The sequence below is a fragment of the Mustelus asterias genome, chromosome 12 (assembly GCF_964213995.1).
Source record: "Mustelus asterias chromosome 12, sMusAst1.hap1.1, whole genome shotgun sequence".
Classification (NCBI taxonomy): Eukaryota; Metazoa; Chordata; class Chondrichthyes; order Carcharhiniformes; family Triakidae; genus Mustelus; species Mustelus asterias.
Window position 1 is genome coordinate 64312250 of NC_135812.1, and position 288358 is coordinate 64600607.

The 288358-nt window shown below is 46.3% G+C and overlaps 1 protein-coding gene across 1 annotated transcript in view; it reads right to left on the reverse strand.

Annotated features, from left to right (window-relative positions):
• Positions 1–11060, reverse strand: part of gsg1l2b (gsg1-like 2b) — a 169016-nt gene extending 157956 nt beyond the window's left edge. The window contains exons 1-2 of the mRNA XM_078225975.1: positions 10583–11060; positions 9222–9269 (exon numbers count right to left, since the gene is read on the reverse strand). Of these exons, the coding sequence (XP_078082101.1) occupies positions 9222–9269; positions 10583–10883 (349 nt within the window). The 5' untranslated portion in view covers positions 10884–11060. The remainder of the gene's footprint in view (positions 1–9221; positions 9270–10582) is intronic.
• Positions 11061–288358: the final 277298 nt, after the last annotated feature.

Below are 288358 nucleotides of genomic sequence, written 5' to 3' on the forward strand. Positions count from 1 at the left end.
CTTGAGAATAAAGCAGCCGCTTCCTGCAGACACCTCTTTTGGGTTCAAGCAAGTGAATGACCTCCTCCTCAAGGACGATAACCATCAAAAGATATTGCCTTCTGCCTGCTTTAATAATCATCAGCAAGGTTTTAATTATATGAATATTATAAGGTCAAGTGAAGGGATTGTTAGAGTTACATACAGAATACAACATCAGATCATGGATAAGATCTTCATAGAATCCACAGAAACCCTACAATGCAGAAGGAGGCCATTCGGCCCATTGCGTTTGCACTGACCACAATCCCACACAGGCCCGATCCCGTAGTCCCACATATTTACCCTGCTAGTCCCATTGATACTAGGGTCAATTTAGCATGTCCAATCATCCTAATCCACGCATCTTTGGCGTGTGGGAGGAAATCGGAGTACCCGGAGGAAACCCACGCAGACACGGGGAGAACGTGCAAACTCCACACAGTCACCCGAGGCCGGAATTGAACCTGGCTCCCTGTCGCTGTGAGGCAGCAGTGCTAACCACTGTGCCACCGTGCTGCTCCTTTTACAGCCTCATTTATCCCAAAACCATAAATCCCACCTGAGGTCAACGGAGCGTTTCATGTTCCGCCCCTCGCCCGCTCCGATTCCCATGGTGGACGGGGCGTTAAAATTCTGGCGATCATATTTTTACTAATTTATTTACAAATCAATTAAAGAACCATAAATTGCAAAGCGCTTCAAGTAGATAAGTACATCGCAACTTCAAAGGTTATAGAGAGATGGGAAATGTAATTTGAATTCTAATATAGAATCCAGCAAAAACTATTGCTACAAACCAAAAAAAAGTATTTTAAGACATCAAGGAGGGGTGTGATTCTCCCAGCCCACAGAATTGCAGAGTAGCAAAGGAGGCCGGGAGATATCAACAGGGGGCCTGTTGCAGAATTCGCGACCAGCATCCCGCCGATTGCAACTCTCCCAGGCCCTTTTTTTGATATAATCAACCTCATGCCAGAAATCAGCATGAAGCTAATTACAATATGGAAATTCACATTTCAATAGGATTAGTGATCACAGGACGGCATTCTCTGGGCTCGCTAGTGTCTCCCATCCCACCGGGAGAGGATCCCATCATCGTGGGTTGAAGTGGTCCCCATCAACGGGGTCCAGGTGTGAGCACTCTGCTGGTGGGATAGAGGCCATTGAGGCCCCTCCCCAGGAGGTTGGGGGCAGCGGGGTGCCCCTTAAGCAGTGCCAGCATGGCAGTGCCAGCCTGGCACCCTGACACTGCCCATTGGGCACCCTGGCACTGCCCACCAGGCACCATGTAGTGTCAAGCAGGCCGAGCCAGATGGGCGTGGGGCCTTGTGGGTGGGCAGGGCTGATTAGTGATGGGGGGGGGCGACGTGCTGCGCACTCTGCAATGGGATTGGTGGGAGAGGGAGTGAGGAGGATGATCGGGGTTGCACAAGAGGGGGGGGAAAATCAAGGCTGCACATGGGGAGGATCGGGGTGCACATGGGGTGGGTTTGGTGCTGGCTATGGGGGCTGGGTAGGCCGGTGATCTGGGGCAGGTCTGGGATCGAATCGAGTAAGTCGGCGATCGGGAGGCCGGCAATCAGGAAGCTGGCAATCTCCCCACTGAAGATTGGTGCACGCTCAGTGGCCCACTCAGCATGCTGATGCCGGATTCTCGGGTGGTATCAGCCTCTCCCCCCGCCTCCCCATGACCCTTCCCCCACCTTTACCAGCGTGAACCCCCCGAGTCAATCTATAAAGCACAGAGTGCTGGAGGTTCATTCCACTAAGCGTGCCCAATGGGCGGGAAAATCTCTTGTTTTCCCATCCGTTGAGCACTTAGCTTTTGTTTGGAAGAATCGACCCCCAAATATTTCGAGCAAAGTGTTATCTTAAATCCTGGAATGTTTTCATTATCTGTTGCTGGGGCTCACTTTATATAAGTGTTCAGCTCCTCAGCAGTCTGAGAAGCATTGACCTAAAGGTTCAGCATCCCTGACTTAGCTGACAAAAGGCTTCCAGCTTACGGTCTATTGATTTAAATTACGCCAAATCCATAAGACCATAAGCGTGCAGGTGTTAACTCTTTGTGCAAACACCTCCCCCTTTTTTATAAGGCTATTAATGAGAATTATTTAATTGTTGAGGATTCCCTTATGATGTGAACATTGTGAGCATGTATCTGGTCAATGGCTGGTTGTAATATCTTTCAGTAGCAATGTCGATAATGTCTTTACTTGTTTCACATTTTCATGATTTGCATTGTATTAAAAGGGATTGAAATCTTAAACTTTACTACACGGTCAGGATATGTCCAGGATGGAGTTATTAAACAATCAAAGCCTTTCTCTTTGTTTTTCTGAAGATCAGCAAAAGTTGAGTCTTGGAAGAGTGACATGCGATATTCCAATTAAGTTGATTAATAAGAGATAATAATTTGAAGAAGTGTTCTACACCACCTAAAGCCAATGTGTGATAATTTATTTATTAGTGTCACACTAAGCTTACATTAACACTGCAATGAAGTTACTGTGAAAATCCCCTCGTCGCCACGCTCTGGCGCCTGTTCTGGTACACTGAGGGAGAATTTAGCATGGCCAATGCACCTAACCAGCACGTCTTTCAGACTGTGGGAGGAAACCAGAGCACTCGGAGGAAACCCAGACAGACACAGGTAGAACGTACAAACTCCACACAGACAGTGATCCAAGCCGGGAATCGAACCCAGATCCCTGGCGCTGTGAGGCGGCAGCGTTACCCACTTTACCACATGATGAATTATTCTTGCAAGATAAAAATACACCAATGTGACCTTTTGCACTCCAAGTTGACTCCAGTATACTTTATCATCTTAACATTTATTTTCTTTTAAAAAAATAAGTCATTTAGAATGTAAAATTGATCAGGCTTAAAATATTCTATTTTTTTCTGGAACATTCCTGTGCTGTGAAATATGTCCTTTGTGATCTTTTGTAACAGCTTGTACCAGTATGTTTATATCGAAGTGAAGCAATGGTCTACTGGTATTATTGCCAGACTATTAATCCAGAAACTCAGCTAATGTTCTAGGGACCTGGGTTTGAATCCCGCCACGGCAGATGGTGGAATTTGAATTCAATTAAAGAAAATCTGGAATAAAGAATCTATTGATGACCATGAAACCATTGTCGATTGTCGGAAAAACTGTAAACTAATGTTCTTTAGGGAAATAAATCTGCTGTCCTTACCTGGTCTGGCCAACATGTGACTCCAGAGCCACAGCAATGTGGTTGACTCTCAAATGCCCTCAGGGAACTAGGGACGGGCAATAAATGCTGGCACAGCCAGCGATGCCCATGTCCCATGAATGAATAAAGTGTTTGGCAACTTCTATCTGATGTGTCAGACTCAAAGATGACCCTGTTTGTGTGCAAGTGCTTCCAGGTAAGATCTGTCTGCCTTGTTCGACAAATTTATTCAATTCTAAGGTATGATGCCCTAGTTATATATGAATTCAACTTATTATCTATATTTCAACTAACTAATCTGTATTTTCATGACAGTTCACATTCTCTGAGGAAACTTGAAAAGTTAACTATTCATAGAATCCCTAGGGTGCAGAAAGAGGCCATTTGGCCCATCAAACCTGCACCGACAACAATCCCACCCAGTCTCTATCCCTGTAACCCCATGTATTTACCCCACTAATCTCCCTGACACCAAGGGGCAAGTTTGTCTGGCCAATCAACCTAACCCACCCATCTTTGGACAGTGGGAGGAAACTGGAGCACCCGGAGGAAACCCATGCAGACAGAAGGAGAAGGTGCAAACTCCACACAGTCACCCAAGGCTGGAACTGAACCTGGCTCCCTGGGGCTGTGAGGCAGCAGTGCTAACCACTGTGCCACTGTGTCACCCATTTTGTTGAATAAAATGTTAAGAGAGGGGCAAAGCAGAGTTGCTTTTTACAGAAACAAAAACAGAAAATGCTGGAAAATCTCAGCAGGTCTGACAGCATCTGTGGAGAGAGAATAGAGCTAACATTTCAAGCAAAATATTAGCTCTATGCTCTCTCCACAGATGCTGTCAGACCAGCTGAGATTTTCCAGCATTTTCTGTTCTTGTTCCAGATTCCAACATCTGCAGTATTCTATTTTTATCTTGCTTTTTACAGAGGTTGTTTTCCGTATCAAGAAAGCTGGAGCAGGAGCTGTGGGACATCCTCAATAAGCAAAATGCTAAACAAACATGCACATGTCCATCTATGTAAGGAAATGCAGGGCTGGTCAACAATCATGATGAGTTACAGAAATTACTCCATCAATACAGGAGGCACATAATTCACAAACAGTGCTGCCAACCCCTGGACTTGCGGATCTCACAGAGTCCAGCAGAAACCCCAACGTCTCAAAGCGGATTTGGTTGAAGCTGAGAGGAGCCAGGCTGAAGAAAATTGATTGAAGGAGGTAGCACTGAATCCAATGCAAAAGAGCAGAAGCACTCCGGGGGGCCAGTTAGAGTAGGTGGGAAGAGGTAATGGTAGGGTGGGATCTGGACCATACACACGCGGGGAACAGGTGGGTGGAAGCAATCAGGTAAGGACCAATGCATGCAGCATCAGAAAGGAGAATTGTATTAATCAGGGAGCAGGTAGGGAGGTTAGGTAGAATCAGATACACGTCATCAAAAGTGTTTGAAATAACACAGGTATACTACAGGAACTGGTGGCAATCATTAATTCCAATCCTGTAGGAATCGTCCAGATAGGCTGACACTGCCAGTTTAAATCAACATGAGCAAATCTACATTGAATTTGCACGGCATTATTTGCAACAGATTTGTAACAATCAGCTAACAATGTGCATAGCTGCTTCATTAAAGACTGATTTGACATCTGTTAAACAAATTAAGACCTCTGTTAAAATGATAGCTGGGAGAAATTCTTAGAAAGCCATTAGTCTCTGATGTTGGACAGTATGATTCTCCTGAAGCCTCACACCATACAGACAGAGTCTATTTCTGACCATAGCCCCATTCAGATGCATGGAAGCTTGTGAGAGTTCACTTGCCCCAGAGAGCTTTTCTTGCAAAGTTACATTGTCTCCTGAAGACAGCAACAAAGCACCGTGACTCACCATCATTGTTGACCTGCTCTCCATTTCCTTAGTGAGTTAGAGGCGAATACTAATCCACTTGTTGTTCTGCTTTGAGACAGAAGTGACTGCTTAGTTTTGAAAACTCCTCATTCCCCAAAGTCAGTTTTTCCAGAAGCAAACTGTCCACTTTAAGCTAAAACATTCATCAACATCTTCTTCTCAGTTTCTCTTTTCAAGCAATACATTCAGATCATTTAGCTTGTTTGCTGGAATGAACAATGTTTGTCCTTAGGGATGCAATGGAGCACACAACACTTCTTTCAGCCTGAAATGTCATTTGCTGTATATAGAAATGAATTGAACTCATACAATACCTATTCACCTTCTTAAAGTCCGTAAGATCCTGAAGGGTCTTGACAAAGTGGACGTGGAAAGGGCATTTCCTCTTGAGGGTGGGGTCCATAATGAGGGGACACTGTTTTAACTTTAGGAATTCCCTCTTAGGACAGAGATTGGGCTATCTTTTCCTGTCAGAGGGTCGTGCAACTTTGGAACTCTCTGCTTCAGAAGACAGTGGAGGTGAGGGTCATTGAATATTTTTAAGGCGGAGGTTCTTGTTGGGCAAGGGAATCAAAAGTTATCAGCAGTAGATGGGAATGTGGAATTCAAAACACTGACCGACATTCTCCCATCTCGCCCGCTTCGAGAATCATAGCGAGCGAGACAGAAAATTTGGTGGACCATTCAAAGGTCCGTTGAGCTCAGGTGGGAATTTCTTGGGGGGCGTGTAGGTAGAGAATCCGGCCAACGTCAGATCAGTCATAATCTTACTGAATGATGGAGGGAACAAAATGGCCTACTTCTGCTCCTGGTTTGCATGCTTATATGTTCTTACACCAGTCCATTTACTCCCCAGCCAATGATGTACATAAACATATTGGCACTTTTATAATGTTGGGAATAGCAATAACCAATTTTCACACAACGAGCTTCCACAAATACAATGAGATGAACGACCAAATAATCTAGGAATAATGATTGAATGATAGATGTTGGCCAGGACATTGGGAGAAACTCCCCGCTTTCCTTTACATACTGCTGTAGCATCTCTTACAGCCCCTGGAGAAGGCTGATGGGGTCTCAGTTTACAGTTACTAAAGAAAGGCAACTCTCTCAGTGCGGTGCTCAGTACTGTACTGGAGCGTCAGCCTAGATTATGCATTCAAGTCTCCGTAGTGACTCTCTGACTTGAGACAGGAGTATACCAGGACTGACACATTAAGAATTACGCTGCCTGAATATTAGCATACAAATGCTTAATATCTTCCTATTGTTACAATCCCAGTTGATGTTATAACTGTATGGGAAGATTCCAGACTGGAACCCTAGCTCAAAAGACCGCAACTTTTTAAAATCAAAAATGGAGGAACAGAGGCACAGCACTGCTAATTAGTTTTAACAACAAGAAAAAAACATTAAGTAAACATGAAAAATAGATTATAATACACTACTTATTTATTCCTTCTCTAGTTCAACCAATACACATAGGTTTTTAAGATTAACACAGATGACAAAGCCCATTTGAAGCTACAATGGTCTCATTATCACACAAAGTTAATGTTTGCAGATTTCTCCTCAGAATCCCCCAGTTGATTGTCGCATTAGACTTTCCACTCTCCACTCCCAGAATACGCTTTAAAATCTTCTCTCATGGTGATGCACATTTCAAAACCCAGTTCACATTTTCTAAAAGATCCATTCGAGCTCAGCTTCCACTCCACTTTTAGCAGCAAACCTGTACCAGGAGTTTGGATTAACCCTGTTAGGTTTTCACTGTTACACCAATCCTGATAACCAGTCAATACTTTATACTTTATTTATCGACAATAGTAAGACATTTCAAACCTTAGGATTACTGGTAGAAAACCTTTCTCTATCATCCTCACCAATCAAGTTCTTTGCAGCTTTGTCTGGTGTCCCTGAATGGAATCCCATTTTATTTCCCAGTTTCTCCTTTGTTCCCTTTAACTCCAGACCTTCTGGAAATGTTTCTTCATTTCTCTTGCTTCCTACCTTAGATCTTTGGCACTGACTGTTTGAACTACTAGTCGAGTGTAAGGTTTTGCTTACAGCAAATCTAAAAGAGCTGGTTCCTTTTTTAGCTTCCCCTAGCAAAGCTGAGAGTTGTTTAATGCTTCATCGTCTATCTCCAATGCCTCTAGCTTTCAGCTAAAACTAACAAAGAAAGCTGCTCTTCCCATTACAGAGCCCCTCTCGTTGCTAAGCGACTATCCTTTCTCACACCGTAGCTCTCTAAACACAATTGTATCTCAGCTGGAACTGAAACTAACCCCCACACAGACAAACACTTCTGTCCAGCATGAAACCTAACTATGCCTCCCTTCCAGGCGCAGAAACATTAAATTAAACCGACCTATATCTTGTTTTCAATGCTTGCCCATTCAAATATAAGTCTCTTAAAACTACCTTTAGTTTCCTAACACTATGACATTGCTTAGTTCACTATTTTAATTACATGGATACAGCTACAGGTTAATGTCTCAAAGTACAGGAGCCAGGAACTTTGCACAAATACATTAAATATTAAATGCACAACACCATCCAACATAAATTAAAGGTTTAAATCTAATGGGTCATCTTATGGATTTGTGTTTTTGGTCCAAAGTTTTGGCCATTGGAAAGCACATCAGGAATTTGGAAAATCACTGAGGGCCAGGTACTCCAATTCCTGATTTGCATCCCTGGATGAATGAATCTCTCCTGAAATGTACTCACAGCTGGGGGGTTACTCAGCACTGGAGGATCTGTTTAATAAAAATATCATTTTTGGAATGTTGGAATCACTGGCAAAGCAGATATTAATTGCCCTTCCCTTTGCCACCAATGCACATTGGCAGCCATGTGTACAATCTACAAGATGGACTGCAGCAACTCATCAAAGTTCCTTAGGCAGCACCTTCCAAACCCACAACCACTACCATCTAGAAGGACAAGGGCAGCTGAAACATGGGAACACCATCACCTGGAGGCTCCCCTTCAAGTCACCCACTATCCAGACTTGGAAATATATCGCCATTCCTTCACTGTCATGCGGTCCAAACCCTGGAAATTCCTCTTTAACAGCAGTGTGGGTGTACCTACATCACATGGCCTGCTGCGGTTCAAGAAGACAGCTCACCACCACCTTCTCAAGGGCAATGAGAGAGGGGCAATGAATGTTGGCCTAGCCAGCAAAACCCACATTCCTTGAATGAATAAAAAAGTTGCCCTTGAGAATGTGTGGTTAGATAGGAAAGTTCCAGGAATTTGACCCAGCAATGATGAAGGAATGGAGATATATGTCCAAGTTGGGGTGGCACTTGCCATAATTGGCAACTTGAAGGTGATGGTGCTCTTAGAATCATAGAAACTCTACAGTGCAGAAGGAGGCCATTTGGCCCATCAAGTCTGCACCAACAACATTCTGACCTAGGCCTTATCCCCGTATTTACCCCGCTAACCTCTCTAACTGCATCCCGGGACACTAAGGAGCAATTTAGCATGGTCAATGCACCTAACCCCACATCTTTGGAGTGTGGGAAGAAACTGGAGCACCCGGAGGAAACCCACACAGACACGGGGAGAATGTGCAAACTCCACACACACAGACATCCAAGGCTGAAATTGAACCTGGGTTCCTGGCACTGTGAGGCAGTCATGCTTCACAGACACTCTGCCATCCTGTGGCCCCATGATCATGTTGAATGGCAGAGCAGGCTCGAAGGGCTGAATGGCCTACTCCTGCTCCTATTTTCTATCATTCTAATGACAAGCTTCACTTGGCACCCCAGCATGGAGAGAAATTGCAAACTCCACACAGTCACCCAAGCCGAGAATCAAACCCGGGTCTCTGGCGCTGTGAGGCAGCAGTGCTAACCACTGTGCCACCTCACTTATTCATTCACCTGTTGCCCTTGTCCTTCTTCTAGACAGTAGAGGCTGCAGCTTTGGGCGACAGTAACTGAAACTGGGGATCTCTGTGGTTGGAGCTGGGCGGCACAATAATGAGACATTTTGAAAAGTAACGGCTCACAGTAATTAGAAAGATAACGTGCCGGGACTGGAATATATTCACTCCAAACTGACCTCGTTCTGCAGGCGGCGTCAGGTGAATAAAACTTCGGCATTTTTCCCCTGCGAAGCAAGATAAAAGCAAAAGTCAACACACGAAAAATAAACAAGCACATCGTTTGAAAATGTAGAACAGGTGCCTGTAGTTAACAACAGTTTGTCCTTCCCGGAGAGAGACAGAAAGAGGAGCGACTGTGCAGCAATTAACTCTCCAGAAATATTACCCCATTCAGCCAAAAAAACATGTGGATGGGAGGGGAGGGGAGGGGAGGGGGTCATTGTAGTTTTGGAGATGAACTAGAAATTATGGACAAGAACTGAAGTTAAACACAGGCTGCACAGGCAAATGTTACCCAGGCAGGGAGTGACAATCACTGTAACCGTGCAAACAGCCTCTCTGTGGCTACTGGGGAAGTTTTGTTTTTCAAAAACTAAATATTATTGTGTCCTCCCTTTCCGCATTGTTTTGTTTATTCCTCCCTCCAGTGACTGTTAGATTATGTTGTTATCATAGTGGACCTAATTTCTGAATGCTGCTTGTAGGAAGGGCGAGCACTCAATTCACTTTTATAAATGCTATGTAGTCCTGTTGGAGAGGGAGAGGCGTGTTCCGCCTTCGCTCGGTCCATTGCCCCCCGCACCCTCACATACTACTATCTCCAGCACCACCCTCCCAGTTGGGGGGTCGTCTCTGTTGCTTGAAGCTTTCTGCACCTCCCAGAGTCTGTCTGAACCCCCCGTAGCCCCCTTCCCCAACACAAATCCGCCTCGTTTAACGGAGGGGGATGATCTGGATTCCTCATTGCCCCTCCTGACCCTCAGACATAAATGTGAGCAGGTCGCTGTCCCTGTGTCCTCCATATACAATGTACAGGGAGAGGGGGGGACTCTAAAATGTAGAGAGCAAGCGAGCGAAACAGAGAGGACACTTAGATGGGGGGATGGATGGGGGCACTTTGACTGGGGGTATGGGGGAGACAGGGCTCTGGGGCTTAATTTGACCCCCGAAGCTGGATGAAGCAGCTGTCTCTCTGGGTCCAGATGTAGACCAGCCTCTGCTCCCGGAATCGAGAGCCACGCTTTCTAACCTGCCTGTCTGTCCGTCAAATGGCCACTGAACTCTTACCCTGGGCTATGATCAGGAAAATGATCATCTGGCAACTTTACACCCAGGTAGAGTTGGCCCAACCTGCAGGTATATTCATTTGGATATATATATGTATATATATATGAGCGGGATACATCCTTAAATGGATACATTGAAGCAGATAAATAATAACATTGAGAGAGAGAGAGATTTTATACACACATTGACACCCAGATAGACAAATGGATCTGTTCACTTAAAACAAAAACTAGCTGAAGCTCTTGCTTACCTTCCCCGCTAATGTTTTCCTCGCAAGAAAACCAGATGCCGGCGTGAAAATAGCAAATGACATATTTATCATCGCCAGTCTCCCAGCTGTAGCGAACCACGCTGCTGTCGTTACTGTCCGGGCTGTTATACTCGATACAGTTGTTCTGCTTGCCCTTGGCATTGCTTTTACAGAAAGGCTTCACCACTTTCCTGGTGCCCTCACACCAGTAGCTGGTGCTGAAGGCGGTGACACAGAAGACCAGGGCTATGAAGTTGAGGGTCAGAGCGAGGGACGTCCTGTGCCTTCTGTCGATGCCCATGTTTTAAACCAGAAAGAGTAAGATTGGGGGTGAGAGAGAGAGAGAGAGAGCTGGGGCAATTAATCCGTGCTGCCCTCCTTTAACTGTCCTGTGTCCCTGTGCCGATAGCTCAGCTTTGCAGCCACCGTGCTGAGGGTTTGACACACTCAGTCGCTCCCTGGTCCATGTTGTGTCTGTAGAGCAGTGGGGGGGGGGGGGGGGCGGGGGGGTAGAGGGGGGATGCAGTTGTCTCAGAGATAGGAGGCAGCACCTTCCACTCTGGGAATCCCAGCAACGTTATCTCTGCCTCTCCTCATCTTCCCCGGGGCGGGGAGGGAGGGGGGATAAAGCCAATCACACGCAGTTCACTCATTGCAATGAAACGAAGCAGGCAGCCTCTTCCCAGCCACTGAGATCTACCTGTGCAACGGGCCCCCCCCCCCTCCTCTCCTCTCACTCCCTCCCTCCTGGCCGGTCAGCCAGCCCCTGTTCACAGGGAGAATTCACACCTGTGCCGCTGCCCTGCCACTTGCAACTCGAATTTCCAACTGCGGAGGTGGCACAGATCAGGAACAAGTGGGCACCGTGCTGGCAAATAGGCTAAAACATCAGGGCACACACAAGGGTCCCATGTGGAAGGAGTGGGCAGCACTCCACGGGTCTGAGTGGATAAGATTGGAGAATTCTATTCCTAACACACATGAAGATTTGTTTGCAGGGCTTTGGGGAGTTCTGTATTCGGCCAGGTTACAGGAGAAACTGGCGACTTTCACTTTCGACACTGGGTAGTGCTATTCACCAAGGAGGAAGATTATCACAGTGTATGTGTGTGTGTGTTGGCCACGCTGTGGATTTACTGTGTTTCGTGTTCCAGGCAAAACGGTAGAAGTTTTCTGAACGATGTATTTGCACATAATTTGCCCAAGCAAGTGTAACAGGTCTCTGCAATGTTTATAACCTAGGAGCCTCCTGGCACCCTCATACATCTCATTTAGTTGGCACCTCTTTCTCCCTTATCTACTTAACTAGCTCCCCACGAAAAACACAGGTGGCACGGTGGCACAGTGGTTAGCACTGCTGCCTCACAGCGCCAGGGACACAGGTTCAATTCTGGCCTCGGGTCACAGTTTGTGCGGAGTTTGCATGTTCTCCCCGTGTCTGCGTGGGTTTCCTCTGGGTGCTCCGGTTTCCTCCCACACTCGTTAGGTTGATTGGCCATGCTAAATTGCTCCTTAGTGTCAGGGGGATTAGGAAGGTAACTATGTGGGGTTATGGGAATAGGACCAGGGTGGGATTGCTGTCAGGGCAGGTTCGATGGGCCAAATGGCCACCTTCTGCACTGTGGATTCTATGATTTTTTTTGCCCCTGTGGTAGCGAGTTTCTGCATTCTGTCTGCCCTCTGACTAACGACCTTTCTCCTGAATTCCTGATTGGATTTCTGAGTGAGTTCAGGGTGAAGTTTGGCCCTGGGAGTTGGGTCAGGCTGGAGTGCCAAGCAAGGCTCGTCATAGAATCATAGAAAATAGGAGCAGGAGTAGGCCATTCAGCCCTTCAAGCCTGTGCTGCCATTCAATATGATCATGGGGCCGCACGGTGGCACAGTGGTTAGTCAAAGGGCCCGATTTTACCAACTGGATCCTAAGGGTGGGATCTGGAATCCGATATGAATCCAAGCCTCGAATCCTCTTTCCAGCATGCCCATACGCGTTTTGCCGACTCCGATCCGATTCGCGCTGTGGGCGGGGCTTAGCGCTGCCGGAACGATCGGAGCTCTGAACTGCGCATGCGCAGTTCGAAAAAAATCTGAAGCAGCGCGCCCGGGCGCGAAAGGAAAAAGCAGAGAGAGCGGCTCTCTGACACAGACCATCTGGGGGGTCAGCGTTCCGCTGAGGTGAATAATGACAGTCGTGGTGTTTGAAATGTGCGGCCACTCCAGAGGGGAGGGATTCGTTCCTCCTGTGGGGCGGAGGGATCGGCCGCAGAGTGGCAGCGGAACCCCCTGCCCCCTCCCTCCCCACCGATCAGCCGCAGAGTGGCAGCGCCCCCCCCCCCCCCCCCCCAGAGGATGATACGTCACACCCCCTCTCCTCCCCCCCCAGGGGATGATCGGTCACACCCCCTCTCCTCCCACCCACCTCCCCTCCCCCCCCTCCCAGGGGATGATCGGTCACACTCCCTCTCCTCCCACCCCCCCCCCCCCCCCCCCCCAGGGGATGATCGATCACACCCCCTTCCCTCTCACCCCCCAGAAGATGATACGTCACACCTCCTCTCCTCCCCCCCCCCCCCCCCCCCCCACAGGGGATGATCGGTCACACCCCCTCTCCTCCCACCCACCTCCCCTCCCCCCCTCCCAGGGGATGATCGGTCACACCCCCTCTCATCCCACCCCCCCCCCCCAGGGGATGATCGATCACACCCCCTTCCCTCCCACCCCCTCACCCCCCAGAAGATGATACGTCACACCCCCTCTCCTCCTCAGAGAGCCGTTGCAGTCTCTGACCCCGCTCTTCGGAGGCTGCAGCGGCGACTTCGGATTTTTATTCGGCAGGTCGATTAGAGCACGGATCCGCATCGGACCAGAAGACGGTAAAGTGGGATTTGGCGGTAGAGTTGGGCGCGCGGTTCATTACGTCGACATGCATTTAAATCGTCGGGCCGATTAAAATTGGGCCCATAGAGTCATACAGCGTGGAAAAGGCCCAACGGCTGTCTCACAGTGCCAGGGACCCGGGTCCAATTCCGGCCTTGGGTGACTGTCTGTGTGGAGTTTGCACATTCTCCCCGTGTCTGCGTGGGTTTCCTCTGGGTGCTCCGGTTTCCTCCCACAGTCCAAAGATGTGTAGGTTAGGTGGATTTGCCATGCTAAATTGGACTTTAGTGTCCAAAGATGTGTAAATTAGGTGGATTAGCCATTGTAAATGTATGGGGTTATGGGGATAGGGTGAAGGAGTGGGTCTGAGTAAGGTGCTCTTTCGCAGAGTCTGTGCAGACTGAATGGGCCAAATGACCTCCTTCTGCAATGCAAGGATTTTATGGTTCTATGGCTGATCCTTTATCTCAATGCTATAATGACCACTTTCTCCCCATACCCCTGGATGCCATTAAAATCTGAAAGATATGACCTATCTCTTTCATGTGGCATGGCTGGACACTCTCTGGGGTACTGGCGACTCTGAGAGCACACTTCCTATTAATTCTGCTGGGTAGTTAGGTCATCTCTGCTGGTGCCAAGCAGCTGAGGCAAGCTGAACCGGAGTTCCCTGGATGGCAGAGAAAAGGGCGTGTGTTGCAGATGTCAGCATTGATCATACAAGTGAGAAACAGATTGAAAGTTGGAAGCTCGGAGCCAAAGTGAAAAATTAAATGAAAGTTAAAGTGAGTGGATGAGAAGAGACTGGCAGCTAACATCAAAGAGAACCCAAACGTCTCCGATAAGCATGATACACAACAAAAGGGTAATAAGAGGAGGGGTGGAGCTGACTAAGGAACAAGAAAAGGATCTACACGTGGAGGCAGAGGACATGGCTGAGGCACTAACTGACTACATTGCATCTGTCTTTTCCAAGGAAGAAGCTTCTGCCAGGGCCCTTGTGAAAGAGTAGGTGGTTGAGACACTGAATTTACAAAGAGGAGATATTAGAAAGACTGGCTGCACCAAACATCAATAAGTCACCAGGGCTGGATTGGATGTCATAGAATCATAGAATCCCTACAGTGCAGAAGGAGGCCATTTGGCCCATCAAGTCTGCATTGACAACAATCCCACCCAGGACCCACCCCCTTAATCCCATATTATTACCCTGCTAGTCCCCCTGACACTAAGGGGCAATTTAGCACGGCCAATTAACCTAATTCCCACATTTTTCAGACTGTGGGAGGAAACCGGAGCATCCGAAGGGAACCCACGCAGATGCGGAAAGAACATGCAAACTCTACACTGTTACCCGAGGCTGGAATTGAACCTGAGCCCCTGACACAATGAGGCAGCAGTGCTAACCACTGTGCCACCATGCCGCCCAACATGGACACTCGGGGAATAAGGGACAACATTCCGGAGGCCATAATCTTCCAACCTTTATCAGATACAGGCATGGTGCCAGAGTACTGGGGAATTGCAAATGTTACACCTTTGTTCAAAAAGTGTGCAAGGATAAATATAGCAAATGCAAGTTAGTCTCTTTAACCTTGGTGAAGGGAAAGCTTTCAGAAATGATAATTCAGGACAAAATTTCTAGTCACTAGACAAAATATAGATTAACGAAGGAAAGCAGGCCTGGATTTATTCAGGGCAAAGAGTATTGAACTGAATTGATTGAGTTTTTTATGAGTGAACAAAAAGGGTAGATAAGGGTAGCGTGGTTTATATGGAGTACATGGATTTCCAAATGATGTTTGATAAAATATTACATAATATGCTTGCCAGCAATGTGGAAGCCCGGGGAATAACGGGGACAGCGGCAGCATGGCTGTGAAGTTGACCGAGTGACAGAAAACGGCATGGTGGCGAATAGTTGTTTGTCAGGCTCGGGAAAGGTTTTGAATGGTGTTGCCCAGATGTCAACACAAGGACACTGACCTAGACTTGATGCACAGAACAGAATTGCAAATTTGCAGATGACACAAAATTGGGCATTATTTATGAATTGTGAAGAGGAAAGTGATAGACTCGCAAGAGAACATAGATTGATGGAATAGGCTGACAGGTATAATTGGAGGCAGAGAAGTCACGTGATACGTTTTGGTAGGAATAACAAGGAGAAACAATGTAGCACACAGTACAATTCGAAAGGAGGAGCAGGAACAGAGAGACCTGGAGGTATAGATACACAACTCATTGAAGGTAGCAGGGCAGGCTTAAGTATGTACAGTAGGTGTTGATAACTAAAGTTAAAGTTTATTTATTTGTCACAAGTAGGCTTACATTAACGTTGCAATGTAGTTATTGTGAAAATCCCCTAGTCGCCACACTCCGGCGCCTGTTCGGGTACAATGAGGGAGAATTTAGCATGGCCAATGCACCTAACCAGCATGTCTTTTGGACTGTGGGAGGAAACAGGAGCACCCAGAGGAAACCCACGCAGACACAGGGAGAATTTGCAAACTCCACACAGGCAGTGACCCAAGCCGGGAATCGAACCCGGATTCCTGGCACTGTGAGACAGCAGTGCTAACCACTATACGACCGTGTTGCCCTAAGTCAGCTTTTGAAGCTGAGAAAAAGGCGGCACGGTGGCACAGTGGTTAGCACTGCTGCCTCACAGCGCCAGGGACCTGGGTTTGATTCCCAGCTTGGGTCACTGTCTGTGTGGAGTTTGTACGTTCTCCCTGTGCCTGCGTGGGTTTCCTCCGGGTGCTCTGGTTTCATCCCACAGTCCAAAGATATGCAGATAAGATTGATTGGCCATGCTAAATTGTCCCTTAGTGTCAGGGAGATTAGCAGGATAAATGCATGGGGTGACAGGGATAAGGCCTGGGTGGGATTGTTGTCAGTGCAGACTCAGTGGATCAAATGGCCTCTTTCTCTGCTGTAGAGATTCTATGATTCTATGAAAAGTCCCTTCAAATGCAGAGGTCAATTTATGTGCTGAAAAAAGAGAAATAGCAATGTGGGTGTGGGTAGTTACCATTTTGAAATGTCTCTGTTTCTGTTGCAAAGGATGAGCATGTCTTTGAATCCCATTCGGCCCATCAAGTCTGCACTGACCACAATCCCACCCAGGTCCTATTTCCGTAACCCCACGTATTTACCCTGCTAATCCCCATGACACTAAGGTCAATTATCATCGCCAATCCACCTAACCTGCACATCTTTGGACTGTGGGAGGAAACCAGAGCACCCGGAGGAGACCCACGTGGACACGGGGAGAATGTGCAAACTCCACACAGACAGTGACCCAAGGCCGGAATTGAACCCGGGTCCCTGGCGCTGTGAGGCAGCAGTGCTAACCACTGTGCCACCCCAAGTATGCTCCCACACACCTTCACAACACAGCCTGTATCATCTCCATGATCCCTTAGGCTCAGTTATACGGTACTAGTACGTAAGACATGCGTTTGTGGCATGAAAAATTGAGGCTGGCTACTAATTCAAGTATAGCATGTCAAAGCGGAAAAGAGGATGGATATATACGCCAAGTATCTGCCAAAATATAGGAGGTCTTGTGACGCAATGGGTAATGTCCCTGCCTCTGAACCAGAAGCTTGGGGTTCAAGTCCCACCCCAGGACTCGATGGCCAAGGAAGGTGCATTCATAATGCAGTCAAACAGGTTGAATGTCAACCTATAAATCCTTCCAAACATGCCAATAGCTGGCGGTAAGAGTGGGAGAGATTCCTGGTCAAAGTTTTTAAAGTTTATTTATTAATGTCACAAGTAGCCTTATATTAACACTGCAATGAAGTTACTGTCAGTCACGCTCGATGTGGAGTGGCGCCCCTCAAACTTCATTTGGAAATTATGGCGACAGACTAGTGGGGCAGGATTTTACAGCGTCGCTCATCCTGAAAGGGTAAAATCCCGCCTGAGGTCAACGGACCTTTCCATTGTCCGCCCCTTGCCCGCTCCGATTCCCGTGGCGGGCAGGGCGGTAAAATTCCGGCCATGATCTGTTCCAGGAATTACTCGCTATGTAAACGGATGAAAGTCTGCCTTGGCACACCACTTGGTGTGGGAAGAGAATTGGAATATGCAAAAAACATGATTTATGGGGCTGGAAAAACGGTGTTGTCTTATCTGCCAGGTTGACTTATACACTGTGCTTTAAAGTAATTTAGATTAGTACTGAGGTAACATTGTATTATTGGAGATTATGGAGGTAAATTCAGAATTTGGGTGACAGTGTAACACAGGTTCTATTGGATCAGCCTCTTCCAAATTTTAATTCCAATGAAGCTGTGATGATTTCAGCCAGACTAATGAGATTGGCTTGCTAGAGTATGAACTGCCTGATGAGTCCTAATTGGTGGTAATCTAAATTACTTTAAAGGACGGCCTAAACCGGGATCTTGGGTTTATGTCACACTATCAGTGACCCCCACAGCTTGCCTCCTGGACTTGCAGAATCTCACTGGCTGTCCTGTCTGGAGACGATACACATCTCTTTAACCAGTGCTTAATGCTCCCTCCACTCACATTGTCTGTATCTTTAAGACCTGGTTGGCTGTAGAGATTCGCATTCTAATCAGTATTCTGTAACTTGATTTTGTGTCTCTGTGCCCTGTTTGAGAGCAGATATCCACTCCATCTGACGAAGGAGCAGCGCTCCGAAAGCTAATGGCATTTGCTACCAAATAAACCTGTTGGACTTTAACCTGGTGTTGTTAAAACACTTACTGTGTTTACCCCAGTCCAACGCCGGCATCTCCACATCGTTATTACAGAAGCCATGGGTGTTAAAAAGGTTCTGTATCTCCTCAAGTGAATGTAAGCTCTGTGGCACTAATTAAAGAAGATGGGATAGCCCTCCAAGTCTCTTGGTCAACATTTATCCCTCATCCAATTGATAAGCTGCATCGTTTTGTTACTTGCCGCTTCATAGATGTTGCTTCATGAGCTTGTGGTCCAATCATAGCTACAGATAAAATTCAGCAAATTAACTGTAGAGATCGTTGGAATGTTCAGATGAGAAGTTACCATATGAATGTCATTCTTTGGGGAGCGTATTGATCTGGATTTCAATCCCAGTTCCCTGATGTGCCTCCAAACTCCCGGCAACCGAGACTTTGACAGTCCCTCAATGATTGGAGTCGTCTGAATTTCTGCTTACAACCTCCCATTCCTTCATCTTGTTCATGCTCTTGAAAAGAAAAATCATGGATTAGGGGAAGTGACTGGGAGGTGCGGTTCCCTCCATCTTCCAGAGGCTCTGAATCAACCCTATCATGACTCCAGTCAGCGGAGCGATTTCATATCTTGAGAACGGAACTTAAAGAAAGAAGAAATAAATTGTGAATCGATTCATCCTCCGACTGTCCCAAAGCTCTTCAAAGACAATGAATTGCCTTTGATGTGTGAGGAGGAAGGACAGGAGCGAAGAAGTTATTTCACTTGAGCTTAATAGGTAGTTACAAGAAGGATCTCAGTAAGTTCAGTTGACATAAGCAATAACTGAACTACCTGCATTCATATAGCATCTTTAATAGAAAGTTCATCCCAAGGCACTTCACAGATGGGGGTGCAAAGCTTGGTACTGAGCTAAGAATGGGGAGACGGGGGCGGGGGAGGGCGCAGGTGAGGATAACTGAAAGCTTGGTCAATGAGATTTGGTTTGGGAAGATTTTAAAAGGAGGAGACAGAGAGAGAGTTGGGGAGGTTTAGAGACTAATCTCCATAGAGTAGCATCTAGATTGAATGCTGTGCATCTAAATGTGGGGCAAAGGAAGATGGGGGTGAATAATTGAGAGATGGTCAGAGGAATGGAGAAATATGGGACTGGAGGAGATTACAGAGAACGGAAAAGGTTGTGGAGCGAATTATTGATGAGGGTTTTGCATTTAATTCATTGGAAGATGGGGACCCAGTGCAGATCAGTGATGGTCAAACTTGAACTAGTGCAGAGAGGGATTCGGGTTGTTGGAGTGTTGAACCAGTCAGAGCTTAGGAAGGATGTTGGAAAAGAGGCTGGTAAGGAGAGCATTTGGGTAGTTGCTCAAAACGTCAGGACAGATCAGGTCTGGGGGAGGGAGGTGTCAGCCTGGGGGTGTTGGGAGTCAAGTTGGGCCTAGGGGGCAAGGTGAGGGTTGGCTTTGCATGGGGTGGGGCAGGAATTGGATCAGGCCTGGGGAGGGGTGAGAGTGGCAGAGGAGTAATGGGGAGTCCCATGGGAGATTGAGGAGGTAATGTGGGGGTGATAGTAGAGGGTTATGGGGAAGTCCTGTGGATGAGCAGATGGGATGGGGGGAGGCGGTAATTGGGGGATGAGGGTTCTCATGGGACACAAAGTGCACAAAAAGGCCTTTCGGCCCTTTGAGCCTGCACCAACAACAATCTCACCCAGGCCCTATCCCCGTAACCCAAAGTATTTACCCTGCTAATTCCCCTGATAATAAGGGGTAATTTACCATGGCCAAACCACCTAACCTGCACATCTTTGGAGTGTGGGACGAAACTGGAGCACCCGGAGGAAACCCACACAGACACGGGGAGAATGTGCAGACTCCACATAGGTAGTCAGAATTGAACCTGAGTCCCTGGCGCTGTGAGGCAGCAGTGCTAACCACCATTCCATGGTGGGGTGTGTCAGGGTATGTCATGGTGCTTTATTTATCCAGAAGCTCGAAGTGGCTTTAACCCTTCCAACTGTTTTGGGGTAACTATTGATGTGAGACAGTCAGAACCATCTGAAGTTTGCAATTTATGTCACATTTTCAGATGTTTCCCAGTGCAGCGCAATTGTCTATTGGAAGTTTGAACTTCCCGGGCACTTGCCATGCAATCCTTATCCAGGAAGCTCCCAGGAACATAGGGTGGGTGGGGTGGAGTACTCCAGTGTATCTGGAGTACCCAACACAACTCTGGGTACTCCAGATACACTGCCCAGGAGCTCGGAAGTGGCAGCCCATGCTTTTCCTACCCACTGCGAACCTGACAGCTGTGCCCCCACGCCAGTGCAAAGAAATCTCCTCTGACTTTTAGAATCCCGGCATCTTAACCAGCTCCCAGAGGAGCCTCCTGGGTTATTAATTGGAGGCGGGGGAGTTTCCCATTCCTTCGACCGCGCACCCAATTTGAAAATTGAAGACTGTAAGGGAGCATTAAAGCTGACCTCCGGGATTGTGAGTTTTAAATCATGACTGTATCGGGCCTTTACCCTGCTGGTGAATGAAAATGTGGCCTGTGTGAGCCCAGGGGGGAGCAGGATGGTCAAAAAGCAGCAGTTCATCTGATATGGCATCTTGCAACTTTTGAGTCCCTAAGTTACTTCACATGAGGATTCAATAAAATACGTCTCCCAATCTATCCTTACACAGACTTTTATATCCTGTGAAATGTGGGTCGTACATGAGTCATATAACAACAGGGCTCCATTATTCTTCGTTTTAATGCCATACCTGATGCTTTATAGGCATCCTTATGAAATTTTAAAACCACAAAGTATGATTGCATGACACTGTAAAGCTTAGTTTCAAAGTACTTGAATAAATTTAACTTACACTGAATCTGCACATTGTGGAATATTCTTAATTTACCACCAAGTGCTACTCATGTAATTCATAGAATAGAATCATCCCTACAGAGCACAAAGAGGCCATTTGGCCCATCGAGCCTGCACCAACAACAGTCTCACCCAGGCCCTATCCCCGTAACCCAACGTATTTACCCTGCTAATTCCCCTGACACTGAGGGGCAATTTACCATGGTCAAACCACCTAACCCGCACATCTTTGGAGTGTGGGAAGAAATCGGAGCACCCAGAGGAAACCCACGCAGACATGGGAAGAACATGTAAATGCCACACAATCATGTGAGGCCAGAATTGAATCCTTGGCATTGTGAGGCAGCAGTGCTAACCACTGTGCCACCGTGCTGCCACTCTATTCACTTCATCGATACCCACGTTCAAATTGAACTTGGACCCAGAACATAAGTATAGAACATTCAGGAAGTTAACAGAGCTGGCCCCAGTGTTGCCTTGCAGCATGATCTCTGCCTTTCCTTTTAAATTATTAAATCACAATTCGTTATCTGCTCCAAGGAGAAAAAGAGTCTAAAATATCTCAAACACAGATGGATAAAAGATTATAGAGGATATGTTTTTCAACTGACAACCTTCCCATGTCAATGCAAAATACTCGCCAACAAAAATCCTCTCTACATTTTTCAGTGCCAGTGTTGAAAAATGCATAGGAGACCTTTAAAAAGCAATTTATATTTGCACTGCACTTTAAAAAAAAAATCTTTCATGGGACGTGGGTGTCGCTGACAAGGCCAGCATTTGTTGCTGATCCCTAATTGTCCTTGTACTGAATGGCTTGCTTGGCCATTTCAGAGGGCATTTTTAAGACTCAAAACTGCATTGCTGTGGGTCTGCAGTCACATGTTGGCCAGACTGGATAAGGACGGCAGATTTCCTTCCCTAAAGGACATTAGTGAACCAGATGGCCTTTTCTGTCAATTGATAGTTTCACAGTCACCATTGTGGAGACGAGATTTATATTCCAGATTTGTTATTTTCTGCTTCGGTTTCCTCCAGGTGCTCCAGTTTCCTCCCACAGTCCAAAGATGTGCAGGTTAGGTGATTTGGCCATGCTAAATTGCCCCTTAGTGTCAGAGAATAAGCAGGGTAAATACGTTGGGTTACGGGGATAGGCCTGGGTGAGATTGTTGTCAGTGCAGGCTCAATGGGCTGAAGGGCCTCCTTGTATACTGTAGGGATTCTATGATTCTATTTTATGAATGACTTGAGTGGCATTGATTGGTAACAAATTTAAAATTCCCTCATCTGATATGGTGAGATGTGAACTTGTTCCCAGAGCATTAGCCTGGGCCTCTGGATTACTAAGCCAGCAACATTACCACTACGCCACTTTGACTTGAATAGTAAAACATGCTGCGGTTGTTTACAGGAGTGTACTTACCTGGTTTCTTTCTTGTTGAACTACCTAATCATAGCCACAGTGTTACTTGCAGTTGCTTCTCTTCCTGCTCCTGCACCATTACCTCTCGAATCCCCCAAGGATCTATCCCCCTCCTATTTCTCATCAACATGCTACCCCTCAATGACATCGTCCAAAGTACAACATTAGTTTTCACATGTCCACTGTTGTTAAGTTACCATGTTGCTTTTCCAAGATGACCTTCTGACCATATACAGTGAACTGTGAACAGTTTTGGTCCCCTTCTCTAAGGAAAGATATACTGCCCATGGAGGCAGTCCAGAGAAAGTTCACTAGGTTCATCCCGAGTATGGAGGGATTTTCTCATGAGGAGTGGTTGAGAAGGCTGTGTCTGTACATAGATAAATCCCCTGGTCCGGATGGGATTTATCCAAGGATTCTCTGGGAGGCAAGAGAAGTGATTGCAGAGCCTCTGGCTCTGATCTTCAGGTCGTCGTTGGCCTCTGGTATAGTACCAGAAGATTGGAGGTTAGCGAATGTTGTCCCATTGTTTAAGAAGGGGAACAGAGACTTCCCCGGGAATTATAGACCGGTGAGTCTCACTTCTGTTGTCGGCAAGATGTTGGAAAAAATTATAAGGGATAGGATTTATAGTTATTTGGAGAGTAATGAATTGATAGGTGATAGTCAGCATGGTTTTGTGGCAGGTAGGTCGTGCCTTACTAACCTTATTGAGTTTTTTGAGAAAGTGACCAAGGAGGTGGATGGGGGCAAGGCAGTGGACGTGGTATATATGGATTTTAGTAAGGCGTTTGATAAGATTCACCATGGTAGGCTTCTGCAGAAAATGCAGATGTATGGGATTGGGGGTGATCTAGGAAATTGGATCAGGAATTGGCTAGCGGATAGGAAACAGAGGGTGGTGGTTGATAGTAAATATTCATCATGGAGTGCGGTTACAAGTGGTGTACCTCAGGGATCTGTTTTGGGGCCACTGCTGTTTGTAATATTTATTAATGATCTGGATGAGGGTATAGTTGGGTGGATTAGCAAATTTGCTGATGACACCAAAGTCGGTGGTGTGGTAGACAGTGAGGAAGGGTGTCGTAGTTTGCAGGAAGACTTAGACAGGTTGCAAAGTTGGGCCGAGAGGTGGCGGATGGAGTTTAATGCGGAGAAGTGTGAGGTAATTCACTTTGGTAGGAATAACAGATGTGTTGAGTATAGGGCTAACGGGAGGACTTTGAATAGTGTGGAGGAGCAGAGGGATCTAGGTGTATGTGTGCATAGATCCCTGAAAGTTGGGAATCAAGTAGATAAGGTTGTTAAGAAGGCATATGGTGTCTTGGCGTTTATTGGTAGGGGGATTGAATTTAGGAGTCGTAGCGTTATGTTGCAACTGTACACAACTCTGGTGCGGCCGCACTTGGAGTACTGTGTGCAGTTCTGGTCCCCACATTACAGGAAGGATGTGGAGGCTTTGGAGAGGGTGCAGAGGAGGTTTACCAGGATGTTGCCTGGTATGGAGGGGAGATCCTATGAGGAGAGGCTGAGGGATTTGGGATTGTTTTCGCTGGAAAGGCGGCGGCTAAGAGGGGATCTTATTGAAACATATAAGATGATTAGAGGTTTAGATAGGGTGGATAGTGATAGCCTTTTTCCTCTGATGGAGAAATCCAGCACGAGGGGGCATGGCTTTAAATTGAGGGGGGGTAGTTATAGAACCGATGTCAGGGGTAGGTTCTTTACCCAGAGGGTGGTGAGGGATTGGAATGCCCTGCCAGCATCAGTAGTAAATGCGCCTAGTTTGGGGGCGTTTAAGAGATCCGTAGATAGGTTCATGGACGAAAAGAAATTGGTTTAGGTTGGAGGGTCACAGTTTTTTTTTTAACTGGTCGGTGCAACATCGTGGGCCGAAGGGCCTGTTCTGCGTTGTAATGTTCTATGTTCTATGTTCTATGTGTACTCATTGGAGTTTAGAAGAATTAGAGGTGATCTTATTGAAACATATAGGATTGTCAGGGGGCTTGACAAGGTAGATGCTGAGAGGTTGTTTTCCCTTATGGGAGAGTCTAGGACTAGAGGACATAACCTCAGAGTAAGGGGTCACCCATTTAAGGCAGAGATGAGGAGAAATAGCTTCTCTCACAGAGTAGTGAAACTGTGGAATTCTTTACCACAGAGGGCTGCAGAGTGTGGGTCGTTAAGTATGTTGAAGGGTGAGATAGACAGATTTTTAACGAATAAGGGAATCAAGGGTTATGGGGGTAAGGTGGGAAAGATCCCTCTGCATCTCAGAGCTTGGCAATCTCTCACTATTTAAATAATAAACTTTTTATTTATTCTTCCTGCCAAAATGGACAATTCCACATTTCCCCACATTATGCTGCACTTGTCAGAGTTTTCCCTACATCCTTTTGTAGCCTCCTAAATCGTATTTACAATTTACATTCCTACCTATCCCTGTGTCATCAGCTAATTTAGCAACCATACCTTCAGTCCCTTCATCCAAGTTATTTAGATAAATTGTAAAAAGTTGAGACCCCAGCACTGATCCCTGTGGCTCCAGAAAACGACCCATTTTTGCCAACTCTCTGTCTCCTGTTAGCTCGCCAATCCTCAGTCCATGCCAATATCTCACTCCCTACACCATGAGCTTTTATTTTATACAATATCCTTGTATGTGTCACCTTCTGGAAATCTAAGTACAGTACATCCACTGGTTCCCCTTCATCCACAGCACATGTGACTTCTTTATATTGAAAGAAACAGAAAAGAAAGACTTGCATTTTTCTAATAACTTTCACAACCTCAGGATATTCCAAAGAGTCTTACAACCACTGGAATAATTTTTAAAGTGTACTTACTGTTCTAATATAACAAACATGGCAGCCAACCTGTACACAGCAAGCTCACAAAACAGCAATGTGGCAATAAGTTTAGGTGTTGTCTGAAGGATAAATATTGACCAAAACATCTCCAGGAAAATATAGAATAGAATCCCTACAGTGCAGAAGGAGACCATTTGGCCCATCGAGCCTGCATTGACAACAATCCCACCCTATCCCCGTAATCCCACGTATTTAATCTGTTAATCCCCCTGACACCAAGGAGTAATTTGTCACGGCAAATCCACCTAACCCGCACATCTTTGGAGTGTGGGTGGAAACCGGAGCACCCAGAGCAAACCCAAGCAGGCACGGGGAGAACGTGCAGACTCCGCACAGACAGTGACCCCGAGTATGGGATTGAACTCGGGTCCCTGGTGCTGTGACGCAGCAGTGCTAACCACTGTGCCACCATGCTGCCTTTATCTCAGTGCTTTGTCAAAATAGAGCCATGGGGTCTTTTATATCCACCTGAGAGCCTTGTTTTAAACTCTCATCTGAGTGACAGTCGGTGGGATTTTCTGGCTTCCCATTGGCCAATGGTGGGATCTTCTGGCAGCTGTGATGCTCGGAAACTCACGCACCAATGGGGACCTGCCTCCAATGACAGAAACCCACGGTGGCAGGGGCTGGAAAATCCCGGCTGGTATCTCAGTGTCAACCTCAGTTATAGGCTCCAGTCTCTGAGGTGAGGCTTGAACTCACGACCTTCTGACTCAAGAGGAGAAGGTGCTACCTACAGAAACACAACATTTTCAAATGACATTCTTTCACCTGATAGTTTAACTGAGGCATTGCAATAGCTGAAATGAGATAGTCAGTGCCTCTATTAAAAGGCTGGGTGGGGGATTTAGCATCAGCCTGATACCATTGCCAAAGCTAACCTCTGGCCTCTGGCTTTTGAGAGATCTGGAAGAAAGCAAGATGTGTAATCATAGAATCCCTACAGTGCATCGAGTCCACACTGACTCTCCGATGGAGCACTCCACCCAGACCCTATTCCATGTAACCTCAAGTACTGCCCCACTACTCCCCATAACCTACGCATCTTGGAACACCACAGGGCATTTTAGCATGGCCAATCCACCTAACCTGCAAATCTTTGGAGTGTGGGAGGAAACTGGATGGCCCGGAGGAAACCCACGCAGACACGGGGAGAACGTGCAGACTCCGCACAGACAGTGATCCCCAAGGCTGGGATTGAATTCGTGTCCCTGGCGCTGTGAGGCAGCAGAGCTAACCACTGTGCCACCGTGCTCCCCAGTTTGTTTAACCGGCCAATGACATCATCGGTCCATGCCACACCCTCCTATAATTGCCCCTTCAACATTACGCTTACTAATGGAATATAATTGAAATTTTGCGAGTAAACATTTAGCAATATTTCATGAGGCATTCAAAACAAATGGCGTGTAAATGATTGACTCTAGGGACATTTTGAACTATATTCAAGTATAAGAATTAAAAACAATGCATTAGTGCGCTCAATAAATCATATCTACTTGAACAGCTGAAAGTAGTCATAAATATCTAAATTAATCTGGACTCTCTCTCTCCAGCTAAAATAGAGGTTTTATGATGAACAGCCAGAGGGCACCTATTACCATTTTAACTCGTCTACTTTCATCTGTGTTTTGAAATTGCATGATGAATCTGTGTTAATGTAGTTAGCCAGCAACACCCGCTCTGTAATGCAGATCCACTCAGACAAGTGGAGCTGCCTTGTGCTCACACCAGCTTTAACAGCATTGGCACAATGTCAGTGTTTACTGACTGAATCCCTCCAGAGTGAAACAGATGAGAGGGCTGCAAAGAAAATGCACAACTAATGCCCCCCAAACCGCTCCCCCCAACACCCCAAGGCAGTTCGCCAACCCTCCCAAGGCAATTGAAATTACCTTTTGCATCCATAGAATACATTGGAGAAGAATTAATTTTAATCTCTATCTTTTGTTCTATCATCTCCCCACGCATAGAAATGAGTTAGGGTTTTGATAATCATAGAATCCCTACAGTGCAGAAGGAGGCCATTCAGCCCAACGAGCCTGCACAGACAACAGTCTCACCCAGGTCGTAACCCCGTGTATTTACCCTTCTAATCCCCCTAAACATTATGGGGCAATTGAGCATGGCTAATCCAACCTAACCCACATATCTTTAGACTGTGGGAGGTAACCGGAGCACCTGGAGGAAATCCACGCAGACATGGGGAGAACGTGCAGACTCCACACAGACAGTGACCCAAGCCGGGAATTGAACCCAGGTCCCTGGTGTTGTGAGGCAGCAGTGCTAACCACTGTGCCACTGTGCTTTCCCAAAGATCCATGCATGTCAACTCTTTCGTGTCAGCTTGTCAATCTCCTTTCCATATTACCCCCGACACTGTGAGTTCCTATTTTTCACATTAAGCTTTGCTGTTGCACCTTATCACATCCATTCTGGAAATCTAGAATGATAAGAGGGGTAATTAATTGAATGCAGTGGATGTGGAGAGATGGGAATATGGAGACGTTTGCATCAAGGTTCTGCCCCTCCGCATAATCACTGATAGGTTCTGACAAGGGGAGGGGTGGTAATGTTGGCACTTTTTCCATGTTCCATTTGGAGGTGATTCTAATGAAGTTATCCCAGAAAAACCAGTGGCGTGCTTCTTGTACCATTGTGGGAGGGGGGAGGGGTGGGGTGGTGGGGGCGGATGGGGAGGAGGGGGCGGGGTAGGACGGTGCGCATGTTGTGCAAGGCTGGTGTAATTCCCATACGATGGCCGAAAGTTGGCTCACGCTGCAATCTGCCCTCAGTCTTCAAACAACGTTCAATCGAATGTATCTAAGGAAGGATGTACGGGCCTTGGAAAGGGTCCAGAGGAGGTTCACAAGAATGGTCACTGGAATGAAGAGCTTGTCGTATGAGGAATGGTTGAGGACTCTGGGTCTTTACTCGTTGGAGTTTAGAAGGATGAAGGGGGATCTTATTGAAACTTATGGGATACTGTGAGGCCTGGATAGAGTGGATGCGGAGAGGATGTTTCCACTAGTAGGAAAAACTAGAACCAGAGGGCACAACCTCAGGCTAAAAGGACGATCCTTTAAAACCGAGATGAGGAGGAATTTCTTCAGCCAGAGAGTGATGAAGCTGTGGAACTCTTTGCTGCAGAAGGCAGTGGAGGCCAAGTCATTGAGTGTCTTTAAGACAGAGATAGATAGATTCTTGATTAATCGGCGGGGGGTGGGGTCAGTGGTTATGGAGGAAAGGCAGGAGAATGGGGATGAGAAAAATATCAGCCATGATTGAATGCAGAGCAGACTCGATGGGCCGAGTGGCCTAATTTTGTTCCTACGTTTTACGGTCTTATGACTGTGAGGCCAAGCACAACATGTTCTCTGCTGCACATCTGACCAAATTAGTCAGCACCTCCTTGGCGGAAGAGGTAAGGCTGCTCTCTGAATTCCTTCACTCTATAGACTGGGCACCCTTGGTGCCCCTTTAATGATGCAGGTGGGTTTAAGAGGTTGAGGCATATATATTTATAATTAGGACCCCTCACTCCCCACCAACCCTCACCCACCACCCCCCTCACCCCCTCCTCCACCCTCACTGCACCTGTAAATCCTTCTGAGGGCAGTATATTTTACTCACCCTGATGGAAGTGAAGAAAACAAATGATTGTCAAGAAGACCCACAGCAGAACCAAATTAAGAGTAAAGTAGAAAGCTTCAGGTGACAAAGATTGATGACTAAATACACCAGGCGCTTGTTCTGCTGGCAATACAGAAGCAATCAGTCAGCACCTAGAGATTCTGTTGCCAAGATACGTCAAATTCTGTTCGACTGTGTTTACGACCATTACCCAAGTGTTGGCAACTTAGCAACAAACTTTATCCCTTCTAATAGATCTTTATCTTTTTCTGGCAACACAAAGTGTTCATCAGTTATACAGGTCAGGTATCCTTTATCCATGCATCTGGAAACCAAACACATCATAAATCCAAATGTTTCTTTTGTGCAGGAAGTCTGTGACCCGAGCAAACATGAACCTTGCCGACCAGACCCGACCTTTAGTGCAGAATGGATGTTTCATAGAATCATAGGATCTCTCCACAGTGCAGAAGTATACCATTTGGCCCATCGAGTCTCTGACAGAGGATCCCCCCTATCTGCTATCCCTGTAACCCCACGTATCTATCCTAAGGTAGACACTTAGGGTCAATTTAGCATGGCCAATCCACCTAACCTGCACATCTTTGGACTGTGGGAGGAAACCGGAGCACCCGGAGGAAACCCACGCAGACACGGGGAGAACGTGCAAACTCCACACAGACAATAACCCAAGGCTGAAATCGAACCCAGGTCCCTGGCGCTATGCGGCAGCAGTGCTAACCACTGGGCCATCTTGTGCCCAGCTGTTGAGAGAGTTGATCCAAATCCTATCACAGCAACTAAGTTCAACCAGGAAAATGCTCCCCTCTTCCCCTCCCCCCCTCCGCACATACTTTGGGCAAATAACAATATCTGACCCGAATGGAATCAGCAACTCTTTGGAAGTAAAGGGATGAGTGCCATGTATACTCTGCCATCGGCTGCTTTCTCCCGCTTCACAAACTGTTTAACATAACAGTGAGGGCCACAGAACCTTTTTCTCCAACTCCTCATTACTAGGATTCCACAAGTCACCAGTTATTCATCCTGACTGTATCCAAAACATGTTGGCACGTCACATCCAAAAACCAAAATTATCCGAATACCGAAACGCAATCAGCCCCAGAGGTTTATGATAATGGATTATGGGTCTGTAATCATAGCATCAGAATGGTACAGCACAGAAAAAGGTCACTTAGAATCTCTACTGTGCAGCAGGAGGCCATTCGGCCCATCGAGCCTTCACCGACAACAATCCCACCCAGGCCCTCTCTCCATAATCACACTGTTAGTCCCCCTGACACTAAAGTTAATTTAGCACGGCCAGTCAACCTAACCCACACATCTTTAGAGTGTGGGAGGAAACCCACACAGAGAACCTGCAAATTCCACACAGACAGTCACCCGAGGCTGGAATCGAACCTGGGTCCCTGGCGCTATGAGGCCGCAGTGCTAACCACTGTGCCACCGTGCTGCTTGATCCATCGTGTCCGTGTCTGCATTTTGCTCGAACTTTTTTTATTGCAAAAATGTACTTTATTCATAAAATATCTGCGAGAACATTACAAACATTTCAAAATGGTCATCACACCAAGTGCAATAATATTCATGTTCTCGACATATATCAAACAGTCCCACTCCCCTGCTCTTTCCAAAGATGTGCGGGTTAGGTGCATTGGCCATGCTAAATTATCCCTTAGTGTCCCGGGATGCATAGGTGAGAAGGATTAGCAGGGTAAATATGTGAGGTTATGGGGATAGGGCCGAGGTGGGATTGTTGCTGGTGCAGGCTCAATGGGACAGATGGTCTCCTTCTGCACCGTAGGGTTTCCATGGTTTCTACAGTTTCCCCTATCACTCAGCAGCATTTTCTTTTACCCCTTTCAAGTATTTATCCAATCCTTATTTTAGTCATACTACTCAATCTGCTTCCAGTCCTCTTACAGGTAATGCATTCACAATCACAACTCACCATGTAAAACCAAACCATGCCACAAGGCAGACAGGGGTGCTACAGTCGGTCAAACTCAATATCCACCCCCGGAAAGTCACCACCGAGGTCATTGACTGGAAGGCTGTACACATTCAACTGAAGTTGGAGGAGGGGCTAATTTGAACAATGGAGTTAATTACTGAGGAATAAGACTCTCAGCAGGTGTGAAAGAATTAATCATGTTGCTCTGTAAAATGTTTGATGTGCTGGCTATGCAGCAACATATGCCTGATTATGCAGCCTGGAAATTCACTAGCACACTTTCATTCAGGCACTAAACAGGCAACTAAACATCCAATATGGCGTATGTTTCTATGGCATCTGTTTTTATTAAAGTGATCACGGGATATGGGGGGGTGGGGGGAAGGGTGATCAGGGTAGTTGATGCGCATCAATTGGACACGAGGCTCGAAGCTTCAGTAAAAGAAGGCTTTTATTAACTAACAATGAAGCTATCAGAACTTTAACACACTATCCCAGACTGAAGGGGTCCCGTCCGAGCAGGGAGTCTTATACCTCTCCCAGGAGGCGGAGCCCGACTGGGATGTGCCACAACAGTAACAAACACGGGTGTAACAATCCCACCCTAACCCAACAGCAACATTAGTACAATCCCACAGTAACCTATATACATTCCTGTAGTACTGGCCAGCCCTGGCTCAGTACTATCCAGTGGGAACCAATGATGGTTCACCACATTCACCCCTCCTTTGAGAACAAAGGCCGGCGGGGTACGAAAACAGGCTAAAATGTCAGCAGATTATAAGTTCAGATGGTCTGGAGGACCGCACCATCGTTGTGACCTCCTCAATACCGGCGGTGACACCGGAGTAGGCACTTGCGGTGGCGTTCTCCCCAAAACGGCGTCCAGCTGTTCTCCCACGGACTCACAGGCCGGTTGACCCTGATGAGACGGTAGTGCAGGGGATCCTGACACATCCTGCGGTGGCGACCATCTTCGGGGCTCAGGCAAGCTGTGCATTGGAGTAAAACTGTTAAGCACTGGTCCCGATGCTGCCCGCGCTTCGTCCGGGGAAGAAATAAGGGATAATGGATTCATCACTGGGGGTATGGGAGCGACAGGAGTTGCTACGTCCCCTGCGGGCGCCAGGTCTCGGATCGAGACTGTGTCCTCTCGCCCGTCAGAATATGCCACATAGGCATACTGAGGGTTGGTATGGAGGAGGTGGACCTGTTCGACCAAGGGGTCGGACTTGCGGGCCCTTACATGTCGCCGCAGGAGGACGGGTCCTGGGTACGTCAACCAGGCTGGTAAAGATATCCCTGAGGAAGACCTCCGAGGGAATGAGAACATCCTCTCATGGGGAGTAGCATTGGTTGCCGTACACAGGAGGGAGCGAATGGAGTGAAGCGCATCAGGGAGGACCTCCTGCCAACGGGAGACTGGAAGACCTTTGGATTTCAACGCCAATAGGACAGCCTTCCAGACTGTAGCATCCTCTCGTTCCACCTGTCCATTACCCCGAGGGTTGTAACTCGTGGTCCTACTAGAGGCAATCCCGTATGAGAGCAGGAATTGCCTCAAGTCATCGCTCATGAACGACGAGCCCCTGTCGCTATGGATATAGCTGGGGTACCCGAACAGGGTAAAAAGATCACGGAATGCCTTGATCACCGTGGCAGCCGATGTGTCCGAGCAGGGGACAACAAACGGGAACCGGGAGTACTCATCTATTATGTTCAGAAAGTACACGTTCCGATCCGTTGAGGGAAGGGGACCCTTAAAATCAACACTCAGCCTCTCGAAGGGGCGAGTGGCCTTGACCAAATGTGCCCGGTCAGGTCGGTAAAAGTGCGGTTTGCATTCCGCGCAAATCCGACAGCTCCTTGTTACCGACCTGACGTCCTCCACCGAGTAAGGCAGGTTGCGGGCTTTGACGAAGTGGTAGAGCCGAGTGACCCCAGGATGGCACAGATCATTATGGAGGGCGTTCAAGCGATCCTCCTGAATACTAGCGCATGTTCCGCGCGAGAGGGCATCCGAGGGCTCATTGAGTTTCCCTGGATGATACATGATATCGTAGTTATAGGTGGAGAGTTCAATTCTCCACCGCAAGATCTTGTCATTCTTGATCTTGCCCCTTTGTGAGTTGTTGAACATGAACGCCACGGACTGCTGGTCCGTGATCAGGGTGAACCGCTTTCCTGCCAGGTAATGGCGCCAGTGTCTGACGGCCTCCACAATGGCCTGGGCCTCCTTTTCCACCGCTGAATGCCGAATTTCAGGGCCTTGGAGGGTGCGGGAAAAAAACGCGACGGGCCTGCCCACCTGGTTAAGTGTGGCGGCCAGGGCGAAATCAGATGCATCGCTCTCCACCTGAAAAGGGATGGATTCGTCTACCGCGTGCATCGTGGCTTTCGCAATGTCGTGTTTCAATTCCTTGAAGGCCAATTGGGCCTCTGGCGTGAGTGGAAAAGTCGTGGACTTAATAAGCAGACGGGCTTTGTCCACGTAGATGGGCACCCACTGTGCATAATAAGAGAAGAAGCCTAGGCATCTTCTCAGTGCTTTTGCGCTAGCGGGCAAGGGAAGTTCAGCAAGGGGGCGCATACAGTCGGGATCAGGGCCGATGACCCCGTTTTCCACCACGTATCCCAGGATGGCTAACCGGCGCGTACGGAATACACACTTCTCCCAGTTGTAGGTCAAGTTCAGGCGAGATGCAGTGCGTAAGAAGTTATGGAGATTTGTGTCATGGTCCTGCTGATCATGGCCGCAGATGGTGACATTATCCAGGTACGGGAAGGTAGCCCGCAGCCTGTTCTGGTCCACCATTCGGTCCATAGCACGCTGGAAGACCGAGACCCCATTGGTGACACCAAATGGAACCCTAAGAAAATGATACAAACGACCATCCGCCTCAAAGGCCGTGTATTGTCGGTCCTCTGGGCGAATGGGGAGTTGGTGGTAGGCGGACTTGAGGTCTATGGTGGAGAACACCCGGTACTGCGCAATCTGATTGACCATATCAGATATGCGCGGGAGAGGATACGCATCCAGCTGCGTATATCGGTTAATGGTCTGACTGTAATCAATGACCATCCGGGGTTTGTTCCCGCTCTTGACCACCACAACCTGTGCTCTTCACGGACTAACACTGGGCTGTATGATCCCTTCTTTAAGGAGTCGCTGAACCTCAGATCTGATGAAGATCCGATCCTCAGTGCTGTAACGCCTACTTTCAGTAGCGATGGGCTTGCAGCCTGGTACCAGATTCTGAAATAAAGAGGGTGTGGTGATCTTTAACGTAGAAAGATTGCAGGCGGGGTGCTTTGGGCAATTTGGAGACTGCAGCTGTTCTCCCACTGCCAGCGAAGGGAGTGGCCCACCGTACTGTAGGATCACACTCTTCATGTGGACCATGAAGTTTAGTCCGAGGAGAATTGGTGCGCAAAGATACGGCAACACAAGGAGCCTGAAACGCTCGTAAATTGTGCCTTGTACTTTCAAGGTTACCACACAACATCCTAGCACAGCGACAGACCGGGACCTTGATGCCATAGAGATTGTCTGTTTGGCAGGTTGAATCTGGAGTCCACACCGCTTCACAGTGTCAGGGTGGATAAAGCTCTCAGTGCTCCCGCTGTCAAACAGACAATAAAGCACATGATTGTTTACCTGGATATCCATCATCGAACGATCAAGCCTGTGAGGCTTAGCCTGGTCCAGGATGATCGACGCCACCGTTGGTCCATGAACGTCACTGCAGGCAGCTGAGGTCGACGCTGAGGACCCCTGCTGGTCGCTCGTGGTCATCGTCGACCAAAATGGCCGCCCCCATGAATCGCACATGGGTGAGGGCGCCAAACTTAGCGACCCCTGGTGGTCATCCTCCTCCGACTCCGTCGACCGCAATGGCGTCGTCCTGGACTCGCACGTGGACGAACCCCGCGAGGACTTCGACGACGATGGTGATGATCCCAGTTCCGAAGGGTCGCAGGCCGCACTGCCGTTCCTGGGCTTCGATCTGCACACCTTTACATAATGCCCATTTTTACCGCATGCAGTACAGATTACCGCTTTAGCGGGATACTTTTGTCGGGTATGTTTTGGTCCTCCGCAGAAATAGCACCGCGGGCCGCATGGGGCTGCAGCCGTTGTCTGGCCCACATGGGAGCACGCCATAACACCGCACTTCAAGCCCGAGGGGCGAGGAGGGATTTGCGACTGCTCCTGCCACGTTGTCTCCATGTGGTCCTCTGGATACAGGACTAAGTTCTTCGAAGCCGACTCGAGCATTTCAGCTAATTCCATGGCCTGGGTAAGGTTGAGATTCCCCTTTTCTAGCAGCTTGAGACGGATGTATGAAGACCCGACCCCGGCCACAAACGCATCCTGGGCGAGGTCGTACATGCTCTGCTCAGCCGACACAGCTTTGCAGTCACAGCCCCTGGCTAGCTGTAAGAGCTCATTGGCGTAGTCCTCCATGGTTTCGCCCGACTGCCGACGTCGTGTAGTGAGGAGGTAACGAGCGTGGATCTCGTTAGGAGGTTTTGTATAGCGCTTCTTTAGAAGCTCGAGGGCCCTAGGGTAAGTGGTGGCCGCACGGATCGCGAGGTAGACTGTGTCGCTTACCCTCGCATGGAGGACCCGGAGTCTGTCATCATCTGTGGTGACCGCTGCGGAGGCTGCTAGGTAATCTTCAAAACACTTCAGCCAGTGGTCGAAGGTGTTAGCAGCACCCACCGCACGTGGATCTAGCGTCAGACGTTCTGGCTTGAGGATTTGCTCCATACTCTCCTTTCTTTTTTTTCTTCCGTCGAGAGTTTAATTTTAGTTAATAAAATTGATGCGCATCAATTGGACACGAGGCTCGAAGCTTCAGTAAAAGAAAGCTTTTATTAACTAACAATGGAGCTATCAGAACTTTAACACACTATCCCAGACTGAAGGGGTCCCGTCCGAGCAGGGAGTCTTATACCTCTCCCAGGAGGCGAAGCCCGACTGGGATGTGCCACAACAGTAACAAACACAGGTGTAACAATCCCACCCTAACCCAACAGCAACATTAGTACAATCCCACAGTAACCTATATACATTCCTGTAGTACTGGCCAGCCCTGGCTCAGTACTATCCAGTGGGAACCAACGATGGTTCACCACAGTAGTGAATTCAATGATCAGTCATGATCATAGTGAATGACTGAGCAGGCCCAATGGGCTGAATGGCTCACTTCTGCTTCTAGTTTCGATGTTTCTATGTAACGGGGGCACATGATCATGGAGAGCTGGGCTTGCTCCTCCTGCCATGTTGGATCAAGCTGCTCTGCATGAATCCATGTTGGAATTACTTAAAACAATTCATCAAATATTTAAATTGGCATTTTCTGACATTGGTTGGCCCCAGTATCTAAGTCATCATGAGGTCAACTTGCCCAGCAACTCAGCTCTGTTAAAAGGGCTATCCACTGCATCCCATGCTGCTTTGCCTTTTGAACCTGCTGGCTATCGTTTGATCATTTCTCAGCCGGCTTTCAGACATTGTAAAGCTGCTCGGAAGGTGATTTTTGCTGGTGCCTCAGTATTTTTGTTCAATGATCTGGGACGTTAACTCTGTTTCTCTCCACAGATGCTGCCAGACCTGCTGAGGTTAACAAGTATTGTCTGTTTTCACTGCAGTGTTTTGTCTGCTTTCTAATCAGAGGAAGAGATGGAACAAGGAGAGCAGCTTGAACAGAAGAGAGAGAGAGATGAGGCCATGGCCACATGGGTCTTTAGGGAGCTTGAAGATGAACCTCTCAGAGAAGCAATGTAGCAGATGTCTCTGTTTCACCAAGGAGGCTGTCACCAAGCTACGTCAGCTGCTGAAAGCAGAGACTGAGCCTTGACCCAGGCGTTGGGAGCACTGTGGCTGTCAGGGTCAGTGTGACCCTTAACCTTTACATTCCAGGTACCTTTCAGACTGTGACAGCTAACATTAGCAACATCTCAGTTTGCAGTCCACACTGTAGCAGGGAGGTCACTGAGTCTCTCTACACTGGAAGGAATTCATACATCTCCCCTTCCATGGACATGTGAAACTGCAGGACAGGCTTTGATTGCACAGCAGGCTTCCTCTGGCTCCTAAGGTGCCGTAGCTTTCAATCTCAGTGCTCTGTATGCTCCCCTTCAACAGACAAGACAAAGGAATTTCAATCCCACATGATGCCCTTCTGACCACAGGCAGTGCATCCTGCAGGTCTCTAGCCTGGTGGGTAACAGCAGTCCTGATTCACTTATCCCTCAGCAGGGATCTGTGATGCTTTACTTTCAGCCACGCAATGGATTGCAAGTTAGCCACTGAGCCTATCACCTCCAAATATAGGGTGACACGGTGGCACAGTGGTTAGCACTGCTGCCTCACAGCACCAGAGACTGGGTTCGATTCCTGTCTTGGGTCACTGTCTGTGCGGAATCTGCATGTTCTCCCCGTGTCTGTGTGGGTTTCCTCCGGGTGCTCCAGTTCCCTTCCACAGTCCGAAAGACGTGCTGGTTGGGTGCATTGGCCATGCTCAATTCTCCCTCAGTGTACCTGAACAGGCGCCAGAGTGTGGCGACTAGGGGATTTTCACAGTAACTTCATTGCAGTGTTAATGTAAGCCAACTTATGATACTAGTAAATAAACTTAAAATTTTAAACTTTAAAACCTGCGTCAGTAACTTTTCGAGCTGCGGGATTGGCCTATGATGCAAACCATGCAGCCAGCATGAAGTTCAATGAGCAGACTATCCCCATCCTGAAGCCACACTGTGATGGCCTGGACCACTTCTGCAGTGGAGGGCCGGGGGTTAGTAGTACACCCCTGGCGGGAGGCGGTGGGGCAGGAATTCAGATTCATTGGCTGTACAATCCACATCTTCACCATCATGAGGCACTGATCCTTGCCACTAGCCCAGCAAGAAGTGCAGCAGGAAGAGTAGACAGTGTATCTAAGGTTCCTTGAGACTGATATGATGCAGCTGAGATGACAACAGTAGCTCTCGGAGGCAACCTAACGGGCTATAGAATGCAAGATCACATTGAGGTCTGAGACTGATGAACTCATCAATATGAAGGAGGAAAGGTTAAATTTGAAGACAGCCATAGCCAAAGGCTTGGTGCTGGCAAGAGAAGCTCTTTGTGACAAATGTGATTGATTATGTCTGGGAAAAGCAACTTGGTCCCATTGCCTTGGACCCCTCCATGGGCTTTTGACCTTTTCAGCAGCGAGCTTTCAGAGTGACGTGGGTCCACATATTCCGAAGATGGAGCCCTGAGGAGGAGATGCAGAGTCCTCCAGCTCTGCAACCACCTCACCAAGCCTCCTTTGACAGCACCTTCCAAACCCATGACCTCTAACACATAGAAGGATATGGGCAACACCATCACCTGCATATTCTCCACCAATCTGACTTGACACTATATTGCCATTTCTTCACTGTTGCTGGGTAAAATTCCTGGAATTCTCATCCTAAGAACAATATGGATGCACTTACAATGCATGGACTGCAAGGTTCAAGAAGGTGGCTCACCACCACCTTCTCAACAAATGCTGGCCTTACCAACGATGCTCACAATCCATGAATTACTGAATCCCTACAATGCAGAAGGAGGCCATTTGGCCCATCAGACTCTCTGCCAGAGTATCTTACCAGGCCCTCTCCCCTGCCCTATACCCACACCTCCTCGCGTTTACCACCTAACATGCACATCTTTGGACATTAAACAGCAATTTAGCATGACCAATCCACCTAACCTACACAGCTTTGGAATGTGTGAGGAAACCGGAGCACCGGAGGAAACCCACACAGACACGAGAAGAATGTGCAAACCCCACGCAGTCACCCAAGGCTGGAATCAGCCTCTGGTCCCTGGCGCTGTGAGGCAGCGATGCTGCCCACTGTGTCACCATGCCGCTGAATATATATTTTTAAAGCCATCAGTGGTAGGGGCAGCAATTGCAAGATGAAGAGCAGCTATGTAGTGATCTATCAGAACAGCCAGCTCTCTGTGTGGATCAGAAACCGTTGCACACGTGCAATATGCAGTTGATATGCGATGACCAGCAGAGGTAGCTGCAGGTGTACACAAAGTTTCAGGACACCTTTATCCTCTGACAGTGTCACGTTCCTCTCAGCCCTCCCTCCTCTCAGACACACTCAGTGGGTGGCTCCTGGATACCTGCTAAAGACCTGGCTGCTGATACCAGTGAGTCACTCCACCACAGCGGCATACTGAAGGTATAATCAGAGCCTTCCACCTGCCAGCACCACATTAGAGCAATTGGATTGTTCAAAATACACTCCTGGTGCTTTGTCCTTCAATACGGCGCAGCAAAGGTCTCCCAGATCATCGTGGTGCATTGCGCCCTGAACAATTTGGTATTGGTTCCAGAGAAAGCTGGGGAAGTGCCTGACTTCCTTGAAGGAGGAGGAGGAGGGCCCAGCAGAGTATGGCCTACCAACTGATGCCCGCTGCCATGCAGAAAGAAGCCCATGACACCATCATCCAGACATGCCTCAGCTGGGTACTGTGCTTCCAGTGTTTCAGTCTCGCCATCCTGACCCCTATGGAGGGCGGTGCCACTGCCTTCTGACAAACCAACCTACTCACATATTACATTCTCGGCCTTGTATTGTCATCTGTGAGTCTCAACATTTCACCCTTCATTCACATCCCACGCGCAATGCGAAATGGAAGAGAAACGCCATTACATTTATCAGTGGACTGTTTTGTTTGTACTCACTGGAGTTCAGAAGAATGAGAGGTGACCTTATTGAGATATTTAGGATTCTCAGGGAGTTTGACAGGGTAGATGCTGAGAGGATGTTTCCCATGGTGGGAGAGTCTAGGACAGAGAGCATAATCTCAGAGTAAGGGGTCACCCATTTAAGACAGAGATGAAGATAAATTTCTTCTCTCTGAAGGTATCATTCTGAAGATATCATTCTGAAGGTATTAGTCCATCATTCAAACCAGCCTCCCATCCATTGACTCTGTCTACACTTCCCGCTGCCTCGGAAAACAGTCAGCATAATTAAGGACCCCACACACCCCAGACATATTCTTTTCCACCTTCTTCCATCGGGAAAAAGATACAAAAGTCTGACGACATGTACCAACTGACACAAGAACAGCTTCTCCCCTGCTGCCATCAGACTTTTGAATGGACCTACCTCACATTAAGTTGATTTTTTTCTCTACACTCACTATGACTGTAACACTATATTCTGCGCACTCTCCTTTCCTTCTCTATGTACGGTATGCTTTGTCTGTATAGTGCTCAAGAAACAATACTTTTCACTTTGTACCAATACATGTGACAATAATAAATCAAATCAAATCAAAAGATAATGAATCTGTGGAATTTTTTCCCGCAGAGGGCTGTAGAGGCTGGGTCGCTAAGTATGTTCAAAGCTGAGCTAGACAGATGTTTAGTCAGAAGGGAATCAAAGGTTGTGGGGATAAGGTGGGAAAGTGGAGATGAGGATCATCACATCTGATCTCATTAGATAGGGGAGCAGACTCGATGGGCCGAATGGCCTACTTCTGCTCCTAATGGGACAACAACCACATGCCTTTTGTGACACCAACTTTGGAACAGACACTCGAGTGATTGCTTGTGAGGGATGAAGGACTGTTTCAGCATTCTTGTTCTCTTCCCCATGGTACCTATGGTGGATGTCCTTTGGATTGAGGGCCCCGCCAAACACTCCCCAGCTCCAGGGGCAGCTTCAGCCATTGGAGGAGAATGCTGCCTCTGTGGTTCCGTCAAGCAGTGTAGCCTCACCCACCACCATCTCTACACAAATTAATCTGCTCTCTCAGAGGGACAGAGTGCAAGAGCTGTGACCTGGGGCACCTTGAAGAAGGTCATTACCTCTGTCTATCTCGTCCCTCTCAGATTCCACCCACAAGGGGTGGCACGGTGGTTAGCACTGCTGCCTCACAACACCAGGGACCCAGGTTCCATTCCGGCCTCGTTCAGTGTCTGTACGAAGTTTGCACGCTCTCCCCGTGTCTGCGTGGGTTTCCTCTGAGTGCTCCGGTTTCCTCCCACATGCCAAAGATGTGCAGGTTAGGTGGATTGGTCATGCTAAATTGACCCTTAGTGTCAGGGGGTCTAGCAGGGTAAGTAAATACATGGGGTTATGGGGCAATTAGGGTTGTCCGCCCACATCCCATGAACAAATTAAAAAACAAGCCAGCATGTTGATGCCTCTGCAGTGGGAGAGTTGAGGAGGATATTGGGGACACATTCTTTTACGTGGCTGCACCTTGTGGTCTCAGTCTGCAGACTTCGAATGAGGTGATGAGTGCCAGCTGGGAGTTGCGTAACACTCACTAGAACTCGGAGGCATGGCCTCAAAATAAGGGAGAGCAGCTTTAGGACTGAGTTGAGGAGGAACTTCTTCATCCAAAGGGTTGTGAATCTGTGGAATTCCCTGCCCAGTGAAGCAGTTGAGGCTACCTCATGTTTTTAAGGCACTGATTGATAGATTTTTGAACAGTAAAGGAATTAAGGGTTATGGTGAGTGGGTAGGTAAGTGGAGCTGAGTCCACGAAAAGATCAGCCATGATCTTATTGAATGGCGGAGCAGGCTCGAGGGGCCAGATGGCCTACTCCTGCTCCTAGTTCTTATGTTTTTATTGCCAGAGTTCATGAGGTCATTGAACTATTTCCTGCACTGATCTATATCCTCTGCACCTATTCTGGATCATCTGCGACCTTCCAGCTCGGCCTGCTTGCTGAGGCTGGCTGTCAGCCTCTGGAAGAGAGCACTGCAGAATTTCCCCATCCCGTCGCCACAGGAATCCTAGTGGGCAGGACACGGACCATGAAAAGTTCTGTTGACCTTGGGCAGGACTTTTCGGTCTTGGGGGCGAGCGCAGTCGGAAAATCCCGTCCCATGTGTCCTTGTCGCTCAAACATCACCTCCGGAGATGTGAGCGTGAGGCGGACCGCAACCCTGCCCCCACTCCCATCCATTCCCTCCTCTTCTTTGTGCCTCCCATTGACTGAACCGCACCACACATTGCTGCCAACCTCAACCCTGGCAGTGCCCTTTCAAATACCCATCCTTCATTTATGCGCTTCATGCCATCTGCGCTCTCTAATTGGGTGGCAATCCCGGAGGTGGGATCGTAATTGCTTGGCTCCCATAAGGAGAGGCCAGAAAATCTGCTGATACGTTCCGCATATTCCCAACTCAGCAACAGGCCCGGCGTTTTGCCAGAGACGAAGGCGGCAAGGTCGTGGTCCCAGTGTCTGGACCAGCATTGCTCCAGGACCGGAAACACATCAGCTGTCCATTCGCCTGTGCACAAAATGCCTGAACTGTTTTTTTTTAACACAGCGGCAACTGAGGCAATTCATTCTTTGTGAGGTCTTTTAGAATCTTGTCAGAGTTGGATTCAGGTATTACATCAATGCGAACTCTTCTCCCTGGGCATTCTTTATATGTGCCACCTGATTCACCTGGGACACCATTACATTAAATTCCGTGCAGCCGGAAAATCGAGTACAGTCTCTTAGTGCAAACACAACCTTTCAGAAGACAGCATCTTTCTAATGATGTTGACTCAGGCTCATGCTGTGGTTATTCTTCTGATGGCTATTATGTTCACGGAGTATAAATTAGCCGCTGTGATCTCATTTAAAGACGGCCTGATTGCAATTTGAATTTAGTCCCGTGGCAGATGTTACCTTTACACCCAAGAATTTTGAGGAGACGTATAAAATGTTAAACAAACAGCAACTTTATTAATATGCCGTCTAGTGATAAGGGAAACTCTAAAAATAATAGTAATTGCAAAGTTCAGTCCAATGACGAATTGGCCTCTTGTGAATATTATCTCTCGCTTCTCATAAACCTGCATTGTACAATGGACCTCTCACTGTTGTGCAGTAAATGTGCAGTCATGGCATCCAGATATGAACTTTTCCAACCTAATTAGTTCTCACTGAATCTCTTGTACGCTCTTAAACTACTTGTAGCAATGTGAAAGGCCAATCATTCTGGCTTCAACAATGATTGATTTATTATTAATATAAATGAGGTGGCACGGCGACCTCACAGCGCCAGGGACCTGGGTTCAATTCTGACCTTGGGTTTGCATGTTCTCTTCGTGTCTGAGTGGGTTCCCTCCGGGTGTTCCGGTTTCCCCCCACAGTCCAAAGATGTTTGGATTAGGTGGATTGGCCACACTAAATTGCCCCTTTGTGTCCAAAGATGTGTAGGTTAGGGGAATTAGCAGGATAAATATGTGCCATTATGGGGATAGGGCAGAGGTTGGGCCAGGGTAAGATGCTCTGTCAGAGAGTTGGTGCAGGCTCAATGGGCCAAATGGCCTCCATCTGCACTGTAGGGATTCTATGATTTGATGATATCTATACAAGATAAGGGTCTAACACAACTGCAATATTTGTTAACTCTCTGCTCCTCCCTGGTTCCAACTGAGCTTTCTCTCTGCCCCAGGATGTGCGTCCTTGCTCCCGATTGGCTTGACTTCCCATGCAACATCTCATTAGGGTCCAGTCCAATCATATGGACCTCAAGGGATTTCCCCCTTGTACAATGGACCTCTCACTGTTGTGCAGTAAATGTGCAGTCATGGCATCCAGATATGAACCTTTCCAACCCAATTAGTTCTCACTGAATCTCTTGTATGCTCTTAAACTACTTGTAGCAATGTGAAAGACCAATCATTCTGGCTTCAACAATGATTGATTTATTATTAATATAAATGAGTTCCCCAACTCTCTGACAGAGCATCTTACCCTGGCTCAACCCCTGCCTTATCCCCATAATGGCACACATTTATCCTGCTAATTCCCTAACCTACACATCTTTGGACACGAAATGGCAATTTAGCATGGCCAATCCACCTAATCCACACATCTTTGGACTGTGGGGGGAAACCGGAACACCCAGACTCTCCCTGGGTCCACCGATGAATTAAAACAAAAGGAACCTCATTGTACATCGGCATCCAGACACAATAACAGATCAGGGACACCCAGGATAAAAAGTTCATTCACAAAGTCCAATTGGTCCAGAGACTTCCGGACTCTGGAAGAATGCCTCAGCTCAGTACTGGGTCCGTCAGTACAGAATCCGGGCAGGCAGGTGCCAAAGGCAAACTCATCAATCCGGGGTTGAAATCCTCCTCCGCAGCTTGTACCTCCTTGGCCACGGAAACCACGGGCTGCCTCGGCTCCACATTAACCCCTGGATCAGTAAATAACAAGCTCAAATCCACCTCAGGACACACCTGTTGGTCCTCTGTATCAGACACAACTCTCTTCCCCAAATGATCCACATGTTTTTTTAACATGGCAACCTTGCACTTCTACAATGTATGAGACCGATCCCAAACTTTCCACAATTTTGCCTGTGTCAGTCCTCCACCAAAATTCCTGCACATAGCTAACTCACCAACCTGGAAAACTATGCCCTTTTTTTCTTGAGTTGTGGTTTTCTTTCTGGGAGGTTTGCCTCGCCTCCACCCTCCCTGTCAAATCTGGAAATACCAAGTCCAAATGGGTTTAAGTTTTTTTAAATTATTGTCACAAGTACGCTTACATTAACACTGGAATGAAGTTACAGTGAAAATCCCCTTGTCACCACACTCTGGCGCCTGTTTGGGTACACTGAGGGAGAATTTAGCATGGCCAATGCATCTAACCAGAACGTCTTTTGGACTGTGGGAGGAAACTGGAGCACCCAGTGGAAACCCATGCAGACACGGGGAGAACATGCAAATTCCACACAGCCAGTAACTCAAGCTGGGAATTGAACCCAGGACCTTGGCGCTATGAGGCAGCAGTGCTAACCACTGTGCCACCGTGCTACCCATTGTCATCAGTAAATTCTTAATTTTTTTATTGAATTCAAATTCCACCATCTGCCTGGGTGGGATTCGCACCCAGGTCCCCAGAACATCAGCTGAGTTTCTGGATTAATAGTCTAGCGATAATATCACTGGGCTATCCCCTCCCCAGTTTGACTTGGGTTGTACCGCTGACTCGACGTTATTCTCTGTCCTGCACGAGTGTGCATCGGCATAGCTCTGCTCACTGATATCCAAAGAATAATTACACTATAATGTAAGAATCAGTGGAGTCAGTGCTTGTCAAACTCTCTATTTAAAATGTTTCTCAGGTGGCCTGTTGGTGCTGGCTCCTTTTCCTTCACTTTGTGTCCATTGCAAATGTTGCTGCAGCTGGTGTGAAATGGAAGTGGGTGTCCCAGAGGTACGTAGAATAATAGAATACTACAGCAGAGAGGGAAGCCATTCATCATATCTGTACTGACCCTTTGAAAGAGATATTCAATTAGTCCCAACCCTTCGCTATTTCTTCCATAGACATGCAATTCCCCTCCCTTCAACTGTTTATATAATTCCCTTCCAAAACTTCCATCACTCTTCCAGGCTATACATTCCAGATTAATGGATCTCGCTGGGTTAAAGAAATCCTCATCTTAGGACTGGCTTATTCGCATTTTACTTGAAATCTATGTACTCCTGCCTCTTTCCATTTATTCTATCAAAACCTCTTTTAAAACTCTGCCCTCAGTCTTCTCTCTTCTCTGTTCTCAACCCCAGCTTCTCCAGTCTCTCCAATTAACTGAAGCTTCTCGCCCCTCATCCCATTAGGATAAGGTACAGTGAGAAGTTTCACAACACCAGGTTAAAGTCCAACAGGTTTATTTGGAACCATGAGCTTTCAGAGCACTGCTGCTTCATCAGTTCAACGCCGGCATCTCCACACCATTAGGATAAATCTCCTCTGCCCTCAAAAACCAAAGACTTGACACTTTTCTTAAAGCACGCCACCCAAGACTCAATACAGATGCCTCGATTTAATTTGGGTGACTTCATTACTGGACCCAGGCAGTATGTTTTATAACAAAGTGAAACATAATGTGCAAACCTCAATCATTGTCCTGTATATTCATGTTTCCTTCAGAGAGAAAAAAATGCTGGAAAATCTCAGCAGGTCTGGCAGCATCTGAAGGAGAGAACAGAGCTGACCTTTCGAGTCCAGGTGACCCTTTGTCAAAGCTTTGACTCTGGTCTCAAAACGTCAGCTCTTTTCTCTCCTTACAGATGCTGCCAGACCTGCTGAGATTTTCCAACATTTTCTCTCTTTTGGTTTCAGATTCCAGCATCCGCAGTAATTTGCTTTTATCCATGTTTCCTTCAGGCTTTGCTTTGCGTCCGTTTTTATAGCTCCTTCTCAGGATCGGGGCAGTGCTCCCTTTATTTTCATGAAGAAGGACATCTTCTTGAGTTGATAATGATTACTAATGATAATGGTAATCAATAATAATAATAGTCAATTCTAGAATCTTTACCCCAGCAATCTGAGGGCGGCATGTTGGCACAGTGGTTGGCACTGCTGCCTCATGGTGCCAGGGAGCCCGGTTCGATTCTGGCCTTGGGTCACTGTCTGTGTGAAGTTTGCACGTTCGCCCCGTGTTTGCGTGAGTTTCCTCCAAGTGCTCTGGTTTCCTCCCACAGTCCAAAGATGAGTGGGCTAGGTGGATTGGCCATGCAAAATTGTCCTTTAGTGTCAGGGGGATTAGCAGGGTAAATATGTGGGTTTACAGGCATAGGGCCTGCTGGGATTTTGGTCGGTGCAGACTCAATGGGCCAAATGGCCTCCTTCTGTAGGGATTAGAATCATAGAATCCCTACAGTGCAGAAAGAGGCCATTTGGCCCATGGAGTCTGCACCGACCACAATCTCACCCAGACTGTATTCCTGATTCTATGATTATGGAGGAGTTGTAATTTTCATGTTCAAATCAGGTGAATGTGTGACTTGGAGAGGAATTTGGAGGTGGTGATCACTTTTTAAAGCTGCTGATTTTGTCTTTCTGAATGATAGGGGTCTAACGGTTGACTGGCAGGTTTTGACAGTACAATCTGCAGCCATGCTCCGCCAGTGCTGAAGGAAGTGAATCCTGAGTTTAACAGTAAATTGCTGACTGCGCTGTTCTTCATGTTCATCCGGCAGTAAGGATTTTCAGTTGGAAGCAATAAAAGAAAGTAAAAGAAAATAAAACTTCAGAAAGTAAATCAAAGAAAAAGGTTTAATAAAGAAACCTCATTACTCCAACACTTTGGGCCACACCCTAGGCCATACAAGCTCCCCACAATTCCCATCTGCTTTTTATTTATACCGGGTCAGCATGTCAGCTGACCACCACATCATTTTGCCATTTGTTACATTGCCTACTGGGTCAGCTAGTCAGCTGATCTCACAGCATGTTACCATTAATTACATTTATAACAGATCCAATGTTATCATTGGTTACATTATAATACCTCATGGTGCCAACCCTTGTACTGAGACTGCAGCAATCCAAAGAGGTGGTGAGCATTTTGATGGACTCTTAATGTGAGTCTTGTAGCGGATGGTGAGCTTTAGTTACAGGAGTCAGGCGGTAAACCACTTGACATCGAGCACTCAGCCCCTATCCTGCTCCTGTAGCCACAGTGTTCATGTGGTTGGTCCAGTTTATCTCTGGTCAATGGTGCCAACAGAAGCATTGGTGATGGTGATGAAGGCGGCTGGCTTCACCTGGCTATGAATGTCGCTGAACACTGTGGAATGGACAGAGAAACAGGATGGAATTTTCCCGTCCCACCCGCTACGGGAATAGGAGCGGGCCGCACATGGACCATGCAAATGCCTGTTGACCTTGGGTGGGATTTTCCAGTTTTGGGGCGAGCGTGGCTGGAAAGTCCCGCTCACAGTCTTTTCATGGAGGGAAGGATAATATTGGAACTGTTGGTTGCGCTAAATCTGCCCTTAAGAACTTCACAATTGCTCGGTGGCACAGTGGTCAGCGCTGCTGCCTCACAACACCAGAAACAAGCGTTCGATTTCCGGCTTGGGTCACTGTCTGTGTGGAGTTTGCACGATCTCTCTGTTTCTGCATGGGGTTTCCTTCAGGTGCTCCGGTTTCCTCCCACACTCAATGATGTGTGGGTTAGGTGCATTGGCCATGGTAAAAATTGCCCCTTAATATTCAAAGATGTATAGGTTAGGTGGATTGCCATGCTAAATGTGGGTAGTTACGGGATAGGGCTGGGGGGAGGGCCTGGGTAGGATGCTCTTTCGAAGAATGGTGCAGCCTCGATGAGCTGGATGGCCTCTGTCTGCACTATAGACATTCTATGGTTCTATGGTTAAATGATTGGTTTTGAACAATGAACATAGAACATAGAACATAGAAAAACTACAGCACAAACAGGCCCTTCGGCCCACAAGTTGTGCCGAACACATCCCTACCTTCTAGACCTACCTATAACCCTCCATCCTATTAAGCTTCATGTACTCATCCAGGAGTCTCTTAAAAGACCCTATTGAGTTCGCCTTCACCACCACTGATGGCAGCCGATTCCACTCGCCCACCACCCTCTGTGTGAAAAACGTACCCCTAACATCTCCCCTGTACCTACCCCCCAGCACCTTAAACCTGTGTCGTCTCGTAACAGACATTTCCACCCTGGGAAAAAGCCTCTGAGAGTCCACCCGATCTATGCCTCTCAACATCTTATACACCTCTATTTGGTCTCCTCTCATCCTACGTCTCTCCAAGGAGAAACGACCGAGCTCCCTCAGCCTATCCTCATAAGGCATGCCACTCAATCCAGGCAACATCCTTGTAAATCTCCTCTGCACCCTTTCAATCTTTTCCACATCCTTCCTGTAATGAGGCGACCAGAGCTGAGCACAGTACTCCAAGTGGGGTCTGACGAGGGTCTTATATAGCTGCATCATTATCCCCGGACTCCTAAACTCAGTCCCTCGATTGATAAAGGCCAGCACACCATACGCCTTCTTAACCACCTCCTCCACCTGCGGGGCCAATTTTAGAGTCCTATGGACCCGGACCCCAAGGTCCTTCTGATCCTCTACAGTACTAAGGATCTTTCCCTTTATATTGTACTCCTTCATCCCATTTGACCTACCAAAATGGACCACGATGCATTTATCTGGGTTGAAGTCCATCTGCCACTTGTCCGCCCAGTCTTGCATCCTATCTATGTCCCTCTGTAACTTCTGACATCCCTCCAGACTATCCACAACCCCACCAACCTTCGTGTCGTCGGCAAACTTACCAACCCATCCCTCTGCTTCCTCATCCAGGTCATTTATGAAAATGACAAACAGCAAGGGTCCCAGAACAGATCCCTGGGGCACACCACTGGTGACCGACCTCCATTTAGAAAAAGACCCATCTATACACACTCTCTGCCTCCTTTGGGCAAACACAGTAAGAAGTAACACCAGGTTAAAGTCCAACAGGTTTATTTGGTAGCAAAAGCCACACCTTTGGGCAAGCCAGTTCTGGATCCACCGGGCCGCAGCCCCTTGGATCCCATGCCCTCTCACTTTTTCCAGAAGCCTTGCATGGGGGACCTTATTGAACGCCTTGCTAAAATCCATATAACCACATCTACCGCCTTCCCTTCGTCAATGTGTTTAGTCACATTTTCGAAGAACTTCACCAGGCTTGTAAGGCACGATCTGCCCTTGACAAAGCCATGCTGAGTATTCTTGAGATTATACTAAACCTCTCTAAATGCTCATATATCCTGTCCCTCAGGATCTTTTCCATCAGTTTACCAACCACTGAGGTTAGACTCACCAGTCGGTAATTACCTGGGCTATCTCTATTCCCCTTCTTGAAAATAGGAACCACATCCGCAATCCTCCAATCCTCCGGCACCTCTCCCGTCTCCGTCGACGACGCAAAGATCATCGCCAGAGGCTCTGCAATCTCTTCCCTCGCCTCCCACAGTAACCTGGGGTACATCCCATCCAGTTCTTTACTCAGAGAGTAGTAAGGGTGTGGAATGCCCTGCCTGCAGCAGTGGTGGACTCGTCAACATTGAGAGCGTTCAAGTGGTTATTGGATAAACATATGGATGATATCGGAATAGTATAGATTAGAGGGGCTTTAGATTGGTACTACTGGTCGGCGCAACATCGAGGGCCGAAGGGCCTGTACTGCGCTGTAATGTTCTATGTTCTATTAGGACCCGGCGACTTATCTATCTTGATGCCATTCAAAGATTCCAGCACAACCTCTTTCTTAAAGTCCACATCCTCAATCCTTTCAGTCCACCGCACGCCCACAGTACATCCACCCAGGTCTTTCTCCTCCGTGAAAACCGAGGCAAAATATTCATTGAGCACCTCTGCCATTTCTACTGGTTCCGTACAGACTTTCCCGCCTTCACCTTTTATAGGCCCTATTCCTTCACGTCTCATCCTTTTACTCTTCACATATTTATAGAACGCCTTAGGGTTCTCCTTAATCCTACCTGCCGGGGCCTCCTCGTGACCCCTTCTGGCTCTCCTAATTTCCTTCTTTAGTCCCTTCCTACAAGCCGTATACTCTTCTAAATCCCTATCTTCGCCAAGCTCTCTGAGCCTTTTGTACGCTTTCCCTTTCTTCTCGACTAGGTCCCGCACAGCTTTCGTGCACCACGGTTCCTTTAACCGGCCAACACCTTCCTGTCTGTTCGGAACGTTGTCCTGTAGAACTCTAGACAGACATTCCTCGAAAAACTGCCACCTCTCTTCAGTACATTTCCCCGAGAATACCTCCTTCCAATTTACTCCTCTAATTTGCTGTCTAATGTCTTCACATTTCCCCTTACTCCATATAAACACTTTCCTAGCTTGCCTGATCCTCTCTTTTTCCAATGCAAGCCTAAAGGAAATAGAGTTATGATCGCTATCCCCAAGATGCTCTCCCACTGAGAGATCTGACACCTGTCCAGGTTCATTGGTCAGTATCAGATCAAGTACAGCCTCTCCTCTTGTAGGCTCGTCCACATGCTGTGTCAGGAAACCCTCCTGAACACACCTAATGAACTCTTCCCCATCCAATCCCCTTAACCTAGGGATATTCCAATCTATGTTTGGGAAATTAAAGTCTCCCATCACAACAACTCTGCTATTACTGCATCTCTCCAGGATCTGTTTCCCTGAAGACCTTCTGTACATCATGACTCCAGCTACGCCACTAATATAATTTAGTTTTTGGGCTGTTTTGTGTCAAACTCAGTTAAGTACAATGTCAGGATATCTTCGCCAATCAAATGTCAACAGCATTGTAAATTAGCCTCTAATTGGGCTTTTACATTTGCAAATCAGCTGCCTTCCTCCATTGGGTGGGCAGCTTCTTCACATCTGGTCCTGCCTTGATGGTGGAACATGTGTTGGGGAGCCAATCCAACCCTGCTCAACACAATTTCACACTCGTCCTGCCCTGTCTCCTGCGTTTGTTGCCCTCTGAGGAAAGGTTGGAGAGGTTAGGTTTGTATTCACGAGAGATTAGAAGAGTAAGAGGTGACTTGATTGAAGCCCTTAAGACCCTGAGGGGTATTAAGAGGGTGGATGTGGAGAGCATGTTTCCTCTTGTTGGAGAATCTAGAACTAGGGGGCCCTGTTTAAAAAACAAGTGGTCGCTCATTTAAGACAGAGAAGAGGAGAAATATTTTCACTCAGTTTGGGTTCTGTCAGCTCATGCTGTTTCAAACATGGACAAAAGAGCTGAACTCCAGAGGTGAGGTGAGAGTAACTGCCCTTGACATCAAGGCCACATTTGACTGAGTGCGGTAGCATGGCCCCTTTAATGAGTGGTCCTTCATGGGCCACATGACCGGACCAGAACCAATAGAGTATAAGCATGTGAACCTGGGCCTATCGGAAGCAAGGGCGCACATCGCTGGGACTGGAGGCTGCAGTTGGAGTCAGGGCATTGTTAGGAATAGACCTGTTTAGTTGTGTTGTTAAACCCTTTGTTGTATTTAGTTCTTCTCAATCAATAAATCCTTTAGTTTGTTATTTGCCACATTGAGTCGCCTCAAGTTACAACACGTGGCATCTAGGTGAATCTCTGGAACTTTCTTTGGAAACAGAGTCTTTGCACATTTTAAAGGCAGAGCTAGATAGATTCTTGATTAACATGGAGGTGAAAAGTTATTGGCGTTAGGTACGAATGTGGGGTTGTAATTACAATCAGATCAGCATAATTGAATGGCGGAGTAGGCTCGAGGGGCCGAGTGGCCTACTCCTGCTCTTAATTCGTATGTTCATTTGTTGATCAGAGCAGAGGTTGAAGAATGATTTGATGATTTCAGTTTCCTTTGGTATGTTTAGTGGGCAGTGCTGAGGATGATATATTATAATCCTCAGAAATGCCTGTGATTATAGATTCTGAAATATTAAATTGAGATAAACTTGTTAGTGGTTCTAAATGTTTGCGAGGCTCTCAATCAACTTAGCTTATATAAATCCCTAGCAATGTAGGCTTACGAGAGTTGATAAATTTTGGAGGAATACATTTCCCAAATAATGATGATGTTTTTTCACGTTGTGCTGAAGTCCTTTCAGCTCCAGCTGGCTACCCTGACTATAAAAGGCCTTGACATTCTGCTATGTGAATATTAAGATCCTATTTCAACCTTACCCATCTTGGAAGGATGGGGCATATTGGGATGGATATCAATTTTACACACTGTCCAATTTTGCTTTCCTTTTACTTTACTGATCCTGTGTCGGCCATCTGTCTGACAGTGTGGAAAATTGCCCAGCTCCTGAACACTAAAAAATACAAATCCGACCTAACCAATTACTACCCTAACAGCCAAATCATCAGTAAAGTGATGGAAGGAGTCATCAACAGTGCAATCCAGTGGCACTTTCTTGGCAATAACACTCAGTTTGGGTTCTGTCAGCTCATGCTGTTTCAAACATGGACAAAAGAGCTGAACTCCAGAGGTGAGGTGAGAGTAACTGCCCTTGACATCAAGGCCACATTTGACTGAGTGCGGTAGCATGGCCCCTTTAATGAGTGGTCCTTTATGGGCCACATGACTGGGCCAGAACCAATAGAGTATAAGCATGTGAACCTGGGCCTATCGGGAGCAAGGGCGCACATCGCTGGGACTGGAGGCTGCAGTTGGAGTCAGGGCATTGTTAGGAATAGACCTGTTTAGTTGTGTTGTTAAACCCTTTGTTGTATTTAGTTCTTCTCAATCAATAAATCCTTTAGTTTGTTATTTGCCACATTGAGTCGCCTCAAGTTACAACACGTGGCATCTCGGTGCATGAGCAAAACTGGAGTCAATGAGAATCCGGAGGAAACAGTCTCCTGGTTGGAGTCATACCTAGCACAAAGGAAGTCGGTTGTATTTGTTGGAGGTCAGTCATCTCAACTCTCGGATACTGTAGAAGTTTCTCAGGGTAGTGTCCTAGGCCCAACCGTCTTCAACTGCTTCATCAATGACCTTCCTTCCATCATAAGGTCAGAAGTGGGAATGTTTGTTGATAATTGCACAATGTTCAGTAACATTCCTAAGATACTGAAGCAGTCCATGTCCAAATGCAACAAGACCTGGACAATATCCGGGCTTGGGCTGACAAATGGCAAGTAACATTCTCACCACACAAGTACTAGGCAATGACCATCGCCAATGAGAGAGAATTTAACCATCGTCCTTTGACATTCAATGACATTACATTGCTGAATCCTCCACTATCAATATCCTGGGGGTTACCGTAGACCGGAAACTGAACTGGACCAGCCATATAAAGACTATGGCTACAAGAGCAGGTCAAAGGCTAGGAGTGAGTAGTGAGTAGTGAGTAATCTTGCAGTGAGTAACTCACCTTCTGACTCCTAAAAGCCTGTCCACTAGTCAGGAGCATGATGGAATACTCCCCACTTGCCTGGATGGGTGCAGTACCAACAACATCAAGAAGATCGACACCATCCAGGAAAACAGCAGCCCTCTTGATTGGCACCACATCCACAAACACCCACGCTCTCCATCACTGACGCATAGTAACAGCAGTGTGTACCATCTACAAGATGCACCGCAGGAACTCACCAAGGCTCCTTAGAAAGTATCTCCAAACCCACAAACACTGCCATCCAGGACAATGGAAGCCGATAACTGGGAACATTACCACCTTAAAATCCCCCTCCAAACCACTCACAATCCTGACTTGGAAATATATCACCATTCCTTCACTGTTGCTGGGTCAAAATCCTGGAACCTCTCCCTAACAGCACTGTGGGTGTACCTAAACCACATAGACTGCAGTGGTTCAAGAAGGCAGCTCACCACCACCTTCTCAAGGGCAATTAGGGATGGGCAAAGAATGCTGGCCGAACAAGTGAAACTCACATTCCTTGAATGAATAAAATAAAATTTGAACGAGCAAAATACATCTCTTTAGGATTGATATAGACAAAAGAGTCATCAACATATGCAATGGATCATTGGATACAACAGTTCGATAAAAACTTTCTGAAACAATCTCAGTACAGCTGTCAAGTGATTGTAGCTTCTGGATTGATGACTTAGTGATCGCTTTTAAAAATAATCTTTTGATCTTGTAATCAACAGGATAGGCAAAACATTCCTGCTATTTAGACCATTTTAGTTGTATGATATTCCTTCTATAAGGCCACATGATTGTCCTGTTTAAGCATGAATTGTTCATGAACTATTCCCAATGTCTGTAATCTCTACTGATAATTAACTGTGGTACTGATACCCCATTTTATCAGCAATCTTAAATCTCCACTTCACTTATTCAGAAAGGGTTCCTGTATCTAGTCCTGAATCTGTTTCTTTCATCTCATTTACAATAGGCTTCAAATAAAGGAGGTTCCTTTCATCTACATTATCATCATGTGTTTATTTTAACCGTCATCTTTAACACATAGGTCTGCTAGCTTTGCAACACCCTCTCATTAATCTTGCTTCATCCCTGCAAATGCTGCAGTTATCACAGTGTGGAAGATCTTGGTTACTCCTTGACTTGCTCCAGCAGAGGGCCTGGTCCTCAAAATATATTTTCCCCTTGGTGCCAGTGATATTTTACTATCAGATATTGCTCTCGGAATAGCTGGAAACCCTTTAATTGGCTTCACTGGTTAATTCACCCATTGAGTAGCTCTCACTGCCATTATTGGTAGCAGGTTTCATAAGTCACCTCCTCATTTATTAATTGTACGGTATATTAGCACATCAACAACACAACATAACATATCCCCAGTTGCTGCTTTGCATTATTAAAGTCTTATATAGAACACATTGATGCTTTCTTTATCCAAAAATAATGACTAATAATGAAAGCAATAAGATAGGCAGAGAAACCAAGGGCCAGGTTCTAATAGGGCCTCAGTGAAAAATAGTCGGAAAGGGACCATTAATGTTAAAAAGATGAGACTAAAGGTATTTGTGCCTGAAATAACTCCTCAGAGGCTGGTGTGGGGATGAATTCATCGGCAAATAGATGTAAATGGGTATGATATACTCGGGATTACGGAGACATGGCTGCAGGATGACCAGGGTTGGGAACTGAACATCCAGGAGTATTCAGTATTCAGGAAGGGCAGACAAAAAGGAAAAGGTGGTGGAGGTTCATTGCTGGTTAACGAGGAAATTAACACCATACGTGAGGAAGGATATTAGCACCGACAATGTGGAATCCATACGGGTAGAGATGAGAAAGACCAAGGAGCAAAAGACACTAGTAGGCTTTTTATATAGACCCTAATATTGGTAATGTTGGGAATTACATTAAACAGGAAATTAGAGATGCATGCGATATAGGAACATCTGTATCTATAGGTGATTGTAATCTGCATGCAGATTGGGCAAATCAAATTAGTCACAATACCATAGAGCAGGAATTCCTGGGGTATATACGGGCTGGTTTTCTGGACCAATACATTAAGGAACCAACTAGAGAGCAGGCCATCCTAGACTGGGTATTGTGTAATGAGAAAGGGATCATTGGCAATCTAGCTGTGTGAGACCCCTTGGGGTTAAGTGACCATAACATAAAAGATGCAATGTGACATAACTGATTCTAAGACTAGGGTCCTGACTCTTCGGAAAGGAAACGACAATGAGTTGGCAATGATAGATTGGGAAACGTTACTTAAGGAGGTGACAGTGGATATGCAATGACAAACATTCAAGGAGCGCATGGATGAACTGCAACAATTGTTTATTCCTGCCAGGTGCAAAAGTAAATCTGGGATGTTGGCCAAACTATGATATACAAGGGAACTTAGAAATAGTATTAGATCCAAGAGGGATGCATACATATTGGCCAAGAAAAGCAGCAGACTTGAGGATTGGGAGCAGTTTAGAATTCAGCAAAGGAGGACAAAAGACTGGTTAAGAAGTGGAAAATAGAGAATGAGAGTAAGCTTGTGGGGAACATAAAAATTGACTGTAAAAGTTTCTATAGGTATGTGAGGAGGAAAAGATTGGTGAAGACAAATGTAGGTCCCTTTAAGTCAGAAACTGGGAATTTATAATGGGAAGCAAAGAACTGGCTGACCAACTGAACACATACTTTGGTTTTGTCTTCATAAAGGAGGACACAAATAACATATCAAAACTATTGGTGATCACAGGGTTTTGTTGGAGGGAGGATCTGAAGGAAATCAGTTTTTTTAGAGAAATGGTGTTGGGGAAACTAATGGGATTGAAGGCCGATAAATCCCCAGGGCCTGATGATCTACATCACAGAGTACTTAAGGAAGAGGCCCTAGAAATAATGGATGCATGGATGTGTTGGTGGTCATCTTCCAAGATTCTATAGACTCTGCGACAGTTAAAGGGGGCACAGTGGTTAGCACTGCTGCCTCAGAACACCAGGGCCCATCTCTTTAATTAATCATAAAATCCTACAGTGCAGAAGGGGGCCATTCAACCCATCGTGTCTACACTGACCACAATCCCACCCAGGCCCTATCCCCATTACCCCATGCATCTATCCTAGCTAGTCCCCCATGACACTCAAGGGCAATTTCACAAGTAGGCTTACATTAACACTGCAATGAAATTACTGTGAAAATCCCCGAGTCGCCACACTCTGTCACCTGTTTGGTGTACACTGAAGGAGAATGTGACATGGCCAATGCACCTAACCAGCACGTCTTTCAGACCATGGGAGGAAACCGGAGCACCCAGAGGAAACCCGCACAGACACGGGGAAAGTGTGCAGATTCCACACAGACAGTCACGCATGCCGGGAATCGAACATGGGTCCCTGGCACCGTGAGGCAGCAGTGCTAATCACTGTGCCACCGTGCTGCCCTAATTGTGCTTTGAGCAATTGTGGCTGTTGAAAGAAATTAGCTATTCCAATGATTTTACTGGGGCATTGATTGAATACCTTCATCGCCCTGAGAAATATGTTAAAAAGGGCAGATAGAGTCATAGAGTCATAAAGCTTTACAGCATGGAAACAAGGCCTTCGGCCCAACTTGTCCATGCCGCCCTTTTTTTTGTAAACCTCTAAGCTAGTCCCAATTGCCCGCATTTGGCCCATATCCCTTGATACCCATCTTACCCATGTAACTGTCTAAACGCTTTTTAAAAGACAACATTGTACCCGCCTTTACTACTACCTCTGGCAGCTTGTTCCAGACACTCACCACCCTCTGTGTGAAAAAATTGCCTCACTGGACCCTTTTGTATCCCTCCCCTCTCACCTTAAACCTATGCCCTCCAGTTTTAGACTCCCCTACCTTTGGGAAAAGTTATTGACTATCTAGCTGATCTGTGCCCCTCATTATTTTATAGACCTCTATAAGATCACCCCTCAGCCTTCTACGCTCCAGAGAAAAAAGTCCCAGTCTATCCAGCTTCTCCTTATAACTCAAACCATCAAGTCCCGGTAGCATCCTAGTAAATGTCTTCTGCACTCTTTCTAGTTTAATAATATCCTTTCCATAATAGGGTGACCAGAACTGCACACAGTATTCCAGGTGTGGCCTTACCAATGTCTTGTACAATTTCAACAAGACGTCCCAACTCCTGTATTCAATGTTCTGACCGATGAAACCAAGCATGCCGAATGCCTTCTTCACCACTCTGTTCACCTGTGACTCCACTTTCAAGGAGCTATGGACATGTACCCCTAGATCTCTTTGTTCTGTAACTCTCCCCAACGCCCTACCATTAACTGAGTAAGTCCTGCCCTGGTTCAATCTACCAAAATGCATCACCTTGCATTTATCTAAATTAAGCTCCACCCCTAAAAAACTCAGAGAAAGAGAATATATCATAATCTAAATTTCTCAATCTCAGTTAAAAAAAACATAAAGGGGTTTTTGTTTACTGAAGCACCTGTTTAAGGTACAGAATTGCAAAGAAAGGTTTGCACTTACACCTTCATTATGTACCCGATGGGGAAACCGTAAACTGAAATAACCAGATTTACTGAAGTTGGTCCCAAACGAAGAAAATACCAGCAGAATTTCATTTTTTGGAATTATAGAATCATAGAATCCCGACAGTGCAGTCTGCATTGAGTCTGCATCGACCACAATCCCACCCAGACCCTATTGGTGTAACCCCACACATTTACCCTGCTAATCCCCCTGACACTACAGTCAATTTACCATGGTCAATCAACCTAACTCACACATCTTTGGACTGTGGGAGGAAACTGGAGCCCCCAGAGGAAACCCATGCAGACACGGGGAGAACATGCAAATTCCACACAGAGAGTGACCCAAGGCTTGGGTACCTGGTGCTGTGAGGCAGCAGTGCTAACCACTGTGCCACCGTGCCATGTTTAACTTAACACAAATCTGATGAATTAAACATGGGCGGCACGGTGGCATGGTGGTTAGCACTACTGCTTCACAGCACCAGGGACCTGGGTTCGATTCCCGGCTTGGGTCACTGTCTGTGTGGAGTTTGCACAATCTCCCTGTGTCTATGTGGGTTTCCTCCGGGTGCTCCGGTTTCCTCCCACAGTCTAAAGATGTGCAGATTAGGTTGATTGGCCATGCTAAATTGCCCTTAGTTTCCTGGGTGTGTTGGTTAGAGGGATTAGTGGGTAAATGTATGGGTTTGGAGGGATAGGGCGTGGAGGGATTGTTGCCGGTGCGGACTCGATGGGCCGAATGGCCTCCTTCTGCATTGTGGGGTTTCTATGAATTAACAGGAAAATGACACTTAAAATTAAAATGTAAATTTCACTTTAAATAGTCAGTACAACAAGGATAAGCTTTACCCAATAGCAAGCACCAATATAATTCCCCACAGACATGTGGCACAGAATGGCTATACAGTTCCACAAAGTGCTCACTGTTATTTATGCAGGGGTGGGCCCAGAGCCCTTTCCAACAGCAGCTTCCACCTCTATGTTTCACGGGTGTGATTATCATCAGTAAGGCATGCTTCTGTGAACTCTTTGGTTGGGATTTTCCGGCTACGCTTGCCCCAAAACCGGAAAATCCCGCCCGAGGTCAATGGACCTTTGCATGGTCCGCGCCCCCCTGCCTGCTACAATTCCCGTGCTGGGAGGGATGGGAAAATTCCCCTCTTTGTGCCTTGAGTCACAACAGAGCGAATGATGTAGAATTCCAGTGTTCCTTTTCAACCAATCAACTTATAGCACCTGGCTTGAACACTTCCAGCAGGGAGGGGGAAAGGGTGCGGGGGAGGGGACAGGTGCGGGAGAGGACGGGTGCGGGGGAGAGGACGGGTGCAGGGGGAGGGGACGGGTGCAGGAGAGGGGACGGGTGCGGGGGAGGGGACGGGTGCGGGGGAGGGGACGGGTGCGGGGGAGGGGACGGGTGCAGGGGAGGGGACGGGTGCAGGGGAGGGGATGGGGGAAAGGGGCATGGAAAAGGGGGTTACAGGGGAGAGGATGGTGGGGAAGGGGACGGCAGCTCTCTTTAGCATCTCTGAGCTATTCTCATGATTTTTCAGGTGTTAGACCATGTTAGCCAGCTCACATAGTGAGCAGCTGCCTCCTTTTCTGCCAACCAGAAGAACCAAACTCTTCCGGGGAGACACTTGCTTCTCCATCTCACAAAAATGCTTTGTGTTCCTTTTTCTATCTTTGTCTGCTTTCTCTCTGTGTCTGCATCTATGTGTTAATCGCTTTAATTCTTCTGCTTGTCACCCTCCTTTGGGTCTGCAAGCCTTCTCATTGAATCATAGAATCCCTGCAGCGCAGAAGGAGGCCATTCAGCCCATTGAGTCTGCGCCAACCACAATCCCACCCAGACCTTATTCCCGTAACACCACACATTTACCCTGCTAATCCCCTGATGCTAGGGTCAATTTAGCATGGCCAATTGACCTAACCCGCATATCTTTGGAATGTGGGAGGAAACCGGAGCACCCAGAGAAAACCCACGCAGACACAGGGAGAATGTGCAAACTCCACACAGACAGTGATCCAAGGCCGGAATTGAACCTGGGTCCCTGGCGCTGTGAGGCAGCAGTGTGAACCACTGAGCCACCGTGCCTTCTATATCTTAACTTCCTCCCTGTTGGTCCTGCTTCCAGGTCAAGGGTCATACTTGTTATCCAGAAAAATTACAATGACCCCTCTACAATTGGTGCAAACTCTTAAAAGTCCTTTTCATTTTTGTAAAAAAAACAATTACAGATTGCAGACATTTGAAGAAATGGCATTATTTCCTCACTATACTCCTTCCAAGTCAAAGGTCGTAACACTGCCTGTCATGACTTTGAGATGTCCCAAAGAACCTAACAGTCGATGAAGTACTTTTGATGTATTGTCACTGTTGTTAAGCACAAAGTGCAGCAGAGAACGTGTACACAGCAAGGTCCCACAAACAGAAATGAGGCAATCACCTGTTAATCTGTTCCAGTGGTGCTGATTGAGGGATAAATATTTTGCCAAGACACCTGGCAGAACGCGTCTGTTGTTCTTCAAAGCAGTGCTGTGAGATCTTCTGAATCCACCCAAGAGAAAGGTGCCCATGCCCAAGGGGCACCTCAGCATTGCCCACTGGGCATGGGGCAGTGCCAAGGGGTGGGGCCTGTTAGGGGCAGGGCCTAGGGTGGAGTTCCATGGGGGTGTGGGGTCCCACTGTCCCTCTGCATAGGCATCGGTTGGGACTGGAGGGAGGCCAGTGATCGGGGCGGGCTGGGAGGGTCCGCCTTCCATGGAGGTGGGTTTGCCGGGTTGGGAGGTGTCTGCCTCCCTTGAGAGGGGGTTCTGCTGGGGTGGGAGGGATTGGGGGATTGGGGGATTGTCACTGCTGGTGGGGGAGGACTGGAGATCGGGGCGCTCCTGGATGGGGCGGGGAGGGGGAGCGGGGGGGTCAGGGCTGGCCTTTCTAGGTGTCCATATCACCAACAACCTGTCCTGGTCCCGCCATGCCGACACTATAGTTAAGAAAGCCCACTAACGCCTCTACTTTCTCAGGAGGCTAAGGAAATTTGGCATGTCAGCTACGACTCTCACCAACTTTGATAGATGCGCCATAGAATGCATTCTTTTTTGTTGTATCACAGCTTGGCATGGCTCCTGCTTTGTCCAGAAAGACTACGAAGAGTCCTGAACGAAGCTCAGTCCATCACTCGAACCAGCCTCCCATCCATTGACTCTACACTTCCCACTGCCTTGGAAAAGCAGCCAGCATAATCAAGGATAATCATAATCTTCCACCTTCTTCCGTCGCGAAAAAAATATAAAAATCTGAGTTCACATGTCAACGGACTCAAGAACAGCTTCTTCACTGCTGCCATCAGGCTTTTGAATGGATCTTTCTCATATTAAATTGATCTTTCATAGAATCATAGAAACCCTACAGTGCAGAAGGAGGCCATTCGGCCCATCGAGTCTGCACCGACCACAATCCCACCCAGGCCCTACCCCCACATATTTTACCCACTAATCCCTCTAACCGACGCATCCCAGGACTCTAAGGGGCAATTTTTTTAACCTGGCCAATCAACCTAACCCGCACATCTTTGGACTGTGGGAGGAAACTGGAGCACCCGGAGGAAACCCACGCAGACACGAGGAGAATGTGCAAACTCCACACAGACAGTGACCCGAGCCGGGAATCGAACCCGGGACCCTGGAGCTGTGAAGCAGCAGTGCTAACCACTGTGCTACCGTGCCGCCCTACACCCTACACCCTAGAAAAAAAAAATTTGCCCATCCAATAAAACGTTTACATTTTTTGTGTTTCTGCCCATAAATGTTATGAGGACTTGCAGCACACAAGCACTCCCCATCCAGTGACCTGCAACCTTGTTATTTTTTGACATTAGTGATCAGTAGAGAGTGTGCTATGGAGATAGCAGCTGGAATTTTCCCAAAAATTGACAAAGGATGCTCAGGGCCCGCGAACTCCGATCATAAACCGCGGTGGCCCGGTGAATCGGGAGTCGGTGGAAAAGGCTGGCATGGTGATTTCAGGCAGCCCTGTGATCAATTTCCGCATTCCTGCCTGTCAGCTGGGAAAATTCTGAAGTGGCCATGTCACTTTAATCTCCGTGCCCCCTCATCACCCGGCAGGATTTTGAATCATTGCAGCATTCCATTCTGCAGCAGAGATTCCCCTTTCTCCCTGTCAGAAGCTGTAGGTGTGAGCAAATTCCTTTGATGTCCTTCACTTGGGGCGGGGATGGGGGTGGTTTCCATTTTGCCCAGCTCTGCACTCAGCCCCAATATGTGCACACAGCTTTGATTTGAAGTTGCTGAGGCTTCCCATTGAAACCCTCACCATTGCACTTGAAGTCTTTGATCAGTAAAAAGTTCAATATGCAGTGCCTCGTAAATGAGTCAGCTTTCAGATAGATGGATTTCTATCATCCTCCAGCCACCTGTGTTTATTTTGAGTTCTCATCACTGTAGAATGCACCTCAAGTATCCTATTGAGCCTGACTTCAATGAAGACAGAGTCTAATCTTGATTGACAGGCTATGGTTTTACAAAGCCACACACCCACTCAGGCCCCCTCCCTTGGCACAGTGGCAGTGCCCACCTGGCCTAACTGGCACTGCCAGTGTGCCAGGTTGGCACTGCCCAGCCGTGTCCCCAACCAACCAAGGGCTTCAGTGGCCTCTGAGTCCCCTGGCGTAGCCATCATCCTGTTCTTTGCTATTAGAGATCAGTGGTGATTATCACCGGGTTCTCGCTGCACCCAAAGGTTGGAACATGCCAGGAACCGGGAGAATCCGGTGTAGAACGGGCTAAGCATGTTTAAAAATTACATTAAATATGCTAATTGGCCTCACACCCTTTTTAGGCTAGATCCGGTTTGTGCCAGCAGAAAAGGACCGGGACAGTTGCAAACTGTTTGGCGCTGGGCACAAAATCTGTATTTAGGCCCGTATGCGCCAGGTATGGTGAGGCCGGAAAATTGTGGGCAGCTGTGTGACGGAGTCGATTCCAAAATCCAGGAAAACCTGAAATTTGGCATGGTCTGGGTTCCGCGAGTGTTGGATTTGGGATGCTCTAGGTGTACTGCCACAGTGCGCTGGTACTACAATTCAACCAGATTTCGGCTGACCTCTACTTAACTGTCTTGGTTTCATATCCCTAAATACACTTCACTACCAAAAACTTAGCAATCTCAGTTTAGAAATTTCCGATTGAACTAGAAGAAATTATAGTATCCCTACAGTGCAGAAGAAGGCCATTCGGCCCATCGAGCCTGCACTGACAACAATCCCACCCAGGCCCTATCCCCGTAACCCCACGCATTTACCCTGCTAATCCCCCAACATTAAGGGGCAATTTAACATGGCCAATGCACCTAACCCACACATCTTTGGAGTGTGGGAGGAAACTGGAGCACCCAGAGGAAACCCACGAAGACACGAGGGAGAATGTGCAAACTCCACACGGACAGTGACCCGAGGCCGGAATTGAACCCGGGTCCCTGGCGCTGTGAGGGAGCAGTGCTAACCACTGTGCCATCATGCTGCCCAGCTAGTCTCCACCTTCTGCAACTTCTGTCCTCCAGCACCATTCCTGCACCCTATTCTGCCCAATAGCAACATCTCCTTCAGTCACCTATCCAAGACACATGGAACTCCTTCCCCTCAGCAACTCCACATTTTCCTCTTTTCTGTCTCATAGTCACCCTTGCGATGGCTTCTCCTCCACTACCCTCCCTCTTTCAGCACCATCTGATGTCCACCTCTCCAGTGGCTGCAGTGTGCTCTGCTATATCTTTTTCTCCAAACGAGTACGATGGAATTGCAAGATGGCGTTCCATTCGTGGCTGACTCAAGCAAGACCTTTTTGCGTTGACCTTTGAGACAAAAGTCCCATTATTTGTTTGAATCGTTCAGCTGCCTTGCTGAAAGTAGCAATTACTGCACACACTATCATTTGGAGTTAGAGGGAGAATGTCTCCCCGTGGAGCTCATTTACTAATTGAATGGTTACTGCCAATTCTGTTGGTAATTTGTTTGCAAAGGCAGCTTCCTTCTTTTCTTCCTCTCTCATGCTGCCATGAACAAAGGCCTCGTTTAACACGCCAGTGCCCTGCAGGCAAGGGCAGTAATGGCAACACACAGCAAGCAACCATTGAAATCCTACACCCAACTGAATCTGTTAGCTGTGAAGTTCTGAGAAATAGAATTCTGAGGAAACATTCAGAGGAACGCTGTTGTTCGTTTTAACAGAGGTAGCATAGACATCTTAAAGCAGCAATGAATTCAAACATGTCACTTTACTCCAAATTAGAGGAGGGTGGCACAGTGGTTAGTGCTGCTGCCTCACAACCCCAGGGACCCGGGTTCGATTCCTGGTTTGGTCCACTGTCTGTGTGAAGTTTGCATGTTCTTCCCATGTCTGCTTGGGTTTCCTCCGGGTGCTCCAGTTTCCTCCCACAGTCCAAAAGACGTGCTGGTTAGGTGCATTGGCCATGCTAAATTCTCCCTTAGTGTACCTGAACAGGTGCCAGAGTGTGGCAACTAGGGGATTTTCACAGTAACTTCATTGCAGTGTGAATGTAAGCCTACTTGTGACACTAATAAATAAACTTTAAATGTCTGCCTTTCTTTTATGACATTCAGAGGCCACAGGTGCCTGGTCCCCTTTGTGCAGCTATACTGTGCTTCTTTCCACCTCTGCTTTACTGCAGCAACCACTTACACCTCCTCTGCACCCATATTCTGTTCCTAAGCTAATCTCATCATCACCTCATTTTGCTTTGTACCACCTCCCGATAACCAATTCAAATTGCTCCCCCACTCCACCCCACACATTGGCCGGAACTCTACCACCTCGCCCGCCACGGAATCGGAGCAGGCGAGGTTCCAACAATGGAAATCTCCGTTGACCTCGGATGGGAATTTCCAGTCTCATCGAACAGGGTTGTAAGAATCTGCCCATTGATTCTTTTTCTGTCTCCTTTCCCCTACCCGCTATTTTCTGAAAAAAAAACTTTTAGGAGGTGAAATTGAATTTGATTGCGTTGAATTTTAGGGTCCTTTCATGACCCCTCGGCCAGAATTCTCCGGCCGTTCACACTCCCACCTTCACTGCAAGCGAGGATGGAAAATTTGGCGCTCAGCTCAGTGGAGAGTCATAAAATCCTACAGTACAGAAGGAGGCCAATGCTATTTTGATGCTAGTGCTGTCTCAAAGCTTCACGCTTCAGCCAATTCCATCTCTAAACCTCATACCGCTGAACAACAATTAAGCAACACAAAGGACCACCCCTCCCCCCACCCTGCATCATGTACCCACCAGCACTATTTAATAGAATCAACAACTACTTAAAGATTAGTCGCTGTTTATTTTTCTAGCCGTTGCTGCAATTTGGCACGCTTTCCATAATTGTGTCCAGTCTCAGAAGTCTACAGAGAGCGATGTGCAAGGTGCTGAAGTACTTTCTTTGGTGATTTAAAGGCTTCTGCACAGATCAGTTGCCTCCAGGCTTGGGTACTCAAAGCCTTCCTCTCGACTTTGAGCTTGACTTGGAGAATGGACAGAGGCAATGCAGACACCCCACTTCCACAACAAGGCCTGTTCCACGTGTGTTGGACTCCTTGCAAAGCCTCTGCACATTCCCAACAAACTCTCCCCGTGTACTCAGTGGCTTCTCGGATCAACCTTCCCCATGTCACAAGACAGGGATTCCCATGGATTGGGAAAAAAATGTTTTTTTTTCTCTTAATTCATTTTTACAGGATGTGGGTGTCGCTGGCTGGGCCCAGCATTTATTGCCCACCCCTAACTGCCCTCCATTTCAGAGGGCATTCGAGAATCAACCACATTGCTGTGGCTCTGAAGTCCCAGGTAAGGCAGACCAGGTAAGGATGGAAGATTTAACCTCATCAGTAATGCCAGTGGAGATAATCCACAGAACAAGTGGGAAACTATTCAATCTATGTCACCTTCAGCATTGAAACCAAAACCTCTCCAACCTCAGTCAGACAGCTTCAGTGCAGATGGTACCTGCGTGCACCCACTCAGAAACTGAGATCCAGGCCAGTGTTGACTCCTTCTCAGAGGCACGGGCATTTCACTAAACACCCAGTGAAGTAATGTTCCCTTTTAACCAGCTCCCAAAGCAAAACACCACCCTTCCATCCATTGAGGTAAACAGTGAGATCCCTGAAACTATGGACCATTTCTCTTATTGCAGGGGCCTCGCCTCAATGAAAGCATGTAATAACTTCAATCAGGCCATTGAGGTTGGCCTATTGGAGTATGAGCTCCCTGATGAAGGATCCAATTGATGGGCCAATCAGGAAGTCTTTGCCTTGTAATTAATGGGGAGTGTCAGTTCCTCTGACACTCCTGGAGGTTGATTGCTAACTGCTAGCACTCTGTGTACTGCTGTTAGAGTCTGTAAATTAAGGGATTTTGATGAAGGGACTTCTGCCTCTCCAAACGTATTACAAGGCAGACACAGACAATGAAACTTATCATCTCCTCCAGTGTTCCAGCTCCGCCGACGGAGGAATCGTGTATTTGAGGACCAGCATCTCAAACCCAAGACAAAGGTAATGAGTTAATAGGAAGCAATGATCCTCATGCTCCGATATGGTTTGGAAATTTGGGCAACCCACAGCACTAAAGAAGTACAACCAGCAATGCCTTCAACAAGGTCCTTCAACTCCGATGGCAAGAAAGATGGTCCTACAACCAAGGAACTCTCCCGAGCCAACCTGTCCAGCATCAAGAAAGCAATCACTCAAAACCAGCTCCACTGGGCGAGTCATGTCGTTTATATGCCTGGCACCGGACTCCTGAAGTAACTGCTCCACTCAAAACTTGGCCATGTCAGGAGAGTTCCAGGAGGACATGTACACCATTGGAACCAATGTTACTTTTCCAGCCTATCCCCAAGCATTTTCATACATCAAATAGTATGTGTTGTAGGGCAATATCGGGGATCGTGTTTTTTATATTTTAATTGATATGTCCGTTCATATTTTACTTAATCTCAGTATGATACATGCAGGGCTACATAGAGCAAGCCCAGAGAGCCAGACCTCACCAGAGGGAAAGAAAGGGTTAATGCAGACAACTAGAGGCCTACTCTGCCGACAGAAAACGATTAACGCAAACGATCAACTTCTGATGTGCAGGAGATTATCACGACAATGGGAGAACTGGCATTAAGACAGCCAGGCTCCATATAGTCCAGGGAGGATATAGTCTTCCATAAATCATGACTGTTTAGCAGAGGGGGCGAACGATTAACACATCAGTGCAAATTGGTTGGGCAAATATACAATGCTTTGACATTATAATCGGGTAAACAAAACTGCCCAAGAGACTGCGTAACAAGGTTGTACTGAACGATGTAGATTCCATAACGAGATTAAAAGAGCCATTCTGTATCCAACTCAAGGAATTAATATCTTAATGTAAACCTTTTTGACTCGAAACAGTGTATTAACCTGTATCAAATCTACCAGGGCAGAGAGGACTCGCAGGCACCCTGAGATCTCAGGCCCGAGTTCAGCTCTCCCTCATGCATGTGGAATAAAAACTTTTCTTGAAGTTTGATATGGCCTCCAAAGCTCAACTCGTTTTATTTCCCTCCTATAGTATGCAATCCTCATCCTTTAGCATATGCCTGCCACTGGGCAAGTAAAGTAGGAGTTCCCAGCTTACAGAGCCCTAGCTGCTAGACTGCTCCCTCATCGATGGCATTAACTTGTTGGACAGAGGCAGAGGTTCTGTCCCCAATAAAGTCAACCAGATGAAACCTGGAATTGACCAAGACCCAACAATGGAATCTTTTGATAGTTTCAACAGAACCCTTCTGGCAAGAAGGTGGTACGGTGGCACAGTGGTTAGGATTGCTGCCTGACAGCGCCAGGGACCCAGGTTCCATTCCTGGCTTGGGTCACTGTCTGTGAAGAGTCTGCACATTCTCCCCGTGTTTGCGTGGGTTTCCTCCGGGTGCTCCAATTTCCTCCCACAGTCTGAAAGACGTGCTGGTTAGGTGCATTGGCCATCTAAGTTCTCCCTCAGTGTACCCGAACAGGCACTGAAGTGTGGCGACTTGGGGATTTTTACAGTAGCTTCATTGCAGTGTTAATGTAAGCCTACTTGTGACACTAAATAAACTTAAACTTAAAAGATTTGTCAGAAATTGTAATCTCCCCATCACCCAGGATTTTGAAAGATAATTCCTCTTAAGCTACCTTAAGCAACTAAATCTGAGTGCTCTATGGAGTGCTGGCATACATTAGATGGGTGGAATGGCCTCCTTCTTCACCGTACTGACTCTAAGACTCTCTGATTCTCTACTGAAGCACTATCAGTAAGGACAACAGTACTGCAAGAGGTAGACCTAGCACCAACTCTTCAGGCCAACTAGGGATGGACAATAAAAGGCAGACTTCTACTCAAATCTTGGCCATGTCAGGAGAATCCCAGGAGAACATGTACACCATTGGAACCGATGTTGCTTTTCCAGCCTAGACCCATGCATTTCCGTGCATTGGGTACTATGCAATCCTCATCACGCCCAACATCTCCATCCTCCAGTGAAACATACGCCTCCCAATGGGCAAGTAAAGTAGGAACTCCCAGCTTATAGAGCCCCGTTCGCTAGACTGCTCCCCCATTGATGGCATTAACTTGGTTGGACAGAGGCAGAGGTTCCGTCCCTGGTAAAGCCAACCAGATGATCCTGGAATTGACCAAGACCCAGCACAAGTTAGGTTCCAGGTTCCACTTCCCTCACATCCCACAAGCAGATCAGGAGCAAAAGTGAGAGCTGTGCTTACATCATAGAAAGTGCGAACGTTGATAAATGGCTTTGATAAAACATTTGCAGTTCTGTCCTGATGAGTTCCCTGAGCAGCGTATGAGCCAAATAGATTATTGACCAAGATCAGATCTCACTTCATAATTTGCAGTGAATAGTTGTTCAGTCCTGCCGTTAATCAGCCAGAAATACTTTTATTATGAAGGAAATGCCAAACATGATCTTATTCTGTCAACTAATGCCACAAGATCAATGATTTTCCTTACCCTCAGCCTGTAATCCATTTCCAAAAATCCAATACTCGAGTTTAATAACATTTCTGCGGATTATTTCGAACTTTAAAAAAAAACTACTGTTACAGGAGACATGAATAGCAAAACATACAGAACATCTGAAGGGGATTGGTGTGTTTAAAAAGACAACATCTGCTTTGAGAATCACAACATAACATTTGTATAGTATTCTTAATGTAAGATATATCGCAAAGCAATCTACAGGTTAGTAAATGGAATTGAAAACGGAGATAGTAGAACCAGGTTTAAAAGGGATGCATCACATTCAGGGTCATAATTCCCAGCTTACATGCCTCAGATCTTAATTCTCCCTAAGTGAGGTTAAGGTTGCCAACCCTCGAGGTTTGGCCTGGAAACTCCAGAAATTGAAGTTCAATCTCCTCACAGCGTCAGCGATCCGGATTCCATTCCAGCCTCGGGTCACTGTCTGTGTGGGGTTTGCACATGGGTTTCCTCCGGGTGCTCCGGTTTCCTCCCACAGTCCAAAGATGTGTAGGTTAGGTGGATAAGCCATAGTAAATGCATAGGGTCACATGGATAGCGCAGGGGGAATGGTGGACCTTGGTAAGATGCTCTTTCAGAGAGTTGGTGCAGACTCAATGGGCCAAATGGCCTCCTTCTGCACTCTAAGGATTCTATGATTCTATGGACACTGCTCCGTGCAGCCCTGGAGCAAAAGCATCGCAACATGAACAAAGATGGTTTTCCCTGGTCATTTTCTTTGAATATTTCGCTTCACCAATGGAAAAATATTGAAAATGGGGGAAGAAAATGCTCATTGGTGGAAAACATTATCCAATTGGGCAATGAGCCTTTTTGCTTTCCAATTGGTGCAGGGAGGCAGTGCGTCACAAGGATTGATGCGCTGGCCAGCCAATGGCCAGAGTGTAAGAACAATGTGATGGAACCTCCAGGAATACAGTTTGCAACGTTACCCGAGATGAAAGAGTCACCTGACAGCCCGGTTTCACCTCCCCACGGTTAAATTAACAGCAGCTTAAAGAGAAATCTAGGAGCACAACAGCAGCTGTGTAGGGTGCACATAGTTAAAGATTAAACTGGAGGACACTGCTTTAAAAATTTACGATTACAAATGAATAACTGATCTATAATACAGTTAGCTTTGAGGAACATAGCATTATTAGAGAAGGAAGGCATTAATCAGTCCTGGATGAATTTTTAATGATGATAGTTCTATATTCAGTCTGAATAATACTGAATGTCAATTACTGTCAGTGGTAACGCCCAGTACAATAGGCTCACAGTGAAACCTCCATGTTCAATCGGTGATAGATTTACCACACAATAGTGACAGTTCAACTCTTCAAAGAGGAGAACTGAGGCCAGAACCCCAAAGCCAGGAGGAGGTTTGGGCACCAGCTGGAGGTTGGCAGTGTGCCAGCCAAGTGTGGGAGGTGAGTCAACATGGATGCCAGGACAGAGAGATGGATCAGTGTAAGGAAAGAAGGGGTGGCTTGCATGCCGAGGGAATCATAGAATCCCTACAGTGCAGATGGAGGTCATTTGGCCCACCGAGACTGTACCGACTCTCTGACAGGGCATCTTACCCAGGCCCTCTTCCCTGCCCTATCACTGTAACCCTGCACATTTGCCACCTAACCTACACATCTTAGGAGATTAAGGGGCAATTTAGCATGGCCAATCCACCTAACCTCGCATCTTAGGACTGTGGGAGAAAGCCAGAGCACCCGGAGGAAACCCACGCAGGCACTGGGTGAATGTGCAAACTCCACACAGAGAGTCACCCAAGGCCGGAATCGAACCCAGGTCCCTGGCCCTGTGAGGCAGCAGTGCTAACCACTGTGCCACCGGAGATTGAGAGCACCTGTGACCCTAAGATCTATGGAGCAAATTTACCCCTGTAAGCCCCCAATTCAATCATGGAGTTTGGGGGGTGGGGGGAGGATGTCAGCCAGGAAGAATAGAATCTGAGAAAAGCTTGCTTCTCAAATCACCGGCTCTGTTTCTCTCTGCTCACTCCTCCAGCTGCTCCCATCACGTGTTTCTGTTCTCGCTGCTTCTCAAGAGACAGGAATCCTGTGACTGGAGGCGCTGGAGGAGTTATTACGGCTAGTCCCATGGCTGCCACCATGCAGGAGGCGTTTGACTGAGCCGTCACCAGTCCCGGGAAGTAGTGGAGTTTTGCAGAAAAAGAGGAAAGAGCATCCACTGATAACAAGGCCAGAGCAGGCTGGGGGAAGAGAAATCACTCAGCTTTGAGAGTTGAGAGCCATGGTCATGTGACTTCAGTCACCCCCCATCGGAGACAGGGATGGGGGTGTGAAGGTAGTGGGGCCCCTTTAAGGCGGGGATGGGGCGATCCTTGAGGACCACATGATTGGACCCTATGGAGTGGCAGCTCAGGAAGCTGAGCCAATCGGGTGCAAGGGCATATATTCTGGGCCGGGGAGCATCTTCATTTGGAGCCATGGGAGGAATGGACTGTAGACATACGTGACAGTTCTGTCAGACCCTAATTTATATATATATCTATTTATCATTGGGAATGAACCCTTTATAACTTTAAGCCACAACAGGAGCAGCACGGTGGCACAGTGGTTAGCACTGTTGCCTCACAGCGCCAGGGACCTGGGTTCAATTCCCGGCTTGGGTCACTGTCTGTATGGGACCTGGGTTCGATTCCCGGCTTGGGTCACTGTCTGTGCGGAGTCTACATGTTCTCCCCGTGTCTGCATATCCGTTGTCTCAGGGTGCTCCGGTTTCCTTCCACAGTCCGAAAGACATGCTGGTTAGGCGCATTGACCATGCTAAATTTTCCCCCAGTGTACCCGAACAGGCGCCGGAGTGTGGCGACTAGGGGATTTTCACAGTAACTCCATTGCAGTGTTAATGTAAGCCTACTTGTGACACTAATAAATAAATAAACAAGAACAAGTTGCCTTTGAAGTTATTGCAGGGTGAATGGGAGGTTGGGGTGGGGAGGCTGCTTTTGATTTGAGTAGGAGGGATGTTGGAAAGTGGGGCATGTTTCTGTTGTGGGGAGAGGGCCTGATTATAATATATGTGGTTGTCAAGTCCAATAATTGATGTCGTTTTGATATTCTCCCTGAGAGAATGCTAGGAATTCATTCAATCCACTTCATCCTTACTGGTCAGATTTTCAATTGGAAACCTCTGTCCAAGTTCATAATTTATTAAATATAGATCATTCAAATCAACCTTGTCAATTCAGGTTCTTTCAATGACCACAAGATCTGACCCAATCTCTGAAAATGGTATGTATAAAATAGATCATTAGAATTCCATAACAACAATCGAGTTTGTTCTACAATGCAGAATACCAAAAAACATGCCCCATTATTAATCTGGATTCAAAGATCCACCATTAATGCTTCATCAACCCATCCGATCCTTTTCTCATTGAAGTCACACCAGTGCTGGCAATCCAGAATTGCAGAGATTCGGGATAGGCCATGGGCCCCTGCAGTAGCTGGGGAGGTGGGGGGAGGCCTGTTTTAGGCCATGGAGGCTGGCTGAGATCAGCAGAGGCTGAGTGACAGGTCTCTCTGCTCTGAGAGCAGAGACATGTGCATGTGCAGTGGCGCCCTCTGCTGCTCTGAGCCAGTGTTTGGACGATTTAAGCCCCGCCCCTTCCCCTTCAGGCGAGAAATGGTTTTTGAGGTTTTTATTTGCTCTAAGTACGTAAGATCATAAATTTGGATTCGCCCAAAAAATGGATCAGTAACTTTCCCCTTTTATTGCTCGTCCTGTACTTAGAATTTTCTTTGTAACATTGCCTCCCGAGTCTTTGAATATTTTGAAGGTCGAGGTGGATAGATTCCTGGTATGAAAGGGGGTATAGAGAGTTTTACTTCTGCCTCCCATCATTCCTTACAGATTAGCGAAGACCTGTTCCTGTTTCAGTTCTCCTAGCCAGCACCTTTTGTGTAGCAGTTCCCCTTTGTTATTTGAGTTACTGTGAAAGGTGCTAAAACTAATACTTTAGCTGGTTTCAATTTGATTTTCCGTCCTCGTGGCAACTTGAAGTCACATGACCATTTCCCCAAACTGAAGTGTTGGTCTGGAATTCACCACCTCCCCACTTTTCAGAAATCTCTGTTTCACTTTAAGTTAAAGGGGACATTTTAAAACATACTCATCTTGTAAAGTTCAGCTCTCATGACGACAGACAAAGCCATGTCTCATCCAGAAGGTGGCACCTCCAACAGTATCGCACTCGTTCAGTGTAGGAGGGAATGAACGAATTGAGTCTTCAGAGACCGTGTAGAACTTCAACGAAAATGGCTTTATTCAACATGCATGAGGGAGAGCAGAACTCAAAGCTGTAACTACAGCTTGCTTCTGAGCTACTCCACTGAGCATTGGTTCTTATATATTCTTATACCCTTCCGCATTACAAAGTGCTACGTTTTGATTAGGTCATCAAATTGTTACTTTGACTTTTGATCACATCATAGGGATCCATTGTCCTATGTACTTTAACTTTAATTGTTTTCTGGACATCTTCTGTCTACCTATTCACAATATCACTGTGTTTGCCAAACTGAATTCGATGGTCTATTAATTGTCCCATCTCCTGGATATGTGATTAGTTTTCCAGAGACACAATGGCACCTCAAGATTTTTTGGAGCCTTGATAAGTGATGTCAATTCTCTTATTGTTGCTGTGTGTTAGTGCCGTCTGGGATGTAGTTATTTGTAATTTGTCATGTGTTTGCCTGCAGTGAGTGTGGACACTATGGTGCTGTCTGTTTAACCCTTTCCATACATTCCTCTCCTGCTGCAGCCCACACTCCCTGTGTTGGCCCTACTACAGTCAGTAATACACCAAGGTGTTTGACTCATTTAGGGGCTGGATTCTCCGACCTCGCCCATGGCTGGGATTCTCCGATTCCGCCACAGTGAATGGAGATCTGTGTGAGTGCCAAATTCTCTGTTCTCACTGGCAGCAGACGGGAGGCGGGGTGGTGTGGGGCGGGAACTGCCAGAGAATTCCGGCCTAGTTTTCTGGAGTAGGATTTGAACCCAGTACCTTCTGGCGCAGAGGGGAATGTGAACCCACTGATGGCATTTTTCACTTTTCATGCCAACTCTCTCTCCTGCTTTTACCCAAACAGTTAAGCAGGCAATATTAGCACAAAATGTGCATGTTCTTTTTTTTTTAATTGCTTCTTAATGAACAGACATACAGATGTACAAACAGAACCACACATGCCAGCTTAATGATGTCTGTGTCAGCATGGTGTGGCTTTAAATTTGCTTAATGGAGATGATTTTTAGGAGTGTGTCCAGGCAAGAAGCTACCAACTCTCCCACTTGCTAAACCCCAATTGGTCTGGCCCTGGAACAAAACAAGGCCCAACCCTGCAAAACCCCAGGGGGTAAATGTACCAAATGAAACTAAAGGAAATTAATTTGTGTTTTGCATTTTTTTGATGCATCGTTCTTTCTGAACTACCAGAGGGATTTTTTGCGAGAGTGGATGGAAAAGAAATGAAATGAGTTGACATTAAGGCCAGAATTGGGTTGGCACTGTGGCACAGTGGTTCGCACTACTGCCTCACAGTGCCAGGGACCCGGGTTTGATTTCTGGCTTGGGTCACTGTCTGTGCGGAGTTTGCACATTCTCCCCGTATCTGCATGGGTTTCCTCCAGGTGTTCCAGTTTCGTCACACAATCTGAAAGGCGTGCTGGTTAGGTGCATTGGCCATGCTAAATTCTCCCTCAGCGTACCTGAACAGGTGCCGGAGTGTGGCGACTAGGGTATTTTCACAGTAACTTCACTGCAGTGTTAATGTAAGCCTACTTGTGACACTAATAAATAAACTGAATCTCACCACCATTCAGGGCGGCAGGATTTTCCTATCCCGCTGCACTGAATGAAGATTAGGCCGGGCACCAAATACTCCGACCTCACTGCAGTGGGAGCATGGCAAGAACGGCTGGTAAAATCACACCCAAGGAGTTCTGTCTTTTGATGACAGTCATCCAGCAAGATTTCCTCCTCACTGGCAGATAAATGAATGAAAAATAAATTCCAATAACACAGGAGATTAAAGAAAACAATTAGGGCTGAAATTCCCATCTGGTAATTTGCGCAATGGTATTAACAAAATTGCTGTGAGTTTTTACCCATGTTGTTGAGTGCGAATGCCCTCGCGGTTTTCTCTGAGCTTGAGATTCCAGCAATTCTGGAATTGCATGTGTCATGTGTATCACAGACCCATATGGTGAGAGGGAAGGAATTACTGGAACAGAGCTTTGTCACTGTAGGGGAGCACATCCGTGGACCCCTAGCTCCCCCCACCCTCCTCCAGAAACCCCCACCTCACCCAGTTACAAACAAACCCCAGGTATTCTCGAGGAAGCTAACTCCCCAAGTGGGTGGACATTAACGGATTCCTCATCTCTCAAACACCTTGGAAAGTGCCAATGCCCCCAATCCATGTTGGGGATTTCAAAAATAAAAGCAAAATACTGTGAATGCTGGAATCTGAAAAAACCCCAGAAAGTACTGGAAAATCTCAGCAGGTCTGACAGCATCAGTGGAGAGAGAATAGAGGCAACGTTTTGAGTCTGGATGACTCATAGCCCATTCAAGCTACCTTGTGCACCTCACTCACCGCCCCTCCCCCCCATGTCCCCTCATGTTCCTGTTGCCAGGTTTTGCTCTTCCACCCACACTCTTATGTCAACTATGCCAAGAATTAACACTTCCATGCCCATAGACCCACTGTGCACTTTCTAGAACAAATGAACACCATAATGTATTGTGACATGTATAAAAAAAGGTTTGAAAAAATATAATCCACTGATAATTTTCTCCAATGCTTGAAAAATATGCACCGTAAGATAGTAAAAGTGTCAATTTGAAGTTTCAAAGAAGTTTCAAAAACCACACACCACAAACCCTTGAAATATTGGGTTAACAAACAGTGAAATTGACTGCAGAGATCAGAGAGCCTGACCTGTCAATCAAACAATGTTTTCCCTGGGGATCAGCTGTTCCAATATGCTAATAGCTGTCTGGGCTCACAGCCAAGCATACATAATGAGGCTTGGCTGAGAGCCGATACAGCAATTAAAATATGCAAACACCTCATAACCGAAGGAGTGTTGTTTTGGGCTAGAAACGTTAACTTTGTTTCTCTCATCATCAATGTTACTAGTCCTGCAGAGCACTTCCAGCATTTTCTGTTTTAATTAATTTGAAAAAGTTGCTCCAGTGGGGATACATTCACTCTCCGCTTATTTTAAGCACAGGACAAGTTCCAGTTCAGATGAATTGTGGAAGTGGCTCCTTTGCGCTGCACATGAGAGTGATTTTCCAGAGGTTGCCTGGGTTACCACACCAACTTGGCAAGGCTACAATCTAGGCTCTGGGTTCTATCAGCAACTCAAAAACACCTCTCACAGTTTGAGCAATACTGCCAAACAAACTCTCAACATGCTTTGGTTCAACATTTCAAGAACTTATTTAAACAATTAAACAGATTTTCTAAAATAGTAGAATTGTGAATTTGAAGCAACTGTGTTGTGCCCTGCCATAGGAAAGCTCAGGATAACGTGAGGGGGTAATATCTCTGTAGGTTGTCAGGGGAAATGTAATTGAAACATTAATTCAGAAGCCCTAACTGGGGAGGTGGCAGTTCAGTGGTGTTGTCACTGTGCTGGTAATCCAGAGACCTAGGGCAATGCTCTGGGGACCTGGGGTTCAAATCTCACCCCGACAGCTAGTGAAATTTGATTAGGGCGGCACGGTGGCACAGCAGCAGTGCTAACAAAATCCTAACTCAAATTTCACTGGCTGTCGTGGTGGGATTTGAACCCCGGGTCCCCAGAGCATTGGGAACAATTCCTGGCTTGGGTGACTGTCATATGTTGAGTCTGCACATTCTCCCTGTGTCTGTGTGGGTTTCCTCCGGGTGCTCCGGTTTCCTCCCACAGTCCAAAGGTGTGCAGGTTAGGTGGATTGGCCATGCTAAATTGCCTCTTGGTGTCAGGGGTGATGGCGGGATAAATACATGGGGTTATGGGGATAGGACCTAGGTTGGATTGTGGTCAGTGCAGACTTGATGGGTCGAATAGCCTCCTTCTGCACTGTAGGATTCTATGATTCTATGAACTGATGTGGGTTATCGGTTGCAAACCCACCATTGCAGCTGATGGAACTTAATTGAAATTATGTTTTAAAAATCTGAAAAAAGATACAAATGTCTGAGGTCACGCACCAGCTGACTCAAGAACAACTTCTTCCCTACTGCCGTCAGACTTTCGAATGGTCCTGTTATATATTAAGTTGATCTTTCTCTTCACCTTAGCTATAACTGCAACACTATATTCTGCATCCTCTCCTTTCCTTCTCCCCATGTACTCTATGAACGGTATGCTTTGTCTGTAAAGTGCACAAGAAACAATACTTTTCACTGTATCCCAATACATGTGACAATAATAAATCAAATCAAATATGGCAAGTGAGAGGAATGGGAGCATCTGTTGGTCAGACATGTTTGATGTGGAATGGTTCTCCATCAAGCCATCGCGTCTGGTGACAGGTGGGAAACCTGTTTCAGGAAAAAACAGCAATGGAAACAGCCATAAATGCATGCTGTGTCTGCCTCATTGATGTTTCTGCCTCAGATGTTTCCCACATCAAGTAATGAGGGAAAGACCCTGGACGTAATTTTCACGTCCCACCCGCCACAGGAAACGTAGCAGGCGGGACAGGGACCATTGAATAGAATCCCTACAGTGCAGAAGGAGGCCATTTGGCCCATTGAGTCTTCACCGACCACAGTCCCTATCCCTATAACCCCACATATTTACCTGACTGATCCCTCTACCACCAAGGATCAATTTATCATGGCCGATCAACCAAACCTGCACACCTTGAAGGACTATTGAAGGAAACCGGAGCACCCGGAGGAAACCCACACAGACACGGGGAGAATATGCAAACTCCACACAGACAGTGACCCAAGGCTGGAATTGAACCTGGGTCCCTGGCGCTGTGAGGCAGCAGTGCTAACCACTGTGCCACCGTGCCGCCCAATGCAGAGGTCCGTTGACCTCGGGTGGGATTTTCCGGCTTTGGGGCAAGCACGGCCGTAAAATCCCGGCCTGTAAGTAACTCCCCCTGCCAGTGTTGAGCCTCACCTGGAGCACCTGATTTGGTGAAAAAGCAATCTTAAGGAGATGAAGCAGAGTAGCGGTCGGTGCATATGGCGGGGATTCTGTAAGGAAAGGTGTTCATTAGAATAAGTGACTTAAATCATTTAGGAACTTGTTGTGAGGTGAAAAGTGCGACTTTGCATGATTATTAAAACAAGAAGTAAAAACCTTGAAACCAGAATAGGTCAGTTTCTTTATAGGAAATTTCGATCACCATAGTAACTTCACAAATGATGTTTATTCAACAGACTTCCACTGCCTTTGCACTGAGATTATGATTGAAATTTATTATTGATTTACTGATTAAAGTGCTGTGCTCAGTGCACAGTCCTTCTTGAAACAAGCAAGAAAAATTATTGTCCGCTGCGTCCATGAAAAGAATTCTGCAGTGGTACGACAACATTTACCCAAAACCAATTACTTCACTTCAGTTTATCTCCATTTACATAAAAATAACTTGTTCAGTTGCTGCGTCACTTCCAAACTGACCTTCACTTTAAAACTCAAAAATATAGCAAACCAAATAAAACCTGACAAGCCCAGACCGAACGCTTCATTGATTGATGGCCTACAAGGGAAATGACGCCCTTCCTTTGCTCCCATATTGAATAGAGTAGGTTCCAAGATTCAAGGCTGTTTCTTTCTCAGAGAAGCAGGGGCTGAAGTGGCTTTTTTTTCATTCATTTGCGGGACATGGGCGTCGCTGGTTGGGCCAGCATTCGTTGCCCATCCCTAATTGCCCTTGTACTGAATGGCTCGCTCGGCCATTTTAGAGGGCAGTTGAGAATCAACCACATTGCTGTGCGTCTGGAGTCACATGTAGGCCAGACCAGGTAAGGACGGCAGATTTCCTTCCCTAAAGGACATTAGTGAACCAGATGGGTTTTTCCGACAATCGACAATGGTTCCATTGTCATCAGAAGATTCTGAATTCCAAATAGTTTTATTGAATTCAAATTCCACCATCTGCTGTGATGGGATTTGAGCCTGAGCCCCCTGAACATTAGCTAAGTTTCTGGATTAATAGTCTTGTAATAATACCATTAAGCCATCCCAAAGAACGTGTGAGTGGGTGGATACTGGGAGAAAGAGAGAATGAGAGAGAGAAAGAGAGTGAGGGAATGGGAGGGAGGGAATGAGAGGGGATGGAGAAAGAGAGAGGGAAGAGTGGAGTGGGAGAATGAGGGTGAAGGGGAGTGTGTGAGAGGGAGGGAGCGAGTGAGGGGGAGTTTGTGAGGGAAGGCAAGAGCGAGGGGGCTGGAGAGAGTCAGAGGAGGGAGAGTGTGAGGAGCAGGGAGAGAGTAAGGGAAAAAGGAGAGAGTAATCGAGGAAGGAGAAAGTGAGGGGGACAGATAGAGTGAAGGATGATGGGGAGGGGGGATGGAGAGAGTGAGATGTGGTGGTGGAGCATGTGAGGGAGAGAGAGAGGGTGAGGGGGAGAGAGGGGGTGAGGGGAAGAGAAAGGTTGTGGGGGAGAGAGAGGATGATGGGGAGAGAGAGGGTGAGGGAGAGAGAGAGGGTGAGGGGGAGAGAGAGGGTGAGGGGAGAGAGAGGGTGAGGGGGAGAGAGAGGGTGAGGGGGAGAGAGAGGGTGAGGGAGAGAGAGTGGGTGAGGGAGAGAGAGGGTGAGGGGGAGAGAGAGAGGGTGAGGGGGAGAGTGAGGGTGAGGGAGAGAGAGAGGGTGAGGGGGAGAGAAAGGATGAGGGGGAGAGAGAGGGTGAGGGAGAGAGAGGGGGAGAGAGAGAGGATGAGGGAGAGAGAGGGTGAGGGGGAGAGAGAGGGTGAGGGGCGAGAGAGGATGAGGGGGAGAGAGAGGGTGAGGGAGAGAGAGAGGATGAGGGAGAGAGAGAGGATGAGGGAGAGAGAGAGGATGAGGGAGAGAGAGAGGGTGAGGGGAGAGAGAGGGTGAGGGAGAGAGAGAGGATGAGGGAGAGAGAGGGTGAGGGGGAGAGAGAGGGTGAGGGGCGAGAGAGGATGAGGGGGAGAGAGAGGGTGAGGGAGAGAGAGAGGATGAGGGAGAGAGAGAGGATGAGGGAGAGAGAGAGGATGAGGGAGAGAGAGAGGGTGAGGGAGAGAGAGAGGATGAGGGAGAGAGAGGATGAGGGAGAGAGAGAGGATGAGGGAGAGAGAGAGGGCGAGGGGAAAGAGAGGGTGAGGGAGAGAGAGAGGATGAGGGAGAGAGAGGGTGAGGGGGAGAGAGGGTGAGGGAGAGAGAGAGGATGAGGGAGAGAGAGGGTGAGGGGGAGAGAGAGGGTGGGGGGCGAGAGAGGATGAGGGGGAGAGAGAGGGGGAGGGAGAGAGAGAGGATGAGGAAGAGAGAGAGGATGAGGGAGAGAGAGAGGATGGGAGAGAGAGAGGGTGAGGGAGAGAGAGAGGATGAGGGAGAGAGAGGATGTGGGAGAGAGAGAGGATGAGGGAGAGAGAGCGCGAGGGGAAAGAGAGGGTGAGGGAGAGAGAGAGGATGAGGGAGAGAGAGGGTGAGGGGGAGAGAGAGGGTGAGGGGCGAGAGAGGATGAGGGGGAGAGAGAGGGTGAGGGAGAGAGAGAGGGTGAGGGAGAGAGAGAGGGTGAGGGGAGAGAGAGGGTGAGGAAGAGAGAGGGTGAGGGAGAGAGAGGTTGAAGGAGAGAGAGAAGGTGAGGGAGAGAGAGAGGGCGAGGGAGAGAGAAGGGTGAGGGGGAGAGAGAGGGTGAGGGGGAGAGAGAGGGTGAGGAAGAGAGAGAGGATGAGGGAGAGAGGGGGTGAGGGGGAGAGAGAGGGTGAGGGGCGAGAGAGGATGAGGGGGAAGAGAGGGTGAGGGAGAGGCAGAGGGTGAGGGAGAGAGAGAGGGTGAGGGGAGAGAGAGGGTGAGGGTGAGAGAGAGGGTGAGGGAGAGAGAGAGGGTGAGGGAGAGAGAGGTTGAAGGAGAGAGAGAGGGTGAGGGAGAGAGAGAGGGTGAGGGTGAGAGAGGGTGAGGGAGAGAGAGAGAGGGTGAGGGAGAGAGAGAGAGGGTGAGGCAGAGAGAGGGTGAGGGAGAGAGAGGGTGAGGGGGAGAGAGAGGGCGATGGAGAGAGAGAGGGTGAGGGAGAGAGAGAGGGTGAGGGGGAGAGAGAGGATGAGTTGGAGAGGGAGAGAGAGGGTGAGGGGGAGAGAGAGGATGAGTTGGAGAGGGAGAGAGAGGGTGAGGGGGAGAGAGAGGGTGAGGGAGAGAGAGAGAGTGAGGGGGAGAGAGGGTGAGGGAGAGAGAGCATGTGAGACGCGGAGAGCATGTGAGGAGGGAGATTGTGTGAGGTCAAGGGGGAAAAGTGTGTGAGGAGGAGAGTGTGTGTAAGAGAGGGAGGGAGTGTGAATAGTCTGAGCGAAGGTTTGGCCCACTCCCAATCTCAGGGTTTTCATTCACCCTCACTCTTGCACATTAACATGCAGTCTCACACATTCTCACAGTGGGTCAACGTAAGTGAGTGAGTGAGTGAGTGAGCACCCTGAGATTGGCAGTGAGTTGGACACACAAACACTCACCCTATCACACTTTAACAAACATCTTTATTCATAACTCATTCTTAAAAATGATCAGTTCATTGCTTTGACTTCTTTTTGTTTTTTTTTCATCCGCTAACCTTTTCTTTTGCAATTCCTATTTATTGTTGTGCCAAATCTTATCTTTCTGAAATTGGCTCATCGGTCCCTTGTGGAGAAAGATTGGAAATGTGGCCCCACCACGTGAAAAGACTGGACAAGCCTATTCCATAGGTTTATAAAGAGGAAAAGATTAGCAAAGACAAATGTTGACTCACCACGGACAGAGACAGGAAAATTTATAATGGGGAACAGGGAAATGGCAGAGAAAGAAAAAAATGTTTTGTGTCTGTCTTCAGGCTGGAAGATGCAAAAGGTCTCTTAGACATATCAGAGAAGCAAGGAACCAGCAGGAATGGGGAACTGAAAGAAATTATTATTAGCAACAAAGTAGCACTGGAGAAATTAATAGGACCAAAAGTTGCTAAATCCCCTGGACTTGTTGATCTGTAGTGCTGCAAGAGATAGCTTAGTTTAGCTTATTTAGTTTAGTTTATTTATTATTGTCACAAGTAGGCTTGCATTAAAACTGCAATGAAGTCACTGTGAAAATCCCCAAGTCGCCACACTCCGGCACTTGTTCGGGTACACTGAGGGAGAACTTTGCGTGGCCAATGCACCTAACCAACACTTTCTTCGCATTGTGGAAGAAAACCGGAGCACCCGGAGGAAACCCATGCAGACAAGGGGAGAATGTGCAAACTCTGCACAGACAGTGACCCAAGGCTGAAATCGAATCTGTGTCCTTGGCGCTGTGAGGCAACAGTGCTGACCACTGTGCCACCGTGCTGCCCTGTGGCTGTAGAGACTGTGGATGCATTGGTGGTCATCTTCACAAATTCTTCAGATGCTGGAATTGTTCCTGTATATTGGAAGGTAGCAAATGTAACCCCACTATTCAAGAAAGGTGGGAGAGAGAAAATGGGGAACTACAGTCCTGTTACCCTGTCATCAGTGAGAGGGATAATACGCGAGTCTGTTATAAAGGATGTGATAACTGGACACTTAGAAAATAATGGTAAGATTGAGTTGAGTCAACGTGGATTTATGAAAGAGAAATCATGTTTGACAAATCTGTTGGGTGTTTTTTGAGAATATTACAAGCAGCATAGATAAGGGGGAGCCAGTGGATGTGGTATATTTGGAGTTTCAGAAGGCCCCACACAAGAGGTCAAGCAACAAAATTAGAGCATATGCTGGAAATTAGAGCATGTGTTGGGATTGGGCCTAAGATACTGGTTTGGATTGAGAATTTGTCAACAGACAGAAAACAGAGAGTAGGAATTAATGGGCCATTCTGAGGGTGGAGGGCTGTTACTTGTGGGGTACCACAAGGATCAGTGTTGGGCCACAATTGTTCACAATCTATATAAATGATTTGGATGTAGGAACCAAACATCATGGGCAGAATTCTCCCCAAAAACTTTGAAGTGTTGAATTTGCGTGCAGATTGGAGTAAATCACGTTGTTTTTTTTCAGCGGGAGTTTCAAAATGAATCTCTCAGACTCTGTGCACTGCAGAGAGTACTAGCATGATTTACTCCAGAATCAGTGGGTGGCGTTCCGCACTGCTGGCCTCCCGATTACTGGCCAGCCCCTTGACCCCCGCAATGCCAGCTCTCCACCCACCGACGGCCCGATCACTGTCCCTCCATGCAGCCCTGATTTCCCACCGCCCCCTCCCCCAAATCCACTCCCCCACCGGCAGTCCCGAACACCCCACCTGTCCTGACTCCCCCTAGTAGTACTGACCCCACCCCCTGCAGTCTCGCCCCTCCCCAGCAGGGTGATCCCCGCCCCCCCACCATAATAGCCAGCCCCGATCGCTGGCCTCCCTCTCTCCTCCACCGATTCCTATGCAGAGTGGCAGCGGGACCCCCCACCCCCACCGATTGCCCCACCAGGCTCTGCCTCACCAGGCCTTGCCCCCTAGACCCCATCCTTCAAGGCCCTGCCCTGTTGGCACTGCCCTTGATGGGCAGTACCAAGGTGCACTCTGGGCATTGGCACTTTAAGAAGTCTTACAACACCAGGTTGAAGTCCAACAGGTTTATTTGGCCGCACAAGCTTTGGCCCTTGCTGCCAAATAAACCTGTTGGACTTTAACCTGCTGTTGTGAGACTTCTTACTGTGCTTACCCCAGTCCAACACTGGCATCGCCACATCACTGCCATTTGGGCAATGCCAGGGGACTCAGGCTGGCATTGCTAAGGTGCCAATGCCCCGAGGGCACACCCCCCCATGCCCAACCCTCTGGGGGCCCCCATTGACCCCCTTCACTCCTGTGGGGTGAGTGGGGAGCTATATTAATCCCCGCTGGAGTGAACCACTTTAGCGGGGAGGAGATGCTAGCGGGCCTGGAAACTTCAGTCCTGGGTCCGCTAATGGGATTTAAATTATATGGTAATGAACATTATCATAGTTTATGCGCCTCCCTGCTGATTTTCGGCACAGAGCTTACGCTACTGGAAATCTGGCACTTGGGGACGCTAGCGGGCCGGAACGCCCAGCACGGATCCCACACATCGGACACCGTTGGAATCTTCTAGTCCTCTGCGCTAATATTTTAGTGCAGTGGGATCGGAGAATCGCCCCCAATATTTCCAAGTTTGCTGATGACATGAAACCAGTTTGGAATGTAACTTATGAGGAGGATGCAAGGAGGTTTCAAGGGGATTTGGACAAGCTAAGGGAAAGGGGAAAAAAGGGTTGAATATAATGTGGAAAAATGTGAAATTATCTACTTTGATAGAAAGCACAGAAATGCGAAGTATTTCTTAAATGGTCAGAGATTTGTAAGTGTTGGTGTAAAAAGGGACCTTGGGTCTTTGATCATAAGCCACTGAAAGCTAACACGCAGGTGCAATAAACAATTTGGAAGGCAAATCATTTGTTGGCCTTTTTTGCGAGAAGATTTGAGGACAAGAATAAAGATGTTTTGCTGCAATTGTTCAGAGTCTCGGGGAGCCACCACCTAGAGTATTGTGTACAATTTTGGCATCCTTACTTAAGGAAAAATATAATAAAGAACAAAGAACAAAGAACAGTACAGCACAGGAAACAGGCCCTTCGGCCCTCCAAGCCTGTGCCGCTCCCTGGTCCAAGTAGACCAATCGTTTGTATCCCTCCATTCCCAGGCTGCTCGTGTGACTATCCAGGTAAGTCTTAAACGATGTCAGCGTGTCTGCCTCCACCACCCTACTTGGCAGCGCATTCCAGGCCCCCACCACTCTCTGTGTTAAAAACGTCCCTCTGATATCTGAGTTATACCTCGCCCCTCTCACCTTGAGCCCGTGACCCCTCGTGATCATCATTTCTGATCTGGGAAAAAGCTTCCCACCGTTCACCCTATCTATCCCCTTCATAATCTTGTACACCTCTATTAGATCTCCCCTCATTCTCCGTCTTTCCAGGTAGAACAACCCCAGTTTACCCAATCTCTCATCATAGCTAAGACCAGGCAACATCCTGGTAAACCTCCTCTGCACTCTCTCTAACGCCTCCACCTCCTTCTGGTAGTGTGGTGACCAGAACTGGATGCAGTACTCCAAATGTGGCCTAACCAGCGTTCTATACAGCTGCATCATCAGACTCCAGCTTTTATACTCTATACCCCGTCCTATAAAGGCAAGCATACCATATGCCATTTTCACCACTTTCTCCACCTTTGTTGCCACCTTCAATTGTGGACTTGCACACCTAGGTCCCTCTGTGTTTCTATACTCTTGATGGCTCTGCCATTTATTGTATAACTCCTCCCTACATTATTTCTTCCAAAATGCATCACTTCGCATTTATCCGGATTAAATTCCATCTGCCACCTCTCCGCCCAATTTTCCAGCCTATCTATATCCTGCTGTATTGCCATAGAGGGAGTGCAACAAAGGTTCACCAGACTGATCCCTGGGATGGCAGGATTTCCCAATGAGCAGAGACTGAGGAAACTGGATCTGTATTCTCTAAAGTTTTGAAGAATGAGAGGTGGTCTCATTGCAAGAACAAAAATTCTTGCAGGGCTCAAAAGGGTAGCTGCAAGAAGCATGTTTTCCCTGGATAGTGGCCAAGAAGCAGGGAATACTGTCTCAGAGTAAGAGATGAGTAATTTAGGACTGAGGTGAGGAGGAATTTCTTCACTCAGAAGGTGATGAGTCTTTGGAATTCCCTGCCCAGAGGGCTGTGGAAGCTCAGTCATTGAGAATGTTCAAGACAGAAACATAGAAGCAGAGAAAATAGGTGCAGGAGTAGGCCATTTAGCCCCTCAAGCCTGCACCAGCATTCAATATGGTCATAGCTGATCATGCACTTTCAGTATCCAAACTCCCACTTTCTCTCCATATCCCATGATCTCTTTAGCCGTATGGGCCATGTCCAGCTCCCTCTTGAACATATCTAATGAACTGGCCCAATAGCTTTCTGAGGTAGAGAATTCCACAGGTTCACAACTCTCTGAGATCGATTGATTTCTAGATAGTAAAGACATGAAAGGATATGGGGATAGTATACAAAAATGGCATTGAAGAAGATCAGCCATGATCGAGTTGGATGGTGGAGCAGGCTTTAGGAGCCAAATGGCCTACCCCTGCTGCTATTTCCAATGCTACTATGTCTAGAGGCATAGGCTGATAAGGTGTTGGATTTAAATTCAATAGTAACCTTCAAAGGGGAATTGAGTAAATGCTCGGAGGAGAATAAAATTGCAAACATAAGGGTGAAACATGGACTAACTGGACTGTTATTTGAAAGAGTTGGTGAAGGATCAATAGGCAGAATGTCCAACCTCTGGTTCATACTATTCCATGACTCAGTGATTCTACTTGGGAGAGAGTTTGCACCCAAGTTCAATGGTGGTTGGGAGTCCTGCTCTGATGTACTGCTGCCTGCAGACTGTGATCACAGAATTTCAGAGTTACACAGGCTGAATATGACACTGTTTTTAAAATGATGAATGGAGTTGATTCTTTCTGGGTGGAATTTGAAATGGCTACCGATGAGAAAATCGTATAAAGGTAAGCATATAAATAAGTTTATTATTGGACAGTATTTCTTTATGCGGGCAATGTGGAATAGATTACTGAAGTACAGAATGAACTGTAGGTAACCGCTATCCTCCAAAGGGTGATAGACAAGGACCGGAATTCCCCCACCCTGCCCGCCACTGCAATTGTAGCGGGTGGGTTGTGGACAATGTGAAAGTCCATTGACAGTCGGACGGGAATTTCCGGCTTTTAAACCAGCGCGGCCAGAGAATTCTGCCCAAGGTCCTGTGTGAAGAGGACATTTCATGTTATCAAAAAGAAACACTGGAAATTAAGAAACTTCAATGGGTTGTGAATGAAAGTAAGAAGTTTAACAACACCAGGTTAAAGTCCAACAGGTTTATTTGGTAGCAAAAGCCACTAGCTTTCAGAGCCTTAAGCCCCTTCTTCAGGTGAGTGGGAATTCTGTTCACAAACAGGGCATATAAAGACACAAACTCAATTTACAGAATAATGGTTGGAATGCGAATACTTACAGCTAATCAAGTCTTTAAGATACAAACAATGTGAGTGGAGCGAGCATTAAGACAGGTTAAAGAGATGTGTATTGTCTCCAGACAGGACAGCCAATGAGACTCTGCAGGTCCAGGCAAGCTGTGGGGATTACAGATAGTGTGACATGAACCCAATATCCCGGTTGAGGCCGTCCTCATGTGTGCGGAACTTGGCTATCAGTTTCTGCTCAGCGACTCTGCACCGTCATGTGTCGTGAAGGCCACCTTGGAGAACGCTTACCCGAATATCAGAGGCCGAATGCCCGTGACCGCTGAAGTGCTCCCCAACAGGAAGAGAACAATCTTGCCTGGTGATTGTCGAGCGGTGTTCATTCATCCATTGTCGCAGCGTCTGCATGGTTTCCCCAATGTACCATGCCTCGGGACATCCTTTCCTGCAGCGTATCAGGCAGGTTTCCCAGCGCAGGGAGTGGATTCGATGGGAAATCCCATTGACAAGTGGCGGGACTGGAAGATCATGCCACCGGCCAATGATAGGCCGCTTCCCAACATCAAGAAACATGCCGCAGGGAGCGCTATAAATCCTGCAGATGGTCTGCTGCTCAGGGGCCTGTTCCCCTGAGCTGCAGGACTGGATTGAGAAGAAGGGAAACAGAAGATCTAGAAACTGTGGTGCGACCACAGCAACAAACATTATAAAGAGAATGTTTGGCTTTAGTTAGAAGTGTTAACGTGATGCAGCCGATGGTCGCACCACAGTTTCTAGATCTTCTGTTTCTCTCCTCCTCAATCCAGTCCTGCAGCTCAGTGGAACAGGCCCCTGAGCAGGTTGGCAATTGCAGGACCCTGGTTGACCATGCTTGTGCCCTGCGGCACATTGCGCACTGTAAAATTGGCAGCAAATGCAGACTTTTGCAATAATCAATGATAGGATTATGATCACCATTGCTAAGACTTATGGCTTTAATTCCAGATTTTATTAACCAAATTTAAACTCCACCCATTAACATGGTGTGATTCCATGTCCTCAGTGCATTAGTCTCGTTCCCTGGATTTCTAGACAAGCAATGTTACCACTGTGCCCCATTGCATTAGCAATGCACACTGTTCCGGTGTACATTGTTATGAAAGTCATACAGAAGCACTGGAGGAGATGCAGAAAATCTTTCCAAGAATCATGCAAAAACTCAAGAATAACTGAATAGTCTGGGCTTCCTTTCTTTCAAAAAGATAAAAGTGAATTTCAAATTCAATCAAACTTTTTGAGATTATGGAAAGGTTTCATAAGGTAGATGTAAAGAAGATGTTTTGACTTGTGTAGGAAGCCATACCCGAGATTATAACGCACCACAAGCCAATCACTAACATATCCAAAAGGAGATTCAAGAGAGATTTCCATGAGATCCGCGAATCACAACTGATAAAGTTTCATCACAAATTCAACGGGTGGGATTCTCCGGCCACACTCGCCCCAAAACTGGAGAATCCCGCCCGAGATCGATGAACCTTTGCGTGGTCTGCCTCCCCCCACCCCCCGTTCCCCCACCCACCCCGCCCGCTTTGATTCCCGGGCGGGACAGGAGAATTCCCCCCAAACGACATTTCTGCCAAAAACCTAAGCTTGAAAACTGTACAAAGTGATTTAAAAATAAAACATTTACCCTCTTGGCAGTCAAACTAGGTTAACAGCAGCAAAAACAGAAAATGCTGGAAAGTCTCAGCAGGTCTGGCAGCATCTGTGGAGGGAGAACAGAGCTAATGTTTCAAGTCTGAATGACTCTTTGTCAGAGACTTGGCAGAGACAAGTCAGTCAGTTCTGAAACATTGGGTGCGATCTTACCGCCTGTTCATGCCATGCTCCTGTTGCAGTGAAGATGGAGAAAATGGGAAAATCCCGCTGGTGTGAATGGTCGGAAAATCCTGCCCTTTGGCTCTGTTCTCTCTCTACAGAGGCTGTCAGACCTGCTGTGAATTTCCAGCATGTTATGTTTCTGTTTCCGATTCCAGCAACGACAGTAATTGGTGCTTATCTTAGGTTAACTGCAGATTGATTAGATCCATGTGTGACTAGGAGCAATCCACTTCCAGTGGGACTCCTCCTGTTAATGGTTTCGCTCCCAGCGGTGCTGTCTCAATGAGAGTGTTTAGCTTGATCTGATACTTTCTTCTCCCATTGCTTGACCTTTGACATCAAGTCTAAGGCTTGCTCTTTAGAGACCAGTGTCAGCCTCACATACGTTAACTGTGCAATATCCACACGTGACTAGATCCAGTGTGGAGATACAATGAGATTCGCATTTCTACAAGAAGCATATGGTGGAAATCTTAAGCTGCATGGCAACTACTCTCCTGTTCAATCCCTCTGAGCCACTCCATTGGCAGCCTCTGTCTGGTTTCTGGAGTACTTGGTTACATGTTCGGAAAATTGTTTGCTCATTTCTGCAGCAAATTTACACAAATCTTGAAACATTCTTACATTTCTTTATCCAGAGAGTGGTTAGAATTTGAAACTTAGTACTGCAGGGAGAGTTTCAGTGATTAGTATAGATACATTTCAGGGAGAGTTAGTGAAATATGAGAGGGTAAAAGTAATAGAAAGATATGTTGACTGGGTGACATGTATGAGGTTCGTGTGCAGCAGGAAGGCTAACATGGACCAGTTGGGCCAAATGGCCTGTTTTCATGCTTAAACTCAATGTAATTCTACTTATTTTCTCCCAGGAAGACTATGAAACATGATAGGGACTGGTGAATGATGTCTGAAGTTGGATTATGTCCAAATGATGTGAGCTTGATGAATTCTCCCTGTAATTTCTATATGCTTGTATTTTTATAGAAACCGGAAAAGGTTTGAAACAGATTTTGGATTCCCAAAGTTTGGTGTTTCATAGATTGCACATGTTACACTGCCTATCACAACAGAATAATTTATAGACTGTCACTTGGCAATGCAGAACTGGAAAAGACACATCCTGTTGAAGCTTTTTGTCTTAGACTCATCAGGACAGAAGCAAGAATGGCAAATTGGAAAAAGAGACACGCTGTTGAAGCTTTTCGTCTTACACTTGGCAGGACAGAGGTAAGAATGCCAAATTTCAAAGGAAGCAGCAAATTATACTGCATGAGGAAAGGGTGCTGATTTGTTGGCAATTCAATTCTGATTGGTTGAGGTGTTGCCATAGAGAACGCATGGCAAATATTCTTCCTCAGTGTGCTGATAACTTATGAAAATTTGCACAGGATCATGTTCAGTCTGAAAGACGTGCTGGTTAGGATGCATTGACCTGAACAGGCGCTGGAGTGTGGTGACTAGGGGAATTTCACAATGACTTCATTGCAGTGAATGTAAGCCTTACTTGTGACAAATAAATAAACTTTATACTTTTTAATTTCCAAAGGAGCTGTCACGCTGCCTCCTTTTTGGCCAGTTCTTTCTTCTCCCATTGCTTGACCTTTGACATCAAGTCTAAGGCTTGCTCTTTAGAGACCAGTGTCAGCCTCACATACGTTAACTGTGCAATATCCACACGTGACTAGATCCAGTGTGGAGATACAATGAGATTCGCATTTCTACAAGAAGCATATGGTGGAAATCGTCAAAATGCCCAGACAATGTAGAGATTCCCCCAGTGCAGTCCAGCCAGAGTGTGGCACCTCACTGCTGTACAACTTGCGGAAGTAAACACCCAAAGGAGAACTGACCATGATGGGCATTCTAATCAATGTCCACACATCAATAATTCCATTGGGGGCCAGTGGAAAACTTGATGGCGTCTTTTAAAAAAGAAGTCTCTTCTTGGCTTAGGGATGCTAAGGCCAACTGTAATAGCGAGCTCAACCGTCGTGCCAGCTCAGTTCAACTCATACCAGATGAAAGATCTTGGTACTTCCTTGGTTAGCGTCATGATCAAATTAGATCAGTCCACTTTTTTTAACAACCTAATGAGCTTAGAACTCAGACTTTTTGCTATTATGCCTTTGATGCAAAGCCTCAGTCAGAAGTGCAATGACTCACACGAAGCCCCGGGTACCAGAGTGACATTGACGCAATTTCCCATAATGCAGCCTCAATCAGTGAGGACTTGCGGCCATAACGCAAGAGAAGCAAATTAAGGAGTTAAGAATGAGCAGATAAGGTGCACCCATGTAGTTTGCAGCCCTCATTACAGACTGACACCGATTATTTTCATTTCCCTCCTGGCTATGGTCTAGATGAGGTTGTTAATCAATTTGAATTAGTGTCATATTACAGACGGATTCACCGACTGGTTGTGTGCTGACTGGGAACTGCGCTATGATCTGACAACTCAAACTATTTCACTTCTTTTACCTTCTAAGTGGAGCTTCCCTGGTTTCAGCTGAGAAATACATTTGAATTGTCACTTATTGTTATTCGCTGCCTTGTAGAACACGCCTTAGAAACATAGAAACATAGCAAGAGTAGGCCATTCGGCCCTTTGAGTCTGCTGCGCCATTTAATTTGATCATGGCTGATCATCGAATTCATTATCATAGAAATAGAAGTCATAGAAATCATAGAAACCCTACAGTGCAGAAGGAGGTCATTCGGCCCATCGAGTCTGCACCGACCACAATCCCACCCAGGCCCTACCCCCACAAATTTTACCCGCTAATCCCTCTAATCTATGCATCCCAGGACTCTAAGGGGCAATTTTTTTTAACCTGGCCAATCAACCTAACCCGCACATCTTTGGACTGTGGGAGGAAACCGGAGCACCCGGAGGAAACCCACACAGACACGAGGAGAATGTGCAAACTCCACACAGACAGTGACCCGAGTCGGGAATCGAACCCGGGACCCTGGAGCTGTGAAGCAGCAGAGCTAACCACTGTGCTACCGTGCCGCCCCTATTATCCTGGTCCCCCCTCCCCCCCCCTCCCCCCTCCCCTCCATATCCCTTGATCCTTTTAGCCCCAAGAACCATATGTAATTTCTTCTTGAAATCACACAACATTTTGGCCTCAACTACTTTCTGTGGTACTGAATTCCACACATTTGCCACTCTCTGGATGAAGAAATTTCTCCTCACCTCAGCTCTGAAAGGTTTACCCCTCATCCTCAAACTATGACCTCTAGTTCTGGATTCCACCACCATTGGGAACATTTTTTCTGAATCTATCCTGTCTAACCCTGTTATAATTTTATAAGTTTCTACGAGATCCCCCTTTCACTCTTCTAAACTCCAGTGAATATAATCCTAACTGACTTAATCTCTTCTCATATGACAGACCTGCCATGGAATCAGCCTGGTAAACCCTCGCTGTAATCCCTCTATAGCAAGGACATCCTTCTTCAGATAAGGACACCAAAACTGCACACAATACTCCAGCTGTGACCTCACCAACACTCTATACAGTTGCAGCAAAACACTTCTATCCCGATACTCAAATCCTCTCGCTATGAAGGTCAACATATCATTTTCCTTCTTTTCTGCCTGCTATACTGCACGCTTACTTTCAGCAACTGATGCACAAAGACTTCAAAGTCTCGCTGAGTATCCACCTCCCTCAATTTTCACCCATTCAGTTTCAATTTAATTTTATATTATTATCTGTAATCCTGGTATTTACATTTGCCTTGGCAGCAATGGAGTAATTTGTGTCTTGCTGTTGTATCAGTAGCTGCGAATGAGCAAATCTTCACTCTACTTGGGACAGCAGTTGTGCAGGCTCTCCCGTGGCTGCAGAGCCGGAATTCAGGCTGGAATTCTTCAACCTCGCCTGCAGTTGGGATTCTCCAATCCCGCTGCTGTGAATGGAGATTTGGCTGAGCGCCGAATTCTCCATTCTTGCGGGCAGCGAGGTGTGCGAGACTGGAGAATTCCGGCCTCAGTCTCTTCTGTTTTCAGGATGAAGGATATTCAACATGAGGCAGTTACGAGGCAACACAGACCTATAGTATCTGATGCTGAAATGCTGCCCCTATTCTTGCTGCGGGAGTTCACCTCTGTTATCCTGACAGCAGTTTACATGCCACCCCATGTGGACATGAAGACTGTGCTGGGTGAAATATATGTCACCACAAGTAGCCTTGCGATGAAACATCCCAAGGTCTTGTTCATCGTGGCTGGTGACTTCAACCAGGCCAAGCTCAAGAGTGAGCTATCACCAAGATATTACCTAAACGTCTCCTGTTCCACCAGAGGCCCAAACATCCTCGACCACTGCTCCACAAATATCAAACATGCCGACCACTCTATCGCCCGCCCACACTTTGGCAAATCAGACCACAAGGCTGTGCTCCTGCTCCCGGCTTACAAGCAAAAACTGAAACAGGGGAATCCGATAAAGAAAGTCGTGCAATGTTGGTCTGGGGTAAAGGATGATCTCCTATGGGACTGCTTCGAGTCAGTAGATTTGGCAATATTTAGGGACTCAGTGATCAACTTAAATGGCTACACCACTATAATAACTGACTTCATTCGTGAGTGCGTAGAAGACTGTGTGCCAAAGAAGCAATTCCAAATGCTTCCCAACTGGAAATCATGGACGAATAGGGACATCAGCTGCTGACTGAAGTCCAGGTCTGAGGCATTCAAATTGGGTAGCACTGACCTATAGAAGAAATTATGTGGAGATGCCAGCATTGGACTGGGGTAAACACAGTAAGAAGTCTCACAACACCAGGTTAAAGTCCCACTCACCTGATGAAGGGGGCAGTGCTCTGAAAGCTTGTGGCTTCTGGTACCAAATAAACCTGTTGGACTTTAACCTGGTGTTGTGAGACTTCTTACTATAGAAGAAATCCAGATATGATCTACGGAGTACCATCAAAGACGCCAAAAGACAGAACCAGACCAAACTAGAGTCCCAAGCTAGCCACATGAACACCCACCGATTATGGCAAGGTCTGCAAGACATAGGCTACAAGGTGAAGAAGTGTAGAATTGCCAGTAACAATGCACCCCAATGCTCAACGCATTCAATGCCTGTTTTGAGCAAGAGGTCAGTGAGAGGACGTCATCCGCCCTGGAAGCCTCAGTCAAACCGGTATGCAAGGTCACATTCACAGTTCTGCCATCTTGAAGGTTAACCCTCGGAAAGCGACTGACTGGCTGGGGTACCCGGACAAGCACTCAGATCCTGCGCGGACCAGCAGGCGGGTGGATTTGCAGAAATCTTTAACCTCTCCTTACTCCGATCTAAGGTCCCTATCTGCTTCAAGAAGACAACCATCATGCCTATACCAAAGAAAAGCCTGGCAGCGTGCCTTAATGACTACCACCCAGTGGCTCTGACATCCATCATTATGAAGTGCTTCGAAAGGTTAGTCATGGTACGAATCAATTCCAGCCTCCGAGACTGCCTGGATCCACTACAGCTCACTTATCGCCGCAACAAATCCATGCAGACACCATCTCCCTGGCCCTACACTCAATCCTGGAACACCTGGATAACAAAGACACCTATGTCAGACTCCTATTTATTGACTACAGCTGAGCCTTCAACACCACTTTTCCTGCAAAATTCATCTCCAAACTCTGTGGCCTGGGGCTCAACTCCTCCCTCTATGAATGGATCTGAGACTTCCTAACCTACAGAACTCAATCGGTAAGGATAGGCAACAACACCTCCTCCACGGTCATCCCCAACACCAGTGCCCCACAAGGCTGTGTGCTCAGTGCCTTTCTATACGCCTTAGGACTGCATGGCCAAATTCCCCTCCCACTCGATTTTCAAGTTTGCCGATGACACCACCATAGTGAGTCAGATCTCAAACAATGAGGCGACGGAGTACGAAAGAGATAGAGAATCTGGTGAACTGGTGCAACGACAATAATCTCTCCCTCAATGTCAGCAAAACGACGGAGATAGTCATCGACTTCAGGAAACGTCATGGAGGACATGCCCCTGTCTACATCAATGGGGATGAAATGGAAGTGATCAAGAACTTCAAGTTTCTAGGTGTTCAAATCACCAAAAATCTGTCCTGGTCCCTCCACACTGACACTATATTTAAGAAAGCCCACCAATGCCTCCACTTTCTCAGAAGGCTGAGGAAATTCAGCATGTCCGCTGCAACTCTCACCAACCTTTACAGATGCACCATAAAATAAATTTCTGGTTGTTTCACAGCTTGGTATGGCTCCTTGGTATGGCTCCTGCTCTGCCCAAGACCACAAGAAACAACAAAGGGTTGTGAATGAAGCCCAGTCCATCACTCAAACCAGCCTCCCATTCATTGACACCGTCTACACTTCCCACTGCCTCGGAAAAGCAGCCAGCATAATTAAGGACCCAATGCAGGCCGGACGTTCTCTCTTCCACCTTCCTCCATTGGGAAAAAGACACAAAAGTCTGAGGACACGTACCAACCAACTCAAGAACAGCTTCTTCCCTGCTGCTGTCAGACTTTTGAATGGACCTTCCTCGCATTACATTAAACTTTCTCTGCACCCTAGCTATGACTATAACAATACATTATGCACCCACCTATTTCCTTCTCTATGGAAACCATAGAGTGAGATGTGATTTTGTAACTCAGTGAGTTATGATTTGGAATGCGTTGTTTGAAAGACAGGTTTACTCGTAACTTTCAAAAGAAAATGTGATAAATGCCCCTTTCTAAATTATCACTTCCCGCTGCCTCAGAAAAGCAGCCAGCATAATCAAGGACCCCATGCACTCTGGACATTCTCTCTTCCACCTTCTTCCATCAGGAAAATGATATCACATACCAACTGATTCAAGAACAGATTCTTCCCTGCTGCCATCAGACATTTGAATGGACCTACCATATATTAAGCTGACCTTTCTTTTCAACCCATGTGTGACTGCAACATTATATTCTGGACCCTTTCCTTTCCTTTTCCCCTATGTAACCTATGAATGGTATGCTTTGTATATGGCACAAGAAACAAAACTTTTCACTGTATCCCAATACATGTGAGAATCATAAATCCAATCAAATCAAGTTATGTGTCACCTTTAACTTAGCAAAACATCCCAAGGTGATTCACAGGAAACAATGAGAAAATTAAACCAGGTAGGTGAAGGAAAGCTTCATCAAAGAGGAGAGGTTTTAATGAGGAGAAGGAATCAGAGGGGTTTAGGGAAAAATTGCAATTTACCAACCTTGTCAGCTGAAGACATGGACACCGTTGTTAGGGTGAAGAAACTGGGCTGGGATGGCGGGGGAGGGGAGGGGGAGGTGCATGCCAAAGTGTTAGGGAAACCGAGTTCTCAGAAGGATGAAAGACTTTAAGGAGTTTAAATAAACAAATGAATGTCCGTTCTGCAATCTTGTTCATTATTTTCCTCGAATGCTATGCTTTTCATGCTTGGAAGTGAAGTCCAGATTTCAAAGTCACAACCTGAGATTAAAGTTAAAGTTTAAGTTTATTTATTAGTGTCACAAGCAGGCTTACATTAACACTGCAATGAAGTTACTGTTAAAATCCCCTAGTTGCCACACTCCAGCACCTGTTCGGGTACACTGAGGGAGAATTTAGCATTGCCAATGCACCTAACCAGCACGTCTTTCGGACTGTGGGAGGAAACCGGAGCACTCAGAGGAAACGCACGTGGGAGAACATACAGACTCTTCGATTCCAGGCTTGTGTCACAGACAGTGACCCAAGCCTGGAGTCGAACCAGGGGTCCCTGGTGCTGTGAGGCAGCAGCGCTGGCCACTGTGCCACCGGGCCGTCTCATCGGTGGAACAGATGAACCTGGAAACACGACCCGGACACTGAGATCCATAATAGTTATTCCTCAGGCAATTCTACTCTTATAAATACTGGTGCAATTGTGATCCTATAGAAAGACACAGTGGTATTGGATACAGAGGGGGTGATCTCCCCCACTGTGGCATCTTCTGTGGTGGCAGAGTCAGTCTGTCATTGGCCAGTGGTTGAGCTGTCAATGGGTTTTTGCATTGTTCACATCCTCTGCTGCTAGGGAACCCACAGTGGAGTGGGGGGATGGGGGTGGGGGGAGGGAGGGAGGGGAGAATCACCATTGGCAGGATCAGAAGATCCCATAGCAGGAACGTGAGAGATTTGGCCAGTTTATGATAAAGTGGATCACAGTCCTAAAGCTGATAACAACTGATAAAATCAGAACATAGCTGGCTGGATTTTGAGGAGGATGGTACTTGAACCGTGTGTAAGTATTTGGTAAGGAATGGCACTAAGTATAATGTTTTGGTTATTGTCATGCCCAGTACAGGCATGTTATGTTATGAACTTTCAGTCAATACTTTTAAAAATTGGACATTAACAAGTCGTTAAGATGGCTGCTGCAAATCATGTGACTTTTGGCATTTTTACTATGGACAGTATCAGGTCTCCGATGAACACCTAATTAAATAGGGGCATAGATGAGGGTATCTCACAATCATTTGTGGAATTCTCACATCTCGTTGTTTAAGGATGAACCACACCTAAAGACAATGGGTGGGATATTCCGGTCCTTCCTGCCAGTGGGATCTTCCAGTCCTACTGAAGGCGGCTCCCCCGTGACAGTTTCCCCAACAGTGTGACAGGCGAGCCGTGTAAAATGCCATAGACATCGATGGGACCAGAAGAGCCAATAGAAGGCAGCCTCCACCATCAGAATACATGTTGTGGGCGGAGCAGAAAATCCCACCCAGTCGAGTTGTCAGACTACTTGTCCCAATGTTTTAATCTGGACAAAAGGAAAGATCAAAGTTCGATGGCCACTATCAACTTCCTCTTGTATCACAATAGCCTCCCCCATCAAAACTCGACTGGATGGTCCGCAGAAGTGTTAACTGATTGGTCATGTGATCAAGGCTTGGTTCAGAGAATGCACCCTCATTACCCCAGGAGCCAGCAGATCCCTCAGAACCATCTGTCATCAGCAGTCTGAGAACCAAACTCTGAAACTAGCTGCATGTCATTAAGCAGCCAAATTACTTATGTTGTTCCAGTTTGCAAAGTTCACCTGAGAAACAACTTGCCAGATTTTCAACTACAAGAAACCTTACAACTTGCTGTGAACTCTATATTTTACACTTCATCTTTAAAGCAACAAATCCATTCAAGAACCTACAGGCCTGCCACATGGGAGAAGGGAAATCATAAATCAGAGACTGAATGAACTGTAATCTGTAAAAAATCTTTTTTCTGTATCCAGTATTTGTCTATGAGTGCCTGTGTGTTTGAGTGAAGATGTGGAGATGCTGGCTTTGGACTGGGGTGAACACAGTAAGAGTTTTAACAACACCAGGTTAAAGTCCAACAGGTTTATTTGATAGTAAATACCATAAGCTTTCGGAGCGCTGCTCCTTCGTCACGAAGGACGAAGGAGCAGCGCTCCGAAAGCTTATGGTATTTGCTACCAAATAAACCTGTTGGACTTTAACCTGGTGTTGTTAAAACTCTTACTGTGTTTGAGTGAAACCAGGTGTATTACCTTGCCTTAATCTACGGTAAGTGTGTGAGAATAACAATCTCCTTTATTTTAAACTTACAAAAGCTTGCTGCTAAACAATTTAATTGGACTACAAGTTCAAAGGGTAAGAAAAGACACACCTCTCTCCATACAGGACACACTGATTATGGGCAATAAGGGAGTAAATAAATTCTGTGAAAATCCCCTCGTTGTTAACCTCTGGTGCCTGTTCGGGTTCACTGCGGGAGAATTTAGCATGGCCAATGCACTTAACCAGTACATCTTTCAGACTGTGGGAGGAAACCGGAGCACCGGAGGAAACCCATGCAGACACGAGGAAAATGTGCAGACTTCCCACAGACACTGACCCAAGCCAGCATTAAACCTGGGTCCCTGGTGCTGTGAGGCAGCAGTGCTAACCACTGGGCCACCATGCCACCCCACTGGGCCACCATGCCTCCCATCCAATCAATTTAAACTAAGGTTGGCCAGGGAAATGTGGCCAGGTTCTGTGATGTGTTATTCAAGCTGATGGAAGTCCCATCCAACACAATCTATGATAGAAAAATCCATTTATACTCATGTGTTACATGACATTGCCATATTCTCAGGATGCTCACAAGTACTTCACAACTAATGATTCAGTGCAGTTGCCAAATTAAGCAGTCAATTTGTACACAGCCAAAATGATAGAACTATAAAAAGTCAATCTGCTTTCGGACGATTGGTGCTTGAGGGAGACGGAGAGAATTTGTTAGTCTTCTATAGATAGTGCGGAAGGATTGCAATATTTGAACCACTTCAGGAGATAGACAAGATTGTGATTTAATCTCTCCTATAGAAAGCCCATGCCTCCAACAAGGCGTCCTTCAGAATTACACCGAGGGGTCAATCTAGATTGTGAAGCCTTCAGTTTGATTGGGTGGGAAAGGTGAGAGCTATCAGTCTTTAATGGTTTTGCTGCATTTAAGTTAGCAACATTAAGAAAGCAAGAATTCACAATGGGGCACGCATTGTTGAATTCTATAAGGATCAAACTCAGAAATCAGAGGGAGTTGAACTTATCCCAGCAAGACTAGTGAATGAACAAAGAACAAATGCTATTGGAATGCTGAGTAGTATATAGTATTGCTGTAAGGTGGAAAAGTTAAGTGGTGCTAAAAGTGTTTTGATAGACCATGGTCATGTAGCTCACACAAAAACAGAAAATGCTGGAAAATCTCAGCTGGTTTCATAGAATCAATATCATAGAATCCCTACAGTGCAGAAGGAGGCCATTTGGCCCATCGAGCCTGCACTGACCACAATCCCACCCAGGCCCTATCCCTGTAACTCCACATATTTACCCTGCTAATCCCCCCAAAACTAGGGTCAATTTAGCATGGCCAATCAACCTAACCTACACATCTTTGGACTATGGAAGGAAACCAGAGCACCCGGAGGAAACCCACGCAGACACGGGGAAAACGTGCAAACTCCACACAGACAGTGACCCGAGGCCGGAATTGAGCCTGGGTCCTTGATGCTGTGAGGCAGCAGTGCTAACCACTGTGCCATTGTGCCACCCCTCAGCAGGTCTGACAGCATCTGTGGAGAGAGAAATAGTGCCAATGTTTCGAGTCTGGATGACCCTTCGTCAGAGCAACTCTGATGAACGGTCATCCAGACTCGAAACGTTGGCTCTATTCTCTCTTCACAGATGCTGTCAGACCTGCTGAAATTTTCCAGCATTTTCTGTTTTTGTTTCAGATTCCAGCATCCACAGTAATTTACTTTTACCTATGGTCATATAGCTGTCCAGTGTCAGTGTGATTATTGGAATACAGCAAAAAGTTAGGTAAAATTCTATACAGCACATGCATGCTTGCTGTGTGTTGTAATATTGTATGCATGTCAATGCTGACAATAACATGTATCTTTAAGTAGCTGCCAGTGACAGCACAATGGCTCACTGTGTGGAAGGTTGGAGGGTAAAAGACACAGTCTCAATGTTAGATATTCACTATTCCCTGTGATCCCTACTACAGATGTTCACTACTGTCTGTGACTCTGATTCAGTAAGACTTCATGTATACCTTATGAGGGAGGCGTACAGTCAAGTAATCAGCTAATGTAATTGTTGGGATGCAGGGTAGATCAAGGCCTGTGCAGAGCTTGTATATAGTTGTTGCTAGTAATAAACTTCATGTAATTGTGTTCAATCAGAACCCTCAACATTCTCAATATCTAGCTTAGTATGGTGACAGATCCCTTGAGGTGTACATTGAGACCCTCTACATGTGTGGTGGCAGCAGACCCCAAGAGACGATAACATTGTGCAGGTCCAGTCTCCAATTCTGAACAGACGTCTGTTAGTCCCAGTACTAGCTGATGTAACACGACTGTTAGACATTCTGAGGACTCCAATAATTAAAGGATGACGAGTGATGTTGTAAGGTGAAAGTCTACTTTATATCATCTGGGTTATAGTGCAGAGAAAATGAATTAAATGCAGGTTGTGTGCTTTTTTTAAGCACAGCCTTGGTAACAGATGAGTTTACTCTGTGTACCTTTTTTCAAGTCTGAGTGCATTATTCAGTTGCAGTGTCCCTCAGTGTGAACCGGTGAATCGTTCAGAAACACACAGTAATCAGCTGAGCAGTCATCGAGCCAATAGAAATTGTCCACGGAGTTTGCAGACAGCAGAGTCCAGTGTCCAATGGCTGGAGTTGCCTGAGTGGGGAGGCAAGGGGGGAAAACTGAGGGGGAGCGGACCTCTGCAGCGGGGAGGGGGGGTCTTGATGAATGAGGTGAGTGGGGGGGGCGGGGGGGCGGGGGGGGGGGAACCAACAGTTTATCTCCTTAACCAATGAGATTAAAAGAGAGAGAAATAAAGCACAGGATAAATTGGGAAGGAAATAGCCTGAATTAGAGTCAAATCAAATACTACAGGCAATTAAGTAAAGAGAGGGATGGAAAGATTGGATTCAGGGAGAAAGGAAGATAGACAAGAGGAACAAGAAAGAAACCAAAAAAGGGTTTTTACTTTATCAGACCTCCAATTGCAATTTACTCACTGCAGGAATGATTCCCACAGTTTTAATTGTTCCCTCTCTGGGTCAGAGAGGGTGAGTTTATTGCAGGAACCTAAGAATGTAATCTTACAATCTCGTTCCACCCATCGATTGGTGTGCTGAGGTGGTAAGGTTGTGTGCAGAGCAAAAGATCAGGTTTCCCCCTGTTTTCGCACTGCGTGCTATGTAACCGGCAATTTTGCGAAGCTAATTAGCATATTAATGTCATAATTTGCACGTCAACATATTTGGCATGGCCGTTTATGGTCTCACCAACACTTACCACCTCGCTGGTTGGACCTCTTGCCAGCAAGAATCACTGCTGATCTCCACCAGCGGATACCAGCTGTCATTGCCATGCTGGTGGGATCAGAGGCCATTGAAGCCCCCAGATGGTCGGGGACATGGCCAGGCAATGTGCATCAGGCAGTGACAGTCTGGAAGTGCCCACCTGATACCCTGCAGTGTTCATCAGGCACCATAACTGTGCCGGGACAGTGCCAAGGAAGTGGGGCCTGAGTGGGGGTGGAGCCTGAGTGGGGTTGAGGAGGCAAGGGGGGAGAACTGCAGGGGGGGCAGAGCTCTGCAGTAGGGCAGGTGATCGACAGACAGGGGGGTTTGCTTGTGGCGGAGGGGGGGGGGTTATAATCAGATAGGGGGAGATGTGATTGGCAGACAGGGAATCGTGTTGCTGACTTGTTACTGTACATTAATTGAGTATTTAATTGTATTCAGGTGGTGAGTATTAACTGGGGATTCACTTGTGCCCCTTTCATGCTAAGACTGTGGTTCCAAGGTTTGGAGGTGCATGATGATCATGTTTATTTGTGTAACTAAAGCTTATGAAGTGTATAATAAATTGGGCCCAGTTCTATCCTCCACCACTTGGCTTTCTGGAGCTGACCAGACCTCCACAAGTAAAGCAAGGTGTCTAGTCTGAAGAAACATTTAGTGTGGAGCAAGGAAGATGATTGTTGATAGCGGGCAGTGACCATATGTCAATAAAGTACATAACGGATATGAGACGCGTTTGATTCCTTAACTTCAAGAACATATTAAAACAACTTAAATAATCTACATCCTAAATTTATATAGTGTCTTTGCTAACCTCACAATGTCACAAAGCACCTGACAATCAATTCAGTGCATTTGAAACGTAGTAACATAATACAGGAAATATGACCACATCCTGCACAGCAAGATCCCAGAAACAGCGATATAATAATCACCAGATAATTTGTTATAGCAATTATTTGTTGAGGGATAAGTATCCACCAGGACACAACAGAAAACACTCCTGTTTTTTTAAAGATACTGTCAAGGCATCCTTCACACTCAGCTAAGCTGCTTGACATCTCATCCAAAGTATGATGTTTCTGACAGTGTGGCACTCCATCGGTACTGCACTGAAGTGTCAACCTGAATTTTGTGCTCAAATCCCTGGAGTGGAACCTGAACCCAAAACCTTCTGACTCAGAGACAAGGGTAGTATTCGTATAGTATTCTTGCCCATAAGCTGCTGGAACTGTAACATTAGAAGTCATGATAAAAATTGTTGAGATGTTTTGGAATGGGCTAATAAGTGAATGCTAGAAAGACCCAGATGAGAAAGATTTATGATAATATAATAGAACTTGCATTTATGTAGCACATGTTCTATTTGTGGAACATCGCAGAATACACCACAACCAGTGAAGTGCAATGAGAGTTCACATAGTCAATTGTTAAGTTTTTTAAGTTTATTTATTAGTGTCACAGAAAGCTTGCATTAACACTGCAATGAAGTTACCGTGAAGATCCTCGAGTCGCCACACTCCAGCGCCTATTCGGGTACACTGAGGGGGAATTTAGCATGACCAATGCACCTAACCAAACATCTTTTGGATTGTGGGAGGAAACCGGAGCACCCGGAGGAAACCAACACAGACACAGGAAGAACGTGCAAACTCCACACAGCCAGTCACCCAAGCCGGGAATCGAACCCGGGTCCCTGGTGCTGTGAGGTAGCAGTGCTAACCACTGTGTTCGGTTGATATCTGATTGAAAAGATACTTTCCATTACATTGAACTATCGTTGAGACCACACACATTCTGTTGCAGCAAACCTCATTTGCAGCATGTCATCAATTAAGCATTGACTTAAGTAATGCATACGACTGTCGTTCTTCTTGCAGAGAAAGGAGCTTTTTGATATAAAAACACTTCCTCAGATCAGGCCGTTCCACAGGTTGCCTTTTGAAAAGCTTGGGTGCCTCAGAATATGACAGCGTGTCAGTTATTTTCCATATTGTGACAATGTCCCACTACTGCGACCAAAACTGACAAACTGAGAACTATCCGAGGGTAGGGGGCCTTGTCGAATCTGTCAACTTTGGTTACTGCACATCAGCCCATCCCTGTATACAGCTGCATATTGAATAGCTGCTGTCAACAGATCACAGGGGTATGCGGCCAACATATTCCATTTGAATTACGATTTATATAGATCTCACACCAATACAAGTTGAAAAGATTCTTATAGTATTCATCCAGAAGTAAGAATCCTCCAGCAGCCAGCAATAATAAACAAAAACATCACTTCTCAAAGTTTAAAGCTTTTAAAATGTATTTATTATTGTCACAAGTAGGCTTCCATTCACATAGCAATGAAGTTACTGTGAAACTCCCTTACTCGCCACACCCTGGTGCATGTTCGGGTACACTGAGGGAGAATTTAGCATGGCCGATGCACCTAACCAGCACGTCTTTCGGACTGTGGAAGGAAACCGGAGCATCTGGAGGAGATGCATGCAGACATGGGGAGAATGTGCGGATTCCACATAGACAGTTACCCAAGCCGGGTATCGAACATGGGTCCCTGGCACTGTGAGGCAGCAGTGCTAACCACTGTGCCATGGGTTCAATGAAGATTCTTTGTTGCATCACCACTTGGGCCATGCCCTGGGCCACAAGTGCCTCCCCCAATCCCCATCTGATCCCTATTTCTACCGGGTCAGCTGACCACCACAGCATGTTGCCATTGGTTACATTGTAACAAATAGTGCAGACTATCGGGAGTTTACAATGAGGCCAACAGCGCAATTCTTATAAACGAGTGGCAAATCGAAAGTGACGATCTATCCACACTGGAACCATTTCTACTAGAGATTAGCTCAATCAGATTATTTAGGATTGAGATTCATCTATCCCTTTAATAAATATCCGCGTGGACTGGCAGACAAACAAAAGTCCATTGTATGTGTTACATCGCCGTAATTTCCCTGTAAGCCAGGTTTTTAGGGCTGAGCCTCTAATTCCGATGTTAGCTGAAGTCTGCATTGGCTTTCTCAAGTGTTTTTATTCATGTGCAATTTCCCTTCTGGACTCTGAGGGTGTTATTTTGATCAATGGCTGAAAATAGGTGCTTTGAACAGGGGCTGTGTTAATTAGACATAGTAAGAAGTTTAACAACACCAGGTTAAAGTCCAACAGGTTTATTTGGTGGCTTTTGCTACCAAATAAACCTGTTGGACTTTAACCTGGTGTTGTTAAACTTCTTACTGTGTTTACCCCAGTCCAACGCCGGCATCTCCACATCTTAATTAGACATGCCTCAGAAGTCTGGGATCTGGGTAGGGTTTTTCGTCCTAATTTTCGATGGTGACCATATGAACTTGGCAAGTGTTAAGTAGTGAAGTGTTGATGAGATGCAGTGTCTGGGGAGCAGTGCATGGAATGCTGTTTGTACTCACTTCCACTGAAGGATTTGGAGGGCATTGGCTGTCACACAGCGACACTTTGCAGAATGACTCTCCGACTAAGCGAGCCCAACAGGTTAGTGGACACAGCCCTGGAAGTAAAAACAAAAAACGCTGGAGAAACTCAGCGGGTCTGACAGCATCTGTGGAGAGAGAATAGAGCCAGCGTTTCAAGTGATGAAGGGTCATCCAGACTTGAAAAGTCGGCTCTATTCTCTCTCCACAGGTGCTGTCAGACCTGTTGAGTTTCTCCAGCATTTTCTGTTTTTGTTTCAGATTCCAGCATCTGCAGTATTTTGCTTTTGCTTTTGCAAAAGGGTGTGGCTTTTGCTACCAAATAAACCTGTTGGACTTTAACCTGGTGTTGTTAAACTTCTTACTGTATTTTGCTTTATCCAGTGTGACCCTGGAAGTGCAGCTAAAGGAGCTCTGGAGCAAGAGGGGTGTTCTGCATGCACAGCAGCGGCAGAGACCATATTCCACACACACACCCCCCACCCCCACCCCCACCCCACCCCTGCTCTTCTCCTTTGCTACTCTGCAGATTACAATATCTCCTTCAATTCCTTGTCCAGACCACAGGGAACCTCCTGCAGGATGTCTATGACCAAATATTCGCTTTCTCTGACTCCTGTGAGATGGAATAGCACAGCACTCACTTATTTTAGGCGGAGCCCTCCAGAGACTTTCTGACATCAATATTTTCCAGAGTTGGTAAAGTCTTTACAAAGTATCCCAGAAAGTCATCCAATGAGTTTCAGAGGATAAATTCAACAGCAAAGTGAACATAAAAGAGTAAACATTCCTTTAGCACTTGCCGGGTCTACTCCCAAACAGCAGTTGCTGTGAGGAAAGGGCCTGAGGAGGAACGATAGGCACCAAAACGCTGTGCGCACCCTTTGACATTGAGTGTCAGCCGACATTGTAAGTAGCAGTCAGCTCTTTAACTTATCTCAGGGTAGCTTCAACTCCTTCATCAAGATTTTGTCTTGTGCTAAACCAGTGTTTGAACTCAGGGGCGGAACTTTATGACCTCGCTTGTCCCGAAACCGTAAAATCCTGCCCGAGGTCAACGGACCTTCCCATACTCCGCCCCCCCTCCCACTCCGATTCCCATGGCAGACGGGCCGATAAAATTCCGGCCTGGATTCTTAGTCACCTCAGGAGATTATTAGTCCTTGAACATAGTGTCAAAAATCATCTCTCATATTTTGAACATTCAGGTTACTGATTTACATTATTGATTGAGAAAAACTTTGGGCTCAATATAAACACAAGTTCTTTCTTTCTATACTCTAATAGATGGCATTAAACTCTCGGCCCAATCTTTAAGTAGGGAGGACAGGGGAGTGGGGGAAGGGGGCATGCACATCATGGTACTTTCTTGACTTTACTTTCTTCTTAAAGAGGAAATGAAGCAGAACTAGAGAGAGTGAAGGTATTCGGAATCATTTAGATTGCAATCCAAGCTTTAGATGGCATTTATATTTGGGGGAGAGGTAGATCTCACTGCCAAGGCTCCTTTCTTACATCTTCGGCCAAGAAGCCAACACTTTTTTTCTGGGTATTGGCAGGGAGATCTCAACTGAATGGTCTTTCAGCTTATGGGCCTGTTGCTCTGTAATGTGACCAGTCTCAGACAGCTGTCACAAGCCATGTGTTACAAAATGGTCGGCTTGGATGTTTCAGCTGTGGCTGCAGCACCGGCTACTTCTGCCCCCGAATGTGGAATTCCCATAGATGCTTCTTATAGTTCCAAAGACAATGAATACATAATGAAGATGCACTGAGGGAAACTGGTCTTGTTTTCTGAAGGATTACACCAACCAAAAGAAGTAGGGTTTTGTTGCTATGGCAGGGCTGAGTCCATACCAAGAGGACGAGCTTGCCAAGATACATCTGAGCTCTGTCAAGGTGCCAAACAGCTCTTGGATTATTCATCCGGCATATTTTACTGGTCTCTCAACACCTGCCCCAAAGTTGAAAGTCACATTTCTGGAATAAGGGATGTTTTAAAGTAATCAACTGATTTAATGATTGAAATCTGAATGGCTCAAACTCCATTGAACTTAATACTAAAATCCAATTCTGTCAGACTGAGGATTAGAGCCCTTGTTGCTAATACAGCTGATCGTGTGACTGAATCCAGCTTACATTCCCTTAATAATCACCTCTTATTAGAGAGAATTTAAAAGTTGTTCTTTTTCATATACTATTGAGAGCTAACTGATTCCAAACCCTGAAAGGATAATGCACATTTAGCTGCTAATGGAAGCACAGGTAGTGATTTGTTCCATCTCACAGGTATCTCAGTGCCAGCGTCGTGTCTTGTTACATGCGAATGTGCAGCAGAAATGAGCCTTTACTGATGTGAGTCTCATTCTCTTCCCTGCGCTTTCCATTAATGAGACTTATCCCCAACTTGCAAGATAAACTTCAATGAGACAGCAGCAGCTTTTAGTTTCATGCCTTAGCCATTCCTCAGGTGACAAACACTCAAGAAGCTTGACACCATCCAGGATAAAGAACATAAGAACATAAGAAATAGGAGCAGGAGTAGGCCATCTAGCCCCTTGAGCCTGCCCCGCCATTCAATAAGATCATGGCTGTTCTGAAGTGGATCAGTTCCACTTACCCGCCTGATCCCTATAACCCCTAATTCCCTTACCGATCAGGAATCCATCTATCCGTGACTTAAACATATTCAACGAGGTAGCCTCCACCACTTCAGTGGGCAGAGAATTCCAGAGATTCACCACCCTCTGAGAGAAGAAGTTCCTCCTCAACTCTGTCCTAAACTGACCCCCCTTTATTTTGAGGCTGTGCCCTCTAGTTCTGGTTTCCTTTCTAAGTGGAAAGAATCTCTCCACTTCCAGCCTATCCAGTCCCTTCATTATCTTATATGCCTCTATAAGATCACCCCTCAGCCTTCTAAACTCCAACGAGTACAAACCTAATCTGCTCAATCTCACCTCATAATCTACACCCCTCATCTCCGGTATTAACCTGGTGAATCTTCTCTGCACTCCCTCCAAGGCCAATATATCCTTTCGCAAGTAAGAGGACCAAAACTACACACAGTATTCCAGCTGCGGCCTCACCAGTGCCTTGTACAGATGCAGCAAGACTTCTCTGCTTTTATATCAATCAAGCAGCCTGCTTGATTGCTACTCCCTTCCACAGACATTCACTCCCTCCACCACCAATGAACAGTAATAGTAGTGTACCATCTACAAAATGCACTGCAGGAACTTACCAAGGCTCCTTAGGCAGCACCTTCCAAACCTACGATCACTATCATCTAGAAGGATAAGGGCAGTAGACACATGGGAACACAACCACCTAGAATTTCCCCTTCAAGTCACTCACCATCCTGACTTTGCAATATATTATCGTTCCTTCAAAATCGCTGGGTCAAAATCCTAGAACACCCTCCCTAACAGCACTGTGGGTGTACCTAATCCTCACTGACTGCAGCCATTCAAGAAGGCAGCTTACCACCACCTTCTGAAGGGCAGTTAGGGATGGGCAATAAATTCTGGCCTAGCCAGCAATGCTCATATCCTGTAAACTAATAAAAAAAAGGAATGAAATTGGCATTATAAATTTTAGACTTTTGCACTCCCGTCAGTGTGTCTGGAGCACTTTGAGAGCTTATATTTATAAAGCACCTTTAATGTCCTTTGGACATCCCAAAGCAATTCACAACCACCAGATTATTCTTTAAGTGAAGCTACCTTTGTATTGTAGGTAAGCATGGCAACCAGCTTGTGCACAGCAGGATCCCACTAAGCAATGCTAAAAATACCCAGTTAAGGAGATAAGAAATGGGGCAGGAGTTGACCGTGCAGCTTGCTCTTCTATTCAACAGTATGCATGGTTCATTTTTAACCAAATCCACTTTCCAACCTGATCTCCACATCCCTTCATTCGTTTAGATTTCACAAATCTATTTGTCCCAATCTTGAATATGCTCAGTAATGGACCACCGCTTCTCTTTGGAGAGGGGAAATCCAAACCACCAGAGTGTTCTGAATGAAGAAATTTCTCCTTATCTCAGTCCCAGACGGCTGACTCTTTATCCGAGTCTATGATCCTCAGTTCCGAACAAGTTAGATAATCTCATCCGAATGTTCAATATTGAGGTGGGTAGCTCAAGTTGGCAGCTTGCATCAGGAAATTGTCTGACTCACCGAACCAAAGGCCCACGAGGGTGGGGGAGGTGGGAGAATAGAGTCAGGTCAGCTGACCCTGGAATTAGCACGTAGGTAACCATAGGAGTGACTGAGTGGCAAGGCAGACTGGTGCAAACGTTCCCTGTGAATTTTCCTAATTGCATTGTAAGACTGTAGACCTTCTAACCCTCATCCTTCACATAAAAACATAGAAACTAGAAGCTCGGGTAGGCCATTCGGCCCTTCGAGCCTGCTCTGCCATTCATTTTGATCATGCTTGATCATCGAATTCAACATCCTGATTCCGCCTTCCCCCCAAATCCCTTGATCCCTTTAGCCCCAACAACTATATTTAATTTCTTGTTGAAATCTCACAATGTTTTGGCCTCAACTACTTTCTGTGGTAGTGAATGCCACACATTCACCATTCTCTGGGTGAAGAAATTTCTCCTCACCTCAGTTCTAAAAGGTTTACTCCTAATCCTCAAACTATGACCCCTAGTTCTGGACTCCCCCACCAGTGGGAACATTCTTTCTGAATCTACCCTGACTAACCCTGTTAGAATTTTATAAGTTTTTATGAGATCCTCTCTTACTCTTCTAAACTCCAGTGAATACAATCCTCACCGAATTAATCTCTCCTCACATGGCAGAACTCATTACCTCCCAACTACCCTCCACCATGCCATTTAATCCCTCATTCAAAATCAACCCCACTTACACACATGGACCCTTATATCTAGATATCAACACATGCCCCCAACCCACTCCACATGGCCCCCGACACCTAGAATCCTTACACTGCTGAAGGAGGCCATTCGGCCCATCGAGCCTGCACCAACTACAATCCCAACCAGGCCCTAACCTTGTAATACCACGTATTTACGCTGCTAGTCCTCCTGACACTAAGGAGAAATTTAGTGTGGCCAATCCACCTAACCCGCACATCTTTGGACTGTGGGAGGAAACCGGAGCACCCAGAGGAAACCCACGCAGACACAGGGAGAACGTGCAAATTCCACACAGACAGTGACCCAAGGCTGGATTTGAACCCAGGTTCCTGGTACTGTATGCCAATTCACCCAGTATTCTGTCTGAGCACATCTCAGAAGATAAGTGGAGATTTAAGAAAATAAAGTTCTAAACATCTGACATAGAATTCACTTTCCCGACATGATAGTAAAAAAATTCCCATTCATGAAATACTGTTCAAAACTTTTTTACATCTCAAGTGTTTAATCCTTTATAAAAACAAACAAATATTCACATCCCTTACAAAGACAGCTAATCCATTAATAGCCCTTTAAGCTGTCAATCAAATTGTGAACTCAGAAACCCCTGCTGAGGTACATGTAGCTTTTGGAAATCAGCCCAACAGTTAAAAAGAACCCTGAGTAACAAACAGTTACTGAAACCGCTGGAACAGATTTTCCTTATCTCTCACTGACACCTGCAGCTTGTTTTCTTTTTCGGAAGACAACGACAGGGAAATGGTTTAGCAGGATTCGTGACCAGCGTCCGGCCGATCACGAGTCTCCGAGGAGCTTTTTTTCAACGTAATCATCTCCACTTCTATCTACCAGCTCCCCACTGACAGATCGGGGCATGTGCAGTGGACCGCTCAGTGCTATGCTGCCAGCCTCTCAGGCGGGATGGGACCCCACCCTCCACCCTCCGGAGTGAATCCCCCTGAGGCACAGAGTGTCAGAGAGTCATTCAGCTCAGTACGCCCAAGGAACGGGCAGGAAATTCTCCTGTTTTCCCGCCCATTGGGCACTTGGATTTTTTTTAGGAGAATATCGGCCATTGGGTGGATTTCCATGCCTCGCTTGCCCCAAAACCGGAAAATCCCACCTGAAGTCAATGGACTTTTCCATGGTCTGCGCCCCCCCCCCCTCCCCACCTCACCCCCTGCCCCCACCTGCTACAATTCCCATAGCGAGCGGGAGGGGAAAATTCCCCCCATAGTGTTTGCAGCCAATTATGTCAGCCATGACTCAGCTACTGGCACACTTGCCCCTGAGTCATAGGTTTGTGGGTTCAAGTCCCACTCCAGAGCCTGCAAGACAAAACCTAGGTAGTATTCAAAGGTGTGCAGGTGGACCAATGTTTATCCAAACAACAACATCAGGAAAATAAAATGATTATCTGATCATTATCACATTATTGTCATACAGTTGTGCTTTCTGTAGCTTAGAATTCTGAGCTGTAATTCATACACAGCAAACACAAAGGGACTGAGATTTTAAATACGACCTTAAAATAATGTAGCTTAACAAAAACATATTATTTGCACCAAACTGATGGGGATGATGTTCAATATTATGACAGTAGAATAACAGCTTTTATGGAAAAAGTGTAAGTAGCAATGGTGGATGAGACAAACCATGAAAACACCTTTAAATCTGCCTTTAAACTGGCTTTATAAAGTGCTGCTCGCTCTGGACACTCAGCTATCAGCAACTGGTGCCAACTCCAAAGTAAATGGGCGAGGTGTGTGGCTCCAACTGCTGGGAAGATTTATGCCTTTTTCAGTTTCTGTGAAGAGGCAGTGGCGTAGTGGTGTTGTTGGCACTAAACTAGTAATCCAGAGACCCGAGTAATGATCTGGGGACCTGGGTTCGAATCCCACCATGGCAGATGGTGAAATTTGAGTTCGATAAGAATCTGGAATTAAAAGTTTAACGATGACCGTGAAACCATTGTCGATTGTCATTAAAACCCATCTGGTTCACTCATATCCCTTTAGGGAAGGAAATTTCTATCCTTACCTGGTCTGGCCTACATGTGACTCCAGAGCCACAGCAATGTGGTTGACACTTAAATGCCTCAGGGATAGGCAATAAATGCAGTCCCAGCCAGCGATGCCCACATCCCCATGAACAAATTTTCATAGTGCCAGGGAGTTGGGTTCAATTCCGGCCTCAGATCACTGTCTGTGTGGAGTTCGCACGTTCTCCCGGTTGTAGCGGGATCCCTCTTTTTAACTCCACTGGGCTTATTTTAGGTTTGGTTCTCCATCACCCAAACCCCACCAATGCCCGAGTGATTCTCTCTCTCGCCGATGGAACAACGGCCACCTTGCGCCTACTTCACTAGAGTAGCGCTCCCAAGAGAGAGAAAAGGAAACTGCTGCCTATCCACTACCTGGCAGCCTTTCCTGAGTGGGCGGTTTCGAAGCGCCCAGGGTACCCTCAGTTCTAGACTCCGGAATTATGGTAAGGAATATTTCATATTGTGACTTAGTCAGAGATCATTGGTGAGAAATTGAAAAGATCAAAACGGACTCCAATGGAAGTCAAAGGTATATATATATATATATATTTATTAAAACATCAAGGTCAATCACCAAATACCAGGAAAACAACACACAATGCCTTATGCTCTATAAGACTATAGCTATGGAAGGAATACTAAAACGGACACCACGGAATGCTTACTTTACACAGGTTTACCATGTCTTAAACTATGAAAGGTGCATGCAAAAGCCCCCCCTTTCCCCAAAGCCTCATCCACTATGATGATCTCGGGAACTTCGCGAATTACCAGGGGATACTCACAATCCTAGTTTAAATTGCTCAGTGGGCTTCAGGCTGCGTGCTGGAGACGAACGAGAGGCAGGAAACAGGAGAGGAGTGCTGTCATGCTGGTCCGAAGAGAAAAGGAAGGAATGGCCGGCCTGACCATCCTTTTAGATTGTAAAACTTGAATTTTTTCCTGCCAGCTCCGCCCCCTTCCAACCGGCAGTTCCACAGACAAAGGCTTGCTAGTGTTATCTGCAGCTGTGATCTTACAGTCCATAGAGACCAGATGATCCCATCCCAGGTGATAGGTCTCTTGCTGTCCTTTATTGTTCCATTGGAGATCGTTTAATTGTTTTCCCATTATGGAAATGGGCTTCTCCTCGCTATGGGACAAGGCCATTATCACCTGTATTGAGTCCAGACCAGGTGCATTGTCTTGCTGCCGGCCTAGTCTGGTGATGTCGTGAGTTCCTTTTTGTGCTGCTGATAACCTAATCAGCAGTCCGTCTGGTTTCTGGCTGCTTGCAATTTTTGGACTGGGCCCCTTCACACACACACACACACACACACACACACACACACACACACACAGGCTGGCTGAGCTCCCTGGGAAATTTTTGGTCAAGTCCTGCAGCCAAATGTGGCCACTTTCACAGTTCTTTAGGGTTCAATTCCTTTTCCCAGCTCATAAAAAGGCCTGAGTTGCCCGAAAAACTTACACGGTGTTTGCGTGGGTTTCCTCTGGGTGCTCCGGTTTCCTCCCACAGTTCAAAGATGTGTGGGTTAGATTGATTGGACATGCTAAATTGCCCCTTAGTGTCAGGGGGATTAGCAGCGTAAATAAATAGGGTTACTGGGAGAGGGATTGTTGTTGGTGCAGGCTCAATGGGCTGAATGGCCTCGTTCTGCACTGTAGAGATTCTATGGTCCTGATTTTACCAGCAAGCCTGCCCTGAAATTGGGGTGAGCGAGGTTCACAAAATGGCATTCTCCTGGGCCTCGGGCACAATCTTACGACTCTCGGCCTGGCGTGTCAGTAAAATTCCGGCCGATGACAAATTTTGACCAACATCGTGGGAATGCACCTTTGCGATTGAAGAAGAGACCTGCTTTCTGGTTTTGCAAACTGCTTTCAATTTTTCAAGGTTATTTTCAAGTTGCCTCTTAAGTTTACATTTTCTCAAAGAATTCCCCATCCTACACACGGTACCCAGGGGACTTTGATTTTCTCATCTCCACTTGTGTCCTTAGCTGCAGAAGCTCAGTTATCAGGGTGATATAGAAGACAGTCTAATATTGCTTGCAATCACAGCCATATCTGAACTGTCATCCTTGAGCTCCTTCACATGAAGGCTGGATGGAAAAATATTCTGTGTTTTGTCAGATTAAAGATCAGAAAATATAAGAAGGGAACACATTCAATTACTCAAACGCAAACCTAATCATTCCATTCTGCTATGAGCAGTCTTTTCCCTTTAGTTGTCATCAGATCTACACTTGCTCTCCCCTCTCAAATCAAAGAAGGAGCTTGGTAGCTGTTTTGATGCATAAATAATGGACATTCTCTTCATTAGCAACACTTGCAATGCATGAGGCCCGTTCCGGGAAGTCATCAAAACATGTTGTGGTTTTAAAAATCACATAAATTATGAACTGTGATTGAGCACAGTGAAGTGGAAAATGTTTTGTCAAGTGAGGAGCAAGTTCAAACCCAGTGAGGAGACAGAAGGGAACCTCCTTGTTAAGGGAGACAGCACAGCTAATTACATGTGCTTGTTTCATTGGTAACACACTTAAAGTAAAAGTAAAGTTTATTTATTAGACACAAGTAGGCTTATATTAACACTGCAATGAAGTGACTGTGAAATTGTCCTCGTCGCCACAGTCCAGCGCCTGTTGGGGTCAATGCACCTAACCAGCACGTCTTTCAGAATTTCAGGAGGCCATCTCACCTTGCACCGCAGAATATGCTTAAATGGCATCTGAAGTCGGGAATGGGTTAATGAACTTTGTCACACTTAAGCATTAAGACCCGAACTCTGTGATTTTGTTGAGAACGCTGCAGAGTTCATGTTTTCGTCAGAGTTCGGTGTTTTTCATGTCTGTGCCAGATAAGAAGAACAGCTATTCTTGTTATTAAGAAATGCAATTAACCCAGCTCGAAATAAGCTAAACAGTCTCCATTTTCATGTACCTTTGTTTAACACGATGGAGTTGACATGTATGCCTTCTGTCTTTGTATAACCATAGATTCATATATATATTCATCATACATTATTCATCTTATCCTGATATAAAGTATTATACAAACTTGAATGTATATTAGTTAACTTGTTTGTGCAAAACCTGTGATGTTGTTTCAAGGATATAAATGACGAACAATCGTGGCCTTGGAGATCGAACAAACTACGCAGAGGAAGATACTGCTAATACAACAAGAATCTCACCATGAACAATGACAGACATCTTAGAGAATTGCAATGTAATGAGGGTGGGAACAGGGACATATATAAACTCTATTCTTACTTGTGTTCGATGAGAAGGCTGGGGGTCCACTGTTAGGAACCTCACTTCTCCCACAATTGTGAAAATAAACCTGCATTTTGAACCACTAATAGTGTCAGAGGTTTTTTACCTACAACAGCATCACTATGTTTTTCTTCAAGTTCAAGGTAAGGGGGGAAAGGTTCAGTGGAGATGTGCGGGGGAAGTTTTTTACACAGAGGGTGGTGGGGACCTGGAATGCACTGCCAGGTGAGGTGGTTGAGGCAGATACATTAACGACATTTAAGACCTATCTCTATAGACACATGAACAGAGGGGGTATAGAGGGATTTAAGTGGTTGGTCTAGATAGGACAACGTGATCAGCACAGGCTTGGAGGGACGAAGGGCCTGTTCCTGTGCTGTACTGTTCTTTGTTCTTTGCTAAATGTGACCCATTTTGCTTGTCAAATCAAAGTCCTAATTCATTTGCGAAAGGCAAGGTGGGATTTTCGGGATCAAATTCATTTAGAAATTTCCTAACAACACAGGCATGTCAACTACAAATGCATCAGATGAAATCCTATTGGATGGAACGCTTTGACTATAAGGAGAGCAAGACTATCGTACAGATAAAATAACTCTATCATTGCTGTGTTTCTAAAAATGATCACTGCAGCAGAATTAATCAATCTTGGGGGGGTGCGGGGGGGCGGGTCGAGGGGGGATGCTGAAGGAAGAGGAGGGGCATTTAGGCAGTAGCGGTACTTGTTCACCATTCGAACAAAGACTTGAGTCAATATGTACATTAAGGGGTTCAACAGCACAATTATACCAGTTTGATTTGAGTTGATTTGATTTGATTCATTATTGTCACATGTATTAGTATACAGTGAAAAGTATTGTTTCTTGCACGTTATACAGATAAAGCATACCATTCATAGAGAAGGAAACAAGATAGTGCAGAATGTGGTGTTACAGTCATAGCTAAGGTGTAGATAAAAATCAACTTAGTGTGAGGTAGGTCCATTCAAAAGGCTGACAACAGCAGGGAAGAAGATGTTCTTGAGTCGGTCAGTACATGACCTCAGACTTTTGTATCTATTTCCCGACGGAAGAAGGTGGAAGAGAGAATGTCCAGGGTGCATGGGGTCCTTAATTTTGCTGGCTGCTTTGCCGAGGCAGCGGGAAGTGTAGACAGAGCCCCTTCCCATCAGCCACCCATCCCCCTCCTCCTGTGTTGCGGCGCTGGAAGCAACCTGCCATTGGTTGACGGAGGGATCTTCCAGTCCCAGTGCTGCCAATGGGTTTTCTCATTGTTCACACCCTTCACCCCAGGGGAACCCGGGATGGGGTGGGGGTCACCATTAGTGGGACCAAAAGGTTCCTCCGGCAGGAGCAGCTGACAAATTTTGGCCCATACCTTTTAAATCCATCCATCTCAACAATTTCATGAACTGGTGATAATAATTAAGAAATACAAGTTATCCTCTTAAATTGGAACATTGGATCCTGAAATTTAGACCTAACTATAGATTGTGCAACGAAACACACTCAATTGTAAAGGAATATTGTAATAAGTGGTAGGGCCATAGGGTCATTATTGCACTAAAGGAGCCAATTTGTCTCAACCAGCCAATGCCGCTTTCTGTGGAGCAACCCAATCTGTTCCATTCAATCCCGTTAGTGCTCTATCCCCCATTTATTTGCCTCAAGTGCCTATCTAAACCATTGCTCGGCTCCGCTTCCACTATCCTCACAGTCAACCAGTTGCAAGTCATTCCGACTGGCTGATCAAAATAATTTTTCCTCACACCCAACCAATCGTTGTCTATTGCCCAAAACCCTAGTCATGGTCCCATCAGTAAATGGGAACAGCTTTTTTTTATGTCTATCTTATCCAAACCCATCCTAATCTTAGAACCAGACAAATGTTATGGCACAGGGAGAGGCTATTCAGCCCATCGTACCTGCTCCAGCTGAAAAATAAAAAAAACTAGCCACCCATTCTGATCCCACCTTCTAGCATCCGGTCCGTAGTTTTGCAGGTTACAGCACTGCGGGTGTAGATCCAGTTACCTTTTAAATGAGTTGAGGGTATCTGTCTCCATGACCAAACCAGGTAATGAATTTCAAACACTCACCACATTCTGGGTGAAGAAGATTTTCTTCATGTTGCCTCCAATCCTATCAATCTATGCCCCCAGGTAATTGACTTCTTCACTGGGGGAAACAGGGCATCCCCTCTCTGCTCTATCTAGGCCCCTGATAATTTTGTACACCTCAATTAGGTTACCTCTCAGCCTCCTAAATTCCAACCTCAGCCTATTCAATCTTGCTGCAATTTTCAAACCCTGGCAGCATTCTTGTAAATCCCCTCCATGCTTTCTCCAGGGCAATGTAATAGAAACATAGAAACATAGAAAAACTACAGCACAAACAGGCCCTTCGGCCCACAAGTTGTGCCGAACACATCCCTATCTTCTAGACCTACCTATAACCCTCCATCCTATTACGCTCCATGTACTCATCCAGGAGTCTCTTAAAAGACCCTATTGAGTTCGCCTCCACCACCACTGACGGCAGCCGATTCCACTTGCCCACCACCCTCTGTGTGAAAAACTTACCCCTAACATCTCCCCTGTACCTACCCCCCAGCACCCTAAACCTGTGTCCTCTCATAGCAGACATTTCCACCCTGGGAAAAAGCCTCTAAGAGTCCACCCGATCTATGCCTCTCAACATCTTATACACCTCTATTAGGTCTCCTCTCATCCTTCGTCTCTCCCAGGAGAAAAGTCCGAGCTCCCTCAGCCTATCCTCATAAGGCATGCCACTCAATCCAGGCAACATCCTTGTAAATCTCCTCTGCACCCTTTCAATCTTTTCCACATCTTTCCTATAGTGAGGCGACCAGAACTGAGCACAGTACTCCAAGTGGGGTCTGACGAGGGTCTTATATAGCTGCATCATTATCCCCGGACTCCTAAACTCAATCCCTCGATTGATAAAGGCCAGCACACCATACGCCTTCTTAACCACCTCCTCCACCTGCGGGGCCGATTTTAGAGTCCTATGGACCCGGATCCCAAGGTCCTTCTGATCCTCTACAGTACTAAGAGTCTTTCCCTTTATATTGTACTCCTTCATCCCATTTGACCTACCAAAATGGACCACGACACATTTATCTAGATTGAAGTCCATCTGCCACTTGTCCGCCCAGTCTTGCATCCTATCTATGTCCCTCTGTAACTTCTGACATCCCTCCAGACTGTCCACAACCCCACCAACCTTCGTGTCGTCGGCAAACTTACCAACCCATCCCTCTGCTTCCTCATCCAGGTCATTTATGAAAATGACAAACAGCAAGGGTCCCAGAACAGATCCCTGGGGCACACCACTGGTGACCGATCTCCATTTAGAAAAAGACCCATCTATACCCACTCTCTGCCTCCTTTGGGCAATCATGATGTGGAGATGCCGGCGTTGGACTGGGGTAAGCACAGTAAGACTGTTCTCTTCCTGTGGGGGAGTACTTCAGCAGTCACGGGCATTCAGCCTTGGATCTTCAGGTAAGCGTTCTCCAAGGCGGCCTTCACGACACACGACAGCGCAGAGTCGCTGAGCAGAAACTGATAGCCAAGTTCCGCACACATGAGGACGACCTAAACCGGGATGTTGGATTTATGTCACATTATCAGTACCCCCACAGCTCGCCCCTGGTCTTGCATAATCTCACCAGCTGTTCTGTCTGGAGACAATACACATCTCTTTAACCTGTGTTTAATGTTCCCTCCAACCACATTATCTGTACCTTTTAAGACCTGGCTGGCTGTAGAGATTTGCATTCTAATTAGTATTCTGTAACTTGATTTCTGTGTCTCTGTGCACTGTTGGAGAACAGAGACCACTCCATCTGACGAAGGAGCAGAAAGCTCCAAAAGCTTATGGTATTTGCTACCAAATAAACATGTTGGACTTTAACCTGGTGTTGTGAGACTTCTTACTGTCCTTTGGGCAAGCCAGTTCTGGATCCACCGGGCAGCAGCCCCTTGGATCCCATGCCCTCTCACTTTTTCTAGTAATGTGGCAACTAGAACTGTACATAAAATTCCAGCTGTGGTCTCACAGCATTTTATACAGTTCCAACATTACATCTCTGCTTTTGTATTTAATACTTTGTCCAATGACAGAGAGACAAATGGTCTCTCTTTGAGCCCACCTCAGGTTGCAGCACACCAGGTCCATGCTGGTCTTTACCACCTTATTTACCTGTCCTGCCACCTTCAGGGACCTGTGGACATGCACTCCAAGGTCTCTCACCTCCTCAACCCCTCTCAATATCCCCCCATTTACCATGTATTTCCTTGATTTATTTGCCCTCCCTAAATGCATTACCTCACATCTCTCTGAAGTGAATTCCATTTGCCACTTTTTTGCCGTCTCAACCAAACCATAAATATCATTCTGGAGACACCGGCTATCCTTTTCACTATCAACTACACTGCCAGTGTTTGTCGCATCTGCAAATTTGCACAAGTCCAAATCATTAATATATACAACAAACGGCAAGGCATGCAACACTGAGCCCCATGGAACATCACTAGAAACTGTTTTCCATTCGCAAACACATCCATTAACCCTTTTTTCCTGTCACTTAGCCAATTTTGGATCCAACCTGCCACATTCCCCTGGCTCCCATGGGTTTTTACTCTTCTGACCAGTCTGACATGCCAGACCTTGTTAAATGCCTCACTAAAATCCATGTGGACAACATCTACTGCACTATCCCCATTGGTCCTCCTTGTTACTTCTTCAATAAATTCAATTAAATTAGTAAGATACGGCTGGAGCCTGAGTAGAAATCCATTGAGCTGTCAATGAAAGCCTATTTCAAAGCACTGCACTATGACATTGAAAGAGATCAAAGGTTTTCAATGGAATAGAGAGGGTTTGAAAGGTTTCAGCTTTTGAGAAAGGCTCAGAGACAGCTGTGTGAATACGTTGGGGCTGAGTGAACAGCTGTGGGGAAGGGAAACCCCAACATCGACTCTCTGTCAGAGGACTTCAAAGGGGTCTGCTCATACCTGCAGCTGCTGACAGAGAGAAAGGGAAATCCCTGCTGCAGAATGCTGCGCAGTGCTGCAGTGATTTAAAATACTGCCGGGTGACCAGGGGGCATGGAGATTAAAGTGACCTGGCCACTTCTAAATTTTCACACCTGACAGGCAGGAATGAAAATGTTGATCACAGGGCTGCCTGAAATCACCATCCAAGGGCGATCTTCAGGTCTGCCAGGGCTAGAAGAGGCACTCCAGCCACGAATGGTGAGGTCAACTCCTTTCCCCAGCCCAAGTCCACCCAACCCCCAGGGTCTTTGGAAGACACTTCCTTTGCAGCCTGGCAGTGACAGAGAGACAAATGGTCTCTCTTTGAGCCCACCTCAGGTTGCAGCACACCAGGTCCATGCTGGTCATTGCCAGCACCTAAGCCCACTCGGTGCAGTGCCCGCTGGAGAGGCGGGTGAATGGTAGGGGACTAGGCCGTGAAGCCCTCTAATTGTATTACAATTAGTAGGTTTGCATATTAATACCAATCAACTTAAACATATTTTGTGTGTCCAGGAGAGAAAGCATCAGGCGCGATTTTCCCGGCCTGCTGCGCTGCTCATGTAACGCAGTGGGCCGGGAAATGTCAGTGGGAGGGCTGCAACGGGAGTCACAACTGGCATCCAGCTGATCGCGACTTCTTTGGGCCATTTTATTGTGTAATCACCGGGAAACAGCTTACGGTGTGGAAATTCAAATTTCTTTCCCACCCCACCAAGGGAGGTTCCCACCAGTGGGGATTAAAGCTGGTGCCCAACAATGGGGACCAGGCATCATGGCCTCTCTGGTGTGGGCAAAGGCCATTTGAGCCACTCCAGGAGGTCAGGGGTGGGGAGTTGCCCCTGGACACTGCCAGCCTGGCACCCTGACACTGCCAGCCTGGCACCCTGGCACTGCCCCCCAATCACCGGGCAGCCTTCTGGGGTTAGGTCTTCTGCGGTTGGGGCCAAACTGGGGGCACACCAATCGGTGGTGGTGGCGGGGGGGCCCGCCACGCACTCTGCACAGATCGGTGGGGGGGTGGGGGGGCGGTGATGGGGGCTGGCCATGGTGGGGTGGGTTAGGCTAGCCATCGGTGGGGGTGGGGGAAACCAGGGCTGGCCATTGGCGGGGGTCGGGGCCAGTGAATGGGAGGCCAGCGATGGGGTCCAATGCACATGCGCGAATCTCTCGCGGGAGATTGGCACATGTGCAGTATCACACTCAGTGGGCTGATGCCGGCCTCTCGGGCAGGATTAGGTCCCGCTTCCCCTCTCTACCGCTGGGAATCCCCTGGCAAACTCTGTAATGCAGAGTGCCAGAAATTCACCTGACTATGTTCGCCCAAAAAACGGGCGGGAAAATCTCCTGTTTTCCAGGTCGATGGACACTTAGGGCTCGCCCCAAGGCCAGAACATCCCTCCCAAGGTCAATGGCCTGTCCGTCATTGCGGATGTTTTATCATAAGTGTAAAAGAGGCTTTTGGGAACCATTGATGTGAATTCTCTGGATTACCTTCTGTGTTAATGGTTACTTTTGAATTTTGTAATGTTTGCTCGAATAGAATTCGTTTGAAAAAGGATTGAGAAATTAATTGTCTTTCAAATTAAGACATTTTATTTTTACAACGGGGAGGAGGGGAACGTGTCATGGATCTGCCCAGCAAAAGATCATATCTCCCCAAATAACAGCAGCAGCCAGCATCCAAAGGGGATGATGAGATGTGACGTTTCCCAGTTACGAGGTTAGCAGACAGAATTAAATAGCTATCACCAGGAAACAGCTTACCTAGATGACGAAGAGATCAGTGGAGGTGTACAGATGTTAATTTCAAGAGTCACACAACGTGAGAGATACAGACTGCTCAAATATACAGAGGGGAGAATCACGAGGGAACGAGAGTATAATTGCCGGCACCTGCAGAAGCAAGCGGACTAGTTTAAGGCATTGTAACATCTAAGAGCCAGAGATGCTAGTTTTACAGCTAAGAAGTCTCAGAGTCAAGATAGTGCAGAATGTTTCACAAAGGCAGGAACAGACATTTCCCAGAGTTAGTCATCCACCTTGTATTGTGTAGTAACTGTAATCTGAATTTGATTAAAGATTTATTGAATTTGGATGTTGCTTGGGAATGGGAGAGTATTAAGGAGCTCAGGGATCACAGTTATATCTTGGAACAAGGGGTAATTTCTCTATAAACAGTGTGTGTGTTTAATAATACATATATTTAATTGTCTTAGAGTATTACAGTTCTAATTGTGTGTATTTGAATTTTCTTTAGTTTAATAAATAGTCTTTGGTAATTGTTACACAATGACTGGGCTGGTTATTCTCACTGGGGGTTTCACATGACTCCTCACACCACTCCAAAATAAAATTATACACCACCATGAACCGATGTTTCAAGTTGAGATGCCTTCACAGATAATATCCGTGTGGTTCATGACACTCTGGGCGGAATTTTACCACCTCACCCACCCCGGAATCGGGGCAGGTGAGGCTCGCAGAACAGAATTCTCCGTTGGCCTCGGGTGGGATTTTACAAGCCTCGCTCGAGCGAGGTCGTAAAACACCGGCTTCTATTCATGAAGGCCAAGATCCCATATTCTTTCTCGAACTACCCTCTCAATATGCCCTCTCACCTTCAAAGATCTATGTCCATGAACCCCCCAGGCCCCTCTGCCCCTGCACAATCTTTAAACCGGTGCCATTAAGTCTACATTCCAAATCTGCCAAAATGCATCACTTTTCTCTTCTCTGTATTAAATTCCATTGGCCACTTCTCTGTCCTTTCTGCTTTAAAGACTGATAGAATGGTGAGAGGAAAGTGTGTACGGTGAAGTGGTCAAGATCAGATACTTCTCCTTCGGACAGGAGGGTAGACCTGAAGTAAACTGAGCACAAGCAGCGTTGGCAAAATCCTAAGGGCAGCGTATGTGCCCACTATACAGGTTCATGATGGCATGTGGGATTGGGAAAATTAGAAAAAGAAGAAAAAAGAATCCTTGAAGATAAAGTGAAAAGAACAGCTTGCATTTATATATAGTTTTGCAACTAGTATAGAGCCAACATGCATTTGATGTGATAATTGAATATACATTCAGCCTATTGCAATACCATTTTTTGCAGTGAACCATTGCTAACTCTCACCATGTCCAAACACAACACAAGCGAGTATGGGCTTCAATCAATTGCTTGATACTTCAATTATTAACCTCAAATTCACCCTATTGTAACAACTCCACTCCACGTAATGTTTCCCTGACAACATCCATAGCAATCAATGCACGGGGACAGATATGTCAGAAAAAAAAGTGTCATAAATATGCCACTATAGAATGAATGCAGAGAAAGGCAATCTTCCTCAAAGCTTTCAGTCAAGGTTTCTGCCGCTCTCCTGTAATATTTAGAGGAATCAGCATGAGGAACTGACAGCAGCTCCCTAATCCCTGATTGTTATGTGTCTCCACAGATTCGTGCATGAGTGTGGGATTGTCTTCTCCTGACTCACAGGCGGCTCTTCAAGTTTTCTAGTCTAAAAGGCCACAGCGAAGCTCTGCATTTTTATCTGAGGGCTCCTTGGATAACAACAGCACAGAGGGAACAGTAGCAACACAATTTCTGTTTATAAAGTGTGGGGGTGGGGGGGTGGGGGGGGGTGGTGGCAGGGGTGGCAGAGGTTTGGGGGGTGGTGATTTTCTGCCAGCGCTCACTGCAGGCAAAAGTGGTGATGCCGACAGAAAGTTCCGTCACGCCCACAGCGAGATCTTGTTCTCTACCCTTCCCCAGTGCCCCTGGCACCCCATAGCACCCTGCGGCAGGGCCACCCTGGTAACGCCACTCGCACAGTGCCAGGCGGCTGTGCAAGGCTGGATCCTCTGGGGAACCCCACTGGAGGGGGGTTTCCCCTGATGTATGGGGGCGTTGTCGGTGCTTGTGTGGGGAGGAGGTTGCCCTGATACTTGTGTGGGGGCTCCCCTATGTCCGTTGGAGGGGGGGGGATTTCTTTTCAACGCAGATTGGAGCAGCCTTTAAAGATGTTGCCCCGATATATGTGGGGCTGGCGTTGCCATCTCTATCAGGCTGCATCCCACTAGAATAACAACAGAAACCACGGGGGTGATTCTCCCAAAAGTGCTGAATTGGCGGGAAAACTGTTCTAGATCGTGACAGTTCTGACACTCACCTGAATCTCTGCACTCCCCAGTCGTGATTCTCATTAAAAACCCAGGGGAGCAGGGCCTATTCACATTGGACTTTGACAGTTCTGGAGCTCTGCGCATGCGCAGTGGCCCCAAACTGTCAAACTCTCGATTGCTGACCAGCCCAGGACCCCCGCAGTGCTGCCCCTCCAGTCCCCCATGGACCGATCATAGCCCCCACTACAATTTCCAGGCCAGCCCTGACCACCCCCCTGTCCCGGAGCACCCCATGCTCAGGCCCCACTCTCCAGCAGTGGCGATCCCTCCCACTCCCCTCACTGCGGCAGACGCCGCCCCCCCCCTCGCTGACCTCCCTCGGGGTCAGACCCCCCCCAGAGGCAACCCCCCCCCAGAAGACCACCCCCCCAGCCCGCCCCAATTGCTGCCCTCCCTCCATCTCAGACCAATCCCAAGGCAGAGTGGCAGCGGGCAGCCCACACCCCCACCAATTCCCCCTAGGCCCTGCCCAAAATAGGCCCTGCTCCCTTGGCACTGCCTGATGCCCAATGGGCAGTGCCAAGGTGCCCCCTGGGCATGGGCACTTTGCTCTTTGGGCAGTGTCAGGGGCACAGGCTGGCACTGCCAGGGTGCCCATGCCCAGGGGGCACGACCCCCCCAATGCCCGACCCCCTGGGGGCTCCCGATTGCCCCCCCGCCTTCATTCCAGCTTCTGAACGTGGGGAGCTAGTCTGAACCCTGCCGGAATGAAGTACTCCTGGCGGGGTGGTAGATTCAATCGGGACCTGAAAGGTCCTGATAATTAGCAAATCTACATGTTTGAAACAGATTTTTAAAAGATTTAAATGTCTTCCTGCCGGTTTCCAGTGTGGTATGGCAGGCGACTGCTCGCCGGCTCTGGGAGATGCGCATGCATTCCCCACGCATGCATAATCCCCTGTTCAAGGCCGCAGACTCGCTTCTCCCGGCCCGACCCACCAGAAAAGTGGCGGGCGCAGATGGGAGAATCGCGGCCCACATCTCCAGATTCTCTATGCGCAGAATGCCACAGAAATGGGTGAGAAAACTCAGCTGTGCTGCTGGAGAGCTACACGACAGTTTTTTCGCTGAAATCCACCCTCTGACAATTTATTAGAACATTCTGCTCCTCGTATCCAATCAAGTCTGCAGGATGCATGAAGTGTATCACAAGCAGTGTCTACTTTTGAAATCCTGTCATTTCGTGAAGGCAAAAGAGACCATCAGAAACCTAGGCCTTCCATTGGACTGGTCTATAATTATGCTTGGCAAAGCGCTGGAGAGGTTTGTGGTATGGCTGACCAGGAAGCTCTCCCACTCTTACCGCCTGCCATCAGGCATATTGGAAGATTTACAGGCTGATAATCAACCCATTTAGCCACATTACAAAGGCACCTTCTGTGGCCATCGAGTCCTGAAGTGCAATTTGGGCCTAAAGCTTCAAGCCCATAGGTAGGGTCACTACTACTACGTGACCGGAACTCCCCAAATAAATAAGCAGATAATGGCTGGAATTCTCCAGCCGTTCATAGAATTCTATACTGCAGAAGGAGGCCACTTGGCCCATCAAGTCTGCACCGACCACAATCCCACCCAGGTCCTATCCCTGTTACCCAACATATTTACTCTGCTAATCCCCTGACATTAAGGTCAATTTAGCATGGCCAATCCACCTAACCCACACATCTTTGGACTATGGGAGGAAACCAGAGCATATGGAGGAAACCCACGCAGACATGGGGAGAATGTGCAGCCTCCGCACAGACTCTGCTCCCGCCGGCATGGGATGACGTCAATGGGAATTCCCACTGACAGCGGCGGGAACAGAGAATCCTGCTGCGAGCAAGCAACGCGCCACCTCCCACTAGCAGGAAATACGCGGCTGGGAGGCTGGAGAATCTCACCCAATGTGTTTGGTGGTATTGCTTTGGGGAGAAACATTGGTCAGGACTGAGGGAACTTTCTTTCCTACATCTGGATCTTCAATCCACTGATTCAAACTCCTGTCTATCCTTTATCCTTGCTGATAGGTCTTTTAACAATCTCAGTTCCATTCTCGGCAAATCCCTTCCATATTGCACCCTCTCTCCCTGTCTTGAAAACCATCAGAGCTTGTGCTTCCACCCAATGCCTTTCCACTCTCTCCTTTCACTGGCATTAGGAGTGACTCAACACTGATTGGAAAGTCACATGACCATGCACCAATTTCTTGAAATGCAGATGATGCACTGCGGTCTAACCCACATAGATGAGGTCTTACCACACTCCAGTAACCTCTTCCAAAATGTTGCTCCTCTGAACACATAGGCCGAAACTCTACCACCTCACCTTCCCCGATTCCGGGGCGGGCGAGGTTCCCAGGACGGAAATCTCCGTTGGCCTCAGGCAGGATTGTACGATGTGCCTGAGCGAGGCCATAAAATCCCGCCCATAGACTCCAATGATTGGTCACTGAGAGAGCTGAGAAAACATGACGAGAGAGGACGGGTGTTTCCTGCGTGTCTCTCAAGGATGATACTTTGGACACACGTTACCCTGTGGTTTGGAATTTCTACACCACTCACTAGATATGCTAATATATAATGTAGATGATGATGTAGCACCAACATCAGTCACTCGTGTGTGGACTTGAGAGAGAGAGAGATTGGAATGATGCCTAGGAGCCACTTGCCTACTCTGTAAACTGTTTAGATTTAATATTAATCAGAAAGTGTTAAGCAATAACGAGAGTACATTGACAGAATGTCTATTAACTGAGTTCCACATCTAGGGTGGGATTCTCTGGCCCCTCAACTGTGGCTTCTTGGTGGCGGGAAGCAGCGCACCATTGGTCAGCAGTGGGATCTTCTGGTCCTGCTGCTGTCAAATGGGATTTCCCATTGAATTCCCTCCCCCCTCCCCCGCTGCCGGATATCCATGGTGGGGGTGCACCGTTGGCAGGACCAGAAGATCCCGGAGGCGGGAAGGGTGGGAAGATCGCACTCCTGGAATCCAAGATAATAGGAACATCCCAGATTACTCAGTGGGGTCAAAGGACTGCCGACACTTCACTCTACAATAAAACAGATCAATATTAAAATGCGTCGAAAAAAATCAATCATACTGATATAACAGAGGATGAGAGAAGCTTGGGTGCAGGGAAAATTGTGATAAAACTTCATTACTCAAGAGAAAGACTCAAAAGACTCAGTAATACAATTGCGTGGACATGTACTATAAAAGATAAATGACACTGTTAAACATAACATCATTTAAACTATGCGGTGACTCGCAAACAAAAAAATATGAAAAATGCGATGCAAATTTAATGTTAGAATTTTTAATATTTCTCTGAGAGAGAATGTATTATCTTTTTCAATATCTTTTTCCCTTGTATCACCACAGTAAATGAAGTTACTATTGTAATCTGAGGGATAAGGGCCTCACCACCTCCCCAGATATTCTATATCCATTTGGTGCGCTTTTGCCCAGAACATAACTAAGAGATTGGAGCACGTGGAACTTAGACTCCTTTGCCTGAATGTGGAGGCCCAAACTCCATCCCCCAGCCTCCCAGCCCACCCCATATTGGGCCTTAGGTTTCATTCATATCAAGCCTGTGAGATGCGGAGAGCAAAGGGCAATGGATTGATGAGGAGGCTCACATCTGTGAGGAGGGAGGGAGGATGAAGGGAGGGAGGCACCAGTAGCAAACAATGGGGTAGCAGTGACACTCTGTGAGGAGGCCTGGATTTCCAGACTGTCATACCAGTCTAGCAGTGGAGGCCTCATACACCCATTAGGGGGCGGCACGGTGGCACAGTGGTTAGCATTGCTGCCCCTTACAGCGCCCGGGACCCAGGCACGATTCTGGCCTTGGGTGACTGTTTGTGTGAAGTTTGCACATGTCTGCGTGGGCTTCCTCCAGTTTCCTCTCACACACCGAAGACGTGCGGTTTAAGTGGATTGGCCATGCTAATTTGCCCTTGGTGAAAGGGGGATTAGCAGGGTAGATACATGGGGTTCCGGGGAGAGGGAATGGGTGGGATTGTTGTTGGTACAGGCTCGATGGGCCGAAAGGCCTCCTTCCTCACTGTAGAAATTCTATGGTTAAGCCAAATGAATCTGCAATTACAGCGAGTTCAAAAAGATCTCCTCTCCCTTTCTTGATCACAAAATATTTTCAAGTGGTGAACATAATGAGGGGAATTTTCTCGTCCTGCCCCCCTGCCACGGGAATCATAGTGGGGGGGGGGGGGGGGGAGGGGGGGCATGGTGGGGAGGCGGGAGGGGGAGGGGGGACCCATGCAAAGATCCATTGACCTCGGGTGGGATTTTCCAGGTTCGGGGCGAGCGTGGCTGGAGAATCCCGCCCAATGTTCCACCCTCAGAAACACTGGCCTAGATTTTCAAACTGACTGTTGCAGAGCCCCACAAGACATTTGCACTCAAACATTTATTTAAACAGTAATGTTTAAACACAGGGGATTTCTGCTTATCCGTTCTCCTCAGAATTAAAAAAAAATTAGAACTCTCACTCGAGAGATAAACTATAAAAGCGGGCCAAGGATGCGCCACATGGACCGCAGTGATTCAAGAAAGGCACTGGCCACCACTTTCTCTTAAGGGCAATTAGGATTGGGCAATAAATTCTGGCCTTGCCAGCGGTGCCCACGTTCCATGAAAAAAAACATTTTAAAAATGAGTAAACTAAGTCTGTAGTACAGCTTAGCTAAATGAGTTCATAAATGACACACTTTCACCACTATAATTACCGAAGATGACTAAGTGTACACCTATATTTAGGCTGTAAAGGAGTCACCCCAGTTTATTTTTTTTAAATCAAATGGCTTGTAATTTGATACCTATTTGTGAGTGTAATGTAGAATTAAGTCGATGGAAAATAACTGTAATCATTCTACTTGAGATCTGATGGTATTTAATTACCATCCAGAATAATCAGGATTTTGGCTTGTGGAAAAAAGAAATGGGGTTGCTATGTTAACCCAGGCACCAGAGGGAGTGATGGGAAATTTCTGTCTGGTCAATGGCGGAGTACTTTACTCATGATATATCACTGTTCCTTCGCGGTCGCTGAGTCAACATCCTGGAATTCCCTCTCCAATAGCATTGTGGGTCAACCCACAGCACATGGACTGCAGCGTTTCAAGAAGGCCGCTCACCACCACCTTCTCAAGGGTAACTAGGGATGGGCAATAAATGCTGGCTTGGCCAGCGACGTCCATGTCCCAAGAATGAATTTTTTTAAAAATCAGCTATGGCTCAGTTGCCCCTCAATAGGGGCTAGATTTCAGGGGGAACCCATGAGCATACCCGCCACGCGCTCCCTTGGCTAAATTGGATTGGTCTACTGCTCTGTAGACCCAGCAACACCGCCGGTAGCCGCAGTTGGGAGTACAAGCAGTCACTATTGCTGAGGAGGCTGGGCTGACAACTAAGTCCGGGGTCAGGTGTTGGTGGGGGATGGGCGAACAGGGATTAGGAACTGGGTTCAAGAGAGTTAAAGTGGGGAATAACTTTGGGGAGGAGTGCCTTCATTGGGCCAAGGGGGTCCCCCAAAGAAATTCCCCTCCCCCAAACCTTGCCCAACATCAGCCTGCACAGCTGAATTTGCTAGGCTTCCTCATGGTGTGGGCCTCTCGCCAGCAGCAAAATGGCAGTAGTGGCAGGAAGAGGCCCTCAAGTAGATGTCAATTGGTTACTTATGTGATTCAATAAGCTTAGGGCAACCTGACAATTTTCCTTCACTCTGTAAAATTTCCAATTTCCAAACTGAGTTACTTAACTCTTTCAACCTCAGTGTAAGTTTGTTCAGGGCATTTTCAGAAAGTGCCAAATCTTTGGCAGTACACCTTTGGTATCAGCTCGAATGCACTCAGGGTAGCATTTCTGGTCATCTCATATTTTGATAAACTCTCATCAAACAATAAGAAATAAATTTCATGGGCTTCTCCTGTATATTTGCTTTGCTGTAGAGGAGGCCAAACGTGAACTGGCCACTTCAATGTTTTGCAATCTTTTCAAATGGGATGAAAAATGCTTCCACATCCTCCTCATCAAACATTGATCAGTTGTGAATACTTTAAGGGTGCAACACTCAATCCTGAGCTGGGTTTGTTTTCCTCACTAGGGGTCCCCTCACTTCCAATTTCCTGTTTGTCTGTGGGTTTGATCCTGGACAAACCCCCAAATTTCTGTTAAGATCTAAAACATTTCAGTGAGTGTTTAGCTGTTTAAGCACTGTGATCATAAAGGACATAAACAGACGGTTTTTTTTCCATTTTGACATATAAAAGTGAATAGTTTTATTGTTCCTAACCTGGTCTAATTAAAATAATAAAATGCATTCTGACATTTGTACACATGCGCGCACACACACTCACAAGCCCACATGCGCACCCACATACAAATATACATGCACATACACACACACACGTATACACATACGCACACAACACACACACAACACACACACATGTATGTGCGCACACACCACACACACACACATATATATACACACACAATCACATACGCATATGGGGAATGATAGATTAAGTGAGTTAGAGCCCAGTAAAAATCAAAGGGACACACAGTTTGTGGAGGTTGTGACTTGGCAGCTTCAGGTGAAATTGGGCAGTCCTGCCTCTTTCACTCGGTGGTCCTGATGATTCCATTGTTGAAGTGGTTTAAAGCGACAGACAGATGATTTATCTGTTCTTCTGGGACAGTCATGCTGGATTGACCTCTTTCAAAAAACTCCATCTGCAGCACCCTGAATTAGTCACAATCAGCAAACAGGGTTCAAAAACTTGCAAGTTGGGTGGAGTGAGAAAGAGAGAGAGGGGGTTTGTTCCCACGGCGTCTTGGCTGTCCTTTGTTCTGAAAATAAAGCAGGTGCTTAAAATGCACAAAGGGTTGACTTGTCACATGACCTTCTCTCCCCAGTTATGCAAGGATCCAGATAAGGTCATTGCCAGTGTCTTCCAATTTTGAATTGATCAGATCAGATCTGGAAATCCCTCTCTCATTCAGGGTCCCATTGTTCAAGTGATTATGCTGAATAGTTTGTCTCCACCCAGTTGAGTGTCTAGATGCTGTGCCAATGGGATGTCGTTCATTCACGTTCCCCTGAGGCCATTGTCTTTGGTGGGCTTTTGCAGACAGGTAGATTCCATCGCAGTAGTGTTGGAGTACAAAAGGTACAGTGATGCAAACTATGTGGCCATCTTTGCTGCAAGCTCACATCAAAGAATGTAGCTTTAATGTATATTTTTAAAAAGTCAACAGGCATTTCCAGTCAGTACTTTCAGATACCTTTTTCAAAGCATGTCTTCACCACATCAGTGATGACATCCTCATCGGCAATCACACTAAAAGTGAATTTGAGATGTGACTACATGCACACTGGTAACATCAGATCGATAATGTAACCTCACCTTGAACAAAGGCAAGTGTTTCCTCAATGAAAGCAGAATCAAACTGTTTGTTCCTGTCTTCAGTGATGATGAAGAATAACCTGATACATGGAAAGTTGCAGCAAGCATTGCCGATCTTACAAATGTGCACAAAGTTGTCAGGATATGAAAATATCATGGAAATCCAATAATTTATAATGTTTTCTACTGGTTATATATTTTTAAACACTGTTGGAAAATGTATGCAGTTGAAAGGCACAGACAGTTTGGTAGTGTCAATGGGGCTAATGCTTTTGATATGTTGATGAGTCGAGCAACACAGCAAGCAGATCTTTATCGAAGGCAAGTTGGTAACAATGGGAAATAGAATATAAAGAGTTGGAATAAGGTGTTCTAGGTTCAAAGGAGGAGACAAGGTATGAAAACCGGGCCATTGTCTGAATTACGGGTACTTCTGGGTTTTTTTATTCAGCTGTGGGCATGGGCGTCACTGGCTGGCCATCATTTATTACCCATCCCAAGATGCCCTTGTTCAGAGGGCAATTGAGAGTCAACCACATTGTTGCAGATCTGGAGTCACATGTAGGCCAGACCAGGTAAGGACAGCAGATATACTTCCCTAAAGAACATTAGTGAACCAGACAGGATGTTACTGTTTATTATTGTTTATTATTATTGTTTATTGTATTGTAGTTTATTCTGGTGTTTAATAAATATTTATTGGATTCAAGACTATAACAAAATGTCTGGGACAGTGTTCTCTGGATTTCAAACCTTTCCTGTGTTATATCAAATTGCAAAATACAGTTGAGGGCAGTTGCTTCAAGTTTTCCCTCTGTAATTTGGAATAACTCGGCATTTAGCAGTAGCCAAGTTCTTAACAAAATCCAGAGTCTGCTTGGACTTATTACATGCTATTGTTGCTTCCAGCTGGATTTTCCTGTTAAAGGTGGTTAGCAGTAGTCAGGAAACTTCGTGGACGGAACTTTCTGGCCTGTTTTGGTCTCACATTTATCTGAATTTAACTCCATCTGCCATTCCTCAAACCATTGGCTGTAGTCTTAGATAACCTTCTTTACTGTCAACTACACCACCAATTTTGGTGTCATCTGTAAACTTACTAACCATACCTCCTATATTCTCATTCAAATCATTTATATAAATGACAAATTACAGTGGACCCAGCACCGATCCCTGCAGCACACTGCTGGTCACAGGCCTCTAGTCTGAAAAACAACCTTCTACCACCACCCTCTGTCTCCTAATGGCAAGAAAATTTTGTATTCAATTGGCTAGTTCTCCCTGGATTCCACGTGATCTAACCTTACTGATCAGTCTATCATGTGGTACCTTGTCAAAGGCCTTGCTAAAGTCCATGTATACAATGTCTACTCCACTGCCCTCATCTATTCTTGGTCACCCTTTCAAAAAGCTCTATCAGATTTGTAAAACACGATTTCTCACACACAAAGCCATGTTGACTATCCATATCAGTCCTTGCCTTTCCAAATGCATGTAGATCCCCTCCAACAACTTACCCACCACTGATGTTAGGTTCACCGGTCTGTAGTTCACTGCCTCTTTTAGAGTCATAGAGTCATAGAGGTTTACAGCATGGAAACAGGTCCTTCGGCCCAACTTGTCAATGCCGTCCTTTTTTTTAAACCCCTAAGCGAGTCCCAATTGCCCGCATTTGGCCCAAATCCCTCTATACCCATCTTATCCATGTAAATGTCCAAATGCTTTTTAAAAGACAAAATTGTACCTGCCTCTACTACTACCTCTGGCAGCTTGTTCCAGGCACTCACCAATCTCTGTGTGAAAGAATTGCCCCTCTGGACCCTTTTGTATCGCTCAAAAAAAATAAATAGCTGTCAGTCAACTATGAATTTACAGCCCCAACACCATGTCATCCACTCCCCCCACCACCCCCCGCCTCCCCCGGCCCACCGACACCACTTTGATCATGAGAGGCTATGGAAACACTCACACTGTAATAATGATTATATTACAATCAGCCCTTAGGGTTATTTCAACAAATGTTTATTGAGACTGCTCGAATGGATTTTTTCTTCATGCTTAGCAACACAAGCAGTCAGTCTGTTCACAATGTAAAGGACAGGGAATTTAAATAACTTGACAACTTGACAGTTCGACATAACGTATCCAGCCTTGGTGAGTATTTACATCTCAACCATGAAGTTGTGGAAGATTCACTGTGGCTTGAGGCCGTTCCTGGAGTGAGAATCAGCTCTGTTTGTCCTGTGCACTGAGATAAAGTTGCCCAACTCAGTTTGAGTTTCCCATCTCATGCCCCACCCTCTCCCATCGAAAATGGGAAATTGGGAACTGTTGGATTTGGGGGTCGGAATTCCAGATCCATGTCCCAGCCGCCATTTTTAGTAGCTCCTGGCATCTCCCCATCTCTGCAAAAATCCAGCCCTTCCTTCCCGGCCTCACTATGTTATCTACCCCCTGACAGGAGCTAGCAAAAGTGACCGCCACGTGGGCTTTATCACAGAGACAGGCCGGATACCTGATCAAACAATGATCACCAGCAAGTTCCACATGTGCATACTTCAACCACGGGAAAACCCCCCCGGCTAGTCATGGATGTGAATCTGGTTAGTTTAGGTGTTACTCTCGTAGAGACAAACAAGGCAGGCAACCCATCTGGCAAGCAGATTGCTAATGTGTGTAGAGCAACACAATTCACAAACAGGCAGAGGGGCATTATCAATTACATGGCATATCTTACACTTTCATCTGTAACTAATCACAGAGCAGCTCAACACACCACGCATCAAACCATCCACTCAATCTTTTCCAATTCTTGCAGGGATGTGGGGGTCACCAGAATTTAAGAACATAGGAACTAGGAGCAAGAGTGAGCCATCTGGCCCTCAAGCCTGCTCCGCTTTATTACCCCTCCCTGATTACTCTTGGACTGAGTGGCTTGCTAGGCCATTTCAGAGGGCTTTTAAGAGTCAACCACATTACTGTGGGTCTGGAATCACATGTAGGCCAGACTAGACCAGGTAAGGATGGCAGACAGTGGTTAGCACTGCTGCCTAACAGCGCCAGGGACCCGGGTTCGATTCCCAGCTTGGCTCACTGTTTGTGCGGAGTCTGCACGTTCTCCCCGTGTCTGCGTAGGTCAATGTTATGAATGTACTTATCAACGTATGGTGCAAGAAGAGCTATGAAGTAGGCTTTGTACTTAAACATTGGGAACTCTTTATTACAGGTGTGCACCGTTCCACAGCAAGATCCTAGACTGCTTAACCAGGTCCCACACTGGGACCCCAGGGGTCACCTGACATGCACTCTTAAAGGGGCAGTATGCACCTTAAAATCTCAAAATACAACACATAGGTATGTTACAGCTAATTCTGGCCAGGATATTTTACACCCCCTCCAACCCCCTTTCCCCGCAGCAGGTTTTCCAGTGGTAGAGGAGGCTCGCCATTGGCCACCATGGGGATCTTCCAGTCCCGCCAATTTCAATGGCCATTTGTGTTGTTCATAGGGCCACCTTGCCGAGGAACTCATTGTGGAGGCTGTCCTTCAGTGGGATCAGAAGATCCCACCAATGGGAAGCGCTGGAGAATCCTGGACGGGATTCTCCAGTCTCATTCGTGGCGGGACCTGTTGTGAACGAGAATGGAAAATTCGGCATTCCAAACAAAACTCCATTAACTTTCAGCGGCAACTGAAAGTCCCAGCCACAGACAAGGATGGAAGAGTTCGGCCCCTTGCCCTCTGAGTCTCTCTTCACAGACGCTGCTAAGATCTTCAGAGTATTTCCCGCTGTTTTTGTTTTTATTTCAGATTTCAGGCAGGCTTTTGCTGGCGTGGAAGACATAGAATCATAGAATCCTACAGTGCAGAAGGAGGCTGTTCGGCCCATCGAGTGACCACAATCCCACCCAGGCCCTATTCTCGTAACCCCACATATTTACCCTGCTAATCCCCTGGCACTAGGGTCAATTTAGCATGGCCAATCAACCTAACCCACACATCTTTGGAGTGTGGGAGGAAACCGGAGCACCCGGAGGAAACCCATGCAGACACAGGGAGAACATGCAGACTCCGCACAGACAGTGACCCGAGCCTGGAATTGAACCCGGATCCCTGGCGCTGTGAGGCAGCCGTGCTAACCACTGTGCCATGCGATCAAAATGGTGGAGACTCCAATGAGATTATGGCAGTCCATCTCATTCCTTCAATCAAAGTAGAAAGTGTGAATCCATCACAACATGATGGGCTGAACAAGCTGCCGATGCTTCTGTGCACAATCCAATTCCAAGCATCAAATAGATTTCCCGATCCACGTCAGTGAAACTAAGACATAGACTATCGAAGCTTAACCACCTGGAGTATTGTGTGACAGCTCCACGGAATGTGAGTTGTTGCCTAGCTCCAGTTCAGAATAAGGCAGGGCACATGATCTAGACGTGGTAATGAAACAAGAATTATTGTCAAGCAGATAAATGTCGACTTCAAATTGCATCGCACTAAGGAAAAATAGCACAGTTCAGGCAAACCACTCAAACTGTATCTGGTGTGATTGGAGTATGGAAATTACCTTATACTGGTGATTTGCCTTGAGAAAGGCAAAACAATACAATCCCATCAGTTCAATAGTAGGTCTCCATTGAAACATCTAATTTAAATTGATAATCTAGGTTTAAAAGAATCACATGTCAAAACAGCATAAAATACAGCAATTTATTGAAGTACCTGATGCAGCCTTCGGAACTCATATTTATTCCCCACATCAGAATTGAACTCCAATAATTTAACAATCAGCACTCAGCTACTGTCATACATTTTCTAGCATTGCCCGTGTGTCCGCAGAATGTTACTGATAAATCCGGCTACCAATCAATTGTTGCTGGTTCCAAACCCAAAGAACCATAGAAACCCTACATAGTAGGAGGCGGCCATTTGGCCCATCGTGTCTGCACCAACTTTTACCCAGACGTACCCCATAACCCCATATATTTACTCAGCTAATCCCCCGAACCTATATATCATGGGACACTAAGGAGCAATTTAGCATGGCCAATCCATCTAACCTACACACCTTTGGAGTGTTTGATTTTGATTTGATTTGATTTGATTCACTATTGTCACATGTGTTATTATACAGTGAAAAGTATTGTTTCTTGTGCACTATACATACAAAGCATACTGTTCATAGAGAAAGAAAGGAGAGAGTGCAGAATGTAGTGTTACAGTCATAGCTAGGGTATAGAGAAAGATCAACTTAATGCGAGGTAGGTCCATTCAAAAGTCTGATGGCAGCAGGGAAGAAGCTGTTCTTGAGTCGGTTGATAAGTATCCTCAGACTTCTGTATCTTTTTTCCAAAAAAAAGTGGGAAGAAACCGGAGCATCCAGAGGAAACCCACGCAGACATGGGGAGAATGTGCAACCTCCACACAGACAGTCACCCAAGGCCGGAATTGAGTCCCTGGCATTGTGAGGCAGCAGTGCTAACCACTGTGCCATCGTGCGATCCAAAAGCTGCCAAGTGCAACTCCATGACACAGAGATCCATCGATTTCTCTTCAATACAATTGATATTCCTTTATAAAAAAGATAAATGAAGCCAAAAACAAAAGCTGAAATGCTTAGGTCTTCAGAGGATACCAACAAAGTGAGAGGTGCAGAGGAGAAGGGAAGCGAAAGGAAGTCGTGGATCGGTGTAGATTGCAGGAGGAAGTAAAAGAGGAAGAAAACTAAGCTCCACAATTCTGAGTGAAGTTGAATAAGAGCAGAAAATGTTTTCTTTCATTCGTGGGACATGGGCATTGCTGGCTGGCCAGCATTTATTGCCCATTCCTCCCATTGCCTGAGGGCAGTTGAGAGTCAACCACATTGCTCTGGACCTGGAGTCATATATAGGCCAGGTAGGGTAAGGACGGCAGATTTCCTTCCCTAAATGACTGTAGTGAACCAGGTGCGATAAAGACAAAATGGCTCAACACAAAGGAAATGATTTGTGTGGAATGCTACGATTAGTATTAGAGGAACAACAGGGGAAAGTTCCAGGCAGGAATGGCCGTCGAATAGTGACAAATTCAATCAAAGAAAGAAAGGTCTCTCATTTTTATTCTCATTTTCACAGCATCATCAGGGCAATGACAAGCATTGTGATTTTATTTGTTCTCAGGACGTGATCACCACTGGCAAATGAAGTGCTTTTGATGTGTAGTTACGGCTGGAATGTGGGGAAACGTGCCAAGCTATTGGCACTCAGTAAAGTTCCACAGAAATGAGTCAAATGACCAGATAGTATTTTATTATGAGGTTGTGTTCTACATCTTTAATTTAAACACTTTCCAAACATTCCAGTTTAAAGAGACAAGCAAGGACAGTAATTCAATTATTTCTTTATTTAACACTTCTAGTACCAACTCAAACATAAACAGTTGCAACTCATTAACTCTTTACTGAACTTTAACTCCAATTGAACATCAACTCTTCAACTGAATTTTAACTCTTAAACTGCACTTTAACTCTAACTGAACATCCATTTTAACTATTTAACTGAAAATAGATATTACTGAGTTAGGAAAACCTTGGCCAAGAAATATCCTCGCTGTAGAAGCATTCTTCAGGATACAAGTTTTGCTGCAATGGTTGGTCTCTTCCGAGATATCGCTGCCAAACAAAGAACTCACATGTCCTTTATCCACAATTCTCCACTTGCTTCCAGAAGATTCTCTGTCATCCAGCCAATTGTGTAACCAGAAACTGATCACATGGCTCAAACATCCAGTGAAATTACTTTTGAACGAAGTCATGATGCTTAGTTCATTTTACATGTCCCATGCATAGCAGCCATAAAAATCGGAGCCATGATGTCTCAGTTAATGTGAACAACTTCCCTGATCTGACCAACACAAGAAGCTTCAGATAACAGCTCCCAGACCAGAGCCTCTTTATGACCTACATCTGGTTTTAATCTATAAGTTGACCAAAATTCCCAGCATGCTTCACTCCCAGTCAGAATAGCCATGTTAAAGCCACTATTGCCATTATTGTTGTTAAATCATTGTTGTAGCCGTTCTTTCTCCATCCACAGTTGGATGAGGTCCAATTGTTACCTGGGAGATCACCACTGCTCCATTTTGAATGGTGTCGTGAAAAATGCTGCCCTTTAAGAGTTTAGTTGGAACAGTAAAGGAAGCCAAGAGGTCAGAGTGGGAGTGCAATGAAGAATTAAAATGGTAAATTGATCAGGAACATTGGCTCACACCTGATTTTGATTTGATTTGATTTATTGTCACATGTATTAGTATACGGTGAAAAGCATTATTTTTTGCGCGCGATACAGACAAAGCATACCGTTCATAGAGAAGGAAAGGAGAGGATGCAGAATGCAATCATAGAATCAACGAATCCCTATGGTGCAGAAGGAGGCCATTCGGCCCATTGTATCTGCACCGACCACAATCCCACCCAGGCCCGATTCCCGTAACCCCACATATTTACCCTGCTAATCCCTTGACACGAGGGTCAACTTAGCATGGCCAATCAACCTAACCCGCATATCTTTGGACTGTGGGAGGAAACCGGAGCACCCAGAGGAAACCCACGCAGACATGGGGAGAATGTGCAAACTCCACACAGACAGTGACCCGAGCCCAGAATTGAACTCAGGTCCCTCTCGCTGTGAGGCAGCAGTGCGAACCACTGTGCCACCGTGCTGCCCCTAATGTTACAGTCATATCTAGGGTGTAGAGAAAGATCAGCTTAGTGTGAGGTAGGCCCATTCAAAGGTCCGAAGGCAGCAGGGAAGAAGCTGTTCTTGAGTCGGTTGGTACGTGACCTCAGACTTCTGTATCTTTTTCCCAATGAAAGAAGGTGGATGAGAGTATATCCGGGGTGCATGGGATCCTTGATTATGCTGGCTGCTTTTCTGAGGCAGCGGGAAGTGTAGACAGAGTCAGTGGATGGGAAGCTGGTTTGCGTGATGGACTGGGCTAATACAGCACAGGAACAGGCCCTTTGGCCCTCCAAGCCTTGGCCGATCACATTTACCTATCTAACCAACTGCTTATATCCCTCTATTCCCCATTTGTTAATATGCCTATCAAGATAAGTCTTAAATGTGGCTAACGTAACTGCCTCGACCACCTCGCTTGGCAGTGCATTCCAAGCCCCCACCACCCTCTATGTAAAAAACTTCCCCCGCACATCTCCACTAAACCTTTCCCCCCCTTACCTTGAACTTGTGCCCCCTTGTAATTGTCATTTCTGCCCTGGGAAAAAGCTTCCAACTGTTCACCCTATCTATGCCCCTTATAATTTTATAAACTTCTATCAGGTCGACCCTTCATTCATGACCCTTTGCGGTTTTTTGTGGGCTTGGACAGAGCATCGAACAGAATCGAACAGAAGTGTTCAGCAAAGCACTCACCAGCTTCCCAGAAACGAATAACTATTTTAATTCAATTCGTCGCATCATCCAATTATATCAAAGAAGAGCTGCCCTTACTCATATGTGAGGACGAGTGAGGTAGATAAGAGAGTGCAGAAAGGAGAAAACATAAGGGTAAAAGCAGAATGCTGTGAAACATGGCACAGTACAAAAAAGACAAGAGAAATAGGAGCAGAGTACATTCAGATAAGGAAATAACTAGAGCAGCTTAGCAAAATTAACTGCCTTAGCGTGAAAAAGAACCATTAGCAGCGACCTATATAACTCCAGATCGGGCAGCGACCTATATAACTCCAGATGACCATATGGTAACCTACAAGTCATAGCATAGAACAGATAGGAAGCTGAGAAACAGGTCTTAATATTAATACAGAAACAAAAGCAATGATAAGACCCCAGGTAACAGAAAAAACACATAGAGGCCCATGACCTCAGTGACCTAGTTTGCAATACGGAGAAAAGGGGAAGGTTTGACGTTTGATTGATGGTTTATTTTGGAATAATGTACATGTTTCCATTGTGACACAAAAATGTATCAATAGAGTGATTGGAGCTGTCATCAACAGTGTCTCGAGCTTGACTTGGAAGGCCTCTCCCGCATGCGTGCAGTAAAATTTTGAATCAATGCACCTTGTTACACTTCACTCAGGTCTGAAGGCTCGATCTTTATTAAACCCCCGAACAGTGTGCCAGAGAAATCAATATTCGATGTACAACCGTGAGACAAATTTGTTATATATCTAGAATCTGAAGCTGAAACAAATTATTGAACCATTTACCTCATTACCGATAGTGGAACTTGCTCTGTACAAATAAACTATTTATTTTCTGTATATTACAGCAGTGAGCAGATCTCAAATCGACTTCAATTTTAAAGCTCTTGGTGATACCTTGAGGTTATGAAAGGCGCCATATAAATGTAATTCTTCCTATACGTTGTATCTGATGCAGTTTGAACACCTTAATCTGTGATGCGTGAGACAGTTTGACAAAGTATGATGCTTATTCATAGTCTCCTCTCACTGGGGCAGCACGGTGGCACAGTGGTTCGCATCGCTGCCTCCCAGTGCCAGGGACCCAGGTTCAATTCCAGCCTCGGGTCTGTGCGAAGTCTGCACATTCTCCCTGTGTTCGCGTGGGTTTCCTCCGGGTGCTTTAGTTTCCTCCCACAGTCCAAAGATGTGCGGGTTAGGTTGATTGGCCAAGCTAAAGTGACCCTTAGTGTGAGGGGAATTAGCAGGGTTGCAGGGATAGGGCCCGGGTGGGATTGTTGTCGGTGCAGGCTTGATGGGCTGAATGGCCTCCTCCTGTATGGATTCCATGATACATTAGAATATAAACACAGATGTTCCTCTTCTGCTCTTTTTCTATCGCAACGTTGTATTGTCACATTATGAGGAGATTGCATTAGTGATAAAAACAAAATGCAAAATATTGCAGGTGCTGGAAACCTGAGCTAAAACCAAAAAATATTGGAAATCCTCGGGTCTGGCAGCATCTGTAGATTGGGAAACAAAATGTCAACATTTCAGTTAGGTCATAAATCAAGACTGCGAACTCTTCTGTTTCCCTCTCCACAGACGCTGCCAGTCCTGCTGAGAATTTCCACCATTTTCCATTTATTCGCTCAAATCTCCTCCTCATCCCAACAGCCCATCAAGACGGAGTGATCACGTGTACATCGGGATGACGTGTACACAGGAAGTGACGTGTTGGTGACGTGGAGGTTTTCCCCCAGCATGGGCACGGTGGCACAGTAGTTAGCACTGCTGCCTCAGTGTCAGGGACCCGGAATCAATTATTTTTATTTCTTATTATTGTCACAACTAGGCTTATACTGACACTGCAATGAAGTTACTGTGAAAATCCCCGAGTCGCCACACTTTGGCGCCTGTTTGGGTACACTGAGGGAGAATTCAGCATGGACAATGCACCTAACCAGCACGTCTTTCGGGTGGTGGGAGGAAACCAGAGCACCCGGAGGAAACCCACGCAGACACGGGGAGAACGTGCAAACTCCGCACAGACTGTCACCCAAGCCGGGATTGGCACTGGTCCCTGCCAGTCCCTGGCACTGTGGAGCAGCAGTGCAAACCACTGTGCTACTGTGCCCAGTCTGTGTGGAGTTTTCATGTTCTCCCTGTGTCTGCGTGGGTTTCCTCCGGATGCTCCGGCTTCCTCCCACAGTCCAAAGATGTGTGGGTTAGGTTGATTGGCCATGCTAAATTGTCCCTTAGTGTCAGGGAGAGTTAGTAGGGTAATAAGTTAGGTTACGGGGATAGAATCTGAGTGGGATTGTGGTTGGTGCAGGCTTGATGGGCCGAATGGCCTCTTTCTGCACTGTAGGGATTCTAAAGGCTGACACGCAGCATGTAAGAGCTGCTGAGACCTCTCAGTAAACGGTTCAAGCTGTTAGCCATTTTTCACCATTTCCATTCAGTCCAGCAACTTTACAGCAAGTTTCACACTTATTTCAAGTAAATGACCAAGAAAATATTTCCAAAAATGACATCCGTACTTTATTTTTGAGTGTTTCCTTTGCGGGTTTTCCTTTATATCAGACTTCACTCTATTATTTGTAACCCGCTGCTGATTCCTGCCTCGCTTCTATCTTTTTAACTCCCTGTACTTCTCCCTGAGGGCTTAATGGTCACCTCACATAGCTAACATTACACCTGCTCATCTGTGGCACTTACATTAGAAAACTGCAGGAGTAGGCTATTTGGCCCCTCGAAAGAACAAAGAAAAGTACAGCACAGGTACAGGCCCTTCGGCCCCTTAAGCCTGTGCCGATCATGATGACCTAACTAAACTAAAAAAGAATCATCTGCCCTTGCTCGGTCCATATCCCTCTGTTCCCTCCCTATTCATGCACCCATCCAGATTCTTCTTAAATATTGCTAATGTGCCTGATTCCACCACCTCCTCTGACAGTGCTTTCCAGGCACTCACCATTCTCTGCATGAAAAACTTTCCCTGCACATCTCCCTTAAACTTTCCCCCTCTCACTTTGAACTTGTGCCCCCTTGTAAGTGACACTTCCAGCCATGGAAAAAGCCTCTAACTATCCAACCTGTCTATGCTCTCATAATTATTCATTCATGGGACATGGGCGTTGCTGGCTGGCCAGAAGTTATTGCCCATTCCTAGTTTCCCTTGTTCAGAGGGAACTCCAGAGCTGTGGCTCTGGAGTCACATGTAGGCCAGACCAAGTAAGGATGGCAGATTTCCTTCCCTAATGGACATAGTGAACCTGATGGGTTTTTCCGACAATAGACAATGGTTTCATGGTCATCAGTAGATTCTTAATTCCAGATATTTTTTATTGAATTCAAATTCCACCATCTGCCGTGGCGGGATTTGAATCTGGGTCCTTAGATCATTCGCTGAGTTTCTGGATTACTAGTCTAGCGATAATACCACTAGGCCTTCACCTCGCCTAGACCTCTCTCAGGTCTCTCCTCAGCCTCCATCATTCCAGTGAAAACTATCCTAGTTTATTCAACCTCTCCTCATAGCCACCACCCTCAAGAACAGGCAACATCCTGGTGAATCTTCTTTGCACTCTCTCCAAACCTTTCACCTCCTTCTGGTAGTGTGGTGACAAGAACTGCATGCAATACTCCACCTGCTTTGTCAGTCAGTAAGTGATGCGCGACAATCAAGCACGTGGAACAAGGCTTCAGCTATTGAAGGCTTTTATTAGCAAACAATGGAACTAACTAACACGAGTACACCAGTTCAGACTGGAGGGGTCCCGCCGGAGCAGAGGGTCTTATACCTCTCCCCAGGAGGCGGGGCCCGACCGGGATGTGCCATAACAACATTTACCACAGGTAAACACCCTAACCCAACAACATTATACAACCCCCACAGTGACAACACCCTAACCCAACAGTAACATAGGAACAACCCACAGTGGTAACCAACGATGGTTCACAACATTCACCCCTCCTTTAAAAACAAAGGCCGGCGGGGTGCGAAAACAGGTCACATATGTACAAAATTCACAAGTCCAGACGGTCTGGAGGATCGCACCGTCGCTGTGATCTCCTCAACACCGGTTGCGACACCAGAGCAGGTGCTTGCGGTGGCGTTCTCTCCAAAACAGCGTCCGGCTGTCCCCTCGAGGACTCCCGGGCCGGTTGACCCTGGTGAGGCGATGGTGCAGGGGATCCTGGAACCTTCTGTGGTGGCGCCGATCTCCGAGTCTCAGGCAAGCTGTACATGGGAGTATAACTGTTATGCACTGGTCCCGGTGCTGACCGCGCCACGTCTGGGGAAGAAATAAGTGATAGGGGATTCGTGACAGGGGGTATGGGAGCGACAGGAGTTGCTACGTCCCCTGCGGGCGCCAGGTCTCGAATTGAGACTGTGTCCTCTCGCCCGTCAGGATATGCCACATAGGCATACTGAGGGTTGGCGTGGAGGAGTTGGACCGGTTCGACCAAGGGGTCGGACCTGCGGGCCCTCACATGTCGCCGCAGCAGGACAGGTCCTGGGTACGTCAACCAGGCTGGTAAGGAGATCCCCGAGGACGACTTCCGAGGGAATGAGAACATCCTCTCGTGGGGAGTAGCATTGGTTGCCGTACACAGGAGGGAGCGAATAGAATGAAGCGCATTTGGAAGGACCTCCTGCCAACGGGAGACTGGAAGGCCCCTGGATTTCAGCGCCAGTAGGACAGCCTTCCAGCTGTAGCATTCTCCCTCTCCACCTGTCCGTTACCCCTAGGGTTGTAGCTCGTGGTTCTACTAGAGGCAATCCCGTATGAGAGCAGGAATTGCCTCAAGTCGTTACTCATGAACGACGAGCCCCTGTCGCTATGTATGTAGCAGGGGTACCCAAACAGGGTAAAAAGATCACTGAATGCCTTAATCACAGTGGCAGTCGACGTGTCCGCACAGGGGACAACAAACGGGAACCGGGAGTATTCATCTATTATATTGAGAAAATAGACATTCCGGTCCGTTGAGGGAAGGGGGCCCTTAAAATCCACACTCAGCCTCTCGAAGGGGCGAGTGGCCTTGACCAATTGTGCCCGGTCCGGTCGATAAAAGTGCGGTTTGCATTCCGCACAAATCCGACAGCTTCTTGTCACTGACCTGACATCCTCCACCGAGTAGGGCAGGTTGCGGGCTTTTACGAAGTGGTAGAGTCGGGTGACTCCAGGATGGCACAGGTCATTGTGGAGGGCCTTCAAGTGGTCCTCCTGCATGATGGCGCATGTTCCGCGCGAGAGGGCATCCGAGGGCTCATTGAGCTTCCCTGGACGATACATAATATCGTAATTATAGGTGGAGAGCTCAATTCTCCACTGCAAGATCTTATCGTTCTTGATCTTGCCCCTCTGCGTGTTACTGAACATAAACGCCACGGATCGTTGATCCGTGATCAGGGTGAACCGCTTCCCCGCCAGGTAATGGCGCCAGTGTCTGACGGCCTCCACAATGGCCTGAGCCTCCTTCTCCACCGCTGAGTGCCGAATTTCGGGGCCTTGAAGGGTGCGGGAAAAAAACGCGACGGGCCTGCCTGCCTGGTTTAGTGTGGCGGCTAGGGCGAAATCAGATGCATCACTTTCCACCTGAAAAGGGATGGATTCATCCACCGCGTGCATCGTGGCTTTCGCAATGTCGCTTTTCAAAGCCTTGAAGGCCAATTGGGCCTCCGGCGTGAGTGGGAAGGTCGTGGACTTGATGAGCGGACGAGCTTTGTCCGCGTAGTTGGGGACCCACTGCGCATAATACGAAAAGAAGCCGAGGCATCTCCTCAGTGTTTTTGTGCTAGCGGGAAAGGGAAGTTCAGTAAGGGGGCGCATACGGTCTGGATCAGGGCCGATGACCCCGTTTTCCACCACGTATCCAAGGATAGCTAACCTGCGCGTACGGAATACGCACTTCTCCCTGTTATAGGTCAGATTCAGGCGAGATGCAGTGCGCAGAAAGTGTTGGAGATTCGTGTCATGGTCCTGCTGGTCATGGCCGCAGATGGTGACGTTATCCAGGTACGGGAAGGTAGCCCGCAACCCGTTCTGGTCCACCATTCGGTCCATAGCACGCTGGAAGACCGAGACCCCATTGGTGACACCAAATGGAACCCTGAGAAACTGGTATAGACGACCATCCGCCTCAAAAGCCGTGTATTGTCGGTCCTCTGGGCGGATGGGGAGTTGATGGTAGGCAGACTTAAGGTCTATGGTAGAGAACACCCGGTACTGCGCAATCTGATTGACCATATCAGAAATGCGCGGGAGAGGATACGCATCCAGCTGCGTATAACGGTTAATGGTCTGACTGTAGTCGATGACCATCCGAGGTTTGTTCCCGCTTTTAACCACCACGACCTGCGCTCTCCACGGACTAGCACTGGCCTGTATGATCCCTTCCTTGAGGAGCCGCTGAACCTCAGATCTGATAAAGATCCGGTCTTCAGCGCTGTAACGCCTACTCTTAGTAGCGATGGGCTTGCAGCCTGGTACCAGATTCTTAAATAAAGAAGGTGTGGTGATTTTTAGTGCGGAGAGATTGCATGCGGGGCGCTTTGGGCAATTTGGAGGCTGCGGCTGATTCCCTACTGCCAGTGAAGGGAGTGGCCCACCGTACTGTAGGATCACACTCTTCATGTGGACCATAAAATTTAGTCCGAGGAGAATTGGCGCACAAAGGTGCGGTAACACAAGGAGCCTGTATCGCTCGTAAATTGTGCCCTGTACCTCTAGGGTTACCATACAACGTCCTTGGATCGGTACAGACCGGGACCGTGATGCCATGGAAATTGTCTGTTTGGCAGGTAGAACCCGGAGTCCACACCTTTTTGCAGTGTCAGGGTGAATAAAACTCTCGGTGCTCCCACTGTCAAACAGACAATACACAGTACGACCATTTACCTTGATATTCATCATGGAATTATCAAGCCTGTGATGCTTTGTCTGGTCCAGAGAGAACGACGCCACCGTTGGCCCCTGGGCGTCACTGCATGCAGCCGAGGTTGATACTGAGGACCCCTGCTGGTCGCTCCTAGTCGTCGTTGACCATGATGGCCGCCCCCATGAATCGCACGTGGGTGAGGGCGCCAAACGTAGTGACTCCTGGTGGTCTTCCTCCTCCTCCGTCAGCCACGATGGCGCCGTCCTGGATTCGCACGTGGTCGGACCTCGTGGGTACTGCGACGCCGAAGGAGATTGTCTCCGCTCTGGAGGGTCACAGGCTGCACTGCCGTTTTTGGGCTTCGACCTGCAAACTTTAGCATAGTGCCCCTTTTTACCACACTGACTGCAGATCGCCGTTTTTGCAGGACACTGTTGCCGTGAATGCTTGGCTCCGCCGCAAAAATAGCATCGCTGGCCGCCTGGAGCTGCCGCCGTCGTCGGATCGATATGGGAGCGCGAGCCCGTGGGGCGAGGAGGGATTTGTGCTTGCTCTTGCCACGTTGTCTCCACGTGGTCTTCGGGGTACAGAGCCAAGCTTTTCGACGCTGCCTCCAGCATCTCAGCCATCTCCATCGCTTGGGTCAAGTTGAGGTTCCCTTTCTCTAATAGCTTAAGCTGGATGTACGAGGACCCTACCCCTGCTACGAACGCATCTCGGGCGAGGTCGTACATATATTGCTCTGCTGACACATCTTTACAGTCGCAACCCCTGGCAAGCTGCAAGAGCTCATTGGCGTAGTCCTCCATGGTTTCGCCCGACTGCCGACGTCGTGTAGCGAGGAGGTAACGAGCGTGGATCTCGTTGGGTGGTCTCGTGTATCGTTTCTTCAAGAGCTCGATGGCCCTCGGGTAAGTGGTGGCCGCACGAATCGCAAGATAAATCGTGTCGCTTACCCTCGCGTGGAGGACCTGGAGTTTGTCGTCGTCTGTAGTAACAGCTGCAGAGGCTGCCAGGTAGTCTTCGAAACACTTCCACCAGTGGTCGAAGGTGTTAGCGGCACCGACCGCACGTGGGTCCAGCGCCAGACGCTCTGGTTTTAATATTTGTTCCATACTCCCTTTTACTGTTGAGAGTTTTATGTTTGCTAATAAAATTGATGCGCGACAATCAAGCACGTGGAACAAGGCTTCAGCTATTGAAGGCTTTTATTAGCAAACAATGGAACTAACTAACACGAGTACACCAGTTCAGACTGGAGGGGTCCCGCCGGAGCAGAGGGTCTTATACCTCTCCCCAGGAGGCGGGGCCCGACCGGGATGTGCCATAACAACATTTACCACAGGTAAACACCCTAACCCAACAACATTATACAACCCCACAGTGACAACACCCTAACCCAACAGTAACATAGGAACAACCCACAGTGGTAACCAACGATGGTTCACCACAGTAAGAACATGGCTGATCTGATATGACCTTAACTTCACTTACCTGGCTGTTCCCCAACCCCTGACTCTCTTGTCAATCAATAATCTGTCCAACCCAACCTTGAGTATATTCAATGAGCTAGCCTCCACTACTCTCTGGGGAAGAGAATTCCAAAGACTATCAAACCCCTGAGAAAATGAAATTCCTCCTCATCACAGTCTTAAACAGGAAACACATTACGACTGTGACTTTTCACATTCATGCTATCACTGTTTCATTTGCGATGGAGTTGATTTCATGAGAAGCAAAGTCTGCCCAGTCTCCCTCACCTCAAGTGAAGTACAAGAGAAATGAGTACACTGTCAAGCCGGCACGTGGGTACAGAGGTTAAAGGGAAAGCTAATGGAACTTTGGCATTTATAGCAAAAGGAATGGAGTCTAAAAGTAAGAATGTGTTGCTGCAACTATACTAGGCATTGGTGAGACCGCATTTGGAGTACTGTGTACAGTTGGGGTGCCCTTATTTGAGGAGAAATGTTCAGACCAGTATTCTTATTTCCCTATTTTTACTGTTTTTTTTCCCTTTTGGGTTACTATCTTCTTACAGGGTGGATGCAGATAGATGTTTCCCTTGACTGGTGAGTCTAAAACCAGGAGGCATAGGGTGGAACTTTCCCATCCCCCGCTACAATTCCCGTGGTGGGCGGGACAGAAAATTTGGCAGATCGTGCAAAGATCCGTTGACCTCAGGTGGAATTTTCCGGTTTTGGGGCGACCGTGGCCAGAAAATCCCACCTATAATCTCAGGAAAAGGAATTTAAGACTGAAAAAGGTGCAATTTCTTCCCTCAGAGGATGATGAATCTTTGGAATTCTCTACTCCAGGGGGCTATGGAAGACCAATTATTGAGGGTGTTCAAGGCAGAAATCGATAGATTTCTGGAGACTGATGACATTGAGGGATATGGATCTCGCTCGGGAAAGTGGCATTGAGGTAAATATGATGTGGAGATGCCGGCATTGGACTGGGGTGGGCACAGTACGAAGTCTCACAACACCAGATTAAAGTCCAACAGGTTTATTTGGAATCATGAGCTTTTGGAGCATTGCCCCTCTTCATCAGGTGCTCACCTGAAGAAGGAGCAGTGCTCCAAAAGTTCGTGATTCCAAACCTGTTGGACTTTAACCTGGTGTTGTGAGACTTTGTATTGAGGTAAATGATCAGCCATAATCTAATTGAATGGTGGAGCAGGTTCGACAGGTTGAATGGCCTTCTCCTGTTTTCTATGTCACCAGCACCCGGCCAAAATGGCCCACATGGATGAACATTCAGTTCTGTGGTTACTTTTGGTGCCACTGACAAGGGCAAATAATAAGCGTCCCAGTACTATAAAGGAGTGTGGCATTTGGAACTTGGCTTCAAGTAATTCTGCACAGAGGTGGTCTTTGCTCAGGGAAAGGAGAACATAGGTGCAGAATTCAGGAAAAGGTACTGTGAGGAACTTGCACAGTTTGACATAGGAAATGGGGAGTCTCTGAGGCTCTGACGGGCTTAATAATGGACAAATCCCTTGCCCAGGATGTATTGCATCCCAGGCTGCTGTGGAAGGCAAGACAGGAAATTACAGGGACTCTGACCCAAATTTTTAATTCCTCTCTGGCCACGGGGGAAGTGCCAGAAAGACTGGAAGATGGCTAATGTGGTTCCACTTTTCATGAAGGGTGATAGAGATGAACCAGGAAATTATAGACCGGTGGCTCTCACACCAGTGGTAGAGTAACTATTTGAGAAAATTCCGAAGGAGTCAATTAATCTCCACTTGGAAAGGCGTGGATTAATTAAGGATAGTCAGCATGGCTTTGTCAGAGGGAGGTCATGCCCAACAAATTTGTGAGAATTTTTCAAAAATGTGATTAAGTGTGTGGATGAGGGAAGTGCAGCTGATGTAGTTTAAATGGATTTTAGCAAAGCTTTTGACAATTGTCCCACATGGGAGACTGAGAAAGTGAAAGCACATGGAATTCAGAGGGGATTTAAGAAAAAAAAAATACTTAGAGGGTGATGAGAATCTGGAATGCACTGCCTGGGAAGGTAGTGGAGGCCGGAAATCTTACAACCTTTAAAAAATATTTGGATGAGCACTTGAAATGTCATAATATTCAAGGATATGGGACAAATGGTGGAAAATGTGATTAGTGTGCCTTTGCTGGTAGTTGTTGTCGATGTGGACTCGATGGACTGAAGGGCCCTTTCTGAGCTGTATGACTCAATGACTAATTGTCCCCTTACAGAAACATAGTCACACGATGCACATCTCCTTCAACATCACACCATTTGCCATTCTCTCCCTATAAACTCCTAGGGTTTGGTAGTTCAATTTTCTAGTCAGAAAATGGGCATGATGCCTGACTGTTCTTTCATGGCCCATCTGTCTATGCCGTGCCTCTCTCTCTCACAAAGTTGTGTAACAAAAAACAAGATTGCAGAAGCTCCAGAAGTTAAACATTCTCCACCTCACCATTTGAATCTGGAAGTGATACTGCAATTGCTGTTAACATTATTTTTCTCACAGTTAACATTTGTCATATGTAACACGTTGCACTTTTATCAAATGTTCCAACAAAAAACAAATGACATGAAAGGTCCCATAAAAGTTATTTTGTCGTGCTGCAGACCTATGTCATATGTATCACAGAGTACGTGAAATACATTCTAAAAGTCCACGGCTGGGATTCTCCGGCCATTTCCGAGATCGGCTTGGAATCTCCAGGAATTGAAGGTCAATTTCTGTGCAACCCTGCAGAAAAATTATAGGGATATTTCTCTTATTGAAAATAAAAGATTGCTTGGCTGACAGTCAAGCATCAACCAATTGGGTAAGGGTCTTTTTGCTTTCCAATTGGAGGGGGAAGGCAATGCGTCACAAATGGGATGTGTTGGGTGACTAATGGCTGGGCCATGGAGATAAGTCTTGTGTTGAAACCTCCAGGAATACATTTTATCACAGTTGGCCAACTTACCTATATCACATGGCCCCTTAACAGCCAAATTCCATAAAAGTTCACAAACAGTCACACATTTATCTTTTTTTTGAGATGGAGTTGCCGGCGTTGGACTGGGGTGGGCACAGTAAGAAGTCTCACAACACCAGGTTAAAGTCCAACAGGTTTATTTGGAATCATGAGCTTTCGGAGCACTACTCCTTCATCAGGTGAGAGCAGCGCTCCGAAAGCTCGTGATTCCAAATAAACCTGTTGGACTTTAATCTGATGTTGTGAGACTTCTTACTTATCTTTTTTAAACATCCTGGTGAGCGTTGAATTTCTAATCAAACGTTAAAATCATTTCAACAAGCTTTCAGAGGTTCTGCGATGCAGTTGCTGCCCCATCCCTTTTACCTTCAGAATCTGTTAGCCTGGGTAGGCAGTGGTACAGTGGTATTGTCGCTGGACTAGTAATGCAGAGACCCAAATTAATGCTCTGGGGACCCGGGTTCAAATCCCACCATAGCAGATGGTGAAATTTGAATTCACTAGACATTCTGGATTTTAAAAATCTAATGATGACTGTAATATCAGTGTCATAAAAACCCATCTGATTCACTAAAGGCCGTCGTTTGGGGAAGGAAATCTGCAATCCTTACTCAGTCTGGCCTACATGTGACTCCAGACCCAAAGCAATGTGATTGACTCTTAGCTGCCTCTGAAGTGGCTTGCAAGTCACTCAGTTCAAGGGCAATTAGGGATGGGCAAGAAATACTGGCCCAGCCAGCGACACCCACACCTCATGAATGAATAAAGAATAAATCCCTTGTCTTGCATTGGCAATAGAATCCCCACAGTGCAGAAGGAGGCCATTTGGCCCATCGAGTCTGCTCCGACCACGATCTCACCCAGGCCCTATTCCTGTAACCTCACATACTTACCTGCTAATCCCCATGATGCTAGGATCAATTTAGCATGGCCAATCCACCTATCCTGCACATCTTTGGACTGTGGGAGGAAACTGGAGGAAACCCACGTAGACAGTGCAAATGTGTAAACTCCACACAGACAGTGATCTGAGGCCAGAATTGAACCCAGGACCATGGTGCTGTGAGGCAGCAGTGCTAACCACTGTGCCACCGTGAAATTCCCTCGGTGCATCAGTACAATTTACAGGAAACTTTGGGCTATCCACCCCAAATCTCCATGCTTATGCACATTTCTGTTTGATGCCTGGAGCCATCAGAATAAATATTGCAAAACCTTAGATTTGCCAACTGAACCAGGATGTCACCACTCCAGATGCAGTTGATACAATAATCGTCTTTAATAATGTGAAATCTTGATGCCACAAGCTTTCAGCTGATGACTGGAAGTTCAAATTCCTCTTTAGAAGTTATCAGTCTCCACGGAGATTGTACCACTCCCAGCACAGATGTCATCTGACCTGCTGAGTATTTCTGGCATTTTCAGTTTGTACATGTGGGATCAGCCCCTCAAGGGACTATCAAGGAAGAAAGTGCATTCACTTCTGTGTAATTCATCTGCCACTTGGATATTAGATTTTATGTGCAGTTGTTCTTTTAATAAATACATGCCTCGCTCTTTATCTCTCCCTCTCGAGCTGTGGCACAGTCGTACTGTTGCTGGACTAGCAACCCAGAGACACAATGCAAGATCTGGGGACCCAGGTTCAAATCCTGCCATAGCAGATGGTGGAAGTTGAATTCAATAAAAATACATAATTAAAAGTCTAATGATGACCATGAAACCATTGTTGATTGTCGTAAAAAAAAACCCAATTCATTCACGAATGTCCTTTAGGGAAGAAAATCTGCCATCCTCCAGACCCACAGCAATGTGGTTGACTCTTAAATGCCCTCTGAGATGGAGCGCATTTAGGCATGGGAATGAATTAAAAAGAACAGCAGTTAGCTGGGTGGAGTTAAACTGAAGGGAGTTCTGATCTCCAATGTTGACCTTCCTCAACTTCTTAGAATTATAGAATCCCTACAGTGCAGAAGGAGGCCATTCAGCCCGTCCAGTCTGCACTAATCCGTCTTTTTATCTTACTCAGGCCCTATCCCTGTAACCCCACGTATTTACTCCACTAACTGCACTTCTTGGGACACTAAGGGGCAACTTTACATGGCCAATCCATCTAACCTGCACATCTTTGGACTGTCTGAGGAAACTGGAGCAGCTGGAAGAAACCCATGCAGACATGAGGAGAACGTGCAAACTCCACACAGTCACCCAAGGCTGGAATTGCACTGGGGTCCCTGGCGCTGTGAGGCAGCAGTGCTAACTACGGTGCCACCGTGCTGCCCTTGACAAGAAATAAGAATAATATAAGGCCTGAGAAATGATGAAATAATAACCTGAGAGGTTAAAATTAACCACTCCTTCCCTTCCCACCTTCATCATTGTCTCCTTTTTAAAAAGCCGTTTGAGTGAATATCAATGCTGTAAGCAGTTAAGAATGAACCCAACAGCTCACTAATTTAACTGGAGCTGGTAAAGTTTAATGGGAATATGTTACTCCAGTCCTTTATACGTCTCGGATCTGCAAAAGGTCTGTGCTCCACTGAAGACTATCAGTTCCATTTCCAACCAAGTGTATTAGCAATGGCATATGTAAATACATATGCAATGAATTACCATAAATGAATTTGGATAACCTTCTGTTTAGAAATGTTCAAATGCAGCCTTCTGATCTCATTCCAGGACTGCACCTTGGGCCTGTTTCGGTGAAATGCTATTTTCTTCCTGTGGTTACCTCTTGTCCGGGGTTGAGGTGGAGACACATGTTTATGATGTGCGTTCAAGGTAGCATATACGCTCATTGAACATTAGTCTAACTAAATTCCTATGAACTTTTATTGGGTGGCACAATGATTAGCACTGCTGCCTCACAGTGCCAGGGACCCGGGTTCAATTCCAGTGACCTAGAACCATAGAACCATAGAAAATTACAGCTCAGAAACAGGCCTTTTGGCCTTTCTTGTCTGTGCCGAACCATTTTTTGCCTAGTCCCACTTGCCTGCACTTGGACCATATCCCTCCACACCCCTCTCATCCATGAACCCGTCCAAGTTTTTCTTAAATGTTAAAAGTGTTAAAAGTGGCATTTACCACTTTATCCGGCAGCTCATTCCATGCTCCCACCACTCTGCGTGAAAAAGCCCCCCCTAATATTCCCTTTAAACTTTTCTCCTTTCACCCTTAACCCATGCCCTCTGGTTTTTTTCTCCCCGAGCCACAGTGGAAAAAGCCTGCTTGCATTCACTCTATCTATGCCCATCAAAATCTTATACACCTCTATCAAATCTCCCCTCATTCTTCTACGCTCCAGGGAATAAAGTCCCAATCTATTCAATCTCTCCCTGTAACTCAGCTTCTCAAGTCCCGGCAACATCCTTGTGAACCTTCTCTGCACTCTTTCAACCTTATTTACATCCTTCCTGTAACTAGGTGACCAAAACTGTACACAATACTCTAAATTTGGCCTCACCAATGCCTTATATAACCTTACCATAACACTCCAACTTTTATACTCGATACTCCGATTTATAAAGGTCAATGTACCAAAGGCACTCTTTATGACCCTATCCACCTGTGACGTCACTTTTAGGGAATTCTGTACCTGTATTCCCAGATCCCTCTGTTCAACTTCAGAGTCCTACCATTTACCCTGTACATTCTACTTTGGTTTGTCCTTCCAAAGTGCAATATCTCACACTTGTCTGTGTTAAATTCCATTTGCCATTTTTCAGCCCATTTTTCTAGTTGGTCCAAATCCCTCTGCAAGCTTTGAAAACTTTCCTCACTGTCCACTACACCTCCAATCTTTGTATCATCAGCAAATTTGCTGATCCAATTTACCACATTATCATCCAGATCATTGATATAGATGACAAACAACAATGGATCCAACACCGATCCCTGCGGCACACCACTAGTCACAGGCCTCCAATCAGAGAAGCAATCCTCCACAACCACTCTCTGGCTTCTTCCATTGAGCCAGTGTCTAATCCAATTTACTACCTCCCCAGCGACTGAACCTTCCTAACTAACCTCCCATGAGGGACCTTGTCAAAGGCCTTGCTGAAATCCAGGTAGACAACATCCACCGCCTTCCCTTCATCCACTTTCCTGGTAACCTCCTCGAAAAACTCTAATAGATTGGTCAAACATGACCTACCACGCACAAAGCCATGTTGACTCTCCCTAATAAGTCCCTGTCTATCCAAATATTTGTAGATCCTATCCCTTATCACACCTTCCAATAACTTGCCCACCACCGACGTCAAACTTACTGGCCTATAATTTGCCGGATTTCTTTTGGAACCTTTTTTAAACAACGGAACAACATGAGCCACCCTCCAATCATCCGGCACCTCCCCCGTGAATACTGACATTTTAAATATGTCTGCCAGGGGTCACTGTCTGTGTGGAGTTTGCACATTCTCCCTGTGCCTGCGTGGGTTTCCTCCGGGTGCTCCAGTTTCCTCCCACAGTCCAAAAGACATGCTGGTTAGGTGAATTGGCCATGCTAAATTCTCCCTCAGTGAACCCGAACAGACGCCGGAGTGTGGCGACGAGGGGAATTTCACAGTAACCTCATTGCAGTGTGAATGTAAGCCTACTTGTGACACTAATAAATAAACTTTAAACTTTGCTACAGTTTAGATAGATGGACCCAAGCAGTCATTTTTCTGAAATTTATTCAAGTTGGGAGTTTAAGATTCAGCTGGGAATTTGGAAGAACATTTTGGATTATTGCAGTTTCTTCAAGCCAATAATTTGCAAATTCTAAGGAGGAGTTTGCTCTCATAAAGCACCTTTCATAGCTTCGGGATGTCCCAAAAGTCTCTGCAGCCAACAAATAACTTCTGAAATGTAGCCGACATTGTTAACATGGTAGTCTGCCAGATGCTGGAAATCTGGAATGAAAATTCTCCGGCAATTTGGCAGCATCTGGACTTTCCACTCCCCTGCGGTGTGTCATTGTTGGCAGCCCCCGTCTCCAAGGAACCCGTGGTGGTGCTGGGACCAGGGGGGTGGGGGTGGAGCAGGGGCGTGGGGGGGCGGGGGGTGGTCGTCGACTGGATCAGGAGATCCCGCCGGCAGGAACAGCTGGAAAATTCCGCCAGGAGTTAACCTTTTAAGTCCAAATTGATTCATCTTTGGAGCTCTGTCGACTTGTGCACAGCAAGTTTCCAAGTGGCAGATAAACTACACAACAATGGAAGTGCTTTTCTTCCTTCACAATTTCACCCCCCCCTCACCCCTCTCCCCTTATCCCTCACATAAAAAATTATGTTTCATAAGTAACTTAAATCTTGCCGTGGATCGATGAGGTATGGCCAGCTCCTTGGGTCCTGACATGCAATGTTGACTGATGTCTGGATTTCGCTGCTCCAGATTTAGTGGACGCAGGAAAACATTTTTTTATTAAAAAATGAAATCTTGGCATGCCATTTTTTCAGCTAATACCTGGAAATTCAAATTCCGCTGTAAAAGATTATCGATCTCTATAGAAATTGTCGCTGAAATTCTACCATCCTGGAATTGGAGCGGGCGAAGGGCAGACAACGGAAATGTCTGTTGACTTGGGCAGGAATTTCCGGTCTCGTTCGACCAAGGCTGTAAAATCCCATCCTGTATATTTAATGAGATAATGACCAGCCTTTTGTTCTTGGTCCTTAGAGAACTGTTCCCTGACTTGCTTCACATTCTTTTGATTTGATTTGATTTGATTTATTATTGTCACATATATCGGGATATAATGAAAAGTATTGTTTCTTGCGCGCTATACTGACAAAGCATACCATTCACAGAGAAGGAAAGGAGAGAGTGCAGAATGTAGTGTTGCAGTCATAGCTGGGGTGTAGAGAAAGATCAATTTAATATGAGGTAGGTCTATTCAAAAGTCTGATGGCAGCAGGGAAGAGGCTGTTTTTGAGTCGGTTGGTATGTGACCTCAGACTTTTGTACCTTTTTCCCGATGGAAGAAGGTGGAAGAGAGAATGTCTGGGGTGCGTGGGGTCCTTGATTATACTGGCTGCCTTTTTCTTCAATGTCAAAGCACACTGCAACAATTTTCCCAACTGTTCATAGAAATCATAGAAACCCTACAGTGCAGAAGGAGGCCATTCGGCCCATCGAGTCTGCACCGACCACAATCCCACCCAGGCCCTACCCCCACACATTTTCCCCGCTAATCCCTCTAACCTACGCATCCCAGGACTCTAAGGGGCAATTTTTTTAAACTGGCCAATCAACCTAACCCGCACATCTTTGGATTGTGGGAGGAAACCGGAGCACCCGGAGGAAACCCACGCAGACACGAGGAGAATGTGCAAACTCCACACAGACAGTGACCCGAGCCGGGAATCGAACCCGGGACCCTGCAGCCGTGAAGCAGCAGTGCTAACCACTGTGCTACCGTGCCGCCCCCGTGTTATGAGGAAATATTGTCAAATAGATGAACACTAAATCTTAAAATATTGCCTGACCAGAATTCAAATAAGTAATCAGTAATAAACAAGGAATATCTGATAAATCATTGCCACTTTTTCTAATATCGAAACAAAGGAAGCTGCAATAATTATATTTAGAAGATGCCTGAGATACCTTTCCTTTAGACTATCCCATATAATTGCTTCAATGCAAGACACAATTAGAATTCTGTGCAACACCGGGTTAAATATAAATAACTCTTACACACCAGAATCATCATAGCTAGTTCAACATGAACCAACACTATTTTATTTAATATCTGTAATAGCGTAATTGAACCATTGCAAGGTTAAGTGTTAAGAATTTGCAGGAAAAATTATCTTGGGTCATATATTATTGAATCTGGATCATCAGAGGCACGGCTGCAACGAGGTAGATCAACATTTCTCAGTCTTAGCTGGGCTTTGCTGAATAAACTGAGTTATGTTGAGTTATATTATTAAAATACAGCATAGTGAGGTGGGATTTTCCACACAACCCAAGGCAGCCCACCATTGGCGGGTGGCAGGAGCCTCTGGTCCCTGTGTTGTCAATGGAGTTTCTTGAGTGGGTGCACTGTTGGCAGGACCAGAAGATCCCACTGCCATGAAAGATCAGAAAGTTCTGGCCATAGGGCAGAATTTTGAGCCCGCATTAGCCATCAGCGTAAATAACGATGTGGACTCAAAATCTCGCAAGAGTTGGAAAACGGGATTCTCGCCAGCGAGATCTAATTTCCTGATTTTCCACACCCTTGCCATGGAGTAACGAGGTTCCTGCCCAGGAAGGTCAGGAATCTCATTTTTATACATTAGCATATAATTAGCGAGCTGTCCAACCTATTTAAATATTCATTATGCACTGGCGTGATGTCATACCGGTGCAGTTTACAACAGCCCTATAAAAACCTGAACCGGGTGGCCTCACCTCCAAAAGCCATCACGGATGTAAGCATGCAGGTCACCATTACCCATCAGAGAGTCCCATGGAGAGGGGACACTGGATAGGATGTGGGGGAACCAGCTGAGTCATTCTCGGGGCCGGAGTGGGTGTGGGATGGGATCAGGGTGGGGGTGTTGAGTCTAGACAATGGGAGGTCTAGAGGGGAGGGGGGAGTGGGATAGATGGGAAGGTTTGCTGCTCACAAGTCTTAGTGAGTCTTCATTATTTCAGTGTTCTAGACCTCCAAGGGGTCTGCCATTTGTGATTCTCAGGTCCTTCTTGCTGGGGTCAAGATGATGTTTCCTCGGAGCAATAGCCCTTCTGGAGTGGCAGCTGGAAATGGATAAATTCACAGGGTCAGCACTGTGAGGTCCCAGGATGGGGTCTGGTAAAACACCCGGCTGCATGTGTCGTGCGGGAAGACTCTTACATGAAGTGGTGATTAGCTCCATGAGGGCATTAGGATCCTGATGCAGAGGGAACGAAGAGTCCAGTCACAGATTATACCACCCCCCCAACCCCACACCGCCAGCACCATATCAGCCTGCAAGGAACAACTGTAGGACATAAGGGCAGCACAGTGGTTAGCACTGCTACCTTGCAGCGCCAGGGACCCAGATTCGATTCTGGCCTCCGGTCACTGTCTGTGTGGAGTCTGCACGTTCTCCCCATGTCTGCGTGGGTTTCCTTCCACACTCCAAAGATGTGTGGGTTAGGTTGATTGGCCATGATAAATTTCCCATTAGTGTCAGGGGGCTAGGAGGGTAAATATGTGGGTTTATGGAGATAGGACCTGGGTGGAATTGTTGCCAGTGCAGCCTCGATGGGCCAAATGGCCTCCTTCTGCACTATAGATTCTATGATAAGGAGTGTGGAAGGCCACCGCCAATGGTCCTGGAGACCAGGCTACCCTGATGTTATCCTGACTGTTCAGGGTGGAAGGCTTGGGTGATCGATAACCCATGATAGCTTGGGGAATGAAGGTTAAAGTTGAGGATCAAGTTGAGTGGAAGATTAATCAGGTGAGCCCTGCTGGCCACTGGAGGAAGCCGCTTCCCAAATAACATCCCTGACCCTTCCCTGATGAGTCGATTATGCCTACCGAGTCAGCATGGCAATGTATGAGTGTGACACTGATTGTTCAGGTGGACAGACTCTCAGAAGCTTTCATGCTGAAAGAAAGCTTGCACATCTGAAAGGCCGTGCGTTGAATGGATCATCAGCTGTGAGGTGCTCACAAGTGTGTGACCTAGAAACCTGCCTACTAGTTATTCTCAACAAGGTGTGAGTATCTGCGCTGGTGGAGGGTGTGTGAGACAGCTGTGAAGCCTCCCTGAAGCTTGTCTCCAAATTGTCTCCCTCAGAGCTGTGGTCTCCAAAGAATGCAAAGAACTTTAACCTGGTGTTGCTAAAACTCTCACTGTCTCAAAAGAATGCAAAGGTGGTCTAGACTGATCGACTGATTGACCCGCAAGAGAAGCAAGATGGCCTGAGTACATGACAGGAGCATAAAGTTAGAAGAAACTGACTTTATGTGAGGCTTGTGCCATGGCTGGATGTGCTGAGGGTTCTCACTTCTGTCTCTTGCCACAACCTTGTCCTCAGGTGGGGTCCTGCTCTTCCCTGGCCAGCTCAAGGGCTATTTTCTAAAGCAAGGTGAGGGTCTTCAGTTTGGGCATTACTCCGGCAGGCTGTGCCCACTCATTCCGCTTGAGCTCGAGTTTGTCTTGCAATGATGGGGAGAATGTAGGCAGGAGTCGTGCCAGGTCGGGTGGCAATGATACCTGGCATATGTGAGAGGTGAGTGGGAGCAGGGTTGTGAGGAGCAGGCTAGCGACTGGAGAGGGTGGGGGGGTGCAGGGAGGAGGGTGACAGGACAGGTGTTCTAACCCCCTGAGGTGGCTAGGAGTGAGATCGCCACGGAAGTATGGTGGGTGTGTTAAGGGGGTGTGGGTGGACACACAAGAAGGCAGACTTACCCTGGCTGCACAAGGAAGGTCATTCATCTTCTTACTACACTGGATTCCCGTCGCCTTGAGTAGTGAGCTGCCATTATCTCCGAACCAGGATTGGTGATGTTGTTGTCTGGCTGTCTGCTCTACCCCAAGCAACATCTCAGTGAGGGCTCCCCCAGAGAAATGTGGGGCTGTCTTCTTGCTGCTGATTGGAACAAGTGCAGGGGAGGTGTTTAAAAGGAGGCTCCCACCATCACCCCCCCTGCCTCGATTGCTGAGATGAAGTCACTCCAATGAGTGAATTAGAGACAGGTCACCATGAGTGTAGCGTGAAACTCGTGAATCCTTTGTTTTCAAAGTGGCTCAGGATACAATGTTTTTTTTTCTCGTTAACAATGTCGGCGGATTCTATCAGATTTTTCTCGCTGAAACCAACACTTTGGAACAAATATTCCAAAATTCTGCCCATGGTTTGCATTCGATGGCCTGAATCTTTAGGCCATTCACTCCGGCGGGATTTTCCGGTCCTGCCAAAGGCGTATCCCCATCACAGGCTTCCTGTGGGGAGCATCCAACGGGAAACCCCATTACCAATGGCGAGACTGGAAGATCCTGCCGCTGGCCAATGGCAGGCTGCCTCTGCTGCCACAAAACACAGGGCGGGGTGCGGGAAAACCCCATCAATGTCTTGTTTCATCAGAAGTAACTTCAAATGCAGACAATAAAAAATAGAACAAAACTTACTCCAATTGATAAATCAAAGAAAGGGTTTAATAAAGAAACATCATTACTCCAAGCTTGGCCTTGGGCCAATCCAAGTTCCCCACAATTCTTATTAATAGTGAGTTAGCTGGTCAGCTGACTAAAACATTATTCTGCAATTGGTTTCATGGTTTACTGGATCAGCTGACCCTTACATCTTGTTGCCATTGGTCACATTACAACCAATACAAAGTTGTCACTGGTTAGATTCCGTCTTGTCTCACTGATCAGTTCCAGAAGCACTTCATCCGTTTGTGGTATGAGCAACAAATGTGCAAACGCAGTGCTCGGAAATGCGAGGGAAAGGGATGAACGAGAGCTCAGCAATTTTTGGCGTCCCAGTCTGTTTACATAACCGTTACATAGCAGAACATCGGGACTTGATGGTTTTAGTTATAAGGAGAGGCTGGATAGACTGGGACTTTTTTCTCTGGAGCATAGAAGGCTGAGGGGTGATCTTATAGAGGTCTATAAAATAATGAGGAGCAGAGATCAGCTAGATAGTCAATATCTTTTCCCAAAGGTAGGGGAGTCTAAAACTAGAGGGCATAGGTTTAAGGTGAGAGGGAAGAGATACAAAAGGTTCCAGAGGGGCACTTTTTTCACACAGAGGGTGGTGAGTGTCTGGAACAAGCTGCCAGAGGTAGTAGTAGAGGCGGGTACAATGTTGTCTTTTAAAAAGCATTTAGACAGTTACATGGGTAAGATGGGTATAGAGGGATATGGGCCAAATGCGGGCAATTGGGACCAGCTTCGAAGTTTAAAAAAAGGGCGGCATGGACAAGTTGGGCCGAAGGGCCTGTTTCCATGCTGTAAACCTCTATGACTCTCTGACTCCAATAAACACTTTTCTGAGAATCGAGGCTTGAGATTCCATTCCAGTTAAATCTCAGTGAAGGGAATGAGTTGATGGTATCTCTATGAGTGCGACAGTGATTTACAATCCAGTTCACCTTTCTGAGTCAGAGTGGCACTTTGCCACTCCAATAAAGTCCACCAAGCCCTAAATGAACCAAAGAATGTTTGGTTAAAAATAATTCAGCTCCCACTCGAACCATTCTGACTGAAAAGGGTAATGATTCACCACTTGGACTGATTATCCAGTAAAACGTTGATATTTTCAGAAGGTCACAATGGTCTCACACCAAATCCTGAAGAACGTAAGGTAAGGAATTTCTGAGGAAAATACTCATCAAACATGCCCCTACGGGTTGGGAGTTTAGCTGCCGTTGTCTTCCCACTCACCTGAAGAAGGAGCTTAAGGCTCCGAAAGCTTGTGGCTTTTGCTACCAAATAAACCTGTTGGACTTTAACCTGGTGTTGTTAAACTTCTTACTGTGTTTACCCCAGTCCAACGCCGGCATCTCCACATCTTATCTTCCCCTAACAGGTTTTAAATAACCATAATACAATACATATTCTCATCCCCTAATTGACATGAGATTTATTTCCTCTTCCAACCAGGGGCTCTGAATCAAACCCTTGAAGGAACAGCACAGTAGCTACCACTGCTGCCTCACAGCGCCAGGGACCCAGGTTTGATTCCCGGCTTGGGTCATTGTCTGTATGGAGTCTGCACATTCTCTCCAAGCACTGCTACCTCACAGCGCCAGGGACCCGGGTTCAATTCCAACTTCGGTCACAGTCTGTATGGAGTCTGCACATTCTCCCCGTGTGGGTTTCCTCTGTGTGCCCCAGTTTCCTCCCACAGTCCAAAGATCTGCGGGTCAGGTTGATTGGCCATGGTAAACTAGCAGGGTAAATATGTGGGGCTACGGGGATAGGGGCTGGATGGGATTGTGGCCAGTGCAGACTCGATGGGCCGAATGATCTCCGACTACACCGTAGGGATTCTATGATCCTATGGGATTCTATTCTAAGGGAGGTTATGAAGCACTCAGTAACTAAATTTAAATGAGTTAAATTTACATCTTGACTGTTTGTCATAAATTTCCTCAGTAGTATATCAAAACAACAGCAGCTGGATGTTGGAAATACATCTGGGATTTAGGGTGAGCAGAGATTCAAACCTCACAGACATATGCTCAACATTTCACACAAGCTGGCTATAGGCCCTTTGGGTATTCTTCAGACACCCCAGATAGGTTTAACTCTTTAGGACTTGCATGCACTTGCACCTTAGTTATCCACTATGTGAACAGCATCTGGTCAGCCCGAGGTATACACTGTTGGGCTATAGCCTGAAGGGCCATTATAGTGCAAAGCATGCTCTTTACTTTGCCAGCTTTCAGAAACAAACAAATGTCATTGCCACCTGTTCCCAGGATTTGATCATAGCATCCACCCTTACCATCCCCGTGTGCTGTCTTAATAATAATCAGATGGTAATCCTTCCAGCCCTCCCCCCTCCATCCCACAAATGATCACCCTTCTACTGAGGACCCCCTGAGTTGCATTTTCATGATTGTGCTTCAGATATTTTTGATTTTCGCTAGATACACAGGGGGTGGCACCGTGGCACAGTGGTTAGCACTGCTGCCTCACAGCCCCAAGGACCTGAGTTCAATTCCAGCCTCGGTCACTCTCTGTGTGCAGTTTGCATGTTGTCCCCTCGCCTCAGCATGGGCTTCCTCTGGATGCTCCACTCCAAAGATGCGCGAGTTAGATTGATTGGCCATGCTAAATTGCCCTTTAGTGTCAGGGGGATTAGCAGCGTAAATATGCGGAGTTAAAGGGATAGTGCCTGAGTGGGATTGTAGTCTTAATAGGCCGAATGGCCATCTTCTGCACTGTAGGGATTCTCTGATTCTCGGAGTTAAAGCAAGCAGCAGTCCTTTCGAGTTGCTTGGTATGCCACAATACAATGTAGCATGGCTGGCTTCACAATGTGGCAGAAGATCAGCTAATTGTGTTACAAGGACACAAACCGCACCCCCCCCCCTCCCCCATCCCAAAGTGTTATGCTCCTATTGTTACAGCAGGGGGATGGTGCAATTGGCCCAGTAATACATAAAACACATCCAAATGCAGGAGTTTATAACCCATGGGTTCACTGAATGTTCCAAAACAGCCGTTACCCATCCAATTATTGCCCAATGTCGAAGCTGCAGACGTGATGCTTATAGTCAGAGAGTGAATATGCAGTACAACCGTAAAAGAAAGAGAATCTTGCATCCACTTAGCACCTTTCACAACCAGAGGACATCACAAGATATTTTACAGCGAATGCTGTACTTTTGCAGAACAGCCGCTGTGTTTCGGAAACACAGCAGCCAATTTGCACACAGCCAGCTCCCACAAACAGCAATGGGATAATGATCCAAGCATCACACCAAATCATTTGCCACATCTAAAGGGGTAGCACGGTGGTTAGCACTGCTGCCAAGGCGGCCTTCACGACACACGACAGTGCAGAGTCACTGAGCAGAAACTGATAGCCAAGTTTCGCACACGAGGACGGCCTAAACCAGGATGTTGGATTTATGTCACATTATCAGTAACCCCCACAGCTTGCCTCCTGGACTTGCACAATTTCACAAGCTGTACTGTCTGGAGACAATACACATCTCTTTAACCTGTGTTGAATGCTCCCTCCACCCACATTGTCTGTACATTTAAGACCTGGCTGGCTGTAGAGATTTGCATTCTAATCAGTATTCTGTAATTTGATTTCTGTGTCTGTGCCCTGTTTGAGAACAGAGACCACTCCATCTGACGAAGGAGCATTGCTCCGAAAGCTAATGGTATTTGCTACCAAATAAACCTGTTGGACTTTAACCTGGTGTTGTGAGACTTCTTACTGTGCTTACCCCAGTCCAACGCCGGCATCTCCACATCACGCCTCACAGCGCCAGGGACCGAGGTTCGATTCCTGGCTTGGGTCACTTTCTGTGTGGAGTTTGCACATTCTCCCCGTGTCTGCGCGGGTTTCCTCCGGGTGCTCCAGTTTCCTCCCACAGTCCGAAGATGTGCGGGTTAGGTTGATTGACCATGCTAAATTGACCCTAGTTTCGGGGAGATTATCAAGGTAAATATGAGGGGTTGCAGGAATAGGGCCTGGGTGGGATTGTTGTCAGTACAGACTCGATGGGCCGAATGGCCTCCTGCTGTACTCTTCAGTGATTCTATCTAAAGTATGTGAAAGTTACATCGCCACAACAATTGCAGCTTGCAGATCGATAATGTGCTCTACATTGGGAAATATTCAGAGCATTTCTGATGGAGAATGAAGTTAGCAGTGGGGGTGGCATGATGTTAGTGTTTATCTCAGCGGATGCCAACCTTTGGCTTTGACTGAGCTACAAACTCAATGAGATTCAGACATTGCAATGGCTAAAATACTTATTGGTCTGTTTACAACGAATCCAGCTTTTAATAAGACATCCAAATCAGATAAAATTCAACATCATTAACTAATCTAGGATTATGGTGAAGTGGTTTAAGTATTTTAAACAGCAGTTTTTTGGAATTTACATTATTTAATTAAATCCATGCACAGTTAGGACACAAATCCATCAAATTGAATGCATGTCAGAACATTAAGTGCTGCATCCAAATGCATGGAGATTAATATGAGAATCACTGACCATCTATTCATGATTGGTGGTTTTGCTTCTTGTTCCCCTGCTGTGCTCACCACTGGACTTCCAGGTTTCGAGATTCTAAGCTATTTCCTTCAGAGAGGACGAATTGTAAAAGAAAAAGGAAGAATTAACACAAAAGAGGAAAAGGTATGTAAGGAAAAAGAACCAAATGAAAAGGTTTAGGGCAGAGAGTTAGTCCCAGAACCCAGCCCAGGCAGGTTTAAAGACTTCCCTCTGCCTTCTCTTAAAGTCTGATGTCGAATGAATTCAGACCCCTGGTAGGCTAGATTTTCCAAGTGGTTACACCTGACAAACTGGATTAAAGTGGATCAGACAAATTGGAAATGTGAGAAACATCAAATACATTCCACTTAGACTTTCTGATTGGGTTTTCATAAATAGGTCACAGCACAGAAGGAGGCCATTCGGGCCCATTACGTCCATGCTGGCCCTCTGCGAGAGCAATTCACCTATTGCCATTTCCCACCTCCACCCCCAACCTTCTTTCTCCCTCCCCCCCCCCCCACTCCCCCACGTAGTCCTGCACATTCTTCCTTTTTGGATAATGATCAGCTTCCCTTTTCAAGGAGGCTCTGCCACCATTATGTGAATCAAAGTGGGGGGATTTTAGACAATTATTTCAGGCACTAAAGAGATAAAGAGGTGCTCGAGACAGGAGCTACAGTGCCTATTTAGCCCTTTTTCAGAGCAGAACACCAGCTCGGTAAAGGATTTGAGACCAACATGAGGAATGGTTGCTTGAAGATTAATTCAGGGGCTGATTGACATCTCAATTACTCGCTAACACTCGTTAGAGAGGCTGCACACCATGGCTAATATTCCAGTTAGAAACCTCTCCCAGCAGTGACTGGTTGAACAAGAATAAATGATCCACTGCTGAGAATTTCAAGTGTGATATTTAAAGCCAAGCTCAGCTTTCAATGTTGACTTGCTGGTTAAGGATGTAAATGCGTTGGAGGCACTTCAGAAGAGATTTATTAGATTGATCCTGGAATGAGCAGAATTTCTTATGAGGGAAGGTTGGACAGACTGGGCTTGTTTTCCACTGCAGTTTAGAGTGGGGGGGCGGCTTAATCGAAGTGTATAAGATTCTGAACGGTCTTGACAAGGTCGACGTGGAAAGGGTGTTTCCTCTTGTGGGTGACTCCAGAACGGGGGGGGGGGGGGGGGGGGAGAGAACTGTTAGGGTCACCCTTATAAGACATATATAGAGGCAAAGACACAATTGCAAGATAATGTGTCTTTGTCGATATATGCCGTGTTTGTGAAACCTACCTCTCCACTCACCTGATAAAGGAGCAGCACTCTGAAAGCTCGTGATTCCAAATAAACCTGTTGGACTTTAACCGGGTGTTGTGAGACTTCTTACTGAGCCCACCCCAGTCCAATGCCGGCATCTCGACATTATAAGGCAGAGATTAAGGCAATTGTTTTTCTCTCAGAGGGTCTTGCAACTTTGGAATTCACTACCCCCGAAAGTGGCAGAGGCAGTGGCCATTGAATATTTTTTAAGGCGGAGGTGAATAGATTTTTGTTAAACTAGGGAATAAGAACATAAGAACAAAAGAAATAGGAGCAGGAGTAGGCCATCTAGCCCCTCGAGCCTGCCCCGCCATTCAATAAGATCATGGCTGATCTGACGTGGATCAGTACCACTTACCCGCCTGAACCCCATAACCCTTAATTCCCTTACCGATCAGGAATCCATCCATCCGCGCTTTAAACATATTCAGCGAGGTAGCCTCCACCACCTCAGTGGGCAGAGAATTCCAGAGATTCACCACCCTCTGGGAGAAGAAGTTCCTCCTCAACTCTGTCTTAAACCGCCCCCCCTATATTTTGAGGCTGTGTCCTCTAGTTTTAACTTCCTTACTAAGTGGAAAGAATCTCTCCGCCTCCACCCTATCTAGCCCCCGCATTATCTTATAAGTCTCCATAAGATCCCCCCTCATCCTTCTAAACTCCAACGAGTACAAACCCAATCTCCTCAGCCTCTCCTCATAATCCAAACCTCTCATCTCTGGTATCAACCTGGTGAACCTTCTCTGCACTCCCTCCAATGCCAATATATCCTTCCTCATATAAGGGGACCAATTCTGCACACAGTATTCCAGCTGCGGCCTCACCAATGCCCTGTACAGTTGCATCAAGACATCCCTGCTTTTATATTCTATCCCCCTCGCGATATAGGCCAACATCCCATTTGCCTTTTTGATCACCTGTTGTACCTGCAGACTGGGCTTTTGCGTCTCATGCACAAGGACCCCCAGTTCCCTTTGCACGGTAGCATGTTTTAATTTGTTTCCATTGAGATAGTAATCCCATTTGTTATTATTTCCTCCAAAGTGTATAACCTCGCATTTATCAACGTTATACTCCATTTGCCATATCCTCGCCCACTCACTCAGCCTGTCCAAATCTCTCTGCAGATCTTCTCCGTCCTCCACACGATTCACTTTTCCACTTATCTTTGTGTCGTCTGCAAACTTCGTTACCCTACACTCCGTCCTCTCCTCCAGATCATCTATATAAATGGTAAATAGTTGCGGCCCGAGTACCGATCCCTGCGGCACGCCACTAGTTACCTTCCTCCAACTGGAAAAACACCCATTTATTCCGACTCTTTGCTTCCTGTCGGATAGCCAGTCCCCAATCCACTTTAACACACTACCCCCAACTCCGTGTGCCCTAATCTTCTTCAGCAGCCTTTTATGGGGCACCTTATCAAACGCCTTTTGGAAATCCAAAAACACCGCATCCACCGGTTCTCCTCCATCAACCGCCCTAGTCACATCTTCATAAAACTCCAACATGTTCGTCAAGCACGACTTTCCCCTCATGAATCCATGCTGCGTCTGATTGATTGAACCATTTCTATCCAGATGCCCTGCTATCTCCTCTTTAATAATGGATTCCAGCATTTTCCCTACTACAGACGTTAAGCTGACCGGCCTATAGTTACCCGCCTTTTGTCTCCTTCCTTTTTTAAACAGCGGCGTAACATTAGCCGTTTTCCAATCAACCGGCACTACCCAGAATGCAACGAGTTTTGATAAATAATCACTAACGCATCCACTATTACCTCTGACATTTCTTTCAATACCCTGGGATGCATTCCATCCGGACCCGGGGACTTGTCCACCTTCAGTCCCATTAGTCTACCCAGCACTGCCTCTCTGGTAACATTAATTGTATTAAGTATTTCTCCTGCTGCCAACCCTCTATCGTTAATATTTGGCAAACTATTTGTGTCCTCCACCGTGAAGACCGACACAAAAAACTTATTTAAAGACTCAGCCATATCCTCATTTCCCACTATTAACTCCCCCCTCTCGTCCTCCAAGGGTCCAACATTCACTCTAGCCACTCTATTCCTTTTTATATATTTATAAAAACTTTTACTATCATTTTTTATATTAATTGCTAGCCTAGCTTCATAGTCTATCCTTCCTTTCTTTATCGCTTTCTTAGTCTCTCTTTGTTGTTTCTTAAATTTTTCCCAATCACTTGTTTCTCCACTATTTTTGGCCACTCTGTACGCAGCTGTTTTTATTTTAATACTCTCCTTTATTTCCTTCGTTATCCACGGCTGGTTCTCCCTTTTCTTACAATCCTTGTTTTTTGCTGGAATATATTTTTGCTGAGAACTGAAAAGGATCTCCTTAAAAATCCTCCACTGTTCCTCAGCTATCCTACCTGCCAGCCTGCTCTCCCAGTCTACCTTAGCCAATTCATCCCTCATCCTATCATATTTCCCTCTGTTCAAACAGAGGACACTGGTTTGGGACCGAACTTTCTCCTCTTCCATCTGAATCAGAAAATCGACCATATTGTGGTCACTAGACCCAAGAGGGTCCTTCACAATAAGATCCTTAATTCTACCTACCTCGTTACACAATACCAAATCCAAAATAGCTCGTTCCCTCGTCGGTTCCGTAACATGCTGTTCAAGGAAACTATCCCGACAGCATTCTAAGAACTCTTCCTCCATTCCACCCTTACCGACTTGAGTCTGCCAGTCAATGTGCATGTTGAAGTCCCCCATGATTATTGCCGTTCCGTTTTTACACGCATCCCTTGTCTGCTTGTTTATAGCCCTCCCTACCTCAACATTATTATTTGGGGGCCTATATACCACACCTACTAGTGTCTTTCTCCCTCTACTATTCCTCATCTCTACCCATAATGATTCCATGTTTTGTTCCTCAGAGCCTATGTCATCCCTCAGTACTACCCTGATATTATCTCTTATTAATAGCGCGACCCCACCACCTTTTCCTTCCTGTCTATTCTTCCTAAACGCCTGATACCCCTGGATATTCATCTCCCAGTCCTGGTCACCTTTCAGCCACGTTTCTGTAATGGCCACTAGATCGTACCCACTTGTGCTGATTTGCACCATCAACTCATTTACCTTGTTCCGAATGCTTCGTGCATTCAGGCAAAGTGTCCTTATTCCAGCTTTTATCTGGACCCGCTTTGATGAGTCGCGAACACCCTCTCCCTCTACTCCCTTATCTAAATTACTGCCTTCATTCACTTGCACCCTCTCCTCTACCATTAATTTTGTAATTCCCCTTACCCCTGCATCCTCCCCCCCATCAATTAGTTCCTTGATCCTAGTCAACTCTTCTAGCTTCCCTCCCCCCAACCTATCTAGTTTAAATTCTCCCCAGTAGCCTTAGCCAACCTACCGGCCAGGATATTGGTCCCCCTGTGATTCAAGTTCCACCCGTTTCTTGTATACAGATCACCCCTGCCCCTAATCAAAGATCAAAGAGGGAATCAAAGATTATCTGGTGTAAATGGGAACGTAGAATTCGAAACACAAAGCAGATCAGCCATGATCTTATTGAATGGTTCATTAGCCTCGAGGGGCCGAATGGCCTACTTCTTTCTACCCCTATTTTGTATGTTCGTACTAGCATTGAATGACTATCCTGTATTTGAAGAGGTCTTTTGAGATGCATTGGTATTTTCAGGATATCACCAACCCTCTATCAATGTTTTCCCGGATAGTCTCAGGTCTAAAAGTAATGTGTACTGTGCTCCTGGACCTTATATCAGTCACCAGGAGAAAAGGGTGTGATTATTCAGAGATATTTGCTAATTATTGCCCTTGCTTTGCATGAGGAATGGGAGGAGTTGAGAGCAGGCAGAGCTCCAGGTGAGAGAGATATTCACAGAATCACAGAATACTACAGTACAGAAGAGGCCCTTTGGCCCATCGAGTCTGCACCGATGCATGAAATGGGCTGACCTGCCCACCAAATCCCACCTGCCAGCATTTGGCCCATAGCCTTGGATGTTATGGCGTGCCAAGTACTCATCCAGGTACGTTTTAAAAGGATGTGAGGCATCTCACCTCCACCCCCCTCCCGGCAGCGCATTCCAGACCATCACCTCCCTCTGAGTAAAAACGTTTTTCCTCAAATTCCCCCTTCAACCTCCCACCCCTCACTTTTAACTTGTGTCTCCTCGTAACTGACCCTTCAACTAAGGGTAACAGCTGCTCCCTATCTACCCTGTTCAGCCCCTCATAATCATGAACACCTGAATCAGGTCGCCCCTCAGTATTCTCTGCTCCAATGAAAACAACCCAAGCCTATCCAACCTCTCTTCATAACTTAAATGTTCCATTCCAGGCAGCATCCTGGTAAATCTCCTCTGCACTCCCTCCAGTGCATTCACATCCTTCCTATAATGTGGCGACCAGAACTGCACACGGTGCTCCAGCTGTGGCCTCACCAAAGTTCTACACAACTCCAACGTGACCTCTCTGCTTTTGTAATCTATACCCCGATTGATAAAGGCGAGTATGCCATGTGCCCTATTAACCTGCCATTCCACCTTCAGAGATCTGAAGACATTGAGGGCAGTAAGTAGGGAGGGCTTTCAACAGGAGAACATATCCAGCCAGGGCGCCATATTGAAAAGTCGCCAAACAATATTGACCCACTATTGGAGAAAGAAGGTGGGATGCCTGAAAATGAAGATAGATTTCTGGGAGCACTCTGAGACTGGAAGATGGATCTCCTGAAAAAGAAGATAGATCTCTAGGAACCATCTGGAAGACAGCCCCCCCCCCCCCAACAGGACATCTAATCTGGATGATCCACCTCTAGATGCTCCCCTAGCCACTGTTGTGGTGACCTCCATCTTGAACACCGGACGCAGCCCGAGGTATTGTTCAGATGAGCCTCAGCATTATTCCAAGCGTGTTTCATGCCAGCCTGTTTTCCTGTCAGCATCATGGAGAACGTAGTGTGACGGATCGGGCCTTCACCTGCAACCCAATAACGGGATGCAAATGAGGTTCACAGTGGCCTCTGGAGGGTTCTCTGCCCTGCCGTGGTGGGTATCAGTGGAAGATCCCGCTGTAGATTCACGCTGGCATGAAACCAATTTCTGGGCCTTGAGCCATATCCTCCTCCCCTGCTCCCCCACCACTCCCCCACCCTCCCTCACCCCGCCCTCCCAAAGCCACCATTGAACCTGCTGGCGGGAGAATTCCTCCTCAAGGCTCAGACACCCGGGGTAATTTTGCATCTGTATTGGCTATGAGCTCAAATGGTGACATGGGTGCAAAACCTCACAAGAATCAGAAAAGGAGATTCTCACAAGCGAGATCTGGTTTTCCAACATTCCCTGTCCCTCATGATGGAACGAGGTTCTCACCCAAAAAGGTTCTGGTGCCTGGACCGGTTTTCTGGAGCCCTGTAATACAGAGGATAATATTCATCGTTCTTGCCTATTGCGTCCGACACTACCTGATGTTGCAATGGGGGAGAAGCTGCCTGAGGAAGAGATGCAAGAGTGGCACATTTCCTCCAATGAGGAGGACGTTGAAGGCTGAGGAGGTCCTCGAGGGTGAGGGTGTTGGCCATGAAACCATGGCGATGTCCAGATGAGGCTGATGAACTCGGGACGGACTCACAACCACTGGATTTGTGGAGGCTGATGAGCACATACAGTGAGGACAACCCATAATCTTCACATAGCATCTGTGAGCATTGGATTCATGTCTGACTGATGGCGGGGCACATACACCCTTTGATTAAGCTCCTGTCATGGAGACACAGCAGATATCAATAGTCTCTACGTTCCAGGAGAATGATGCTGACATTCAGGGGGGGGACACTGCATAGATTCTTCAAGTTGACGTGAATGTTTGACTCCTGTCTAGCTGATGGCAGCCCGCTTGCTCTCAGTGACGAGGGCCCTATCATAGTGATGTAACACAGAGAGTTTAACATCTCCTGATCCTATGGCATCTTTCATAAGCTGAACCGTTGGGGAACACAGTGTTACCGGAGGCAGAAGCTGATGGAATGTAAGGGGCCAGTCACACCTTATAAAGATACGGAGAGCACAAAGAGAGAATGACTGAACTCTGTGAAGCCCGTGGCAGCAATTATAATTCCCACCGTGATGCAGGCATGACTGATGTGTTTAGTCACTGTGGAGGTACACCATCAATGTGCAGGGAAGCTTGCACACAGCACAGGGAAAAAGCCCTGGATTGAGACCCCTGCCTTTATCCTGTGCAGGAATCCAGTTTTTATTTCAGACTTACAGAAACACAGCTCATCACAATAAGGAGTTATAGAGGGTGAAATTCGTGAGAATGTAACTACAGAAGTAAATATGATGTACAAGTGATTAATACTTATTCCCACACTGTGGAACTACAACCTCTTAACCTTCCTTACCCAACCCTGTCTTTTTCATAGAATGCATAGAATCATAGAATCCCTACAATGCAGAAGAAGGCCATTCGACCCATTGCATCTGCACCGACAACAATCTCACCCAGGCCCTATCCCCATAAACACTTGCATTTACCCTAGCTAGCCCCCCGACACTAGGGGTCAATTTAGCATCAACCTAACCCGCACATTGTTGGACTGTGGGAGGAAACCGGAGCACCCGGAGGAAATCCACGCAGGCACGTGCCAACTCCACACAGACCTGAGGCTAGAATTGAACCCGGATCCCTGGACCTGTGAAGCAGCATTGCTAACCATTGTGCCACCGTGAATCCCCAACATCCACAGCAGAGGTGGAGGCAGCCTGCTGACTGTGGTGCCCTGTTGTATTAACAGGTTGAGATTTGGGGGGGTGGGCGGGGGAGATGTGGGTGGCAGCAGGGCTTGCTTTCAGGATCCTGCTGTGTGGCAATGCCAGCCTCCTCACCCAGTGGAGCTGGAGGGATTACAGGAAGAGGGATTCAAATGGGCCGGACACTGCTAGAGTTACCAGGGTGGATGGCCCTGGGGTCTGCATCAGAGGTGATCCTCCCTCCTGTAACTGTCCCAGAGCCCCTAGCTGCCTACTTGAGGGGATAGGGAGCTGGAGTGAGCTTGGGAAGCCTCGCCCTCCTCTGGCACTGAGACTGGTGGATGCCAGCAAGTGCCTCTGCATTGAGTACAGCTCCTGAAGCAGTGCAGGATAGAGGTTTTGGACCAAACTCTCCACAGCGGCCGTCACCCTCCCAGTGTTGACTTAGATGCACTGGGCCATTGGCACCATCATCTCGCTCTGAAGGCAAAAGGACTCCTCCATCAAGCCTGGCATTCTGAGGAGTGCATCAGACTTCCCCTCCTGATCTTCCCGACTTTCTCTTTGGAGGTCCAGCAGCACATGGTGAAAAAAAATGAGCAAGCACGGATTTCACATCGGATTGCTGGCAGGTTGCACAGTGGTTAACACTGCTGCCTCATAGTGCCAGGGACGCAGGTTCAATTCCGGCCTCGGGTCACTGCCTGTGTGGAGTTTTCACAATCTCCCCATGTCTGCATGGGTTTCCTCTGGGTGCTCCATTTTCCTCCCACACTCCAAAGGTGTGCGGGTCAGGTTGATTGGCCGTGCTAAATTGACCCTAGTGTCAGGGGGATTAGCAGGGTAAATGTGTGGGGTTAGGGGATAGGGCCTGGGTAGGATTATGGTTGGTACAGACTCGATGGGCTGAATGGCCTCCTCCTGTACTGTATGGATTCTATGATTCTAGATCACCTCTCATTCATCCACCCCACCATCACCTCAATGTTTGGGCAGAATTTTCCTGGAATTCAGCACAGGTCGATGGCAGGTGGGAAAAGCAATGTAGAAACCATTGGCAGCAGTGATGGTTTTGTCTGCCATATAGTGCTGGACATAGAAGTAAAAAGGGAGGGTCCCCCCCACGTAATGCTGGCAGCGTGGCCTCTGTATCGCCCACCCCGCCAAGAACCTAGACTCCTGAAAACTGAGGCACCATTTTTAAAGGCTGCCCCAATGCAATGAAATAAAGAAATTCACCTGGAATACTGCCCCCCCAGCCTCTATCCAAGTGCATACAACCCTGGCACAGTCCCCTGGCACTACACCCGGGCAGTGCCCCTGGCACTGCCAGGATAATGCCCACGCACTGACCTGGCAATAGTGCCTGGGGGGGAAGTGCCCTGGCATGACTCTCTCTTCCTGAGGGACACATACTCACCTGAGCTCCTCAGGGAGGTCTGCTCGCCAGGTGCATGCAGTGGGAGACCAGTTGGGTGACATACTGGCCTGCCCTCATGCCGAGGTGGTTGGATTATCTGATCGGGGGTGTTTGGGGAGGAGATGGTTCCAGTGTAGAGACCAGGTAATGAGATGTTAATATATGCAAATAATGTTCCCAATGTTTTGGGGATTGATTTGGGAGTTATCTCAAGATTTTCCATTCCCGTTGATGAGGAAAGCGGGCGAGGAAAAAGCTGTGCTTAACCCAGACTGGTATACGTGTGACTCCAGACCCACACCACTGTGGGTGACTCTTGGCTGCCATCTAAAATGGCCTAGCAAGCCACACAGCTCTAGATGTATCACCAGCACCTGCTCAAGGACAATCAGGGATTGACAATAAACGCTAACCTTGCCAATGACGTTTACAACCAAAGAACAAATATTAAAAGAAAGTGCTGAGGCAAAACCCCAATTAATACTCTCCTCCCTACGTGTAATTAATCACCACTGATATACAACTAACAGTGCATAAATGAAGCATAAATGAAGGTAACTTTGGAAAACCAAGTTAGCCCAGCACACTAATGCTTGGGCTGGTGCGATTATCAGATTGATTTGAATAGCCTTAGCTGGGTTCCTAATGGGCATTTGCCAAGTCTCCCGCAAGGCCGGCGAAGGTGTAGGAGAGTGTGATAACCCCAATAACTTTCATGGGGAATCATTGATTGACCTCCCTGTCGGACTCGATGAATATGATCTCCTTGGGGATTGGTAATTAACTAACCAGGTAAAGAGTAAAGTTTATTTATTAGTTACTAGTAGGCTTACATTAATACTGCAATGAAGTTACTGTGAAAATCCCCTAGTCGCCACACTCCAGCGCCTGTTCAGATACACTGAGGGAGAATTTAGCATGGCCAATGTACCTAACCAGTACGTCTTTTGGACTGTGGAGGAAACCAGAGCACTCGGAGGAAATCCTCGCAGACACGGGGAAAACATGCAAACTCCACACAGTGATCCAAGCCGGGAATTGAACCTGGGTCGCTGGCTCTGTGAGACAGTAGTGCTAACCACTGTGCCACCATGCCGCCTTAAGGTGGAGCTCGTATACCGAGCCCTTTATAAAGCAGGCCCCTGAGTGGGTCCATTAATCCATTTGGGACCTGTTTGTGTTCACCACAGGCTTGTGGTTTTTGCTTTATTTTAATTTGTGCAATAAAACACGATTCCTTTACAGCCGATTCTTGGAATTATTATAAAGGTGTGGTGAACCATCGTTGGTTCCCTCTAGATAGTACTGAGCCAGGGTCTGGCCAGTACTACAAGATGTATATATGTTGCTGTTGGGGTTTAGGGATGGGTTGTTCTACTTGTTGCTGTTGGGGTTAGGGTGGGGTTGTTACACCTTTGTATTGTAGTATTGTGGTAAATCCCAGTCGGGCTCCGCCTCCTGGGAGAGGTATAAAGGTCCCTGCTCTGTCTGGGACCCCTCGGTCTGGGATCGTGTATATAATTAGTAGCTGCCTTGTTACAGCAAATAAAAGCCTTTATTTCCTGAGAATCAAGCCTCGTGTGTGATAACGCGCATCAATTTTATTTGCTGTAAATAAACTCTCGTCGAAGAAGAAAAAAAAAGAGTATGGAGCAGATACTGAAGCCTGAACGCCTTACACTAGATCCACGTGCGGTGGGCGCCTCTAACACCTTCGACCACTGGCTGAAGTGTTTTGAGGACTACCTGGCAGCCTCCGCAGCGGTCACCACAGACGATGACAGACTCCGGATCCTCCATGCGAGGGTAAGCGACACTGTCTACCTCGCGGTCCGTGCGGCCACCGATTACACAAAGGCCCTCGAGCTTCTGAAGAAGCGTTATATTAAACCGCCCAACGAAATACATGCTCGTTACCTCTTAGCCACTCGACGACGGCAGTCCGGTGAAACGATGGAGGAATACGCGAACGAGCTCCTACAGCTAGCCAGGGGCTGTAACTGCAAAGCTGTGTCGGCTGAGCAGAGTATGAACGACCTCGCCCGAGATGCGTTTGTGGCGGGAGTCGGATCGTCGTACATTCGACTCAAACTACTGGAGAAAGGTAACCTTGACCTTACCCAGGCAACAGAACTAGCGGAGATGCTGGAGACGGCCTCCAAAAGCCTAGTATTGTATCCTGAAGACCACGTGGAGACAACGTGGCAGGAGCAGTCGCCAATCCCTCCTCGTCCCTCGGGTTCGAGATGCTGCGTAATGGCGTGCTCACACTCGGGCCAGACGACGGCAGCAGCTCCGGGCGGCCCGCGGTGTTACTTCTGTGGGGGAGCGAAGCATACTCGGCAACGGTGTCCCGCTAAGGCTGTGTTGTGCTCCGCCTGCGGTAAGAAGGGGCACTATTCGAAAGCGGGAGCACTGAGAGCTTTATCCACGGAGGCCGTCAGGCACTGGCGCCATTACTTGGTGGGAAAACCAGCGGTCCGTGGCGTTCATGTTTAATAACACGCAGAGGGGCAAGATCAAGAACGACAAGATCTTGCGGTGGAGAATCGAACTCTCCACCTATAACTATGACATCATGTATCGTCCAGGGAAACTCAATGAGCCCTTGGATGCCCTCTCGCGTGGAACATGCGCCAGTATACAGGAGGACCGTTTGCAGGCTCTCCATAATGACCTATGCCATCCTGGGGTCACTCGGCTCTACCACTTTATGAAAGCCCGCAATCTGCCCTACTCGGTGGAGGACGTCAGGTCCATTACAAGAAGCTGTCGGGTATGCGCGGAATGCAAACCGCACTTTTACCGACCTGACCGGGCACATTTAGTCAAGGCCACTCGTCCCTTCGAGAGACTGAGTGTCGATTTTAAGGGCCCCCTTCCCTCAACAGATCGGAATGTGTACTTCCTCAACATCATTGACGAGTACTCTAGATTCCCTTTTGTTGTTCCCTGCTCTGATACATCCGCTGCCACGGTTATCAAGGCATTCCGTGTTCTTTTTACCCTGTTCGGGTACCCCGGCTACATTCACAGCGACAGGGGCTCGTCGTTCATGAGCGATGACTTGAGGCAATACCTGCTCTCATACGGGATTGCCTCTAGTAGAACCACAAGCTACAACCCTAGGGGTAACGGACAGGTGGAACGTGAGAATGCTACAGTCTGGAAGGCTGTCTTACTGGCGTTGAAGTCAAAAAGCCTTCCAGTCTCCCGTTGGCAAGAGGTGCTCCCTGATGCGCTCCATTCCATACGCTCACTCCTGTGTACGGCAACCAACGCTACTCCCCATGAGAGGATGTTTTCATTCCCTCGCAAGTCTTCCTCGGGGACCTCATTACCGTCTTGGTTGACGTACTCAGGACCTGTCCTCCTGCGGCGACATGTAAGGGCCCGCAAGTCCGACCCATTGGTCGAACAGGTCCATCTCCTCCACGCCAACCCTCAGTATGCCTATGTGGCATACCCTGATGGGCGAGAGGACACGGTCTCGATCCGAGACCCCTGTCGCTCCCATACCCCCTGTTACAAACCCCATAACTCTTGTTTCCCCTCCGGACACGGCGCGGGCAGCATCGGGACCATTACTTAACCCTTTTACTTCCGTGTACAGCTTGCCTGAGTCCAGAGGATGGTCGCCACTTCAGGGCGTGTCGGAACTCCATGGATTACCGTCACCTCAGGGTCAACCGGCCCGTGAGTCTGTGGAGGAACAGTTGGACATCGCCTTGGGGAGAACGCCACCGCAAGTGCCTACTCCGGTGTCATCGCCGGTATTGAGGAGGTCACAACGCCGGTGCGGTCCCCCTGACCGTCTGAACTTATAGACTGATGACAAATTATTCTGTTTTTGTACCCCGCCGGCCCTTGTTTTCAAAGGAGGGGTGAATGTGGTGAACCATCGTTGGTTCCCACTAGATAGTACTGAGCCAGGGTCTGGCCAGTACTACAAGATGTATATGTGTTGCTGTTGGGGTTTAGGGATGGGTTGTTCTACTTGTTGCTGTTGGGGTTAGGGTGGGGTTGTTACACCTTTGTATTGTAGTATTGTGGTACATCCCAGTCGGGCTCCGCCTCCTGGGAGAGGTATAAAGGTCCCTGCTCTGTCTGGGACCCCTCAGTCTGGGATCGTGTATATAATTAGTAGCTGCCTTGTTACAGCAAATAAAAGCCTTTATTTCCTGAGAATCAAGCCTCGTGTGTGATAACGCGCATCAAAAGGGCAAGCCACAATTACTGGATCTGTCTACCTCTGCCAGAGAGTGGGCCTGGCAGCAGCAGAGAGGGAGACTGGCCTCTCAGGCAGTGCTCCCAGGAAGTGAAATTCTACTCCTGAAATATGGAAAGCAACACCGTGACCAGGGTTGAATTGAGTGCTGTTAGCTTAAAGCTAATTATAAACTGGTGTCATCAGAAGCTTCAGATATGTCTCAAATTATCACAGTGGAAATGAGGTCTGCTTAAAATGACCTGCACTCTAGTTAGCTAAAACTGATTGTTACAACCTTGTGTAATGTAAGGACAATCTGGTACCAAATTAAATAATTAGAATGTATTAGCATGAGGACCCTATTAGGGACTTGGATCAAAGTCTTTACAACCACTCTTTTTATACAGATGCTGTTTGATAAAGAGAACACTGAAGAATAGAAGTGGTGCATCATGCAGTGATGCACATTCTAATGTACATTACCAAATGCAGGAAGTTCAGATCAGTCATGCTGTATACTGAGATTAGAAAGGCATTTGACTAAGAATAGGCCTCATCATCATGGTGTTGTGAAAGGGGAATAATCATCGTTCACAAGCCGCTTGACAGGAATGCCTAATGCAAGGAAGGAAGTGCGCAAGGAAATGCAACGTTTTTTCTATATACCTAAAGTGGCAGAGGAAATGTATGAGGCTGATTCTCCAACTGAATGGACTCAATGAGACAAGACACTTGCGGTGTAACTTGGTCACAAAATCACCGGCCCATGGTCCTAGATTTTATGTTTTAAAGTTTATTTCTTAATGTCACAAGTAGGCTTACATTAACACTGCAATGAGGTTACTGTGTGTAATAGGTCTGTGGAAGCAGAAGTCCCTTCACCAAGATCCCTTTATTTACAAACTCTAACAGCGGTACACAGAGTGCTAACAGTTAGCAGGCTACCTCCGGGGGTGTCAAAGGAACTGACACTCCCCGTTAAGTACAAGGCAAAGACTCCCTGATTGGCCCATCAATTGGATCCTTAATCAGGGAGTTCATACTCCAATAGGCTAACCTCAAAGGCCTGACTGAAGTCATGACACTGTGAAAATCTCCGAGCCGCCACATTCCGGCGCCTGTTCAGGTACAACTGTTCGAGAATTTAGCACGGCCAATGCACCCTAACCAGCACGTCTTTTAGACTGTGGGAGGAAACCGGAGCACCCGGAGGAAACCCACACAGGCAAGGGGGGAACGTGCAAACTCCACACAGACAGTGACCCAAGCCGGGAATCGCACCCGGGTCCCTGGTGCTGTGAGGCAGCAGTGCTAACCACTGTCCACTGCGCCGTCCAGCCCTAGAAATTACACTTTCCTACTTTGGGGAAAACTGTTTCTTTGTGTTTCTCAGGTTTGTTGTTTTCAATGTCTCCTCCAATGGTAAGTTCCTGCTCGCTGAGACACACCTTTACCTGGTCAATGACTGGGAGATTTGTAATAAGCCCAGGTTTCTCACAGAAAAATGTTGCTGCAGTATTTTGGCTGTGGTTATCTCATGTATCCTTCTGTGATCCTCTGTGACTTTGGGATGCGAGTGAATTAACACTTTCACTAGTTGATGACTGTTAAATCTTGAGACTACCGGGCGGGGGCGGGGGGGCGGGGGGGGGGGGGGTGGTTGGGGGGGGTAGATCCAGAGAAGTCACACAGAAAGGCAAGCCATAGGAACAATAGGGTTTATTGATAAACTGTACTCCTCGCACTCCAGCCCTTGAGTGACAGTAGAGACGGTTTCCTGGGCGGGTCACCGCATGCCCTGGGTCACCTGACTCATCCTCTTAAAGGGGCTACACCCCGCATACATAACACTGACTTTTATAACAAACTGCAAGGTATATTGAGTTATGAATCGATCAGTAAACTTCAACATATATAATCCTTTTCTGTGGCCTCATTTCACTCAAAGTGTTCCAACATCAGGCAATTTTTGAAAGAGTATTTACAGTTGTAGTACGCCCGTCAATTTGTGCAGAGTAAGCTCACACAAGAGATTCTGATCAAATAACTTCCTATGAGAGGTAGTGACCGAGCGACAAATGTTGGCCAGGACAGTGAGAGTACACCTGTACTCTTCTACAAATTGTGCTATGGGACTTCCACCATCCTGAGGGGAGGGGAGGGGGGCGTGGGTGGAGGGGAGGGGGGGTGCTGGCTTAACCGTTTATCTGAAAGACAGCACTTCTGATAGTGCAGCCCTCTTTGGGCACTGTGCTGGAGTGTCAGTCTGAATTTTGTGCTCAAGTTTCCGGAAACAACGACCTCCTCCCTTAGGAGGAAGAGCACCACGCATTGAACCATAGTTGATACGAATGACACCAGTAGCAGCGGTGTCACTAACCATCCTTACATTGACTTTAGGAAAGTCACAACCATGCTACAAACTGCCTCAAACATAATGGGAAGTCACCTCAACTCAAACCCCGCAGAGAAACCTCTTTCCACAGTAGAATGGGAGGAGGCCAGCGTGGGGTAGAAGCATCAGCACAGGTTGGATGGGCTGAATGGCCATTGCCTGCACTGTATATTCTAAGAAGCAGAAGGCCTTGTGTACAGTGGGCAGTGTCCCAGCCTCTGAGCCTGAAGGTCTGTGTTTGAGTCCCACCCCAGGACTTGATGGTCAAGGTCGGTGCATTCACAACGCGGTCAAACAGGCTGAGAGCATTAACCTGCAAATCCTTCCAAACACGCCAATGGCGGGTGGTAAGAGTGGGAGAGACACGTGGTCAATCATGCTTGATGTGGAGTGGTGCCCCTCAGCTATAAGCCTCTGGCGACAGACTAGCGACCTGTTTCAGAGAAAACCTCGTTGTGGGAAAGTCTGCCCTTTGCACCACTAGGTGTGGGAAGAGAAACGACAACATCTTCTATGTAATGGTTCCCAGCCGAGATTGAAAATCAAATATGTGCCCAAGTCACATAACAGACCAGAGGGTAGCATAGACCCTGATATAGGTTGTATATTTTATCTGCCTTGTAGGAAGCTCACTGCTGCATGGAACATGGTGGATTGCAACAACAAGCAGGAGTCCATTCAGAAAAGACATTTTTAAAAAAAGCTCAATGAAGCAAGAATGACTTGCGTTTGCTCAAGAATCCAGCAGCAAATTGTATACAGAAAAAACAGGGTAGATACGCAAAATAAAAATGCTCTTCCCACATGGATAGCAATGGCTTCTTCCCTAACAGCACTGTGTGTATCTGTGTGTGTGTCTGAAGTTAAAAGTCACAAGTAGGCTTACATGAACATTGCAGTGAAGTTATTGTGAAAATCCCCTAGTCGCCACACTTCGGTGTCTGTTCGGGTACACTGAGGGAGAATTTAGCATCGTCAATGCACCTAACCAGCACATCTTTCAGACTGTGGGAGGAAACTGGAGCACCCGGAGGAAACCCATGCAGACACGGGGAGAACATGCAGACTCCGCACAGACAGTGACCCAAGCCAGGAATCGATCCCAGGTCCCTGGCGCAGTGAGGCAGCAGTGCTAGCCACTAACCACTGTGCGTGTGCGTGTGCACGTGTCTGAGTATGTGCGTGTGGGTGTAGCTGCACCAGATGGACTGCGGGGGTTCAAGAGGGTGGCTCACTTTCACCTTCTCAAGGGCAATTAGGGGTGGACAACAAATGTTTACCTTGCCAGGGACACCCACATTCTGTGAAATCATTTCTTAAAAAGCCTAATCCAGCTATGTTGTGCCAACATTCTCATCTTTGGGGCTCTATTAAATAAACCATTCTTTTAATTAGCAGGGCAGGCACGATGGTAAATTAAACGCAAGGAAAGAAGAAGCAACAATTTTGCATTCATAAGACACTTTACTAACTGAAAAAACAAGGGCCAATGGTATTTCAGTTCATGGGGATGCAGAGTACAACAGCAAAGGACCAATGGTGAAGAAGGCAATGATGGGAGAATAATCGGAATACTCGACACAGTTTCATGCATCCTATTGCAGAAGAAACATTCAGCAGCTTTGCCAGCCCTGAGGAGATCTTGTGGTGCAATGGGGAGCGTCTCTGTCTCTGAGTTGAAGCTTCGGGTTTGAGTCCCACGCTAGGACCCAATGGCCAAGGAAGGTGCATTCATAATGTGGCCAGACAGGTGAGAGCCAACCTGCAAAATCCTTCCAAACACACTGAGAGTGGGAAAGACTATCGGTTCACCATCTTTAATGTAGAGTGGTGTCCCTCAAGCTATAAGCCCCTGGCGACAGACAAGCGACCTGTTCAGGAATAACTAGCTATGGAAATGGATGAAAATCCATTAGGTACAGGAAGAGAGTTAGAACTGCCAGCTTCCAGGAGGCAGGGGCATGACAAGGAGGCTGGTAAAACCTTAGTGGTGAGGTATGTGTTGGTTCTGCATGGATAGGGCCTAAGGATGCCGGTGAGCCCGGCTTCAAAGTGCTCGGGTGCTGTTTTGCAAAGGAACCCCAATCTCACAGTGCACCTCCTCCCTCCCCCTATGGATGTCAGGACCAGTCCCGTCCCGTCATTGACCATAAGACCATAGGACATAGGAGCAGAATTAGGCCACTCGACCCATCGAGTCTGCTCATCCATTCAATCATGGCTGATATTTTTCTCATCCCCATTCTCTTGCCTTTTCCCCATAACCCCTGACACCCTCATTAATCAAGAACCTCTATCTTAAAGCCACTCAATGACCTGGCCTCCACAGCCTTCTGCGGCAAAGAGTTCCACAGATTCACCACTCTCTGGCTGAAGAAATTCCTCCTCATCTCTGTTTTAAAGGATCGTCCCTTTAGACTCAGGTTGTGCCCTCTGGTTCTAGTTTTTCCTACTAGTGGAAACATCCTCTCCATGTCCACTCTATTTTAACATTGGCGGCATGTTCCCCCACATCTTCCCAACACGGCTCACCAGCATCGGGACCCTCCTGATGGATCCTCCTGCCTGACCCCCCCAACATGCCCCCATCATGACCCTTAACATGATCCACTCCTGAATGGCAACTCCCCTGTGCAGCTGCCATCATAGCTCCCCTGCATAGCAACACTTCCCCTTCCCCCATCATAGCCCCCACCTGGCCCCACCCCCTTGGTACTGCTCCAGGCACACTGGTAGTGCCCAGCTGACACTGCCTGGGTGCCTCGTGGCCACTGCTAGGTGCTGGCTGGCCACTGTCAGAATGCCTAGTGGCCACTGCTTGTTGCCAGGTGGGCACTGCTTGGCCATGTCCCCGGCCACCCGGGATTTCCTTGGCCTCCAAACCCCCTGGGCGTGATCCGGTTCGTGCCATTGAGAAGGGTCCGGGATGATCGCAAACTGTTTGGCACTGGGCACAAAACCAATTTTTAGGCCCACTCGCTATTCTCCAGGATCACCGGGACCTGCACCAGGCACAACGAGGTCGGAGAATCGGCCCCCACCATCCCCATATCTCTTTTTTTTTGTGTGCTCAGTGCTCATTGAGAATCGTGATTTCGAAGTAAGTAAACAATTATTTGAGCGTGACTTTCCTGATTTCTTCTTTATTGATTTGAGAAGGAGTTAATCCAGTAGTTTATGAATGTCCTAATTCAGATTTGATGAGATAAATATCTAAGGATCTATAATCTGACTGACTTTACGTGATGTGTGTTGCTAAGATTTATGAGTTACTCAGCCTGGAATGGGAATTGAGGGCTGGTTGTGTGTGGGGAGGGGGGAAGGGTCAGTGTGTGGGGGTTAGGTGGTGATATAGATCGTTCAAATAAAAGACGCAGTGATTTTTGCTTTAGCAAGCTGTTGGACGGTTGCTGTCCATGAATAAACAACATCGGAGGTCTGCAGTGAAAAACAACACTTTCAAAGCCATGAAATGCTTAGCAAAGAACACAGAACAGTACAGCACAGGAACAGGCCCTTCGACCCTCCAAGCCTGCACCAATCATGTTTTCCTATCTCGACCAATCGCTTGTAACCCTCTATTCCTCGCCTGTTCATGTGTCTCTTCAGATAAGTCTTCAATGTCGCTAACGTATCTGCCTCAACCACCTCACTTGGCAGTGCATTCCAGGCCCCCACCACTCTCTGTGTAAAAAACTTACCCCGCACATTTCCATTGAACCTTTCCCCCTTTACCTTGAACTTGTGCCCCCTTGTAATTGTCATTTCTGCCTTGGGAAAAAAATTCCAATTGTTCACCCTATCTCTACCCCTCATAATTTTATAAACTTCTATCAGGTCACCTCCGTCATTCCAGGGAGAACAATCCCAGTTTATTCAATCTCTCCTCATAGCTAATACCCTCCATACCATGCAACACCCTGGTAAACCTTTTCTGTACTCTCTCCAAAGCCTCCACGTCCTTCTGGTAGTGTGGTGACCAGAATTGGACACAGTATTCCAAATGTGGCCTCACCAAAGTTTTATATCATTGAAACACAATTTGCCAACTTTTATACTCCATGCCCTGGCCGATGAAGGCAAGCATGGCATATGCTTTCTTCACCACCTTTCCACCTGTGTTGCCACTTTTAAGGATCTGTGGACCTGCACACCCAGATCGCTCTGTGTACAAGGGGCCCACTGGTCATAAAAGGTTGAAAACAACAGTCCACCATATTCCAAAGTGTTTTGCTTTGATGCAAAGTTAAGAGTTTAATTAAACTTCATGTTTTGGGTAATTCTGATAGGAAACAAAACTGGAAGTAAATAACATTGTTAACTCAATGTCTGTCCAGGTCAATTATAAAACTGAATGAGCGACATTTAATTAAGTTAAATGGTGTAATGTTTGCTTGGAAGATGCAAGGAAGCTGATAGAGGTTGGTATTAATTGACAATGTCAGGGTTTGCCTTCTTCTGAAATGCAAAGGGGTGAGTGTTTGTTTTTCTTTGTCTTAGTGTGATGGAATCCATGGCTTCAAAGCTTGTATTTATTTTGGTCAGAAGCAAGCTGAAAGGCAAACTGAATCTTCAGGTCTCCAGGGAAACTAAAGCCAAAACTGAAATGGAAATACATTCTTCAGGTTTCTGGGGAAACTGAAACTAGTTGAAACCAGAAAAAAAAGGGCACAGAGCCATCGGAACTCAGATCACCAAAGGCTACATTTGGAAAAGGTGAATACAAGGGCTGGATCTGAAGTGGAGAAAATGGAAAATAAGGGCTGGGATTCTCCCCAAAAAAAGTCCCCAATTTGCGGGAAAATGGGAGTGAATCCCGCTTCTTTTTTAGTGTGATTTCCAGAATGAATCTCCAACACTCTGCGCATCACAAAGTGCCTCAGCAGGGTTTGTTCTGGAAATCTGGGGGCGGGGCCTATTCCCGCTGGAAAGGCCGGCAGCATAGCACTGAGTGGGCCACTGCGCATGCGCCGATCTGTCAGCGTGGAGATCAATGCAAGCATAGTGGCCGGCCTCCAGATCGCTGGCCAACCCCCCATCATTGGCCTACCAACACCCCCATCCCTTATTGTTGGCCACCCGGACCTCCTGGCGCCAGCCCCTATATCCTGATCCCTCCATCCCCGGACAGTCCCGATGCCCCCCTCCCTGACATTCCCCACCCCCCAACAGTCCCAACCTCCCCCTGACATTCCCGACTCCCTTGACAGTCCCAATTCCCCCCTCTCCTCACCCAGGTGTCCAGCCCCGAGCATTTCCTCCCTCCCTTTCCCAGTGATCCCGATTGCTGAGTGACAGTGGGTCCCCCACCCCCACCGATCACCCCTCATAGGCCCTGTCCCAATAGGCCCTGCCCCATTTGCACAGCCCGATGCCCAGTGGGCAATACCAAGGTGTCCCTTGGGCATTGCCAGTTTGCCCCTTGAGCAGTGCTAGGGGGTCAGGCTGGCACTGCCAGGTTGGCACTGCCCAAGGGGCAGCCCCTTACCTCCAACCTCCCGAGGGAGCCTCAATGGCCTAACTTCCCTCCAGGGGGTCGGCCACCAGTTCCCTGTTAGTGGGGAGCAGGAGTAAATCCTGCTGGAGGGAACCACTCCTGGCCGGTGGGGGAGGGAGACACCAATGGGCCCAAAGACTTCAGTCCCAGGCCCGTTAATCGGATGCAAATGGGGAGCTGATTATGCTGGAAATCTTAGTCCCAGAGACTTGCGGAGGCTGTGACGCCCAGCGGGATGTCTGCAAAACGGCCCCGGTTGACGTCTCCTGGCCCACTGCACTACTCGAGCAGCGCAGCGGGCTGGGAGAATCGCCCCCAAGGTGACTACAGTTGCTTTGGCTGTTTCACAGGGAGTGATTGACGAGCAGCGGCCAATCAGTACACAACGTGGCTACTGAAGTTTCAGATTAAGACGATTCTGGTCAATCGGCACCTCATGAGGAGCAAAGTGCAGGAGCAAAATCGTGAGCCCTCGTGCTTCTTCTACTTCCATATGCACTGATCACATTAAATAAGGGCGGCACGTTGGCACAGTGGTTAGCACTGCTGCCTCACAGGGCCAGGGACCCGGGTTCGATTCCCAGCTTGGGTGACTCTCTGTGTGGAGTTTGCACATTCTCCCCGTGTTTGCGTGGGTTTCCTTCGGGTGCTCCGGTTTCCTCCCACAGTCCAAAGATGTGCAGGTTAGTTGGATTGGCCGTGCTAAATTGTCCCTTAGTGTCAGCGGGATTGGTAGGGTAAATATGTGGGGTTACGGGGATAGGGTCTGGTTGGGATTGTTGTCGGTGCAGACTCGATGGGCCGAATGGCCTCTTTCTGCACTGCCGGGATTCTATGAAATGATCTCCTATGAACTAATAATTGTAAATTATTGAAGTGAAATAAACTTGGCTTATATAAAATGCTCCTATAGCACAAACCGTTCACAGGTATGAAAGAACAGCAGCACTCAGTTATTCCCTTAAAACATAGGGTGGTTTTGATTTAGTTTTGGGATCTGTTCTGTGCAGGCCTTCAGAGTTGCTGGTTTCAAATTGAAGCCCATATCACCACAATTAATGGTTACCTATCTGGTGTTGGATATTCAGGAACACTCAAAATGCTCTGTGCTGTATTGTCCAATTGACATTTAAAAATAAACCCCATTGCCTCAAGATACAATTCCAAACTATTTGGATTTTTTTTTGCAAAACTATACTTCATATAAAATATTCATATAAAATCTGAAAGACACATTACAAAACTTTTCCAATCATTACAATAGCAAAGTATGATGATATTAACATTCTCTCCAGAGATCTAGATGCATGAGGTGTTTCAGTTCAGTACACACATTCCAATATTTTCATTAGTGTGTGTGAAATTCTTTACAAACTTTATAAACCTGGGTGTCCTTGTGCATGAATCACAAAAAGTTGGTTTGCAGATGCAGCAGGTAATTAAGAAGGCAAATGGAATTTTATCCTTCATTGCTAGAGGGATGGAGTTTAAAAACAGCGAGGTTATGTTGCAGCTGTATAAGGTGCTGGTGAGGCCATCCTGGGAGTATTGTGTACAGTTTTGGCCTCCTTACTTGAGACCATTCAAGGATTCAGTGGTGGTAATGCCATTGAATGTCAAGGGGCGATGAATAGATCCTCTCTTGTTGGAGATGGTCATTGCCTGGTATTTGTGTGGCCAGAATGTTACTTGCCACTTGTCAGCCCAAGCCTGGAAGGGTGGAGAGGAGATTCACTAGGTTGATTCCCGAGTTGAGAGGGTTGGCTTACGAGGAGAGACTGAGTAGTCTGGGACGATACTCATTGAATTTAGAAGAATGAAGGGAAATCTTATAGAAACATATAAGATTATGAAGGGAGTAGATAAAATAGAAGCAGGGTTGTTTCCACTGGCAGGTGAAACTAGAACTCGGGGGCATGGCCTCAGAATAAGGGGCAGCAGATTTAGGACTGAGTTGAGGAGGAACTTCTTCACACAAAGGGTTGTGAATCTGTGGAATTCCCTGCCCAGTAAAGCAGTTGAGGTTACCTTATTGAACGTTTTTAAGGCAAGGATAGACACATTTTTGAACAGTAAAGGAATTAAGGGTTATGGTGAGCGGGCAGGTAGCTGGAGCTGAGTCCACGAAAAGATCAGCCATGATCTTATTGAATAGCGGAGCAGGCTCGAGGGGCCAGATGACCCACTCCTGCTCCTAGTTCTTACGTTCTTATATACATTGGTCATGTTGCACTCTGTGGTTCTTCGATAAATTTGCATACAGTTAGAATTAAACACACAATCTGAGGGGTTTTACCTGGTTACTAGCCTCTCGGTCCACATTGGCTGAAATGCCTTGCATGGTGGCCATTCCCCATTACACCTTGGGCTGCAACTGCCCCAAGCTTGAGTGCATCCCTCAGTCCTGGACCTTGCAATGTGCCAGTCTGCAACACTCGGTAAAGGACAATTCTTTGCACTGGAAGACCAACAGGTTTTGGGCAGACCAAAGGGCATCTTTCACCGAGTTGATGACCCTCCAGCAGCAGCTGATGTTTGCCTCAGTGTGCATCCCTGGGAATAGCCCATAGAGCACAGAGTCCAGGGCCACGGAGCTACTCGGGATGAAACTCGACAAATACCACCTCATCTTTCTCCAGGTCTTCTTTGCGAAGGCACATTCCACAAGGAGGTGTGTGACCGGCTCATCCCACCACCCACCCCCCCCCCCCCCCCCGCCACCCCCCCCCCCCACCCTCATCCCCTCCACCTCCACCACCCCCCCCCCTCCACCACCGCCCCCCCCCCACCCCCCGCAGCCACTTCCAGGGCAGCGTGCGGTGACGCAGAAACTTTGGGCATGCATGAAGGGTCTAAAGAGGAGTGCCCTTCTCACCACCAGCCAAGCTAGGTCTTGGTGCTTGATGGAAAATTCTGGCGATGAGGCAATTGGAGCTTAGTGTCTGGGGCAATAGCAGGGTAAATACTTGGGGTTACGGGAATAGGGTTTGGGTGAGATTGTTGTCAGTGCAAGCTCGATGGGCCAAATGATCTCCATCTGCACTGTAGGGATTCTATGAAATGACTCTGACAGTCTACTCAGGGAACCATGCGACAGGATCCACCATCTCCTTTTCTCTCGAGGCCTCGAGGCCATTATGTGTGGACCACTGCTTGATCGCCTTGTGGTCAAAGATGCTTTTTTGAACAAATGTTTCCACGAAGGACAAGTGATCCGATTCAGTCCAACTACTTGGACCATTCTGTGGCATGTGGCCAGGCGCATCCTTCACCATCCTGGGGTCAGGTAGAACCTCAGTACATAGTGACACTTGATGTTTGCGGACCGAAAATCTACACAGAGTTTGATGCAGCCACACATTTCCACTCAAGATAACAGCATAGAAAACTGTTCTGGTAATCCTACTGATCATCTTAGCTACTCATTGATCCCACCTTCCTCCCATATCCCTTGAACCCTTTAGCCCCAAGAGGTATATCTCATTTCTTCTTGAAATCACACAACATTTTGGCCTCAACTGCTTTCTGTAGTAATGAATTCCACACATCCACCACTCTCTGGGTGAAGAAATTTCTCCTCACCTCAGTTCTAAAAGGTTTACCCCTTATCCTCAAACTATGACCCCTAGTTCTGGACTCCCCCACCATTGGGAACGTTCTTTCTGACTCTACCCTGTCTAACCCTATCAGAATTTTTAAAGTCTCTACGAGGTCCCCTCTCACTCTTCGAAACTCCAGTGAATACAATCCTACACGACTTAATCTCTCTTCATATGACATAACTGCTACCCCAGGAATCAGCCTGATTTGATTTTTGATTTGATTTGATTTGTTATTGTCACATGTATTAACATAAAGTGGAAAGTAATGTTTCTTCGTGCAAGAATACCGTTCATAGAGAAGTAAACGAGAGAGTGCAGAATGTAGTGTTACAGCCTGGGAGTTGCTTTGCTGTACTCCCTCAATAGCAAAGACACAAATGTCAAAGTTTTCTGCATTAATATAGCCTGCCCCAGCCAAAGTTAGCATTTATTGGGCTCTCTGAATTTAACTCAAGTCCATACTGCTGTACAAACAGGGTGGAACATTACTAACTGTTATCCTGTTAGCCCTTACTCAAGCATATGGAAGCATTCCTGCCAGAAAGATTAGAGGCATTTTTAAATGGAAGAAAGGCATCCAGACCAGCAACCAGGAACAAGCAGGAACGTGTAGGATCTACATATACAATGGATGGTGCACATTGTTTATGTGGGCATCGTCATTCTATCACGTTCCTCAGGAGCAGTATTTCCATTATAAAGCTCACTGACCCATGATCGTGCACACATCTGTTGTAAAGTAGACCTTCAATAACTACAGGGCCTCGTGTGTCCTCACTGCTGTCAACTGGGGATCAGGTTGAACCCAATAAGGAGTAGCAGAAATTGTTCATGAGGGAGGCAATATTTCAAAGGACTTTGTGACTGAGATTGATGATATACAAGCTGAGGGCATTGCCTAGTCAACTCAAACACCCGTCCTAATTGAAGCTATTTAATTGTAGCTTTTTTTCATTCATCCTTGGGACATGGGCATCGCTGGCTGGCCAGCATTTATTGCCCGTCCCTAGTTGCCCTTGAGAAGGTGGTGGTGAGCCGCGTTCTTGAATCGCTGCAGTCCGTGCGCGGTGCATTGACCCACAATGCCGTTAGGGAGGGAATTCCAGGATTTTGACCCAGTGACTGCGAAGGAACGGTGATATAGTTCCAAGTCAGGATGGTGAGTGGCTTGGAGGGGAACTTGCAAGTGGTGGTGTTCCCATGTATCTGCTGCCCTTGTCCTTCTAGATGGAAGTGGTTGTGGGTTTGGAAGGTGCTGTCTAAGGATCTTTGGGGATTGCTGCAGTGCATTTGTAGCTTATAGTCTTAATCAACATCATTTTGCTGGTAAATTCCTGTTTAACTTATGTTGATTCTGGGTTTTAGGGGGTAATCTATGATAGTATTTAATGTTTGCTTTGTTTTTAACTTTTGTATACTAAAACTTACTTTGTTGGAAATATTGAACCTGATGGTTTCACTCTTTCAAAGTAATCTGGATTTAGGATTTATTTTTTTGAAAAATTACTGGTCTCAACTGAGATCATCCATGTGAGAAAAAGAAATCCCTTGATAATGCATTCAAATGTAAAAGTAAATCTGTTGCTTGTTAATGTTGGACACAATGCTTCTGTAAGGCAGCATTCATCGTTCAACCACACCCTCCGACTGGCTGCTCGAAGCAGTCTGCATTTCCTGAAAGATTTTCTCTAATTCCCCAGCATATGTAATGCTGGTACTTACTCAGCTGGTGATGCTCAGGACTATTCAGTGACAATTGTAATTACATTCAGCATTTGATCCGCTGCTCCACGCATCCCTGACTGCAAGCTATCCATCGTCACTAGACGGCTGAGCACAGTAACCCTCGATAAAAAGCTAGGGAATCATATCAGTTCCCAGGGTCTGAATCCAGCTTCAGATGCATGGGTCATAAGCGCCTACACTCTGCCATTAAGGAGAATGAAACAAATGTTCAAGTCATGACAAAGTGCGCATAAATCTATGACAGAAAAATTGCCTAACTAAAAGTCAGCAGCATGTGGGGATGAGTAGCTACATGGACCTGTAGCAGAGACCACAGACATAATATTCCTGCAAATGTATTTGAGGAGGTGAAGGCATAAATACTTGAGAATTAGGGGGAGGTGATAGCCTAGTGGTGTTATCGCTAGATTATTAATCCAGAAACTCAGCTAATGTTCTGGGGACCCGGGTTCAAATCCCACTAGGGCAGATGGAGGAATTTGAATCCAATAAAAAAAATCTGGAATTAAGAATCTACTGATGATGATCACCTTTGTTGATTGTCAGAAAAACCCATCCGATTCACCAATATCCTTTCGGGAAGGAAATCTGCTGTCCTTACTGGTCTGGCCTACATGTGACTCTTGAGCCATAGCAATATGGTTGACTCTCAACTGTCCTTGGGCAACTAGGGATGGGGAATAAATGCTGGCCAGTCAGCGACGCCCTCCCACGAATGAATTTTTAAAAATTAACACTGAAAGAACAAGTTTGCAGGTTTACAGGAGGCCCTGAGGACATGCTTTGCTACATTTTGAAGTTTGACATTATAAATGATGTCTCCTGACTCATTTTATGCACATTTACAGATCAGCATTGAAATATTTTAAATAAGAAAACAAGGTGACATTTGGATTCTTTTTACAGTTTGACCAGACCATCAAATCTGCAATGTTTGTAATTCTGCTGTCAAATCTGCCTCCAGCTGTCCGCACTGTCCCAGCTGTTCTCTCCTCCTCCTCCTTCAACCCGCCCAGTTTAAACTGGCATCCTGCTCCCTCTCACCTTTCAATTCAACCTGGCACTCTTCAGCTAACATCCATGCCCTTCCCACACCACCCCTTCAACACAAATTGCCATTCTATTCCCACTCCAACCCAGTTCAGACTGGCACTCTTATCCCTTCCCCAGTCACATTGGCACTTGTTCTCCCTGGCCATCAATGTGACACTCCTCTTCACACACCAGCCCTCTCCGAAACTCAAGTCAGGCTCCAATTCTCCTCCAGTCTTAGCTTAAGCTAACAGTGTTACATCCCTCTTAATCCTTGCTGCCATTCTCAGGAATTATAGTCAAGTGTAGACATCATCTCTCTAGCCACCCTCTCTGTCATTATTGACACTAACCTGCCCCATACCTTCTTATTTAATGGTGATGCTAACACGACCTACTGTCACCTGATGTTGTCACTCTCCTTACCGCTTTATGCTAATACTTTCATTCATCTCGCACCCCCAAACACTGGTCCAAATTGTTGCCCCCTTTCTTCACCGCTTCCTTTCCCACTCTCCTTCCTGGTCTCCCCTTCCACTTTCTGCTGTCTTTTCATCTTCATTTTTATCTCCTCATCATTGTCATCAATCTCCTCTTTCTCTTTCACTTTCCCTTCCTTATCTTCTTTATGACCATTGATTTTTCTCCACCACTCTTTCCTCGTTGCCATCCATTATTCTCCTCTCTTTTAATTTCTTTTTTGATTCGTTTGAGGGATGTGGACATCGTTGGCTGGGTCAACAGTTATTGTCTATCCCTAATTGCCCTTTAACTTTCTTAAGGCATTTTAAGAATCAACCTCATTGCTGTGGATCTGGGGTTATGTGTAGGCCAGGTAAGGTACCATTAGTGAACCAGATTTCTTTTACAACAATCTACAATGGTTTCACGGTCATCATTAGATTTTAAATCCAGATTTTTTTTCAATTTAATTCAAATTTCAGCATCTGCTATGGTGGGCTTTTGAACCCAGGTCCCCAGAGAATTACCCTGGGTCTCTGGATTACTAGTCCAGAGACAATTCCACCACACCATCACCTCCACATTTTCCTCTACTCTTTCCCCATTCATTTACTACTTCAGTTTATCCCATTCATGTCCTCTGCCATCTCAGAGGCATTAATCATACAGTGCAGAGAATGCCCTTCAGCACATCTAGTCCACACCTACCAAACTGCACTAAATCTACACTTTGCTGCACTGCATAGAATCATAAAATCCCTACAGAGCAGGAAGAGGCCATTTGGCCCATCGAGTCTGTACCGATCACATAGAACATAGAACATAGAACATTACTCCACTTATTTACCCTGCTAACCCCCTGACACTAAGGGGCAATTTAGCATGGCTAATCAACCTATTCCATACATCTTTGAAGTGTGGGAGAAAACCGGACCCCCCCACCCCCCCCCCCCGGAGGAAACCCACGCAGACATGGGGAGAACATGCAAACACCACACAGACAGTGACCCAAGCCTGGAATCGAACCGGGGTCCCTAGCACTGTGAGGCAGCAATACTAACCACTGTGCCACCATGCCACCCCCAAGGGCCATAGCCTTGTATGTTGTGACATTTCAAGTGCTTATCCACGTGCTTTTTAAAGGTTGGGAGATTTCCCATCTCTATCACCCTCTGATGCGCATCAATTGGACACGAGGCACAAAGCTTCGGTAAAGGAAGGCTTTTATTAACTAACAATGGAACTAACAGAACTTTAACACACTATCCCAGACTGAAGAGGTCCCACCCGAGCAGGGGGTCTTATACCTCTCCCAGGAGGCGGAGCCCGACTGGGATGTGCCACAACAGTAACAACCACAGGTGTATCAATCCCATCCTAGCCCAACAACAACATTAGAACAATCCCACAGTGGGAACCAACGATGGTTCACCACACCCTCCCAGGCAGCGCATTGCAGCCTCTCACCACCCTCTGGGTGAAAAGCGCTTACCTCAGATCCCCTCTCAACCTCCTGCCCCCCACCTGTAAATTATGCCCCCTCGTTATTGACTCTCCAACTAAGGGGAACAGCTGTTTCCGATCCAGCTTGTCCATACACTTCACAATCTTATACACCTCCCTCAGTGTCATCCATTCCCTCTCACAGCGCTGCATTCCTATCCAAGTTACACTGTTTGATGTAATTCCAGCTACTGAGTACCGCTGGGGAGGACTCCTACTCTCAGACAAATTCCCACTTCCAGGATGCAGCAGTCGGCATCTATTTCGTGAGCATTAAGTGACGTGTAGGAGTGGTGCACAGGGAAATGACTCCCAAACAAGATTAATTTTAATCTAAAAATGCTGACACTTGGAACAAAATGCTGATATGTTAAGCTCTACATTGTACAAGCTGCAAAGTGCCTGAAAGTGTTTGATATTATGAACACATAAAAAATAAATCATAAAAGTTTGCAGACGACACAAAGATAAGTGGAAAAGTGAATCGTGTGGAGGACGGAGAAGATCTGCAGAGAGATTTGGACAGGCTGAGTGAGTGGGCGAGGATATGGCAAATGGAGTATAACGTTGATAAATGCGAGGTTATACACTTTGGAGGAAATAATAACAAATGGGATTACTATCTCAATGGAAACAAATTAAAACATGCTACCGTGCAAAGGGACCTGGGGGTCCTTGTGCATGAGACGCAAAAGCCCAGTCTGCAGGTACAACAGGTGATCAAGAAGGCAAATGGGATGTTGGCCTATATTGCGAAGGGGATAGAATATAAAAGCAGGGATGTCTTGATGCACCTGTACAGGGCATTGGTGAGGCCGCAGCTGGAATACTGTGTGCAGTATTGGTCCCCTTATATGAGGAAGGATATATTGGCATTGGAGGGAGTGCAGAGAAGGTTCACCAGGTTGATACCGGAGATGAGGGGTTTGGATTATGAGGAGAGGCTGAGGAGATTGGGTTTGTACTCGTTGGAGTTTAGAAGGATGAGGGGGGATCTTATGGAGACTTATAAGATAATGCGGGGGCTGGATAGGGTGGAGGCAGAGAGATTCTTTCCACTTAGTAAGGAAGTTAAAACTAGAGGACACAGCCTCAAAATAAAGGGGGGTCGGTTTAAGACAGAGTTGAGGAGGAACTTCTTCTCCCAGAGGGTGGTGAATCTCTGGAATTCTCTGCCCACTGAGGTGGTGGAGGCTACCTTGCTGAATATGTTTAAAGCGCGGATGGATGGATTCCTGATCGGTAAGGGAATTAAGGGTTATGGGGATCAGGCGGGTAAGTGGTACTGATCCACGTCAGATCAGCCATGATCTTATTGAATGGCGGGGCAGGCTCGAGGGGCTAGATGGCCTACTCCTGCTCCTATTTCTTATGTTCTTATGTTCTTATTAAAACTCGCACTGTTATCTCTCACTTTGGTAAGTGGAAAATTATGAGAGGGAGGTCCTACATAATCAAAAGGTTTTGACGAGTGTAGTTTTGAGCACTCCGCTTTGGCGATTGGGTAAAAGCAGTCAACATAGAAACTTAGAAAATAGGTGCAGGAGTAGGCCATTCGGCCCTTCAAGCCTGCACCACCATTCAATATGATCATGGCTGATCATGCACTTCCAGTATCCTACTCCCGCTTTCCCTCCATACCTCTTGATCCCTTTAGCCGCAAGGGCCACGTTCGGTTCCCTCTTGAACATATCTAACGAACTGGCCCCAATAGCTTTCTGTGGTAGAGAATTCCACAGGTTCATAACTCTCTGAATGAAGAAGTTCTTCCTCATCTCAGTCCTGAGTGGCTTAATCCTTATTCTTCGAATGTCATCAGGAATATGCTCGAAAGCGCTGCATGATAGTCAAACATGCTCCCCAGTGGCTGTGCCTCCCTCATTTTCCAGGGTCCTCCCTCCTGTCAGCTGAATATATTGGTGCTAGTGTGGCAGCATGTGGATGCTGAGCCATCCATGCTCTGGTACATTTTCGTGCATCAAAAAATGCCACATGATCACAATTACATAGAATGGCACAGAAGGAGGCCATTTTTTTCCCATTTGTGTGACATGGGCATCGCTAGATGGGCAGCATTTATTGCCCATTCCTAGTTGCCCTTGTTCAGAGGGCAGTTGAGATTCAACACCATTGCTGTAGCTCTGGCGTCACTGTAGATCAGACCAAGTTAAGCTCGGCAGATTTCCTTCCCTAAAAGACATTAATGAACCAGATGGGTTTTTCGTTCAATCGACAATGGTTTCATGGCCAACAGTAGATTCTTAATTCCAGATATTTTTTATTGAATTCAAATTCCACCATCTGCCATGATGGGATTCGAACCCAGGCTCCCAGAACATTAACTGAGTTTCTGGATTAATAGTCTAGTGATAATATCACGAGGCCATCACCTCCCCGATAGATTTGGCCTCTAATGGTGCCTAATATTTGCAAGATCCCAATAAATCACTTGGTGTGATCATCTTCAAACAATGTTAGATCATACTTTGGGCTGTGCGAGAGAGTGTTTGCCCTTTGGGACAATGTGGCTAATACTTCAAAACATTACCTCAAAAATAGATTGTCAAAGCGTATCAAATTCTCATCCCCTGTGTTGGGTAAGTTGGGATTCTTTGTCGGAGGACCGAAATCATTCTAAGCCAGCAATTGTGCTCGCTAAAAATGTAGTAAGTTTAAATGTGTTGTGATTGGGTCCTTGTAAACTCCATTATCATTCTGTCATAGTTCAAATGCTGTGGGAGTGCTGCACTGTCAAAGGTACCATCGCTCGGGTGAAAAATGAAACCCAGGACCTCCTGTCTATCATCACAGGTGAATGTACATGATCCCTCAGCATCATTCTTTATCAATAAATGTGAAGGATTGCAGGAAATAAAATGAAGGACTTGCACTTATATTGCATTATTATATTGCACCATTCCTGACTTGGGGACATAGAACAAAGAAAATTACAGCACAGGAACAGGCCCTTCAGCCCTCCAAGCCTGTGCTGATCATGATGCCCTAACTAAACTAAAAAAAACCTTCTGCTCTTATTCGGTCCTTATCCCTCTATTCCCTCCATATTCATGTACCCATCCAGATGCCTCTTAAATGTTGCTAATGTGCCTGCTTCCATCGTCTCCTCTGGCAGCGCGTTCCAGGCACCCACCACTCTCTGTGTGAAAAACTTCCCTCGCACATCTCCCTTAAACTTTCCCCCTCTCACCCTGAAGCTGTGCCCCCTTGTAATTAACACTTGCACCCTGGGAAAAAGCCTCTGACTATCCACCCTGTCTATGCCTCTCATAATTTTGTAGACCTCTCTCCGGTCTCCCCTCAGCCTCCGTCTTTCCAGTGAAAACAATCCTAGTTTATTCAACCTCTCCTCATAGCCAACGCCCTCCAGCCCAGGCAACATCCTGATGAACCTTCTTTGCACTCTCTCCAAAACTTCCACATCCTTCTGATAGTGTGGTAACCAGAGCTGTACGCAATACTCCAAATACAGCCTAACCAAGGTTTTATATAGCTGCAACAGGATTTCCCAATTCTTGTACTCAATGCCCCGGCTGATGAAGACAAGAATGCCATACCATCTCAAAGCATTTTCCAGCCAATGAATTACTTTTAGAGTGTTGTCACTACGCAGGATCCAAGTCAAACACAGCAAGCTGCCACTAACAGCAATGCCATGATGGCCAAATAATCAATGTGGACTACGTTGACTGAGGGATAAATATCGACCAAGACATTGGAGATAATTCCCCTGCTGTGCCCTGAAATAGCACCATGGGATCTTTTACATCTTCCTGAGCAGGCAGATGGGGCCTTGATTTAAAACAACATTCTGCCCTCAACCGTCACCCCATTGAAGAAATTATTTCTGTCGGTGTGGGATAATTGTTTGTGCTTTTGTGTTAACTATCTTGGTTTAAAGCAAAAGACAGTCCCTCTGGCAGTGAGGTACTCCTGCAGTGCTGCACTGGAGAGCCAGCTTTGATTTTTGTGCTCAAGCCATGGGATCTAATGTACCTGAAGCCTGATAGTCATCGTGTAAGATGTGAGTGACCTCTGAACCCATAATAGCTGGAGTTGAAAAAATTACTCAGCATTAACACTCAAATGTTGTATGCGGCAACTCTTTACTGGACAGGTAGCAAGTCATGGAATAGTAAAGCATTTTCAGCTTGTGCATAGGAACGTTGCTCATCATTTTACGATGGTTTAGCAAAGGAAATACTTCAAATGCATGTGAAAGACATTTGCCATTAAAAGCCCATGGAGCGTGACATTGAATATCATAGAAAATATCAATGTGCTCACCACAGAAAATGGTCCCGCATAAAGTTGAAATAAAAACTCTACTGCAGCAACATAAAACTCAGAGCTGTGGTAAATGTATGCTACACTGCAGAGTGATTAACAGGATACAGTTAGTCTCTCACTGAGCTGTGCCTCACTTGTCCTGCAGCATTTTGGGAAGAATCTTCTCAACTTCACAGAGGCAGGAAGGTGGGGTCGATCAGAGAGTTGAGCAGTGGGACAAATCCCTGATGCTGTCCCAACTCGGGGTGAGTTTGCCAGAGGCCGGTTGCTATGGGAATGGACTGCGCAGTCCATGGAGGCAGACAGGCAATTAGGTCAATTAAGGTACCCCTGATGGACCATTTTCAGAAGCTGCCAACATTTTCCCATGGAGTACACGGGCTAGCAGCTGCTTAGAACCGCCCTCCTGTCAGCAGGTCGAGGGGCCTTCAGAGCCTCCTCTCAATTCACCAATGAAAGAGCCGAAAGGATGAATCAAAGTGGCGCTGGAGCGAGGCGACTTCTCCTGAGCTGTGCCCAGCATACCTTCTAATTCTATCTTATACTCTCATTCTATGCTTCTAAAACTTTATTACATTCCTCACTCTCTCCTTTCCTTCCCTATGTACGGTACGCTTTGTCTATATAGCGCGCAAGAAACAATACTTTCATTATATACTAATGCATGTGACAATAATAAATCAAATCAATTTTGTGGAGGGGATCTCCCCCCCTCCCGTTGCCAATGAGGGCCCCGGCTGTATCTGAGACTGCCTCCATTTTGAGGCACCCTTACTTTCTCCTTTCTACCTTGACACCATCCACTTTTCCCAATGAGGATGCCGCTGTGCAGTGCTGTAGGCCCCCTGAAAGATCCTCCTATGTTGCTGGGCGGTGATCAGTCTCCTGTGAAATTGCTTCAGAGGTCACACAGCAGAAGTGAGCATATTTGGAGCCTGGAAATGATCCTAACCAATGCATATATTTTATGTCAGTTAGATTCCACCTCTACTTCCCACTTGCTTCAGTTAAACTAATGCATCTGAGTGTCAAACTTTCTTTATTCATTCGTGGGACATGTGTGCCACTGACTGGCCAGCATTTATTGCCCATCCCTCGTTGCTCCTGGAGGGCAGTTGAGAGTCAACCACCTTGCTGTGGCTCTGGAGTCACATGTAGGCCAGACCAGGTAAGGACGACAGATTTCTTTCCCTAAAGGACATTAGTGGACCAGATGGGTTTTTCTGACAATTGACGATGTCAACAGTCGATTTTTAATAGCAGATTTTTTTTACTGAATTCAAATTCCACCATCTGCCGTGGTGGGATTCGAACCCAGGTCCCCAAACATTAGCTGAGTTTCTGGATTAATAGTCGAGCAATAACACCACTAGGCCATCACCTCACCAAATTGGATGAAAACAACCTCTTTCCCCTCATATTTTCAATATTTTTATATCTGGTAAATGTTCCTCCACTACGCCCCCTGAAGTCGATGACTATCTCTTTGGTTTTGCTGACATTGAGGCCTCGCCACCACCAAATACACCGTGGAGGGGGAGGAAAAGCCCATCCTGTTTCTCTCTCTCCACAGATGCCATTTGACCTGCTGAGTGTTTCCAGCATTGTTCTGTCTATGTTTCAGATTTCCAGTCGCTGCAGTATTTTACTCCGGTACTTGATGAAAGCAAATGAATCGATCATTCATGTAATGTGCTGTCCAAGAGTCCTTGTTGTCTGCAAATTGGTTGCAGTATTTGCCTACAAACTAACAAGTAAAAGTGACAGTGGCTCATTTACGGTGAGGCAAATCTGGAGGGTGCAAAAGGCACTAACATTCTTTTATCTGTGAGCACAATTGGAGTGTTGTTAGATATTAAAACACGGGAAAAGGCTCTCAGCCAAGATCAAATCATACCTTCAATTGTATATTTCCCAGGAGCCGGGGAATTCACTTAGGAATAGGAACTTTGGTTTTATTGGGATTTATTGGGAATTTGGTATTATTTTACTCCATCATCAGGGCATTGAGGCCAGTTCTAATGATCACATTGCCATGGCTGAGACTCAGGAGGCATAGTGGAGGACATGCCCCTGTCTACATCAATGGGGATGAAGTGGAAATGGTCAAGAACTTTAAGTTTCTCGGTGTCCAGATCAACAACAACATGTCCTGGTCCCTCCACTCCAATGCTATAATTAAGAAAGCCCACCAGTGCCTCTACTTTCTCAGGAGGCTAAGGAAATTTGACATGTCAGCTACAACTCTCACCTACTTTTATAGATGCACCATAAAAAGTATTCTTTCTGGTTGTATTACAGCTTGGTATGGCTCCTGCTCTGCCCAAGACCGCAAGAAACAATAAAGGGTCATGAACATAGCCCAACCATCATGCAAACTACTTCCCATCCAGTGATTTGGTCTACACTTTCTGCTGCCTCAGAAAAGCAGCCAACATAATCAAGGATGCCATGCACCTCGGACATTCTCTGTTCCACCTTCTTCCGTTGGGAAAAAGATACAAAAGTCTGAGATCACGTATCAATCGACTCAAGAACAGTTATTTTTCTGCTGCCATCAGACTTTTGAATGGACCTACCTTGCATTAAGCCGATCTTTCGCTATGACTGTAACACTACATTCTGCACTCTCTCCTTTCCTTCTCTGTAAACAGTATGCTTTGTCTGTATAGCACACAAGAAACAATACTGTTCACTGTCTCCCAATACATGTGACAATAATAAATCAAATCAATATTAAAACATAGCCAGGAACAATCATGCCTTCAATCGTATATTTGCCAGGAGCCCGGGGAATCACTTAGGAACAAGGACCTGGGTAGATTATTTTACTCCTTCATCAGGACACTGAGGCCTGTTCTAATGATCACATTACCACTGGTTGAGACTCAGTTAACCTGTACCGACCAACAATGGAATCAAGAGCTTCACTCCAAATGAGTCAGTCTGGTCGTTAGCGTTTGTCATCTTAACTTGAATTGAGGGAAACATTAAAACTAAAATCAATTTTTAATACATTTTCATAAATCAGATGTCTCTTTCGTGATAGAGAAGGCAACTATTACATCAAGCAATTTATGGACTTTGGTTAACAAGGCCTGTGAGATTTCTCCATTCATTGATATTATAATACATTATTGTTCATTACAAAAATTATACAGCCGCCCCAAATTGATTTAGAATTGATCCACACACAGATTAAGGCCTGATACTTACCTTGATAAATTGTGATTATTATTTGTCACTTTACACCTTTTAGCTGCTCAGTCGTTTCCACATCATTACCTCTGGATATAGGACGATCCCAGTCATGAGGCATCCTTTTCTTTGACTGCTCCTTGGGAGTTTTTCACAAAAGCATTTCCACCTTCTCTCAATTTATTCTGTCGACACAGAGCACGTTGAGGTAAAGGTCACCAGTACTAAGTGGTAATTTGACAATCCCTACGCACAGTGACCATCAGCAGGTTTTCCATCTTGGACAATATCTCCACCAAGCTCTGTCCTGTTCTGGTCGGATGCCTTTTCCAGCTACTGAGCAGCAACCAATGACCAGAATCAGAAATAATTCTGGCCTCTTCTTAGCACAGAAGTGAAAGCCATCTACTGTTCTATTCTACCAATGGATTGGATGCTATTGTTTATCTGAGTGCTGGTACCCATTACAATTTATATTTGTATTTTGTCCTTCACATGCAGTAAGAAATCTCAGGGCTGATGAAAAACAATGCACACTGTGGTAGTGCGGCTCCTTTAAGGGGTGATCCTTTGTGGGTCATGTGATCAGGCCAGAACCAATGGAGCACAAGCACAAATCTGGGCCTATCAGGAGCGAGTGTGAGCATTCTGGGGATGGAGGCTTCAGTTGGAGTCAGGGTGTTGTTAGGAGTAGACATGTTTAGTTATGCTATTAAACCCTTCATTGTATATAGTTCTTCTCAATTAATAAATCCTTTGGTTTGTTACTTGGGACATCGAGTCTTCTCGAGTTACTACAAATACTAAGCTGGATTGGAAGCTAAAAATGTCAAGTGGCCCGGGGTTGGGATTTGGTATAAGGTGCCAGAGCAAGTTGAGAGCTTTTGTTAGGAGCCTCTTTACAATAGTCAGTAGCTGCTATCATAGAAACCCTACAGTACAGAAAGAGGCCATTCGGCCCATCGAGTCTGCACCGACCACAATCCCACCCAGGCCCTACCCCCATATCCACCCACTAATCCCTTTAACCTATGCATCTCAGGACACTAAGGGCAATTTTTAGCACAGCCAATCAACCTAACCCGCACATTTTTGAACTGTGGGAGGAAACTGGAGCACCCAGAGGAAACCCACGCAGACACAAGGAGAATGTGCAAACTCCAGACAGTAGGTGACCCAATCCGGGAATCGAACACAGGTCCCTGGAGCTGTGAAGCAGCAGTGCTAACCACTGTACTACCGTGCCGCCCCATCACAGAGGGAATTTGAAGTTCAGTCTAAAAAACACAAATGCAACCCTGAAGCCCAGCCACTGATGATAAGGTGAAATAACCCCTGATGATGGAGATGTTTTTTGAGGATTTGGCAATGAGGATAGAGGAAGTCAGGGCTTTGAAAGGATTTGGAAACCACGGTAAGGGTCCTTTTGTCAAGACACTGAACTGTAGGGTGTCAATGGAAGTGACCAAGGCTGAGGATAATGGGACTGAGAGATGCCGTGTGGTTCTGAGTGGTAATATGTGTGGAGCATGGAAATTCACAAGGAGATCCTCTGAGAAAATAAAGCCCCAAGAGAGCAGAGGAAAATATTTGGGTTTCAACCTTGGTAGAAGAGAAACAAGTCCAGGAAAGAATGGATGCAGAGATCAAGGAAAATGTCCAGGTTTGGCACCTCCCAGATTTAGTTTAAGGTAACCTCTACAAAGGCCAATGAATTATTGACTATGTCCGTGTGTGAGGCCAGATAAGTTAAAGATATCCAAGAGGTTTAAGCTAATGGTAAGAGATGTAGAGGGTAAATCAAGGCACGTGAAATTCTTGAAGTGAAGTGCAACTCTTATTCCCATATCGATTGGTAAAATGGGTCAACTCAACAGGAAATGATCCAAGCTTTTCACACACAAATATGGCTAATTTAAGTGACTGTTATGCAGACGAACACGGTGGCCATTTTATACATATCCAGACTTTCCTGAAGATAATTCTGGATAAATTAATGCAGCTGGAGTCAGACAAAGCACAACACATGACTAATTAAAGTTGTTTTTTGTTTTGCAGCATTGATTAAAGGGAAGAACGTTGGCCAGGACAACAAATAATGAAATTGCTCATGCTCACCTGAACAAAAGAACAAATAGACAACTTATTTGAGGTGAGGCAGTTCTTATGATAACTGAATTCCTTCAATGTTAGGATGCCAACCTTGGGAACATGCCCAGGTCATGGGGGAACATGGAAAACCACGACTTTTAGATTCAGGAGCAAATGGGCCAATTGAGGTAAACTTACACACTTGATCAAGAGCATCCACTGTAAACTGAGTGGGAGGCATTGGAGTAATGGGATATCTTTGATATTACTGATAGATGATACCAATGACTTGATTTCCCAGTCTATCTGTGGAAAATGGACTTAGTCTAACCTTTAGCTTCTCTTGGGCTTTCCTTCTTTACCTCTTTCATCCCACACCTTGTGCAGAACACTAGCAGAACATTGTGAAGGTGACTGTACCACAGTGCAGAACTATATTGCTATGAAAACATTGTTGTGTTTAATCTGTTGCTTCATTCTACTCAAACAATGTTTCCCTGCATGAAGCATGCTGGTGCTTTGCACTATCTTAATGAAGATTTTCTATATATAATCAGAAATCTCAGCATTAACTGATTGCATACAAGAGCTCTAATACCCTCACTCCTAATGGTTCTGTTATAATCTTCACTGTCAGTCCTGAAGTTACAGTATTCCATTCATCACAACACATTTGGACCTTCACTGTATCTTTACATTGACGTGTGTTGTATTCTACCACAATATCACAATGTTTCACAATACAGGGAGAACTGTCCTGGCAGAAAAACATATGTTTCTAGAGTTAAAAGTGATTTAAGTTGGCTGACCTTAAGACAATTCCTTGTAAGTGGCCGCTCTGGTCATAAACTGCAATATAAGACCATGAGACATACGAACAGGAGAAGGCCGTTCAGCCCCTCGAGCCTGCTCAGCCATTTAATAGGATCATGACTGATCCGACTGACATTCATAGAATCATAGGGCGGGATTTTATGGCCTCGCTTGTCCCAAAATGGTAAAATCCCACCCGAGGTCAATGGACCTTTCCGTGGTCCGCCCCTCGCCCTCTCCGATTCCTGTGCCGGGCGGAGTGGTAAAATCCCTACGGTGCAAAACGAGGCCATTCGGCCCATCAGGCCTGCACCTACAACAATCCCACACGAGACCTATCCCCATAACCCCACATTAATCCTATTAATCTCCCTGACACTAAGGTCAATTTAGCGTGGCCAATCAACATAACTCGCACATCTTTGAACTGTGGGAGGAAACCGGAGCACCCAGAGGAAACCCACGCAGACACGGGGAGAACGTACAAATTCCACATAGACAGTGACCCGAGGTCAGAATTGAACGCAGGACCCTGGTGCTGTGAGGCAGCAATGCTAACCACTGTGCCACTCTTGCTCATAAAATAGTTGTATTTAGTACTTTCTCATTTCAAAACACATTTTACACAATATACAATATTCCTATTTAACCTGCGTTCAGAGAAGTTAGATAGTTAACACAAAAGCACGAACAATTATCCCACACTGACAGAGATAATCTCTTCAACAGAGTGATGGTTGAGGGCAGAATGTTGTCTGAGGCTGCTGCAATGGCCGAGACCAAGAGCGGAATTTTCCAATCCCGCCTGCTGCAAGAATCGTAGCGGGTGGGACAGAAAATTCAATGGCCCATTTAAAGGTCCGTTGACCTTGGGCAGGAATTTCAGGTCTTGGGGTGTGCGCAAAGCCAACTCCCACTTCTTTTTTCAACGGTGTTACGGGCTGTTTTATTTTAAGGTCCATCTGAATCAGGGAAGCCAGTGAATAGGAGCAATGATGTGATGTTGCTTTTGTGGAAAGGCAGACCCCCAGCAATGTAGAGTGCTGACACTGCTGGGCGACATGATGTGGAGATGCCGGCATTGGACTGGGGTAAACACAGTAAGAAGTTTAACAACACCAGGTTAAAGTATAAACCTGTTGGACTTTAACCTGGTGTTGTTAAACTTCTTACTGCTGGGAGAGCCATGAATATTGATGTCAGCTCTTCAGAGCTCTCTGATCAGAAAAAGTAAAGAATAAACAGAGTTAAGCCATCAGTGTCCAGCTACTAGTGAATTGGGTACATACTTGGAAAAGAAAAGGAAAAGCGTGCAGTTTATGGTTTGTAGGCATCACTGGCCCACCGTGATACAACTGAGTTGTTAGAATGCAACCAATGATAACATTGGATCTGTTGTAGTGACCAATGGTAACATGCTGTAAGGGTCAGCTGACCTAGTAAAGTATGTAACCAATGACAAAAATGATGTGGTGGTCAGCTGACTCAGTGTAAATAAGAAGCTGTGGGGATGGTGAGTGTCTTGGAGGGGAATTTCCAGATGGTGGTGTTTCCATGTGCCTGCTGTGCTTGTCCTGCTAGATGATAGTAGTTGTGGGTTTCGAAGGAGTAGCTTAAGGAGTCCTGAGTTCCTGCAGTGCATCTTGCAGATGGTACACACATCTGACTTGTGACTTGTAGATGGTGGGCAGACTTTGGGAGGTCAGGAGGTGAGTTACTCACCACAGGATTCCTAGCCTTTGATCTGCTCTGGTAGCCACAGTATTTATGTCATTGGTCAAGTTCAGTTTCTGGTCAATAGTACACTCCAGGATGCTGATAGTGGGGGAATTCAGCGATGGTAATGCCATTGAATGTCAAGGGGTGATGGTTAGATCCTCTCTTGTTGGAGATGGTCATTGCTTGGCACTTGTGTAGCGTGACTGTTACTTGTCAGCCCAAGCCTGGATATTGTCCAGATGTTGCTGCATTTGGACATGACTGCTTCAGTATCTGAGGAGTCATGAATGTTGCTTGGTGAAAATTTGAACCTGGGTCCCCAGAGCATTACCCTGGGTCTCTGGATTAGTTAGAGCGGCACGGTGGCCCAGTGGTTCGCACTGCTGCCTCACAGCGCTAGGGACCGGGTTCAATTCCCGGCTTGGGTCACTGTTTGTGCGGAGTCTGCATGTTCTCCTCGTATCCGCATGGGTTTCTTCTGGGTGCTCCAGTTGCCTCCCACAGTCTGAAAGATGACCTGGTTGGGTGCATCAGCCATGCTAAATTCTCTCTGTGTACCCGAACAGGTGCCGGAGTGTGGCGACTAGGGGATTTTCACAGTAACTTCATTGTAATGTAAGCCTATTTGTGACACTAATAAACTTAAATGATGCCACTGTGCCACTGCCTGCCCCAATTTGCTATGACATGGTTTTAATTTCCAGTCATAACCCAGACAAGTTTGAAGTCATGACTTTGTCCTTTGTAAATTATCTAGAAGGCTTCATTAGCAGAAATAAGATGTGTCGCTTACTTCCAGCTATTCAGTAGCCTTGATTTTTCTTTAGATTTATATCTAATTGAAAATCTTGCTACGTAAAGAATTAAGGCTCATTGTGATTTATAAATTGTTAATGTGACTTTTTAGAAAGAATGAATCCAGTTGTTCACCAGTAACATATTGCTGACAAGCTATCTCCATTAATAAAATTAGAAATGATCTATTTGCCTTGAGCTGGAGTGCAATGGAAAACAGTAGAATTGCTCAGTAATGTTGGCTTTCTACACTATAAAGAGAATGTTCACACTCCAGTAGGAACTAACAAATCATTCCCAAACTTTCTCAGCACTTCAGGTTAGGATCGTGTATAAACAGGACGGGCACATGCAATTTAAAACAAGAAATGAAACCAACACTGTACTGATATGAGCGGATCCTTCTCGCAAATAAGTAGATACTGTTTCCATTGGCGGGAGGGTCAGAGGGCACAGATTTAAGATAACTGGGGAAAGAACCAGAGAGATGATGAGGAGAAATGTTAGGACCTGGAATGTTCCGCCTGACAGGGTGGTGGAGGCAGACTCAGTGCTAGCTATCAAAAGGGAACAGGGAAGGACATGTTGGTTAGATGCTAAATTCTCCCTCAGTGTACCCGAACAGGCGCCAGAGTGTGGCAACTAGGGGATTTTCACAGCAACTTCATTGCAGTGTTAATGTAAGCCTACTTGTGACTGATAAATACATTTTTTATAGTGAATATCTGAAAAGGAACAAGAAAACATGTAGGCTGTAGGGAATGAGCCCGGAACTGGAGTAACTGGATAGCTCATTTAAAGACTTAACACGATGGCTTGAATGGCTGTTTCGTTGTTCAAGTCTAGAACTTTGGAAATGCCCATTTTTCGACATCCAGTGTTTGGAGGTGTCGGCATGGAGCAAGTCCCCAGCCTCAAAATGGTGATGTTCAAGTTTTTCCATTGAGGCTTTGGACCTTGTTGTTACTCAGCTGATGCAATGTAACATCCTGACACTGAAGAACAGAGGAAGTGAGAAACAATTTGGGTACCAATGGACATGAGGATATGTGAATTAGGAGCAGGAGTTGGCCATTCAGCCCTTCGAGCCTGCTCCGCCATTCAGTATGAGCATGGCTGATCTGATTGTAACCTCAACTCCACCTTCCTGCCGACCCCCTGATAACCTCTCATTCACTTGCCCCTCACCTTTTGTGGAAGAGAGTTCCAAAAGTGTGCAGCAATCTGAGAGAAATCAATCTCCCCTCATCTTTGTCTTAATGGATGATCCCTTTCTTTTTAAACAGAGACCCCCAGTAATAAATTCTCCCACAAGAGGAAGCATCTCCACATCGACCCTGTCAAGACTCTGCAGGATTATATGTTTCAATCAATTTGCCTCTTTCTTTTCTAAACTCCAGAGGATACAAGGCGAGCCTGTCCAAACTTTCCTCATTTGTCACAACTACTTCACTGCATTTTACTAAATGGAGGGAACACAACTGAAATATGACTTCAATGCCATGTGACATAATGTTGATATATATTCATGAATTCCAAATTTTGCCACAAGCATACATGGGTGGCACAGTGGCACAGTAGTTGGCACTGCTGCCTCGCAGCGCCAGGGACCCAGACGTATGTGAAATACCCTCGAAGTTGTCAGGTGTGCATCCTGATGTCATCACCAACTCGTGTGTATTTCAGTCGACAGGATCTGCAGCACACCTGTCAAAAATTATGGAGCTTCTTGAGAGGATAGAGTGTCCAATTGACCACAATATTACATTACCCATGCGATTTTTAAGTTGCTGCTCTTCCAGACTATATCTCACAATGGCACAGTGGTTAGCTCTGCTGCCTCACAGCGCCAGGGACCCAGGTTCGATTCCCAGCTTGGATCACTGTCTTGTGGAGTTTGCACATTCTTTCCGTGTCTGCATGGGTTTCTTCCGGGTGCTCCGGTTTCCTCCCACAGTCCAAAGATGTGCGGGTTAGATTGATTGGCCGTGCTAAATTGCCCCTTAGTGTCAGGGAGACTTGCTATGATAAATGCATGGGGTTACGGGGATAGGGCTTGGGTGGGATTGTGGTCGGTGCAGACTTGATGGGCCGAATGGCCTCCTTCTGCACTGTATGATTCTATGATTTACCCACTATTTCACACAGCTTCACCATGCATACTCTTGGTATATGTTTGCTTCTACAGTTAACTTGGCAGTTGCCAGGGCTTACCTTTGGTATACGATATACCTGGAATCCCATTAGCATGCTTAAAAATTTCCATAAACGTGTCCACATATTCTATCTATCTTAGAATCATAGAAACCCTACAGTGCAGAAAGAGGCCATTGGGCCCATCAAGTCTACACTGACCACAATCCCACCCAGGCCCTAACCCCATATCCCTACATATTTACCCGCCAAACACTCTAACCTACACATCTCAGGACACTAAAGGGCAATTTTAGCATGGCCAATCAACGTAAGCCGCACATCTTTGGACTGTGGGAGGAAACCGGAGCACCCGGAGGAAACCCACGCAGACACGAGGAGAATGTGCAAACTCCTCACTGACAGTGACCCAAGCCGGGAATCAAACCCAAGTCCCTGGAGCTGTGAAGCAGCAGTGCTAACCACTGTGCTACCGTGCTGCCCTATGATAAATTTTATTAGATAACTCCTCATGAGTTAGCAACAGTAGAGGTTTATGTACTCCCAGTGTAAGTAGGATATCACTGGAGTTTAAAGGAATATTGCTACTATTGGAATCAGTCTGTATGGCTTCCAGGTACGAGATAAATTCTTCCAAGGGGTGACTAAACCAAGGGTAATCAGTGGAAGTAATTTATTGGAATTTCAGAATGTGCTCAAAAAAGTCTTCCTGCAAGACAAACAGTGAAAGTTAAGGCTAATGGAATATTTGAGTAGATTCAAAACTGGTTTAGACACAGAAGACAAAGGGTCACGGTAACTAGTGAAGTTAAGCCTCGGAAAGGAGCTGTCAGTTTTCCAGACATCTATTCCTGAACTGTTGCTGATTACATGACATAGGATCATGGAACACGGAAATACCTCTTATTGTCATGCCTAGTAAAGTCTTGCTACATTCATAACTTTTACTATTTGAATTTTACTCGGTGTGAAGTCTTTTAAACTGACATTTATTTTCAAAGAACAATGAAAAGTATAGCACGGGAATAGGCCCTCCAGCCCTCCAAGCTTATACCGATCATGATGCTCGAACTAAACTAAAAAACACCTTCTGCCCTTATTCGGTCCGTATCCCTCTATTCCCTCCCCATTTGTGTACCCATCCGGATGCTTCTTAAATGTTGCCAATGTGCCTGCTTCCACAGCCTCCTCTGGCAGCACATTCCAGGCACCCACCACTCTCTGAATGAAAAACTTCCCCCGCAGACCTCCCTTAAACTTTCCCCCACTCACCTTGGACCTGTGCCCCCCTGTAATTGACACTTCCACCCTTGGAAAAAGCCTCTGACTATCCACCCTGTTCATGCCACTCATAATTTTGTTGACCTCTATTAAGTCTCCTCTCAGCCTCCATCTTTCCAGTGAAAATAGTCCTAGTTAATTCAACCTCTCCTCATAGTCAACACCCTCAAGACCAAATGGACAAAACATGCTGCCAGGGTGGCCATCGAAGGTCAGCTGATCTGGTCTGTGTATTCCTGAACTGATTCACAGTCTGGCTACACCCTAAAGACAGACCAACAGGTTTTCCAAACCAGAAGGTGCTAATGACAAATATCCCAAAGACCATCAGAAGACATTCCTAGATTTGCTGGGTTTTTTGAAAGATGGAAACTAATTGTTTTGACGCATCAGGATATATGTCTCAAAGCAACGAAACAATGAACTCGGTTGTGTCTCAACCATCCAAGACCACCACCATATTTGGTTAAAAAAAAAGTCATAACCACGAGAAGTGACATGGTAGGGCAGCCATGTTTGTCCCTCTTGAATCGCTAAAATGCTGTCCTCAAAAGGCAGTCGCACCAATGCCTGTGAAGGATCTGAAAGCTACAACTTGAGTAAACTCTCCCAACCTCTTCCATTTTGGATCCACCAAAGAAGTGAACTGACCTCCTGGTGACACGATCACAAGAAGCTGCCTCTGTGACGTAGAGAAAATCCAAACTTCAAGGAGGTCCAACTGATAACTTTGGCAGAGGACTCTGGCTCTTGCACTCACCTAAACTGTCTTGTGTTTTTTTTAAAAAAGGCTCATATATGATGGTGTAATGATTTAGTCAAATGCATTTCCCGTCACCAAGCACCCTTTATAGTGTACCCAGAAAGAGACCGCTCCCACGGCTCATAGCTCGGTCGTTCAACACCTCGAGATCTACAGCAACCAACCAGTAACAGGTTTAAAAACTCCTGCTGAACACCCTATTAGGGAAGCCTCTGCCTGCTCAATAAGGAAGCTCATACTCCACAAAGCCCATGGGGAGATCTATCAGAGATCCCCCCCCCCCCATCATAACATCCCTCCCCCTTGGGTCCAAGTCTCTCCCAGCACCTCCATTGTGCGAAAGTCCTTTGGACTGTTTAGTGATCACTCAGAGGTCCTTCAAAGACAGGGCCTTGTCAGGCAATGTAAACCAATCAGGGGATCTATGTTTCCGGAAGGAGTGTCGAAGAGTTACCGAAGTGTGTTCCTCCTCGGGTTATGCTTCAGTCGAGAGACCTGCTTCTTCAGCCTTTATCTCCCAAGTCCGTACCTCCACTATCAGAGGGGCTAATGTGGAATCAGCTGAGAGGTGGCACTGGAAGTGGCCATCTCCACTGGTAGTGGAGCCTCCTCAGACGTGGAGTCCCTGGCTTTGAGATGGTCCAAGTGCTTCTTCAAGATGTCAACCTGGACTTTGACTTTAAACAATAACAATCCTGTTTTCTCCATAATGGTCCCAGGGACCCAACTGGGACCATTCCCCCGAAATTTTTCATGTGAACCAGATCTCCTGTTGAGAAAGTTTGTTCTGTCCTTGCAGAATTGTAATTTCATTTTTGGTTTTCTTGTTGGGACTCCACTCTCCCCGTCAAGTTTTGAAATAGTGGGCTTAATGTGGTATGAAGCCATCATTCCATGAACATTCTGCTGGGGAAATGCCTGTTGTGGTGTGTGATATGATCCCATAATTGTGTCAGTTTGGTCTCCATCGATACCGCCGGTTGTTTCTTCATGTCAGTTTTGTAGAGTTGCACCACCCGTGTTGCCAGTCCATTTGATGATGGGTGATAAGGTGCAGTTCGGACATGTCGGATAGCATTGGAAAGCACTAAGTTCTGGAAATCACCGTGAGTAAAGACCGTGCCGTTATCGGGAACCAGGACTTCCGGTATTCCGTGTGTATTGGAGCTTTGTCGTTTTTGATTTCATTTAAATTATTATTGTCACATGTATTAGCATGCAGTGAAACGTTTCTTGAGTGCTAGACAGAGCATACTGTTCATGGAGAAGGAAACGAGAGAGTGCAGAAAGTAGTGTTGCAGTCATGGCTAGGGTGCAGAGATAGATCAACTTAATGCAAGGTAAGTCCATTCAAAAATCTGACAGCAGCAGGGAAGAAGCTGTTCTTGAGTCGGTTGGTATGTGATCTCAGACTTTTGTATCTTTTTCCCGACGGAAGAAGGTGGAAGAGAGAATGTCCAGGGTGTGTGGGGTCCTTAATTATGCTGCCTGCATTGCCGAGGCAGCGGGAAGTGTAGACAGAGTCAATGGATGGGAGGCTGGTTTGTGTGATGGACTGGGCTACATGAACAACCTTTTGTAGTTTCTTGTGGTCTTGGGCAGAACAGGAGCCATACCAAACTGTGATACAACCAGAAAGAATGCTTTCTATGGTGCATCAGTAAAAGTTGGTGAGAGTTGTAGCTGACATGCCAAATTTCCTTGGTCTTCTGAGAAAGTAGTGGGCTTTCTTAACTATAGTGTCGGCATGGGGGACCAGGACAGGTTATCGCCAAAGTCATGGAGCCCATGTGATGCCCCTGCGTCCACCATGATTAAAAACATGGAATCCATGAAGGGCGCTGCAAAGTCCACATGTACATGCACCCACAGCCTGCCAGGCCACTCTCATGGGCGAAGGGAGGCTGAGGGCAGGAGTTTTTGATTTTCCTGGCACAGGTGACGTCGCTTTACCAAGTCTGTAATATCCAGACTGGGTCACCAGATGTAACTCCTGGCAAGCATCTTTGTTTTTGGCACTCCCAGGTGGCCATTATGTTAATATTGGATGTTGTCCTGGGGGCAAAACAATTATTTGGGACCCCCAAAAAACGCTCCTTTCCTCAACACTAAGTTTATTTTCCTCAGTGAGGTAAGTTTTCATTTCTTCGGAGGGTTGTTTTGGAATCCACTGTGTAGGATTTTAGATTGGGGCCAGGCTTTAATCTGCCTTGCTGACACTGGCAAAGTCTTCAAAAAAATTTAGTGTCGTCACAATCTCTTCCAATGTTGGTCGAGGAGCCAGGCTTGTGGGCAACAGGAGGCAATGCAGTGTGTCCGCATTCACTATCCAGATTCCAGGGCTGTATTCGAGAAGATATTCATGGGCTGACAATAACAAGGCCCAGCACTGGATCCAAGCAGAGGCGATAGGGCGGGGGATTGCTTCGTCCTCTTTAAAAAGGCCCAAAAAGGGTTTATGGTCGGTAACTATGAAATCTACCATAGACATATTGATGGAACTTTTTCATACCAAATATGACCGCCAACCATTCTTTCTCAATCTGAGAATACCATCGTTCCGCCTCCGAAAGGGTCTTGGAGGCATTCGCCGGGTGTTTTTTTTTTGTCCTGTCTTTCCAGTAATATGACAGCATGGCCCCAACCTTGTTTGGGGAAGCATCACACAAGTCAATATCAGTTCTTTCTTGGGGTCAAAGTGGGCCAGTAGATTAGGTGACAGGAGCTGATGTTTAACTTCAGAAAAAGCCTCAGCTTGCAGAGCTCCCCAGAACCATCTCTGGTATTGTCGTACAGGACAAGCAAGGGGGCCAGCATGGAGACCAAGTTTGGGATAAATTTTCCATAATAGTTTACTATTCCCAAGATAGATTTCAACTTCATGGTGTTCCTTGTGGTTGGTCCTTAATGGTCTTCACTTTATCTTCTACTCGGTAGATTAAACAGGTTACTTCAGCTGCTTGAAAAACACATTTCTCCTCTTCAATCCAATTCTCATTCTGGAAAATCTCTAAGACTTCTTCTAAGTTGACCAGTTCTTCCTGTTTTGAAGCCCCCGTGACCAAGACATCATTTACATACGCTGCAATCTTAGGTAACCCTTGAAGGATGGTCTCCATAACTCTTTGGAAAATGGCACATGTTGACAAGACCCCAAAAGGCAGGCGGGTATACTCATGAAGTTTCTTATGCGTGTTGATTGTCCCATATTTCCAGGAGGACTCGCAGAGTTCGAGCTGAAGATAGGCGTGGCTCAAGTCCGACTTGAAGAATGTCTTGCTGTCTGTTAGCTTAGTGTACAAATCTTCAATTCGGGGCATGGGGTACACATCAAGTTTGGAGACCCGATTGATTGTTTGTTTATAGTCTCCACAAAGACAAACTGATTTGTCGGGCTTAAGAACAGGCACCAGCAGGGCAGCCCATTCTGCAAATTGCATGGGCCTTATAATATCTAGACTTTCAAGACACCCAAGATCATTTTCATGCAAAATTAACATGAAGATGGGGTCTATAAACAGCAATTAAATAAGTAGTTAAATTATTTGTGGTGATATTTCCTTCTCTTCCTTGAATATGTTAATGGAACATTTCACACTTATCCAAGTATGAAAACAAGATCTCCGCTTAATGTCTCCCCCTTTAATACAGTATCTCTGACAATGCACAATTCCACAATAACGCAATTAATTAAGCATCAGTCTAATGTAGCATGAACCCGGAACCTTATTAATTGAGAGACAATTGGTTTATAGAAAAATAAATCACCTCTGAACCATTGGAATGCTGGTTACACTGAGTTTATAAACTCAACAATTTTCGGAAACTATTTATTGTCGCCATGTTCAGGCATTAGAAAATCAATGGCCCGAATATTCTGATCAGCACTGGAGCTGCTGCATCATCTGTTGATCAGGTAAAAAACTGTCCACTCACCTGGATATGCTTTTTTTCTGGCCAAACCTCTGATGCTGGATCCAGAAGAAATCATTCAGTGCAGGAATCCGTGGAGTGACCTGCAAAGCGGATCAGCGCAGAGGACAAATACCCTTTTCACAATATCGCCTATCATATTCCGAGAAGTGTAAAAGGTTCCAAAGTTTTTCAGTATGTTAGTGAATGAGTGACTGGGTAGGTGGGTGAATGATTAGGTGGGTGAGATGGGAAGATGAGGAGGTGGGTGACATGGGAAGGTGGTGAAATGGAAAGATGGATAGGTCAGTGAGTTGATGTGGTAGGTGAGTGGATGAGGTGTATGAGTAGACAATCCAGTCGGGAAGGGTAGTCAGATCTCAACAGATGGGTTGTCAGGTAGAGCCGAGAGTCAGGTGGCCAGGGGGTTGATTTGATTTAATTTATTATTGTCACATTATCGGCATGGTGGCACAATGGCTAGCACTGCTGCCTCACAGCGCCAAGGACCCGGGTTCAATTCCAGCCTCGGGTGATTATATGGAGTTTGCATGTTCTCCCCATGTCTGCGTGGGTTTCCTCTGGGTGCTCTGGTTTCCTCCCACAGTCCAAAGATGTGCGGGTTAGGTTGATTGGCCAATGATAAATTGACCCTTAGTATCAGGGGATTAGCAGGGTAAATACACAGGGTTATGGGGATAGGGCCTGGGTGGGATTGTTGTCGGTGCAGGCTTGATGGGCCGAACGGCCTCTTGCACTGTAGGGATTCTATGTGTTGGAATGTAGTGAAAAGTATTGCTTCTTGCTCGCTGTACAGACAAGGCATAGGGAGAAAGAAAGGAGAGGGTGCAGAATGTAATTTTACAGTCATAGCTAGGGTGTAGAGAAAGATCAACTTAAGGTCCAAAGTCTGATGGCAGCAGGGAAGAAGCTGTTCTTGAGCCAGCTGGGTACGTGTTCAGATTTTGGTATCTTTTCCAACGGAAGAAGGTGGAAGAGAGTATGCCTGGGGTGCATGGGGTCCTTAATTATGCTGGCTGCTTTTACAAGGCAGCGGGAAGTGTAGACGGAGTTAATGGATGGGAAGCTGGTTTACGTGAGTTTGTCGGGTGCTTAGCGGAGAGCTGTTGGGTGGTGAAGGGGAACTCAGAGGGTAGTCGGTAGGTGAGGTGTGGGGGTGTCACCTGCAGAGTTACCCAGATATTAGACCAAGGCTGGAATTTTCCCGTCCCACCCGCCACGGGAATCGGAGCGGGCGAGGGGGGCGAACCATGGAAAGGTCCATTGACCTTGGGTGGGATTTTACAGTTTCGGGAGAGTGAGGACGTAAAATCCCGCCACAAGTTTTCAATACTCTCACATTCCCTGGGTAACAATCATGCTATGTTGCACAGGTCTCTCTGAAGTTTCCAGGGCCCAGGGCAGCAGAGGAATTCCCCATTGGAAGAGTAAACTTCCTGGGCAAAAATTCACATGTTTATTTGAGTGTCAGGACTTCTGCAGGGTCCTGATGGGCATCTTCTGTCGAATGTCTGGTTGCCGATGATCTAGAGACTGCAAGATTTAGGCCATTATCTGAGAATATTCAACTCCTTGCCACAGCGTACCCAAAACAACAGCGTTATTTTAAAAAAGGTCCAAATCATTACTTTTTAATCAAAATTATTGGGAGGGCAATGAAGATAATTTTCAATTAATACTTGTAAACAGGGTGATCATTCGATACAAACTAATAAGGACCTGTGAGAATTGCAAATTCAACAGTAATGGGGTACTAGTCATAGGACAAATGCTGAACCCTGTGGTACATCACTTAGTTGCTGTACTGAAACTAATCAGCACGAGGGTATGTGTGTACACGATTTCTGTGTGGTAAAACCCCACTCCAAACGTCACAGCAAGAAACATTCCTTTGCGTGGCATTTGATACTTGGTGCAATGACAGCATCTTGGAGTCATGCATTATTTGCTTTGCCTTGAAAGGTGACAATAATTTTCCGTTATAATATTCATGGGATTGAAAAGAGACAGGAGGTTGTGAATGTGTCAGTAAGTGAGGCTGAAACCAACAATCTCCAGCAGTTATAAAATTGTAGGCTTGGGGAAGGATAAGAAATATAAAAAATAGACCTTGCTTCAGGGATAAGTTTAGCATGATCTCTTATTTTCTTTGGATGTAAACAATTATTGACATGAATTAAATCTCCTTCTGGGATGTTCAGGGGGTCTTCCCACCAAATGTGAATAGAACATTCCATTTTCAATTTCTAGTTACAAAAAAAGACTCGTTGATTTCACCTTGAAAAATAAAACATCCAAGCATTGTGCCAAGCTCGCTCGGTGTCTGGCATGCTCACCTTTATCTCTGCACCCAGACTTTATACCCCATCAACCCTTTGTTCGTTCAAATGTATGGAAATTCCCCAGGACTTTTCTTTTCCAGTGACATCTGCAGCATCTTCAAACTCGGGCATAATGTTGCATTCCATGACTTCTTTATGTGACTCTCCGAGGCGAATTTTCCCATTCCGCTCGCCACAGGAATTGGAGCGGGCGAGGGGCGGACCATAGAAAGGTCCACTGACTTCGGGAGAGCTAGGCTGTAAAATCCCGCCACAAGTTTTCAATGCTCTAACATTCCCTGGGTAACAATCATGCTATGTTGACCTCAGGCGGGATTTTACAGTTTTGGGATGAGCACGGCCATAAATTCCCACCCTTCATTTTTCTTCTTCTCCATTGGTAGTGCCAGTTGTATAGTTATTTCATAGTTAATGAATTCCGTTGATGGAAAGTGGAGTAGGAACATCACCTGTCCAAAGTATTTGTTTTCTTCTTCTGGACACTGCTTTTCACAGTGGTTTCAGGATGTGCCGTCCAGTAGTGGATTGTCTTCTTTAACAGGTGTTTGTACAAGCTTAAAGTTTTAAGTTTATTTATCAGTGTCACAAGTAGGCATATATTAACACTGCAATGAAGTTACTGTGAAAATCCCACACTCAGGTGCCTATTCGGGTACACTGAGGAAGAATTTTGCATGGCCAATGCACCCTAACCAGCACGTCTTTTGGATTGTGGGAGGAAACCGGAGCACCCGGAGGAAACCCACGCAGACACTGGGAGAACGTGCAAACTCTGCACAGACAGTGACCCAAGCCGGGAATCGAACCCGGGTCCCTGGCGCTGTGAGGCAGCAGTGCTAACCACTGTGCCACCATGCCACCCCAACAACTTAGACTTCTCTCTTCTAAACCCATCCATGCCTGCATGAACTGTGTTCCATGTCTACCTATTCGCATATGCAGTTAGATTGCTGCTCCAAACCCTAGCTCATTATTTCCAGCTCCTTTCATTTCCTCGCTTGTCTCCTTCTTTCCAGTCTTTCCCCCCCTCCATCCCGCCCCCGTCCTACCCCCAGCTATGTCATCTGTCATTTCTTCCTGCTTGGGTACCTCGCCTCCCTTCAACATATCACTCCTCTTTGGCCTTCAGTGTCATGCTACCAATTTCAGATTTGAACTCGCCTGGATTAAGTTACAACTGCCCCGGGGATGAACTTTTGCTTCTGAGTTGAACTTTTGCTTCTGAGTTGAATGCACAGAATAGAGAGAATACCCAATTCCGCAAACCCAACTCTGGAGAAAGAGCCCCGAATGTTTAGATATTTTCGATCTGGGGAAGGGGGGGCAGGTGCTAACTGGAGTCAACCCTGCCTCCCTCAGTAACGATGTGGGGGCAACCACTGGAGCTGCTGGTTTTCAAGGCGAGCTTGTTAAGTAGACCCACATCAGAGTTCCTGGTCTTAGTCCCAGTTACAATAAAAACAATAAGATAAAAAACTGACTTCCAGGGATCACCACTCACACCCCTGCATCCCCCACCCTCCCCCTATGTCACATCCATGCCTACTCATCCCATCTTATGCCATGAACTGTCATGGTTCCAAATCCCATCTATACAAACCTAAGTGCTTATACCTACCCCCATGATCCTTTATAGCCCCTATTCCAACTTAGCAGCAAATCACTCTGCCCTTTCTTATGGCCCTTTATAGCATCCAAGTCAACTTAGATCCAACTCATGCTTACTGATGCCCTCAACTAACCCACCATCCTCTCTTTGTCCTTGAATGCGCCACGCCAACTGATCCAGTATCTACCATGGGAAGACCTTAGGAGCCATGGTGAGTTGAAATAAAATAAAGTTCTAAGTATTTATTACAGTTTTCGCTATAATTAAAAACACTTTCATTGATAAAGGCCATTTAATAAATTTAAATCCCTTCAAATACTTCACTCCATATAAAAAATAAACATTTGTATTCATAGCCCACATCAAAGACAGCTAACCTTTTTATAACCTCTTGGATCTGTCAAACTATAAACTGAACAAGACTTCGAACAAGACTTCTTCACCGCACAGGACCTTCAACCGATGCTATACACTAGATACATCGATGATATTTTCTTCCTTTGGAGTCATGGTGAGCAATCACTGAAACAACTATATGATGACATCAACACATATCTAAACTATAAACTTACAGGGCCCCCACTGTGATAATGAGAGGTTGTGGAAGTAGTCAAGCAACGCTAATCCTATAATGACAGACCTGAGGCTTATTAACAAAACATCCAGCGAAATTGCAAGCAACATTTTTTTCAACTGCAGGCTGACTTTTGTTTCCAAAATGTAAAGGGCAGAGTATTTAAATGACTTGGCAGATTGATAGTTCCACAGAGCGTATCCATTTTTTAATGCACAACCATGTGTATCCTTAACTATCCAAAAGAGATATCTGACCTCCCCCAAAGAGTTCCTGACCTTTCCAAATTTGGGTGTCTGCACCTCTCCAGAAGGGTAGTTTACCTCTCCAAAGATTTCTATTAGGTTCAGACTTTATGCTCAGATTTCCAGTGTCCACGAGCTGTGCCTCTAAATCTTCAATGTCCAAAATGCCTTCTGTTTGACAGCAGCTGAAATTTAAAATCTTTTTTAACTTTTAAAATCTGGCCCCTCTGAACTGTGGATGTGTGAAAAACAACCAACTAACCCCCCCCCCCCATCCCCCCCCCCCCCCCCCCCGCCGCCAATAATGATGGGTGCTGGGTTCAGGGGTGTTTTCCAGCTCGAGCACCATTTTGGTGAAACCTCGGAGGCCTTCGGGCTTGGCAAAGATTCAGGTCCAAGTAATACTGCGAGCTCTGCATCACTCTCATTGCTGGCAACCGAACACCAGTTAAATTTTGATAAGAATGAAGAAGCGAGTGGAACAGCTGGATCTTGTGTTAACATTAGGAACATGTTTAACCCACCTGGGAACTTTTAAAGACTTCCCTTTACATCGGTTGTAGTTAGTGCGCAGATGGTATGAAGTTTAAATGGTGCAACGCCATTCCCTTGAGATGATCTTACAGCTGCCCATCTTTGTTCCATCCATACACAAGTCATGGTGTGCCATCTATCAATGGGAAGCCAAGACTCATGGAAGATGTAATGCACTGCATCAGATTCTCCGTTGCACCAGGAATATAATTTCCTCTGAACATGGAGATACTTTAATGTGTTCACCGCAATGAATGCAACTGGGGCTAGGCATTTACTGAACATGCATGTGCGTAATTAACAGCTGATCCCCATCTGTGACTGCAATGATTCATAATTAGTTTTGTCAGTCAAAGCTTCACAAAATTGTCTTTTGGCCGAGCCAATGCTCGTGGAATTTGAGACAGCAATTAGGCAGTTAATAGTTTCCATAGCAACCTTAGAATTTATTATTGCATTTATTTTGGATATCTTTTGCAGGGATTAGGCCCATTGTTGATGTGACAGTACAATTTCTGGCTTGGCTATCATATCAAATTAATCTTATGAACATAATAGGATGAAACAATGAAATAATAAACCCAAATGGCCAGACTATTGTCTTTTATGCTTTGGGAGATTTCTCTACTCTTGGTGAATCACTTTTCTGTCTAAACCATTCTTTCACATTTCCCTGTGCCATTCACCTGTCTTCCTTTCCCCCTTCATCTTTCCTCATCTAAATCAGAAGCTGGTATGGCCCATTGCCCACAACCCTACCTTTTGCCACTTATCTTGAGGCAATATTTAGTCCTCTTGAGGTAGAACTCTACTCTCAACTCCTATCCTATTGGAGGGGCCGAGATTAACAGCTCCTTCTCTGTTGTATGATATTTTCCACACGTTTGGCTTTGCAGAAAGCTGTCCGTAATTCCCCCTTTCCAGTCTCATTTTCATTTTGAATGTTGAGGGATACTTGTTGCCTTCAACCAACTGGAACTGCCTCTGTAAAATGAAGCAATTTGGGGTGCCCAGGGGATGTGAGATTTGTTGATTCAATGAAACATATCCTGACTTGCAGGCAATCTTAAGGCTCTAATATTACTTTACAATTTGGATTTATTGTAACAGTAAATGAACCAACTGTTATGAGTGAATCCAATCAAACTAAGTTAAGTTATATTTCCGGCGTTACTTGGCTTAAGGAATGGACAGCATCTGGGCTGTAATGAATTGAGTGTATTAAAAAGTGTTTAATAATAAGTACCACAACCTTACAACTAGCCAACACAATCAATTCATTTGTGGACAGATTGTTCATTGCATTGTGACAGAAACTGGGAAGAGAATTAACCCACACTCTCACATATTTAGCGGGAAGCCTAAATGAATATTCTTATTCATGGCATTGGAGCATTGCCTAAGAACATTACCCAGAGGAAGATTTTTATTGGAATAGGAAAGGACGATACAGGGTCAAAATTCCCAGACTCAGAACCAGGAATGTACAGTAAGAAGTCTCACGACACCATCTTACTGTGCCCACTCCAGTCCAACGCTGGCATCTCCACATCTGGAATGTGCAGGCAGCTCACGCCTTAACCAGGGGGCCCAAGGTCAGCCGGAACTCAGGCCACAAACCTCATTCCAATAATTTATGGGCTCATTGTGCCTTCACAAACAACTTGCCCTTTTCAGGAGATTAATTTCGGGGTCGCTAAACTCACCAGAAGCAGCCCTTAGGTCAAGGCAGGAAGTGGGGAATGAAAGACTAGGAATGGTAGATGGGAGACCAATTGCTGGTCTGCACTGCCCTAAGGGAGTACTGTGGAGCTGGGAAACATTCTTCTGATCCAGTGTATACCACAGGAATCCCTCAGTGATGCCCGCTTCTGAGGCTGCATCTACACTAGGAGTAAACTAGACCCTGTACCCATTTCAATTATGGCAGTCTAATTTTGAAGGGAAGTTATAAAACTGGCATTAGCATATCATAGATCATAGATCATAGAAACCCTACAGTGCAGAAGGAGGCCATTCGGCCCATCGAGTCTGCACCGACCACAATCCCACCCAGGCCCTATCCCCACATATTTACCCGCTAATCCCTCTAACCTACGCATCCCAGGACTCTAAGGGGCAATTTTTAACCTGGCCAATCAACCTAACCCGCACATCTTTGGACTGTGGGAGGAAACCGGAGCACCCGGAGGAAACCCGCGCAGACACGAGGAGAATGTGCAAACTCCACACAGACAGTGACCCGAGCCGGGAATCGAACCCGGGACCCTGGAGCTGTGAAGCAGCAGTGCTAACCACTGTGCTACCGTACCGCCCTATGTCAGTGTCGCTAACCACTGTGCTACCGTGCCGCCCCAATGGGTCAATGTCTGTTGAAGGTGGTTGACAAAATGCCTGAAAATTGTCAAGGCCAGTGTGATGTTCGGTTTTCAGGCATGCCCGGGTTGTAGGGCTTAGCTCCAAAAGGTTGATCATTTTTGCTCCAATTTACTGGCACCAATTTCCAGCCCTGGGAGCCCTCCTGTCAGGAGAATTCTCAGCGGGAAGCAAGATTGATTTTGGGAAGCGGAATGGTAAAAATGTTTTACAATACATAAAATGTCACCCCTAGAATAATATACATTTGTAACCAGCTGCAATAAAGATTTATGAAGCCTTCTTTAATGAGTCAGGCAATGCCTATGTAGCATTTAATATGAACAAGCTGAAATATGGGAAAAGTAGCGTGTGTGACGTTCAATTGATTATGCGTGTCTGATATCTGTTCTCTGCATTGTGTGTGATTAGTTATGTCTGGGTGTGGTGACTGCCTGAACTGTGGGCAAGCAGCTGTAAGTATGGGAGCGGACTTGTTAAAGCATTGAATAAACCACCTGTAAACACACACAATCTGGTGTGTCATCTCTGCATAGCTCCAGGGATGTGTTTGCATGAAAGAGGGTACAGAGGAGATTCATCAGGATGTTGCCTGGGATGGAGCATTTGAGCTATAAGGAGAGACTGGATAGGCTTGGATTGTTTTCATTAGAGCAGAGAAGGCTGAGGGGGGGACATGATTGAAGGGGTTTGGACAGGCTGGGTAGGGAGCAGCTTGTTCCTCTTGTTGAGGGTGAGGGGTAGGAGGTTCAGAGGGGATTTGGAAAAAGATTTTTCACTGAGGATGGTGGGAATCTGGAATGCACTGCCTGGGAAAGTAGTGGAGGCTGGAAACCTTGCAACCTTTAAAATAGGACAAGGGCAGCAGATGCATGGGAACATTACCACCTGCAAGTTCCTCCCTAGTCACTCACCATCCTGACTTAGAAATATATCGGCCGTTCCTTCGCAGTTGCTGGGTCAAAATCCTGGAATTCCCTACCTAACAGCATTGTGGATCAACCCACATCAAATGGACTGCAGCATTTCAAGAAGGCAGCTCACCACCACCTTCTCGAGGGCAACTAGGGATGGGCAATAAAGTAAAGTTTTTTTAAAAAGTTTATTTTGGTCACAAGTAGGCTTACATTAACACTGCAATGAAAATCCCATACTCACCACACTCCAGCACCTGCTCGGGTACAGTGAGGGAGAATTTGGCATAGCCAATGCACCTAAACAGCACGTCTTTCTGACTGTGGGAGGTAACTGGAGCACCTGGAGGTAACCCATGCAGACATGGGGAGGACATGCAGACTCTACACAGACAGTGACCCAAGCTGGGAATCAAACCTGGGTCTCTGGTGCTGTGAGGCAGCAGTGCTAACCACTGTGCCACCGTGCCACGCTGGCCAGCCAGTGATACCTGTGTTCCACGAATGAATAAAAAAAAAATTTGGATGAGCGTTTGAAATATCATAACATATTGAAGGATATGAGACAAGCGCAGGAAAATGGGATTAGCGCGCCTTTGCTGGTAGTTATTGTCGGTTCAGACTCCTTTGTGAGTATAAAACACAATTGTGTGCATTGTGTATCAATAATGGGGCCGACACCTTACTCAAACACAACCTCCCAAGCATTGGCTACTTTAAGCTGGTAAGATTCAATGTGCAGTGCATTGAGACACAGGTCTGCTATTGACATTTGTGACCTGTGTTTGTCACAGACAAGGAGCGATGCCACCAGAGGAACCAGGTCAAATTGAGACACTCAGATGGTGGTGTTAAAGCCACAAAATGTGGAAGAGACATTTCACAGATGAAAAGAACCTTCAGTGGGACACAGCAGCCTTCCTCATTACTGTAAAGAATTGGAAGCAAATAATGTGAAATTCTCCTACTAAACGAAAACAAACATCTTCCACAACAATATCAATGTGTCATCAATTCCTTCAAATAGATATCCCAATATAACAATTTTAATCAATTTTAATCCCAATCACTGACAATGTTTGCTACTAATAATGAGCACTCTACAAAGCTGTCTTCTTCTTTTACGATTGCAGGTCGTTCATGCGACTAGTACATTGCAACTGTTCAATTTTGATATTGCAAAATATATCAAGAGTGTTGTACTTCAAAGTCACTGCAATTCCAAGCGAAACATTCACACGTGGAATATAGTGTTCAATTCTGGCCGCCACACTACCATCTAAAGTAAAGTTTATTTATTAGTCACAAGTAGGCTTACATTCACATTGTAATGAAGTTATTGTGAAAATCCCCTCGTCTCCACATTCCGGCGCCTGTTCGAGTACACTGAGGGAGAATTTAGCATGGGCTAATGCACCTAACTTGCACATCTTTGTGGGAGGAAACCGGAGCACCCGGAGGAAACTCTCACAGACACTGAGAATGTGCAAATGCCACACAGACAGTGACCCAAGCCGGAAATCAAACCCACGTCCCTGGCACTGTGAGGCAGCAGTGATAACCACTGTGCTGCCATGCACCCCCCCCCTCTCCCCCCCCCCCCCCCCCCCCCCCGCCGAAAGATGTGGAGGCTTTGGAGAGGGTACAGAAAAGATTTACCAGGATAGAACATTACAGCGCAGTACAGGCCCTTCAGCCCTCGATGTTGCGCCAACCAGTGAAACCAATCTGAAGCCCATCTAACCTACACTATTCCAATACCATCCATATGTTTATCCAATAACCATTTAAATGCCCTTAATGTTGGAGAGTCCACTACTGTTGCAGGCAGGGCATTCCACGCCCTTACTACTCTCTGAGTGAAGAACCTACCTCTGTCATCTGTCCTATATCTATCACCCCTCAATTTAAAGCTATGTCCCTTGTGCTAACTATCACCATCCGAGGAAAAAGGCTCTCACTATCCACCCTGTCTAATCCTCTGATCATCTTGTATGCCTCTATTAAGTCACCTCTTAACCTTCTCTCTAACGAAAACAGCCTCAAGTCCCTCAGCCTTTCCTCATAAGTCCTTCCCACCATACCAGGCAGCATCCTGGTAAATCTCCTCTGCACCCTTTCTAATGCTTCCACATCCTTCCTATAATGCAGCGACCAGAACTGTACGCAATACTCCAAGTGCGGCCACACCAGAGTTTTGTACAGCTGCAACATGACCTCCTGGCTCCGAAACTCAATCCCTCTCCCAATAAAAGCTAACACTCCGTATGCCTTCTTAACAACCCTATCAACCTGGGTGCCAACTTTCAGGGATCTATGCACATGGACACCGAGATCTCTCTGTTCATCCACACTACCAAATCTCTTACCGTTAGCCCAGTACTCTGTATTCCTGTTACTCCTTCCAAAGTGAATCACCTCACACTTTTCCACATTGAACTCCATTTGCCACCTCTCAGCCCAGCTCTGCAGCTTATCTATGTCCCTCTGTAACCTGCAACAACCTTCTGCACTGTCCACAACTCCACCGACTTTAGCGTCATCCGCAAATTTACTAACCCATCCTTCTACACCCTCATCCAGGTTATTTATAAAAATGACAAACAGCAGTGGCCCCAAAACAGATCCTTGCGGTACACCACTAGTAACTGAACTCCAGGATGAACATTTCCCATCAACCACCACCCTCTGTCTTCTTACAGCTAGCCAATTCCTGATCCAAACCGCTAAATCACCCTCAATCCCATGCCTCCGTATCTTCTGCAATAGCTTACCGTGGGGAACCTTATCAAACGCTTTACTGATACCCTGTTACCTGGTATGGAGGGCATTAGCTATGAGGAGAGGTTGGAGAAACGTAATTTGTTCTCACTGCAATGACGGAGGTTGAGGGGTGACCTGATAGAAGTCTAAAAGATTGAGAGGCATGGATAGAGTGGATAGTCAGAGCTTTTTCCCAGGCTGGAAGAGTCAATTACTGGGAGGGCATAGGTTTAAGGTGCGAGGGGCAAGGTTTAGAGGAAATGTATGAGGCAAGTTTTTTTTACACAGGAGGTGGTGGGTGCCTCGAACTCACTGCCGGGAGAGGTGATGGAAGCGGATACGATAGTGACTTTTAAGGGATGACTGGACAAATACGTGAATAGGATGGGAATAGAGGGATATGGTCCCCAGAAGGGTAGGGGGTTTTAGTTCACTCGGGCAGCATGGTCGGTGCAGGCTTGAAGAGCTGAAGGGCCTGTTCTTGTGCTGTAATTTTCTTTGTTCTTTGTTCAGTTGATACCTGATCAATGGTTCAAAAGTGGCAACAACTTGCATCAATATAGCACCTTTGAATGTAGTCGCACATCCCAACAGGAAGTACAAGGGGTACAGGAAATGCTCTTTGGGAGCGCGTCCAAGCAAAGTTTGACACCAGGGCTAAAAGATGTTCGGAGAGCCAGTCAAAAGATTCATCGCCACCTTGAATGAGGTGGCGAGGCGGAGGTCTCTGGAAGAGAATTCCAGAGCTTCCCGGCCTTGGCAGCTGGAGGCACAGCTGTCAAACACTGAGCCAATGAGAACTGGGGACGCACAAGAGGCCGGTATTGGAGGAACACTGACATTATGAAGGGTTGTCGATTTAGAAGAAGTTATAGAGTGAAGGATAACTCGCCATGAGACCAAAACCCAATAAATCCATTTTACAGTAAGGAGGATAGATATTTTGCTGTAAAAGATTCTTTAAAAAGGTTAAAGGCAGGAGCCGAGGGTGTGTGGAATTTACAAGCATGGAGTTATGACTTGCTGCAGAAAGAGTCTGTAAATCTGACAGCTTTATCAACAGAATGACCTTCAACTCGAATCTACAACTTCAACTCAAATGTACAAAAAGTACTTTGTAATGTGGAGGAAAATGTCAGTCCTTCGCAGATAGATAGGAGACCAAGTAAGTCTAACTATTAACTCAAAACTGTTACCAACTTCCTGGCCTTCAGATGTTGCATGGTGAATTTAAGATCCAATTGTACTGCGTAGGAAATTTTCAGTTTAATGTAGCACATCTCCTGTTTCAAGGTTAACTCCTAGTTTAATGGTTAGTCTTCTTGCTCTCTCATTACCAAATTGGATAAGGTCTGAGTTTTGATTCAAACAGGAGGGATTTATTTACAATGTGAAGGAAAGTAAGTGTGCCAGCTGCTTAAATCTCAGACAGCGGGCGAGATTATCTAGCCCCGACACTGATGGGCATTGTCAAGGTCAAGGCGGGACAACTGGAGAGCAGTTCATTTTAACAGCCCTCCAAATTTTCCCAACTCGCCCGCGGTGATCCCCGCTGGTGTCAGGGTAGGAAAATCCACCCAAACTGCAAGCCAAGGCTGAAAATTTCCAATACTGCCCGCCACCATAGCGGGCAAGGCAGAAAATTCGCCGGATCATTTAAAGGTCTTTTGAGCTCGGGAGAGGGGGATTTTCAGTCTTGTGGCGCATGTGGCCGGAAAATCCTGCACCTGTTGCCACATTGAGCTGATACGCGGTCAACAACATGCTAGCGCGTGCCAGTTAATGACTATCCCTCATGGTCTCCCCACCACCTACAAGGCACAAGGAAAAGGTGTGATGAAATACTAGCCTGGATAGGTGCGATTGCAATATCATTCAGGAAGCTCTGCACCTTCCAGACAAAGGAATTCTCTTGTTTAGCACTCCATCCACCAGTTCAGTCATTCACTCACTCCACCATCAGCATTCCACGGCTATCATATAACGATGCAATATCACTGCAGCAACTCACCAAGGCTTCTTTGTGAAGCAACTCCCAAACCCATGAACTCCATCATCTGGAAGGAAACATAACGTAAGTGTATGGAACATCATCACCTCCAAGCTCCCCTCCAATCACATGCCATCTGATTCATTTATATATCAGCTTCCTTCATTTCTGCAGGACATCATTCTGAAACTCTACCCAGCAGTATTGTAAGAGTACTCTGATCACACGGACATCAGCCATTCAAGAAACCTTCCAAGCATTGCCTTCTTAGGGAGAACATACCAATGGATAATGATGCCAGTCTTGCCACGAATGTGTACATCCCAAAGAAGCTCAAACAAAAAGATTGTTCGATTGTCGCGCACATTGTTATACACGATACTTTTTTTAAAAAAGTGCTGGCTTGTTAGCTCAGGTGAGAAAAGCACTGCACTACCGACTTCTCTCGTCATATTTTCAAACACTGAGAAACAATGCTGGCAGTGTGGCTCACACTGTCATGCAGCAGGGGGAGGGGGGAATCAGCAGCCAGGAATCCCAAAATCAGGCCACGTTTTTTTAAAGGGCATCCCATTTTCCGATATAAAACAAGCCCCCCCACCCCACATACAAGGGGAACCCTCCTCCTCCCACCCCCCCACCCCATGGCATTCCCCAGAGGGCCCGCCCCTGGTATTATCTGTGGCAATGCCCCCGGCATTGCCACCCTAACAGTGCCAGGGGCAGTGGTAGGGTGTCAGGTGGCAGCCCAGAAATGGCTGATCATCGAATTCAATATCCTGATCACCCGTTCCCTCCATATCCCTTGATCCCTTTAGCCCCTAGAGCTATATCTAATTTATTCTTGAAATCTCACAACATTTTGGCCTCAACTACTTTCTGTGGTAATGAATTCCACACACTCTCTACCCTCTGGGTGAAGAAATTTCTCTTTACCTCCATTCTAAAAGGGTTACCCCTTATCCTCAAACTATGACCCCTAGTTCTGGACTCCCCCCCTATTGGGAACATACTTTCTGAATCTACCTTGTCTAAACCTGTTGGAATTTTATAGGTTTCTATGAGATCCTCTCTCACCCTTCTATACTCCAGTGAATATAATCCTAACCGACTTAGTCTCTCCTCATATGACGGACCTGCCATCCCAGGAATCAGCCTGGTAAACCTTCGCTGTACTCTGTCTATAGCAAGGACATCTTTTCTCAGATAAGAGCACCAAAACTGCACACAATACTCCAGGTGTGACCTCACCAATGCCCTATACAATTGCAGCAAAATATCCTTATCCCGATACTCAAATTCTCTCGCTATGAAGGCCAACATACCATTTGCCGCCTTTACTGCCTGCTGTACTTGCGTGCTTACTTTCAGCAACTGATACACAAGGACACCAAGGTCTTGTTGAGTATTCAGCTCTCTCAATTTGCACCCACTCAGTGCACAGATTCCCTTGTACTGCTTCATGTTTGTGAAAACCAGTGCTGAACCTCGCCGGCGTGAGCTTTGTAGGGATGTTAGGGAAATCAGGATTGTTCAACATGGGGAAAGGAGATTAAGGGGGAATTTAATAAAAATGTGAGGAGTTTTGATAGGTAGACGGGTGAAGTTTTTTCCACTGGCAGGAGAATCAGTGACCGGTGGAAATGGGTTGAAGATAATTGGCAAAAAAAGCCAAAGGGTGGGATGTGATTTTGTAACTCAGTGAGTTATGATTTGGAATGCGTTGTTTGAAAGATTGGTTTACTCGTAACTTTCAAAAGAAAATGTGATAAATGCCCCTGCCTACATCAACAGTGATGAAGTGGAAATGGTCAAGAGCTTCAGGTTTCTAGGTGTCCAGATCACCAACAACCTGTCCTAGTCTCTCCACGCCGACACCATAGTTAAGAAAGCCCAACAACGCCTCTACATTCTCAGGAGGGTAAGGAAATTTGGCATGTCCGCCAAGACTCTCTCTAATTTTTACAGATGCACCGTAGAAAGCATCCTTTCCAGGTGTATCACAGCTTGGTATGGCTCCTGCTCTGACCAAAACCGCAAGAAACTATAAAGTGTTGTGAATGAAGCCCAGTCCATCATGAAAACCAGCCTCCCATTCATTGACTCTGTCTACACTTGCTGCTGCCTCAGAAAAGCAGACAGCATAATTAAGGACCCCACGCACCCTGAACATATTCCAGTTTCTTCCATTGGGAAAAAGATACTAAATTCTGAGGTCACGTACCAACCGACTCAAAAACAGCTTCTTCCCTGCTGCTGTCAGACTTTTATTACCTTATATTAAGTTGATCTTTCTCTACACCCTAGCTATGACTGTAACACTAAATTCTCTCTCCTTTCCTTCTCTATGAATGGTATGCTCTGTCTGTATAGCGCGCAAGAAACAATACTTTTCACTGTATGCTAATACATGTGACAATAAATCAAACAAAAGGGGTAGATGTGAGGGTGTGAGGTTCATTGGTAGCTCAGTACCAGACAGAGCAGTTGAAGTGAATTGTTGGATGCATGGGGAGGACAGCCAAGTAAATGAAGTTGGGGGAGGGTGGTGGGAGGGCGGTTACAATGGCAGATGAGAAAAGGTGGGAAGAGGCCCAAGTGGAGGATAAAAAATTAACATGGTTTGTTTGGGCCGAATATAGTGTGACCAACCGTCCATGATCCAATTTTTAAGGAGTTTGCTGCAGGCACAATATGCCTAAAGGCTGCCTTTGCCTGCCTGTTGCTAAGCCATTTGAATGATCTCATGTTCAGGGTTAGCTTTATTGAAATCTGTTACCATGGCTACCTGTTGGTTGGGGGGGGTGGGGGGGGGGGGGCAGTGTAGGGAGGGTGGGTGCTTCCTTTTTCTAAACAAATAGAGGCCACAGACAGAACATCGTTTCCACCACCTTCAGGCATCAAACCTTCTCTTTGTCTTCCAAACAGCTGCTAATTACACCATTTGACACAAATTAGCAGTTGGTCATGTCCAACAACACAGTTAATGCCTACCTTCCAGATTTATGTTCCCCAGCAAATTACCACTCAATGCGTTCTGCAAAATTAATCTTTTGAACTCTGAAATATTTCCTACAATGCTGTGCTGTGTAAGCTGTTACGGTCAGATCTCAAGATCAGCACACTCATTGAGTGCATTCAACAGAAGTCAAGTAACCCCAGATTCTAATCCTGAAAATTAACTGTAGGGGATAAATTACTTTTGATATCCAGTATTTATCCACTTATATTGGTCCTCAGCTGCAAACCTGTTTCTGACCTTACTCCATTTCACTTCTGCAGATTTGTCCAGTCTCACTTCTCCCCTCACCCACTCCAGTCCTTGGATTATGGTTTCCAGTGCACTATCCCTTTAGCTGCTTCAGTATTAGTAACAGAACCTCGAGTTATCAGCTAATATAAAGGCAGAATACTGTAGACGCTGGAATCTGAAACAAACACAGAAAATGATGGAAAATCTCAGCAGGTCTGACAGCATTTGTGGAGAGAGAATAGAGCTAACTGCCGGAATTCTCCAGCCGTTCTCGACGGCGAGATTCTCTGGTCAGTGCACCCTGCCTGAGGGTTTCCCGCCAACATGGGGTGACGTCAATGGGAACTCTCGTTGACAGCGGCGGGACCGGAGAATCCCGCCACTGGCAAACAATGCGTCACCTCCTGCCGGTGGGAAACACACGGCTAAGAGGCTGGAGAATCCCGCCCAACGTTTCGAGTCTGGATGATCCTTCATCAGTGCTCTGACGAAGGGTCATCCAGACTCGAAACATTGGCTCTACTCTCTCCCCACAGATGCTGTCAGACCTGCTGAGATTTTCCAGCATTTTCTGGTTTTGCTCTAGTTATCTGGACCCCTACTCTCTTCATTCCTCTGTCATATTTGCTTGCCAATACGCCTCAAAGCCCATTTCTTTGACCATCTTATTTCTCCCAGCTCTCACCAAAGGCCTCGGCATCTGTTGCTTTACCTCCTTTTTGAAGTACCTTGGGATGTTTCTCCTACAGTTGCAGCGTTCTATGTATGCAAGTTGTAATACCTTTCCCTTTCCTTTGAAATCACTGTCTGCTGGATCCGAGACAAAGAATTTTCAAACATGGATTCCAAGAAAACTGGGTGGTAAGGGTATAAAACATAGAAGGTGTATGTCTCAGGGGATGGTGGAAGTGAAAGTATCTTTTACATTGAAAGTACTTCACTATTCACCGACCTTCTCACTGAATTAAAAAAATTAAAGTATAGAAGGGCATTCGATCTATTGCACCGGTGTCATTGCTCAGACCTGAAACATTGGGTGGGATTTTCCAACTATTCCTGCTAGCGGGAACTTGTGGCCCTGCCGACAGCAATGCCCCATTGTGGGTCGCCCACAGCAGAGGGTGCGAATAATGGGAAATCCCATTGCAGCGGGGGGACTGGAAGATCCCACTGTTGGCCAATAGCAGGCTGCCTCTGTCATCACAAAACATATTGTGGTAGAGGGGGGGGTGCAGGGCAAGGAAAAACCTGCCCATTACCTCTTCTTTCTCTCTCCAGTGAGTCACCTGACGAAGGAGCAGCAAGCGCTCCGAAAGCTAGTGGCTTTTGCTACCAAATAAACCTGTTGGACTTTAACCTGGTGTTGTGAGACTTCTTACTGTGTTTACCCCAGTCCAACGCCGGCATCTCCACATCAAGAGAGAATAGAGCCAATGTTTTGATTCTGGATGACCCTTCACCAGAGCACTGAAGAGGGGTCATCCAGACTTGAAACGTTAGGTCTATTTTCTTGCTAAGCATGTGCACGTTAGGTGGATTGGCCATGTTAAATTGCCCTGAGTGTGTGTGTGTGTCTATGCATGATGTGGTGTAAAGCTCCTCAAGATATAAGCGACAGACCAGCAACCTGTTTCAGGAATAATTAGCTACCAGGCAAAAGTCTGACCCATACACCGTCAGGATGCGGAAAGGTTGAGAGAGAGCAAGAGAGAGATCTGAAGAGTTCACTTGATGTCCTGGGCCAACAATTATCTTTTGATCAACATCACTAAAAATAGATTAACTGATAATTTACTTCATTGATGTTTGTGAGACTTGTGACCTGTTGCATAAATTAATCACTGCATTTGCCTCCATTAGAGCAAGGTTGACACTTCAAAGATACTTAATTGACTGTGAAGTGTTTGAACATCTTGAGGTTCTGAAAGGTATAATATAAATTATTTTAATTACTGATCAGATTCCAGTTTTAATTCTGTTTTTATTTCTTCCTCAATTGTGGTGAAGCATTCCCTGTTCAAAATGCTGCATATAAATATCGAATCTCCTTCATCCTTTGAGAAATAAATATGAGTTTGGTCCCCTTTGTTATTTAATCTCCAACCAGTGGTGAAAATATTTCGCTACTGACACTCTCAGAGCACTTGATGGCTTGAATAACCTGTGGTCCCCACTGCAAACATTTCTGTTACAGTGGCACAGTGGTTAGCACTGCTGCCTCACAGCAAGAAGTCTCACAACACCAGGTTAAAGTCCAACAGGTTTATTTGGTAGCAAATACCATAAGCTTTCGGAGCACTGCTCCTTCATCAGATGGAGTGGATATCTGCTCTCAAACAGTGCACAGACACAGAAATCAAGTTACAGAATACTAATTAGAATGCGAATCTCTACAGCCAGCCAGGTCTTAAAGGTACAGACAATGTGGGTGGAGGGAGCATTCAACACAGGTTAAAGAGATGTGTATTGTCTCCAGACAGAACAGCCTCACAGCGCCAGAGACCTGGATTCAATTCCCAGCTCGGGTCACTGCCTGTGTGGAGTCTGCACATTCTCCCCGTGTTTGCATGGGTTTCCTCCGGGTGCTCCAGTTTCCTCCCATAGTCCAAAGATGGGTGGGGTTAGGTTGACTGGCCATGCTAAATTGACCCTAGTGTCAGTGGGGTTGCTGGAATGGGGCCTGTGTGGGATTGTGGTTGGTACAGACTTGATGGGCCGAATGGCCTCCTTCTGTACTGTAGGAATTCTATGATTCTAAACACAAGTATGCTCACGTGATGCCGGATTACCAGTTTTTTAACACTCCTGGACAGCGAATCCAACAGCAGTTTTCAGGGAAGGATACATCCTCCATACGGCGAAACCTCAGAGAGGTAAACCCAGTCTCTGGCAGCTTCCGAAAACAGCCACCCAGACAGCACAATCTCCAACTCCAGACAGGGGGTAAATACTGCTGTCTCTCTCAGCTTCAAGCAACTTCTGAAAAACAAAACTAAAACTGGACTTCTCGGTGAAAATAGCCACATGACCTGACTTGTCAATCAATCATCCCCAGTCAAGCTCCACTCTGCCATCCCAGGGGAACACTGAAATAGCAGAACACTGCAACTGTGCTGGAGGGAGGTTCAATCAAGGCAGTCAAAAGAGAATAAGACTGTTGTTTGGAGAAGCGGAACCTGCAGAGTTCGGGGGAGAATCATAGAATTCCTACAGTGCAGAAAGAGGCCATTCGGCCCACCGGATCTGCACTGCCCACCCAGGCCTATCCCCATAACCCCATGCATTTACCCTACTTTGTCCCCCTGACACTAAGGGGCAATTTAGCATGGCCAATCCACTTAACCCGCACATCTTTGGACTATGGGAGGAAACCGGAGCACCCGGAGGAAACCCACGCAGACACGGGGAGAATGTACAAATTCCACACGTACAGTGACCAGAGGCCGGAATTGAACCCGGGTCCCTAGTGCTGTGAGGCAGCAGTGCTAAGCACTGTGCCACCTATGCCAAGAAGGTGGGAGAACGGTACTCGGTGAAATGTTCATTCAGCGAGTCAGTGTAGACGTGATGGGCCAAATGGTCTCATTCTGTGCTGTAACAATTCTGTGACCAAGACTGAAAGAGCATGTTTTCGAAAGGCAAACGAAAATGGAAATGAGTGCTAATGGGTCAGGGAGTTCAGTAAAAACAGGATTGCTAATGGATCAGGGAGTACAGTAAAACCAGGATGCATGAAATCACCAACAAGGTTCAAATTCAAGTTAGCTAAAAGTTAAGTAATGATCTAGAACATTTAATTACCCAAGCCTTCTTTTCAAAAGTTTGCATTTTGACTCATTCGGCCATGATCTGTGATTGATGAAGCTCCAAGTGCTTAATGAGTACTTAATGAGTAGTTAATAGCCTGATCCCAATTGCTTATTTTGACTCCTTATTGAGCGGTAGGTCTTAAATGAGCTAAGGAAAGCATATTAAAAAATGGAGGAAATTTTAATTTGCTGTAAGAGATATTAAAAAGAGATGAGCTAGATTGTATTAATCCTACATTCCACTCCTAATCCATCACGTGTGGAGGAGTAAAACGGACCTGTCTACAATTAGTTCTGAAGGATCTCAAACCCAACTGTAAAACAAGGTGAGACTGTGATTGAAGGTCATGGGGCTTCCAGAGTAGCTCCAGCCAATGTTAAATATATTATTAAATGCAGATTGGATTTCTTTTTAAATTCCTTGCACTTTATCATGATTTCATCACAGCAAAAAACTCCAGTTCGTCAAGGTGAATAAACAGACTATGAAATCCATAACTCCACCATTGCAGCCTCTACAGAATACCTCAATTCAGTGAATGTTGTGCTCCATACTTCTGACTAGTTCCAATGTGGCCTGTGTGGCACCCTTGCTGTGAAGGGCGCCAGTGCCAATGTATCTTGCATGCACCGGGAGTTCCCAGCTGAACATGAACAAGGAAACCCCCCACAACCTGACAAAGCAGCCCCTCACAAAACATACGAACACTCAACAATTATCATATCACAGCCCGCTTCTACCTCCCACCCAAACCCCACAAACAGGGCCACCCTGGCAGACCCATCGTATCAGCCTGTGCCTGCATTTCTCCCCATCTTGACTCCATTCTCACTCCTCTTGCCCAGTCTCTTGCCATTTGTGATTCCTCTAGTGCCCTACGTCATATCAATGATTTCCAGTTTCCTGGCCCTAACTGCCTTCCCTTCACTATGGTCATTCAATCCCTCTGCATCTCCATCCCCCACCAGAAGTGTTTCAGGGTTCTCTGCTACTTCCTCGAGCAATCCCCATCCACGCTGCCCTCCTCCGCCCGGCAGAACCCGTTCTCTCACTCAGCAATTTCTCCTTTAACTTATCCCACTTCCTGCAAATAAAAGCTGTTGCTATGGTACCTGCATGGGCCTCAGTTATGGTGTCTTTTTGCGGGGTGTATGGAACATTCCTTGTTCCAGTCCTGCCCAGACCCTCTCCCACAATTCTTTTTCTGTTACATTGATGATATTTCGGTGCCACCTCATGCTTTCTTCTGGACCTGGGAAAATTTATCAATTTTGCTCCCAATTTTCACTCTTCTCTCACCTTTGCATCATCCATCACCGACACTTCCCTTTCCCTTCCTTGACCTCTCTGTCTCCATTTCTGGCAATAGACTGACCACCAATATTCATTACAAACCCACCGACCAACTCCCACAGATACCTCAACTACATCTCCTCCCACCCCACTCATTCCCCTCCCATGACACTTTCCCATGCAATTGCAGAAGGTACAACAACTGCCCCTTTACCTCCTCCTTCCCCACTGAAAAAGTGCCCAAACATTCCTTTCAGGTGAAGCAACATTTCACCTCCACCTCCTTTAGTTTGTTCTGCTGTATTTGCTGCTCCCAATGCAGGCTCCTCCACGTGGGGGAGATTAAAGGCAGACCGGGTGACCACTTTACGGAACACCTTCACTCGCTCCGAAAAGCATGACTCCAACTTTCCTGTCATTTGCCATTTTAATTCAACATTTTGCTCTCATGCCTTGGCCTGCTGCAATGCTCCAGTGATGCCCAACACAAACTGGAAGAACAACAACTCATCTTTTGATTAGGTATGTTACAACCTTCTAGACTCAACATGGAGTTCAACAACTTTAGAGTCATAGAATCCCTACAGTGCAGAAGGAGGCCATTCGGCCCATTGAACCTGCACTGACAATGATCCCACCCAGGCCCTATCCCCGTAACTCCACGTATATTTACCCTGCTAATTCCCCTGACGCTAAGGGGCAATTTATCATGGCGAATCAACCTATCAACCACACATGTTTGGACTGCGGGAGGAAACCGGAGCTCCCGAAGGAAACTCACGCAGACATGAGGAGAACGTGCAGACTCCGCACAGACAGTGACCCAAGCTGGGAATCGAGCCTGGGTTCTTGGCGCTGTGAGGCAGCAGTGCTAACCACTGTGCCACCGTGCCAACCCTCCCCCCCCCCACCCCCCTTCACAATTGTGTTTAACGTTGTCGCACCTTTATGGCAACGTGAAACACAATTTCTGTCTCCCACGGGATTTTCTGTTCCCGTCGCTGATCTCATGCGACGAAGTGGGAACAAAAAGTACCACCACCAGCCCACCCCCATCCACTGGTCCACTCCTTCACACCAGTTAAGGTATGGCTACAAATATTAATTGTAAGTCTGAGGAAACAATATGTTTAATTTTACCTTCAAATGGAGGACAAAAATAAGGTTTGCTGAGTGCTCTTTGAACTTGGCGTTTTGTCTAATTGTTTATATCTGTTCCACAGCACTCCATAACACATACTCCAGTGGCCTATTCAGATTAAATGTCCTCTGGTTTGGAGCTGAACATCCTCCATCACTTACATTGGCTCTTAGATGGCGAGGATGTACTTGATTACCAGCTTAGTTTTGTGGGGTGAATATTGAGTAAGCTCACGTGGAGGTTAACACAGGGTTAACACATCCACTTGAGGGGGTATGGCGGTTATCTAGGGTGTGGCCCACCAGCAGCACCTTCTGCATATTTTATCCTTTCTTCATATGGACATGGAATGTGGAATCATGAAGTCCAGAAGTCGCTCACACGCATGGCATGTCTGAGTCTGAGGCATTGTGGTTCATTGTTACGCGAGTCTTTTGTAGGGCCTAAACCGGTCAATCCTGTTCAGTTGTCCGGGATGAGAAGGGATTTTCTTTCGTGCCCACGTTGTAGATGCAAATAGCTTTATGATTCATTCTCGGAAAGGGGAAAACACTGATATGTCCTACTTTCTTTACCCATGCTGTGTTTGCTTGTTGGGTCACATCTAGGGTGGATGTATAGGAGAAGAGTTTCCTGTGAACCCAGGCTTGCTCGGGCCATCGGTGGTGAGCCTTCCTCCTCACCTCATGGTATAGTGATAATGTTATTGGACTGGTAATCCAGAGGCCTGGACTAATGCCCAGGAGATATGAGCTCAAGTCTCACCATGGCAACACAGAAATCTGGAATAAAAAGGTTCAATGTTGATGTCTATGAAACCACCAGAGAATTCCTACAGTGCAGAAGGAGGCCATTCAGCTCATCAAGTCTGCACCAACTATCCAACAGAACATCTTACCCAGGCTCTATCCCCGTAACCCCATGTATTTACCCTCTAATATCACCTAAACTACGCATCTTGGGACACTAAGAGACAATTTAGCATGGTCAATCCACATCTTTGGACTGTGGGAGGAAACCGGAGCACCTGGAGGAAACGCATGCAGACACGGGGAGAATGTGCAAACTCCGCACAGTCAGCCAAGGCTGGAATCAAACCCAGGTCCCTGGCGCTGTGAGACAGCAGTGCTAAGCACTGTGCCACCATGCCACCCAACCGGTTGTCACAAAAGAAAACCCATCTGAATCACCGCTGACCCGGAACGGGGAGACAGTCTACCGTCCTTACCCATTCTGGCCTACATGGGAGTCCCGTGCATACCCTCTACAAGATGTACAGCAAATCACTAATTCTTCTTTGACATTTTCCAAAAATGTGAGTGACTGCTATCATGTAGAAGGACAAGGGCAAGTTCCCCTGCAAGCCCCCCTGCAAGCCCCACAACATCCTAACTTGGAACAAATAGCCATTCCTTCACTGTTTCTGAGTCAAAATGTTGAAACTCCATTCCTAACAACAATGTGGATGTACCTCCATCACACCAACTGTGGCTCACTGTTAGTTTATTAATTTATGGTCAATAAATGTTGATGTTGCCAGTGATTCACACAACAACAGTATATATGTATTTTCATTGTGCCTTTACTGTCCCAAGGCACACCGTGGAAGTCTTATGAAATCAAATATGGTGCAGAACATATAAGGAGATATTAGGTCAGATGACCAATAGCTTGGTCAAAAAGGTCGGTTTTAACAATGGTCTTGGAAGGGGGAAGGTGAGATAGAGAGACGGAGGCATAAGGAGGAGGAAATTCCAGAGAAACCTCTGAAGCAGCACTCTACGCTAATACATCTCTTCCAATACCGCACTCCCCTCTAACGCAGCACCTATAGAGAGTGCACTCTAATACTGCACTGTCATCTAATACAGCCCTCTGCTCTAATGTTGCTCTCATAGGAAGAGGATTTGAATACTGCAGCCTCCTCCAATTCACAGAAACATACTTAATCAGTCCACAGAACACGATTCAATTTTCAGTCTTATCTACAGCATGCTTTATTGTTAAACCCTCACCCAAAAACAGGACCACTATCTGCTCTTAGCTAGAGATTACCTCTTCCTCTAACAAGGCAACAATCTTGCTGGTGTGTTCTGCTGATCTCAGATCCTTTGGGATATAAGTTTAACCGGCATGTGCTCTTTACTCTAATGCAGGATGCATTTAAACTCCCCTTTAACAACATCTATTTGTTTCCCCCTTACAGAATTCAAAACAAATTGCAAATTGGATTGTTGTCCCTTTGGATATGAAGTAAAACGAGAAAATACTGGATTAACTTAGCAGATCTAGCAGCGTCTGTGGAGAGAGAAAAACAGAGTGAACAGAGCTGCAGGAGGGATAGAAATGTGGTGAATTATATTGTTGGAAAGGGGTTGGAGCAGAATAGAAGGTCTGGGATTGTGTGAAGCTAAGGGGAGAGTGATAAAGGTCTCTACACACAAGACAAAAGGGGTGTAAATGGTGCCACTAAGGACAAAGGAAGTGCTAACACTGGCATAAAGGTAAGATAGCAGATTGGCCAGGTTTAAAAAATTGCCCCTTAGAGTCCTGGGATGCGTAGGTTAGAGGGATTAGCGGGTAAAATATGTGGGGGTGGGGCCTGGGTGGGATTGTGGTCGGTGCAGACCCGATGGGCCGAATGGCCTCCTTCTGCACTGTAGGGTTTCTATGATTTCTATGAATGTGTTAATAGGGGAAGAGAGGTCAGTGCTCAGTGAAAGCAAATCGAAAGCACAACTGACAGTTGGCCCTGTGGGAGAGGGGTGGGGTCGTATTGGGGAAAACTAAGGAAAGCAAAAGGGGTCAACATTGAGAAGAAAGTTAACAGTCTAAACAGTGGGGCAGCATGATAACACTGTGGTTAGCACTGCAGCCTCACAGTGCCAGGGACCCGTGTTCGATTCCCGGCTTGGGTCACTGTCTGTGTGGAGTTTGCACATTCTCTCCGTGTCTGCATGGGTTTCCTCTGTGCGCTCCAGTTTCCTCCCACAGTCCAAAAACGTGCGGGTTAGGTTGATGGGCCATGCTAAATTTCCACTTCATGTCAGAGGGACTAGTAGGGTAAATATGTGGGGTTATGGGGATAGGGCCTGGGTGGGATTGTGGTCGGTGCAGACACGATAGGCTGAATGGCCTCCTTCCGCACTGTAGGGATTCTGTGACACGATTGTCTCCCCCAGCCAGTGATCTAATAGGGATCCCAATGTGTAACATCGAGAAACCCATTACAATAAATTTGCACCTCTTTATTAGGCCCCTACGTCTGATAAATGCCCCACCATGCCATTGCATTACCTATTCACACTGGCCTGAGGGCAAGGTGGCATGCATTATAACAGGTGTCCCACAGTGTGCCCCTAGTGCGCCAACTGCCGATGGAGATCAAATGATTCCATCACTCAGGGAGAGGGAGGGGTGATGCCCAGGCACTGCCCAGGAATGGCTCCGTGGTTGTGCCCAGGCACCATGCCCTGGCATTGCCATGTCCAGCTGGACATTGTGGGACCCGCCCTTTGAAGTGTTTTATTTTCCAAGTTGTGAGCAATATGGAGGTGAAAGTCACTTCCCACCCCCTGCCACACTCTGCAGAAAAATGAAAATATTCCACCCCCAGCCTCAGATAGGATATTATTTTGAAAATGGTAACTGTTATATATTTGGGGTAGTTATAGTGTTGTGACATGGTCCCTTTAAGAGAACAGTCATATCGTCACCCCATGACAGCTTCACGCCTTCCGGAGGCTTGTGGGCAGTTTTAAACCTTAACCTTGTACAGTGAACATCTCCTGGAATAAAACCTATTTGTTTCTGTTATAACCTTCGCATGGCACCTCTATCTTGCCTATTATCGCACCCCACAGCATCAATATGTCAGAACGGTAACTCTTAATAAAGCGGAAAGCCTCCAATTGACAGTCAAGCACGGCGCTTAGAAATTCCTCATGCGAATGTGGTTTTAAATAATGAAAAAATGAAAGTGTGAGATTCCAGATCCTCAAAGCTGCCTGTGGGCAGTCACCTGGAATGTCGCAATTGAATCTGGGAATTCAGTCAGTTGTAACAAGGAATTATTAATGCGGTCTGGATCTGCTATCTCCAGTACAAGGAAAAAGAGTCAGTTTTTTTTTGCAATGACTACTCTCTGAAGTGTCTAAGTGAAGCTCAGTAACTACCTACCACACTCCCTTTGGGTATCTGGTGTAGCTCTTTCAGACTAGGAAAACATAATCACTTTTGTTGCTGACTCCAGTTTTGAGCCCAGGGCAAATGTGCCACAGGATTAGCTGTCCTCTGAATCTTGAGACTTGATTAAGTGAGGCTTTTTTTTCCAGTATATTTGTTCATGGGGCCTGGACATCACTGTCAAGGCCAGTATTAATTGCCCATTCCTAATTGCCCTTGAGAAAATGGTTGTACGCTGCCTTCTTGAACCATTTCATTTCATGTGGGCACACGGTGGTTAGCACTGCTGCCTCACAGCGCCAGGGACCCAGGTTCAATTCCAGCCTCAGGTCACTGTCTGTGCGGAGTCTGCATGTTCTCCCCGTGTCCGAGTGGGTTTCCTCTGGCTGCTCCGGTTTTCCCCCATGGTCCAAAGATGTATGGGTTAGGTTGAGTGGCCATTCTAAATTGTCCCTTAGTGTCAGAGGGATTAGCAGGTTAAATATGTGGCGATATGGAGATAGGGCTTGAGTGAGATTGTTGTCAGTGCAGGCTCGATGGGTCAAGTGGCCTCCTTCTGCACTGCAGGGTATCTATGATTCTACATGGTGTAGATACACCCACAGTGTTGTTAAGAAAGGAGTTTTCCAAAGCTGTTAGGAAAGGCGGTTCAAGAAGGCAGTTCACATCCTCTCAAGGGCAGCTGGGGATGGGCAATAAATGCTGGCCAGCCAGCGATGCCCATGTCCCACGAATGAATAAAAAAGAAGTTCCAAGATTTTGACCCAGTGATAATGAAGGAGCAACAATATATTTCCATGTCAGGATGATGAGTGATTTGGAGGGGAACTTGCAGGTGGTGGTGTTCCCATGCATCTGCTGTCCTTGCCCTTTTAGATGGTAGAAGTCGTGGGATTGGATGATGTTGTCAAAGGTGCCGTGGTGAGTTGCTTGCAGTGCCTCTCGTAGATGGTACACCGCTGACACTCTGGTGGTGGAGCGTGCGAATGTTGAAGGTGATGCCAATCAAGTGGGCTGCTTTGTCCTGGATGGTGTTGAGCTTGTTGAGAGTTGCTAGAGGAGAAGAGTATTCCATCACACCCCTGACTTGTGCTTCATTGCTGGTGGACAACCTTTGGGGAGTCAGGACGTGAAATCAGTCTGCAAAGCCAAGCCCAGAATAACTGCAGGGTCTAGCAGACCAGAGCCCTTATCACTCAGGATTTCTGCACTTGGGTGAAAAATACTTCCCTGACTAAGCAAGCAAAGAGCTTAACTTTCAATAGTCATTCATCATTGCTTTCAAGGTAACGAGTCATTTGCTGGCAATTTAAGGTCTATGCCTGTGTGAAAATAAGATCAAATTCCTGGCTTCCAACAGCTTTAACCTTGTAGTGGAAGATGCAATGAGAAGTAATCAAATTGCTATTGCTGCTACTTTGGAAATGCTGGTGGATAATTCTAACTCTGGCCGATGTAGGAGTCTGCTAACCTCACTGACCTGGGCTGATACCACATTGCCATATTGAGAGAATGTAACACCATCAGAGGTGCCATCATGTGGATCAGACTTAAACCAATGCTCCCTAAGCTGTTTTCCTCTGTTGGGTCCATTCATTCATTTGAAGAGAGCAAAGGTATGAGTTTTAAAATGGGTTTCATTCGTTGAACAGAACTTAGAAATAAAATGTCAGAAACAAAAAAAAAGCGAACTTGGAGATTGGCTTCATAGCCAGGCCCTTGAACTGAACTGAACTGAAACCCAAAGAGAAAGTGCTGGAAAATCTCAGCAGGTCTGGCAGCATCTGTAAGGAGAGAAAAGAGCTGACGTTTCAAGTCCAGATGATCCTTTGTCAAAGCTGGACTAATAGCAGGGGCTTTATCACTGCGTTCCTGGTCAGGGCTGAGCTTCGAGACTCGATGAAGCAGCCATGAGAGGAGCTCAAGGCTCACCGAGAGAGAGATCAAGAGACAAGCAGGGCAAAGGGAAGGGCTGAATGCCACCTGTACCTTGGCGCTAATGCGGAGTGGAGTCTCCGAGGAGGTACAGCTGGCATCCTCGGTCGCTGTTTCTATGACGGCAGTTAGAGTCACGGTTTGGGAACCGCTGCCTCCAGCTGAGGCTCTGTCAAGTTCACATAAAAGATCCCGTGGTGTAATTTTAAATAGGCACAGGAGAGTTATTAACTGGTCAATATTTATCCTACAAACAATATTGCAGAAGCAGATTATCCAGTCATTATCACATTGCTGTTTGTGTGAGCTTGCTGTGTACAATTTGGCTGCCTTTCCTACACTACAATAGCGACTGCACTTTGCAAGTAGCTACAATAGGCTGGAAACATCGGCAGCACATTCCAAAGCCACAACCACTACCATCTAGAAGGACAGAGCAGCAGTCACAGGGGAACACCACCACCTGGAGGTTCCCCTCCAAGCCATTCACCACCCTGACTTGGGAATATATCAGTGTTCTTGAGTTAAATATATTTGAGTTATTAAATGCACATATAAGAGTTTTCTCCCCAAAATAAGGAAACAGGATTAACTGTTATCATAGAATCCGACAATGCAAAAGGAGGCCATTTGGCCCATCGAGTTTGCACTGACCACAATCCCACCCAGTCCCTATCTCTGTAACCCCACAGATTTATCTAGTTAATCCCCTGACACTAAGGGGCAATTTACCATGGCCAATCAACCTAACCTTCACATCTTTGGACTTCAATTTTAAATTGAAAACACACTAGCTCGTGATGTGTCAATAATGCTGTTACAGTTCAACAGCATTGTCAATTTTGACCAACTTTAGATAGGATTGCCCATTTGAATTGCCGGCCTAGGGTGTCCTTCTGTGAAATAGGCGGGTCCAATCCAAAATCTCTATTGTGTACCACTCTGAGTGAATTGCGATACGACACATCATTGTGATGAATCCCAATAGGGGGCAAAGAGGCAAATATGCTGGAAAATGCATATTCGAACATATTTTTAATCAGCTGACAGTGTTATCTATTCCAAGGTGAGTTAATAAAGGGTCAAAGCTTTCGGTCAAACTAAACGGGGCAAATTTTACCGTCCCGCCCACCACGGGAATTGGAGTGGGCGAGAGGTGGACTGTGGAAAAGTCCGTTGACCTTGGGTGGGATTTTCCGGTTTCGGGGCGAGCGCTGCCAGAAAATCCCACCCAACAGATGTTTCATGGTGGGTTGAAAAGAAAAGAAATTCTGCTGTTGACGGGACGACCCATGTTGTGGCTAAGATCAATTTTGAATCGTAATGTTGGTTACGATTAGCCTGGTTATCACAATGATGTATCATATATAGAGGAGAGAATAGAAGGGCAGAATGACTGTATCAATTATATGCCCTCTCTTATCTACAGAGACTGAGACAAATATTGCAGGAATTAATCCCAGAGGTTTCCCTCACTCTGATATTCATCTACAAGGAGATGGATAAATACAGGATGCTGAATATTTATCCCATTTCAGAAAATTCATCTAGCGATATTTTTCAAACATTGAATACTGCAGAGGCTACTTGTTTACTGTTTGGCTGAAGTTGGTGTGTCTAATTGGCCAAATGGGATGCGTTAATTAGCAACCTTGATGCTACATCAATCGCTTCTCGGCCTGTTGGCTAAGATTGAGTGTCAGATCAAGCCCAAGATCGGGTACAATTTCTTTTCTTGTCAGCTTAGATCTTGTATCTTTCTCTTGTGGGGACCATGAATTGGATTCAATTTGAATTGATTTTTGGAACAAGCAAGGAGATGGATTAAGGGTTTTCCCGATCCACTCTGTGCATTGGCTTTGTGGAGTAAAATTAAAAATAAAAATAAGTCATCATTCATGCCTCTGCAAGATAATATTTCAAGTCAAGGCATGTTGGGGTTATTTCATGGAGGTGATAGGGCTCTTGCATGCTGGCTGGAGAGCCAGTGGGAACCCCATGATGTCCCCGTTTGGGCATCTGCCAAACTAATTGCCCATCAGGCACTTAACAGGGCAGTGGTAGGCCTTCCCTGAGATCATTGTCGTGCGTTCCTCAACAGCACAACAGGGAGAGAGGAAACTGGTAGCTCATGCCAGCTATGCAGTCACCTCAGGCCCAGGATTGCCATGGGACCAGGCCAGGTGAGTGATGGCAGGTTGGGGGTCATGGGGTGGGGCCACGTGGGGCATGGTGGGAAGGGGCAGATGGGGATGGGCAGCAAGTGTGTGTTGGGAGGGGGTCCATCAACCACATGCCCCTCTTTCCAATGCTGCGACCTTCAAATGGTCACTGAGTGCTTTTGAAAGAAGAACCCTCCCTGACATCTGGAAGCAATCCCAGGAGGGTTTACTTCTCAGACTTCCCACATGGCAAGCCCCCACTCACTGCTTAGTGAATACCGCTGGTGGTAGGATGAGGCCATTAAGTGGGCATTTATTCGATTGTTTCCAGGGCGGGAAGGCAGCCTGTGATAACCTCCAGAAGGTCCATGGGGAATCACTGATTGATTAATCTCCCTGCGGGGCTTGTTGAGTATGAGTTCCCCTGGTAGCAGGCAGTGGCCTATCCAGCTTGGACTCATTACCTGAGCTTTGTATAAGGCAGGCCCAGGACTGGGCCTGCTAAACTGAGGGCCCAGGCAGGGACTAACATGTGTCTACTCGGTAGTGGTTTTACTTTGCATTCGGTGATGAACTTTCCAGTCAGGCTTCCTAAGTCATTATATAACCCATGAGCCTTTAAACCCAGGACTCAATCGGGGCAGAGGTGGGAAGGTGCTGGGGCCCCCTGCCACCAAACCCACCTTGAATGGGTGACCAGAACTGTGTACAGTTCTGGTCACCCTATTACAGAAAGGATATTATTAAACTAGAAAGAGTGCAGAAAAAATTTACTAGGATGCTACCGGGACTTGATGGTTTGTTATAAGGAGAGGCTGGATAGACTGGGACTTTTTCCTCTGGAGCATAGGAGGCTGAGGGGTGATCTTATAGAGATCTATAAAATAATGAGGGGCATAGATCAGTTAGATAATCAATATCTTTTCCCAAAGGTAGGGGAGTCTAAAACTAGAGGGCATAGATTTAAGGTGAGAGGAGATACAAAAGATGGGCAATTTTTTCACACACAGAACATAAGAACATAAGAAATAGGAGCAGGAGTAGGCCATCTGGCCCTTCGAGCCTGCCCCGCCATTCAACAAGATCATGGCTGATCTGAAGCGAATCAGTTCCACTTACCTGCCTGCTCCCCATATCCCCTAATTCCCTTATCGATCAGAAAACTATCTACCCGTGATTTAAACATATTCAACGAGGAGGCCTCCACCACTTCAATGGGCAGAGAATTCCAGAGATTCACTACCCTCTGAGAGAAGAAGTTCCCCCTCAACTCTGTTCTGAACCGGCCCCCCCTTATTTTGAGGCTGTGCCCTCCAGTTCTGGTTTCCCTTCTAAGTGGAAAGAATCTCTCCACCTCTACCCTATCCAGCCCCTTCATTATCTTATATGTCTCTATAAGATCACCCCTCATCCTTCTAAACTCCAACGAGTACAGACCCAATCTGTTTAATCTCTCCTCATAAGCTACACCCCTGATCTCCGGTATCAACCTGGTGAACCTTCACTGCACTCCCTCCAAGGCCAATATATCCTTTCGCAAATAAGGGGACCAAAACTGCACACAGTACTCCAGTTGCGGCCTCACCAGTGCCTTGTACAGTTGCAGCAAGACCTCCCTGCTTTTATATTCTATCCCCCTCGCGATAAAGGCCAACATTCCATTCGCCTTCTTGATCACCTGCTGCACCTGCGGACTGAGTTTTTGCGATTCGTGCACAAGGACCCCCAGGTCCCTCTGCACAGTCGCACGTTGTAATTTTTCTCCATTTAAATAATATTCCAATTTACTATTATTTCTTCCAAAGTGGATAACCTCACATTTGCTAACGTTATATTCCATCTGCCAGATCCTTACGCACTCGCTCAGCCTATCCAAATCTCTCTGCAGACTTTCCGCGTCCTCCACGCAATTCGCTTTCCCACTCACCTTCGTGTCATCAGCAAACTTGAATACCCTAGATTCAGTTCCCTCCTCCAGATCATCTATGTAAATGGTAAACAATTGAGGCCCCAGCACCAATCCCTGCGGCACGCCACTGGTCACCAACTGCCAACCAGAAAAGCACCCATTTATCCCAACTCTCTGCTTCCTGTTAGATAGCCAATCCCCAATCCACACCAACACCTTACCCCTAACTCCGTGTACCCCAATCTTCTGCAGCAACCTTTTGTGAGGCACCTAATCGAACGCCTTCTGGAAATCTAAAAACACCACATCCACCGGTTCCCCTCTGTCAACCGCACTAGTGACATCTTCATAAAAGTCCAGTAGATTCGTCAAACACGACTTTCCCTTCATGAATCCATGCTGCGTCTGCTTGATCGAACCATTCTTATTCAGGTGCTCTGTTATTTCCTCTTTAATAATGGACTCTAGCATCTTCCCAACTACGGACGTTAAGCTAACCGGCCTGTAGTTACCCGCCTTTTGTCTACTTCCTTTTTTAAACAGCGGCGTAACAGTAGCTGTTTTCCAGTCAGCCGGCACTACCCCAGAGTCCAGCGAATTTTGATAAATTACTACTAACGCATCTGCTATTACCTCAGCCATTTCTTTCAGTACCCTGGGATGCATTCCATCCGGGCCCGGGGACTTGTCTACCTTCAGTCCTATTAGTCTACCAAGCACCACCTCCTTAGTAACAGTAATTGTATTAAGGACCTCCCCTCCCACCAACTCTCGATCTCTAATATTCGGCAAACTATTTGTGTCTTCCACCGTGAAGACCGACACAAAGAACTTATTTAAAGTCTCAGCCATTTCCTCGTTTTCCACTATTAAATCCCCCCTCTCATCTTCCAAGGGTCCAACATTCACTCTAGCCACTCTATTCCTTTTTATATACTTGTAAAAACTTTTACTATCATTTTTTATATTTTGAGCTAGTTTAGTTTCATAATCTATCTTTCCTTTCTTAATCGCTTTCTTAGTCGTTCTTTGTTTTTCTTTAAAGCTTTCCCAATCCACTAATTCTCCACTATTTTTGGCCACTCTGTACGCATCTGATTTTATTTTAATACTCTCCTTTATTTCCTTTGTTATCCACGTCCGGTTATCCTTTTTCTTACAGTCCTTCTTTATCACCGGAATATATTTTTGCTGAGTACTTAAAAAAATCTCCTTAAAAATCCTCCACTGTTCCTCAGCTGTCCTACCTACCAGTCTGCTCGCCCAGTCTACATTAGCCAATTCCACCCTCATCCTATCGTACTCCCCTCTGTTCAAGCAGAGGACACTGGTTTGGGACCCTACTTTCTCACCCTATCAGAAATTCCACCATATTATGATCACTCATCCCAAGAGGATCCTTCACAAGAAGATCCTTAATCCTACCTGTCTCATTGCACAGAACCAGATCCAAGATAGCTCGCTCTCTTGTAGGTTCTGTAACATACTGTTCAATGAAACAATCCCGACAGCATTCCAAGAACTCTTCCTCAAGCCCTCCATGTCCAATTTGAGTCGACCAATCAATATGTAGGTTAAAATCCCCCATGATTATTGCCGTTCCACTTTTGCACGCATCCATTATTTGCTTGTTTATAGCCCTCCCCACCTCTAAGTTATTATTTGGGGGCCTATAGACCACGATAACCAGTGTCTTTCTCCCCCTACTATTCCTTATCTCCACCCACAACGATTCCACGTTTTGATCCTTAGAGCCTATGTCGTCTCTCACTACCGTCCTGATATTATCCTTTATTAACAAAGCTACCCCACCTCCTTTTTCTACCTGTCTATCCTTCCTAAATGCCTGATAACCCTGTATATTCAGTTCCCAGTCCCGGTCACCCTGCAACCACGTTTCTGTGATGGACACTAGATCATATTCATTTGTATGGATTTGTGCCATCAACTCATTTACTTTGTTTCGAATGCTTCGTGCATTCAGGCAAAGTGTCTTTATGCCAGCCTTTATCTGGACCCGGTTTGTTGAAGCGCTACTAACATCTCCCAAGCCCTCTCCTCCTTTAGCTAGTTGTTTATTCACTATACTCCTGGCATTAGAGTAGACACCTCTCAATCCTATGGTCTGACCTCTCCCCTTCTCTGTTCCCAGTCCACCTGCCCTCTTGCACTGCCTATAACCCTTCTCTGTTTGCGAGCTACCTTCCTCACTCTCAGTCACGTCGCTTTGATCCCCTCCCCCCAACCTATCTAGTTTAAACTCTCCCCAGTAGCCTTAGCCAACCTTCCTGCCAGGATATTGGTCCCCCTGGGATTCAAGTGCCACCCGTTTTTAGTATACAGGTCACACCTGCCCCTAAAGAGGTCCCAATGGTCCAGGAACCTGAATCCCTGCCCCCTGCACCATTCCCTCAGCCACACGTTCATCCTCCACCTCACTCCATTCCTTTCCTCACCTTCCCGTGGCACAGGCAGCAATCCCGAGATTACTACCTTTGCTTTCCTCCTTCTCAGCTGTCTCCCTAATTCCCTATACTCTTTTTTCATGTTCCCTTCCCCCTTCTTACCCACATCAGCGGTACCAATATGTACCGCTACCTCCGGCTCCTCTCCCTCCCACCTCAGGATTTCTGGGACTCGCCCAGCGATATCCTGGATCCCAGCCCCAGGGAGGCAGACCACCATGCGAGACTCCCGCCTGCCTCCGCAAAATCGCCTGTCCGTCCCCCTGACTGTCGAGTCCCCGATTAATACCGCCTTCCTCCTCCTTTCCTTAGCCCTCTGAGTTACAGGGCCGGACTCCACCCCGGAGACACGGCCACTGCTGCTTCCCCCAGATGGGCTGTCCCCCCCAACAGTACTCAGACAGGAGTACTTGTTATGTAGGGGCACTTCCACCGGGGTGCTCTCAATCACCCGTGTTTTACCCTTCCTGGCTGTCACCCACTTGGCCTCCTCCCGTGGCCCTGGTGTGACCACCTGATGATAGCTCTTGTCTATCACCTCCTCATTCTCCCTCACCTGCCTAAGATCGTCAAGCTGCAGTTCCAGCTCCCTAACACGGGCCCTCAGTAACCGCAGCTCGACACAACCCTCACAGATGTGAATGTCCGGGAGGCCAGGTGCCTCCAGGACCTCCCACATACTGCACTGCGAGCACCACACTGGCTTAACACTCATATTTCACCTTTTCTTCCAAGGTACACAGAGAAAAGTAAATTATATTTAAAAAAAATAAGAAACTCACCCCTGCTCGCCCTTTCTGCCTAAGCCCAATGAGCCAAAGCCCCTCAGTTCTCACTGAGTGGTGAGTGTCTGGAACAAGCTGCCAGAGGTAGTATTAGAGGCGAGTACAATTTTGTCTTTTAGAAAGCATTTAGACAGTTACATGGGTAAGATGGGTATAGAGGGATATGGGCCAAATGTGGACAATTGGGGCTTGCTTAGGGGTTTAAAAAAAAGGGCAGCACGGACAAATTGGGCCGAAGGGCCTGTTTCCATGCTGTAAACCTCTATGAATCTATGAGTGGGGGAGGGCATTAAATTCCACCCCTTGATGCAATTAAACATTGATAGCAGGCAGCAGTTCTGTGTTAAATATAGTCAAAAATGAGATGCTCTTGCTTTCACCTAAATTATTATTTCATATCTGTGCCACCCACAGGAGTCAGAAGAACGCTAAATGTTTTGATTTCCTCATTTCTGATTTGTTGTAAGATTTCAAGTATATAGAAATGTGAGACTAGATATGTTCCTTCATCAGACTGTGATTTTTGAGAGCAAATTCATTGTTTGAAGGAACATAATCCACCCTCATACTAACCAAAATGTGTTTACAGCTGAATAAAATGTCACTGGCTCAGAAGCTAAGTAGAAATTTTGAGGATTTCTGGTTGCGTGCACCAAGGCAGTTAAGTAAATTGTAACACTAATATACCCATTCGTTTACCTTTGATCCGACTACCTTACTGAATAAGGCTGCATGTCCAAGTCTATCTTGGTAACTGTACCTCCCAATGCTCCAGTATTACACATGCTCTTGAATACATGGATTTTATCCAAAATCATGTTAACATTTGTACAGAAAGCTGTTCGTAAAGAGTTGCTTGTTTTGCTAATGACAAACTGTTTTCTGTGAAAATAGCCACTGTTCCTGTGACAGCGATTGTATGAGTCTCGTGTTTATACACTGTTGAACTATTCGATAGGGACACATGATAGATACCTTCTTAACTCGCTTTAAGTTACTGGAATTTTAAAAAGTGGATTTTTGCGATCTTTAGGCATAGCGGTTAACATGAGACAATAAACGCCTTCAGGCACCCAATGTTGAGCACCTCAAGTCAGACCGGATGCAGTACAAGATATCGGGCAAGATTTTACGGTCTACCTCATCCCGAAACCGTAAAATCCCAACCGAGGTCAACGGACCTTTCCATGGTCCGCCCCTCACCCACTCCGATTCCCATAGCGGGAGGGACGGTAAAATTCCAGCCGTCATCTGCAGTTTGCACTAGGTTGAGGGCATTTCTCTGCAGTTCCTTCCCAGTTAAATTCCATCTCAATAAAGTGGGACATTGCAATTGTTCTTGTCTCACGGAGATTTCCACTCTCCAACCAGCTTCCACAGTGCTTGTTTGAATTGAGAATGCCAATTTATTGCGTACAATTGAGACACACTTGTGTTGAGTTAAATTGCCCAATCTTATGTAGGATCTCTTAAAGCAGCGGAGAGATTAAGTTTAAAGTTCATTTATTATTGTCACAAGTAGACTTACATTAACACTGCAATGAAGTTACTATGAAAGTCCCCTAGTCGTCACAGTCCAGCATATTTGGGTACACGGAGATGAATTTAGCATGGCCAATGCACCTAACCAGCACGTCTTTCAGACTGTGGGAGGAAACCCACATAGACACAGAGAGAACATGCAAACTCCAAACAGACAGTGACCAAAGACAGGAATCAAACCCAGGTCCCTGGCTCTGTGAGATAGCAGTGCTAACCACTGTGGCACCGTGCCACCCATTATTAGCTGAAATTACACTCAAACCTTTAGGAAAAGTCCACTCACCTATTTTACCAACTAACCTTCAAAGTTGATGTGACAAACCAATTTTTGGTTTCCTTCACCAAATATTTCCACCGATAGCACCATTTTAAAATCTCCATTCAAATTTCCCTGCTCCCAGAAGAACAATCTCAGAATTTTAAAAACTACACTCAAGAAATCACATTCAGTATTCACCTTCCAAATTCGTGACTACTATCACCGAGAAGGATAAGAGCAGCAGACACCTGGGTTCACCATCATGTGGAGGTTCCCCGACAGGCCACTCACCGTCCTGACTTGGAGATTTATCGCTATTCCTTCACAGTTGCTGGGTCAAAATCCTGGAGCTCCCTTCCTAACAGCGCTGTAAGTGTACCTACGCCACATGAACTGCAACGGTTCAAGACGGCAGCTCACAACCAACTTCTCAAAGGCAGTTAGGATTGGACATAAATGCTGGCAATGCCGACATCTTTGAATGAATCTGATAATGTACTCAAAATTGGCTAAGTTCCGGGAGACAGAGGATGATGGCTGTTTTAGTGACTGGAAGCTGGTGTCTAATGGCATACCACAGCGATCTGTGCTGGGTTGCCTATTATTGGTCATTTATGTAAACAAAATAGATGACTATGTGGGAGGTAGGATTAGTAAGTTTGCAGATGACACAAAGATTGGCCGGGTGGTTAACAGTGAGGTTGAGTGCCTAGAGCTACAGGAAGATATTGATGGGATGGTCACAAGGGCAATAAATGGCAGATGGAATTTTACTCTGAAAACTGTGAGGTGATGCACTTTGGAAGGAGTAATTTGACAAGGAAATATTCAATGAATGGCATGACACTGGAAGTTCTGAGGAACAGAGGGACTTTGGCATGATTGTCCACAGATCTCTGGAGGCAGAAAGGCATGTTCATGGGGTGGTGAAAAAGGCATATGGCACACTTGCCTTTATCAATCGAGGCCTAGATTACAAAAACAGGGAGGCCATGTTGGAGTTGTATAGAATGTTGGTGAGGCCACAGCTGGCGCAATGTGTAAAGTTCCAGTCGCCGTGTTATAGGAAGGATGCGATTGGAGGGGATGCAGAGGAAGTTCACCAGGATGTTGCCTGGGATGTAACATTTAAGTTATGAAGAGGGATTGGATAAGTTTGGGCTGTTTTCGTTGGAGCATAGAAGGCTGAAGGGCGGCCTGATTGAGATGTACAAGATTACGAGGGGCATGGGCAGAGTGGATAAGGAACAGTTATTCCCCTTTGTTGAAGGGTCAGTCACAAGGGGACACAAGTTCAAGGTGAGGGGCAGGACGTTTAGGGGGGATTTGAGGAAAAATCCGAGGGTCGTGACCATCTGGAATGCGCTGCCTGGAAGGGTTGCCTCACATCTTTTAAGAAATACTTGGAAGAGCATGTCATAACATTCAAGGCTATCGGCCAAGTGCTGGTAAATGGGATTAGGTGGGAGGTCAGGTGTTTTTCACATGTTGGTGTAGACTCAATGGGCTGAAAGGCCTCTTCTGCACTGTGAGATTCTGTGAATAAAAGAAAAATTCCCTCACTAGAGACAACGATATCAGTACTTCTGTCCTCAACCCTTCCCCTCCATTCCTGGAACACAATATTGTGCCCCTTGTCCGTATCTTTGAGATGACCAATCACCACATCCAGCCTCTGCCATTTCCACCAGCGCCCGACACACCTTCCCTTCACTGTACCTTTCAGAATTACAGAGTGTCCGTTCCCTCTGAAACATTCTGCTCCACTCATCCATCAGCTCTCATCCCACTCCCCTTTCCCCAGCACCATTAGTGCATCTGCCTTTCCATCTCCTCCCTTACACCAGAGATTCCTTTCCAGGAATTCTGTTGCACTTCCATTAGCATGGGAAATCTGTTCACAGGAAATTCATAGAAATCATAGAAACCCTACAGTGCAGAAGGAGGCCATTCGGCCCATCGAGTCTGCACCGACCACAATCCCACCCCACATATTTACCCGCTAATCCCTCTAACCTACGCATCCCAGGACTCTAAGGGGCAATTTTTAACCTGGCCAATCAACCTAACCCACACATCTTTGGCATTTTATGTATTCTTGTGCATATAAAATTCTCCACATCGTGGACAGATTACAGACTCACAGAGCATGAAATACTGTAACGTCTTCAGTTCCAGTTGGAAACCACCAGTTTTCTTTTTATTATTCATTCGTGGGACATGGGATTCGCTGGCTGGCCAGCATTTATTGTCTTTCCCTAGTTGCCCTTGGAGGGCAGTTGAGAGTCAATCACATTGCTGTGGGTCTGGAGTCACAGGTAGGCCAGACCAGTTAGGGATGGCAGATTTCCTTCCCTAAAGGACATTAGTGAACCAGATGGGTTTTCTGACAATTGACAATGGTTTCATGGCCATCAATAGATCCTTAATTCCAGATATTTTTTATTGAATTCAAATTCCACCATTTGCCATGGATTCAAACCCAGGTCCCCAGGACATTAGCTGAGTTTCTGGATTAATAGTCCAGAATAATACCACTAGGCCATCACCTCCCCCTAAATATCCAGAAATTCAAGCACATCACAGCATCATATTAGGCGAGTACTTTAGAAGTGGAAACCTGGAAGATGTGGGCGGCACAGTGGTTAGCACTGCTGCCTCACCGCGCCAGAGACCCAGGTTCAATTCCGGCCTCAGGGTGACTGTCTGTGTGGAGCTTGCACATTCTCCCCGTGTCTGCGTGGGTTTTCTCCAGGTGCTCCGGTTTCCTCCCACAGTCCAAAGATGTGTGGATTAGGTTGATTGGCTATGCTAAATTGCCCCTTAGAGTTCCAAGATGTGTAGTTTTAGGGATTAGCAAGGTAAATACATCGGATGATGGGGATAGGGTCTGGGTGGGATTGTTGTCGATGCAGGCTTGATGGGCCGAATGGTCTCCTTCTGCACTGGAGGGATTCTATTCTATGATTCTATGAAATGGAACAGGGTTTTCTGGCCGTTTCTGTTGACGGGATCTTCCGGTCCCACCGATGGCAACACCCCCACCCCCAACCCTAACCACTGTGGGTTCCCTGGAGCTGATGGTGTGAACAACAGATCATGCAAAGGTCCATTGATATCAGGCGGGATTTTCTGGTTTTGGGACGAGCGCGGCCGGAAAATCCTGCCCTCGAGTTGTGCACTGCTCCTAGTTGGAACTCAGAGTACCCAACTGGGTCCCACAGGGGTCACTTGACCTGCACTTTTAAAGGGGCAGTCCGCACCCCAAATCCCAACACACTCTATATATACACACATCACAGTCAGTCGCATTGGGATTATAATATTTTGGATATGTCAGCCAATAGGTTTATGGGGAGGTGATGGCCTAGTGGTATTATTGCTAGATAATTAATCCAGAAACTTAGCTAATGTTCTGGGGACCCGGGTTCGAATCCCACCACGGCAGATTGTGGAATTAAAATTCAATAAAAAATGTATGCAATTAAGAATCTACTGATGACCATGAAACCATTGTCAATCGTCAGAAAAAACCCATCTGGTTCAGTGATGTCTCTTTCGGGAAGGAAGTCTGCCGTCCTTACCTGGTCTGGCCTACATGTGACTCCAGAGCCACAGCAATGTGGTTGACTCCCAACTGACCTCCAAGGGCAACTAGGGATGGGCAGTAAATGCTGGCCAGCCAGCGATGCCCATGTCCCACAAATGAATTTTTAAAAAAAGCTGCTGGTGAAATTGCTGCATTTCTTTCAGTAGCTAATACCTTCCTTTTGTGTTTCATTTGCATTAGGCTTCACACTGAAGTTGTTTACCCGAGGACGGAAAATAGCAAAATAGAATTCAAAGCACTGCTCGGGAATTGTACTCGGAGAAGATCTGGTGTATCGCATTTTTTAATAACAACCGTAAAAGAAATCAGATTCATTTGACTCAAGTGGTGACCCCAATCCCGCACAGAAATAGATGCAACTCGCGAGCACAACTCACTGGCAATCAGTTTTCTCAGCTTTCACACTGTGCTTTGTAGACCATTACATTCAGATATTCACAAGTCAATCAAAACCTTGCATTGACCACTTATTCAGTACACCCAGGTCTTTGTTCACCCAAATCTCAACTCGAGGATTAGGTTTGGCACTCACCTCTATCAATTAAAGATCCTCCGCAGATTTTAGCTTCACCGGATGCATGCAGATATTCCCAACCTCTGCAAAATTCATCACTTTGAACTTAGCCTGATCGGGTTCATAATAAATTCAAGATTGAATGCAAAGCAGATCAGAATATTAATATTTAGAGCCATGTATTTATCTTATGCAACTCAGACTCTCCTCTTCAACCCCCTCTTCAATCTTTGCACTCGTTCAGGCTAGATCAGATCGATTGCCTAATTAATACATGGCAGATATCGATTGTCAACGGAACAGCTCTAAATTACATACTCAAACTAACACTTACTTAAGTAAGGAAACATCCATCAAAGCTCCCAAACCATCATTACAATCATTAAGAAAAGTTCAGTGCAGATATGAATCATCATTGATTAAAAGCTGCCAAATCAGAGGGGTTTTCTTTCTAAGGTGGGAAAATATCATATGCAACTTTTTCCACCCTTAACAAAACGGTCATTCCCCATATGCTTTGGCACTGCTGAAGCCTGGGTACACTGTGAGCTGTGTATGTTCTATTCTACATATTCAATCTGTGAGTGAAACATAAATGAGCTTGATTTTTAGATGCTGCAACATCTTGGGATTGGATAGGCAGCCAATTCATAGAATCCCTACAGTGCAGAAAGAGGCTATTTGGCCCATCGAGTCTGCATCGATGCTTTGAAAGAGCATCCCACTCAGGCCCACGCCCCTGCTCCATCCCTGCAAAACTGTGCCATGGCCAATCCACCCAACCAACATATCTTTGGACACTATGGGGCAATTTAGCATGGCCAATCCACCTAAATCTAATTAAAACTGTATAATTTCCCTTGTAAATATAACACAAGGAACATGGGTGGCACAGTGGTTAGCACTGCTGCCTCATAGCACCAGGGAGCCGGGTTCAATACCAGGCTTGGGTTACTGTCTGTGTGGAATTCGCAGGTTCTCCCTTTGTCTGCGTGGGTATCCTCCGGGTGGTCCGGTTTCCCCTCTCAGTCCAAAGGTTAGGTTGGTTGGCTATGCTAAATTGCCCCTTGGTATCGGGGAACGAGCAGGGTAAATACCAAAAGTGAAAATCTCAGCAGGTCTGGCAGCATCTGTAAGAAGTGAAAAGCACTGACGTTTTGCGTCCAGATAACCCTTTGTCAAATCAGAGTGAATACATAGAGTTGTGGGGATAGGGCTGGGGTGGGATTGTTGTCGGTGCAGGCTTGTTGTCGGTGCAGGCTTGATGGGTCAAATAGCCTCCTTCTGCACTGTCAGGATTCTATGAATCACGGTTTTCCATGGGTCAAATCTTCCGGTTCTGCAAGCAGCAGGGTGCATGATGGGCGGGTAGGACCTTAATTTGAGGCCAAAAATCAATTTCCCATGATGAACTTTAGAAATGAGCTTTATGGGGCTTTAAGAGCAGTTTAAAAGCAGCTCAAGCACCTGGACAAATAATGCTGAGAAGCCCTTTTGCATTTGTTAGCCTGTCATGCAAGCTCATCGATAGTCCGACTCACTGCAATTAAGTTCCCTCTCCAAATTAAGATCCGTTTCAGTGAGAAATTAGAACATTCACTTTTACGATCGCACTTAAGTGGCGTGCACCTGGCAAGGACAGACTTTGACCATGATTAACGGTGAGTTGCAGCTGCATTGTCTTCTTTGGGGGGGTGGGGTGGGGTTGTAAATGCCAGCCTATGCTCGAGACCGGTTGGTGGCAGGACAAATTACGTGGAGGATGACAAAGAGAGGAAAGGTTAGCGGGGAAGGCTGGTGCAGTGATCGGGCAAAAGTGGCAGAGATACCGCGCAGGATGTCCGGGGAGGGATAGTGCAGGAGTCCGAGTGCCCTTTAAATACGGTGCCCACACCTTCAACCCCATAAGGTCACTGCGGAGATGATAACTTTCTGTCTGCCAATCCACAAGATCCTCGCCGATGCATATTTAATGAGCTGAACACGGCAAGATCATGCGTGGTCAGCCGTCCTGCCACCCCCAATGGAAATCATGCCTACCTCCGCACCCGCCACCAAATTTAAACCCCATTTTTCTAATTGCTATTGCTTTCCACAGGCCTACTTGTATTTTGGAAATCTGTGGCTAGGTTATCTCCTTGGCTGCAATACCTCAACATAAATTTCTGACATTTGTTCCATCATTGAAATGTGATTTGACTCGCCATGTCCACTCTCACTCTCCTACTCCCACTTTCAGTGGGTGCTGTGGATGAGGTGGGTTAACTATTTTGTATATGGGATTCATAAATGGGAGAGAAGTCTTCTTGGCCAATCCACCTAACCTGCACATCTTGGGACACTAAGGAGCAATTTAACATGGAAATCCACCTAACCTACACATCTTTCAATGCCAAGGGGCAATTTAGCACGGATAATCGAACGAACCAGCATATCTTGGGACATTAAGGGACAACTTAGCATAGCCAATCCATCTTTGGAGTGCGGGAAGAAACCCACGCAGGCATGGGAAGAACGTGCAAACTCCACACAGACAGTGACCCAAAGCCAGAACCAAACCTGGGTCCCTGGCGCTGTGAGGCACCAGTGTTAACCACTGTGCCACCCTACAGTGGGATCTTTGCATTGCGAAAGTTTCCTACACAAAGCAGCAAGGTTCTTTTATGTCGAAGAAGCAAAAGTCATAATGATGTGTAAAATAATGACAATACATCGAGGCAGCGGGAACGATATGTTGCTGCTTTCTTCTCCGCAACACATGCTCCACATTCAACTTCAAAAGTCTAAGAGCATCAAACTTTATTCCACCACAGATGTCTTCTGATCAGAGGTAATCCGAAATGCTTTTGACCCATGTCTCACCGATCGACACTGGGAACGTTTTTCAAATAGAACCTTGAAGATTAAGTGGGATACCTGACCTAAAGTTTCATCCTGATGAATACAAAATGCTAAAAATAAAATTTCTGTAGGCATTCTTGCGTTTAACATTAAGTAAACCTTTTGGAGGGAGATGTTACGGTTCTTGCTAAAACAAAAGTGTTTCACACAGCACGGCTGATTGCTCAGACTGTTTTGTCCCCAGCCTTTCTAATTGAAATTGGAACAAGGTGAGCTTGTCAGCTCCAAAAGAGAAATACAAGACAGTGACAGGCTGGTTCACCCAGTGACGGCTGTGTCACAGTCAGACAAATTGCTTGTTGATTGCTTATGAGTTCTGAGGAAGAGCGGCTGACCTGAGAACGGCGACGGCTGAGCTATATTCCTGCTGTTTATGGAGCTTTAGTGGCTGATAAAGAACAGAGAACAGAAAATAATGTTTGAATCTCTTCATTACACCCCCCCCCTCTCCCTCTGTGCACAATAAGGACAGCAGCAGCCGAGCGATTTCCATCAGTGAACGTGGCTTCTCAATATCCTGACGCAAAATCAAAATTTAACGGGTGCCGGATTTCTGGAAACAAAGCAGAAAATATCGGAAAATCTCAACGGGCCAGGCAGCCCCTATTTGCCGAGAGTAGACGGCCTGGGAAAACTGTGCAGGGAACAACCAGGGTTCAGAAGGTGGTGGGGAATGGGACTAATGGCGAGAGTTCCCAGAGCGAGGGGCCAGCAGTGAGTGTTCCCAGAGTGAACACTCCCCCATGTCATGTTGGGTGAGTGGGGAAGTTGGTAGTCGAGAGGTTAATGAGTCAGGTGAGGTCTGTGGGTTAGTCAGTGGTAGTCAGGTCAGGTCAGTGGGTGAGACGTGAGGGGGTAGTGGGGTTTGGGGGCTTGTTGGATTAATGAAGTAATCGGGTCGAGGGTTGGGGGTTAAAAGGGTGGCACTATTGGCTGGAGAGGAGGGTAATCGGGTGTTGGGGAGTAAAGTTGACATGGGGAAAATGCGCAGGTTGGGAGAGGTAGTTGGTTGAGGAATGGGGGCATAGTCAGTTCAGGTTGGATTGGAGGAGGCAGTCAGGTCAGGTTGGGTGGTCAGATGGCTGGGGAGGTGATGGTTTGTATTCAGGTATTAGATGAGATTTTAACTCTAAAACAATGTCGTAGACATTTTCAGAGGGCCCCGGGGAGCAAGGGAATTACCCATAGTAAATGAAGACTTCCAGGGCAATTCCCACATAGGTCAGGGCATTTGGACTTCCATAGGGATCTGAAGTGTATCTTCAGCTGTACATTCGTTGAGTCCCTAGAGTGCAGAAAGAGGCCATTTGGCCCACCGAGTCTGCACCGACTCTCCAAAATTGCACCTTGCCTAGGCCCATCCCCGTAACCCCACGCATTTACTATGTCCAATCCACCTAACCTCATCTCTTTGGAGTGTGGGAGGAAACCGGAGCACCTGGAGGAAACCCATGCAGACATGGGGAGGCAGTGCAGACTCCGCACAGACAGTGACCCAAGCCAGGAATTGAACCTGGGTCCCTGACGGTGTGAGGCAGCAGTGCTAACCACTATAGTGATCTAGTGACTGGAAGATTTGCTCCTTTGTTTCTTTGCTTATTCCAGTATCATAGCCTATTCCATTTGTCACTTGAAGTTTCCTTTTCTCTGCCCTATCACAGACCTTTCCTGTGTTCTTTCCCAACCAGCCTACACCAGCCTTTTCCCTGGCACTGAGTTTGGTTATAAATTGTTAAATCTCCAACTTCCCACAGTTTTGCTGAAGGACATCGAGCTTCACCGTTAACCCTGTTTTTCTCCCTGCAATGTGCTACCTGACCTGTTGAGTATTTTCTGCTTTCTTCTCACAATGCTTTGCTTCAACCATCCTCTTCCACCTTTTGTTTCTCCTGAGCCCTTATTCTATTGCACGTGTCGCTGTTTCAAAAAGCTGACCATGATTTGGAGAGCTCCACATTGCAGTCAATCTTTCATCACCGTTCCTGCCTCTGGGATGCAATTTATTTTGATAGGGAACAGAATATAGGCCAAGTTGCTTGCTGCTTTTGTTCTTCTCATCATCATATGATTCATCAAATAGATCTTTCTATTAAAAAGACAAGGCCATCAGAAAATAGTTAGTATTTCATAGAATTCCTACAGTACAGAAGGAGGCCCTTCAGCCCATTGAGTCTGCACTGACTCTTACCCAGACATAGCCCGTAACCCCATGTATTTACCCCTCTAACCTATATATCTTGGGATACTATGGGGCAATTTAGAATGGCCAATCAACCTAACCTGCACAGCTTTGGACTGTGGGAGGAAACCGGAGCACCTGGAGGAAACCCACGCAGACACAGGGAGAACATGCAGACTCCGCACAGACAGTGACCCAAGGCCAGAATTGAACCCTGATCCCTGATGTTGTGAGGCAGCAGTGCTAACCAGTGTGCCACTGTGCCAGTCTTAGTAAATATAATACTACTTGTAGGGATGTGAGCAATCTGAACAAGCCCAATATTTATTGTCCATGTCTACCTGCCCTTGAGAAGCTGGGGAGCCAACCTCTTGTCACATGGCAGTCCATGTGGTGTAGGTTCACCCACAGTGTTGTTCGAGAGAGAGTTCCAGGATTTTGACCTGGTGACAGTGAAGGAATGGCAATTTGATTTCAAGTCAGGATGCTGTGTGGCTTGGACGGGAACTTGCAGGTGATTGTGTTCCTGTGCATCTGCTGTCCTTGCCCTTCCATTTGGTAGAGGCTGTGGGATTGGAAGGTGCTATCAAAGACAGCTTGGTGACTTGCTGCACTCCATCTTGTAGATAATAGAGAAAACTGCAACTGTACTGACATTGGAGAGTGTGAACATTTATAACAGTGGATGAGTTGCTAATAAAGCAAGCTGCTTTGTCCAGGATGGTGTGAAGTTGTTGAGTGTTGTTGGAACTGCACTCATCCAGGCAAGTGGAGAATATTCAATACAATCTTGATTTGTGCCTTGTAGATCTTGGACTGGCTTTGGGGAGTGAGGAGGTGAGTTACTCACTGCACAATTTCCAGTCTCTGACCTGCTCCTGTAACCACAGTATTCATACAGCTTGTCTAGTTGAGTTTTTGGTAAATTGTGCCACAAAGGATATTTCAGGGATGGTAATGCCATTGGATGTCAAGCACCAATGGTTAACTTCTGTCTTGCTGGAGATGGTCATTACCTGGTACTTGTGTGGTGCGAACATTACTTGCCACTTATTAACTCAAACCTGAATGTTGTCGAAGTCTTGCTGTCTATTGTAAGAAGTCTCACAACACCAGGTTAAGGTCCAACAGGCTTATTTGGTATCACGAGCACCTGACACAGACTCACCTGATGAAGGAGCAACACTCTGAAAGCTCATGATTCCACATAAATCTGTTGGACTTTTACCTGATGTTGTGAGACTTTTTACTGTGCCCACCCCAGTCCAACGCTGGCATCTCCACATCATTGCTGTCTATTGGCATGGACTGCTTCAGCACCTGAGGAGCTACAAATGATACTGAACACTGTGCAAAAATCAATAAACATCCCAACTTCTGAACATATAATGGTGAGAAGGTCATTGATGAATTAGTTGAAGATAGTTGGAACATTACCCTGAGGAACATCTGCAGTGATGTTCTTGGTTAAAAATGATTGGCCTCCAACAACTTGTGCTAGGTAAGACTCTGACAAGTCTCCCTCCTGATCCCCATTGACTTCAAGTTCACTGCTATCCTTGATGCCACACTCGGTCAGATGCTGCCTTCGTGTTAAGGGCAGTCACTCTCATTCCACCAGTGGAGTTGAGCTTTTTCCTCCATGCTTGGACCAAGATTGTAATAAGGTCTGGAGCTGAGTGACTTTGGTGGAACCCAATGTGTAAGCTATTGCTGTGTAAGTGCCACTTTCCATCAACGTGCTGATGATAGAGACCGAGTTTGATTATGTGGTAATTGGATGGGCTGGCTATGTTTTGCTTTTATGAAAAGGGGTTACCTGGGCAATTTTCCACATTGTTAGTTAGATGTCAACACTGTAGTTATATTGGAACAGCTTGGCTCATGGTATAGCTAGCTCTGAAGCACAAGGCTTCAGTACTATTGCCAGGATGTTGTTAGGACCCATTGCCTTTGCTGTATTCAGTTCTTTTGCTGTTTCTTGATATCATGTGCAGTGCCACCTGAGACAAGGCCAAGATGAGTCATCTTCTTAGCACTTCTGGCTGAAGATGTATGCAATGACTTCAGCCTTGCCTTTTGCACTAATCTGCTATGCTACACCATCATTGAGTATGGAAATGTTTGGAATATGCTTTACCTGTTAGTTGTTGAATTGTCCATCACCATTCACAGCTGGGTATGGCAAGACTTTTGAGTTTTGACATGATTCAGCAGTTGCGGGATCGCTTAGCTCTTTCTCTTTCCACTGTTTAGCATGCATATAGTTCAATGTTGTAACTTCATCAGGCTGGCATCTCGTTGGTAGGTATTCCTACTGCATCTCCTGGCATAATCTCTGCTACTCTTTACTGAGCCGAGGTTGGTCCTTGGCTTGATGGTGATGGCAGATTGAGTGACATGCAGGGCCATGAGGTTGCACACGTGAGTGAATACAATTTCTGCTGCTTTTGATAGTCCACAGCACCTCATAGAATCATAGAATCCCTGCAGTGCAGAAGAAGGCCATTCGGCCCATTGAGCCTGCACCAACAACAATCCCACTCAACTCCTATTCCTGTAACCCCACGTATTTATCCTGCTAATCCCCCTATCCAACACATCTTGGGACACTAAGGGGCAATTTGGCATGGCCAATCAACTTAACCTGGATTTTGGGAGGAAACGGGAGCACCCGGAGGAAACCCCATGCAGACACAGGAAGAACGTGCAAACTCCACAAAGACAGTCGTCCGAGGTCAGAATTGAACCTGGGTCCCTGGCGCTGTGAGGCAGCAGTGCTAACCATTGTGCCACCGTGCCACCCATGCAGACCCTGTGTTGAATTGTCAGATTTGTCCTGAATCTATCCTATTTAACACGGTGATGCCACAGAATATGAAGGAGCGTGTCCTTGGTGTACAGATGGAACTTTGTTTCTACAAGAACTGTGTGGTAATCATTTGTGCCAATACTGTCATGGATGGGTGAATCTACAACAAGTAGATTGGTGAGCGTGAAGTCAAATAGGCTTCCTCTCTCTTGTTGTGTATTTCACCATCTGCCAGCAACCTTGGCCTGGTACCTATGTCCTTCAGGCCTTGACGAGCTCCCCCAGTCGTGGTACTACTGAGCCTTTCAAGGGTGGATATTGAACTCCCTCCCACACAGATACATTCTGTCCCCTTGCTGGCCTCAGTGCCTCTTCCAAGTAGTGTCCGTCATTGAAGCATTTTTAAGTTATTAGCTGAGCAAAGGCAGTAGCAATTAATCAGCAGGAGGTTTCCTTGCCCATTTTTGACCTGATGCCATGAAACTTCATAGAGTCAATATTGAGGACTCCCAGTGCCACTCCATCACAACAACATAACACTGCAGTACTGGTGGAGTCCGTCCTACTGCTGGGACAGGACATATCCAGAAATATTGCTGGAGGCATCTGTGATGTTAGCTGAAAGGTATGTGAGTATCTGTGAGTATGACAGACTCGGCTGTTAATTGACTAAACAGTGGGGCAGTGCTCCCAATTTTTGGACAAGTGCTCAGATGTTAGTGAAGAGGTCCAAGCAAGATCAATTATGCTTTTGATGTGCCCATTTGGGTCAACGCAGTTCTGTCAGAGTTTACTATTGTTATACTTCAAGGAGGATTTTCTGCCCCCATTTTTGGCATGGTGGGAATGGAAGTGGGAGCAGAGAATTGATAGGGGAGTCTCAAAACGGCTTTACACAGATGGGATTTCCCCACTCGTTGGTCCCTATCCACTAGCGATGGTGTAATGGGGTGCCTGCCATGAAAAGTTGTATTAAATGTATTACCATACATTTAAATACATTTTTACAGTGGGCTTCCTCACTGAGGTATTTCACCCCCACATCACTGAAACATTCTGTAAGAAATTCAGGGGAGTGATTACAATGCGGAACTTCGACCATATGAAATTATTAATGCATAAATATATTTAAGGGGAAGCGTGAGGAAGAAAAGAAGAGAAGGATAAGAGTCAGAATAAGTAGGATGGAAAGAAGTTCGTAGAGAATATAAACACAAATTTAGATTAGCTGAACTGAATTGCTCCTCACAAGTGGTTACCACTGCTGCCTCACAGTGCCAGGGACTCAAATTTGATTCCTGGCTTGGGTCACTGTCTATGTGAAGTCTGCAAATTCTCCCTGTGTCTGCGTGGGTTTCCTTCGGGTGCTCTGGTTTCCTCCCACAGTCCGAAAGACGTACTGGTTAGGTGCATTGGCCATGCTAAATTCTCCCTCAGTGTACCCAAACAGGTGCCGGAGTGTGGCGACTAGGGGATTTTCACAGTAACCTCATTGCAGTGTTAATGTAGGCCTACTTGTGACACTAATAACACAAACATAAACTAAACTAATTCTATTTTATCCCATGTGATGTATACTATTTGCCAGCTAGCTGCAGAGCTCTGACCAGTTTGAACTGATGTCAAAATATTGCAAGTCGTTTTAGTGAGTCACTAGGAAGAAGTTTTCAAGTCCACAAACTATATTACTGAGTGCTGAACTCACTTCACATCACAACAAGAATAGATTGTCTGTGAAGCGACTGCCAGATGTTATCATTTTCAGATATGCACGGGCGAGTGGCAGAAGAAAGATTAAAAAAAAGAACAGTGAAAAGGAAACATCTGTCAAATGGACAAAAGGACTCAGTAATGAAAGCAGACATCATAAAAATGTGTTGATGGCTATCAGTCAACAGCCAGAGAAAGTCAATTGGAGATGGGCTGACACAAGAACAGCCCAGGGCAGAGAAAGGAGACTGAGAAGTAGCAATGAAGCCAGAAAACACTCAAACCCCAATGATCTGCATAGCACTAACTCTGTTTGAAGATTATTTCTTCTTTCTCTTTGACATATCCTGAGGATATCATTGATGCCTGAAAGATGTGCATTTATTGTGACGAGTAAACTGGAGATAAACACAATTGTTTGGTGTTTAGGCATGGAATTTGTTGACATTTGACCTGACTTATTTTCCTGGTTTAGAGTTCATTAATTGTTGAAGGAGGGCTACTGAGTGGATCGCCATCTTCATGTGGGAGCTCCCAACATTTAGGGCAGAAATTCTGGTGATTCTATAGCACCTGAAGGGGTGGAGGTGGGTTAAAATGAGTGGAAATCTTTTAAGATCAAAATCTTAATTTTATTTCAGCCTTAAACTAAGTTTAGGCCTAAATGTTACAGCCTTGTATGAGGATCTTGGGACAGAAACAATCACAGACCGCCAGAATTAAAACCGAAGACCACACACTTTAGAAACAAATTTCTCTAGGAAAACACCATAGCAATGATCCCTATGAAGATAAATGAGCAAACAGATAGTTTCCTTTCATTTCTCTTGTTGCAGACTCTCTGCTGGTACAAATGTATATCATAGCTTCAAGTGGACAACATGTAAATTGCAATTTTCAATACATTACATTTGTTTTCTTAGTAAATGGGGAACATCATGTTGCAATATTCCATTTTCAAAATATAAATAACAAGCAAGCATAATTTCAACATTTAACTTGATACATATTCTAGCTTTTGTATTAATTCAACAATGCGCTCTGCCTTATACAATGAAGGCTATGCTTACCAACTGAAAATAGTTCACTTCATAGCATAATCATGGTGGATGTTTTCTCTCATGAATAGAAAAACTTCTAACATGAGATGTGGGGTCTGTTTGAACTCAGCGCTCATTTTAAAGTGCGCTGCTGAGTTTGGCTTTTCCACCTGTATGATTCGCATCCCATCCCCCGTGCCCCTGCCAGTGAAATGGGATCAGTTGGAAATTGGGGGAGGGGTGGGGCTGGTGGTGCAGGCCATTTGTAAAGATCTCTTGAGTCATCCTGACTGTAAATCCAGCCCGATGTCTCAGAGGTCAGAGTGCTACCACATGAGTCACTGTGGTAGCAATCCTGCCTCTGAGTAATAGGGCTGAATTTTCACAGTCAGGACGACTTCAGAGATTGTTTAAAATAGCAAGCAGGATCTTGTTTTAGAGATTCCACCCCCACCTCCCCCCCCCCCCCCCCCCCCTCCCCCCCAACCCCCATTTCCAACTGATCCCATTTTACAGGCATGGGAGAGGGGCAAGAATCACACAGGCGGGAAAGCCAAAGACAGCAGAATACTTTGGAATTAGTGCGGAGTTCAAACAGTGTTAAGTGTTCCAAATGCTTTAACCACCCCCCTTCCCCCATTTAGAAATTTAGAGAGTAGACATAAATGATTGTGAAGGATGGATAAAGCCTATTTATGTGGCATGATTAGAAGTTATTATTATCCCTAGTCTTTTAAACATGGAAAAATATAGACTGCAGGTGTCAGGGTTAAAAAAACACTGGCTGCTGGACTGCTTTGATTGACAGGCCATCCAATGTAACCTAGAAAACAACTTCGAACCATTTCTACAATTTTGAATTGAGGTCACCGTTGACATTTCCCAAGGGCTGCTTTAAAAGCCAAGGTCATAATAAATACTTGGCTGTGTTCCATAACCTCCAAAAGGACATTAGAAGGGGAGTTGATTCACAGTTTGAAGATGCTATTAAAGGATAAGCTGTCTTTTATGTTGTTACTGAATAAGAATTTGTTTTTATAATGGATTGACTAATTGACGGGATTTAAATCTTTGCTTGGGTTTCATGTATCATAGAAAGCCCACAGTACAGAAGGAGGTCATTTGGTTCATTGAGTCTGTACTGACTCTCCGGCAGAGGATTCCACCCAAACCCTATTTCCGTAACCTCACATATTTACCCCACTAATCCCCCGAAGCTACACATATTTGGAAACTGAAGGATAATTTAGCATGGCCAATCAACCTAACTTGCACATATTTGGACTGTGGGAGGAAATCCACGCAGACACAGGGAGAATGGGCAAACCCCACGCAGGCAGTCACCCAAAGCTGGAATTGAACCCAGGTCTCTGGCACCATGCCGCCTGGTCACCACTGTGCCAATATGATGTGAAAGCCTTATTCAATATCAAATGTGTATGAGTTCTATCAGATTGTTAGAAGTTTTTGTTTCATCTCCATATACCACATGAAGTCTACTAATAGTGGATACTGAGTGATTGATTGGCAGTGAAGGTGGCATGAGGATATGAGATGGCATGGAGATGGCATGAAGTTGTGAGATGCCATGGAGGTGGGTGGAGGTGTGAGTTGACATTGAGAGGGTATGGAGAGTGGATGAGGGGTGAGAGGGTGTGAGGCGCAAGGGTTGGATGGACTACAGCTTTTAAAATATCTGGACAAAGCCTTAGAAAAAGAAGGTAGACCTTCTAATCAACCGCCACCTCATCATTCACTACCCCCCCACCACAACTCTCACCCCCCCTTCCCTCCCATAGCTGCCTATGATTCTCTTCCAGAATCATTGGGCCTGCTTCAATCCCTGGAGTGAAATTGCCTGTGACGGGGCATTTCATATTCAGGCATCGGGCAAGTGGGGAAACTTCCCCACGAGTGAAAATCCGGTCCAAAATTTCCAGGTTTCAGTCCCACTCCAGGGTTTGAACAGCAAACCAAATGCTGACCCGTTAGTGCAGGACCGAGGGGGTGTTGCACTGCTGAGGCGCTGTGTTTCAGATGAGTCGTTTGCCTGCTTGGGTAGATATGAAGGATCGCATGGCAGTATTGCAAAAAGGAACTGGGGAGTTATGGGGTGGGATTTTACAGCCTTCCTCGTTCCAAATCCGTAAAACCTTGCCCAAGGTCAACAGACCTTCCCGTGGTCCGCCCCTCACCCGTTTCAATTCCAGTGATGGGCGGGACGGTAAGATTCCGGCCATAGAGTCTGACCAGAATTTATCCCTCAATTAACATTGAAATAAAGCAGGTTATCTGTGTGCAAACCTCGTTGTTGTTTTTCCTACATTACAATGGCGACTACACTAAAACGCTTTGGTGGTTAAAGTAAAGTTTATTTATTAGTGTCACAAGTTGGCTTACATTAACACTGCAATGAAGTTACTGTGAAAATCCCTGAGTCGCCACACTGCGGTGCCTGTTCGGGTACACTGAGGGAGAATTTAGCATAGACAATGCACCTAACCAGCACGTCTTTGGACTGTGGGAGGAAACCAGAGCACCCGGAGAAAACCCATGCAGACATGGGGAGAATGGGCAGACTCCGCACAGAAAGTGACAGTGTGAAAAGAGCTATAGAAAAGCAACTCCTTACATTTTCTTAGGCTGAGTTTGGTGACATCACAACTGCTAAGGGAGCATCTTCCAGCACATGAACTAGTATTGGCAAAGTAAGTAGTCTCACAACACCAGGTTAAAGTGCAACAGGCTTATTTGGTAGCACAAGCTTTCATCAGGTGAGTGATGAAGGGGCAGCACTCTGAAAGCTCGTGCTACCAAATAAACCTGTTGAACTTTAACCTGGTGTTGTGAGACTTCTTACCGTGCCCACCCCAGTCCAACACCGGCATCTCCATATCATGAACTAGTATTGCCTGTGATATTAAATACAGCGTCTGGAGCTACAACTCCCAACACTCTTTCTTTCACATACAAACTGATAGGTTATTCACATAGACCTTTGCAGAAGTTAAGATATACTCACATTTTTATTTGAAAGTTGAAGTTTTATTTTGAGAGATGAAATTGTTTAGGAACATGCATTTGTCCAGAAGATTTTAGGTAGCGTAATAAGGAGAGAGCTTGAATTATCTTCAAAAATGGGATTCCAGACAGACTACTGCCCACTACAGCTGGTGACAGGATCACCGTGCGGTGGACCTGTGAGTGTGGATCAGTGGGGGGCAGGAGCGACAAATCAGTCTAGGCACAGGCTAACAGGCACACACTAATAATGGGAGAAGCTGCACATCTGCCAGTGAAGGCAGTGTGAGCTGGGTTCACGTCTGCAACTGTTCCTGGAACCTGGTCAGGCAACGTCAGGAGAACTTTCTTAAAGCTCCTTTTAGGGATTATACTGATGTTGTTTGTTACTAATGGGACTCAGTGCTGCAGAGCTTTGCAAACAATACCTTTTATTGGAGGCAATGGAAACACTAAAAGAATGAGTTAATTCTGAAACTGTGATTAAAAAAAGGTGTTTGGCCTTTTGAAAGTGCCATGCTGGTTGCCCAGCGACAGTGGTTAAATGTTGACCACGCTTCCACTCTATACACCATACTGACGTGATGACGTGGTCCTACATCTCAGTCGTCTTCACATCTCTACATACCCATATCATTTTGTCTCATTTTGCCACTTTGTCTCAGCTACAGTATTCTCATTGTTAGTTAGTCCAAGACTTACGGTAACAACATTGCAAAAACACAAGGAGGGTAAGAACTTTGATTTGATTTGATTTATTATTGTCACATGTATTAACATACAGTGAAAAGTATTGTTTCTTGTGCGCTATACAGACAACATAAATGGTTCAAGAGTGCAGAATGTAGTGGTACAGTCATAGCTCGGGTGTAGAGAAAGATCAACTTAATGCAAGGTAAATCCATTCAAAAGTTTGACAGCGGCGGGGAAAAAGCTGTTCTTGAGTCGGCTGGTACATGACCTCAGACTTGTATATCTTTTTCCCGAAGGAAGAAGGTGGAAGAGAGAATGTCCGGGGTGCATGGGGTCCTTAATTATGCTGGCTGCTTGGCCGAGGTAGCTGGAAGTGTAGACAGAGTCAATGGATGGGAGGCTGGTTTGCGTGATGGATTGGGCTACATTCACAACCTTTTGTAGTTCCTTGCGGTCTTGGGCAGAGCAGGAGCCATACCAAGCTGTGATACAACCAGAAAGAATGCTTTCTATGGTGCATCTGTAAAAGTTGGTGAGAGTCGTTGCTGACATGTCAAATTTCCTCAGTCTTCTGAGAAAGTAGAGGTGTTGGTGGGCTTTCTTAACTGTAATGTTGGCATGGGGGGACCAGGGCAGGTTGTTGGTGACCTGGACACCTAAAAACTTGAAGCTCTCGACCCTTTCTACTTTGTCTCCATTGATGTAGACAGGGGCATGTTCTCCTTTACGCTTCCTGAAGTCGATGACAATCTCCTTCGTTTTGTTGACATTGAGGGAGAGATTATTGTTGCCGCACCAGTTCACTAGATTCTCTATCTCATTCCTGTACTCTGTCTCATCATTGTTTGAGATCCGACGCACTACGGTGGTGTCGTCAGCAAACATGAAAATCGAATTGGGGGGGAATTTGGCCGCACAGTTATAGGTGTATAAGGAGTATAGTAGGGGGCTCAGAACACAGCCTTGTGGGGCACCGGTGTTGAGGATGACCGTGGAGAAGGTGTTCCTTACTGATTGTGGTCTGTGAGTTAGGAAGTTCAGGATCCAGTTGCAGAGGGAGGTGCCGAGGCCCAGGCCACGGAGTTTGGAGATGAGTTTCGTGGGAATAATAGTGTTGAAGGCTGAGCTGTAGTCAATAAATAGGAGTCTGACATAGGTGTCCTTGTTATCTAGGTGTTCCAGGGTTGAACTTGGCTTGAGCTGTATTGCAAGAAGTGCTTCCAAGGACGGCACGGAGCCACAGCAGTTAGCACTGCTGCCTCACAGCACCATGGGCCCAGGTTCGATTCCTGGCTTGGGTCACTGTCTGCGTGGAGTCTGCACGTTCTCCCTGTGTCTGTGTGGGTTTCCTCCGGTTTCCTCTCACACACCAATGATGTGTGAGTTAGGTTGATTGTCCATGGTAAATTGTCTCTTACTGTCAAGGGGACTAGCAGGGCAAATACGTGGGATTGCAGGGTTGGGGCTTGGTGAGGTTGTCGGTGCAAGCTCGATGGGCCGAATGGCTCCTTCTGCACTGTAGGGATTCTATGATGATGCTATGATTCTCTGAAATGCCTGTCTGATAGTCAGGAGTGTGATAGAATACTCTTTACTTGCCTGGATAAGTGTAGGAAGCTCGACACTATCCAGGAAAAGCACCCCATTTGATCGGCAACCCCTCCACCAACTTCAACACCCACTCTCTCCACCACCTACGCACAGTGGCAACAAGTGTGTACCATCTGCAAATCAACAGCACCTTCCAAACCCCTGACCTCTATCACCTAGAAGTGCAAAGGTAGCAGCCATATGGGAACGCCACCACCTGCAAGTTTCCTTCTAAGCCACACACCACCCTGTCTAGATATCACCATTCTTTCAGGAGGCAGTGGCACAGTGGCATTGTCACTGGACTAGTAATCCAGAGGGTAATGCTCTGGGGATCCAGGTTCAAATCTCACCACTGCAGATGGTGAAATTTGAATTCAATAAAAATCTGGAATTAAGAGTCTAATGATGATGAAACCATTGCCTACTGTCATTAAAACTCAGCTGGTTCACTAACGTCCTTTAGGGAAGGAAGTCTGCCATCCTTACCAGGTCTGGCCCTCATCTGACTCCAAATCCACAGTGATGTGGTTGACTCTTAACTCCCTGCTCAAGGGCATTTAAGAATGGTTATTAATTGCTGGCTTAGCAGTGGTGCCCACATCCCATGAATGAATCTGAGGGTACAGGGTAGACCATCTAGGATGGAGATGAGGAGACATTTCTTCACTCAAAGAATGGTGAGCCTGTGGAATTCATTATCACAGGAAGTAGTTGGTGTCAAAACATTGAATGTATTCAAGGGGCACTTGGGGCAAATGGGATCAAAGGTTATGGGGAGAAAGCAGGATTAGGCTATTGAGTTGGACAATCAGCCATGATCGTGATGAATAGCAGAGCAGACTCGAAGGGCCACGTGGCCCCCTCCTGCTCCTATCTTCTATGTTTCTATGAATATTAAAATAATCAGATCAAAATCCTGGAGCTCCCTTCCTAACAGCACTGTGAGTGTACCTACAAAAGATGGACTTCAGCGGTTCAAGAAGGCAGCTTACCACCACCTTCTCAAGGGCACTTAGGGATGGGCATAAGTGTTAGCTGAACCAATGACACCCATATCCCTGAAAGAATAAAAAAAATCCACTCCATTGCAGCCAATGTGGTGACACATTGGTTTGGTCTATCCAATGAGTAGGTGATCAGTCCAATGCCACCTACGCTGCACTATCTTCCAAGTTAAATCTCTGCCCGATAAAGCATTTGCAGGGTTTTGTTTTATTCATCTGTGGGACATGGGCGTTGCTGGCTGGCCAACATTTATTGTCCATCCCTAGTTGCCCTTGAGAAGGTGGTGGTGAGCTGCCTTCTTGAATTACTGCAGTCCACGTGTTGTGGGTTGATCTACAATGTCGTTAGGGAGGGAATTCCAAGATTTTGACCCAGCGACTGCGAAGGAACGGTGATATGTTTCCAAGTCAGGATGGTGAGTGGCTTGGAAGGGAACTTGCATGTGGCGATGTTCCCGTATATTTGCTGCACTTGTCCTTCTAGATAGAAGTGGTTGTGGGTTTGGAAGGTGCTGCCTTAGGATCTTTGGTGAATTGCTGCAATGCATCTTGTAGATAGTACACACTGCTGCTACTGAGCATCGGTGATGAAGGGATTGAATGTTTGTAGATGTGGTGCCAATCAAGCGGGCTGCTTTGTCCTGGATGGTGTCCAGCTTCTTGAGTGTTGTTGGAGCTGCACTCATCCAGGCAAGTGGGGACCATTCCATCACACTCCTGACTTGTGCCTTGTAGAAGCTTGAATAACCTAAATCCTCCAGTCGATTGCTAATCTCAGTATTTAATATTCATACAGCCATAGGAAAGCTTCATGGTATATCAGTGGAACTGGATCTGCCAACTTAGATGACTTATGGTAACCTCCAGTGAGAGATGCATAAGATAGTTATCATCATCACTTGTGCTCGAGCGGAACTAATGGAACTCATAAACTGGTAGATGTAAATAAATACGTACCTCTCATCCATTGGAATAATTAGTATACTTGAATATAATTGCATCCTACTTTATAGTAGCCATTTTTAAAGTCTTAATGTATAAAAGTTACCAAAAAATTCTTCAATGAAACAAATTTTTCTGTACCCGATTTCAGCATTTTCTTCACTTCTCCAGTTTTACGATAATTAGATCCTTAAATGGTCTAATTTAAAAAACAATTTGGATTTACAGGACAATTACACTGAAGTGTTAAATGAGGTACATTTTCAAAGCTCTCCAGAAGATAGCAGATTGCTCACTGTAAGAAGTAACATGTTAATGGGAGATTTATTTGGGGTGAATCTATCACAAACATAGGGGCCAGAACTTAATGCTCCTGCCCTGGTGCGCTTTGAGGTGGGGATATATGTAATATAGCATGGACAAATTCCCTCCTGGATCCCATCTGTCCCAACTTAGATGCAATTTTACAGTGGTGATGACAGGTCCTCTGATTGGAAGACAACCCCTCCCATCCATTGACTCTGTCTACACTTCCGGATGCCTCGGCAAAGCAGCCAGCATAATTAAGGACCCCACGCACCCCAGACATTCTCTCTTTCACCTTCCTTTGGGAAAAAGATACAAAAGTCTGAGATCATGTACCAACCGATTCAAGAACAGCTTCTTCCCTGCTGCTGTCAGACTTTTGAATGGACCTACCTTGCATTAAGTTGATCTTTCTCTACACCCTAGCTATGACTGTAACACTACATTCTATGAATGGTATGCTTTGTATAGCGTGCAAGAAACAATACTTTTCACTGTATGTTAATACATGTGACAATAATACATCAAATCAAAACCATGCTGCTATTAAGACCCTTAAATGGCCACTTAATGGCCTTTCTCCATCCAGCCTCAATATTCAGGCTGATGGGTGTCTGATGACTGAGACTGGGGAAACACAAAAATTCCTCACCCTCGATCTCAGGCAGGAAGGGGTGGGGTGGGGGACACATCCAGTGGAAGACCCTTCAGACTGCGGGTGACCTCCCTCACAGACCCGGAGACCTCTGGCCCTCCCTTTCCCCCAGACCCCAGGCCCTATGCCCTGCCATTGAAATTGTGCCCCCTCTCCATCCCGTCGGGCATTCCCTAGCCTCCCCTTCCCAGGACCCCTGCTACTTACTATCACTGTGGTTCCCGGGAGTTGGTCTCGGGCACAGCACTGTAGTAGCTCTTCCGGCCACTGCAACACTGTCCTGCCTGCTGCCAATTACCACTCGTAACACGATGGCAGTGAGCCTGTCGGAGTCGACAGGAATGCACTCGACAACAAATAACAAAAAACAAAGAAAAGTACAGCATAGGAACCAGCTCTTCGGCCCTCGAAGCCTGTGCCAATCATGATGCCCTAACTAAACTAAAAAAAAACCTCTATTCCTTCCTTATTCATGTACCCATCCAGATTCCTGCCAACTCTCTGGATGACAGATGCCCAGCGCATGCCACCCTGAAAATTCAGACCATGTGATTAAAAATAAGCAACCAGTCTTTCACCTCTAAGCACACAGGTCCTCCGACATGAAACTCACCCACGCTGCTATTAAGGCCCATAGGTGGGCACCTCGTGGCCTTTTCCCACCCAGCCTCAATGTTCAGGCTGGTGGGTGCCCGACGACTGAGGATGGGGAAACTGAAAAAGCTCCCACCCTCATCCTAAATCCGAGAAGTGAACAAGTGGAGAGAGCTGCAATGGCCAACAATGATTGCGATGTGCTTTATAATGGACATAGGTGCACAAGTTGATGAAATATCTCAGCAGCCATGCCAACCTGCAAAAAATAAGCTAATGATTTCAAAAAATGTGGCGCATCCACAATAGATCAACATCTTAAAAATGGCCCTGAGCAAACAATGGCACTGAGGAGAGATGGGTGTGAACAGGTTAAAATGTGGAGCTCCTAAGCTCAACTCACTGCAAACCACAGATAGAAACATTCTAGCACTACCAATGTGAATGCTCCCCACAGGCTGCTTTCCCATCTCGCAGTACACCATCAAACAGTGAGAGAGGGAAAAAAAATCATTGTCGGGGTAGACGCTGAGAGTACGTGAACATTTCCCTCCAAGCCACACACTATTCGGACTCAGAAATATCTCACCATTCCTTCACTGTCGCTGGGTCAAAACCCTGGAACTCCCTCCCTAACAGCACGGTGGGTGTACCTACACCACATGGTCTGCAGCAGTTCAAGGCAACTCACCACCACCTTCTCAGGGGCAATTAGGGATGGGCAATAAACGCTGGCCTAGCCAGCGATGCCCACATCCCTTGAAGGAATGAAAAAATGCCAAACTTCCCCAAATAGCAACGTACTAAATCTGACCCGATCATCTGTTTTTAGGTTTTTATTTGAGGGCTAAATAATGGTCAGGGAACTTAACTTACTCCATAAGTCAGCGCTTGACCTTGACATTTGAAGAAACTTAGTGACTTTGAGGAATGGACAGAGCACCTAATTAAAAATATAATTCATTGTTTAAGAGTTCAGATGGCCCTATGAAGTAATCATGGATTCCCAATGCACTGAAGCTCATCAAGTGTCCACGCGCCAATAATCATGGCAGAGATTCACTGTGTACCCAAGGGCAGATAAGCAAAACTGAGAGAGCTGGGTGCTTGGAAAGCTTAATAGACCCTCCCAAAAGTATTTAACCAAAGGGTCCACATCATAACACAACTGAATGCCTCAAAAGTGCTCAGTTTCCCAGTGCCCGTTTGGATTAGGTGGTGAAGGAGAAGCATTAAGTTTAAAAAAAGGAAAGTTCCTTTTCATTCCTTTGGTGCTCCTTTTCAATATCCTCCCTCAATCTCTTCCTTTCCCTTTGTCTGCATTCTCCATTGTTCTGGAGTTAAACTGGTATTGGTCATTGAGCACACCTTTAATGTCTTGTGCTGCCTGAGATTCTAGTCTATTCCCCCTCTCCCCCCTTCCTGTCAGCAATATGATTGGAGAGGCACAAACAATGGAAGTGAACCAGCCTTGTCTTATTGAGTGAAATGATTCCTGCAGTGGGAAGGGAATTGTGGCCAAACCATGGTTTACAAGGGAAATTAGAGATAGTATCAGATTCAAGGAAGAAGCACATCAATTGGCAAGAAAAAGCAACAGGCCTGAGGATTGGGAGCAGTTTAAAATTCAGCAAAGGAGGGCCCAGGGATTGATTAAAGAAGGGAAAAATAGAGTATGAAAGTAAGCTAGCGGGGAACATAAAAACTGACTGTAAAAGTTTGTATAGGTACTGAAAGAGAAAAAGATTGACAAAAACGAATATAGGCCCCCTACATTCAGAAATGGGAGAATTCATAACGGGGAATATAGAAATGGCTGAGGAATTAAATTTGTACTTTGCTTCAGTCTTCACAAAGGAAGACATGAATAATGTACCAGACGTTCTGAGAGAAACATGTTTTAGTGAGGAGCTGAAGGAAATCAGCATTAGTAGAGAAATGGTTTTGGGGAAATTGTTGGGATTGAAGGTGGATAAATCTCCAGGTCCAGATAATCTTCATCCCAGAGTACTGAAGGAAGTGGCCCTGAAAATAATAGATCCACTGGCGGTTATTTTCCAAAATACTTTGGACTCTGGACTGGTTCCTACAGATTGGCGGGTAGCTAATGTAAGCCCACTATTCAAAAAGGAAGGTGGAGAGAAAACAGAGAAGACCAGTGAGCTTAACGCTGGTACTGGGGAAGTTGCTGGAGTCCATTATCAAGGATTTCATAACTCGGCATTTGGAAGGCAGTGGTATAATCAGACAAAGTCAGCATGGATTTACAGAGGGGAAATCATGCTTGATGAATCTATTAGAATTCTTTGAGGATGTAACTTGTAGAGTTGACAGGGGAGAACCATGGAATGTGGTTTATTTAGACTTTCAGAATGCTTTCGTCAAGGTCTCACATAACAGACTACAATGTAGAGTTAAAGCACATGGGATTGCAGGTGATGTCTTGAGATGGGTAGAAAGCCAGTTAGAAGATAGGAAGCAAAGAGTTGGCATAAATAGGTCTTTTCTTGATTGGCAGTCAGTGATTTGTGGGGATCCGCAGGAATCTGTGCTAGGACCCCAACTATTCACATTATATATTAATGATTTGGAAGAGGGAACTGAATGTGTTATCTCCAAATTTGCAGATGACACAAAGTTGGGTGGGAGGGTGAGCTGCGAGGAAGATGCAGAGATGCTTTAGTGTGATTAAAACAGGCTGTGTGTGGGCATTTGCATGGCAGATGCAGTATAATGTGGATAAATGTGAGGTTATCCACTTTGGTAGCAATAATAGAAAGACAGATTATTACTTGAATGGGTGTAAATTGAGAAAGGTGGATACTCAGTGAGACCTTGGGGTCTTCATGCATCAGTCACTGAAAGTAAGTGTGCAGATAGTAAAGAAGGAAATGGTATGTTGGCCTTCATAGTGAGAGGATTTGAGTACAGGGACAGGGATGTTTCGCTGCAATTTTTTAGGGTATTGGTGAGGTCACACCTGGAGCACTGTGTGCAGCTTTGTTGTCCTTATCTGAGGAAAGATGTCCTTGTTATAGAGGGAGTACAGTGAAGGTTTACCAGGCTGACTCCTGGGATGGCAGGTCTGTCATATGAGGAGAGACTAAGTCGGTTAGGATTATATTCACTAGAGTTTAGAAGGGTGCGAGGGGATCTCACAGAAACTTTAAAAAGTCTAACTGGGTGAGAGAGGGTAGATTTAGAAAGAATGTCCCCGATGGTGGGGGGGAGTCCAGAACTAGGGGTCATAGTGTGAGGATAATGGGTAAACCTTTTAGAACTGAGGTGAGGAGGAATTTCTTCACGCAGAGAGTGGTGAATATGTGGAATTCACTACCACAGAAAGTAGTTGAGGCCAAAATATTGTGTGGTTTCAGGAAGAAATTAGAAATAGCTCTTGGAGCTACAGGGATCAAGGGATATTGGGGGGAAGGGGGGAATCAGGATATTTATTTTGATGATCAGCCATGATCAAAATGAATTGCGGAGCAGGCTCGAAGGGCCTACTCCTGTTTCTAGTTTCTATGTGTCTAAATATCTCTGACACAGCAAATGCTGTCCAGGGGTCACAGTGTCAGTCTCATATAGTTAAACTGAATGTGCTGCCGGGCAGCTGCAGGTAACACAACAATGGGTGGCACAATGGTTAGCACTGTTGCCTCACAGCGCTAAAGACCTGGGTTCAATTCCAGCCTCAGGTCACTGTCTGTGTGGAGTCTGCACATTTTCCCATTTCTGCGTGGGTTTCCTCCGGGTGCTCCGGTTTTCTCCCACAGTCCAAAGATGTGAGGGTTTGGTTGATTGGCCATGCTAAAGTATCTCAAGATGTATAGGTGGGGGGATTAGCCATGGTAAATGTTTGGGATTGCAGGGATAGAGCAGGGAAGAGGGCTTGAGTACGATACTCTTGACAGAGAGTCGGTGCATACTCGATGGGCCAAATGGTCTCTTCTGTACTGTCGGGATTCTATGAATGCATCACTTTTATAGCAGAGATTTGCAACAAATCATGATCACAGAATTGCCCTCATTCTTTGCAGAGAAATTGCAGATTATGATGTATGTTTATTCACGGTCCCTGTTCGTTAAAATGTATTAACAATCTGCACCAACATATCGTAGAATCCCTACAGTGCAGAAGGAGGCCATTCGGCCCATCGAGTCGGCACCGACAACAATCCCCCAGGCCCTATTCCCATAACCCCTCATATTTACTCTGCTAAACCCCCTGACACTAGGGTTAATTTAACATGACCAATCAACCTAACCCGCACATCTTTGGACTGTGGGAGCAAACCTGAGCACCTGGAGGAAACCCACACAGACACGGGGAGAACATGCAAACTCCACACAGATAGTGACCAGAGGCCGGAATTGAACCCGGGTCCCCGGTGCTGTGAGGCAGCAGTGCTAACCACTGTGCCACCCACTCTGTGTCACCATGCCACCTCACAGCAACATGAAAGCATTCAATTCTCACACCCTCTCTCCTTCCTCCAGTCCAGGCACTGATTTAGCTCTGGCGAAGAATCATCCAGACTCGAAACGTTGGCTCTGTTTCTCTCTCCCCAGATGCTGTCGGCCCTGCTGAGATTATCCAGCATTTTCTGTTTTAGATTCCAGCATCCGCAGTAATTTGCTTTGATCTGATTTAGTCCTCAGAGGCACTCGACTGCGATGAAGCTTCACTATTTTGCTCCGTGATTCTGCGGGTAGGAATTTCAGTCTCAGACATGAACAAAGTTTGATTTGTCCCCAAGGCTCCAGAATTCCATTCCCTAAACCTCTCCACCTGCTGCTGCTTTCAGAACTCTTGAAAATCCATCCCCTTTTGACCACATTTCCAGTCACCTGGCCTAATAACTCCTCGTGTGACTCAGTGTTAAATGTTGCTTGACCACATGCCTGTGAAGCACCGTGGGACATTTTACAGTAAAAACACATTATAGAAATGCAAGTTACTGTTGCAATTCTTATTAAAGTCATTCCTGAAGGAAGCACCATTCCTCTTGGAAATGTTCCTCTTTACAGTGGAGAATACGGATCGTGGCTTCTTTTGCTCGACAAACTACATAGAGACCATTCTGGTACAAGTCTGGTATCCAATCTCTGTTGCTACCATATCCACAGAATTTAAGAAGATTCTAGCTCTGTACTGACACATATGGGTCTGGATTCTCCCAAAAGAATTCTAAGTGCCGAATTTGTGTAAAACCTCGAGTAACTCCTGCTGGTTTTTTTTAGCGGGATTTTCAAGATGAATATCCAGCACCCTGAGCACTGCAGAGTGCCTCAGGGAGATCCACGCTGAAAATCCAGGGACAGGACCTATTCCCGCCGAAGTGGCTGGCAGCATAGAGCTGAGCCAGTCACTGCGCATATGCCGATCTGCCAGAGTGGAGTTTGGCGCATGCACACCAGCCCCGCACTGCCGGCCTCCTGATGGCTGGCCAGCTCAATCGCTTTGGTTACAGAGGAGGACAAAGTGATACGTACAAAGCATGCTGCAGATTCCAGTCTTCAAGTGAATATCAGGTGGCAGCTGAAGATAAGATTGGGCAGTTGTATAAAGTGAGGCCGTTTCGTGAGGTAACCTCCAGGTACATATTTGCGTGGAGTTTGTCCATTCTCCCCATGTTTCTCTTCGTTTCCTCTGCATGCTCTAGTTTCCTCCCACAGTCCAAAGATGTATGGGTTAGGTGAATTGGCCACACTAAAATTGCCCCTTAGTGTTAGGGGGATTAGAAGGGTAAGTACAGGGGTTTCCGTGGATAGGACCTGGGTGGATTGTTTCTGGTGCAGGCCCGAATGGCCTCCTTCTGTACTGTAGGGGTTCTATCATTCTACATGGGATGTTTAACATGGACATTCAGGCTGATTGTCCACATAAAAGCAAGTCATATAAGCATCAACAATTTGCATCCATTGCAAAGAAAACCCACAGTGTAAAATAATGGTAGCCTAGAAATGCTATTGAGTGTGATGGGGTACAAACACTTAAGACATTTGTATGATGTTACTTTGATTGCTATTTTAATGGAGCATTAACCCTTTTAATATCCTATGCTGAGAGGGCAGGTTTCCAGGCTACTGTTTATTGAGAAATAGAAAAGTCACATTATCTGCCTTGTAAATCTTTACATGTTTTTGGGCTGCACTTCAGTAAATTAACCACAGTTGGTTGCTTTATTTGCTAGGAGTCTATCCCAGATGCCTTGTGAATAACAAGAAAAACAGGAAATGGTAAGCACTGTAGGATTTGATCGTGATTTGATCAGCCTACTCTATGAGGCCTTAGTGTCTGGAAGCAGCTGAAGAAGGCGACATAGTGGTTAGCACTGCTGCCTTACAACGCCAGGGACCCAGGTTCAATTCCCGGCTTGGGTCACTGGCTGTGTGGAGTCTGCACATTCTCCTCGTGTCTGTGTGGGTTTCATCCGGGTGCTCCAGCTTCCTCCCACACTCCAAAGATGTGCGGGTTAGGTGGATTGGCCATGCTAAATTGCCCCTTAGTGTCAGGGGGACTAGCAGGATAAATACGCGGGACTACGGGAATAGGAGCTGCTTGGGATTATGGTTGGTGCAGGCTCGATGGGCCAAATGGCCTCCTTCTGCACTGTGGGGATTTTATAATTCTATGAAGGTTCGGCGCCGATCTTCCAGGCAGCAACTTGTTCCCCTTCCAATTCAACATGAAGTTGTTCCTCCTCACATGTGTTCTGTACTCAACAAACGTCCTATTCGGCACCTAACCCCAGGGAATGTATATATGTTTGTGATGGTACTTACCCACTATTGCAGCGGGTGGTGCTTGGTTGAATCCAATCAGTTTTGGATGATGACAATAAAGAGATCCTGTAACACTGAGCTCACATAGCAAGGCTTCAATATGCCAAATGTGAGTGATGGAAACTTTAAAGTTTATTTATTAGTCATAAGTAGGCTTACATTAACACTGCAATGAAGTTACTGTGAAAAATCTCCTAGTCGCCATACTCCAGCCCCTTTTCTGGCACACTGAGGGAGAATTTAGCATGGGCAATGTATCTAACCAACCAGCATGTCTTTCAATCTCAACAGTTCCAGCCTCTGGTGACTGTGTGGAGTTTGCACATTCTCCCTGTTTCCTCTGGGGGCTCAGGTTTCCTCCCACAGTCCAAAGGTGTGCAAGTTAGGTGGATTGGCCATGCTAAATGTGCGGGGTTATAGGGATAGATAGGGCAGGGGTGGGCCTGGGTAAGATGCTCTTTCAGAGAGTCAGTGCAGTCTCAATGGGCCAAATGGTCTCTTTCTGCACTGTAGGGATTCTATGGACCTGCCAGCCTTTAGTCCTTTAGTTTCTTTAGTTTCCTAACATCATTTTTCTAGTGATTGTGATTGTTTTAAGTTCCTCCCTTTGGCCTCCTGCTTTTCGAATAATCTTAGGATGTTTATGTGCATTCCACTGTGAAGACAGATACAATATATTTGTTATTAGACTCTGGCATTTCCTTGTTTCCCATTATGAATTTCTCAGTCCCACCCTCTGAGTGACCAACATTCACTGTCGCAAATCTTCTTTTTCTATTTCATAGAAGTGTTAACTGTCTGTTTTAATACTTTACTACTTTTCTCTCTTTATTATTTTTTAGTCATCCTTTGCTGGGTTGCAGAACTTTCTCCTGGTCTACCAATAACCTGTTCAGCATTGTACATCTTTTCATTCATTTTGATATTACCCTTAACTTCCTTAATTAGCCATGGCATGCATCTTTGCTGTGAGTTATAAAGTATTTCCTGAAATGTCTTCCATTGCTTCCCTGGCCTCTTATCTGTCAACCAAATTTCCCATTCTACTTCAGTAAACTTTGTCTTCATATCCCTGTAATTGCCTTCATTTAACTTTAAGGCACCAGTTTCAGACCCACATTGCTCACCCTCAAACTGATTGTGAAATTCTATCATGTTATGATCACTCTTATCTACAAGATCCTTTCCTATGAGGGTCATTAATTAATCCTGTCTCATTATCAGGTCTAAAAGCTTGTTCCCTGGTTCATCACTGAAACTTTCCAGAACACATTCCATGAACTCACCCTTCAAAAAGTACATTTGCCAATTTGATTTATCCAATCCTTGTGAAAATTAAAATCTCCCACAATTATTGGATTGCTTTTTCTACAGAGTTCTATCATTTCTTTGATTCATACTCCAGCCTATAGTGTCGCCACTGTCAGGGAGTCTATAAATTACATTCACCAGTGACTTCTGTCCTCAGCTATTCATTTCCACCAAACTGATTCTACTCTCAACCAAGATTGTTTCTCAACTACTGCACCGGTTTCATCCATGATTAACAAAGCTACCCCAAATCTTTGCCCATTCTTCCTGTCCTTCTGAAATGTCAAATAGCCTTGCATATTCAGGCTCCAGCCATAGTCATTTTGCAACCATGGTCAAAATTTTACCGTCCCGCCCGCTACAGAAATCGGAGCGAGTGATGGCTGATCATTGAAAGGTCTGATGACCTCGGGCGGGATTTTCCAGTTTCAAGGCAAGCCAGGCCAGAAAATCCCGCTTTGTTTCTCTGTAATGGCCATCATTTTATACAACTTTTTAGGAAGTATGAGAAGGAAAAAGATTGTGCCACCTATGATCTTGAAGAGGTTGTTGGCCCATTTCCTCAACTGCCTTACTGCCGAGATCTTTTAAGGAATCTCAGGTTCTAGTTAAGACGGTCCTTTCATCTTTTGTATGTGCTGCCTCCT